The sequence below is a fragment of the Cygnus olor genome, chromosome 1 (assembly GCF_009769625.2).
Source record: "Cygnus olor isolate bCygOlo1 chromosome 1, bCygOlo1.pri.v2, whole genome shotgun sequence".
In the NCBI taxonomy this organism is placed as follows: Eukaryota; Metazoa; Chordata; class Aves; order Anseriformes; family Anatidae; genus Cygnus; species Cygnus olor.
This window is the reverse complement of record NC_049169.1, coordinates 38,150,493-38,394,285: the sequence shown is the minus strand read 5'-3', so window position 1 is coordinate 38,394,285 and position 243,793 is coordinate 38,150,493. Positions and strand designations below refer to the sequence as shown.

Genomic DNA, 243,793 nt, shown 5'->3' with positions numbered 1-243,793 from the left:
GCAGTTCCCCAATTTACAGCACTTATTTTAGAGGGCACTTGCACAGTGCTTCACTTCCCTCTGGAAGTTTTGTTTGGTCTTGGTTTTGTTTGGAAAAAAAAGTGGATTTATATACAAAGGGCAGCAGATACTAAGAGAAAGTAAAGGTCTGCAGGTCTCCTGACTGCAAATAATACTTTATTATCTTACCGTCTTCTGAAGACTAGAGTATATCCCAGCTCAGCAGAGCTCCTACCCCCTTCTTTTTTTCTTTTTTTTTCCTGTCTGTTGTATGTACAATATCATGCCACTTCACTAAGATCAATGAGATTACTTGTTTACACAGCATGTACTCGATTGTCTCATGTCCTTTTAGAAACAGTTCCTGGAAATGCAGAGCTATGGTTGTGGTTGAACAACATTTTATTTTTCTCCTTTTTTTTTTTTTTTTTTAAATTTAAAAGCAAAACAAACAAGAAAGTGCCATACTTCTTGACAAAAGCTTTACAAAATACAGGGCCATACACAAGTCTCTTTTTCATATCAAGAGCTTCATTGTTTTTTTTTTCCCCAAGAACGGAACAATTGGCAACATTTTAGTTACACTGCCGATAAAAATAGAAGTAGTAATCAGTAAAAAACATTCCAGCAAAATAAGGATCTGTTGAGCAGCTTGCAAAACCCTGCAGAAGAAAAAATAAAGGAGATTCATGTAAGATCTTCTGTCAGCTCCAATGATACTTGTCTTTTGCTGTGTTCCCATCCGAAAAGGGCTTACCGGTGCGGCTACACGGAAGTAGTATGCGCTGTCATACAAACTAGCTACAGGCAGAGTCCAAATATGCTGACGTCCCTAGGTGATAAATGAGAGAGAGAGATTAGATAACCTTATTTCACATTCAGCTGGAGAGAGGGATAGGCTGTGGAAACATTTCATTGATAAATGCGGTGCAAAGTAATTACGATAACAAGACTTGAAAGCTACAGTCGGAGCATTTAAAGACAAAGTGCTGACTTTAAACCTTGCAATTGGGGGTTTGCTCTGACCAGCTCTGTGGAGGAACTGACAGACATCTGGCTCCCAGCAGCTCGCAGCTGGCTCTGAATAACTCTCTAACTCTAGTTTTCCAAGCAAACTCCACTGCAAGTAGAGATTGTCCCTGATGTGCCAGGTGGCCCAAAAGCCTTGATGTGTAACAGCAGCAAATTGCAATGCTGCTGTTTTTGAAACAGTGACATTAGCAGTCCTCAGTAGGCAGTGAAAGTTCCTCTGTATATTCTGAAGATACCAGCAGCATTTTTGCTCAGTATTTCAAAAACAGCTGCAAGAAAGATTTCATTGTACTTTTGACTGCAGTGACCTGTCAAGTACAAATGAAATAATATGTTTTGTATCTGAAATTTTTATGCTACATTGAATGAAATTCAGTCGTCACCTCTTGTTGACCTAATGATCCATTTTGGTCTGCCCACGATAACTTTTATTTCATCAGTTTCTAGTGCCTCCTTCATCTTTCCTTCCTCCCTCCACTTTCTGACACATTCTCTCTCTTGGAGATGGTATGTTCACATGATAAGACTTATATGAGAATTGCTCAGAGTCTAAATGATTGCCATCCTGCCCTTTGGTAAGGAATAAGCCTTCCAGTCCTTAGGAAAATCTTCTTGAAAGGAATTATCCAACCAGGCAGCATTTCTATTCCAAGTCATGTCAAACTTGAATGCTGACTGCTGCTGGAGGCTAGTGAGCTTTAGTCTTTTGATGTAGATTTCAGGTTGACACAGGAAATCTCTTTGACAACTTTTGGCAGTAAGCTTGAAGAATATTTCTGCATGGGAAAACTCTCTAGGTCTGACTTAATATTAAGGACTGTTAGAATTACGGCAGACAGGTCAAAACTTGGACAACTTATTTACTTCAGTCTGACAGCTTTGCAGCAGCTGCAGAGAAGCCTGTAACTTTTTGCAAAGACATTTGAAGAGTTTATCAGAAAGTCAACTTAAGGACAAAGGTACCCCAACCGCTCTAATTTGTCAAAGCAGCAAAAAGTAATTTAAAAGAATTAAGAACTTATCATGTGTGGTACCATAGATCAGAAATCTAAAGAAGACAGTGAAATGACTTCATCTTCACAGAGGTTTCTCCTACAATGTGTAGGAGAAATGCTACTGTCCTTGCTTCTGCCTTTCCCACTGTTTTAGCCAGAATAAACATTTCCAAGCAATGTAGATAAATCCGAGGACCTGGTCACATGAAAGTGTCGTATATTTCCAGAGAATTGGAAGGGAGTTTAAGGTCTTCAACAATTTACTGGGAAGAGTTTGCAAGCTCAGCTTGCCTGGGAAAAGCTAACATGTTTTTACAGCTATTATTCCCATCTAGACAATCAAGAGAATGAAATGAAAATATCTCTTGCTTTTACACTGAATAACTTTCCCTAGAGAGATTTATTGGTAAACTCCTGTTTGCACAGAAATAAAGGGGAATACTACTATTGTTTTCAGGGAATTCAAGGCCTAAAAATTAGAATTTACTACCCATAAGACAATAATGGAAAAGTACAGTAGATGACAGATTGGAGAAATCCTAAGGCCCTGGGTGAAAAATACTCCTATTTCTTAACTATCTCTGGAGTTATAATGTGTTATAGTGGTGAGTTAGGCTGGCATAGGCTCAAAACTGTCATTGTAGAGAGTCACTAGACAGATTTTTATAAATTTCAGCAGAAAATTGACTCCTTCAGAAAGACTGCATCCTAGTTATCTCATTATGGCCATGTCAAAACTAGCCGAGACTGGCAGACTCAAGGCACCATTTCGATTTCTACTGCTTTAACCAAGATCAGAATTTTGCAGCCATTAATTTTATGAGTCAGGTTCTCATGGTGGACAGCTTCCTTTCTCCAAGTGACCCTAAATGAATTATTGTTAAAGCAAATTTGACTAGTTGACATCAGCTACCCTCCTTTCCAGACTTTGGACTTTAAGATCTTCATAGTGTCCCTATCATCTCATTCATTCCTTACAATCAGTGGTGTGTAGGACTATCCAGTACAACTAGATATTATGACAAGTCTTTTCCACCTTCCACATCTCCCTCTTCTCCAGAACGCATCCACACAATGTTGCTTGAATCAAGGGATCATGACATTTTTAGCTAGGAGATCCTGAAGCGCTTATGAAAAACAAACAAATCTAATAGAAGGGACATTCTGGAGGGCAAGGAGAGAGGTGAAAGCTAACCCCAAATTATTTCAGCACTGTATGGCTTCAACAGCCAAACCTGTCAGAAAACTGAACACTTTTTCCTACATGCCATTTTCAAACAGCACAGTACCTTTCATGTAAGAGATGAAAAAACAGCCATGTGGTGGGCAGTATATAAAAATGATCCCCCCAAGCCAGAGTATTGCTGAAAATATATTACCTGTGTGGTTTCTAAGAAATCTTTCCCATTGCTTTGTCTTGAAGAATAATAGAAGCAATAATTTCCAAATGTAACTTTGCAGAGAAATACAATTAATGGTTCTGTGGTGCTTCAAGAAAAAAGAAAAACAAGGATCTATCCCATTGCTCTTAAATAGAAGAACCATACAGATAATACAATATAAACACAAAGAAAAATTCCAAAGACTTGAACTGTGGAGAAAGAAAGCAGAGGAACTTACTTCATTGGTTAATATGAAGAAACCTGAGACACCAACCTCTAAACTTGTCCAATTCCCTCCCCCAGAAGGAGGAAGCTTTTGTATTTGGAAACCTGGGTGGTCTTTGCAGCTGTTAAGATAAATCTAGAAAAGTACAGTAAACTTCCTCAAACTTTAAGCATGGTCATACCAGAAACTATCGTATTTGGCTTTTTTGTACAAATTAATGGTCATGACATGCTTGAATTGCACGGCTTACATCATACATAGGCATATCGCGCCTATGCCAGAGGGTACTTGGGCATCTGAACACAACAGCAGACAATCTTATGAAAGATGAACCCACAATAAGCCTTCAGACAGGTACCTATATAAATAGCCCCCATTTGTCACTGCACACATGCAAATATGTCATTAAAAAGAAGTAGAAAAATCCCTTTGTCTGGGAATACAGTGATAAATAGAATTTCATTCAGAATTCTTCAATAGCAAAGACCCTGTGGCCATACCTTCTCCAAACTATCCCTAGAGAGCGTCAAGCATTTCCTACCTTCACAGATGGCTTTTCTGAGAAGAGTATAATATAGATTGAAAATGTCCCTCCCCCCAAACCACAAACCAATATTCAGCATAAATTCAGCAACTGCTTCAGTGAAACTCTGAGTATGATGTATTAATCCCTACATGGGTGGGTTGCGTGATTAGTTTATAATGGCATACACTCAAAAGGCAAATTTTCAGTTGTTGTAGAAAACAACCAGGCACTTCAGGAGTACTTTATATTTCCTCTTATCCAAACAAGGAGGATGTTTACAAGGGTAATACCCAAAATCAAAAGACTGGACCTAAAGACCATACATAACTTCACAGATCACTGTATTGAAGAGACAGGATTCATGAAGTGTCATCAAGCAGAGTCCTTGGCAGCTATTCTGGTTATCACTGCCTTTTATCAGAGATGAACCCCAAAAGAAATCAGCAAATAGTTACTATCAAAAAAATGAGCCACTATCTTGGAAAATGTATATTATATTTAATTGTACTTACTTGATTTCCAGTGAGATTTCTACATCCACGGGTGTGTACTTGCTGACAGGAATAAGATAGCTGTAATTTCCAGACCTGAAAAAGATGATATTAATGCACATAGGATTTAAAGATAGGTAGTTTATTTGTGAAAACATGGAAATTGCATTTAAATTTAAAAAGAAAAAAATATTTAGAGATAGGAAAAATGCATGCACATGAGAGGAAACAACTGTGGGAAGAGACAGCCAGTTAGCCATGCCACATTAATGGTATTCTGTTCCAGTATAATAAAGCATAATAAAACTATTTACCTACCTGCACTGTGGGTTTTTACAATAACGACTGTCAATGCGTTGCTGTGTTTCCAAAATCTGTATGGAACTGATTGTTGTATCAATCCCTAAAAATATAAAGAATAATGTTTTCTTCTCGTTTATTTCAGAAATCTTAAATAAGAGTATAATAAAATTGCAGGTAGTACAGTGGCAGCTACTCCCTTGCCTGCCACTACAGGAGTTGCTACAGGTTTAAATCGGCTCTCAGTAAAAAGCCTTTGGTTGATTGCCTTCATTCTGCAATTACAGGGGAGATAAAATGCTTGTTGGATTCATGAAGACAAATATGTGGACACCTAATACTGTAATATTTTCTTTTGAGCAGACATCGAAGGCTGTTTTGATGGCAGTCCAAGTAGCCTACAAACATGGCAATGTTCATTTTAATGTACTAGAAGCCACACTCATGCAAGTAACTATTAATCTCAAAATCAGTATCTTTGCTGAGAGAAATAATCTGGAATGGAATGAAACTTGTTACTTATTTTGTGTGCAGAAAAAACACCGAAGTCTAATGAATATTACATTTTTTTCATAAAAGTCTGCCATTGACTTCTAAGAACTTCCAAGAGTTCTGTAATATTCTACGTATAAGAATAACTTGAAATATGAATCAAAATGGGCTCATCTAACCAAAATATGTATGCACTTTGATCCTAAGTAAACTGTAGCAATAGGAAGGACTACAAACAGTGCTAACAGGCTACTACTGTATTGATAGCTTCCTAAAGCTTACATCCTGAACCTGGAAGAACTTTTCTTCCTGTGATACTTTGGGCCAGCATCTCTGTGCCATGCAGGTATTCTCTAAGGTGCCTGGTTATGGTGAGCAGAAGAGTATAGCCACAACGACATGGCTCTTCCCTGAGGCAGATGAGCTCTGTGGAGAGCTAGGTGGCAAGAACCAGTGTGCTAGCAGAGCTGCACAGCTTCTGCTTTCACAGCTGGCCTAGGAGTCACTGCAGGGCAGCACATCCTGCAAAGCTTATTTCCTCTGGATACACCTACAGCATCTGATCAGTGTAGGCGCATAATTAGGCAACATCTCAGAAACCTATGCTGGCCCTCTTCAGTCTGAATTGTGAAGGTCCAAAACCAGAAGGGGGTGAACTGGTTTAACCCCCTGAGTGGGCCTAGGCTTTATCCAAACTCCAGCTTTTCCCTCAAGTATCCAAGTGCTGGTACTTCAAATCTGGCAATGTGGTGAAGGAAGCACATGGAGGACATGGTTCAGCAGGCCTAAGCCTGCTCTCCACATTGGACTGGGAACGCTGTTTTTGCGGTTTTGTTCCTCTGTTCTGCAAAAACAGTTCCCTATTCTGCAGAGGAACTTGATTATTGGCTAACCTGAGCTCTGATTATAAAACACCTGTGTGATAATATATACTCAACTTTCACCATGCATATCTCCACACGTATGCTTAATTGACAGATGGAAATTGAGCATGTTTGTCTCAAAGAACTAGCACAGAAGAACATTTCCCTGTGACACAGCATCTAATTAAAACATGTATCATAGTAATGCTGCAGAGGCCCCCTCTGGGGTGTATATCCACTGTAAAATAATCAGAAGAGGAATGATTGTTCCAAGATCATCCCACTGGGGGCATACCCAGGCAACAAGCAGAACCTGTGTTCTGTTCCTCACATGGCCCTAGGTAACAACCCGCTTTAAGTGCATGTCAATTTATAGATGTTTTACCATGTAAGTATTGCCTAATCTTTAATCAAACCTTTGTAAACAAACAAAAAAGATCAGGGCATCCACAAAAATATTAAGAATTAAAGATTAGGTATAGTTCTGCTCATACAGAATGAATGCCAGAACATGCCCTGAGAAGATGTGTAATCAGCAGCGACACGTCTTCAAAAGAAAAAAAAAGAAAAAGTTTTTTCAGTTCATAATGGCAATGCACAGTCAGCAAAAGGGGAGCCTGAAGTCAAGCCACATCTCAAAGAACCTCCTTTCACCTCCACTAACACAGGTAGTATCGGGATCCTGAGGCAGAGATGGCCCCCTTTAGCAGCTGATGTTGACCTAGTATCCACTAGGTCAACTAGGCCAAACCCCAAACGTTTCCTTTACACTCTTATCATGCATCTCCTGCACACAAATGCCATGCTCATATGCTTAAGCATTTTACTGTATAAGAGCAGTATTGAGCACCTTACATGGTTTTAGCTCATGAAGAAAAATGACACTTGTTGTTTTATTGCATTTGAAGCCATGTTTAAGAACTCATGAGAGAGGGCAGCCAGAATGTCTATAAAAATCTGATGAAAATATAAGAATAAATTGGAATGACAAGAAAATTACAGTGAACCTCAGGTATTTAGTAGAGTCCTAAACTCTAATTTCCTATAATGACCAGTTATAATTTAAACTTCTCTAAATTCCAGTAACAGAATTCCAAGTCTAAAGGCAGCCTTTCAAAGTTATACAATTACACATTTCAACAGTTAAAAAAATAATATGGACTTACAGTCATTTCCAAGATCAGGTCTTCCATCAGCTATTCTGTCTGGCTTTCTTTCAGGTAACATGTTACTTTTGTTTCCTGTGAAAGAAGGTATATACAAAAGTACCCAAGTTAGCCTTGCACAGTTGTAACAGCAAAATATGAATACAATTCCATAAGATACGTTGTTAATTATCTCTTGGATAAAGGTATGCAAAATCAACAAGAGAAACCTTCAAAATGCAAACCACCTCTACTCAAAAGACAACTACAGACAAATGACATCTGTAGATAACAAGAAACAAGATTCTGAAATTCTACAGGATACCTAAAACAATTCAAAAAATAGCCTATTGGAAACGATTTCCTCCCACACACAGAATATCACCTATTGTTATAAAGGCAGGGTGAAAGTCAACATCTAGCCAGGCGCCTCAGCACAACTCTGATCATAAAGCCACTCTTTCTTATTAGTGAGAAAATGAGTAAGTAGGCATCTGCCATGCAAACATAGGCCAGAGGAACAGCTTAGCTTTTTGAATTTGAGATGTAAGACACTGAGAACTGACCCAAGACATGGTGCTTCAGGCACAGAGGGATGAGTCACCAAACTAAAGAAACTAATGCAGAACTCTAACAACATAATCACCACATTCGCTATGTCACCTCTGCAATTTCTAACACTGAACTAGGCTGTCAAATATAAGTTGATGGATTTTTTACTCTTAATTTTCTCAGCACTTGCCTAGAAAAGTGAACGTTAAAGTATCTTTTGAATAATCATCACGTAGTACAACCTGGGGAAAGCAAAATGCCCTTCAAGCCCACAGGAGATGGTTTAAGGCTGGTCCTGTGCTTTTACGTTAATTGCCAGCCAAGAACCTGTCTAGAGGAATGTTACCAGTAAACTGGCACCAAGAAATGTTTATTTTGCCTAAACTAACTTGCTTCATCAAATACCATTTTATTTGGGGAAAAAATGGGATTGTGTATTTACAGAATACTGAAGTACTCCATTCCCGTGTTTTCCAAAGCAAACATTCTGATTTCAGAATGACTGTTTAGAACAGAAGTCACTATTTCATTATATTAAAATTTACTTTACAAAAGTAAGGATCAAAATGCATCATTCCACTGATACTGAAATAAAACAGCCAGACTGACATTACTGTTTGTTTATTTATTTATTCCAGACTTTGGCTTTTCTTTTATTTCGGTATTGGGAAATAAGAAAACCCAGACTTTTCTCATGCTAGTAGGTAACTTAGAGCATGGAATGACATTAATTAACAACTGGAATCTGAGGACCCAGAAGTGAAGTAATACAAAATTCAAAAAAAATAATAAATAAATTGAGATTTCCATCAATTTTGAGTTTTGTTATGAATTAGTGATACTGCTGCTAGTTACTCCTTGCATCCATTTTACTTGCTCATAATACAGACCTGCCAGTTCTACCAACTTAGATAGTAACTGTTGCATTTAGCAGCCAATTATTTTCCCATTTCTTTACACTGTGATCTGCAGTCACACACCTAGAAAAATGGCTTCTGAACACATGGCAATCAGTTATACATCCACAGTAGATCTTGAGACAGAGCTCAGAAAGGTTTATTCACTCCCTCCTTGTAATTTACACAGTAGTTGTCACATCTTCCTTTCCCTCTCTTCCTTTTTTTTTCTTTTAATAGTCTGGCTGTGATAGCAGTGCACTGACTGTTCCCTGACATTTTGCATTTTCATTAACAGAGAACCATTCTGTAGGAAAACCTATATCCACTGGTAAAGGCATAAGATTTTTCACTAAAAGAATTATGTTCTCCGTGTAGATAAAATACCTCAGCTATGCAAGTGTTGGCAGGCATACTTATTATATACTCTGATTTACTAAACATTTAATATTATGATTCTTGGTCTAGTGGATGATGGAAGAACAGTGTTAAGTGGGTATCAGAAATTTGTATAAAAATTAGGACAAAGACAGATTTACTTCACTAAGATTTCATCTGTTTAAACTGAATCAGTAACCACTATAGAAATTTATTTTTCCTTGTTTCTGTATTGTTCACAGTATTACTATTTCACTGTCCCATAAGCTGATGCAATCCAAATAACACCTAGAAAACTGGTCCCTGGAAGCAATTTTTTAGAGTTCTAGTTGCCAATCCAGAACATCAGGAACTAACAAAAAAGCAATGTAGTAGCCTTCAGCTCTGTCACCTACAGTAACTCCAAGGCCTCTCTCAAAGGCCCTTGTGGATCTCAAAGACCCACTTTTATTTATTCAGTAACAAATACGAAAGTACAGGCACAACTAGAATGAAATGATAACAACCAAACTCTTCGGATAAGATTCGGATTAATTTATCCAATAAATCCGATATCCTTTTTTTTTTTCTCAAGTGCTATCTGGTTTTAACTCAGGTGAGTTGGAATATTCTATAAGCAATATGGAAAAAAAAAAAAACTGCTGATGATTTCTTGTAATAGCACCTTGCTATTACAACTACCTTCTGAAGGTGATAAATGTAAATACATGAAGTTGACTGAAATCCACCAGGAGTCCTCACCAGGCTTTTATTGTGAGAAGAGAGACACCAAGAAGGAACAACACTCCAAGAGAAAGTAGGAACAGCCTCTGGTTACCAGGGACACTTAGCAGAAATGGGCGAGCAATGAGCATTAATGAGATGGAAGCAGAGAGAAGGAAAGGCCCAGATGCTGAAGGGTATTCACACTCTTCATTTCCACTGAAGTCAATAGGAGTTAGAAACTCTAAATCCTTCGGAAATTCCAGTTCTTACGACAAATAGAGCATGAAGAAAAACAGCTATATTAAGGTAGACTACATAAAAATGTGCTGAATTTTTGCTTAATAAAATTTGTCTTGCTTATGAATGCTTTTGTTTCTTCTTGAACACTCCTAGTAGGGTGACAGTTAGACCAGATTATCTTGAAGGTCTTTTCCAACCTTAATGATTCTACGATAACAGTCTTCTCCTCAACAAATTTGAGATGCAAAGGATTAGGATCTACAACAGGTGCACTCGATAGTGGTCTGCACCTGCACCAGTATGGCAGAACAATAAAAGGTCTGTTGAAAATGCACTCATAAATTAGCATGTAATTCAAACAGTTTTAGCTTTCCATGAATCAGACTAATCAGCTGATCCTAAAATGCCCACTTTTTATCTTGATTATTCCCCATACTTAATGTTCAGCTTTTTCTTTCAAAAACATTTTCCTTTTCATTTACCTTGGCTACAGCTACATTAAGCAGCTTGTTGGCTTTCCTTCTGTTTGGATTTTGTATTGACATTGTTACCTTCTGTCTGGGGACACATTCAGCTTCATTAAACTTGTGCAGATCTGAAATCTTTCAGTAGCTTGTGTACTGTGCTGATTTTTCACTCCTGGATCCACACTTAATGCTATTTGGAGCGTAAGACCTTGGGAATGTAATGCTTTGTGTATTGTTCTTATCTTCTCTTTCCACCTAATATCAAAAGCAGCCAGCTGGGGATAGAATGTTTTCATATTTCATTTTCAGCTGTCTACAATTCCCTCATTTGTAAATGAGATTAACATCTTTTTAATTAATCAACACTCTTTCAGGTTTCAGACCAATGCAAATCACTTAGATATATGACCTCTTGAAAGCACTGTACTGAGCTCTATCTGCCACAGGGCTTTCTGCAGCATTAATCACAAGAATCACAAGGACCACTAACATGCAGCCTGTCTGCAGACAACAGCACTTTGCAGTATAAAAAACGGCCAGTGAGTGAACCCCACTGAACCAGTTCATGTGGCAAGAGTTTCACAGCAGTTGGCAACGCCTGCCCTTGTAGAAATTTGTACTTCAGAGGCTGAACTGTGTCCATCCCCAATTTCACCTTAACTTGTCAACTATGATTGATGCAAGAATTGTTCTCAAGGACAAGAAAGGAAGAGTATGGATGCTGGGTTTAGTAACACTAACACTTCTAGACATCAACAGTATCAAGGTCTAGGACTGAGGAATACTGATTACAAAAACTTGTACGTACCCTCATGTATAAACTCTTTCTTATAAGTGTTATAAAAGTTGTAAACAATACACCTACTCATATATTACACACATAACATATTGCAGACAATTTCTGAAAGGGAATTCATTAGAGTAAAAGTAATTTATTTCATAGAGCTCTGTCTTCAAATAACGTTTCTCTACTCAAAAGCCCTGCCTGAATGAGCAGTTATAACTAAGCTTTATCTCTTCCTGTAGTTGAATTTCTGTCTCTGCCCACAGAAAAGATACAGTATTACCACAGTGTGACACTATTAAGTGTTTTGGTTTTTGTTTTAAATATGTTCATCCACCCTTTGCTATGCCCAATCAATTCCTGGCCAATTGTACCCAGAGGTTAATTAAAGGGATTAGTGACTTTCTGGTTCACATCAAATCATTTCCCACGAATCGCTAGCAAGAACCGTGACACCTAACAAAACATTTTAGGACCCAGAACTCTTGAAAGTAACCAGGCCAGATTTTTCAAAAACATACTGACAGAAGTGATGAGTAGTTATATCAGCAGTTCTGAAACACTGTGGACTAGGCATTATCTTACAAAGCTAACTACATTTAAAGATCCCTGCTTCTTTCTCCACACTCTTCATGTAGTCTTTATTCAAATAGCAAATAATAGAAATTCACATTTCAACTTACGTTTCTCTTCTGCATCAGTTTTCTCATAGATTTGGTATTTGAGTTTTGGTTGATGAATTGGACAACAATAGACCTTGTCACAAGGCAAAATGTCACAGAAATTCACTTCAGGAATCCTGCTGATGGGTTGCGTGCTCTGAGAAATCGTGCTTTCCTGCAATGCTAAAGAAAAAAAAGACATAATTCTCACTAGTGCTGTGTATCTATTAGCATTTAATAGTAGCATAGAAATTGAAAGCTTGCTACATGTATGCAGACCAGCGGAGATACAGTACCTGCTTTAGTGGTAGAGGGAAAGATTACAACAGAACTTGTGGAAGTGCTGATGAAGAAAAGCAAAAACAACTCATTAAGAAACAGACTTCATAGCTGTGGACCAAAACAGGTTGGTCCACAGTCTAATACTAATACTAATTCAAATACTTGCCTGGAAATATGATGTTTTTCAAAATGTCTGTCATGAAGGCTAAGCACATAAAGGGTCGATATTGTCAAAGCACTGTAGAAAGAGAATTATTCTGTAGTTTTACACCTCTCTCTTAAGTAACATAGTACTAATAACACCCTGACAACACTTTGTCCAAATGCAGTAATGTAAAAGTTAACTATCTGATCACTTCCCCTTTAGTGGGAAAAATTCTGACTGAATTTAATATTTTTTAGATGAGGTACTTTTATACAGCTAAATTCAACTCAAAATATGGTCAATTCTTTCATTGCAAATAGAATCACAATGCCAGTTCAAAGTATTCAGTTCATGGAGAGACTGTGAGCCACAGGTTTTGGGACTAGGAACAGAAAATGTCAATCTCAAAGTCCCAGGCGTAGTTTCCTTCCTATGAGTCCAATGCCACAAGTTAAACTTTTAGAGTGACAGTACTGCCCACCACATTGGGGAAAAGTTCAGTTTCTTTTCACTGAACAGAATCACTCTGCACTTCTGAAGCTGAACTTAGGCACAGAACAATTGTATAAAAAATCATGAGTCCAGCTTTACATCTGTAGTATGAGCTGCTGAGTGCACTTGAGGTGCACCATATATTTTGACATAGACATGGGTTGGTCGTACATGTGCCACATGTATATCTCACTTTTCTAAAGCTATTTCAACTTTGTAATATTACCAGGCATATTCACTATTCATTTTAATATATTATGTCCCTTGAATAGGAAGTGTGAGAGAAAAAAAAATTCTCACTCATCTTTCTGATAATTTAAAAAGGGAAAGGAGAAACAAGACAACTTTTGATAATTAGTTGTTACCATAGTGCCATAATAGCAACCAAAGCTATTATAGTCACCCGGAAAATCTTCCTGGAACAAGACTTTTTCCTCTTTGATAAACAAACCTAGAAAAAAAAAATGTTTGGTCAAATTAAGTGGCATATACCTAAGGTACTACTACTAGATTAAGAAGTACTACACTAGTCTGACTTAAAGTTAATCTTTTTTTTTTCAGAGGAACCATACACATCATTCCTATACAGAGGTCAACTTCTAAAGAGAAAAACTTAAGTAATGGCAGGCTCCCTAAAAGTGTGAGAGTGCTGCACACTGTTGATAGTCTGGGGATACAAACATTACACAGGAAGAAAGGATGGATAAAAATAACAGCTCCTTCTCTTTCCTTAAGCCATTTTTTCATACTCTTCAAGTATTTTAAAATCAAATGAAGAACTCTGTAAGGAATGGCCACATCTGAAAGATGAGCAACTTTCAGTATATGTTTAGACTATATTAAACCAAGTGTTGGTGTTCATACAGAAGAAAGGCACTTTTCCAACAAGCAGAATGATTTTAGATCATGGAGCATTTGATTGTCCTTATAGAACAAAGAAAATTTAACCTGTTATTTTCTCTTGCTCTTTGCACTGGCAAAAGAAAGATAGGCAAACGTGCATTGAATCACCTTAAAGAACCCGGGAAGACTATCCTGAAAAAGGTCAGCAGATATTCCTAACTAATTCAGTCCCTGTTAAAAGGGCTCTTCCCTTTTATACAATAATATGGGCAAGAGGTAGTCATCCAGCAATAGCAAGGACATCCTATTTAGGTCTTAACCACCTAAAAGACAGTATTAACCAATACAAAACAGAAGATGCAAACAGCAAACCACAGAGAAAGACTCAACCAAGAAACTAAGCTGAGGAAGAATTACTGCTGTGTGTACTTCCAAACTGAACTTTCAAACTTACATTTCCATGTAAGGCTGCACCGCACCACATGAGCAAAATAACTGGTTCAACAACTCCCTCCTGATCATCTCCTCCTGCACACCATTACACAGTATGGATCTGCCCCATACACACAATGTATAGACAAAAAGTAGAAGTGTCTCATACATATTTTCTATTTCAGTACAGGGAGCTTTTAAGCCTCTAGCATGATACTAAATAATTCTACCTAAGGGATTTTATTATATTTTTAGAAGCATGAAAACTTTCACCTATATTTCAGCACTTCCAAAAACTCTGTTATAGGCATATTTCACATATTTAGTTTCACTCACCTTGCTGGATTTTAGCTGGGCTGATTTTCTTGATGGCAAAAGACTAGTGGCTCGACTACACCTGCTGTAAGAGAGATCTCCCTGACATTCAAATGCTTCAGTAAGTAATAAATGAAAAAGAGATTTTTCAATAGGGTGTTAATGTAATTTGCTTTTGCAACTGTATCGTTTAAAAAGAGAAAGTCAAAAGAGTCATCAGATTCATTTTCAAGAACAAAGGCCTCCAGTTAACACATTCAGGTGAATGCTATTACATGCTACATTTCATTTCAAAGAAAGCTTGGGAAATGGTTTAGAAATAGGAAATGCCCATCACTTCCACTGAAATACTAATGAAGATTCTTTATTGCCAAAGAAGCTCTGCAGATTTCTCTTAGCATTGATTTCAAGCCTGCAGGGCTGTAACTGGACACAATCTATACTTGATTTACAAAACTGAAGTAACTACAGAAATGACTGCAATTTAACGGCCATTTCACATATTAATGTTGTCAGTGATTTAAAAAACAATAAGCATTTTGCATTTTTTGCACAATTTTAATGCTGGAAATGAACTGAACTCAACTGTCAAGCAAAATCAGTTTTCATTTCTACCACAGACACCACTTCATTAATTTCTGTGACAATTATTAGAGAACATTCCAGGCAGACATACCTGACTGTGCTCCCTCCGCTGATTGTGGACTTCACACTGCTTAACCGTTTCAGCCTGGCCAGTTTTCTATTCCACTGTTCCAGTTCTTCTATTCTGACTTCAAGGTTGTTGGTTAGTTTGCAAAGCTGTTTTACCGCACCTACATTCTCCATAAAGATCTGATCCTGAGAAGGAAAAAAAAGACAAAAGCAGATACAGTACATTTATCAGTCAGATGCAACAAGCAGTAATGCATACAGAATTCACCTGTGGAAGGACACGCTGAATATTTAAAATGCTAACACAAGTTAACTCACTGTAAATGGGAGGTCACTTTGGCTATAAAATCCCTTGGCTAGATTGTAAAAGTGCTTGTGTTCAATTTGCAGTAAATTGAAAATGAGGATTTGCAGAAAAAAAAAAAAAAAGGAAAAAAAAAAAAAAAAAAGAACAAGCTAAAGGGCTTTGTAGACCAAGAATTTAAACTGCATTTTGAACTTATACTGTGCTGAATTTTGAACATTAAAGATGTCACAGCAAGCATCTACTATTTGATTTGTAGTGTTGCAGTTGTTACATTGATTTCAAAACCCCCTAGCAAAATATAGGTCCAACTATTTACCTACAGGATAGACTAACCTGGCTGAAACAAGCCAGAATTGCTATCCATGTCCCACACATAACTTGAGCTATACAGGAATCAGTGAGACAGGGAAAGATCCAAACCAGAAAGTCAAGCTGTGATGGCCAGATGCTTCAGCCTCTTTAGCACCTTATAGGACTCCTTTAAGTCCTAATACTGGGTGATCAGCTCTGCAACGAACACAGTTCAGACACAGTCCATTTACTCTATGAGAATGTTTTGCTCAGCACAAGGAAAAACCTTGTGTTCTACCCTCTGATTATCACATAGGTATCAACCTGATGCTGGAGAATTCCTCAGTACATACATCCAGGTAATAAGGATTTTACCCATTTCTGAGCCAAAAATAGTTACTGACCCACTACAGGAACATAGTAAGAGCATGCTTTCATTGCTGTGCTTGGAAGAACAGCTTTCTCATCATACTAACAAACAACCAGACTGTTGCTATTGGATGCTACCTTGGATGAAGCTGTTACCGGCATTTAATGTTGCTGAGTATCCTAGCCTATTCAAGCCATGGAGAATTACAGTAAAAGCAGTTTTGCCGTTCGCCTTGTAAATACCACACACGCCTTTCTTTTAAAGGTAACTACCTTCCACAAAAATGGACAGTACTTTGTATAAACAGAACCAGAGCACAGGTGCTGGTGGTAAGTTGCAAACTTCTCTACCACCAGAAGACCAACGTCCTGCTTACTAAGGAGTGACTTCAAAATAACCACGTGTGCCTAGAACTGTGAGATCAATTATATAGTCACTCATCCTCATATCAACGGTATGTAGCAGCCACCATTTCCATTCTCTTCAAATCAGGTATGGATCTCTTCTAGGTGACTTCAGGTAAATGAGAAAATGGCTCACCTGGAAAAATGAAGGAATACTTTCTTTGGGAAAAAAAAAAAAAGGACTGATTAGAGTTGTACTGCCTCATTGATGACAAAATACTCAGCACTGTGTGGTTGAGAAGAAAGATTCTTGTCCCAAAATAGCAAATTTTCACACAGATAATATATCTCCCAAGAATATAGCAGAGCCTGGTTCAAACTTTTAATGAAATCAGTTTCACAGAGATTAACAGCTCCACACAGGTAACAGACAAAGAGACACAACCACACCAGTCAATATCATGCTTATCTTGAACTAAAGTTGGAATGCAAGGTAAAATAGTTCAAGACCTTATCACCTGCCTGACTGAAAGCAAAGACATAAGGCACTGTCATCCACATATCCTTTTATTATTTAAGGGACTGAGATACTCTGATGATGGGAGCTCCAAGTATTTAGAGCAGATATTCCACCTAAGATATCAGTTGTCCCAAAGCTCTGAATTCAATATACACCTTGATGTGTTAGACACAGGTCTCTCTCCTGCCCCTGTCTCCCTCACCAATGTCACAGAATTGACAATTCACATGCTCTGTAACAGGTGCTAGGAGAAAGAGCAGAAAGCAAGATAGCACTGCAGTAATTTACCTAACCTTATTAAAACAGGAGGAAAATTGTTTGTGAAGTGATCCCACACCTAGCCAAGTAGTCAAGAAAAAGCTACCTAGTAAATACGCCACCACTGTAACAATTCATTCCTGCTTGGGTGACATTCATAGCAGAAAGACACCCTGCAGGGTGCAGGAGGCTTTCTCCATCTCCATCACATCACTGGATCAAATTCTGGTAGGCACCGCCCAGTAGTGCCAAGCTACTGAGGAGAAAGGCAACATGACAGGCCCAAACGGCAGAGCTATCAGGCACTGTTACAAACAGTATGTTGTGTGACACTTCAGGAAAAAAAAAAAAAAAAAAAGAGAGAGATTTCTATCAGATACATTTTGCAGCTTTTTTTTTCCCCCATTAAATCAAAAGCTCAATTGTCCAACCCAAAAGTTTGGTCAGAAAAAAGCTGACTACCCCAAAGCAATTTTCTGAGGACTCAAAAAATGCAAACAATGTCGCAGCTCTTACACAATGTACAATGAAGGACTAAAAGGCAAAATAAACCTAGTGTCAGTATCTAACACCAGTGCTCTTCTATAACAATCTAGAGATCAGCTGGAACTCTGACCAAATAGAGCAAATTTTCTAAGTCTCTTTTTCAACACTGTCTCCAGAAAGCCCCTCTCCCCTGTTCAAGCAGACAAAGCCCATTTGTTCATCTTGCAGGAGATAAACCTTGTCATACTTAGTCAGCATAAAAGTAGAGTGTCCTTTAAGTAGCAGATGGAACTGAAGGATTAAAAATAGTCTGGACTCCTAAAGAGAGGAGAAAGAGGGGGCTAGGGAATGGTCTGACTTTTCTTGGCTGTTCTCCACGCCTCCCCTGACCTGTATTCACACACTGACTGACAACAAAAAGACCCTACTACCACTTTCAGCACGCCCACAGGGAAGCACTGAGAGCTATAAGCTACAACAAGCAGGATACGGAGCAAGTTTTCTGTCACTGTCATTAAACTACTCTTTTCCTGTAAGCCATCTGAAAACTTATTATTCACGTGGGTAACATGAACGCTGAGATGTTCAAGAAAATGCTCTTTCCACTGTTTAATTCAAGGTGTTTAATTCATGAGACCTTTATATGGAATACTGCCTAGCAGATTTAACCTTTGAAATTAATCTATTCGTAGCCTATCAGAAGAAGACAACAGAAAATTTTGATAAATATGTTCTCTAAGCTTGTTGGTGTAAACTTGTGTTTTCTACTGAATAGTGAGAGAATGCTTGATTATAACGAATAAAGAATCTTGTTAATGACATCGTCCAAGCAAGACAGGTCACCCATCTGGAAAACCTCCCTCTTTCCATTATCAGCTGTCAGTGGTATAAGGCTGGGAAGCGGTCCCTGACCTGCAGTGAACCAGCGCAAAACAGAGGGGCCACTCTGAGCAATGTTCTGGACAAGAGATGTCAGCAGTCAAGTGTGACTGGACACTGACTGACAGCACCTTGCAATCCTATTTCTACAGGAAAAGTAGGGGAAGAGAGCACAGGACAATGGACTAAGGCACTGATTCCAACCTATTAGCATGGCAACTACTCTGTGCACCATAAGCATGTTATAGTAGTATAACTTTGAAGTTATAATAAATATTTCAGATAGACAAAAAAAATTCCCACAGAGCACACACAATCAGCAGTTGCATTTGGTGTGATTACACGAAGATTTCAAATAAGGACATTTTTATTTAACAAATGGAATGCTATCATTGCTTAACTCATTTCTGGAGCATTTAATTAACTTCAACACTTACATTCAAAAGAATGTTTTGGAGTCCCACTTGTTGGCCCAATGCTATGAAATCACTATCCAACTTTATTAAGAAAATTTGAAGTTTTTTGCCTTTTGTCTGCTGTTGTATGGTCATCTGACCAGATGATCTTGAAGGTCATTTCCAACCTTAATGACTCTAAGATTTCAATGTAAATACTTTCTGTCTTTGAAAGATCCAGCCATTTACTAACACCTGATGGTTCGGTTTTCCTCAATGATTTGCCAAAGACTGCTTTTGTAAGTACATGTGCAGGTCTACATCTTTGTCTAAAGCACAAGTGGCATATGTTTATAGCTCCACACATGAAAGGAAACATCTAAATACACACCTCCACTTTCCCTCTCAAGGCCATACCTTGTCAACCATGAGGAAGTTTTCTATTTTTTCTCCATCATTACAAGCAACATCTCCAACTTCTCTAACAGCTTCAGGTAAAAGCTCCTTCACTTCCTGGGCTATTATTCCTGTTCACAAGATAACAGAAACAAAAGTCAGGAAATGTAGCGCCTTTTGTAGCATTGACCACCTTTGTGTGTTTAAGTCGAGTTGTCTATCGTAGAAGGTGCAGGTAGGGTCAAATATGTTCTAGAATTTCTCTGTGGTAGGAAAATCCAGAATTTCACTTTTCTTTTTTTTCTATTCTACAGAAAACAAACAGAAACATTGAAAGTTCCCTTCCCATTTCTCTGCCATAAGAACAAAATTGTTTCTGATCATGTACTTCATTCTCATTAAACCTTGAAAAATCATCTTCTACCTTTGATAATTGAAATCGAATTTGGAAATATACCAGGAATACTTAATTTTGGCACCTTCAACTCACAAGAGAAACACAGCAAAGTAAGCAATTGAAGTATACTAGAAATGAAGATGAAATAGCAGGGTGTTAAAAGGCACTAGGGCACAATGAACAACAGCAGAACTAAACGAAAAATGGGAACAGAACTGACTGAATACCTGTTTCATGGGTATTCTTTATTCCCATAACAGATGCAAATTCAGGCTTGTAGTCATACTCCACCAGCCTCATTTGTGTTATTCTTCTCAACTGCTCATTCGTATCAACCTAGTTGGGCAAATACCAAGATTCATGTGTTGAGACATTAAGAATGGTTGTGGCATCTAGGACTTCACTGATAGAAACAAGCCTAATCTGGCCATTTGGCTAATCTTTGCATCAAATAATACAATCTTCCCACTCCCCATGAGCAGACTGCTGTTTGTATTTGTATTGCCAATTACCCTTCAGCCCAACAACTCCCATTTACATATACCCTCAGATTCTGTGGTCAGCCTCTTCCGAAGGCCACAGGCCATGGCTGTACAGAGCACACTGGTATGCCACATTCCCTTAGGCTAGCATTTTAGCACACCCAAGATAAAGACACAGCTTCACATCTCAGAACAATGATCCATACACGTGCCGTGTTGCAAATGTAAATGCCCTAAATACTCCATAGCCCTCACCTCCCGGATATTCTCTTTTGCTCGGCTGTCAGATGGATGCATGACTCTGCCCATAACTTTTGCATTTCCGCAGACAACCAGTGCTTCGTCTGGTGTATCTGTGTTAATTCCTACTCGACCGTGACAGACTACCGTCTCTGGAACATGTCCTCGCTGCCACAGTACATCACTCTCATTCTCAAACTGCCCTGGGTTAGATGCCTGGGAGAAAAAAATATATGTTTAAAGATATAGCATAGATGTACTATTGCTTTGTTCCATTAGCAATTCAGGGAAAATAAGATAACAAATCTTTAATATTTAAATTGTATTTGTGAGCTTTTTTTAAAACACTAACATAAAAAACAGAGTGGAGCCGATCCTAAGTAATTGTTTCTGCTCGTAAAACTCTGGCCTCTTTGCTCTTTCCCCTGAATTCTATTTTATTATCACAGTAAGATATATTATCAATGTTCAAAGCTTTTCAAAGTTTAACTTTGACTTTATGCCATATAGCCTTCCTCAATTTTTCAGCAACTTTTAGCTGAGGCTGGAAATCAGAAAAGAGAAAACAATCTAGAGATTAAACACGTGGTTCAAAAATACATATTTAAATATTTATGTAATTTTACATGCTTTGGCCATACTTGTTTCATTCTTTTACATGTTGTTTCAAGAACTTTTCCAGCATGTACCAAAAGCCTGTACTGAACAGATGAGAGGACCAGAGATGATCTTGTTTGAATTCACAGGTCCTGTTCTCATAAATAGATGCTCCAAACCATAAACGTCATGTATAGAAGGTTTCTAGAAATAACCCTTGAAAATGAGTAAGTGGAAAAAAGAAGCCCAACTACATTACCTAAATGGTAAATTACCAATTTAATTGTGAACCACTTGTGGAAAGGGATCATTTTTTCCCTGTTTAACTGCACCTAGCACAGTGGAGCCTTGCTCCACAACAGATATATTAAAACTAGGAGCAGGAAGGGAGATAGGAAGAGGTAGTGAGACCACTGCCCCTATCCGTTCCCTTTTCACAAGCATCAAAACATTTGCTGGGGAGCCACAACCATGTAAGAAGAATAGGGCTTTGCAGGGCTGAGGTTTTCTTTTCAGGCCTATTCTATTTCCTGCAGTAATTCTGCAGCAACGTCACACAGACAATCACCTCAGCACAACTGAAGGAATGGAGAACTGTGGCGCAGGGGCAGAAAGGAATCCAAAATCTGCTGAGGGCTACAGCTTGATGTACATTTCTTTTGGCAGTAGGACCAGTGTAGGCAGCCCCCTCCCCAACATTCATTTCCACCTGCCAGCCCTCAGTTGATACCCTGACATAGACCAGGATGGAGGAACCAGCCTGAATTAAAAGCAACCAAGCAAAAAAATTAGACTTGCTTTTAACACAGATTCATCCCCTTTTCAATTAATTGCAGGACCCCAGAAAAGCAGTTGTACCAACACAACTGAGGAGGAGTGTGGTAACAAGAGCAAGAATTCTGATAGGAACAAAAATGAGTCAAGTATGGTTTATTCAGTGCTGCCCTGAAATGAAATGTACCTCAAACCATAGCCCAGGAAATGCTTACATTGTTGTTAGCATTTTCACAATAAAACACACACACAAAAATTAAGTCACTGATCAAAAGTCTTTTGACATTCTAAACAGCTTAAGTCTTACTAATATGCCTCAGAAAGAAAATGGAATAATGAGGGTTTTTTTCAATTATTTGTGGTTTTGAACTGGTAGAAAACAATGCTTAATGAAAAAAGGCAGGAACAAATTTACTTTCTAACAGCAATTTCTGCAAGTTACAGTTACCAAATGAGTTTTGCTTTTGGCGACTGAGATACTACAGTATAAGATACATTCAAAACCTGTTTGCTAGGTTCCAGAGACCTGCGAAGTCTATAAATAGCAGTTCCTGGAGAGGTCACCATCTGGACAAATGAATAATGATGACTATCTGGTTTACCAAATGTCATTTTCATTGAGGGATCCCAGAATAAATGCATTCACAAAGTCTCTAAAATCCTCTGTAATGTTTAAAAATAATTCACATTAGAAATTCCATGTCAGAGAAACAGAGTCTTTCAAAGAACACCAAAAAACAAAGGAGTGTGTATAATTAGAAAAGGTATTTGTTTTCAATAATTAATTTAGTCAATTTATTTACTTTTTTTTTTTTTTACTTTGAATTCAGGCCTCCAAATTTGAGTCTGAGCAGAGTACGATTGTGACAAGAAGTTCACAGTCATCTGAAGGAGTCTCAGGTTTTCACAAGGCTTTGACATCTATAGTGCATGGTGTTGTGCACTTACCACTGTTCGCCACAATTAGAGCATGATCTGATATGCCTGATAACCACTATTCAGCTGGTAGTTTTGTTATGTTATATTTCAGTATATAAAGGGCCAGAACAGGAACCTCTTTCTCTTGCAGAGCTTTGCCACTTTAAAGGAACCAGTGGCTGGCTGAGGTTACCCTGCCATCCACTAAAACCCTTTCAGACATCTGGAAAACTGCCTTTTTTTTTTTTCCTCCAGCTTTCCTGTTGACATTTTCACCACTTCAAATCATAGCCAGTGTTGTTCCTTCTGCTTTTCTGCCTTATTTTTCTTTGGCTGGATAGTGGACAGGTTTGCAAAATCCCATTCATTGGATTCCTGTTCAAAAACCCTGCTCTCACGTGCATTGAAAAAAACATTATTCATTGAAATTTTAAAAGACTCTAACATTAAAAATGGAAGAAAAATATAAATTTCTAAAATCTTTCTAACTCTTCTGGAGTTACACAGACTCCCATGTATGATTCGCATGAAAAAGAGGCCAGAATAAAAAAGTTTTGGCAGCCCTAACCTTCCCTTTGCAGGGCCTTCTCCAACCAACTTACACTGGAGCTCTGCACTTTCTCACTTTTCATACCCTAACCCTTTCTCTAGGTAGTGCCCAGGTACAACACAGACCCCTTGTCTTTGGCTCACACAAAAAAAGCCCACCTGAAAGCTCTGGGCAGCTCTCACGTTCAGCTGGAATCCCTTTCTAGCCCCACTGATGTTTCATCTTTCCACTTTACCTCTCCCTTTAAAACCCAACTGGAACCCTAACCCAAACTGTAGGGAGGAGCTATGTTCCTGCACGGCATTGAGCTTAGGCCCAAACAAAACTTTGCTGGGACTGAAGACCTTTTGCAGCGCTCCCCTTCCTTGCACGGCCCCTCCATAACTCCCGTTACATTACAACACTGTTTTTTTTGTCTCTTCCAAGTCTAACTCTAACTGTAGGTTAAGGCTGAATATTAAAAGGAGAGCTTTATTTTTCAAACCTCTGATCCACATAAAGGTTATAAGGATGAGAGACAAATTCTTCCTTTTATTGTTTTGAAACATATATTACAACCACGAATTTAAGGGCTCAAACACACTGGAAAGTGCTAGCCATAGGTCTTCATCTTTCCAGAGCTGCTTCTTTGCTTGCATTTTTTTTTTTAATTCTCATTGTCCCTTGAAAACGAAGCATTTAGCCAATGAAAGCATTTACCAAATTCCTGACAAGTCCAGGCAATTGTTTCACCTCAAAGGAAAAACAATCCAGAAAAATCAACATATTCTGTATTCATAACAAGCTTTCTTTTTAAAGTCTTCCATAGCCCACTTTTAGTGTTTTAAAATTTGGTAATTATGAGATAGAAATATATTCATAACGTATGCAACTGTTTTTGTTTTTTGTTTTCTCCATATTTTTTATTCAGTGGTAATTTTTTACACTGGAGAATCACTCCCCATAGTCTCCTGTGAGTATTAAAACAGTAAATGTGAAAGTAATATAAATTTCTACCTACCCTTACAATGATCTTTTCAGAGACATTTGCAGACAGCAGGTAGAATTGATCCTGAGAGACAGCATACAGTCCAACCACCAGCATGAAGTATCTAATTTGAAATTTATTTCATGAAAAAAAAAAATGAAATAATGCCTTGCTACAGAAGAAAATAAGAAGTTTTAAATACAACTGCTACTGTTGATACATAAAAAGATAGACAGAACATTTTAAAAATATTTGTTACAAAATGAACGAGAAAATGTTTGTTCCACTCTCAAGTAATATGCTCATTCAATCACCCAAATCACTGAAAATGAACAACAAAAAAAAAAAAAAGTCACAAATTTAAGTAATGAAGACTTAAGGACGAAGAATCCTCTTTCTCCAGAAGAAAACAACAGTTATTTGGGATGGGATCTTTTGGCTTCTTCAGTATCTCAGCCAACAACACTCTGGCTATGATTTCCTGAAACAATCTTTAATCATGAAGATATTTTATTTTTTCATTCGTTTGTTCTCATATCATTCTGTGACTCTAGAAGAGAAGCCTTTAAGCAGATATGAAGTATCACAGAATTTGAAACAAACAAATCACAGGATTTGGCAACACTGAGATTTTTAACACACTTCAGCTCCACTCTAAAGTAGATGGTCTTTTTTCCAATTCCCACACACAGGCTAACAATACCTTTGGTCAGGATTAGGTTTCCCCTTTTTTCTCATGTTATTTGCTGTTGTTTCACTGAAATGCAACCTTCCCAACGTTACTTTAGTTATCTGGTCCCCTGGCAGATCAACTCTAAAACACGAAAGGAAACAAGATTAGGGAAATAACTATTCGGAGATCTCCCTGGATCTACCCAGATTTTCTCAAGCTCATTAAAACAGTTTTAAGAAAAGCTGATAAATGTAAAAATAACAGAGATACCCCAGTAAAAATGCAGCAACCCTGGTTTATAAAAGTGCATAAAAATCACACTGATCTTGTCAAGGAGATAAACATACACAATAAAGGACCAGGAATGAGAAACTGCTCTTGTTAGTAGGAATCTTTGCTTCTTGGTCTGTTTGTACACAGTTGTGAACATAATAAAACCATATGTGCACCATATGATGAGAATCTGTTGCTTGCCAAGGGCAACATTGCTTATTATTGGATTTGAACTTACATATTAAAATTTTAAAACAGATTACTGCTTGACTTTTTTTTTCATCTGCAGTTAATTTGTGTGTCTGAAAGCATAAAATGTATATATATGTCTCAAATACATAGTGGCACCACTCTTGTAAGTAATAAATAATAAGCTTAAAGAGTTTGCATGGAGAAAACAACAGTCCACCTGCCACCTTCTTGTCTACTATAAGTGAAAATTCCACCATTGTCACGCATGAAACAATTGACATGCACCCAGAATCTACTTTTCAGTATGTAAAAGGAATAACAATGCTATGATAGAGTTAATTAAGTGAAAATACAGCTCTTTGTCCAAGTTCAAAGTTCATACTTTTGTAGATGTATATTGCAGCCTTTATCCAAACACTGTCCTGTCAAATTTGACAATGTCTTATCTTTTTCTGCTGTAAGGCTTATTCAATTATTTTTAGAGAACAGACCAGCTGCAACAGGAAACACTTAGAAAAAAACAAATACTGATTCTGCTGCTGACTAAGATGCAGAAGAATGGCAGACAGTTCCCAGGAGAAGTTGCATGTATGTTTCTATTCAGGTCACTTCCTGTGAAAAGCACTGCAAATATATCTCATGTCCATGTAGTCTCATGCCCCCACAGAGCAGGAACATTACTTACATTTCTTAGGGTGGGAAATGCATCCAGCATCCAGCTCCAGTACCATAAAATAATGCTCCTAGCTGAATGCAAATATTTAGGATGGGCATTTGTAAAGCTACTGAATTTTTTCCTTAATGAAGGGAGACCAGGTATATATTACTACTGCAATTTTATGTACTCACTGGGAACAGAATTTGAATAAAGATCAGAAGATGGATTAGAGATACTATGAGTTTCCAAGAAAGAACTACATCAAAGTTCAGCCCACTCTATTATCGAAATAAAATGGAATAAATTTCTCAAAACTCTTACTTAACGGGTTGGAAAGTTTTTTTGCTTCGATCTGTCTGAGACTGTTCAATAGCAATAGTTTGATTTGGAGTCTCCACCTATCAAAAAAAAAATGACAAGAATACTAAATTTTTAAAGATATAAAACTTGCAATAGAAATGAACAGGCAAACTGTGCAATCTCTCTCATTCCTCATATAACTTAGCAGAAAGTAACATGGGAATATACACCTACTCAATTGACACTTGATCAATGCTCTGTTCTAGCTAGTCTAAAGTCCCAAATCATTCTTGCATATAATTTGAAAGAAAACAGAAAATTGAAAAAGTGATACATTAATTTTCAAAAGAACATTTAATTTCTGAGTCTTGACTGTTATTGGCTGGTTCCATTTCAAATCATAAATGTCATTTTTTTAACATGAGAACCAAGTCTACGTAAGGCAGTCCAGTAAGTTATTTTAATGTAAATTTTGGTACCTTTCTGGAGTGGTACCAATCAGCACTTTGGTGCACAGAGGAATATATGACAATAATACTCACTAATTTATTCTGCATTCATGTTTCAGAGAGTATTAAGCAAAACAACTACAGGGATTTTTTAAATAACTAAATGTTGGTAGCAAGTAAAAAATGGTAAAATCTTTCAGAAAGAAGAAAATCTCATATTACTTCTCTATATGCAAGATTGTGGACCCATATTGGCCAGGAAGAATTTGGTTCTTTAAATGAAAATTGAAAACCTGACAAGAAGAAACTGGGATATTGTGTTGGTTTTCTACACGTGAACTGTTCAGGAAAAACAGATTTGATTATTTTTCTTTGCTTTGTGATTTTTTTTTCAACACATCTCCTTGCTCAATGGGTAGACTGGCCACCTACACACCAGCTGGTGTCACTGCACTGCCCACAGATGGAAGAAAACTTCAGCCAGTGGAATGGGACAGAAGCCATCAAAACCACGTGTCAGACAAGCATTATACCTTTCAGCATGTACCAAGCACAAGCAACCATAAAACATCACTCCCCCAGAGTACCACACAGAAGTCATTAGTAATTTTAAGAGTTGTCTTTTGCCAGTTCTTGGACAAAAATGATTATGAAAAACGTTCACTTCAATTATTTACCTCATTATGTGGATAATCACATACTAACATTAAAAGTAATATATGCAAAGAAGATAAATACTTGCCCTTATTCCAAAAACTTTCAAGTAAAACTTTTCTATTGGTTTCATCCCTAGCTGAGTTTTGACATATTTCGGATGTCCAGTGATTCTAATATGGACTGTGATTTGGAAATGATTCTTCTTCTGACACACAAAGGCATCATCCACTGTTGAAAAATTAAATCCTTTGTCTGTGACAATGTGATATTCTACAGCAGGTCTATGAAGACAAGAAGAAAGAATAGCAACCATAAGTACACACATATTTGTATCTCAAGTTCATACTTTTTATGTGGACTGAAAATCCCTCTGATTTTTACTGACAAAATGAGAGTCGAAATACACCTTTACAGTCACTGGTTCAACAGATATTTTCTTCTTAGCCTCTTAGAGGTGTAAAAATGAAAATGCATGTAAAACATACGGTAATTCTCATCTGACACATTAAATGTTTGGAAACCAGTGGTGGGAAAGCTTACATAATCCTCACTTACAAATCTGGTATAAAGGAACTCTGTGCACCAACCCTTTTAGCACGTTCAAGAATTCATTACAACATTGCTATAAACAACTGAGTTGAACTACTGCTGCAGACAGCAATGTGCTAACAAAACAGCAAGATTCCCTATTTTTTTCCTCATTTCCCACACCAAGATCTTCTGCAGAATCTGCTAGGGTTAAATAAGCTTTTACTCAAACTAAAAACAAAGCTGTAGATAACTACGGCCAGACCATTATAAAACTCTTCAATAATATTTTCCATCCTACCCCAACTAACAAAACTCTATTCCATTTATTTCAAAGACAAATCTGTCACCCAAAGAGAAAGAGTATTCTGTCCTTATAATTCACAGCAGACAAGGAAAGATATCAAAAGATCTTTCTAAAACAGCCAGTGAACTCACCATCCCAGCAATGTTCTCTCATTTAAGCGATGGATAATTCCGAAATAATAGGACTACATGACAAAGCTCTCATATGGACATTGGCCTGTCTCGCTAATGAAAGTTGGATAATGATGATCTCTTGTCTGATGCTACTGCGAACCTCTCATTAACACTACTGAAGATAGCTTTTCAGAACTTATTTGCACATCATTGGTTGGAAGAATCAAAATGTATTTACAATTTACGAAAAATGTACAGACTGTTATGTTTTTATAAATGATGAGTAAGAAGTCCCTTTCAAACAACCACAAATTATCTGGTGCAGGGAATAGAAAGAAAACTACTTTAAAACTACTTCTAAACTATGAAGTCATATTGCTGTTAACTCCTATTCCCACTTAGAACAAATCTGTGGCCTGTGCCATAAACTACAGTGCATCTTGGAACAACAGCTCTGCCATTGACCTCACTTAAATGTAATACTGACTTCCTCTGCAAGTAGTATCTTTGCACAGTAATGGTAACAACACATGTATTTGGATGTTTCAATACTCAGCAACTCATTGTCTTATCTCTGTTGATACAAGCCACCAAGAAATGTGAGTCTGGAACTTCAATTTTATGTATATGGGAATCAACAAGTAATTGGGTTAACAGCAGGAAAGGAGCCTCCCACCATTAACTCACAGCTCAAATGAAATGAAGGCACAAGAGGAGTTGGAGACCACCTCCATTTAGACGCACACTTCATATCCCAAACATATCTGAAGCACTGTGAGGTTTCTTGGCCCGTCCAGCTCCCAAGGAGTAGAAAGGTGCAAACACTGAGCTGTCTGCTCTCTCATCATGTCAGTCCCTCAGGAAAAGGGTTGTGATGTATATTACCCCTATCAGATAGTGCAATAACAGGGAATGTGAGTGTCCAGCAATGACACTGATAAACCCCAATCTGCCATGAGCGCTTTTAGCAGCTTGAGCTAGAGGAAACTTAAAATTTACTATTTACTAAGTCCTGTGGAGACATTAACATATTGTTTGCACCAATCCTGGGGCATAGACCAGACACTGTAGAAGGGCCTTTGTTAAAAGGGATCATGCACTAAATACTAGAATGGAGAAAATCTGGGGTGCAAAGTGAAGTTGGAATGGCCTTTCCCAGATCATGAGGCAAAAGAAATGGTTTACAGTTTTGATTCATACAGAAAAACTCTTTGACTAAAGATTTGCACATTATACATATATAACTATAGTTATAACACTTTGGTCATGTGAATCTAGAAGTAATAGTATCTTCTATTTCCATTTCTTTAATGTTTTAGGCCGTTATATGCAATATGCTCAGTAAGTATTTCCACTAATGTGCTTGACAAAAGAAACAAAATCTACATGTATTTATGTTAAACTATTTTTTCTTTTGCTCCTAAATCCCTGAAAGGAAATCAGAAAACCTAGCATGAATTTCAAGCAGTGTTTAAAGTTCTGCTTATCTGATACCTCCACAGATTCATAACCCACCACTGCTATACCTCCTTCTTCAGTCTTATAATCAGAAAGAACAAGGGATGCCAATTGCAGCATTTATTGCTGTAAAACCACAGGACCAGGGAAAAAAAAAAAAAAAAAAAAACACTTTTTCCAAGTGCAATCTTCAGTGCTTACAGTTTTTCATAATTAGAGTTAAATAAGCTGTTCCACTGAGAAGTTTGGTACAGTTGCCATGTTAGAGCTTGATAGCATTTTTCCAAAGCAGCATTCTGTCCATCACTGTCATATTCTTGCACCTCAACTGCACAGTCCTTAAGAGTTGCTGTAGAGAAATAGATACAATTCACTGATTGTAACTAGCAAAAAATCCTGCATTAAAATTTTGATATATTTGCATACGAATAAAGCACAAAAAAGCACTAACACATAAATATGTTAAAAATATATTTAAATCTTATTTTCCTTTGCAGCTATTCCAAAAGATCCTGTTATATTCCCTTGTCACACAAAATAAAATTTTTACCTTTCCTAATTGGCAAAATATTGTACAAGTAGCACTTCCTATTATCTCCCAAAGAATACATAGTTTTCCTTGGGAAATAATAATAGTAATAATAATTAAAAAAAAAAACAGCCCGCAATGGAAAGCTAAACATTTTATTCTAAACTGCAAGTTATCTGCAACATTGCAAGAAGCTGTGCAAGAAGCAAAGCGGGACAAAGACGAATAAGTGCAGTGAAAGAAGCAAAAGAATTACAGATGTTTCCCATTCTCTCTAGTACAGGTTTAAACTGAATATACCCCAGCTCATTGCAGCAGGTACTTAGTTTGAAAGATGAAGGCACAATTTTCCAATAGCAAGCACATTCACCACTGCATCTGGTTAACTGGTTAAGCTTACCGACTATATATAATAGCATTCTGAGATAAACAGGGTGAACCATAATTCATTATACATTTCATGATGACAGAGGAGAATGTGGTAAGAGAGACCACATTCTCCAATGGAGTGCGGTAAGGATGGGAGAAAATATGTCAGTGAGCATATAAACTGAGATCTTTCCATGGTCTGTGGCAGCACATTGACAGAGACTACTGTTACAGCAATAATTTCAGGCCCAAGCTTCATTTGCAAATCCCCATTTCAATCAAGGGCAAAAATGCTATTAAAAAAATAACAAGAAATTCACACCTCATTCCTAAAAGGTCCCCACCATGACGTTTTTATCAATTATTGTGTTCTTCTTCCAACTACAAATGGGTTGGCAAGATTTTATCATCACAGACTCCCAAAGAAAACATATTTCAAAGTTGTGTCTTTAAGTGTTAAAAACAGCACTAACAATTTTAGCTAGAGAAGTGTCTGTTCTGGAACTACTTTTCTTCTTTTTTACAGGAGTGATAGACTCAGAGAACTAGTCACAATCAAATAACAAGTACCAAACTAACCTAGTAAATCCATTTGCCACTCATTAAAAATATATATATATATCTAAAAGATTGATTTAATGCCTAAATAAACTTACATTGAAGAAATAACATGAAACTTTCAGATTTTCCACTAATAGACATGGCTGAAAATTCCTCAGATAAATTGTTTATTACAAACTGTTGATTCACAGACAGCCTCACACTTCACAGAAGCTGATGCACTTCTGTACATGGCTGATAAGGTTTTTTATATCAATTGGTATAAGCTTAGCATATTTATCTTGATAAAACACTGATTAAGTTAATTTGGAGAAGGGGTGGAGAACACAGTTCTCCAACTTGCACAATTTTCTACACTTTGTAGAAAAAATACATAGTTGATAAATCATATCATAAAGGGAAAAATGCAGTCTGTTCTCTCACCCACTACATTAATCCCCTGCTAAGCTGACCCAAGTTTCTTTGCCCAGTCAATTTAGCGCCAAGCAAATCAGCAGAGTATGGTATCATCTGCAGGCTCACGCATGGAGAAGGGCAGAATATTTTGTCTGGGGGGTAGTCAGTAAGCAAAGACCTCTAACACTTCGTCTCTCTTTCTCAAATATACATAGGTCCTTATTTAAAAAAAAAAAAAAAAGAAAAAGAAAATGTAAATTGCTCCAAACCTGGCAGTGGAGTACAGATTGTTAATACCACTACCTTTTCAGAGTCATTAGGACATGTGCTCTTAAAACATATACTTGTCTATGGTATGAAACATTAAATTCCATCTTCACACATCAGCTTACCTTGACTGCAACTGTTAGACCAGACTGGAGGATCAGTGTTATCTCCCAGTAATTGTGATAACTTCCTTTTTTTGCCTGATGCTGTAGAAATACTTTTTTAAAAATACGTTACATTACTAATTTCAGCTGGAATAGATATTACAGTTATTACAAGAGAATACCTAGGTATTTCATTCTAACTCTATTGTCACCCAAATTTTGATTTACCAGGAGCAGGAGATTGATTTTAGCCTTTTCAATCCGAATTATGCAAATTTTCCTTCCAAAACATAAATTAGAATATTTTTAATTTCATATGAATAGAGAACTTAATCTCTTCAAGTTTACAGAGTGCATACAAGATAGGGTTTTATTGTTTCCTGATATCAGCATTAAAATCATACCTTTTTCTTAAATAATTTTACTTCACTGAGTGAAGTAAACTCGCTTTTCTTATACGGAAAACAAAAGACCAATAGCTATTAAACTAATGCGTTAATGATGACATCTCTAGGGAAAACTGGTGGGAAACAGTTTTCCCCTTTCCTAGAAACTGAAACTTTAAAATCTGCTCCTTTCTGCAAAGGGAAAAATCTTATTCCAAAGTTTTGATATGATAAAATATAATATGGAATATCCTGACAGATGGTCACTCCTTCTGGAAGTGTTAAAAAAAAAAAAAAAAAAAAAAAAAAAAGCCCAGGTTGCAGACAGTCCTGGCAGATACTGAAGAGAAGAAAAAACATAAACAGCTTCACCAAGAAAACTAGGCCCAGCGTCCTTTACTCACATCACCAATGTGACTTGTAGTTGAGCTCCCAGCAGAGCAGAGACAGAGAATTTGCAAGCCCAAGACTAACACTGATGAATTTGGATTATCTCCCAACAACCGGGGAGGTACCCCTCTGGTATGCGTTGGTCAATTCATTCTTACTAGGTATCATGGTTGTATGCCTGCGCTACCTAACGTATTTTAATTAAGCATCTGGAACACGTTAGTGGATAAATATGGCAGATGGTATATGACTACCATTTCACTTGCTTACATTTATATGACAATTTTTTTCTCATGTTGGAACACTTTCAAGACCCTTATGGACAAATCCCTGTGGAAAGTATTGCAAAACACCTAAATATTTTTATAATCCAGTTACCAACTACCTGTTGATCCCTCTTCAGCCTTGTAAATTTCTTAGAATTGAAGTCCATTCCCACACATTGTAATCCTAATTTTAATCAAGATGTTTAAAGAACCCTCAAACATAAGTGTATCAAACATGTCTAAACACTGCCATCCTGTGGAAAATCCTGCACCCACAGGGATTTTACACCAGTCTTTAACCACGTCTTCTATCAGCTCCATTTTTTTCTGTATCTGTCTCATCCCTTGCATAAAGGTTTTATCATTTACCTGGAAATCTGAGGTACATTTGGTTGGAAGTATGAATAATTGAAACCCAAACAGCTGGAGGATGTAGAATTATTCCATTGGGGCACGGTATTATCTTTCTTCAGACAGGAGCCTTGGGGAATGCTGCAGGGATGCCCACTGGTGTTAGGGTCAGGAAAAGTCTCCAGGAACCTGCAGGGGAGCTTGCTGGGTGCCACAGCCGATGGACATGGGAGTGGAGGCTGCTGCCCACTTGGCCACGAAGCATCATTGAAGATGGCTGCAAGAAGCAGACAGACAAGAAAGGAGGTAGAAAGAAAAGGAGCTGGAGACCTTCCTGCTAGCTTAGGAGAGGCAGAATTCACGTCACCTACTCTTGAGCTGTGGTGGAGAGCATGCTTCCGACCCAGAGTCTGGTGGGGAGTCTGGCAACTGGCTTTGCCTGGGGATGAAAAATAAGTGTTAATTTTTACTGGGAGAAAACAAAGAGGATGCTAAAAGCAGTTGGAGGGGGACCACCAAGCTACTTAAAATGGCCTTTGGGGAGCATTCATCACTATGGCTGCTGCCCTTTCTCACAGGAGCAATGTCACTTGCGCTTTGTCAGACATCCCCTCTGGCCCTCCACCTCCCCCGCTTGCAGGGATGCCCCACAGCTGCCAGCTCTTGCCCAAACACCCCTCCCTCCAGGGCAGGGGACTCAAGTCCTCCTTCCTTCCCATGAGCTGTTGGAACTTGGAATACAACTTGGAATACAAGGAGCTCACAATATCTCCATTCTCTCTACACTACATTTCAAAGAGCTGTAGCATCTTCAGCTGCTAACTGTAGATAATTCTTAAGGGAACAGTTTGGCCACAGCACTCTCAGCCGCTACCAGATTTTAGCAGGTCATACCACAGCACCTCACACGCCCAAGAGAGGAGGGAAGCGGGGGCTGCCCCAAGGGTGGGAAATGCAGTCGCCTGATTTGAAGCAAGAGCTTTTTACAAGCTCAGCCAAAAAGATCCAGAAGTTTAACACAGGGTTTTCATGGGTGACAATCTACTCTCCCTCTTCTCAACCCTACACAAATTTTCTAGTTCCATTTAAAAAACAATGAGGGGGGACGCAACAGGGACGACACAGCAATTAATATCTTTTATGTCTAAATCACGAAAGAAAAGGTCCATCCCAGCAGCCCTCTGAAAGGAAAGCTTAAAAAAAAAAAAACTCACCGAAGACGGGCTACTCAGGCACAAAAACAACAATGTGGAATGGTTGTTTATCACTTGGAAGACAACACAAAAAACTGAATAAAGAATAAATTTTAAAGGTGCACTGGAAAAAACAGACAGGGTTTGGGCAGCAGGGGCTTCAGGCTGCGCTGAGGGGAGACAGTCACAAGCTGCCAGGTACTGGTCCTGGTAAGCTTCAGCCAGTTCCAGCCAGTTCTGTCTGACTTCAGCCAGTCCCAGCTGGTTTCAGCCAGTTCCAGCTGGTTCCAGCCAGTCTGAGCTGGTTTCAGCCAGTCACAGCCAGTTTCAGCCAGTTCCAACTGGCCATGAGCTGCCCCTTGCCTGCTGGAGCCACCACCTCAGGCAGTCAGCAGTGCCCACGTCTCACAGCGGCGGCGGGCGAGCGGCCATGCAGCTGAGGCAGAGAGTGCTCTGTGAGGCAAGGCTGTGACCCACTGGAGGAGGGATGTGCCAAGGGGACAGCAGGGTCATGAGTGACCCATGGCAGAGCTGAGGAAAACCAGAAAGGGGGGAAGAGTGGCAAGGAGGAGCCATTACACACCACCATCCCACCACAGGCCTCCCATCACCTCACAGGAGGCAGTGGGAGGGAAGGCGGCAATGAGGGGACTGGAGAGCAGGAAGGAGGGAGAAGTGTTCAGCTGAAACTGAGCCTCGGAAAGTCTGTGTGGAGGAAGTATGTTTAATTGTTTATGTTCTCTTTATCTCAGTAGCCGAGTCAGTGATCAAAAGTTTGTGCTAATTGGTAACAAATTTAAGAAATGAGGCTCTTCTGCCCACAACAAAGAGCGCTCACAAAACGCAGACCCGTGCAGCACCACATGCAGCACTGCCACCCAGCAGCTTCCACGTCACCCGCCGTGAAAACGCCTGCTGAGTAACACTGTGCTGTGCCAAAGTCAGGCAGAGCCAGGCTGCTTTCCTCTGCGTACAGCTACACAAGCAAGAAGCTCATCTCCCAGTTCACGTTACATGAAGCGGGAAGCTGGGCCATCTCTGCAGCAGCTCGGGTTTTTATGCTGACAGCCAGCACCATTGCACAGGAGTAACGCACTCAGCACCCTGGTGTGAGGCAAGGTCTCTACGTGGCACAGCACCTTCAGACCCCCAGTGGGAGCATGGCAGGGAGCAGGTGCACAGACAAAACGAGGTGGAAAGGCAGTTATGTTCCGAAAATCAGTAGCAGAGCCAGGGCGCTGGAGGCATGACAGAAGAATCCTGGCTGGGAACCCAGAAATTCCATGTGATCCACAGCCACCTCCTTGCCAAACCCCATAGCCAAGCATGAAAGATTTCTCTTTTAACAGCCCTGCTGGGAGAGGTCATTATGAAAGCACAACAACATAAGTATGCTTTTGCCTATCTCTGATTTTTAAAGTGTTCCTTTTCTTTTTTTTTCTTTTTTTGTTACTAAAAGAGATAAATCTCTGAAAACAAGAACTGTTTCCTTTCTGAAGAACTTCAGTAATGATGCTCTGTACAAGAACATGTTTGTCTATGCTATTTTACTGTGCACATTCCTCCTGATTTTCACAAGGAAAGTGAACACTTTCTTCTGCAGCTTGGAGCTTGGAGCTTTGCTCTCAGTTTATGACTCATGTCCAACAGCTCAGCGTGTTCATGTGTTTGAGATTTGAAGAAAGTTTCTTGATTATTTAGTCTTTGGCCCATATGCTAGATTATGTTATAGTATATACCCTGTTTTGCTTTTACACTTTTAGAATTTCTCCTATCAGACAATGTAAAGGATTACTGCCTTAGAGAGAGATGTGGAACTAGAGCATAATTTAAGCTAAGCCAAGTCTTTCATGAGTAGTTCACAGCAACAAGTGGGTGTTCCCACGCTACATAGCAAAACCACTTCATTGCTTCTGCATTGAAAATGGGAAGAGCGTAAGTCACCAGCAGGCTGCTGCAGCGAGGCTGTGCTCCCGGCTTCAGTCAGTTGAGGGCACAGGGCTGTCACATCTCCTATTTTATTTCAAGTTTTTCAGCTCTTTCTGATTACGTTTTCAAAGCAGTTTAAAGGAGAGAAAATCCTATGCCAACACTCAGCCACTCTAAGGACATATAAGGGTTCCTCAGTTGCATTAGGGATGATGGAGATTCAGAAATTGGCTCTTAATCCTTTCAGGCATTCCTATAAATTGTAGGCTCAAACACTGCTTTGAAGCTCTTTTAAACAGATGATGTTATTGTGTATGCTCATGCTTAGCACTGCAGCTATAATACCCATGTAATGTACCTAAGCTACATGATACCAGATATGTACATATATATTACTGCTATATGTTTTTGTGTATGAAGGCAGCAGTTGCACTTTAAAGTTGTCATAAAGGAGTTTGATAATCTGTTTAATCTGATACTTGTTTAGTCATACTAAGAACAAAGGTTTTTCATTCTTCTGTTATGAGTGTGGCCAGTGAGAAAATCAAGTAATTATTCATGATTTAGAGCAGGTAGAAGCTTATTTAGCCCACTGTAAGTAAATATGTGCTATGCCAAGTATGTACAGAGTGAAAGGTCCTGTGGGCCATTTAATTACTGTAAAAACATCCACTTTTGCTTTGCTCTTGGCAAGTGTCAGCCCATTAATCATATTTTACATTTAACAACAATCATATGACAGTTGTCTAGATGAAAGGTTTGGGTTTGAAGTCTTGATAGACCTGCATTGCATAACTTTCCACCCTTAACCATGACCCTTTGCATTACGTAGCCTTCGTAACTCTGAAAACAAGTCTCAGAAAAGATTAATGGACAGCTTCTTTTTTCTGAGTGAAGCATTAGGATAAAAAGAGTAGACCTGTTCCCCTCAGAAATGGAGGTTTACATTAGTCTCTCAATTTATTATACATTAATCTCATTTACATCATTTATTCTGAATGTTAACACTAAAGCAGTACTTAGTTATATTAAAAAATAACAGCTTTGCATTTAAGGCCATAATTAGTATAACAGTTGTGAATTATCCCAGACATCATTGTCATCCATTCTGTTGAACTACAAGACCACCATATTTCTGTTAATATCTGCAATTTATATTTCCAGCGCTTACGCAGTTTCAAGTAAGTAAAAAAGTACACCACAATCCTATTGAAATTAAGAGATTTCAGGTCTGACTGTTGCATTCAGATTTTATGAATGTGCTACTGAAAACAAAATTTAATTCGCTGCTGTAATACTTACAAAGTTCCAAACTCTAAGTCACTACTGATGAATTCTTCCAGCATACTTGTATCCACCATGGGGTTCTCCAAGGCTCTGTGGACATCTTGCCCTATAATTAAAGATGTCAAGAAGACAAATTCTGAGAGTGAAATTTGTAGAGTCAACAGTACTTTAAACTAAGTGATGCTGCCCACTGTCCCGCACAAGGAAAACAAAATCAGTCCTGTCCTAGCAGAGGTGTACACCTCATGTGTGACATATGGGTTATCCTTTTGTTTAGAAATATATAGACACTCTGGGGAGAAAGGATGACAGGAAATGCAGAGCAAAAGAGAGCATACAGGTGAGGGTGGAGATGTTGGAGCTGCACCAGGAAAATACCAGTTTGTATTTGTCATTAAGGCTTCACTGAATTATCACAGCAAGAGGATGAGGGGCTCCCATCTGCAACTGGAAAAAAAAATGGGTTCTGAAGATAACTTCATACCCTTTTATGTTGGGAGCAAAACAGGTGATTGGGTCAAAGCTCAGATGTTGTCTCACAGAGATCCACTTTCTGCATTGGTACTGCCCGTGAGTTTCTAATAGTTTTAAGCTATTCTAAAATAATTTTTAAATCCATTGTCCTAAACTTAGATTAAGGAAACAGAAATAAAGCTTTAGAAATGTTAAAGGAATTAATGGCTTCGTATTCTTTGCCTAGAAAAACAAACAAACAAACAAAACAAACAAAAAAAACCCAGCCCAATAACATGTTAAATGTATTAATGAGTGGAAAGTTTCAGTACTTTGTCCTTTGCTGCTTAGTTACTGAAGGCTATAAACAGATTTTATGATTATAAAGTCTGTGGAACTCATGAGTTCTTTCCTAGCACGTCAAGCAAGTCAGACGGAACTCTCCTTAAAGAAAAGAAAAGAAAAACAAACAAAACTACTGCGCAGGCTCACCAGCTTTCCAGCAAGCCTTCTATAAACACAGGTGTGTTCAGCCAGAAAGCAAGCAAGATAAGGAGGTTTAAGTTACTGCTTTCTCCAGTCAGCCACTGGAGCTGGATGGCCCTATCCCACTACTACACAGGGTAAAGTGGAGTAGCCTGTAAATCGAGAGCCGTGTGGCTCAGCCCCGAGTGGCTGACACCATTTCCTCTTAACTCTGCAGCTGTGTGGGAAAACATGAGGTTAATCACTCTCATTAAGCACAGGAGCAGTAACTGCCTTTGGTGCTTTAACAGTCTTCTCGCTGTACTAGCAGCAGACACATGCGTAACAGAAGCCATAAGGTTTCTTCTCTTTTTTCTGTTGTCTCTGTCTCACGTGGTTCTTTCTTGATCCAGTGTTTAGACATTGTTTAACTGCAAGCAGCATCTAATACCTGCTTTGACCACCTTGCACAGGAATTCCCTTGTGTGTGTGTGTCTTACTACATAAATTCAAGTTGCTAACAAAGGTTTCCAAAATAGCTTTGCGATCACGGGTGAATCTAGAAATCGTTTGCTTATTGCTGCCACAGGCTGAATTCTGGCTGCCGTTCACCGTGAGATTGCAGCTTGCAGGTGTGCTGGTAGGTCTTTGCATCCAAACATACCAGCATTGTATACAAAGCACTTCAGAGAAGAGCAGATTCAATAGGTGTAGCAGACTTACTTGCCTCAGCAACATTGTGATATGGAAAGTCTTGAAGGAATAGCAAACAAAGCACTTCGCAAAAACAGCTTGAAAGTACACAGGGGCCTGGCTTTCTTCAACAACCTCCCTAAAACTTGAACTCCTGTTCAAGTAGCCTGGCCCTCATGCATAATGAAACAATCCTGTTACTAACGTGTTTTTCCTGTTCCACAAAACCAAGAATTGCTTTATTTTGATCAAGATCAGAAACAAACTCTTTTGAAGTGCAGCTCTGAAACAAAAATGGACAGGGTCTTTCATACGGGCATCCCACAGTCCAGGGATTAGCCCTCTTGCTTAGCGATGACAACAGCAATATGCACCATTCCCTCTTAATCTCTACATTTTGCACTAACAGTTAAATGGGTAAGAGGAGAAGGAAGGAATAAGTAATTCTGTGCTGGGGGAGGAAGGAAGCACACCAGGAAGACAGCCCACCGCTAATGAACGTTTCGTGATGCTGATGTACAGAAGAGCCACAGTGCATTTGGCTGCGCTGTAGAACTTCTCTCTAATAACCATCCTTTTTTCTTTCTTTCTGCATGTACTTTCCTTTTCTGTGCCAGCCTGTGCTTGCATTGGCATGTTTCATCGGAGGAGGATCTGCTGGATCATATGCAAATGTATTTAAAACACTGGCATCCGTTTCACAGGCTTTGAAACACGGTAAGCACTTGAAAGGTATGGGCTTGGGGATGATAAAGCACGCTGGCATTTTGACTGGGAGTTTATTTACTGTTCTTGTTGCTCCCTGGTAGTGTGCAAGCCAGTTACCCAAAGCCACTATGAGGGCAGAGAGCTATGTGTATGTACACGCATAAGCTCTGCTGAGAGGCCCCTGTGCATGTACAGCTTCCTGCACCAAACCGCGTGCCTGGCTCAGTGCTGCCAGGGGACGTGCAGCATCAGCAGCCCTTATCAGCATGCACACAAGGATCTCTGCTCCCAGGCCACACTCCACAGCACAGTCTGCCCAGCCATCCTCTGGGAAGCATCCGCACTGGGTGACTTGTGTCACTGTGCAGAGGACTGCCAGCTACTCAAGGAACCGGCAGAAATAAGCTGGCGCCTGTGAGGGGCAAGGGGAAACTCAAAGGCAAGGCGATATGGTGACTGCAGTCATAGGCAGCATAGGACTATATTTTGACCATTTCTCCATCAAAAATCAAACAGATATTCTGTTGCTCTGTCCCATTTGATCTGAAGTCCCAAACCTCTCTTCTACCACTGCCTTGTTTCCCTGTCCATTCCCCGCTAGCCTGTCCCTATTTCCAGCCACTTGCACCGCAGAGTAGGCTGATCTCTGTCCTCCCTGTCTGACAGTGACTTGGTTCATACATCCCTTTTTGGCAGACACCTCCTTTCCTCCAGCCAGGAGGCTCCAGTCACAGTTTCCCCTATACACTCCTGAAGCCAACAGCTGCAGTCTCAATCCCTCAATATCCTGCCTCGGTTAATTCTCTCAGCACTTCCTCGCAGAGCCTTACTGCGTTTAAATCAGTTACCTCCTTTTCACTAGTAACTAACACAAAGTGAAGGATGGGGGGCACAGAACCAGAAACTCCTTGCAGTTCTTTTTATGTCTTTCCTGGAGTCGCTGTTTCAGAGAAAGTCACACACAGGTCTGAATTTGGCACGAAGCATAGCCACTGCTTTCTAGATGAACACTAAACTGATCATTACTTGACATTAAAAGAGGTATGCCAGGAAGTTCCCAGCCAACTCTAGCTATTTGTAGTAAGATTCGTGTCAAAACCTCAGCTATTCCATACAGGGAACAATCCTTAAATACAGTTGGAGATGTATAAGTGGCCCATAAAACACATTCAATGCTAAGTATCACTTGCCTTCTGAAGGACAAATTCATAAAGCTTGCTGCAAAGCCTTGCACCTTGAAGGAAATGTTTTCTTGGAATTAATAACTGATTTTTATGTGGAGATATTGTACCACTAAAACACTTTATGGGCCACTATAAAAGCTCAGTGAAAAGTCCAGTTGAACTTCATTAAGGCAAGTCTTGCAGTAAGGTAAGTCTTACTCAGGGGGCTGATAATTCCTTAACTTCCTTCATGCTAAAAGGATTCCAAGTATTGCTCAGTGTTTAAGTTATTGAAGATAGTCCTGTTCATTTTGACTGGAACAGACTGGAGTCATTGACAGAAGCTGCTCAGCCATCAGGGCAAAGGACACGGACCTCAGGCACATGGCAGCAACAAGCAGAAAAGGGTTAAGGACAAAACAGCTTCTATCTGGAGGAACTGCAACCCGTGAGGACATACCACTGTTATTCAGTGGCAGGAAGATCTACGACACTCCAACAGGTAAGGAGTGAGCTTGTGTCAAGATAGATGGCTTTTCCCCCCAAATACGAGCATTTTCCAGAGAAACAGGAATCTCACAGTGAGTACTTTTAAGTTCTCAAGTCATCTTTTATTCCTGTTTCAGTCTCTCATGCTTAAAATGGTAGGAGAGGCCTTTGGCTTTTTAAGTGTTTCATTTTTAATGGCACATTTGTTCTGTGGCTTAATTCATTTACCAAGACCCCCAGATATATTCAGTGTTATCCGCGTAAGAGCATGACTACAAAGAGGTGGTGATTCCACTATGAGGAGACTCCTTTAGAGATCACAGAGGGCTCTAAGGCCAAACACACATCTCAGACACCTGAACATAGCTTCTAACAACAGCAAAACAGGAGATGGCTGAATTTAACAGTGTAACTACTTTGGCCTACATTCTGTGTCTCACCTTATTGGTAACATCAGCAGGAATAGATTGCTCTGCTACAGATGGTCAGGCAGAAAAGCTAACGAGGAGCTCTGGCCTCCCCTTGACAAATAGGAAGTTACTGATTCAAAAATCTAAAGGTTTTAATAATAAAAGTATTTCAAGAGAAATCATGGAAAAGTCTTAGGTCAAAGATTAAGTGTCTAGTGTGAGAGGAATGAAATGAGACAGAAAACTTTCAGAACAGCCACACCACAAGAGAAAAGCCATTTTCTTGAATGAGACAAAGCCAGGGTCAAGTCCCAGCCAGAGTCACATCTAATCTAAGGCCTATTGATTATTGAAAGTAGTGATTTACAGGAAAACAATCATTACAGTATCTCATTTTCCTTGAAAACTTCTTCAGACTGTCCTTGTCAATACTGCAAATGCAAGTTGATCTTATAATGAGTGTGAGAACAAATATACACTGTTAGGAACTAAAGCAGCAGGGAAAGTGGGATTCTTTTTTGCTCATGAATTTCAAATAATCCAGCAAAACATTATAAATGTGCTTAGTTGCCAGCTGATCCATTTGGAAGCCAAAGCTGGAGCACTGATGAATCAGAGACTTCCTCAGCGGCAGCATTTGAAACTTGATATTGCAAGACTCAGCTGTTTTGTAGCCTTGAAAGACAATGTTCCAGCTGCTATGACTAATCTCAGAGGCCACTAAATCAGACTTAGCAGTTTATTGCTCTTGTCTCATTTGGAAGCATTCTAAAGCCAAACCACCAGCCGTACTGCTAAGCTGCAGAGAAGCAGTCAAAGTTGGCCTTACATTCAGCAGAGCAAGAAAGAAAAGAATGCAAGCCATCCTTTAAATCAGCCCACTCCCTTTTGAAATTTACCTGCGGTTTAACAGCAAGAGGGGTCTAGCTACTTACATGTTGAATGCAAGAGTTATTAGCTTCTGTAGCCTTGCCATACATCTAGTGTCAGTGTCCAGACAATGAAATAAATGTCATCCCCACATGTCGCATCACCTTAGCAGACCTTAGTCATATTCTAGTTCTACACAGAACCGCACAAAAGCAACATGACTTTCCAAAATGTTTCATTTTTTTCTGTGATTACATGGAATTGACAGGGTTTCTCCCCCCACCCCCACCCAGATGTTCTACCTAACTACCTTCTAAAGAGAGTTAAATTAGTCATTCTAGAATTACAATTAGTACAATTACAGTTAGTAATTCTAGCTAAAGAGCTCACACAGCTAAAATCCCTGAAATACTTTCTACCATCATAGAATCACCACAGAAAACAACCAAACCCAGCCCACACTTCCCAGAAAGCTGTTTCCCAAGGAACTTCCTAAAAAGTTTTCTGGTAATCAGCTTTTTATGTACTTCATATCCAACACTATTTTGAGTATTTAACAGCTATGCAGTACAGTACTTGAACAAATAGCTTGATAAAAACAAATATCTTGCTGAAAGCAAATCCAAGTTTATTAGCTTTTGATCTTTGTGACTTAAAGTGAACTTATGAAACATGGTATGAATTTTGTAATATCTACAAACAACACATTTGCCTGCTAGCAGCCCTAGATTGTGTTTCACTGATTCAAAATTTCTTGGCTTAAAAACTATTCCTTGAGGAATGCAGGCAGACGTTCATTTCCTAGACTGAAATCAAAGTCAAAAGTTAGAGCTGCCACCTTTCACCTAGTGCAAGCCTAAATAAACAAATACATTTTAATTTTCTTTTAAATTTAAATTTAAAATTTTATTTTAAAGTTAAATTAAAAATAAAATTTAAAAATTATTTATATTTTACTTTTAAAAAAATATTTAATGGAAATTAAATGCTGGCAAACAAATGTTGACCATTTTAGCCAAACAGAAAGGGTAGTTCTAGTTAAGACTGGTAACAGATGAAGAATATCTGCACAGGTAGGAGAAGGAAATGAAAATATAGAAAGAAAAGCTTGGATTTGAAAGGTTAATATTAAAAAAAAAAAAAAGCAAAGTGAAAACTGAAGCAAGAAAAAAGTAAGATTTAGATAGTGAAAAATATGTAAGCCTTTTAACAGCTATTTTGAGTAACATCACGGCAGGGCCTGCGATGCAGTTTGATTAAGGAATCTGGTAGAAAGCAAATTTTGTGGTAAGAGAAAGGCAAGGGACTGACAGGTCCTGCCTGAATGTCAAATGACTTTGGGAAAAAGGCATAAGGACAGATCCCAGCCAAAACAAACAAACAAAAATATTGGCTTTTAATTTCTCAGATCCAATTACAATCAAATAGCTTCAGAGGAATTTTGAGTGGAAAGAAAACCCTCTGTAACCTGACATGATGAGGTAGAGTAGGGAGGGACCTCCCCAACCTCATGAAAATCACTACGGTTGCAGAAGGGATAAGTTGTGAGGAGACCTCGGCCACTTCCTGGTTTTCTTCCTGACAGTTACCAGCACTGCACCACAGGATCCACCTTTCCTTTGTTATTCTCCCCAAAATACCAAGAAAAACACATTGCAGTGCATCTACACCACTTGTACTGTTTCTTTTCGGTATTGCATTACATGCTACTTTTGTATAAATAGAGCTTCTGTTTCGGGGCGTTTTTTCTTTGTCTTTTCTTCAGTCAATCCCAAACAGTTACTGTATTTTTGCTGCCACAAGAAATGTTTAAGACTCTGCCTTAAAACTAGACTCTTACCTTCAAAGAACTGCTGCAGGGCTTCATTTTCTCCCACCACGTCCATGACAAGCCAGGAGAAGCGTTTTGCTTTCCTGCTGCCCGAAGAGTCCCGCTGAGCAAAACGCCCCGTTTCTCTTCCAAGTGATCACGAATGCATGAAGGAGCACATCATGCTTTCGTCAAAGGTTTCAACCGACTTCGTCCCAGCTACTCTCATTCCTTCCTAACTAGCATCAGGATATGCTGAAACCCTGCTACACATAAAGAAAAATTTGGTAGGACTTTTGAGGCAAGGTGAAGGCGATGTGCTTTCCTCAGTTTAGTATGCTTGATGTATTAGGGACCTTTGGTCCCAATACTAATCACAATTACACATGCGCAAAAATTGCAGCAATAAAAATCACTTGTCTTGTCTCTGTACTTTCACACAGGTGATGCAATTTCAAGTATTGGTGAAAGACCAAGTGCTCCAACAGTTTTAAGTGCAGGGCCATGGGTGGTTTCACCATACCCATCTAAGCAGCTGAGCACCAGGCTATCCAACTGCTCTAAGAAAAGTTCTGTCTCGCAGCACGGTTTCCTTATAGAGGAGCAGACCTTTTACATTACTAAACTACAGGTGAAGCTGTTTGTCCTAGGTAGCTTTGAAAAGCCCAAGGGAAGGCTAGGTATTCAACTAATGTATTTAAGGCCAGCAGCAAACCGTGTTTCACTTTGTCTCACTTGGTCTTTGTATACCGAAGATTGCCCCTGTTGTGTCATCCATAAGCAAACAGCGGAAAAATATTCAGGTATTTTGAGTAGGTATCTGTAAGATACCTACTTTTTTTTTTTTTTTTTTTTTTTGCATTTGGTTATAAACAAAAGCTTCAATGAAGTCAAGAAATATGGAATAAAGCCATTTTCTAAAGTAGTTGCATTCACCAGACAAGTACCTGTTGTGCAGTTGTTACGAGCCCAGACACTCATAGTGGCATGGGTTTCTCATGATAGACAACTTATATTAAAGATATAGAAAATAATTTAGGGAAAGAAATGTGAAAACAGAAGCAAACTAATTCAGTATTTACCATACATCAATACAATCAAGCCAAACAATCATTATCACCTAAGTGGTACATCTCTGTAGTCCCTAGTACAAGAAAATAGTCTCTTGTATAATAAACTTTAGATACATTTTGTCTTGAGACTATCATGTAGAGAAAAAAAAATCTTTAACTTCTTTGGTTAAATGAGCAACATTTGTAAAGGATTATTAAGTCAGAATAGCAGCAGCTACAAACTATCATTTAATTACTATTAGATAATCCTGGAAACAGTTTGGTATCTTTATGTAAACTAAGTATTAACAATCATTTAGGAAGCATTTCTGAGTCAACAAATACAATTTGTTTTCTAAGACTGAACAAAACCAGGTTCCTTAGCTTAACTGACCTAAGAAACAACCTTTTTCTAACAGCTGAAGCTAGAATTCTTCCACGTTTCTACAGCAGGAACCAGTAGTAGCATCTACCCAGTGATAGATTGACAAAAATCACGGGCTGCAGCCCGTGGAGGAGCCCCAGTGGAGCAGGTGGATGTGGCCTGGAGGAGGCTGCGGCCCATGGAGAGCCCCCGCAGGAGCAGGCCCCGGGCCGGAGCTGCAGCCCGTGGAGAGGAGCCCACGCAGGAGCAGGGGGCGTGGGGGGAGCTGCCGCCCGTGGGGGACCCGTGCTGGAGCAGTTTGCTCCTGGGGGACGGACCCCGTGGTACGGAGCCATGTGGGAGCAGTTCTTGAAGAGCTGCTGCCTGTGGGCAGCCCCCGCATGAGCGTGACAACTAAGGAGCAGCTGACAAAGTGCTATGGACTGGCCACAACCAATGTTACATGTAAATTACTATCAACATGCTAAAGAAACTTGTGGAATAGATGTTTTGCAGATGTAAAGACAGCTATGGAAAACTGATGTATAAAACAGGGAAATTGGAAATTTCAAAAAAGTAGAAAAACCATTCAAAGAAATAAAAAAAAACTCAAATGAAAGCAAATTAGAGGGAAATAAAAGTTTTTAGTGGTCAGATTTCTAACTTGTCTAAGTAAGAGCCAAAGAGGGACCAAGGAAACTTCATTGTTCCTTGATGTCTGAAAAGCATCCTACTTTAGTGAGAGAGGACAGCCCAGTTTATTATGCTGTTGACTCTTCACAGTATACAATTCTCTTCTATTGCTTTAAAAATGAAAAATATAGGAAAGCAGCACTTACAAGAATATCAAGTTCTCCTAATCGTCTGTTAACTGTATTGGCATACATACATATAGAAGACACATATATGCATCTAAACACTACATTGAGGAAAATACCAGACATTCACTCCTTCATCATGAAATCATCTCAGTGTCACAGCTCGGAATTACTTAGCTTTTCAGGGAGGTTCACAACATTCTGCATCGCAAAGAACAGACAACAGATACTGCTTCAGACTAACATTTATTTAATCAGAAGTTTTGTTTTTTAATGTAAATTACAATCACTAATACACCTGCAAGTGCTTACCACATTTGTTCACCTAGATATTATTATGTACGCATATACAGCATAGGTCAGTTTAAAACAATCACAGTACTTCTTAGTGCAATCCGCAAAAGGAGAAAGATCTTGGACCCACTTTGTGGAAATAAATATCAAGTGACAAAAAAGATTCCGAAATTTTGGAGTTATGTATATTAAATGAAGTTCATGCATGCGCAAGAGTAAAAAGATTTAGAGTTCTTCCTTGTAGTAGCCAAGTTTTGCTAGTGACATCTCTCTTCTCAGCTGCATAACTTCCCAGAACATTTGATCCACTGAAACAGATAAAAATATCATTAAACGTGAGTTAATATTTTAACTGAAGTATACACATTGCCTCAGTTTAAGGAAACTTTAGAAGTAACAAACATCTAGTGAAACCAGAATTAAAATGTGAGTGCTATTTGTGATTTTTTTTGAAAAAAATATTTTATTTTGAAAATTCTAAGAGATAGTCCAATTAAAAGACTAAATTTCAGGTTATTTTTTTTTTAATTGGGGAACAAAACTACATCAGTACTTCTTTTCAGCTATAATTAATTGCAGTGTCTCAATATAATTGTCCTTTCCATTGATTCATTTTTCTGTATAATTAAAAGACTGCAAAACGAAAGAAGTAGAACTTGTTGACTAAGTAAAAATTTTCATCACAAAACCTATAATTTTGTTGTAATTTTTCCATTCGATCCTTCTTCCTCCCTCTTTTGTTTTTCCTACCAGAAATCTGACAGCAGCAATGAATTAGGGAGGAAAGACTTTTTTTAATTTCATCTGTATTTTGCCAAACATGATGAGCCTGGTGCATGCCTTACACAGCTAAACATCACTGCAACACAAATCAAAATAATTGAGTACATAATTATTCCAGACAAAAATTATTTCCATGCAGTCAAGCTTATGATGTAGACTGAATACAAAGGTTATTAACCTGAGGTTAAGGTCTCCTGGACCATATTTCAAAAAGCATTTTTGCAGAAGCGAACTCCGTCTCAAAAATGATACGGTTTAGCAGAAGAAATATGAACAATGAGGACAATTAGGAGTGCCCACATTCTTCTACAGATGTTGTTGGAATACTTACATAAAGCTACAAATCCAAAATTTTTTAATGGTAAAGATGACAATTGATCTGAAAAAACCCAAGCCCAATTTTTTGTTACTTGTGAAGAATAAATAATTCTGATGATGCTGAAACCATTTTGATGGATAAAACACTAAGTCAATTTCTTTATCTCATTAATAGTGAGGTAAACAATTTTTAGTCAAAACTATATATGCCTTTGTACCGGGTCTGGCTGGGAAGGAGCTAACTTTCCGCCAGCAACCCATACAGTCCTGTGCTCTGTGCTTGCAGCTGGAACAGCGTTGATATCGCCCGGATGTTCTGCCTATTGCCGAGCAGTGCTGGCACAGCATCTCCCCAGCACAGCCCCAAGGCCAGCAGGCTGAGTGAGGGACATCAGCAGGGCAGCTGACCTATACTGACCCAAGGGATGTCCCATACCGTACGGTGTCACGCTCAGCGATACAAGCTGGGGAAGAGCGAGGAGAAGAGGGGGGTGGAGACAAGACACTTCTGCTACGGAAGCATTTGTCTGCCCACACAACCGCTGCGTGTATCGAGGCCCCGCTTCTGGTGGCTGAACATCACTTCCTGATGGGAAGTGCAGAGTAACAGTTTTCTCCTTTTCCTTCTCCACAGTCTTTTTTTTTTCCTCCTCCCTTTTCCTTTAATTAAACTTTTCCCCACCGTATTTCCTCTCCCTGCTCATCTGAGGAGGAGGAGGAGAGAGAGAACAGCATGGTGGAGCTGAGCCGCCCATTGGTTGTTAAACAGCCACAGTACGTTTGTGGAAAGTAAAAGCCTTTAAATATAAACCAGATTACAGCTTAAAATAATGCATTTTCAAGGCCTTCTCCAATGACAGTAATTCAGTAACAATTACCACTGTCTGAAACTTTTATTAAACATAATTTAGTATATGGAATAGGTAACTTTTCTGGTAAATTCCATGAAAATAAATCCCTTTAGAAAGGAAAGTAAATGGCATTGTTTGGGTAAAGAACAGTCTGTAACCTCAGGAATACCTCAGGTTAGATATGGGATTTTGGTTTATCTAAAATCCTGAGCTCTTCAAAGTGGGGAACATCAGAAGAGATGACTATAGATCAAAATACAGCATGTTTTTGCATAGATCAAAATACACAGTGTATTTTTTTAAATCCAGAGTTAAGTAACCTAGATATACAGTATATACACTTTCATAGCTATCTTCTTTTATATGGACATACTAAAACCAAATAGCACAGTTAAGCAAATTTCCGATTCACTGCCCAGATAAGAGTTTCAACAGGCAGCTGTTGGATATGCTGTCCTGACAGGAACAAAGCAGCCAGGTAACTCTGGAGGGGAAAAATAAACAGCCTGAAGCAACAGCAGTAAAAACGCATTTCCCTTTTGGGTTGTGGATGGAAGAGAGGTGCAGTGCGAAATGAAGCCTTACATAAGCAGCTGCATTTATGAACAGAGTCCTAATCAAGAGACCTTGCAATGCCACATCAAAGACCAAGTGCTTAGTTTTCGACTGCATTCAGATGAACGATTACAGTCTGATTTCCTGCTTTTTGTTGTTGTTTCTTTAAACAATGTAACCCAAAAACACTGTCATCCTTGTCAGTTCTCCCTGAAGAACAGACTGACACGAAGGGCTGCCTGAGTTCTCCAGGCACAAAATGAGAAGAGATGTGCCAATTCACAAGGTGAACAAAGAATCCAGATCAAGCCAACTGAAGATTTTCTGGTCCCTCTATCCAATGCAACACTTTTTTTTTTTTTTTTTTTTACTTTTTTTTTTTTTGGAGTGAAATTGCACGTTATTCCATGTGTTGGAACAAGAAAACAGACCTTGTTTTCAAGCTTGAACAAGAACAAAACAATGTAACTGGAAGAATAAAACAATGTACAGTGATAAAAGGCCATGTTTCCACAAATTGTGAAAGAGCCTTCATTTTTGAATACAGTATAGAAAAACTGTCACTTAACTCCCCTTGTCACAGAATTTTTCATGAAATTTCTTACTGAATAATGTAATTTTTAAATGGACTAAAAAGCACTGTTTTTTCTTTATAATTTCATGGGAGGGTAGGTATCACCAAGTTCTCATAATTAAAATCAATAGCAAGTTTTAGACACATGCACTATGTAAATTTCATGTTTATACAAGCAAAATACAATTCACTACTCACCATCTTGCTGTTTCAACAGTCCTTGCTGTATATATCGGATATATGTAAAGAAGTTGCACACAGAAGTGATCTGAGACAATATAAAAATAATGGCGGTCAATATTTCGTACAATGTTATGGAAAAAATACTACTCAAAATTAAATCATGCTAAATTACTTACCCTGTAACGACAAAAAGGAGAAATGTAGTAGTAGCTGCTTGAATCTCCTAATTTGATTCTATGCTTGCATGACTTGCTTTGTCCACTGAGAGCACATTTCCTACAAAATATAACATTTGCATAATTTAATAAACAAATCTGACGTTAATGTCTAACACCCACATGTATTTAAAGCGCTAATGTAATTACTTTGTATTAGCTCAGATACTCAAGTTTCTGCCTTAATGTAATAATTGTAACTTTAAAATGACATCAACTATTTTAGCTCAACAAGGACTAATTTTGTTTCAACATCAGTGCATCATGATATATTTCTGATTTTTAAATCTTTTGTCAGCTTTGGTCAGGTACTTCCACATTCACTAGTTCATGTTTGACAGTCTGGAACAATGGGAACTCCTCAACTCCTTATGTGTGAAATAAACTTGGTTTAAATTATCGATTCCAACAATTAAACAGATTTTTTTTATATATACAAATTTCTGCTTGATGTTGCATGTCAGAAAAAATCCGGGCCTATAGAATAATTCTGAAGCTTCTGAAGTCTCTGTCAGATGCATTCCAAGATAAGCTTCGCATTTATGCCCAAACTGAAATCACATTTTCTACTTTCAGTGTATAAAAGTTTGAGGCAAAGGAAAACAGGTTGCTTGAGAATAATTCTTTCCATTACCATTATAAAAAGTGACAGTAAAATAAATGTACTTTTTCTGGTCCTGTTCCTGTATATTATACAGGATCAAGGAAAGGTCAGTAGTCGCCAGGAGTTTTCCAAACAGAATTCACGAAAAGGTACAGAATTCAAACTAATTCTTCCAGCATTCTTTTTTCTAAAGTTTGACATCTCTTGAAGAAACTGCTAGTAATACAATGTAAATACACCAGGAATGTGATTTACTTGGAATTTCTATATTGCAGTATCTCGGATGAACTGGGTTGTCATGGTATCCACTGTTTCATTGATTTTGAAAGCTGCTGGCTCTTCTCCCTTCCATTTCTATCTCATGAAAGAAGGGAGCATAAGAAGAAGAAGCCTTTCAAAAGTGAAACAAAAATTATTAAGCTTCTACAGTTCTAAACAGTGGCCCAGAGGCCCTTTTAAATAGTCTGCAGCTGGCCCACAAAATCATGCAAGGCAAGAGAAAATTGAAGAGTGTATATGATTTTCCACAGTAATTTATGAGGACTGACAGAAGTCCATTGATCCAAGAAATACTACAGTGGCTGAAGCAAGCTGATCACAATTACAGCCAAGCCTTTGTGAGCAGGCAAACAGATTTTTAATGCTAAGAAAATAAAGCCCTTTTTTCCCTTCTGGCAACAGAACTACCTTCTATATGTTATCTTCCATCACACCAGGTTAAACACTGGCATGACAGCTACTACTAATGGCTGAGTTCTGCACTGTACAGCTTACTGCTTTGTTCCCCATGGGGACAATTACTCGAATCCTGTGGGGAAACCCAGCTGTCTTTTGTTAAGGCAATACTTCCTACACACCATCACAGGCACTATTCAATAACTTTTGTATGTCGAGAACCTTTCTTCGCTATTATCACAGCTCCCTGCCCTCCACTCCTTGTTTTGCTGTTGAGCAATTTATTACCTGCTATTTTATGCATCTGTTCCCTCTATCCTCCAGGCAATTGTACAATAAAAAGAATTCCTTTAGGAGCATTATTCTAATTGCCATTAGTATTTATTTACACTGCTTGTCTACATTATGCTACCTATTAGAGAACATGGTTTCAATAAAAATAGTGATTTTCACCATTTAAAATAGAAAACATGAAACTGCAAAACTGCTACTCTGATTAAGTAAAAAACCAAAACAGCTGTTTCCCATTCGGTGCCAGCAATATTTAAGACAGAGCACATTTGCTGTCAAATTAAGCTTAAATACTGCACGTTCCTCACCTCTTACTTAACTACAAACAATAATATAGAAGTGTTTGTCGCTACGTGACAGTGGGAAAAGCAAGAAAAAATATATACTTTTTCTATACATCTAAAGTAACTAAAGTACAGTTTGCACATGGATCTTTCAAAATATTAATCTATGCCCAGCCAACTAGTTTGGATTACATCAGAGAAAAAAAGGTTAAAAATCTCATTAAACTTTTGACTGATGCAAACGAGTGCCCTCTTGGAGTACTTTATCAAGATGCAGGAAAGTTGCTTGAACCACAACAATTTTAGAGGAGTTTGCCAATTGCTCTTTAATGACACACTTGTTTCAGTAGCTTCTTGCTGTCCCCACTCTCTGTGACAGCTCATAGTGGTGCCTCTTGGACTTGAAATCACCACCCTTGAGTAGCTCCATCACTTGTGGTTAGGCCTTAAGACTGAGGACTGCTACAGCTCAAAGAACACATTTTCTGGTGACAGTAGTAAGCTGAAGAATATCTGAATGCCTGAATTTTGTAGTTTTTGATCCTTACTAGCTTAAGTCATAAAACACAATATTCATTTTATACAGATTCTTTAGAAGGAGAAGTAAAAACTTTCTTTGAAGTGTTAAGTGTATTTTTTCTTCAACCCAGAAATAATGAGGAAAAGCGAGAATTTAAAAACAGTAGCAATGAGAAAGAAAGAAAAAAAACTAGATGAAAACATTTTGATGCAAGTCTTCTACCAGAAACCTGAGTCTATCAAAATAAGTATTACAGAGAAATGTTATCTTGTCCAAAAGATCTCCAGCAGAGAAGTGAAGACTTTCTCAAAATGTGGAAGGTTCTGTATTAACAGTGGCTTTGTTTGCTTAACCCTGACATACACTAAAGCACACTAGAAATCTCTTCCTCTCCACGTTCATCAAAGCCCCAGTGCCTCAGGCAAGTCTCTCCCACCTAACCTTATTGTCTACATCAGTACCTGACATCAAGCCTTGCCTCAGATTCCTCTAGGACCATTCCAAACTTTCTAAATCAGCCATCTGGTCATTCATCCACACTTCTTACTTGAGGTTTAAACTCATCCTCACTGTCAATCCCTCTTCATTACATTCCTCCTGCTCACATTCAGACAGTTTATTTTACAAATCTCCTCTCATATCCCTCAGCTGACTTTGCCACTATGCTACATATGTCCTCCATTTCTTATACCATAAATATTTCAAGATGTCTGACATTCAGCCTGTAATACTTCTATACCTATTTTTTCACGATGTTTTCCAGGTGATAGCCTTAGTTGAAAAGACTTCATTTTTAAGTATCAGGCTGGTCTTCACAGAAGTGAATGTTACTTTTACTTCACCTAGGATGCACTGACTACAAGCAGCTCTCCCAAACAGAAAATTTATCTTAAAATGCTAATATAGAACAAACCTTTACCATTTAAGTTTAGTTGCTTACTTTCACCATAAAATTTTGAAACAGCAATCTTGAAATCTGAGATTTTAAGAAATATTTACAAGTTTAAGATATACAAATTTAAATGAGGTGATCAGTTGATAGCAGTTTTCTCAATCCAAGAGTTATCTCAAATGAGTGCAGATTCCCCCTCTGTCTGTTAGCTTAACATACTTTGGTCCCCCACATTCAACTGCAGAAGCTTTCACAAATCGAACAGGTTGCAAGCCAACAGGTTCAATGCTCAGAGTATTGTTTTCCACAGCTTCCAGAACAGCTGAGGCCAACTGCAAGAGAAATTTAGAAAGCAGTTAAAAACAGCTCAGTGTTATCCGTTGCCTCAAAGCAGTGACACATTTCTGCCTTTGTAAAGTTAGGAAAACTGAAAAAGTCAACTCAAACGGAAATTCAACTACAAATGAGATTTTGCCTATGCCATACACAAGAGGTCCCATTCCCAGGCTCCAGTTTAAATTCTGCCCTCTAAATAACCCTGCCCTCCCTGAGGCAAGATAACCGCTTTTACAGCACGGAATGTTATGCTTGACTACTATGCTAACTGTATATTCAGTCATTCCTCATAAGCCCAAATAGCACGTACAATTGCACAAGCAGTGTTTCTTTCAGATAGTGGATATGGCACAAACTTTGCTTACTTTAAAAATTGCTCTAATTTTATTATGTTCTATGGAAAAACAAAATGATGCAGTATGACTTCTATACTTTGCCAAAAAAAAGTAAATATTAGTCCAATTTTTCAGCCAAAGATAGCTTTAGAATGGTGTTCAAGCAAGACTGAACAATATATGGAAGAGCCAACAGGCTACTGTGACTTTGGAACACTGGCATAGTTAAAACATCCCCTTCATTAACATAAAGAACTGAACTTTGTTTATTATTTATACTCCCACAACCATTACACACTAGAAATATGCTCTTTTTGCTTGACCGGACTCAACACTTGCCCAAGACTACTGTTTAAGTATGCACAAGTAATACCCACTACCTTGATTTAAAAGACTGTACTATTTATGTTAGCAGTTAAACATAATTTTGTGCCCACATTCCTTGCTACTAATAGAAATATTTTTCAATTGTACTTTAAATGTTTTAAAACTAGAATGTTACGAAAGAAATTCATACAAAATACTCTCCCAATACCATTTACCAAATACAAAACAAGATTACATTTATACACAAGGGTCTACAAAGAGATAATGTAATACTTCAACTATTCAGAAAACTGCATTCCCAATTATTCAAAAACATAATACACGTGTAATTTATTAACTGCACAGTAGCTTGCTGTTATTCAAAGGAAAACAGAAGTTTGTCACTATGCACAGCATCTGGAAACAATAACTGCTATAGCTGACCAGTGCTAGAAGCCTCATTCTTTCCTTGAGAGGAAACAGGATTCTACAGTAACTGTACCACTACTGAGGTGGAAAAAAAAATGAAGTTGCTGGGAAAGACAGCAGGGTGGCCTACTTACACACATTGCAGAAGTAATTTAATTCCCATGGTAACAAAGTAAACTTTTTAGTGGGTGAGTTTCATATGATGCTCCAGACCAACCATAATGAACTGGTATACAATTAACTAGAAGATCATGCATGCTTCTGGCCAGAAAGTAACAGCAGATGAAAAGCACGGGAAAAGTGCACACACCATAGAAAAACAGATAACTATCCTGAAAAAAATACAGCCTTTTCCATCTGAGAGTTTTAATCTTATTAAAAAAAAAATCAAGTTGGAGGGCTTTAAAATTTGTTATTACTTTATTAAAGATCTACAAATAAAGTTCCTTTCCTCTGGAGAGTGATACTACAACTACAGCCCATAAATGCTGCTTAACAACAAAGAGTAAGTACAGCAGTTGCAGCTGGAACCAGTTCCACAGTAATCCCAGGATGAGTAAAACACCATTCCTTCCTCTGTGTTGGGGAAAGCAGGGAATGGGAAAAATCACACAGTCACATCATTCATTTAATCTGAAACCATATTCCCAAAGTGTCCCTGCTGAATCACTTCAAATCCCAAAGTCTAATTCCTGAAATTCAAACCTCTCTTCAAGAAGATACCCAGACTTGGCTTTCCACCTGCTCTGATTGATGGGAGAGAAAACAGGGCCACAAAATTAACTATGTTGGGCTCTGTAAACAAGGGGCAGCGACAGGACACTGTGTCTACTAAACAGCACCTTGGACATACTGAGGGAAAACCTACCATCCATTCCTACAAACATTGATTCTGCTAGACAGCATTAACATCTAAAGGTGTAGATAATCTCCACCTATGCGGCCGTATCTAGAAAAGCAAATGGTGAAGAAGAAGTGATTTATTTCAATACTCCAGAATAATCTTAGGTACTTTGCTATAAACTGTCATACTGTAATGGAACACAAATGGTAAAGCTTCATATGAAGAGATTTTAATAGTCAGTTAGCTTAATGGAACATATTTAAAGGAAAAGTGTCTGTGACAACATTTAAACTGTTTACCTCACTTTTTGAGAAGGTTAAACATGGAAAAATATCTTCCCGATAAATTTTGTCCAAGAAAGGACATGTTCTGTCCATAGTAGGCTCATCCTTCCAAGATCTGAATTCATTGTACAAAGATAGGTCAGCCTAAAACAAAGATTCACATATTTAGTGCTGTAATTAATCACACCGGAGTTGATAATCTACAAATATCCACACATAAATAATGAGGCTGAAGACTGTCTCCTACCATACTGAAAGAATATTACTATGCCCCAGCTACAAACACCTCCTTAAATTCACTTTCCCTAAGTTACGTGACACCTACTTGACATGCTCAGACTGGCTTTGAGATTCTGTTGACAGACTTCAGCACCTTTTCCCTCCAATTGGTTGTCAGATCCCTTTTCTGTATTATAACAGGCTTACATTCCCAAAACCAAAACCTGAAGGTATATGGAGAGATATAAACCGCAGGCCAAAGACAGGTCAGGAAGGTGAGGGGAATAAAACCCAAAGATGAGATGCAACAAATGGAAGAAATAGTCTTGTAGAAAAAGTGCCTCTAGAAATGGCAGGAAGTCATGCAGAATGAGGAAAAAAAAAAAAAAAACTGCAGTCAAAGCACAGAAGACAAACAAAAAGATTACTAAAATGGAAAAATGAGAAGCAGATCTCAATGCTGTTCCCACTGTGAGCTTCTTTGCCACTCCACTCCAGAGTAAGAGAAACAGATAAAAGTGCGAAAAGGAGGAGTGAGGATGAAAAGCAGTATTTTAAGAGAATGTATTTTAAAGAAAACCCTAGACACCAACAACAAAAATTAATACTGCTTTTACAATATGCATCTTAAAAAGCAAATGTCATTTTGAAGTCTTATAATATTAAAAACAAATAATGTAGATGAGATAGTGAAAAAGGGAAAACAATGTAAGCTAAAAATGAATTTTGATTTTTAATTCATTTTAAAAGATCAGAACCAACCTCTTTTAGTCTTTTATTCTTTACCATATTCTTTATTCTTTCTTTATTCTTTCTCTGAACTCCCAGCACTTTACCATTCTTTTACACACGTTTCAGGGAGTACTTTTGTTTCTTTTTTTTCCTTGAAAAAATTCTACAAAAATTAGACTGCAGATTTGTTTTCCATTAGAGCTACTTGCCTTGCACTCAGGTACAATCAGGACCGACCATCTTAATTAAGCTTGTCCACAAACGTTCTGGTTGCTAGGCCACCAGCCTCATTCCATGAACGAAACTCAATAGGTGTAACTTGCTCCCTAAAGGAGCATTTCCCATACCTTAAAACCCACCTTAGGTTTGGTTTTAAAATGAGTACAATCAGGGGATATCAGAAGAAAAATGCTATTTTAGAATCGTACAGTATAAATCAAAAAGTTATAATGCATTTCTTAGCAACTACTGGTTATTTTCTATATCTAACACATTTTACCCAAACCTACAATTTATAAATAAGCTGCCTTGAAAAAATTGCTCAGTGAATATAGCTTCCTGCTCTTCCTTTCCAATCTACAGTTACATGTATATCTGCTCCCTACCTTTACTTGCACGTTCACTAAATCAAAATTTTGATTACCTGCAATCAAATACACAGCCAACTGTAACTACAATTTTTAAAATTTTCATGTTTTAATTTTACAATAAAAAACATTAGAGAAACGTTTCAGTTCTTTGAAAAATAAAAAAACACTGATGCATTTAGCATTTACACTGAGTAGACGTTACCTGCCTGCCTAAGATCCAAGCAGCTATTCAGCTTGCCTAAAACATGTTCAACAGCAAAAGCAGTAGACACATCTACGTATGCTTGAGGTTACTCCCAAATACTAGAGAGTAGTTGTCTGGGATGCTGGCACCCAGAGGTTAGTTTCCAGAGCTTTCTCATTAGAGGGAATCATTAATCGTTGTCCACCATTCATCTTTCCCCTGTCACCTGCGATTGTATAGATTGTTGCTCTACCTTCAGAGTGTCTCAATGTAAAGAGCCCTAGTCTCCCTACACAGAAAGGCTTCTATTGCTTAGATCACGTCATACTTCTTTGTATTTTCATTATGTCCTTTCTGAGATGGAGGTATCATAGCTGTGTGCGGAAATGGATGCATACATTTACCTCCCTGTTTATACATCAGTGTAACACTTTTTGTTTGCCACTTGTTCCTTTCCTAACAAATCCTAAGCCTCTGTAGGTCTTTCATCATCACTGAACACTGATATGGTACCTTTAGAGAATTATCTACAAGTACACTGAATTTTTTTTTCCTGCATCACGTAGCTAATTCCAAGCCCACAACTGCACGTCTGCTATAGTTGCCTTTTTTTTCTAGGTATATTACTTCTCATTTATTGATTTTGAAGTTCATCTGCTGTTCCACTACCCATTCACTGTCATGAGATAGACCCTTCTCACAGCTCTTTGGACACTTTCAGATACTACATTCTGAGGACCTGAGAACCAAGCTATTCCCTCAGTACTTCCCCATTCTCAACAGCATGAGCAGACAAAAACAGAGGCCTTCTGGGACTCCAGTGGTAACTCTTCTCTTCTTTAATAAATTATCATTGATTCTGTTCCCTCCCCCCAACTCCCTTTCACCCATTATTGATCTACAAAACAATGACTCCTCTTGTGACAGTTTTCTATGAAATGTTTATGAAAACTAATGAACTTCCAGTGGTGGACTTTGTTTAAAAAAAAAATAAGCAACTAGAGCCTGCCATCCAGTTACACTGTTGTTATACAGCACCTGCTGATGTGTGTAAAAACAGTCTTTCATTAACAAAAATCTCTCTTCAATAAACAGTATTGCAAGATTTAGTATATACTAGAGAAAAAAACACTGAGAAAAAACAATAAAACTTGCTTATTAGCAAAAAGAGGACAATCCTCACCTCTTTGCAGTCTTTTACAATTGGCTGCATCATGGTAAGGTCCTGATGACTGCCACCCATAGCACTACTTGTACTCTTGTTTCTTGCATGCCCTTTCTTAAAAGGAGTTTTGACACCAGACTGAAGCTCCTTAGTTGGAGACGTCGGTGAAGTAGACAGTACTAGCGTTTTCAATGCTGCTACTTCAGCCTGAAGGACATCAATCTTGAAAATAAAAATGGAAAGTCAAACAAAAATATCATATTAGCCTACAAACGTGTTAAATCATTTAACAATTTCCAATTACCTCTGTTCAAATCAAAATTCCATTTTCCAGCAGTACTAACACAGATCCCTATGCAACTGCGTATTTTAATAACACTGGCTTCTTGCACACCTTGCTAGCTATCTGATAAGATTCCGAAAAAGACTCTACATCTATCAGTGTTAGCTAAGAACAGGTCAAGGCAACACAGAACAACTCAGTATATATTTTAATAATGTATGCACATCTTTTTATCGTTCACACTATAGTTTTAGAACTATGTGAAAAGGCAAAGCAAGCAAGTTGGAAAAAACTCACTTTTCCCTGTGCTTCTTTTAACTGTTTTTCTGCTGCAGCTTGTTTGACATTAGCTTCTTTAACCATTTTATGTGCTTCCTGTAAAAAAATGTTTAGCTGGTGTAAATGCTTCAATAAAGTTACAAGATCAAGTTTAAAAAAATCCTGCCGTTATATCATACTTTTGCTTCACAAAGATTACTTGTAAAACTTGTAAGCTGTGCAACGATCTGCTGAAGTTAAATAGTTACATAGCAAAAATCTATTATTTGGATTCATCTCTGCACCAGTAAGTTCCTTCTCCTTGATCTTGAGCCCAGATAGAGATATTCAGCAATTCCTCCCAGCCACAGCCACCACCACCACCACCACCCCCCTCCAGCAGAAACAATACCTGTCATGAATACCAGGCTCTGGTCACATTTCAGGAGCTGACAACTGAAGTTCCTTGACCCCCAATAGAAAAATTTAACTGGTAGCAACAAAAGCAACACGGGCACAGTAGCACATTCAAAAGAACTTCTCCCTTCTAGCCAGAATAACCAGTTTTATTTTAATCAGCTATAAACTTCTGCATGAAAAAACTCGTCAAACAACTGAAGTGTGAATTCTTACCATCAATTAAAAAAAGTAAAGTAAAAGCTTAAAAGTACTTTATGGGTTAATAAATATTTCTTAAGTAGAATAGAAAAGGCACTAAAACCCAATCCAAGTAAGCAAGCAAGGCTAAGCTAATAATGAAAGGACTGGGATTTTTTTTAAACATCTTTTTACCTCAGACTTCTAAGCCTTTTGTCTGCATGATGTATTTGTTTAGGCTCTGATCCAGCAATTTATGCCTGTGATCAAATTTCTGTTCTTATTTGGCACTTACTGAAGGCAACAAGAACTGAAAGATCAGGGCCACAGACTAAATTACTTGGGATAGGATTCTTCTCATATCTGTAAAGCGCCTAGCACACATCTGGACGCTATATAAATAAAACAAAAACGTCATACATCATCACACCAGAACATCTGGCTCCCATTGTCATTCAACATAGCTGTATAATATGGGTTCATAAAATTCTCTTAGTGACAGACACATGCAGGAATGGGCACATACACATCTATACAATGTGTACAAATACATTTAACATCGACCATGCAGTTTCTGCTTAGGGATGCACCTTTAAAAGCAAAGCATGTTACCATGCTATTACAGTGTGATAAAGGAATATATACATCCAGCTGTGCAAAACAAGTCTCGATCCTCCAGTGGGCTACCTGAATATAAACTCCAGCATATCCACCCATACACTCATGAAATTAATGGGATTCAGAACAGAACGTGAATCCAAGGGCTGTAGATCCAAGTGCAAAAATCAAGAAACCTTAACACTGTTTTATTAGAGACTCTTAGTGAAATCACAACACAAAAGAAAATTCAAGTGACATGCCCACAACAGCTGGGAGTTCTGAATAATTAAAACTCATTAAATAATCATTAATAATGTGTTATATTTCAACACAGCTTTAACAAACTGACACATTGTTTTAATTTTTCAACTGTCATTAACATAAAATTACATGGGTAATTACGTCTATTCCTCTACAGTTAAAATGCCTGTCCATCACCTTCATCCACCCAATCTAGACAAATATTTATGCTAAAAAGTAGCTTTCTGGCTTTTCATGTTTACTCTACATGCGGAAGCTTCTTAAAACATTAAGTAACTTTGCCCTACTGGGATGATGAAATAAATTGCATTGCCAATCCACAGAGAAATCTCTTATTTCATTTTTGAACATGAATATTTTCCAGTTTTTATAGCACTTGTATACCATTACAACATCAACAATACTGTTTCTAAAAACACATTTAACGTTTTTATCTCTGTGTATGCTGAAAAACAATACTTACAATTTGGTAAACACAAAGTATCACTAGTTTATGAAACTTATTCCAACAAGTTTGCATATCATAATTTAGCTTCTAGGTATTCCATGGCAAAATGACAACCAATTCTGTTTCAAGTGTGGATTTAAGATTTTTTTTCTGTTTAATGCAAGCTCACAATCTTTGTTGGCACCACTGCTCTTTTCTCAGATGAAAAGGTCCCACTTAAAGAGTTCAGGGTTTCTCACTTTGCAACCAGGTTCCACCCTGGTGCATCACTCAGTTTTCTCTTCACGTTTGTGGGAGTAACATGCTGCCAGACCCAAAATTCAAAAGCTGAAAGCATGGTTAAGTTATATACTGTGCTACCTCCATTGATCTGGAACTATGTTATTTTGCATGTAATCACCATGACAACCCCAAATTTAGCTCTTATCTAGATAGCCTTGTTGTCAGACAGAGAAGCTGTCTCAAAATAGTTATGCCAAAAAATAAGCCTAAACAGTTTTAAGCTTTCTGACACATTTGCCTTATTTTCTTCATTTTGTGTCTAGGCAAATTGACAAGCTCAACACCTCTCATCTAAGTGAAAAGTCTACTGCTTACTCTTAAGCCTCTACCAACACACCCAGGTCTTCAGAACACAAATCCCTTTGTAAGCTTATTGCAGAAAAAGTCAGCATTAGATACACTGATTCTACATAAAACATCTGGCTCAGCTTCCTTTAAGTATATCACATCGAAGACTCCAACAAACCTCAAACAGACTAGCTGTAAGTTCTTCCAATTCCTGTCCAAGTTGATCTCGCACTTTAGAAAGCCTTTCACATTCTTCATCTTTTAACTTCAGCTCCTATGGAAAATTGAAAGTTATTTATTCTGACTTAGAGTAGTGATTTGGCCTTTTAAAGCTAATACTACAGAGAGGGGGGAAAAGAAAAAAAATATCAGAGGAACACAAAACCTTCACTAAACAAAGCCTTTCAAAATATTAGTCTTAAAACTAGAAGCAATTAAATTAACGCCGTGCATACATAGCTATTTCTTCCTCTATACAGCAAGCTACCAGGCCAATCTACAGTATCTCTAACCTAAACATCAGCATTTCCAAAATTCGGAGGTAAAAAAAACTTGTCTTCTCTTAAAAGTATAGAAGACTACAGTCCATTAAAATATAGATAAGATTAATTACTGGGACAGACAGAATACCAGTTCTGTTTACCCATTCCTTAACAGACGCTTAAAAGTAATCCACAAGTATTTGGTTTTGTTGTTTAAAGAAAAAAGTTTTCAAAAATAGCTTTGCCTCAAGACAATCCCCAATTCTCTTACAATCTTAAAACATATCTTATTATAAATAGCATCTCGCCTGTAGGTCTCCTTATGACTAACATAATTACAAAATCATACTGTGATTTTATCTGTAACTCTTGTTTATGCAGAGATACATAAATCAAATGAAAATAGCTTATGAAATTTAAAATGTTATTTGTCTCTGATAGCACTAAAATATCACCTAAGCGAAGAAGGCACTTTTACAGTAAGACCTTAGTACAGATTTGGCAGTATATGGGATACACATGCCCAATCTTGTCTGTGTTTTCCCAAGTCTGAGGAAAAAGTGCAGTATTTTGGCAGAGGAGTACAAAAAGTTTGACTGGGAATTTGAAAGAAGAGTTCCTCTCCCCTTTCCCACCTATTAAATGCTGGAAACTCTAGCAAGAAAGAAAAGGATGGAGAGAAAAAACAAGGGAAAGAAAAGCAGAAAGCAGACCATTCTGACCTTTCACGTGTTTCTTTTATCCATAACTCCCCTCCCATCCACAACCCCATCTAGCTCTTCTCCATCTTCTTTTCTCCCTGCCAATCTAGCTCCTACGGTAGTATCACGCCTGGGAGGCAGGACCCAAGTCTGTCACTGACACGTTAAAGACTCCAAATACAACCTAACAACAGTTATGCTTCCAAAACCTCCAGAAACCAGCACAGAACAGACCTGCCTTCAGAAAACTCCAAGAGGCCAGTCCCTACAGAGTCATAAGGAGGCCAAAACGTCAGCTTCTGTACGTTTCTAGGAGGTAATTAGTATTTCTCCCAAAGTCTTCATGGTTGAGTAATGCTGTACACAACAGTGTGGGAAACTACACCTCGCCTTGCAGCAGGCTCCCAATTTCTGCGGTGAACTGGCAGCAGGTTTTCCTCTAAGATGAAGGTCTTCTTGTCTGACTCCAGCCCCTAAATTTGATGCCTTTTCAAGACCCATGTATTGGAAAATGCATTGTTTCTTTCTTCTTTTATTTGATTTTAACTTTGGACATTTTCATCAATTTTTAGTTTAGTTTAGTTGCTATTTTACTTTCCATACATAGCCCATTAATTACTTTGAGAGGTACCACTTAAATGTGGTGGGTTTTTTCCACAAACATGGTATTTTTCTGATAGTACTCAACTCCTACTTACTATGTACTACACTGTACACGATGACCTATTTGTAAGGAAAAAAAAATAAGAAAATAAAAAGAAGGAAAATAGATACAGACAGATGGAAGGAGAAAGGAATACAGGAAACTAAAAAGAGAAAAGATACTGAAAAAAGAAACAATCTAGTTTTTGGTTGCTTTAACATATTTCCCATGTAAGGTATGGTTATTAATAGGGAAATGAAAGATTTGATGCAAAATGCTTAAAGCTTAAGTTTTATATGTTCCTATAAATACAGCGCATACATCAATACTTTTTAATTCTTTGGTTTATTTCACTGATTTATAAGGAAAATGCTACACACATCTTAAATACGAAAGTGCTACGACACATCGTAAGAGGAGGTTGTATTAAGACTCAGGTCAAGAGCTATCAAACTCACAACAAAGACAGAACCAACTCGGCTCACTTCTGGCCTATCGCCACCAATACACTATTCCAGGCAAGACTGTTGCAGCTTTGCCTGTAACTGGGAAGATTAGGGGGAGGCTTAGATTAAAATGTAGGCAGACGAGTAAAGCTACTTAATGAAAGCAAAAGGGAGCTGACAGTGTGCAGTCTGTTGCACACAGCTGCTTAGCTGCATTTGTCAAATATTGGGCAAATTTCCGTGACACGACTCCGAAGGAGCACAATATACCACGTTATTTTGTCACGTAAGTTTAATAGCTCCAGCTGATGGTTTTTATGCAGGAAAGAGATAAAGAATGCCCAAAGCAAAAGCTTATCAGTTATTAGAGCCATTACCACCACTTGTGCCTTAAAGCCATTACTGAACACTTTCCAGCCATACACAACACAGAGGCAGAGAAGACAACCACGTGCACCAGATGAACCATCCCTGCTGCAGCCCTTCCCACACCACTGCTCTGACACAGCACATGAAGATCAGCTATTGTAAAGCGGAATGCACAGTCACTGAAGTAGGTGATGAAAATTTGAAACTTGCATGAAAAAGCTTTTTTAAAACATATATTCCTGTATCGAATGGTCGTATTACTGCTTATTTCACCTTGACCTTCACGAATAGAGTACAGGGTGGGTCTTTAGAGAAAGACAGTGCAATAAGTAATGCAAACTACTGCTTCAAAATAATGTTTTAAATTCCAGAAAGAAAGTCATCCTGGATCTGGTTCAGGAATTTAAGCAAGTCATCACTGAATGCAAAAGACCAGAAAAGAACAAAAATCTTCTAGAGATATCACCTAAAATCAGAACTGCGGAATACGGCTGAATCCTGAAGTTGGAAAAAAAAAAAAAGTTGGCACCTTAATAGAATACATTTAAATTTGTCAGATTTTCATTCAGCACCCACATGAAACAAGCTACACAGAAATTTGTCTTTTGGAACCACATTTACAAGGGTTTTCAATGCGATTGAACTGTTGATGGATCTGAATTCAATAGACTATTGAATTATATGTCCTACAGTGTGGCTGAAGATGCTTCTGTTTTGCATGCATGCAGTCTTCTACTTGCCTGAAAAAAAATTTGATGCCTGCAACATACCACAACAGCATCAGGCAGCAGTGTGGAAACAAGTCCTTCGTCACTCAACGACAGCAACAAGCTCCTACAACACCCTCAGAGAAACCATCTTTAACACTGACAAGCCAGTGGCCTTGCAATTCAACTGCTATTTGCTTTAGAAAAGTTTGGAAGCATACTCTTTGGTGGAGTTTGGGATGGTATGTTTTTCCGGAGCCTTCTCATTTTTATTCTTGATTAATTTATAAGCAAGTGACAGCAGAAATATACAAGTTCCAAATGTTCATATACTGCTCTGGGAATTCCTGGGCAGTTATTGTGAATATATTTTTTCATTAATCCTCACAGTTTCTAAAAACACCATATTTTTCTATGAAAAAATACAGATTTAACCTACAGCAGTGTTAGCCTACTCAGAAACACTATGATGGTAACATCTGTTACACTGGATTCTTTGACAATACAGGCAGAACAATGGAAAAATCCACTTCAAACCCCTGAAGACATAAATAAAACTCATTAGTCCAGTTTGATCTTATGACGTGAAGAATGCTTACAGAAACCGAAGCCTCTGAAATAAAATCCAAGTCTGAGTATCATGCTCCAAAAAAAAGCTGGTATTTACAATATCATGTTTTATACTGGTACTCCTTCACAAAACATCAATGTATCGGTGTAAGAAAACCTCTCAGTTTCACTCTACTAGGGAAAAATCAATCATGCAAATTTCTATTACAAAAACCAAACTGGTTTAGTCACTGCCAATAAGCCTACAGATCTTACTCTAAAGATAGTAGGAAGCATGGAATTCATTCTCAAACTGAGTATGGTATTTACTGTCATCATTTCTGGTGGACTGCTCTTTCCTCACCGGGAAAAGGGGCTACCCAGCAGTGTGAGCTGAAAACACAACGCGCGCAGAGAAAACATATCAACACAGAAAATTAAGTTTCCCTCTGCAGTTACAGATGACATCATTATATTGACAGTCCGATTCATGACTGAGTAACTTCATGGTCGAGTCACACAAAAATTCAAGGAAAACACGACCATGAACTGCCACAGCTCAGAAACTGCACACAAGCTATCCAAAAATACATGCAGTATGGCAGTTACTCAGTTTGAAAAACAAACAGAAAGTATCCCATTGCTAAGGCTCCACTAAACTTGCACGTCAAGAAGTACCATATATCAAAATGGCATCATTGTTCTCTCCACTTTACCTAAATGTGGTTAATTACAGCCACAGTGTCACAGCTCAATCCAAAGATGGCTGAAAAAAATGCAAATGTACAGAGACATGAGGAGATAAGGTCCTGGGCACTGAATCACTCAGCCTTTTAACTCCTCCTCTATTTCCTTGATGCTGTTTTAAAAACAGGAATAAAACACGTGGAAAGGTTCAGATCATTTAAAGAAAGGGCTCTTCAGCTCCACTTTATGAAGTACAGCCAGAAAGTCTTCACTGAAAAAAAAATGGCCTGAATGGACTCAGAGTAAAAAATAAAGTTTTAATTTTTAAGGCAGCATTTTGAGGCAAAATATGTCCAACCTTACACACTGTGTTACTATAGAGTGTTGCCCTACTGTTATTTCCGGCCCAACCTCTCTCACAATCTTATATGATTTGTGACTGCAACTTACCTAGATTGAAGCAGAAAATACATTTCCTCTCATCATGAAACAAATTTTTGGAAGATTTTTTCTTCCAACAGTTTTGCCAGCAATGCTGTTCATTTTGAGAAGTAAATTCCTTAGACTGAATAAATACAAGGCATATATAGAAGTAGAGAAAACACCTTTATCCTACTCCTGAATAATTTCAAGAACCATATTTAGATGTCCAAAAACTACATGTCGTATGTATCACAGAATCACAGAATCATCGAGGTTGGAAGAGACCTCCAAGATCACCGAGTCCAACCTCTGACCTAACACTAACTAGTCCTCCACTAAACCATATCACTAAGCTCCACACCTAAATGTCTTTTAAAGACCTCCAGGGATGGTGACGCGGCCACTTCCCTGGGCAGCCCATTCAACCTTCAGCCTAACAACCCTTTTGGTAAAGAAGTTCTTCCTAATATCCAACCTAAACCTCCCCTGGCGCAACTTTAGCCCAGCATTCCCTAATATAAAAAAACTGAGAGCATATGAAGAAAAAAGTTGTATTCGAAGCATGAAAAGAATTTAAGTAATGGATCCCTAAGCCTCAAAATTCCTATTTCCATTCTCGTTACCCTTCCAATCACAACTGCAACAAATTCAAATCAACCTGTCTTTAACACATATCACAATTGCATACACAGTTCAGGTAAGAAATTTGGAACAAATGAAAAAGGCAAGACAGCAAACTTGTATCTACTCTGTTCACTCCTGGGGAGTCCGTAAGTTTCCCAGGCTGAAGGAGTTCATAAAATTCAAGTGCGAACTGCAATTCTCTTTTTTCTCACTGTTCCTGACAAAGCTCATAAACTGAGGGAACAATAGAGACTTAAAGAGAATTTTAAATCATCATGTAAAAAACAACAAGCTGCACATAAGCACCACCTATTAATTATATCCCTGCAGATTTTTAAACAGCACTCAGTGACAAGAGTGAATGTAGCTGGATATATATTCAAAGACTGCATGACACTAAATACTGCAGAGTGGGCACAACCCTATATGAACAGTCATAACTTTGGGGAAAAAGCAGTTGGAGATTAATTAGGGATACAAAAAAATTAGTCCCTATACAGGAAGCAGAAGAAATACTGTGAAAGGAACAGGGTTTATCACTGTGCACTTTGTAAAGACTCCTGCATTACTGAGTAATTCTGAACCAGTGCAAGCTTAGGAAGACAAGCAGACAGAAGTTATTCACCTGGTGTAGCACTGGCAAGAATCAACTTAATGTGCTGAGAATTATTAACAAGGACTTTGACATCAACATTCTCAAGTTAGAGCTGAATCAAGTTTTTAAGAACATCAGAAATGTCTGAAAATACTTAACATGCATTTTGTATGCCTTAACAGCTTTAATGCTATTTCTTTTAAAACTACCTTAAGATATAGCTGAGCTAGACATAAAACCCACGCAGCTTTACACTGGATTAACATTTTCAGATAATTCAAAGGTTACAGTAACAGATCCAAGTTACAGATTTTAAGCATGTTAGCTATATTTCTGTAAGTTGCCAGGAGGTGAAAAAGCTCAAACTAAAGTTTAAACTTCAGAAGATCTTACTTTCTAAGGTTCCAAGTTCAACTGCTAGGTTTATATATTCACATCCAAGGTCCTCAACGTTAGCTCAGGTTAATGTTTCCTTTCTGTGGTCAAATGCTAAGCACACGAACACCTCAGCAAAGGAAGCAACTACTCAGTGACAAAACAGCCAACAGAAGAAGTGATATCAAAATCCATATTTAAGATTCACAATGACAAGGGCAAACGCAGCTATGACAGAAATGATTACTACATTCAACAGAAAGGCAACGAGCACAGAGGAAAACAAGTTCAAACACAAGATCAGATGGGCTTAAATCTAAACAAGAGTGGAATCATGTAGAGGAGAGGAAAGGGCACAAGTACAAACAGCACAAAATCTACTGGAAAGTTTAAGCACAGAAAGATGTTAGAATGATAAACAATGGCTTTGCATTTATATAGCACCATCCATCCAAACAAGACAAAGCGCTTTACAAATATTAACGAATTGAGCCAGTGTCCTCAAAGGCATCCATATTCAATTTGAAGTGTGGTGTAACAGTACTCTAAAGAACTTCAGTGACATCTTTATTGCTTCTTTCCTATACCGGCATTTGTTCATGATACATGGCAAGTACCCATGTTCTAAAATGTTTCTAAATTGACACAAGCTACACTTTTATACCATAGGAGAAAAAAAGACTCAGCATTATAAAAACTTAGAATGTAACAAAGGGATGACAGAAAATTACTCTTATTCTCAAATGCCAGAATGAAGGAATGGCCTACATTTCATAGAAAAATAATGTTTAACCAGAAGCTGCAGCATTAGAAAGAATTATTCTTTGATAGTGTTTTAAGACATTAGCACTGCAGCCATTCAGAATAACTTTACTTAAAATAAATACATTGTAATAATTCTATTGTAAATGAGTAGGCTCGAACTGCCACCTATCATTCTGTCACGTCAGAATCATAGTGAAGAGAGAAAAAGCAGGAGACAAGACAACAAGCCTTACCCTCTGAGCTTTTGCAAGTTCTTCTTTCAATCTTTCATAGCCCTTTTCTCTTACTTCCAGTACAGATGGGCTCCGTAAGTGAGATAAACTGTCTGTACTCAACCCAAAAATATCTTCATTTCCTTCAGCAACATCTGCTACTGTAGCACCCTGCAAAAACTCTCTCTCTGCATTATTGCTCTCCTTTCTGGAATTATTGTGATTGAATGACCCACCCTGGGGTCCAGAGGTAGAACAAAGTACTGCGTCGGTAACATTGATGCTGTAAAGAGAGTGAGAGGGTTTTTTTATTCATATTATATACTAAGAATAAATATTTCAGAAATAGCAGTAGTAGTGCTGAATGTACTGTTATGGACACTATTTAATATTACATGCTATATTAAAATTCTATCGTTAGTAAAGCAAATAGTTTGTAAGCAAAAAAAAAATGCCAGTAAACAGATGCACAAACCTTACCTGACACCTGATATTTCTCCACAATTCAGTTGTCTGGGAGACGAATAAACAGGTTGTGTGGGAAGGTCAGAAACATTTAATGCATTGGGTTGGATTGGCGCGGAGGACACAACAGAAGGATGTGGTCGGTAAATAACACTGGGTGAGGTAGTTTGTTCCTGAGTGCCTGGCTCATTTACTCCAAGAAGATCTGGTGTAGTAGGCGAAGCGAGGTTCACTTCATGAAAGCCTTCCAAGGAGTCACTGGCCATAATAAAAGCCTCATCATATGAAACCCTGAACAAAATAATCACATCATCAGAATGCAAACAGGAAACGTTTGGTTATATCTTTATATAACTGCATATAGAGCTACAAGCATTTGAAATTTAAAAAAATAGACAAATATGGTCAGAATACTTCATGATTTAACAGAAGCTGCGAACAAATTTTGCACAAGTATCAACTTCAACCACCAAAGATTTTTTTCCCCCGCATATTGGACTGTTGAGTTCAGAAGCTCTAACAGCAGTCTCGACATCTAAACCAAATGATGAAATCAAGAACATGCACTATCATAAAACAAAGTAATCATTAATATAGTCTAGAACTGTTTTGTATCAAAACACAAACGTTTTACATTCAAGAGTAGGAGACCTGTGAGGCAGAAAAAAAAAATTAAACCTAAAGCTTCCACTTTTAATCTCAATGAAACAAATAATCTGGAGACAGAAATCACTGTACCTTTAAATAAATGAGAGTCCATAACAGTTTTGGTTAATTTATGTCTAACCTTGTAACAGTTCATTGAAGTGACAGAACTGGTCGATAAGACTTCTTATGAAGCACGATGATGTGTATTTAATACATCACATAATTAAGTGAAGATTGTGTATTTAATAAGTATCATACCAGAAATGAATTAATTCCATATAATATATGTGAAAGCGTACGATGAATTGGCAACGTGGGCAATTTAACTCATTATCTTTTCATTTTAATTCATGCTTTTTACAAGATCAACACGGTAGAACAAGAATTATACAAACAATAGAGAAGCTCTGATTTTCTCCACGACTTATCAGATCATAAAATCTTTGCATGATTCAAAACTATAAACTGGTAGTAGTATGAAGAAATTTGTGAAGGAATCACTTAGCAATGATTACTCACTGCAAAAGAACATTTTCCATAGTTTATAAATGAAGACAAGATTAAGGTTTCGCAGAGGTACCTTACATGGAAAAGAAGAGCAGCATCTGACAGAATCCGTGGCGTCTTATAGAGAAAATTTGCTTTGCTCTTTCTGTTGAAAAGAGCAGGTAAAGAGAAGATCTAGAAAGATGATAGATCCTAACCACAAAAGATGCCATCTACTTACTGTCATATGAACGTCCAGCTCATTATTTCATAAAACACACAGGAAAATGTCAGGAATGGAATCCTCAAGAGTGTACACACACGAACGTTTTAGTTACATCAGTGCTTTTTGGTCACCTTAAACCTCAAAGAACACTGTTCAAAACTGTTTTGTGCCTCAGGTATTGTACTGAGCACTTACACATCCATGCTAAACAAGTTGCTTTACTACATTATGTAGCATATTTGGAGCAAAAGGTAGAAAATAATTTGTTCAGACAGCAAGTTACCTACAGTGTTGCTGCTCTTTGTTAACTGCTCCCAAAAAAAAACAACCACCACTAAACAACTGCCCAAACTTAAAGCACAAAGAGGACCTTACATAAACACAAAGGGACACCTACATGCTTTAAAATTCTATGCAGAAGTCTGTTTTGATCAACAGCTGTGCGTCATTTACAAAGAAAACTGTCAAAAATTTGTACTTCGGAGTTTTTCTATCATAATACAAAGAGCTAAGTTTTGAGTTTCATTTAAGTAAGTTTGACAAATATTCTTGTTCACTTTCCCTATAGTTCTTCTTAGCTATTACAAACATTTTAATTATATGCTCTATGTGATGAGAAAACCTGTTGAGTCAACAAATTAAAACCAAGGGACTGCCCAAGCTACAGGACATTTCCTCAAGGTTAAACGTCCAAAAATGTGTTCAGGTCTACAGTAGAACTACCGCATGTCAGCATTTAGCATTTAATAAGCTAAATAAGTTAAATAAGCCGTTTGAAGCAAACGCTGTGCAGCAAGCACACCAAGTAAACAGCAGGCCTGAAGGTGTGCCGTTCCTTATCCTTGTGATAACTTACACAAACCCAGCTACATTATAAAGTGCACAAAGTCATGCTGGCTCACACAGAAACAAAAAATACATATATATATATATATATATATATATATATATATATATATATATAAGCCTGCTTATTACCTTCCAGACATTCAAATCCATTTCCAGCTCTTCTCCCAGACTATCACATCATCTACAAGTAGTGCGTTTATCCAAAATATCTATCCTACCTACATGCCCCTGCTGCTATGAATCCTAGGTCTTTTCCTCCTAAACTGCCTGCATCCTGCAGTGATCTTAATGGGCAACACTAAAAAAAAAGAAAGGAATTTTATTTACAAGACTATCACTCTGCTTGTCCATTAAGTATCAATCTCAGCTTAAACAGACTAGACAGATTTATGAGTAAGTAAACCCACTCGTGCCTTCTCAGTTATTAAAAAGCAAGTTCTTTCTCATACAGCAAGTAAAAAAGTTCCACAAGTAACTGACAGAGCTGAAAATAAAGCCCTTCAGCTAAACTCTTTCCATAGCCTGTCAAATGGGCACTCACAGGCGTACCATCTGTGTAAAACACTTCCCATTCACAACTTTTTTCCTCCCTAGCGTTACTTCTCACTTTACAGTGAGCAGGCAGAAAGAAGCCTGGTTCGGGTGGTTTGCCCAGTGAAGAAGCCTACACTGAATATCTCCGTTTTGAGACTGGCCAACACCAGAACGTTGTTACCAAACACCTGCTGAACACACGTTATGCTTTAATGAAACCAGACATACATGCAAAAAGCTAGGCAGTCCTAAAAAAAAAAAAAAAGTTATATTTTGGGAAAGAGCTCTTAAAAGTAATGGTTAAAAAAAAATATACTAAATTTCAGTGTTATTAAATCTTATAGGTTTAAGGCTTGGTGGGGTGTTCAGATCGTCGACTAGCAACAGCCTTGCTGTGGGAGAACATGAAGCTGTTTCTTGTGGTTTTTTTGTTTTTTTTTTTGCAATTTGGATGCCATGCAAAATTCAACTACTGTAATAAACTAGTGTGAAACAACAGCGTAAGCTAATTTCCTTATACCTTTCTCTGGAAATAAAGCCAATTTGGTGTAAGTTGTCATTTCATTACATCGCCGCCGCCCCACTTGCACTGCTGATTATCCACATAACTTCCTGAGGAAACTATGCACAAACCTGACATTTATCTAAGATTAATTTAAAGTGTACTACAGCAGAAATGAGTTGCACAACAGTTTAATATGCCTCTATAGTTTCTAACAAGAAACAAGAACTGTGAACATTTTATACAGTCAAATTAAAACACTTCATCTAGTTTTCATGTTGTTACTTTAAGAAGGGTTCAGCTACTGCCTGAATGGGAGCAGCCAATATCCAAACGTTCACATCCTCCCTGGAAAGCAGCAACTTACCATGGATTGTTTTCTGTTGAAAAAGCAAAAATATTGCTTGAGACTGCCTACTACGAACCAAGTTTGTCTTTCACAAGCTGTTCAAAGTTGTCATCTTCAGCCTGTTGTTATTTAAAAGCAATTTCCTAACTGCTACAGCCCATTTAACAGCAACATTTCACACATGGAAAGCATCATTTTTAGCTTTGATGACGAGCACCATCACAACACAACTGTTACCTGCTCAAGGAGGAGGACACAAGGAAAAAGAAGTTACCACTTCTGAATGTTTTGATGACACGCAAATTCTAGTCAGCAGTTACCAAAAAATAGGTATATTACCTAGAGTGTTTTAATGTTCACACAGAAGGCTTTTCAAAACAGAATGAAGTCTCAAAGGCTTCATTTATGGGACTCTAAAGCTCACTTCTATTAATACAGGAGGGGGCAGTAGCAGCAGGGGGAGCGGGCCAGGAGAGGGGATTTTTTGGACCAGTTCCTCAGAAGGACTGAGGCACCATAAGGCCTGCATTCTTCTCAGCGGGTTTAAAAAAAAATCAAGTTTGAAATAGTTGGCATTTATAGTCTGGAACATAATATGTTTCAAGTCCCAGAGAACTCAGCAGGGAATTACGGTGGCGGACTAATAAATACCTTTTCAAGAAGCAGTCCAGTTAAGTACTGCAACTCCATACCAACACCTAGCAGACGCAAGCAGGCAGTTTAAAAACTAAAATTGTTTGTAAGGCTTATGTGGACGTTAATTTAAGGTTCAAAACACCAATTAAACTACAGCTATGCCATGTGAGACATACATTAGATGTTAGCCCTGGATATAGACTTCTGGTGGATTTTTTTTTTATTTTTTTTTTTTTACAGGACTAAACTGTGTTTCATATATAACTTTAGCCACAAAATTCATACAAGTTCAAACACTGTTGTTGCTGCGAGCTCATTGCACATACACAATTCAAGATTTGGCACAGGAATTCCCTTAAAGGGGAAAAAATTCCCACCTTTAAAAGTATGACAGAACTTTTTACCTAAGGAGTCCAAATGTGCAACAAGTTATTTTGAGGGCAGCAAAACACAAGAGAAAATAGAGTGTTCAACTGCTCCAGTGCTTAAATGCAACTTTTATTTGTGAGTGACCCTACACAACATATTTACCAATCAATAGCAAAAGAAACAGGTAGGCAAATCTATGGAATTTAAGAATTAGCAAAAAGAAACACTTGGTTCATATACGCATGATTTTTTTTTTTTTTAAAGTATTATCTAATTATGATAATATTTTTCTATTGCATCCCCCCTAGTTTTGTCATATAATGCTATGTGGGTGTTTTTCCTTTCTTTACCCTGTTAACCATCCAAGCGCTATTTCACACTGTTTTAAAGAAACATGTAAGACTGTTTGATAGCACGGCTTCATAAAGTTAAAAGAATTTGTGTTTTGCTGAAGCGATGATTAAAAAAAGCTTATTTGAAAACTGTTATGGGGATATCTTCAATTAGAAAAACAAAACAGGTGCAGACAGCAAGCTGCACCTCTTACGGGAAGAAACGAGCAGCACACGATTCAAAGATCTATATTTACAAAGTGCTTGTGAAACCTATAAATAAACACGGCTTAGAGTCTGCTAGATAGCACACCTCTTATTTGAGGGAAAAATCGGTGCTTTGAGAGGTGGAATACCTCAAGATTTATTGTGAGCAAACGTTCAAAGAATGCTGTTCAGCTCACAAAGTATCCAAACCGAGGAATTCGGCTGCAGATACTGTCCTCTTTCCAGGCACTGTCCTTAAGGCAGGGAGCACTGTTCTGCCTTACCTTGGGAAGAACTTCACGGTGCCTCCTCAGGCTGGCGCCTGCTCACTCCGAGCGCGGCGGCAGCGTAATTCCTGCTGAGACTTGGCCTGAAGACCCTCTCATTTTCAGCTAACACTGAAAATATTTAATTAGTGAGCTTAAGTAAAAGCGACCGCAGTTTTCATGGTGCGCAAAGCTTCCTAAACGTGCGTGCAGGTAAGTTTAAAGGAATGTTGCCTCTGAAGAAATGGCTAGGATACTATTAAAGAGTCTGATACAACTTCTGGTCGATTTATAGTAGTATTTTAAATGCCATGTTAGAAAAGAGATTTAAAAAAAAAAAAAAAAAACGATCAAAATACACGGTAATTTTCCGGGAAAAGCTGTAAGCTGATGGGGAACAGCGAGGGAGCGGTTGACCTGGCATCCGAGCGAGTGTTCACCCCGTGCCGGTGGCGGATCTGGGGGCTGCCTCCCCCCGGGCTGCAACGGGACCCGCCAGCTGCCGGCGCTTGTTATTTATTAAAAAGGGGACCGCGGAGGGTGAATTATTTATCCTCCTTCCCCACCAGGTAACATTAACCAGGCGAGGCAGAACCGCGGCAGGCCCGGCTTTAACCCGCCCCGCGCCGAGCCGTAACACAAACGCCGCCGAAAAACCGCTGCAGCCGCAGGTCTCGCCCCGCGTTTCGCCCCGAGCGGCCGGCACACGCTCCCGGGCCGCCTCACCTCCCACCTGCCTCGCAAGGGGACCGGGGCAGCACGGCGGGGCTCGGCGCCCCACGCCGCGGTACCCCCCCCCTCCCACCGCCCCAAGGGCGCCGACGGTTCAACGAAGCCCCCGAGACCCGCAGGCGGCACCGGGACCGGCACCGGAGCCGCCGCGTACCTGCGCCGAGCCAGCCCCAGCGTCCGCCGCCGCCCCGCGTCCCCGCAGCCGGCCGGGGGGCGGTTCGCTGGGCGGCCGCCGCGCATGCGAACCGCCGCCGCCCCGCCCGCATGGCGGCTGAGGCGGGAGTGTGGGGAGAGAGGGGAGAGGGTGGGGGGCACCGCCGCCATGGGGGGGTGGTGCTGTGGGGGGAGGCTGTGGCGGGCTGAGCGGCCTCCCGTCGGCGGCAGCCCGCTAGGAAGCGCTCGGAGGTGACCTCCGCAGAATCATAAAGGTTGGAAAAGACTTCCAAGATCATCTGGTCCAACCATCGTCCTACCACCAATGTCACCCACTAAACCATGTCCCTAAGCACCACGTCCAACCTTTCCTTGAGCACACCCAGGGAAGGTGACTCCACCACTTCCCTGGGCAACCCGTTCCAATGCCTGACTGCTCTTTCTGAGAAGAAATGTCTCCTCATTTCCAACCTAAACTTCCCTATCTTCTCACCGCTCGTAGCCAAGCTACGAGGCAAGGCAAGGACCATGGCTGAGGGAAGGAGGTGGTGTGGCATGGTAGGACAAGTTGGGTTGGTCAGTGGCAGTGCCAGAGCCATGGGCCAGTCACCCATGGGCCACAAAGTGACGTTGGCTGGTCGTTTTAGGCCAGCCATGGCGGATGGCGGAGGCTGGCGTTTGAACAACTGGTTTCAGGTGGTGTGCTTCTTGAGAAGACAGAGTGCGATCAGACAGACTGCAGACAGACTCATAACTTCAGGAGAGATCCATCGACACTTTGTGCCTCTGCGCATGGTCTGGAAGAGAGGGTTGCAGCACCACTTATGTTCGAGGGCACAGAAGGACAGGGCTATTAAAGTCTGTTACTATGAAAAACACAAGGAAATTGATAATCCTGGGGTTAGTTATATACAGTAACAAAGACACTTCGTTACGCAATTAAAAATGAGAAAATGAAATGTGTACCACATCATTATGCAGTGGTTTTTCATTCATGGGGCATGCACTGCCCCAAATTGGGTCCGGAGCCCGTCTAATGCATGTAATGAAGATTGAACTATAACTTGTATGCACAAGACTTGTGAAATAAGGTCACGTATACAGCTAAAACAGAGCTCACATGCTAAAAAGATTTGTTTTTCCAGCTCTAGTAGTTTGTCCGATAAAGAGAGATTACTACTTCTAATCTTGGTTTACCTATGTCCTTAGCCTTCGTTAGAGCCACCTTGATACAACCACAATAGATCAAGCAATTTTCCATCTTTTCAGAGGTTAACATGCACTCTTCACTTTTTTTTTTTTTTAACCTTTGAAGTCCTGGTCTGCATTGTTTTGTGTTTTATATGTCTTTAGAAACAGTAGGCAAAATGTTGGAAGGCTGCCATAACCAGGGCTCCATTTTACCACCGGTCCAGTGTGATCGCCAAGAAGCGTGCTTCCAATGACAGCCGCATTGGCTGAACCCTGCACTTTGGTGAGGAACTTTAGCAAAAAAAAAAAAAATGATGTAAACAAGATCTTGTCCCATTCATCAGTTAAGGAATCTAGGCCATGTTCCAGTCAATAATTGAAATGTTAATTATCTTGACAGCTTTCCACTGAATGTGAAAGAATCCCGTTTGACCAGTCCTGCAGGACATTGCCACAGACAAATAATGTCCTCCGTGACACATTAACCATAGCATCTGCCAAGCAAGAGCTTCATCAAGGGCAAAATAATATGACAAAGAGGATGTCAAAAGACAAACATCAATGCCATTCATCATAAAGTAAATATATTACCTATAAATGGTAATATATTCTCAACTTTTTTCAGCCTGTGAATCTACATAGACTACAGTTGGGATCAGGCAGCAAAAATGGCTGCAGAGAATCATCATCCATAGCTTTTCTGGAAGTAATTGGAAAACCGAGAAACTAAGTGGTGCAAAAAGTAGAGTATTCAAATAGCAGTGTCACTTGAAGTTTGTTGCAAGCCTCATAGAACGGAAGTGTTCAGTTTGAAGAGCTTTGACCTTTAAAATTATTTAATTCCCTAGTATTGCTATGCAATAGAACCCATGTAGTGCTATCAGAATACGGGTTTGCCAAATTAGAAGATGTGTCAGGAAGCTCATTAAAAACATGATTGCAAAGAAGACATGACAAGTGGAATCAGAGGTTGAAAACAATGTATTAAGACATAGTAAACTGACAAGAGTCTATAATTAGGATCTGTAATCCTATAGTTCTTAATCCTGTACATGACTGTACTTGGCATGACAATCTGCTGTCTTAACCAGATTAGACATCTTGCATTTCAAGAAATAAAAGGAATACAGTTTCAAAGACATTTGACTGTGCTAAAATTAATCACCAACAGATTTATTTTGTCTGAATATTCCTGTATTTTGCTGTATATAATACTTTAAGAAGTCAGACAGCAATGATCTACAGAAAATATAATTTACATGGTTAAAATCCAAAAGTCAAAATAATTTGGATTAAATTCAGAGACATAAAAAGGGCAAGTAAATGTTTATTTTAAAGAGTGCTTTTATTCAACCCTTGGCTGTTTCCTGAGGTGTACTTCAGTGTCAGAGTGGGGTTATTCCTCCAGGCATCATGAGCTGGGAGCCACAGGCAACCCCACCAGCGAGGGCACAGTCCAGAGCTGGTGACAGCAACAGGCTTTGTTGTGACCATGAAAGGTGAGATATAAAATCAGGTCCAGGATTCATCTAAGAAATCTTGTCAATAAGAGCAAGAGACAGGACTAGAGACAAAGGCACCTATAGCACAGGTCTGAAGTTCATCCAAGGAGGTAACAACCAAGAGAAGCTCACCCAAGACAAGGCACAAACAAGTCCTGGTGGCCTGGGAATTTAAATAGAGCCCTGGAGCCCCTTCCCACTATGGGAAGAACTTGCGTGGCTGGGGGCCCCAGCTGAGGCTGACAAGGGCAATTAAGCCCCATTAGTGCCCTTAGGGCACTGGCAATCAGAAAAACTGGAAGTCATATTAGAAACACAAGCACACATCTCTCTTGTTCTAAATGAGCAGAGTCACTCCTGCCAGTAGAAAGCGATGGGTATGTAGTTCACAGTTTTGGTGGGATAGCATATGCCATGGATGGTGTCTCTGATTAAATAGATGCAGTCTGACAGGACCATTGAACAAAACCACACAATATGTATTATCTGGAGGATGCACTTTGCTGAAACTCTGTTTTTTATAAAGGCCACTAGTATTTGCTGCTTCCATCGTATCTATTCACTCGGCTTGTTAAATCAATTCATGTGTCCCTTATGGACTCCTCAGTGTGGTTAAATGCCCCAAATCAGAAATCCCCATTCTCCAGCTAGGTAGAAAACCAGATAGATATCTTGGCAGTGTCAGACTTGGCCACAACAATCTACGTACTAATGAGTGATGGTCTCATCAGTGTAGCTTCTGTCCAGTCACCCTTGAGCAAAATGTGGCAAACATCATTGCAAATAGTTCCCTCACTGCTCAGAGTCCCCCTAACTATGGCACCTTTGTCTGTCCAAGTCTTCTACTGCATTTAAACCATCAGTTTGACAGCGTCTTCATATGTATCTGTGTATTTCACTAGTGGTTACAACCCACTGGACCTTAAGAAATCTATTTCAGGGAAGAAAAAGCAGAAGAGACAAAGGTGTTTCACAGAAGCCAGGCCCAGGACATCACAGTCTTCTCTGCTGAAAGCAAGAATTCCTGCAGGACTTTAAAGAAACCAAGAACAGCAGGGTTTTTTTTGGTCTGATTTGAATAGATTTAAAATTTGTTGCATATATGCACAAACACAAATGCCAGCTAATCAAATCTTTTCTCCTAAAGGTTGGGAGGAAAAAAGAAGGGAGATGGTTCTTCTCTTAACAGATGTTTGAGTGTCTGGTATGGAAGGATGTCTCAAAAATTTCACAGGTAATTAAAACAGATGAACTTTGAAATCTTGTTTTTACTTGCCTGTGGTGTTTTTTGCTGGTTTCTTTTATTGGTTTTTAATATTGAATAACCTGTAATTATTTCTTCCATCTCAAAGAAGATGTTATAAAACAATAAACTCAAGCAAACCAAAGGATGAATATACTCATAGAAGTCCCACATATGTTGCAACCCCATAGCATGGTATAAAGAAACAACAAATGTTTGGCTATGCACCAAAAAGGTTCAGATGTTGTAACTTTTCTCTATTCTAAAGACTTTTTTTCCTTCTACTAGTTCAATTGTACCAGTTATAGAGTTTGAGGAACCACGGCAGAGACAAGAATTCCCCAGTCAAGTATATTTCTTCAACATTTTATTTACGCATTTGGAAAGCAAGTCCACTGGCATAAGTAACCACCCAACTTATGTGAGTCTTATTGGTATAACATAAAACCAATGAGGGCTGTATTTTTATTCAAATTTACACATGAAAAAAAAAAAAAAAAGAAAGAAAGAAAGAAAAAAAAAAAGACAAATAGACGAGACTAATGTTTACTCTTTCTCCAAACTTCCAGTGGTGGAGATTGCTGCACAGCCTCCCTGTGCAGTGCATTCCAGTGCCAACTATCCTCAAGCCAGAAATACTTCCTAAAGTCCAACATAATCTCCTTTGCTGCGTTGTAGGACGAGAGATAATGAGCTTATCTCAGTGGTTACAGGAAACAACAATGTTTACTGTATTTGACAGCATCATCTATCCCCTCCATTTTCTCAAAGACTAAACAGTTATTTTAATCTTTCCTCATGGGTCATGTTTTTTAGATCTCCAGTTGTTTTTATTATTCTTTCTGGAATTCTTCCCATTGGTCCTTGACTTTGTAGAAGAGCTGTGCTGAAGTCTGAGCACAGCACTCCAGCTGAGGTCTTTTCAGTACTGGCTTCCACATATTACATGCCTGCTCATATATCCCAGCAAAAGGCTTTCTTTCTTTCTTTTGACAGCAGAATGTTGCTTAACCAGTCTTCCTCCCAACTTGTGTATGACGTGAACTTATTTCTATGTATGTTGATTCTTACTGAATTCTAATCCCATTCTAAAAAAAAAAAAAAAAAAAAAAGATTCTGGCCCTTCATATCTTGCAAATTTAGTAAGTGCACTCGTTGTTCCATCAGCCAAGTCATTGGTTAAAGTATTGCCTATTATCAGAACCAGTGTGATCCTCTGAGATGACGTACTTTAACAACTGGCCATTCAAAACTGTGTTTTGAACATGGTTTTTATATCAGTCATGTACTGTCTTGCAGTAGTTCATGCAAGCCAGTGTTTCCCTCACTTTTTAATGACATCATAGGAGGGGATTTCAAAAGCCTCACCAAAGGCTGTCTATATCACATATATTGCTTCTTTTGCATTTGTCTTGGAATGACTCAAATGGTTTGCTCAAATCACATAACCAATCTGTTGCAGAATCAAAACCTCAAACCACTTCATAGTCCTCTCCTCTGTTAGACTTGTCAACATAATAAATCAGCGTGAGAAATAAGAGCTTCAAATGGTGTCTAAAAGTGAATGTTCATTAAAGACTTGTATTCCTTAATTATAAGTACATGGCATGTATCCATACGCAACCTGCAGAACTCACTCACTGACACAATATAACAAGAATGGCAAATTCTTAGCTGTGTTCAAAAAAAGATACCTCTATATGACTACACAGAACCCACCCTAATTAGGGAAAATACAAATGAATAAAGAATATCAGTTCTTATTTTCAAGGCTACAAAGCAACTATTAAGTAACAAGGATTAACTTCCCCTTTGAGCACGCTAGTTCAAAATTGTCCATTTTGGCCATAGGACTGATTCTGCAAACAAGTTGCTGAACTAGTCAGATTCTGCTGCTGCCTATAAAATACGTAATTCTTCTAGTTTTTTTGAAGGTGCTTATAAATGCAATTCAATACTAAACGGAAGAAACAAAAGACTGAAATGGCCTTACCAACTTATGTAAGGACTGACATGTGGTCTCGTTTATCTTTAGAAGCAAGCCAGGGACAGATCCTGAATGCAATTAAAAATAGTACACCATGTTCATCCCTAGCTGGAAAATGGCAGAGATGCCAAAACTGAACTCAGAAATCAGAAAATAAATATACGAAATGCATTTTCACCTGAAGCTTAACACCCTGAAAGCCAAACTTTGTAATCCTGATAAATCTATTTGTAAAACTCAAGAATCCTTTTACCTGAGGAGATTCCAAAAATATCTCCACCAAATATTCCAGCTAGTAACAGTGAAAAACATAAGGTAAGGATTCAGGAATTGTGTGTTTTATTCACCGTTCTGTTTTGGATCAGGACACCCTCACTGTGCTTTGATTTATCCATCTCTAAACTGAAATTCCTGAGACTTCTTCCTCCTTCCCCATAACATGTGGCTCTATTGTAACATTTAGAAAACAAGTGTTTCAGAAGTCTTTATTTTTTTCAGACCAAAATTTCTATAAAAATTCAAAATGTAGCTTTACTGGACAGATTTTTTTCATTATTTTTGCTCAGTGACACAGAGATTCAGAAACTGACTTGAACAAAGGCTGCCAGTTATTGCCATGTTCTGAGGAGTAAAACCGGTCTTATAGGGAAGTTTTTGCATTTACCAATCATTTCCCTACATGACAGAAATGCTGTTTTATTCTTCTTCTGTCCAGCATTTTCTAGTTTGTATGGGCATCACTCCACTAGGCATAGGAATGACTCCCAGTGGCCTTTTCTCCTTGTCTCCCGAGGTGACTTGCCCATGGTAGCAATGCTTTGTGAGCTTGGTGCAGCAGATCAGAGAGACTTTTCTGAAATCCTTTCTTCAGTCCCATAGATGGTAAAAAAGCTGATGTGGTATGGAAACAAGAACAGTTTCAGTACTAAAAAAGAGAAGGATTACTCTGCTATGCCTCTAAAAGACCGAAGCAAAGTGGCCTCCGAAGTGCCAGCCGTTCCCAAGACTCTTGTCTCCATGAATATTTACGTACGTTGAGTTGGGATGTACCCACACTCACCATGGCAGGAAAAGCTTTCCCCCACCTCACTAAAATAGTCAAAGCAAGGATTTACCCAGAGGAGTGCGAAGAATAAATCCCCCAGCTAGCAGCATGCCATACCCATGTGTCATCTGGCTGGGCAGCAACCCAACAAGCTTCCCCCCCTTTCCAGCCAGCCTGGGGCTTAGTCCATCCACTCCTGGCTCACAGACTGAACCTCATGTCTGGGGGAGCAATGAGACTTTCGATTCTGAACCAAGGTAAACAAACAGCATAGTGGGTATTTTGCAAAAGCTTCTAAGAGTATTCAGGCATTTTTAAACGAAAAGTTGCAGAAAGCAGAGAAGAGGATTGGTTGCAGCTCAGGTGGAAATAGAAAAAGGGAAGGCTGGTTGTGTTTGTCTATGTCGGCTTATTAACTCGCCATTCAATTCCCTATTCTTTTTTCCTGGGTGCTACTTTCTCTTCTTATACTCTTTTTTTTTTTTTTTCCCTCTTAATCAACATCTGCAAAACAATCAAAGCTCTGATAGAAAAGGTTAGCATTGAAGTATGCTAGGGAGGAAAACCAGAACTGGTTTGAATGCAGGACTGTCTGGGTCACTAAGTCCTCAGTTTTATCCTTTTCATGTGTTTATCAAGTGACTTCTTTTAACAGCAGTAAGTTTTGTTAGTTTTTTTGTGTGTTTTTTGTTTGTTTCTTTTCTTTTTTTTTTTTTGAACTAGAATCAGGTAAATAAGAAAAAGAGCTCTTGTCAGTTTTTCCCTTTACAAAGAGAAATGGGTGGTAGTCAGCCCATAGTTTCTTCCATCAGTTGCAGCAGTGTGGTTTAATCACACCTCTAACAAAGGCAAGTATATTGCACCTCAGCTTCACATCAGCCATGAATGCACAGTGCGTTTCTCTTCAGGTTGTGCACTAATCCAGATCTCTATCCTCTATTCTCACAAATAATTTTTCATATACCAAAATCGTAATACATCCACAGAGAGAATTTCTTCAAAGAATAAGCGAAGTTGCCCTCGTAATTATTAAATGGGAGGAATAGCGGTTCAGTTATACTATTAAGCATATTATCCAGTGTTATGTATTATTAGTATGTTTCTGTGCAGGGAACAAGGAGAGATGGAGACATTAATTTACATTATAAAGCACAGACAATCAGCAATCAGTACTCTTCAATATCCACTATGATACCAAATTCTGTTAATGTATTTTTTTAATTAAAAAGAAAGATAGAGTTCTGCAGGATCCCCCAGGTAAAAAAGACTGGTTATGCCCAGCTATGCAGTTAGCTCTATTTTAAGTCAAGAGAAAGTTGTCCCAGGTATTGGCCTTTGAGTCCAGCTCCTGGACACCTTACTCGTGGTGCTTCGTCCATCCCATCTCCGTCTGACGGCTCCCCTGCCATACCATCGGTTTGCTTTGGTGTGTGTGCACCTTTCAGCAATAAAAGGATTGTTGAAGCCAATAGCAATCACCGTAATAACAATATTCCTAATAACAAACCCAGCACTACCATGCAAAAAATGTTGTTGATTTCATTACAAGGAAGTTGCAATGCAAAGTGTTCCTGAATACGGTCTTAGAGGACTCTGAGAATGAATCTGTCGAGGCAGCCAGCTTTATGCTGCAGACAAATTCATTTGTAATCCTCTGAAGTATCCTACCATGTGACTTCCAGAGATAAAACAGCCTGCTTTAAAGTATATTTCCACAATCCACAGTGAGTGATGCTGAGGATGGTGGTATCTCTCACAGTAGATTAACTTTTAATTATTGACGTTTCTCTCATGAAAGAGACTGTAAGATATCACAGCAGCTCTCCACATGTTCCTCCTAAGGTCAGAGGACATTTTATGTTAATTTGTTCATTTGTTTAAGACAGGAATTCTAGCAGCTAGTGACAGTAAGAAAAAAAATAAAGCAAAACCCAATCCATTCTTGTCTGAGAAAATCTGACAGCAGCTTCTTTAATATCGCCCCCTTCCCAACATTTTAATTATTCACTTCTTTTCAACGAGAAGATTCTTTCATGTTGTTCATACCATATTTTAGCCTTGTTATTATGGCATTTTGTTGGGTATTGGCATAATGTATTTTTTTTACAGATACTGATGTGTTTGCTTGAATCTTCACTAACACGCAATATGAATTACTTTCTTACAGAAATCTTCCAATGTAGAAGACTGGAAAACCAAAAGAAAATCAAGAGAAAATAAGAGGAGGAGGAAGGACCAAGAAATGATATAACTTGTATTTGATAGATTCCTACCATCTGCTGCACTGCATTGTCTTGTTAAACACCCATTGATGGTAACAGCAAAAACCTTTCTAGTTACACAGCATGACAATATTTTTGTCCCTTTGCAATTTATGTGTGTCCAAAATACATCAAGAGAACATGGATGCAAAATACACCATTAGTAGTGATCACCAGTGGAGCTGCACATCTAGAGGAATTTCTGAAAATTATTTTTGCAGAGGAGACCTCTCAAATTCTTGTCTTCCATATATGTTTGTAAAACCAAAGGACCTCCTTTGTCCTTGTTTGTCGATGATAAGGACGTCCATCTTGAAGGATCTGAAAAAGCACAAGAAGTGATAAAATTAAACCATTCATTGCAAATGTGAAATACTGTTTTACACACTTCAAACATCTGTCCTTTTTTGATGACCTTTTAGAAACATACTGTATACAAACTGAATTTCTACATGTTATCAGGCATATGACACCTGTTAAAAATAGTTGCTTGTGATAGCAAAGGTGTGAATATCTCAAAGTATTACTTATCATGTCTTGAAAATATCTTATTTGGATTAATGATCTGTGATAAGACTCCATATAGGTTTTAGAAGGTCTGCAGCGTCTGCAGAATCATTCCTCAAATACGAAGGTGAAATAATTAGTGGTTTATAGTATAGAGATCACTGGAGCTCCAGCAATACTTTGCAGGCCCTTACTCATTATTATGAGATTTTAAGAGTTTGCTATAAAACTTCATTTGCTGCAGTGGAGTTCATTACATTTAAAAACCTAATAAATGGTGATGACCACCCATGCGTCTTATTGTGGAAAGAGTTACATAGCAGAGGGGAGACAATACAAATACAAATCCTTACAGAAAAAATCCTTTTTAATTCCACAAAATATACATATTTGTTTGTTCCCTCTATTATGTTGTACACATCAGCTGCCTATTAACCAGTTAATCAGTTGGCACCCTATTTGAACTTACTTTTTTGCTAAATAGTACATTAAAGGGCCAGAAGATCACTCAGATAGCCCAGGAGGTTCCTCGTAGGTTAGATTTGCTCATTCAACGAATTTGGCAGAAAGACAGGATTGTAAGAAAGTACGAGATATCAGTTCTAGTTTTAAATAACAGGTCACAGGTGGCAGGCATTTTGTATGCAGCAGGACTGTCATGACCGTGTCAGCATCCCCCAAGAGCAAAGCAGAGCTGACCAATGTTTTCTCAGTCCTTAGCCCTAGCTGCTGCTTTCTTTCTCCCAAGTCCCCCTTCTTTCTTGTCTGCCCTTAAAGCAGAAGGCAGCTTCTAATGTCTTGAAAAAAGGGATTTTGCAGAACTCTGTAGCCAGTCCTTAGTGAAATGAGGGACAAAGAAATGATGGTGGTGGCTTTCACGGCCCTTCTCTAATAACTGAGCTTTTGCAGCCCCCCAGCAATGTGCTGTTCACGTTGTGCATTCAAGATACCAATATAAACACAAACAGAAGAGCTGAATTACAACGTAAGACTACCTTAAAACTTACAGCAAAGGTCTCCACTCATGCTAACACAGATATTGGCATCAGCTAGAAAATGTAACAAGCTCCTTAAGCAGGGACTCCCAGTAGCAGTTACAAGCTACAACCCTTCCCTCCCTGCCTTCCTCCGCGTTCAGGTGGATGGAGGCAGCCTGTGGGGTCTGAGTTTCAGGTCTGGGTAATTATTTTAACAATGACCTTAGAAGATCCCTGTCATGAGGAGTCTTCTCAGGGCGGGCAGTCGCTGTAATAGGATCGGGCAGCGCGTTTCTTCACGCCAAGTCACCAAACGTTAAAATGATTTGTCATCTTTCACTGCAGGCCGCTGCCTGACACACACATGCCACAGTCTCGTGTCTCGCCTGCTTTGACATCAAAGTGTCTTCCTTCTGTGATTGCCCATGGGAAGAAAGGCAAACAATGACAGCGGCTGATTTGCTTTCAGAGAGAGTCCTAATTAAATAAGTGCTCTCAGATAGCTTTGTACCTTATAATGGGGTGAAGGCAGGGGAAAAAAGCTTTCATCATAAAACGTATTAAATCCATAAATCTTGCTTACTCTCTCCCCCTGGAATTTTTATTTATTTATTTATTTATTTCACAGTCACACTATTTCATTCTCCATAGAGATTTATGGCAACATTATATGGCCTCTCCTGGGCTTTCACAGTCTGTCACCTTTTACAACTCCCTCTTAATGCCATGAGTCATAAAAAAGGGAGTCCATCTCATTTTACAAAGGGGAAGAGGGGAAGAAGTTCCCTCCAGTCACACAAAGCCTCAAATGTGCCGTCGTGAACAGGTTCACTGAGCCTGATGGGACTTCTCGTAAGAGCCACTGCACTTATTGTGAGGGATGGGAGGCTTCTGCAGCCTGCCCTGCTGTCCTCATTTCCCAATTCAAGGCAGCGGGAGAGCAGCGATGTGCTGCAGGGTGGGAACCAGGTGCAGCTGGGTCACATCCCCAAATTTGTCCCAAATTTGTCCGGGTTGTCCAGTCTTCCTGGTTAGATGCAGTCAGCACCATTCACAAGGCTAGGTCTGAGGAGGTGACTCTTTCAAGGTCCCAGATGAAAACGCTCCTCGCCTTTCCCAGTTTGGGGACAGGAAGTAAAATGGAGAAAACTGGAGGTGCCAGCCAAACCGTGGCAAGGCTCTGCATCCAAATGAAAGGGGTCCTTCCGACGGCAAGCGGCGTTATAATTATAGACTAGAAAAGAGCAAGATCAGCAGCTGCTGCTGCTGCTGCTGCTTGCGTTTGTTCCCTGTGTAACTGACAGGACAGAGGACTTGGCAAAAACAGCCTTCCAGAAGTGGAAAGACATTTTAACCCCTGTGCTTGTCAGTCCTCTCCTCCCGGGGCTTGGTGGAAGCAATCCCCTGCTTCAGGTTAGGGGAAGAGCCCAGGGATTACACCAGCCCCGAGGGGTGCCCTATTTGGGACGTCTGAGCAAGAGGAAGGGTCCGGGATTTGCCTTCGTGCTTGGATTGCCAGATCCAAAGAGCAGGTCAGTGGGCATGGAGCGTGCTCGATGTACTTTTGTGTCCGACTTAACGCCGATCTCTCTCTCTCTGGCTTGCTTTCTCTAATATAGCATAAACAAATAAATCAGATAACACAATGACAAAGGGTAGGTCTGCGCAGAGGCACTATTTATTTATACGTTCTGTAATGTCTCTTTCATGGTCAGTTAGGGAACACTGATTGCTGTTATTTTTTACTGTGGTTTCTCTCTGAACTCTGATGCATCCTGAAATTCTCAGCCAGGCAAAAATCCTATTTACAACTGGGCTCAATATTAGCAGGGAAAAAGAACCTTTATTTTTAGGCATTTATGTCTAAGGACATCTGATGATCTTAGCAAAAGTGGAGTGATATATACCTCACATTTCAGTCCAGGCTGGAGAAAGTTTCAGAGAGGGAGCAAACACTGAGCCAAAGGAAAAGCAATGTCACGGATGTGAGCCAAAGTTTCTGCAGGCACAAAATGGGTATAACTTGCGTCACGTTGTCAGAACTCACAAATCCAAACCAGCAGAAAGCCTAGCCCCGTATCTGCTAATGAAGCCCAGGGCAATGCGATTAATAGGAAAGTCTTGCATGGCAGCAGTTACTGCGGTGTCCGATCCAGTGCTCTGTCCTTCCGTGGCCCCAGCCAAGACAGGCAGGAATGTGCTGGGGGCATCGTGATCCTTCGCTCTTCCTGTCAGCCTCAGCTTTAGCTTTTTAATTTCCTGTGACCATGAGTAATGCTGGAAGGACTCTCAGGCAAAGGCTACCCATGCCCCAAAGGCTTGGGACCACCACACAGGAATCAGCCACAGCACCAGGATTTATGCAAAAATTTGCTGCCTAAATGTGTGTGTGCTGTACCCCGGTGGTGGTAGCTGTTCACAGAGGAAAAACACAAGTGCAGACTTAAATCTATACTTGCTATGTTGTAAGATCTAACCAGACGGACACGTTGCTGTCTGTCATAGTTCCTATAGACTAAAGTGATCTTAGGTCACCTAACCTGACCTAATGTGTATTTTGGGACATTACATTTCACCCTGAAACCTCAGTATGAACCCAGTGATCAGCATTCAATAATGCATTTGCTTAGCAGGAAACTAAAATACAGAGCATCTCAGGCAAGGCAAGGAAAGAAAATCAAGGCACCACAGCCTGAAATTGCTGTGAGAGTCTCACTTTTATTTGCCCCATTTCTGAGGCAGAAAGAAAAAGCCACTGGTGCCCAGTGCCTCCCACGTTCACGTGAAGGTTTTCTACTCACAGCCAAGGACTTCAAGCAAAGTGCTAAGAGAGATGGCAGAAATCTGATTAAGTGAAATGTAGCTCTTCAACTTAAGCAGGCAAATTGCACTTCCTGGAGAAAACTCCCCTCTCCCAGCTTAATGTCGGGAAATATTCATAATCCGGAATCCTATTATCACTACAGCTCTGCAGTTGTAGCCAAAATCCACCCACTAGCATTTCCAGGCAGGATTTGCTGCAGGTCCTTAGAGGAGTTGAACCCATTTTGTCCTGCTGAGCTAGTGTCGATTTCTGGCACCATGCAGGCACCGATGTTGTAGAGGAAAGCCAGGGGGAACACACTGAACACAGATCTCAGAAACTGAGGAGGGAGCTGGGGGAAGAAACACAGCCCTGCAGCTAACAGGGTGCTGATGACAGGTGATCCTGGTGGACACTTCTTCACTGTGTTGTTTGAACACACACTACCTGGCATTAATGGGCAAGGTTAAAGCCTCCTACAGCCATCCCAGGAGACTCAGTGTGCCTCTGACCACATCTTTCTACCCCATTCCTACCCTATGGCCTGGCCACTGACCTCTCCTTGCCTTTAAAGCCCTATTTCTGCTGGGAATGGAAATCTCTGCCTCCATTTTCTTGATGTTGCATCCTGACCACAGGCCTTCCAGCAGGCAGGGCTGCACTGCTGCACGCCAGCCAGCCAGTTTGGCTCCTGAATTTAACTTTTGGAAGTTCAATGGCAACAACAACAACATTTAAAGGGATGTGTCCAGTCTCAGATGCAGAAAAACTATCATTTGGATTTGGATGCTAAGGAATAAAAACCATGCATCTCAAAAAAAAAAAAAAAAAACAATACCAAAACAAAAGTCTCAGAGCTCAAGCTGGCAAACCTCAAGCAGACATTCGGCACATGGGAAGAGACAGTCTGTCAGTAATAGGAGGCTTATGGTGTCTTTTCCCTGCTGATTCCCATGGTGACTAAAAGAAAAAGTGGCACTTTTACAGCTGAATTTTAATGGCTTGTTTTTATGCTCTGCATAGGAGATGTAGCCAAGTTACATAAAACACTATCAAGCCATCTATTAACTGTGGGTTCATATTTCTTTCTGAGAGTAAATGACCTACACTGGCACCAAGAAAATGCGTACAAGAACAATATTTAGGCTAGTGTCTTACACAATCACTACCCTGAGGCTTTGTGCTTGTCTTGTTTGTTCCTTTTCCTGAATGCTGTACAAAAGTGCTTTCATCTCTATTTGGAGTTAAATTCTCCGCAAGCACATAAAAGTTGCTGTAGCATCCCTGCACCAAGCAAGCAAGCAAGAAAAACAGTGTAAAATATTTGCCAGTATGCTTTTAGCACTGCTTTAATTACGTGGTGTTTCATGCTGTCTACCTGAGCAACCCTGTGGCTTTTTTTTGCATGGCCATGCAGTGCTGAAGCACCAGCGTAGTGATGAGTGTGTCTAGCTGCCAAGGAGAAAAATAACAGGGTTCCCCAGCCGATCTCAGCTGCTGTCGTAACTGTTAATGAAAGAGGCCGTCTCCAGATCTCATTTGCTTCTCGATGAGTGTAATTACCAAAGCCAGCTAAAAATACTGGCTGGGGAGGAAGGTACATTGGTGAATTCAGCTTTGCTTCTGTTGCTAAAGCTCTGACAGACTTTGGAAAAATTTCAAGCAAATTTGCTTCCTTTTCTTTGCTTGCACCAGACTGGGGCAAACTGGGAGTAAGAAGAGGCTTCAGAGGTGTAATGTGTCCCTGCTGACACGGCCACTGCCACCCAGGCGGGCAGCCACATCTGGCGCTGGCTGCTGCTTTTGGGTGGTGGCTGGGGCCAACCTCAAGTGCAGCATTGCATCCCTCAACCTGCAGGTCAGCAGGGCTTGTGACCACAAGATCTTCACATTTTTCTCTCTTTTCACATATAGAAACACACAGCATGTGTTTATGTATACTATTATATGTGTATTTGTGCGTGTATATCTGTATATATCTATACATGGGTGCGTTCAGGTTAGGATATACTGTCTAAAATGTTATTGGTTTCCTGCTTCTCTTCTACTGTTTCTAGGCACAGCCTGCCAAGACGATGACAGTCACTTATTCCAGCAAAGTAGCAAATGCCACTTTCTTTGGATTTCACAGATTACTCCTAAAGTGGAAAGGCAGCATCTACAAATTGCTGTACAGAGAATTTATTGTTTTTGCTACTCTTTACACAGCGATAAGTGTATTATACAGGTACACCCTTTCCAATTCACATCTCATTAAATGTTATACTGAAGTTTCACACTTGGTAGCATTAGGCTGATGAGTGACTGGTTGGGGCGGGGGGTGCCACATAATTGTTGTCCTTTCCTTGAACCTTTTCTAATCTCCTTTAATTTCCACATTTACTTTATAGATCCAGAGGAAGCATGTAGAGAGTAAATAAAATATGGTCTATCATACTCGACTGATTCTACTCTCAGCCTCCTGCCAATGTTGAGCAACCCTTCTGCTGAAGTTAGGCTAAATAAGTTAGCCTAAATTAGTTAGTTAGGATAAATAAATACCTATAAGTAGCCCATGATATCTAGTCTTTATCGTTCTGGCATTGAGTGTGCCTCTCTGCTTTGAATGATGAGTATAGGCATTTCTTGCTTGCAGAATTGGGCCTTCAGTTGCTCAGAGGTAATTTCACTGATGACACTGAAGTGAATAAACTGAGGGGCAGGTTATATAGTCTTTTCTCAGGAAAGGTGAAGTTATCCTTAAAGGTAGGAGAGCATGACTAACTTTATTTTTAAGGACCTAAGCTTACAAAGGGACAAGCAAGACTAGCTGGAAAATAGCTGTGGTTATTAGCTGGGTGCAACACAGCACCTGGGAGGGCCAGGCCAGAAGGAGAGCTACTGTTTGCACCAAGGTGTGAATTAAATAGAAGCAATGCATCAATTAATGTAGTGAGCCTTTTAATTGATGAAGTGCACTACACATGAATATCAAAACCATGATTCAGATCTTGCCTTGATCTGTAATTAGGCCCCGGTGTTTTCTTTTTATGTGTAACAAAGAAAAATAGCTTCAGTTTGTTTGTGATTAATGGCCAGCTTCGCACAATGTTCAGTGGTCTATACCTGTACCTTCAGAAAGAAAATTACAGTATTAATATGTAAGAAAAACTGAAGGCTGACATTCATTTATATTAATCTAGCTTCACTGAAAAGTTAGGCAATTAAAGACTGTAATAAATATGACCTGGAAAGCACTTCATATATACCACAGTTTTTACTACATGATTGTAAGCAAAATCCACCAAATATTTGTCACGTGTTCCTTTTATATGAAGTCAAAGAATAACTGTAATACATATATTTCCAAATAAAATAATTGTTTGTGTTTAAGCCTGTTGTATTTCATTAGATATATTTCTCCATGGGAATAAGTTGCTGTGCTCCACTAATTTTCTATCATCTGATGAATATTTTCCCCACTACAAGATGGATAGAGTTGTGTTTTTCATTTTGTGGGTAAGCAAAATTTTGTAGGAGTAAGAGCAAAAACTGCTGCAATGTGGCATTTTCAAATAACAGTGGGTAGAAATCGGTAACTTTTTGCACTTCAGACAGACCTAAGCATTTTGGTTAAGTAGCCCTCTGGAAAATGAGAGCAAGCTCATTTCAGACCAATCATCATTGGTCTGGATGAGATAGCATGCTAATTCTAAAGGTGTATTGACTCTAATTAGCAGTGCCAGTCGAATTAGTCATGAGAAAACAGCAAATACATGAGAATAAATAGTCTTCTCTAGCTTCTTTATTACACGGTACAAGTGTTCTTTTAGAATCTTTAAGAAGCACTTTAAGAATCTTCTTGAAGACGTTAGCCAAGCTTGCTCCCAAATACAACTAAGTGATCATTTGTATGTATTTGCACTTTTTAGTGCCAGAGTATTACAAAAGGACATATACATTTTATTTTTGCTGCAGATTTTTTCTTACAGGAAGCCAAAAACGGTTCTTTGAAAAATTATCAATTTACTGTGACAAATATGCTGAACAAATCCCAGTAACTTTTGTGCTTGGTAAGTACTGGTTACACATGAAATTATTCTCCAACACTGTCTCTGTCCAAGTATCTTGTACGTGTATGTGCAAGGAAGCATTGCAGAGCTGAGGAGCATGTGGGAGATTAGAAGCTCACAATAAAGTCATCAGCTTCCAGCAGGTTTCCTTAAAGTCAGGTTGCTTTTGTCACATCAACATTTATGCTCAAGTTCTTAATATTCCAACAAAAGAGCATTTTAATATATATAAAGATATATATAGTGCCCACTAACCCTGGTACATTGTTCCTGACCTTTCAAAGCACTAAATTCACTCAAAGTCTACTACAGAAAAGGAAATTTGGAAGTTTGTGTTAACATTGTATGAGATACTCAGATGTAATAGGTCATTAACTTGCAGTGTCTATTAAGTATTGATTTCATACCGATTTTGACATGACTTACTGCATTTATTCTGGGAAATGTAGCAGCTTAGTGATATGAATAATACCCTATAATGTAAATCAAGGTAAGCTAAACAGAAGCCCTGATAGGCATTGGACCTTTTTTTTCTTCCAACCCACAGGTTTCTATGTCACGTTGGTGGTGAACCGGTGGTGGAACCAGTTTGTGAATTTGCCATGGCCAGACCGACTGATGTTCTTGATCTCCAGCTGTGTCCAGGGAAGAGATGAATACGGCCGCTTGCTCAGGAGGACTCTAATGCGCTACGTGAATTTAACTTCTCTGCTGATCTTTCGCTCCGTGAGCACAGCCGTCTACAAAAGGTTTCCCACCATGGACCATGTGGTGGGTGCAGGTACTGCTGCGTCCTTCTCCCAGAATTTCTTTTCCCCTCCCTCATGGGTAGGGGCACAGGGAAGGAAGGAGCCACCTTCATGTTCTCTTTCCTCTTTGGCCCCATGTTTCTGTCACACTAACCCTTGTCAAAGATGCCACCTTTTTGTCACTGGCTTAATTGAAGTGCCTTTAAATGGCCATTTTTAATGTTCTTCAAGACTTCATCTAGTGGCACTACAGAAAGCAGAATGAGTTGGAGACTCTTACATGGATCTTTTTGCAGGCATTGTGGGGGCAATAGGTCTGCCCCCAACAAACAAGCACGTGGAGCAGGTATAAAGTTTTCCAAGGCATGAAAACTGAAGTCGTTGTGATGTCGTATGACACAGTAGGAGTGCTGACCTGTTATCCAACAATGTCTCAATGTCTAGGGTCTAGTGCATCAGGGGCTGGTTTCCACAGACACATCACAAATACTGTTTCATCTCAATTATTTCTGAGTAGATTGAATAGGTCACAGATTGGTTGGGATACACTCTGAATATCCCAAACACCAGGGCTTTTTTCTTTGAATTTACAACCCCACCTTAAACTTAGTTTTTCAAGGATAGATAAGTATTAAACACGTCTTTATTCTCTCAGCATAAAGATTTGGTGATTTCTTCCAAATAGGAGATATGTTGTTACTGAACATTTTACATTTCTTAAAATTATTCCTTTGGCATGGATTAGTAAACAAAGTTGTAGTAAGTTAAAATATGCAGTGTGTATATACATATACACATTCAAATATGTGTAAGAAGCTTTGGATGTTGAAAAAAAAAATCCATGCAAAATGCACTGATCTTTCCAAAAAAATCATTTGCGTTGTCACCCTTTTTTCCAAAATTCAGTTGAATTTTGTAGTTCTCTTCCATGTGCTTTTCAAAAATATTGTTTACCTGAGCCTGTGAGAGGTCAAGGAAGCTTCTGTCGCTCTCTCCAAGCAATCTGCTTCTAGCATGTACTGGAAAATTACCACATTTCCAGCAGGCTAATCCAGCTCTGCCTCCCTATTGCTAAAGACAATCTGTTCCAAAAGAGACAAAATGTCGCAGCATTGTACAAAAATTGTAGACTGGAAAACGATTTCTTTTTTTTTTTTTTTTTCTGCACAGTGGAAAACATTCTACTATACACTACATAACTAAGTATTGGCAGGCAGCTCCGTGGATTTCAGTACAGATTGTGTAGGTCCTTATACACATTGTGCCACAGAATTTTGGTTGATGCGGTATTGAGCACTTGAGGGTGTATTTTGCTACTACTAGCATCCAGTGATTAAGACAGCACTCTGCAATTATCCCCTCCCTAATTCCCTACGGCATTATATAACAGGCTGCATGGGAGGGCAACATTTAATATGAACGTGAGTGGCAGAATCTGATACTTACAGAGCAGTCATCACTGAAACAACTTGTGCCGATTTTGCATTTTGCTCTCAAACTGAAAACTGCCATAGTGTAACTACTGCTACACGTTTCCCTTTTCAGCAAATGAACTGCTTAAATTCATAGATTTTAAATCTGAGAGCAGGACAATGATAATCTAGTCTGACTCATCCACAACACACGGCATAAAAGCTTACTCACAACCTCCTTTATCAAGTTGCAATTTCTGACTGAACTGTAATACCTTCTAGGAATCTAAGCAGCCCTGATTTAAAATTCAGCTGATTACAATGGAGAATACACCGCAGAGCTGGCATTCACAACAGTGAACTCACTGTTGAAAAGTGGAATTTCATTTGGAGTCTGAACTTGCATAGAGTCATTTTCTATTCACTGGATTTTTAAATAGTTTTGGTTGTGTTTTTTTTTGTTGTTTTTTTTAGTTAGGTGAAAACACCATTTTCTCTCAATAACTACCTATTAGAAGAGTGCATAGAGGCTTGAAAAAAAAAATATGAGCTTCATCTTCTTTAGACTCTTCCTGCAAGGTATGGTTTTCAGTTCTGGATCTTCCTCATAACTATTTTCTAAGCTTTTCATTTCATTTTTACCATTCTTTATGGAACTGTAGGCAGTCATTTCACATAGATTCATGACATCATGATGCTGAGTACTGCAGCATGTACACCATAATCATCAAATTCCTGGCAGTCCTTAAATTTCAAATCCTGTTTGTTGCAAGGTGTGAGAGGAAAGGTGGATTCAAGAACATGAATCTTGAAAAACATGAGTCAACTGCTTGGCAGAGAGCCACCCAAACCAAACAACAGGAGGTGCTGAAGAGAAACATGAGGTTTGAACCCAGTGACATGGCTACCTACTGTTGACTGAAGTGCGCCCACCACTAACTAATCCTTTCTCAGATGAGAATAGAGAAACATAAAATGAAACTTATATATATTTGATTGTTGTTGGCACACTCCGTGGGAGATGCCCACCGATCAGTTCCTTCTTCTAACCCCTAGCCATTACATCATTTGACATGGGTACCCTGAACCAGTCTTGCCTCAATCCATCCCATTTTGACAGGAGTCCTGAATACCCCATGAATCATTTCAGGGAGAGCACTACTGACTTTTTCCAGACAGACTTGTGTTCTCATTAATACTTTTTCCGTAAGATTACTTCGGCTAACACTGTTTACATTATTGTCTTTTCATTCTTTATTGACATCTCCCGTGTCAAGCTTTTCATATTTTTGCAAGGATTCAGTGCCCTATCGTTCCGTAGATCACCCTTTTCAAGGTCTTGGCAGAGTATTTGCCAAATATTTTCAATTTTCTGGTACTGCTTCAGTCTTCCAGTGCCAATGTTCTTGTTCAGAGAGTTTGTCAGTTAATTCTTTAAATATTCTTAAATAAAAATAAGATGAACATATTTAGAAGCCATTTAAGTTTAATAAATATCCTCTCCTGTAATTCATGGAATATAAGGTGTTTTCTTACCCCTGCAATTACAACAAGCAATTCTGTACTGCATATTGCTCGTGTTGCTGTTATATTTACCAAGAAGAAATATTTAATATTTTCTGTGATAAGTATTCTAGGTATTATTAATGTCCATCAAAGACAATATTTAATTAATATAAACAGGAATGCCTTAACTTTAAAAATAATGGCAACTTGAATATTGCTTTGAAAAGAGCAGTGATGTTTATTTTTTTCTGAACAAAAAGGTACCTGGTTTAAGCAAAGAGCTGCACTGATTCTTGGAGCTTCACTTTTCTGCATGAACCCCTCAGGCTGTGCCCTTCTCGATAATGACTTCCCAGAACCTCTCCAGGGAATTGCATACTCCAGACTGTCATTTGTTTTTATATTCCTTCTGTTTCAGGATGAGAGAAACACCTTTTCCTGTCCTATAATAAGAAATCTGGCCAGCCAAAAATCGAAGGCAGCCTTAAAGACTGACTTTCAGGAGTCAGGAGGATTTGTGGCTAGCAGGTCAATAATCAGTTACCCGATTATTTCTGTGCAACTGATTATGACAGCTGGATGCACACCACACAGGGACCTTTTAAAAGTTGTATATTTCTCTCTTCTTAAGTTCCAGGATTCTGCAGGAATACCGTATCTTTCTGCTGAACTGCTTTTCTTCTAGCCCAACAGCAGTGTGTCCTGTCCTTGTGCTCCTTCTAAGTACTTGCAGTGTTCATACCTTCTGTGTTGTACTATTGCAACTGTACAGCAGTGTCAACAACAGAGTGTTTATGAAGGTCGCCTTGTTTAACAAATGTGCTCTTACCTTACTCACATTTAAAAAAAAAAAAAAAAAACAGCTGTGGAAGTCTGTATATATTTCTTTTTCACAGCTTCATGTATCATCACCAATGTTAGTAAGAGCAGATCAACTCTTACTAGCTAAAGGACTAGAAAAAGGACTAGACTTACTAGCTAAAGGACTAGGAAAAAATCACTTGCTTTCTCAGTTCCTCAAAATTGAATTTACAGCACTCCATCTATTGTTAAACTTGTAGTTAATGGATGAGCCATTTATTTTGGAGCTGCTTTGTTACTATCTTTGTCCTGTTTCAATTCTAATATCAACACAATAAAAGAAGCCTTATACCCACCTGAGCAAAAACTAAGGTCCTCAAACCTAAAGATTGCTCTAATACTAGAAAATCTAGGATTCAGCCAAATTTCTGAGGTTGTTTTTCTCAAAGGCACGGGTGGAAGGAGGACAGCAGAGCAGAGCTGAACTATCCTAACCACAAAGCCCAAGGAGGTTGAGGTGTTGCTCCAAAAAGCCGGCTGCCCCCATGCCAGTCCCAGGCAGAGCAGATTTTGTCAGACACAGCCCTGGCTGCCCTTGGAGCTTCTCGCCATGGAGGGAAGCAGGACTTCACAAGGCCAGGCTATCTCTGCAGGAAACATAATGCCTTCCCAGCACCAGGGCCAGGCAGGCAGCCAGGCAGAGTGCAGCACGCCTCAGCATGCAGCCCCGGAGCAGGCGGCATGGCCCAGTGCACCGTGAGCAGCAGGATTTCTCTGCATGGCTCCTCTTCCTTCTCCTCACTCACCTGCATAACCCCAAAGATGAAACACAAGCTGGCAGAGAAGCATTTCGCTGGCAGAAGGTGCGCTCTCTGCTGTGCTATGTTTCATGCACATGCCTGCATCCTCCCTGGCTTGCTCACTTCATTACAGATTTACCAAAAAATTATCAGGATCAGAAGGTTGCCGGGCTGCCTTGCAACATATAATGACATCTTGCTAAAAGCCATCGTTGTTGAAAAGTGATAGTTTATTGACTGATGTTATCCAGTTCCTTATTTTTCTAAAAGTAGAATATGAAACTGGAGGGTGATCAGTACAATACTTAGTATTATCTGTATCTACAGTATTTCAGCAGTTGCATAGGAAAACTGAGCTATAGCAAATCACTGCATATATTGATCAAGACAGATTGCTTTTCAGATACTTAGTGCAGAAAGAAGTTGTTTTAAGCAAGAGTAATCCTGGAAAAATTAAAAAAAAAAAAAAGGAGGCTATTATAATTAGTGTTTTGCATAGTTCTATGGAAATATCATATGAACATAATCATATTCAAAATCTATAACAAATTGCACTGTCTGCACAGAATAAATCAACTCTTTTTTTGTTGTTGTTGCTGTTGTTTGTAAACAGGTTTTATGACAAGATATGAAAGAAAAATATTTGATGACCTTAAGTCTCCCCACCTAAAATACTGGGTTCCCTTTGTCTGGTTTGGAAATCTGGCATCCAAGGCACGGAAGGAGGGTAGAATTCGAGACAGTGTGGATCTGCAGACGCTAATGAATGTAAGTAGAAAAAGTAAATCTAGAGAAAACTAGTATTAAATTGCTATGCGGTAGCTTTTCACTTACACAACTCGATTTAGTGCACACAACTCTCCAGAGTCATCTAAATGATCTTACTCAAAGTCTATACCGCTTTTCTCTGTGCACCACTGTACACTCAGGCACACACAGCAGCAGTGCACTGGGATTGTATTTATATGACTGAGGAGGTATTACCTGAAACAATAATTTGATGAGTAAAGATTTCTTCTAGCTTCACCGTAAATTTATACTTGGTTCATTGCTGCAGAAAAAAATAAATAAATAAAATAAATCTAAGAATTATTTGGCATTTGATAATTTTAATATCAATTTCAGGAAAAATAATCTTCCTGAATATTTTATTACGTGGTCAAACATCCTTTATATGATAGAACACGTTCTCTTTCATATATAACTAAATTGTAGATATGATAAAAACAAAATATAATTTGTGGAAGAAATAGATATCATACTAAAGCATTTAAACTCCATAAATTAAGTGAATATTCAAACACAGCAATGGGCTGCTGGATATAATCATTTAATCAATTTATACTACCTTTTCTCCCGGTCCTTTTGCATGTATAAAAATGAACTGCAACAAAATGTTTGTCATTCAGAATTGATGTCGTTTAAGTTCATTGGGGTTTGTTTCTATTTTTTTTTCCTTCCCATTCAGGAGATGAATAAGTACCGGTCTTGGTGTAGCCTTTTGTTTGGCTATGACTGGGTTGGAATTCCACTGGTCTATACACAGGTACTGAGATGTTGTCTTTCACAAAATTTGAAACACAGTTTCCATAAAAGGGGAGATTTGTGCCAAATGTCCATAGACTTGACTGGCAGCTCCAAGCTGTTGGGCACTCCCTGAGTCCCACTGGCTTATGGATGCCTGGCTAAATATTTAAGTCATGTTTAATGTGGAGATGTTCTGAAGTCCTTGCATAATTTGGAGAGCGGGGAAGCACCAAAATGCTCATTTCCTGGGTCTACTTCCTAGCCATAATTACTCATGTGGCCTCTTTATTTGTAACATTTTTCTACAGATTTATAAATAGTATTACGAAAGGCAGTCAGAGGCCTTTGGATATGTGATGCCTTATGCATAAGACTGTATTATTATATGTTTCCAATTAAATTTTGTTCTTTGCAGGTTGTTACTCTTGCAGTCTATACCTTTTTCTTTGCCTGCCTGATAGGGCGACAATTTTTGGATACTGACCAAGGGTATCAGGGACATGACTTAGATCTTTACATTCCAGTCTTCACACTGTTACAGTTCTTCTTCTACGCAGGATGGCTCAAGGTAAACTAGTTTTCTGAGAAGGTGATGGGGGAACCCTCCCTGGGTGAGCTGGTGAAGGTGTCAGAGCTGAAGTCAAGGTGTCAGATTCATGGCACACTATAAAATCACCAAGGATTAATGGAGTTATACCAAAGCAGGATTCAGCCCAGAGTGCCCTGTGGTCATAAAGAAAAAATCATCTGATACGTTTTTAATTCTACTCAACAGATTTTACTGTAAGAAATTGTCAGGATCCTGAAAGAGCCCATTTTATTAATAGTGCAGTGACAGCTCCCCAAGCAAGCATTACTCCAACAAAATCCAGTCCCAGGACTTGGACTTTAAAATAACAGAAGAAATATTAAAAAAAAAAAAAAAAAAAAAAAAAAAAAAAGGTTTTTTCTCCCCCTCAGCTGTGCGGTAAATACTGTTGTTGCAGACCTGGCATGAGCTGAAAGGGACGAAATCATACTTGCTTCTTAGGATCAAAGCCTGCCTTTAGTGTCTACTGTTAACTAATCAGATGCAGGCAATTAAAGGTCTCCAGTTTCAGATGAGTTTCAAACATGGCAGCTAATATTGGCTACAATCCCACTGCATAAAAACATTCATTAAAAAAAGAGTTATGGAAGGACTTGGATGCTACCCATCATCCCACTGATGCCTGGTCAGTTAACATACCGTCATCGATCCGATAGATGAGTAATTAAGGCACACACCTCACACTGATTCTCTCCCCTGCAGTATCAAGGTAGACTAACTGAAAAAAGTTTTGAATAAAGAGCAAATTTGTACATTAGGTTTCCTTTTGGGATTAATAATCATAGCTGGAAACTTTGAGCTCACATTTGTTAGGAAATAAATGGCACAAAATTGGTCATTTAGAGCCCTCTTCCCATTAAAGTCCCCATTTTCAGAGCCCTCATCCCACAGCCACCTCACAATGGCACAGCAAAAGAAGGCAGCATACCAAGCTGGTGTATTGCAAGGGTTTTGCAAGGATTGCAAACATTTAATAGCAGGGTAGATGCCTATAGACCTTAAATTCCTATCTTTTTAAAGTGTATTCATCACGGACTTTCTTTGAAGTTGCAGATGAGAGGCTTTATCTCTAGGCACTGCCTTTCAGGGGTTTAATAGTGAGTTACAAAACTGGATGCTGTTCTTCCTGACTCCCCTGCCCAATGCCTTCCCCTCCATCAACACCCAAGGCTGTCAGTAACATGTTTTCCAGTTAGGCTTGAGGCTCCCAGCCAACTCCAGGCAACAGCAGGTGTGGGATGTCATTATAACTGAGAAATTTTCTGCGTAAGACAATGAAAGGGAGGAGAAGCAGCTTTTAAAAAGCAAATGTAAAATCAGCAATGCTCCCTCAGACTTGCAGTGCCACAGACTCAGGGTATTTCTGTTCTGAAGGTTAAAGCCCGTTTCCTGCTGAGTGCATTGGGCTTCGGCTGCCAGATTGTGTAAAGGGCTCAGCACTATTGACTTCAGTAACTTGGCAGTTCCTCAGAAATGATGGCGAAACTGAGCTCATTCCTTGGCCTCAGGCCTGATCTGTTATACCTGCAATACAGGGACAAAGTTTCCCATCACGTGAGACATTGCTAAATCCCCATTTTCATTACTGTAATAGACAGGCCATCCAAATACAGGCCTTAGCTGTCTAGCATTACATTCCTTTCCAGACAACAAAGGCCAGTGGCCAGGAAAAGGCCATTGCTGCTGTTCCCTCTGTCCTGACCATGCTCACTGTGGTTTTTTAGCTCATGTGATAGGTTTTGCAGTGGATTTTGGGGCAGTGATTCCTGAGTTAACACCAAGTGTCTTCCCTGGAGAGCCACAGCACCATTTGTGCTCTGGCACACTCCGATTCCAGCAGCTACATCGCTGTACCTGAAGTCCGGTGCCCCGGGGCACACCAATGGGTGCGAGCAGAGGTGTCCCCTGTCTGCTTTTCATTCCTCCTGCCTTCAGTGGGGTTTTCATAGTGTTGGTCTTCTCAGCAGTTCATTCCTCACCTTCCACTGCTGGCCTAGGAGAGTCAGCAAGCGATTAGCTAATGTTGCAGCTGAGAGGTCTTTAATCATGAGGCACATGTGAATAAATAACCGCAGAGTGACTGCCTTGCTATTATAAGTTATTTAGATCGCAGCAGCCCTTAGCAAGTTTCACAAGGGAGGCCGTTTAACCCTGCAGTCTCTTTGCTCAACGCCATGTTGAAGCTGGGACCTCACCACTGCTCTCTGCGTGGCCCTGGCCATCTCCAGGATCTTGGCTTTGGCTAGCAGGACACACAGCTTTCACTAGATTTGAGGATTTTTGCGGGCTGCTTTTCCTCAAAATCGCTCAGAGAGATGCAGTTAGCATGACCTTAGGGAAATAGGGAGCGGCTAGGGGGTGGCATCCAGGCCTGGGCTCAAAAGACAACTGTATGCCTTCCAGAAGGCTTCAGCTGCATTGCTGGGAAATATTAACTGAATGGGCCGGTGGAGTATCGTAGACCATAATGCAATAACAGAGCCTTCAGCAGCTAAATCATTAATTTAAATCAGCCCAAGACAGCAGTGAGGGAAGGTAAGGAATATCTTATGTGACAATCACAGTGGCCCGGACATTTCTCAGTTCCTGTAGGCCAGTGCTTACAATCATGACTGACAGCACGAACGAGACACCAGGGGCTGCATCCATGGGGAAAGCAAGCTGTTCCTTCACTCGACTGGCAAAAACATCACACTGGAGCCTGTGTTATGATTGCAAGTGACAGGCAGGGAGGGAGAGAAAAATCAGATCAAATTTTCTCTGAAGCAGCAGTCCTGACATTGCATGCCAACCTCTATTCACGCTGTCTCGTTTCCCTTTCAGGTCGCAGAACAACTTATTAATCCATTTGGAGAAGATGATGATGATTTTGAAACTAATTGGTGCATCGATCGAAACTTACAGGTTGCTGTTGTTATTTCTACTTCCAGCTTTAGCGTATTATAGATCATCATCACATTTAATCCCATTTCTTACATCGAGGTACAAATTAAGGGCAACAAGCGTCATCCAAACAAACTCTTTCCCTGGAGGTATACCTATAGCTATAATCCCCAGGTTTTATTTTCATAATCTAATGCACCCTAATTTTGGTATTTGGCATTGCTTGCTGCCTGACTAAACGCACGAATAGACTCCCTCCAACTTTAAGCTCACTTCATGCCAGGAAAAACAAATAATGTCGTTTAATCCTGCAAAATACAAAAGCCATCTATTCCCATCTAGACAAAAACATGTTCTGCTGATCTGAATGTCTAATGATTACAACAATATATATTAATCTTCCTTAAAAAAGAAAACAAAACTATATGTATATATAACCTCAGTGCTGGGGACTTCAGAGACTTTTTAGGGGCAGCAAGGGCAGGAAAAGCAAACCTGAGTATGAAGCAAACCAAGCAATTCAAGTGTGCACAGAAGTGGGAAAGGCCTTCACACCTGCCAGAGATGGTCTCTGGCTTAACAGTACCTCAGGCTTCTTGTGCAAGGGTGAAAGAGAGCCCTGAAATATATTGCAAGGCCCTAAATCAGGACGGTCAAACTCTTGATTCTGCAGGTGTTAAAATGTGGACAAGGCCTATCAAAAAGCTCCTCAACTTGTGGAACATTTTAAGGAGCACAATTTACGCCCTGCACAGACTGCCCATAGCACGTAGAGGACTACAAGTCCATTTAACCACATTGTTTGTGAGGAAAGGACCTCAATCCCAAAGAAACATCTTCACAGCACAGAAGACTCAATTTACAATAAAATTTAGGATTTTGTGGGTGTAGGAGGGTATTTGGGATGTATTTTAATAACACTGAGTCTCTTCACACTGCCCAGGGCACCATACATGGCTTACTTTGGAGGGTTTTGAAAGAAATATTGAGTCAGAGAGTTCAAAGCAGATTATTTTGTATGCTGTAATATATTGAATGTGACATAATTTATACAAAAAAATATCTAAGGTCTCGCTTCTGGCGGTGGATGAGATGCACATGAACTTACCGAGGATGGAGAAAGATATTTACTGGAATGACTCTTCTGCCCGGCCACCCTACACAAAAGCAGCTGCTGATTACTGCATTCCGTCATTCCTTGGATCGACTATTGAAATGGGGTGAGTGGCACTAAAGTCCTTAATGCTATAAGAAAGGTTACCCCGGGGGCAGCCCAGCACCTCTGTTGATTGATGGACACTCAGCGCAGCGCTGCAGCTTGGCACCAGTGGCTTGTACTCTTTGGGGACCTTCACTGGTCCCCAAAGGCTGGTCCTCCTTGCTAACGCTCAATTGGAGCAGCTGCCTTGGGAGTTCCAGTTTGTAACACCTGATTAAGACCATTTCCTTTGTAGGAATGTGATAAAGAGGCATGGGACTTAAGGATGTGATGATATTGTGAATGAGGAAGACTGAGATGGGAAATTAAGTTACTGGGAGGGGGTGGACAGGCTGGTGTTGACAGGATGATGTCCTCAGCAAGCCATGTGCTCATACAATTGTGCGGCCATAGCACACATTGTCTAATTATTGAACAGATTACATTTGGGGGGGCTTGCTGATAGACTCTGAGTACTGGATGGCACCTGAAGACAGTGACAAACTATATTAATATTTTTTTTATTTACTACAGCTTATTCATACACCCGCAAATAGCTGTTCCTTTGCCTGTTCAATTAGCAGATGATGCCTTTTACCTTGTTGGATGAAATTAGTCCAACTTTTTGTGAAGATAAACAAGAAGTCCTCTTAAATGTTGTATGGCTTTTCATTGACTAATAATCTAGGCAAGTAAACTGGAATGGTCAGATTTTGTGAAGGGATAAAGAAGAGGAGTTATTTGCCAAGACCAACACAATAACCCTTGTTATAAAGAAGTGTTGGGAGTCTATAGGATTGCCGGGTGTAGTCAGGATCTATATTAGACAGCAGTAATAGGCCGGTCAGCTTAGAAGGTGTTAAGTTTAAACACTTGTGACATGCTCTAATATAAAACAAGGCATTAGGTGTAAATACCATCGTGCCTAAGCAAATACCAGGACAAGTAGACATTTTTATCTGAAAATCTTTTTTAAAACTTCAGTCTTTTTTTGTAGCTTTAAAGTATATCTCAAAAAGTTTTCAACTTTTTCAAAAATTTCCAGCTTTCATCAAAACAAAACAAAACAAAAAAGTGGATTTGTTTTGCTTTAGTTTGTTTTGCTTCATTTGGTCTTGGAAAGGACATTGATGTTTTCTCATTTTTATTCCTCTTATTTTTCCGTTTTTGCTTGCCTTGTAATACAAAGAACAAAGTTTTATATCAGTTCCTTTTATCACACACAGCCTTTTCAGAAGTTCTTTCATTCTGGAAAAACTATTAGATAGCCAAAAGAGAAGAAGAAAAACCCATAGAATATAATTTATTTTACTGTAATTACCACAAGAAAAAAAAAGGAATATAAGAAGAAACATTATTAAGTCTGAGAACAATTTTTTTAATAAGAAGCACTCCACAAAGATGAGGGGTAGTAGATGAATAGCTTCATGTTAGTCCCAATGAAATGCAAACAGCTTCTCTTATTAACTGTTTTCCCCTCTGAAATATTTCTGCATTCAACTCTCTAAAGAAGAGCTAGTTAGTTTTTGCAGACTCCAAAAACAAGGTCTGATGGGTCATCCAACTCCAAAGCAAATATATATATAAATCTTGAGGCCAAATCCAAGTTCTTCTCCAGTCCCCTAAACTAACATCTTCACAAATGCAGAATGAAACTTCCTCTGTCTTTCTGGGTTAGTGTTCCCTCCCCGAGCTCCTTGCCTCAGGTTTGGCCCGAGTCCTTTTGCAATCCTCGCCCTTAGGACAGATAACCAGGCTAATTTGACTTGTCTTGTGGGATGTACTGGGTCTCTACTGTGCAGTGAATGGCCTGGCAGATGAAACAATAATTGTACTCATTAACCAGAAGTCATTCTCATTAACCTGAAGTTGTTCTCATTTGCCTGAAGGCCTCTCCTGATCTACAGCACTGTGCAGGGTTTCTTTCCCCTCTTACTCTCATCCTAAGTGCAAGCCAGTCATGTGGAGCTGCTGCAGAGGGCTGCCGCCAGGTATTGAGTGGAGCAGCCTCACTGGGCTGCCCTGGCTCCTGACCCCAAATTTCCCGTCCATGCCCTTCCTGAGGGACGCATGAGGGATTTGGCTCCTAACCCCTCCCTCATTGCTTTCTTCCTGCCAAGACAGTGGGATATATGCAGAAGTGTTGCAGTGCATGCAGACTGCAGCACTTCCTCTGGGTAAGTAACACCTACCACCTGGTTTATTTGGCAGGCTGGCTGATACCGAATTCCTCTATGGGGAAGAGTGGCCCTGGGAAGAGGAGAAACACCGAAGACAACACTCAGTGCTGAGAAGAGTCAAGAGATTTCTCAGTGTCCATGAGAGTCCTTCATCCCCTGCTCACCGGCGCTACAATCGGCAGACGAGTGAGAATTCGGTGTTTTTCCCGGCAGATGAAAAGGGGCACATCAGAAGGCTGCAAGAAATGCACACAAGGGGGAGACATTCTACCTCAAGCTTCAAGAAGAAACATGAAGGCGTTGAAAGAAGTAACAGACTTCACAGTAGCAGAGATCTAGGACCGATAACTGAAACCTCAAGGAATGAGACACAGTTCAATGACAGTGACACCTCATCTGAGACAAGCAAGCCAGTTCCTGAGGTCATCATCTCTGAAGTCGAGGAGAAAGCACCTGATGTGCTGGGCAAACCCGCTCTGCAAACAGAGAGCACCACAGGTATGCCAGAAGAGAAGCTCCAAAGGAGCCTAACTGAGGCAGACGTGACTCTTCTGGACCTTCCTTTCTTCCCCCCAGAAGTGACTACATACCTCCCAGACTCTGACATGCATCAGTCACTTCCTAGCATGATAAGGGAGCCCAAACACGAACCCCATAGTAGTAACATAGCCGGTTTCGTAACAGATCATGAGGGAAACCTCCAGCGATGGAGTTTACCAAGCTTCCACAGTCCCAGTACAATGTCAAATGCTGACTCTGCACCTCCCGTAACAGATCCTGGGACAACTTTACAACAAAGGACCTTAAGTGATGGAAAAAACGTTACTTCTGCTGCTGCTCCAGAGACATTTGAAATGCACCACTTACTAGGTAACCTGGATACAAAAGAAACAGCCATAGTAGAATTTTCTAATGAGAAAAGTGAAAGAAAACTTTGACAGTGCTTCTTCTGGGTCTGGCTGAACTTCCTCTCTTTTCTTGAAAATGGTTCTCACACAGATTTGTTGCAAAGTCCAGAAAGGCAGGCATGCTGCTCAGACAAGTCCTGAGCAAGATCCAGTAGAGGATTTGGGCACCTAAACAGGAGGCACTGTGGTGACATGCTTTAAGCCATTTGGTCACTTGCTTCAAATCTGTGACCCTGTGGGGAAAACACTTATGGAGAGAACTGAGAGCCTCAGAAGTGGATGCAAACCAGGCAGCACACACAGCAGTGAGATGTATAGGCTCACCTAGAGGAAACACTAAGGTAAAGAAGAGCAGAGGTGGCTTTGTACACTTTGGATCCACCCTGAACACTGCCATCTAATCTGACGGCCATTCTCTCGGATTTAAGCCTGTAACATCCTCGCAAGATCACCAACAGTTTTGGTTTCTAGTCAAGCAGCTGGAAAGGGAGATGTGGGCTCAATTCCCTCAGCCTGGAGAGATTCAGTCTAATATCTCCCACTGCCTGGAGGGATGCTTGAAAAATCAGGCTCCTTGCTTGTGGTTTGTGGGGGCAAGAGCCCGCTCTGCTCCTGCTGGAGGGGGGAAAAGAAAAAAAAAAAAAAAAAGGAGAGGATTAAATATTTAACTTAATTAAGAAAAAGAGAAGATGTAGAAGATGTAAATCTTCTGATGGCTGTGCATTGGAGCTTTGAGCCTTGGTTTCTGCTCCTAGGAGAATGTACGTAGCTTGCCCAGGGGCTGTGGCACTCTCTCAAGAGGTAGAGAGCCGTAGAGGCAACTGATCTCATTCCCCCACTCTTGTAAGGGTTTTCAGCTGGCATATATAAGGATTTTCAGCAGCTATGGAGAAAATCTGACTTCTTATATAACTCTGTCCTCACAGACCATGAGCTTGAGGTACTGTGTTTCCCTCTGAAAGGGGATTTAAGCCGGAAATGACTCCCCTACAAATCCTCACTGAGGGTCTGGTCCCACCACACCTACTCAATCTCCTTCACACAGCTTCCACCAGAGTTAAAGGTGTGGAAGCAGAGTCCTCATCCTCCCCAACCCAGACATCAGTGTGTTTTATCTCAGCATATGTAGGCCTCCAAAAGCCTTCCCAGCTTCTCATTGTCCAGCTCTGCTCAGCTTCCATCATTTTCCTCTTGGCGTGGCTGCTACCTAGGGCACACACTCGTGCTTTCTGCCAGGCCATTAAGCATGACATGAGCAATGATTTTTCTGCTTCTCCCACTCACTCTGCCAGCACTCCCTGGCCCAGCAACAGTGTCCATTCTTCAATGGAGGCCAAAGGAAGCCATCCAGTAACCACTGAGTGGATAAGCTTCAGTTAAGTCCCACAGAGGTGTCTATTACACGCAGATGTATGTTAAATTAGGAGTGACAGATCTGAAGTCCCACAGTATATTCTGCAATAAGCAAATAACATTTCACACACAGCAGGCCAGCTCCAGGTTAGCTATAATATAAATATAATAAAAAAGAACTACTGCTGGGCTGAGTTACCAGAAAAATTTCCTCTCATTTAGTCTGTTATCTCACTTTTGCAAACATCTGCGGGTTCTGACTTGTATTAAATTATCTTTTGGAATTACATGATCTTTTAGGCACTTCTTTTGGTGAGCTATTTGCATGGTAAATGGACTATTTTAGCTACCCCAACAATTTACAATTCACGTTCACTGGCAATGTGAACAATGTAGAATTATTGCATGAATAAAGTTATTTTGAGAAACGCAGTTGTCTCGACTGTACTGAACTGTCAAGAAACACTTCTGGCAAAGGTTTGACCCACCATGCAAAGTCAGCTTGATGTCTACTAGGACCAGAGAGGAAACCCTACAGAAGTGGGCAAAGCTGGAAAAGACTGAGGAGATAATAGGGCCAGGAAAGATAAATATGTCAGAACAACAGCTTGCGCCCAGCAAGTGGTGTTAATCTTAAAAGAGATAAGATACATCAGAATAAAGAGAGGGATGGTCCCTGCACACTCAGCCTGACTTTCCATGTATTCCTAGGATGTGTTTGTGCTCTATGCCAGGATTCACAGAGCCAAGCTGTCAGTGTTCACACTGCAGGGACACATCCTACCACCCTTAAAATCCTCAGTTGTAAATAACAGATCTCTAACTCTTCCTGCAATTTCCTGTTTGAGGAATACATATGTATTTTGGAAATAATGGAAATGTACCAGAATGGTAAGTCAGCTGCGTAACAGGAAAACAGAAATACCCAGCTGCTGTTAAATGAGTGATACATGTTCATAGATGTTTGGTATATCACACACGCACATACACATGAAAAAGAAGTTTTCTAGACAAAGGAGTTTGCTTACAGTCACGCTGTTCTTTAAGAATGATCTGGATAAAGAGAGGATAAGACAAAATAATCCTGAAATAAACAATAACCATACAGTATAATCTTTTCTGTAAAAAGAAACAAATGGCAGATGAGTTATTGTTGCTGCAGGTTGATAGCTGCGATACCAGATGTCTAACATGATGTAGTTGCAAATACAGAGCTGTGAAAACGCACCAGAGAGAGAAAGCATTCCACACCTGAAGGCAGGATCAATATTTCAGGGATACCTACACACAAACCGCCTATCTTTATTTGTACTTACTGAGTCTTACAACTGAAGCCTTAAAACCTAAGACCCCATGATGGTAACCCTGCCAAGGCCTGCAATGGGCATAGCACTGGCTCTGTGTTGAGCACATCCACACACGTGGCAGCTGAGGCCATCAGTTCCTGCGCCGGGGATGCTGAAGCAGGGCCTGTCCCCAGTGCCCTACAGCCCTGCCCAGCCATGGCCTCCACCCGGCTGGTCCCAAACCATGGGCCCATGTCCACCAGGGAGGTGCCCGATGCTCGGGGATGGGGTTGCCCAAGTGCCACCGCAGATGCGACCCAGGGACACCGGCCATGTCTGCCACCACTGCTGCCTCCCGGCAGCCCTCATCTCGCATCAGGCCTGGCTGTGAGGGGAGGTGGGAGATAACGTGCCATTTGGGCCTGACGGAGAGGACTTGACTCTTCATGTACATGGCCTCTCCCACCAGTCCAGTAAACCTGCTCAGAGCTTTTCACACACAGACGTTGTTCAGCTTTAGGGACAGAAGAGCAGCACCAACACATCCCATTTCCCCACCACAGGCCACCAAGCAAGCTGGAAATGCAATTGCTGTTGACCCTCTCATCCCCCTCAGCACAGGCAGCCCTGGCAGTGCGGAAACCACTGCAAGAAAATGCAAAACAAGGCAGTGTTGAGCAGAAAGCAGATTTTGCTTGGTCAAATTTTATTCACATGAACAGGGGCAGCATCAGTTTTAGCAACCAAAACAAATATTTCAGTGGGTATCTTTCAGGTGGATCTTCTTTGGCTCAATCATCTGTAGAAAGCTCAACAGCTCCCCTTGCACGGACTGTGATCTGTTTTTTGCAATGCAGATAGATGCTGCTCCCAGCTGTCTGAACTGCCAAAGGGCAGAGGTGTCAGGCAGCATTGAACACCGAGACCCCAAAGAGAAGAAGAGTTAAGAGAGAACAAACACGGGAAAAGCAGGTTTGAGAGGAAGTTGTCTGCAAGGGTAGGGGAGAACACGGTGATCACACAGGGATCAGTCCAACTCTTCATATAAATCGGTTGGAGCAAGACCATATAAAGGGAATTTATGTGGCACCAAGGAAACAAGGATGCCAAAACATGGAACATAATGAGGAAAAGAAAGTCAGTGGGAAATGAGATGGAAACAGCACACAAGAAGAAGAAACAGTACCCAGAACAGATCAGACCAGGATTAGTTTCACCCATTCTTAACTGCCATCTCGTCGGTCTTGCACTGTTAAGCATTTTTATCCTTCATGCTCTCTTGCAGATCTGTGCAACGAGCTGTGATGAGCTGTCTTCGTTTAGAGAGCTGTGGTGTTCATCAGTTATTCAGGAAGAAAATATGTCTTGGTTGTAAATATATAGAGATTGAACCAAACTATGTAATCTGGGACAAGGATCATCCCAAACCCTGAAATCTTGGGGAGGGGTGACTACATTCTGGTTCAGAGTTTCAGTTATAGTCCTTTTTCACAGGTCTGCTGAAGATCTTTACAACAGCATTCGGGTTGAGGCAGAATAAATGCTGTTGCAACTCAGTAATAATCCTTCCTATGAGCAGCTTTTGCAAATCCCACTCTGTCATTCCCGCGGTCAAAAATGCAGTAAAAGGCAGACATAAAGACATCTCCTAAAATCCAGAGCGGGCCAGAGCGAGTGGTGATGTCAAGAGACTGAAAGCCGCTCATGCAGAAGGTTTGGTCATCGATAGACTCCTGGAGGGGAAAGCACATTTCCTTGCAGTGTCTCTTCCAGCCCTGGCTCGGGAGCTGGGAGCCAGGAGCCGGGAGGATACGCACCTTCACAACATATTGCTCTGCTGTCAGCTTGTATTCATGGTGCCCGATGGTGAAGCTGATGTGGGGCAAGCTGGACAGTCTTCTGCAATCTACAAGAAACTGTGAGCAATGCACTGGTTGAGATGTGATTGATTTGGCTTTTATGAAACACTGTCCTTTGCATTCGAGCTTTTTGCTGCAGCTGACAATGAATTTACCACAGAGAAACAACATCAGGCTGACTTACAGCCCAACACTGCCCTCCAGCTTTGCAGGTCCCACACTGGGTCAAACCAGTCTAGCAGCCTAGATCACCCGCACCAATGCCCCTGGGGACTTAGGGAAGATGAAAATCACTGCAAGCTCCAAAGGGGTAAAGGGGTACTCTGATGTTCTCCCTTACAATTTGGAAGCAAAACCAAGCTGGTGAGCCCCAGTGAAGAAGAAATAAGCAAGGTCTGCTGAGCAAAACTCCTCCAATGCCCTGGCTGGGACTGGGTCCCATGTACTCTCTCCAGTAACATGATAGTTTTAGGGGAAAAAAAAAAAAGACTTATCCAAAAAGCCTATGAGGAACACAGCACTTTATACTTTACTGTGCCCTGGAGTGGGATTTAAAGAACAGAATAAGAAGAATTAAACTCTGACATGTCCATTAATTTCTATAAATAATACATTCACTTACAGTAACACAGCAGATTGTTTCCTGGCCTCTCTAGCTATTTTATGAAACAACTGGCACTGCAGAATGCTCCAAGCCCCAGAGGGATCTTTGCTGCAAACTATATAGTTTAAAGTCATTGTTTTAGGAGCTTCCTATAAGGAAGAATCTACTTTTATTTTTGTTGTTAAGTCTGCTTAATGAAAACTAAGTCCTAAATCTTTTGTATACCTAGCAGGTGTCAGACCATTAGAACAAAATAAATCATGGGATACAGAGGATAAGAGTAACAGAGCCAATATAATGGTTTGCAAGATATGAGAAGCAAGACATAATTCATTTACATAGCTAGTACATGCAGAGCAAATTAATCCTTGCTGGAAAGAGATAAAAGTTCTGGTAAAATCATTGACAGATGCACCCACTTACACCAGGATACATTTGAGCCAGTATACTTAGTATGTCTGTCGTTGCCACAAAAACAGTCACATAAAGTATTGCTTTCGGGTTCCTTTTTGCAGAATCTGAGATGCCAGCTGAGTGCTATTACTTCAGCATTGGAGTAGATAACTGTATACAGAAAGGACCTGTTTCTTTTTTATGTTATATTAATATAACTTCTTTGGAAATACATATTTTATCTATATTCATGAGTATGTACCATTATAACTTGTTATCAAAACAAACTGTTCAACATGTATCTGAAAAATTTGAATGGAAACAAAATTTAACATTTAATTGAAAAAGAAGTCAGAAGCCTCATAAGTTACACAGAAGTAACTCCAGGTCTTCCTCTTTCAAAGGGAGGCAGATTAAAAGCTTACTTTCTCTCTGATCTTTGCCTGGTGCACTGGGCAAAAGTAACACTCTTAATTTTCTCCAAAGTGCAATTTTGAGTCAGCAAAGTTAACAAGAACTGTACATCCTGGAGCCACAGTAAGGTAGTATTAACTGTGGGAGTCAGCAAAAGACCAGCAATAATGCACTGCAAAAATAAGCTGTCCCCTCCCTGGAGATGGGTCAGTTTAGTCACCTCAGGCTCATTACCTCGGTGCTTCAGATATTGCTAGGGATCAGAAAATTAACACCAAGAGGATACGAAGGGCAGCACAGAGACATCACTGATGACCAGCCCCACCTTGAGCACCTCAGCTCATGCAACACCCCCAGAAAGGAGTGTGGGGATCAAAGGACTGCAGATGTGGGCCTTTTCTGACTTTTGTGATCCATTACTTCAGTTATTTTCCACCCTATAAGCTCTTTGCACCAAATACCAGTTTCTCTTCTCCTCTGTCTGTTTTCTGGCTGCACAGTGCTTACCTCTCCAGTATGTGATGGACTTGCCCCAATATACTCCTGGAGTTTCCTGATTTGTGAAGAGGGACCGGTGATGAGAGAAGTGCCTGAATCAACGATGGCTTCACAACCGTGGGAGCAAAATGCCACCCGGCCCTGGATTTTTATACTGCAAGCAAAAAACAAAGCATCTTTAAACAAATTGTGACTGTCACACTGTGACTGGAGCAACACATCATTGCCAGCTGAAGTACAGCCTGCAGTTAAAACCAGATACCAAGCCTTCCCAATCTTAAAAGTCAAGAATGTCTTTAAAAGCAAAGTAATGAAAGGAAGCAGCATTAGGAAGACTTCTCATTTGTGGGCCCACTTCTCCCTCTCTGGATTCCTGCAGCCCCAACCATTTGCTGCCTGCTGACAAACGTGTCCCCACCCAAGATGAGGTGTGTATCCTCGTGTTTGTTATGAAGCACAAGCAAAGGGGCACCAACTACTTTGACCAAGGAAAGATTAGAACAGGACCTAGAGCTGGATTCAGTTTCCTGGTTCCACATCCACTTCACTGAATAGTCCACCAAGAGTCAATTTGGCCATTGGTGAATCACGTTAAAACATTTAAAAATACTCTCCCAGAAACCAGCTACCCATGTCACAGCAGACTTGGAGAGCCGGTAATCCTCAGACCCATCTTGGCAAGCCCCCTCTTTGAGGGCCTCAAAGATGAAACACTGCAGCCAAGTCCTCCTGCATCTGTATTGCTAGCTGGTTTTGCCTCTGCGTGCTTTACCTGAAGAGGTGAATTTCACCACATATTTCACACATACATACATACTTGTTCAGATGTATTTGCCAGTAGCTTTTCTCAGTGACTGGGACCCAGTGAATTGAGCCTTTGTAGAGGGAATGGTCTATCCCCCCCAGGATCAGCTCACCACCGTTCTCAGTGTCATCTCCTCTGGAAGCAGAACACATGTTAGCAGCAACATGGGCGTATGTCAGCGTACACCTACAAGGTTACACTTAGAAAGCAAAGGACAAACCACAGACCTTTCTAAATTCAGGTGTGGATGTCTGAACCTGATTATTTCCGAATTATAACCAAATAGATCCCGGTTCGGAGCCTCCAAGCAATCTCAGAAAACTTACTGCAGGCTGCCAAGGGCTGAAGGCAGGCACTAGGAGCAGGTTGAGCCAGCTACTGCTCTCACCTCAGAATAAACTCTAGATAAATTGGTGGAGTTACAGCTAGGTTCAGATTAGGGAAAATTTCTCTTCTGAAATGTGGCCACTTGGGTGTAGCACTGCATTTCTGTTCATCTCCACTGGCAATAAGGAAGCTTCCAGCAGCTTCATGTCTGAGCTGGGAACTTTTCTTTTGTCTATGGCCAGCTCCAGCAAGAAGAACTGTCTGTCCAAAAACTGATGATCCCCTCCCAACACAGTTTTCCCTTTCATTACTTTTTTTTTTCCCCAGAGGAAAATTGAAAAAAAAAAAAAAAGAAGAGGAAAACAGGGGAAATTACTTTCGGGAATGGAAGATTTATACAGCTGCACTGTTGTCTCCATCAACATCCAAAGTACATTTGCTTCTCATTTGGCACTGTCACTTGTAAGACTGACCTTTTCAGATAGAAGGAGAAGACTGGCTCCTCCACCAGCTTCTGGTTCATGATGCTGTCAAACACGGGCAGAGCATTGCCCACTGCTAAGGAGGGGTATCCCAAGCCCAGCACGCCATCAAAGTGGGCAAGGGCAAAGGTTGTTCCTGGCTCAAACACGGACTCGCCAAAGTCCTGTCCCTTGATGGAGATGTTACTGATCTGTCCAGTATGAAAAAAGAACAAGCGGAAGTAAGGGCACCATCGGTTCCAAGAAATTAGACATGTTTCAGGTCCATTTTGATGAATTCACTACGTTTGTTATAGGTAGTGCAGAGAACCTGAGTAGCCTGGTGTTGCCCTGCTGGCTGACACCCCTCCCGGCTGGATGCCCACCTGCAGCGTGTCCTTGGCAGCGATGCCCAGCAGCTCTCCGGTGCCGTACTGCAAGGAGAAGGCTTCCCCGCCATGCTCATACGAGTCCGACAGAAAGGACTTGAATTTCTGGTGTACCCCTGCACAGAACAGACGATACCTGTGCCCCAAGGGAAGGTCCTGGCCACTCACCCCCTCCCCCGTACAGAACTGGCCGAGATGCAGGCGAGGCAGATTTGGCTTTTCTTATAAGGAAGCCATCAACAGAGGTGCCTGTCCCCCTGCAGACACCCAGAATACCTTGTTTGGGGGGGTTATCTTTTTTTTTTTATTTTGGCTTTTAAATGGAAGCAGGGAATCCAAACAAAACTCAACATTCCCGCAGCTATCTCTTGCTCCCCCCCAGGTTTATTTTCACACCTTTCACACGTGGTGCAGAGGGAGGCCGGGTGGCAGCAGCGGGGGAGCAAGCTGGCGTGACGAGGGAGGCCTTCGGAGCTGTCCCAGACCCTCCCCTCCCAAACTCCCGACAACTTGAGAGAGCAACATTTTGGACTTCTTCCAAATTTTGCTCACAGGTGGCATAAATAGAAAAATAAACAAGTAAATTGCCAGTTATGTCTGTGCTTGGCTGAGGCCAATCTACCCAGGACATGAGGAGCGCGAAGGATGGTAAAAGGTTTTCTTACTGCACGCTTCACTGATGCAATAGGCGGAAGGGACCCAAAAATTGGACGAGCCGGTGTCAAACACCACGGTGAACCTCTGAGGCGGCGTGCCCACACTCACAACTCCATAGTACTGCGCCTGGGGGGGACAAAGTGGTCGGCCCTGCGCTGCCCCCCTGGCAGCTGCTGCGGAGGGGCAGGCGGGCCCTGACGCACGATGCGGCACCTCCTCAAGCTCTGCAGTGCAACTTCAGCTAAACGTGAGCGCACACCACCTCTGCCAGGTGGGGAATCATTTCTGGCTCTGGCTTTCACTTTTCAAGTGAAAAATGAACTCTATTCTACAGATTGGGTCTGATGTAGTGAACAAAGTTCATCCAGAGGATAAAGGAACCACTGACTGCCCTTGGACATCAGCTGAAGATAATCTGCGGACACGTGAATGCTGAAGTGAAGAGCTTATCAACATCCAGCCTGCAAGTGTCTAAGTGCCCATATCTGGCCATGAAAGAGCACTTCAGCATTAAGAGACCTATTTTTAGGAAGAAGCATTTCTGGAATTCAAAGGCAGATAGAAAAGCACTACCCAGTGCCAAGTTGTTTGTAGCGATACAAATATTTGAATAAGTATCTTCAAGTGCATGCTTGTTAATTAATACTCTGAATATAGTTTCTGACCCCAGAGTTTACATGAATGAGATAACCATAATGCAAGCCTGTGTGCCATGTAACAGCAATAGAGCAGGATGCTATTCCTCACTATATCAAACATTTATTGATTAATCTGTTAAGTAAAACAGCACTATGTCACTTTGGTCAAAAAAAAAAAAAAAAAAACCATCCCACACAAAACCGTTTCTGATGCTAGCTCAATATGCTGGGGAAGCTCAATATGCTGTCCACAGAATGGACAAATGGACAAAATGTTAAAGCCAAGAAAGACAGCTTACAAAATGGTTGACCTGTTGACTTGCCTGTGTGAGATCCAAAGAAACTCATGTCTTTCTTTTCTCAGTTTAGAGACCTAGGTCAGTCTCAAATCCTTAACACATATTAAGCTGAGAAGATAAAGCAGAAAAATAAAAACTCTACTTGGGTCTTTGTTATCACTGATTTATGACTCCACGTGACCAGATAAATGAGATTTGGGGGATATTTTATAAAATGCAAAGATCCAAGTTTCTGATAAATAGAATATAGCTAAATGAACTAATCAGCTTCTCCTACTAAAAACCCAATCCTGAACCAAGATTGATAGAGGGAAACCTTCCACATTTGTTTGGAGACCCACTGAAGACCAATAGAGATCTATCCAAAAATTAAACTCGTCAGAGGACTACCACTGCTAGATTACATCAGCTTTCTGCCCAGGTCCCATGTTAACCTAGATATATCTATTTTGTATTTTGTGAAGTAGCACACTGTTTTTTGATGATCCAGTGTCTAAAATGAGCCTCCCTTCTCAAGTTTTATAATTTCTTTGAGAGACTTGATTTCAAATGTGCTGGGGGAAAAAATCTGCTTTCAACAGAACAGAGTTCGTATGATTGCATTTACCATAACCGTACTTACATTCATGTAATCATACAGCCTTTCTGAAGCGGTTCCTACCGATAGAGTAATATCTGCAGGGAAGCAATGCAGGTACCTCCGAGCAAAAATATCGGGGTGGTGATTCCTCCAGAATTCTTCTAATTCTCCCTTTTCTTTAAGTTGTTTCTTGATAGATTTAAATCGAATGAGCGGGACGCTATGCAAATAAAAGAAATACACAAAGTCTAGCTGGACCTCCTTTCTAGAGTTCTCATACACTATTTTTCTTCAGTATCTTTTCAGAGACCTTGGGTAACACTAAGCATGGGTCACCCCAGGCAGCCAGCTAAGACACGGGGTGCGAGCTCTTACCGTTCCACAGCCACGGCGAAGGGGACGTAAACCACAGCCAGCAGTATCACCCTCATGTCTTCAGCCGGCTCCGAGTCTGATGACACTCATTTACTTGGAATTCTCTTTTTTATACCTCGTCGCTAGCAGAGGGCCGTTCGCCAGGTCAATCAATTACAGGAGGTCAGAGCTTTGGCAGCAAGTTGATGAATTTGTTCTCAGAGCGACTGCTGGATTGTGTAAATATTGGTGCTCAGCGAGGCTGGGCACTGATAACCAGGGCACAGTCTAGACCAAAAATACATTTTACTAACAACCATTAGTTTCTTTCACATAAATATAATAAACAGGGGAAGTTTGGCTCCTGTTAGCATGGGAAAGAGTGTAAGCTGCTTTTCAAGCTTGCTTTAGTGATGCTTTAGTAGCCCAGGAGTGTCCAAGGCAGAGAAAGTGGACAAAATGTATATGTGTGTTTCACTTTTACATGGAGACATTTCAACAGGACTGAGCACATGGACATTTGGTCTGGTTGTAACAAGCCATCCCCTAACAACTGAAGATTAATTCTCCGTTTATGTATGAGTTCTGGTCTGAACTAAGTGTGATTGCCACCCCAAAGAAATAACAAAAAAGTCTTCTAAGTCAAAAAGATGACAGCCTGCAACACACAGTAATAAACAGCCAGTGTTTTTCTCCCGTCACGCAGCTGCTAAGGCTGTTTCTAGCTGAGGCTTTGCTGTGCACGTTTCAGCAGGATATTTGGAAGCACTCACTCGGGTCGATTTACCCAAGAGTTTCCTGAGGTTCACCGTTCCCACCCCTGCCTGGCGTTTGGGTTCACGTCAGCCTGGCAGAAAAGTAATGGTGTCAAAAAGAGACTCTGATCTGACAGGTGGCAAAGCAAAGCCCGTTAGCCCTCTAGGAGGAGGCTCAGCACTGAGCCTACAACTTGCTTATGAGACTTTTTGAATCTTTTGAAAGTGTGCTACAAAGAATGAATGGCAGCAACATGCAAAAATAAGGAGTCATCACACACTCTAATACTGATGTTCCAGTAAAGAAAAAAACAAATAAAAAAGAACAAACGTTAGCACAGAAGGGGTCTAAACGCCAGTCACAGAATTTAAATACATGTGTATTAAGTAATTCTCAGCATGTAGTAAAGTCATTTTTAAAAAATTGTTCCTTCAAGCCCCCTGACTTACTATGTCAAGTTGACTAAAGAGAGACATGAGAGCCTTAAAGTTAACAAACGTAGATCTCACTTTTTTAGTTCCTATGGATTTCGAAATACATGTTTTGCTTTTTCAAACTTACCTCCAAAACTGTAAGGGCTAAAAAAGCCATTCTCAGCAAAGGCTGAGCTGGGAGTGGTCCCACAGCTGTGTGCAGGGCTTTGGCTCTGAGAAAGCAGCAGGATTTCTATTCTAATCTTTGGTTTAAAAGAAAAAAAAATCTCAAAAATGCAATAGTAACACACAACTTTTATATCGATTTACATTTTATTGTGATGTTTCTGAGCTGTCTAGCTTTGATCAGGGTTCCCTGTTCTTTCTCGACTCAGACATTTTTACAAAAGTTTTCAGCAAGCAGCTGTGCTTTCCGTCCAGCAGCCATCCCAGCCACTGAGCTGCGGGACCTTTGTGCTTCAAATGAGAAGAGTGAGTGAAGCTCCACACAGAGCAAGAGATGTGGCCATAAGTGAGCTTTCAGAAAGCAGCGGCATTTCTGAAGAAACCCACAGAAACCCCTCTGTGAAGCAGAGCTGATGTCGTGCCCTCTGGTACGGCACTGTCACTTTGACAAGAGCAAGGCAACGCCTGTGCTGAACGCTTTTATCGCTTGAACTTTTCCTCAAATGCCACAAATGCTTCTGGGAAGTCATTAATACTCGTGTTGTAGGGCATCAGGAGTGACTCTGAAGACGAAGTGACTTTCAAAATACTGCTCTGGGTCTGCAGAGGGAACTGTCTCTGCCTCATGTCCTCCACAAAGTCACTAATTCTCAGAAGGATCAAGATTGTTCATTTTATTGCAAATGTAGGCCTTTATTATCCCACAACATGAAGGTTATTTTTTCCCAAGTACACTGATCTCACAGGGTGTTCCAAACAGGCTTTCATTTAACCAACAGAGGTACAAAATGCAGCAACAAAAGGTCATCGTGACTTTTTTTGATAAACTGGAATAATGATTAAACAACAATGCAGAGGATACCTAAGAAGTAATTTCCCGGAGCTTAAAAGGTTCATTAAGTAGAAATAATTCAAGCAGGAAAAAAAAGAAAAAGAAAAAAAAATGTGTGTTTATAGACATAAGGTATATTGCAAAGTTGTTTCTCTATACATGGGTTATTAAGAAAAATATATCTAAACTACATTATTAACATCCTCTTACGTAGAGTTTTATGCTGTTGTGATCAGCAGGATAGCTGAAGGGATTTGCCTAAGGGACACACCTTTGTTAGGGGTGTAAATTTTACTACTCAGCCCTTTTTATTTCTGCCAAGTGCATTTGCTCCTCCACACCTGCAGCAGAGCAGGCGGTCTTCAGAAGGCACCACGGCCTCTTAGAAATGGCAGAAAGCCCTGCTGAGGGCCATAAGACTGTTCTGAAGTCAGAACACATCCCGGGGTAACTGCTTGAGGAAGGTGGCCCTGCGAAAAGCAGACGGGGCACGTGCCCCACGGCAGGCCTCTGCAGGGTGCGCAGTGCTGGAGCACCGAGGCAGCAGCGGCCCAGTGAGGCCTGTTCGGTGCAGACTGGTGCTCAGAGCTGGCAGGCTGTGTGGGCAGCGCCTCCCACCCCCATAGTGAGAGGATTTTCAACACCACTCTTCCACAGCAAGGCCACGGGCAACTGCAGTGTATCCTTGTTCTCCAGGCTTGATATGCTGCCCAGCTTCCGTGCTGTTTTACAGCCCTCAGGTTGCAGCGCTCACTGTTCTCCATCCCACTGCTACGCTGGTCCCCACCTGCCCCTCTCTGTTGCTCTCCTCCCCCTGTAAATCCTCTATACACTTCATGCCATCACATCTGCACAGCGCACATACTAGAAAACATCCTATAGTCTATACCCAATTCATATTTAAGAGCTGGTTTGCATTTAAAAGCAAGTGATTGGAGAGCTCTGCATCATCAGATTTGACCAGAGATCATGAGGCCACCTTGACTGTTTGATACTGCCTTTTTCTCAATCTTCTGTTTGTTCTGCATTTTGTTGTTCCAAGAATACCATGTGTTTTGACTGTGTAGCACTCCTGGAAAGTGACTGCAGATTGATTGAAGAAAATATCCTCCCTAAGTTATGGTAAGCGTGGAAAATGGCAGCAATGAGCTGCAGATAGCAAAGACAACAGCCAGCTGCCAGAAAGGCTGCTTCGACATTAAACACTGCCAGCTTTCAAATCCAAAGACCATGACATAGCCATGGCTGACACACTTGTGGGACAATCCACAAGAAAGCTTAAATCAGCAGCAGCACAAGAGGTCAAAGCACAAGAGACAGGAAGGTTGCTCTGAAAAAACGAGTGTTCCTGACCTGAATGGCACGTGTCTTGCTGAGACTAAGGAGAACAGCTCACACAGCACAGTCACATCTAAATAGTCACCGCTTTTAACATCATATTTCACAGAATCATAGAACCATAGAATGGTTTGGGTTGGAAAGGACCTTAAAGGCCACCCAGCTCCAACCCCCTGCCATGGTCAGGGACACCTCCCACCAGACCTGGTTGACCAAAGCCCCATCCAGCCTGGCCTTGAGCACCTCTAATATATATAATAAAATATATAATATATAAATATAAATATATAATAATATATAAATAAAATAACACGTCTAATCTAATCTCCACTCTTTTAGTGTAAAACTGTTCCCCTTTGTCCTCCCACTATCTGTCCATGTAAAAAGTCACCCTCCATCTTTTTTATAAGCCCCCTTGAAGTATAAAAAGGCTGCAATGAGGTCTCCCCGGAATCTTCTCTCCTAAAGGCTGAACAGCCCCAGCTCTCTGAGCCTTTCTTCATAGGAGAGGTGCATCTTTGTGGCCCTCCTCTGGACCCACTCAAACAAGTCCACATCCTTCTTGTGCTGGGGGCCCCAGACCTGGACACAACACTCCATGTGCAGAGGGGCACAATCCCCTTCCTTGCCCTGCTGTCCACCCCTCTGTGGATGCAGCCCAGGATGGAGTCGGCCTTCTGGGCCGCAAACGCGCACTGCTGGCTCATCTTGAACTTTTCATCCCCCAGAACTCCCAAGTCCTTCTCCGCAGGGCTACTCTCAATGAGTTCCTCTCCCAGCCTTTACCCATGTCTGGGATTGCCCCGACCCAGGTGCAGCACCTTGCACTTGGCCTTGTTGAACCTCATTAGGTTCACATGGGCCCACTTCTCCAGCCTGCCCAGGTCTCTTTGGATGGCATCCCTTCCTTCTGGTGTATTGACTGCACCACTCAGCTTGGTGTCATCTGCAAACTTGCTGAGGGTGGGGTGCACTCAATCTCACTGTTTATGTCATTGACAATGATATTAAACAGCACTGGTCCCAAGACAGACCCCTGAGGGACACCATTCATCACCGGCCTCCCCCCAGACGTAGAGCCTTGACCCCTTCTCTCTGGGTGCAGCCATCCAGCCAATTCCTTATCCACCAAATGGTCCACCCTTCAAATCCATCTCTCTCCGATTTAGATACAAGAATGTTGTGTGGGACTGTGTCTAAGGCCTTACAGATTTCCAGGTAGATGACACTGGTCGGTCTGCCCTTGTTGACTGATACAGTCTCTTCATCACAGAAGGCCACCAGCTAGGTCAGGCAGGATTTGCCCTTGGTGAAGCCATGCTGGCTGTCTTGGATCACCTCTATGTCTTGAACGTGCCTTAACACTGCTTCCAGGAGGATCTGTTCCTTGATCTTCCCAGGCACAGAGGTGAGGCTCACCGGTCTGTAGTTCCCCTGGTCCTCCTTCCTACCCTTTATAAAAATGGGAGTGATGGTTCCCTTTGTCCAGTCACTGAGGACAATTCTGGCGGTAATTAAATCCATGGCAGTTTCTCGTCAGGTTTTAGTCTGCAGATTGCAGTAACACAGTTGGAAGGTGTCTGGAGAGCAGCCTTGGACAGTTGTGACAGCGAGTGTATTAAGCTGGGATTCAGAAAAGAAGCAAAACACGATCTAATGAAGAAGGCCCTACACAGTTAAGGGTGCCAGAGGCTATAGTAAACACGGTTAAATTAGGAACATAAATACTGGAGCAGCTAAAGGTAGCAGATTGCCAAGTATTTCTGTTAAAGGTTTGAGATAAGTACTGGGTGGCAAGTAACACTGTTAAATTATGTATTTGGCACCTTGCAAAGCAAATCCATAAAAGTGCCACTCGTCTGGAAAGTCGGTCAAGTCTTAACAGGTATTTTAAACAACAATTAGATTAGAGCTGACATTTCCACTGAAAGTTTAATTAAAGCTAATCCTTTTAGTTTAAAAATTTGGTCTTCTGGGGTGTTTGCTTTCTCCAGTCAATCCCCACCACCAGCACCAACTGCACAGACAGAACAACCACAGCAAACCAAGAGGAACAGGGTTTCCATCAAAGCAAGAGTTTGAGGAAAAATTGGAGAATGTCGAGAGCATGCAGGAAGAGGGGAGATGGGATATTTTCTGGGAGAGCCAAGTGGGCCTGAGCGTGTGTGTGAGGCAGGGAGGGAGACCTGCACTCTCAGCCATCGTGTCCGTAATCCCCATCACTGAACACTCATTCAGTTATCAGAAACATTTCAGAGCCCTTGAGATTAATGCCTGGTGCCATGTAAACAGAGCCTTATATTGGGAAGACAGAGTTACCAGCAGGCCAGTGCACAGCAGCAGGAAACCAAGGCTGGCCTCGTCCCTCACAGCCCCGTCAGTCTCTGCACAAAGAAGGTCCCAGGATGGGCAACAGCCTGAAAGCCATAGTTGCTTTTGTGCCCTCTGATGACTGCCAGAAGTACCTCCTGGAAGAGCTGGAAGAGATGCCAGTGGACAAGATGGTGGATCTGAGCGGCAGACAGCTAAGGAGGCTGCCTCTGCACATCTGCTCTTTCAGGGAGCTGGTCAAGCTGTACCTGAGCGACAACAACCTGAACCACCTCCCTCCTGAGCTGGAGCAGTTGCAGAACCTCCAGATCCTGGCGCTGGACTTCAACAACTTCAAGGCGCTGCCCCTGGTGGTGTGCACGCTGAAGCAGCTGTGCATCCTCTACCTGGGCAACAACAAGCTCTGCAGCCTGCCCCTCGAGCTCCGGCTCCTGCAGAACCTCAAGACCCTCTGGATCGAGTCCAACTGCCTGCAGCACCTGCCCGAGGTGGTGTGCGAGCTCAGCCTGCTCAAGACCCTGCACGCCGGCTCCAACGCGCTGCGCACGCTCCCCACCCAGCTGCGGGGCCTGCAGGAGCTGCGCACCATCTGGCTCTCAGGCAACCTGCTGTCCGAGTTCCCCCCCGTGCTCCTGCACATGCCTTTCCTGGAGGTGATCGACGTGGATCGCAACGCCATCCGCTTCTTCCCCAGCCTGGCTCACCTCCCCGGCCTGAAGCTGGTGATCTACGACCACAACCCCTGCAGGAACGCACCCAAAGTGGCCAAAGGGGTGCGCAGGGTGGGGAGATGGTCGGAGGAGAGCCCTGAACCCCGCAAGCGGTCGGGGGCAGTGATAGAAATCACGCTTGATGAGAGACCGTCACCACCTCCTATTGACAAGCCCGAGCCAGAAGCTGAGTCGTGATGCTGCTCAGCTACCTCCACCAGCAGAGGTGGCAGCACACCCACGGTGCTGCCCAGACTCTGCCCATCCCTCCCTTGCTGGTTTGGAGAAGGCATCGTGCCGCCTGGAAGACCTCAGGGTAGGTGCATCAGTTCAGAGCAAAACGCTCTTCTACAGCCACCCTCTTCTGCACGCTCTCCAGAGCAAAGACTTCTCCCTCTCCCCCTCTGTGGGGACCACTCGGAGCTGACAGCAGGGTTTACGTTTCCTGTGGTGGATTGGGCAGAGCACGTACAGGCTCGCTGATCTCCACCCACGGGAACCCCGTGGGCTCGCCTTCCCTCCTTTACCCTTTCTGAGGTGTCCAAGCCCAGCTGGAAGCCACCATGCACAGTGAAGATCACTGCTGGGAGCTACAGCTTTAAAGTAACCCACGGCACTTGTCTCAGTGACTTGTTTGAAAGGCAGCAGCAGAAGTAACAGCTCGAAGGTTCCCCTGCCCACCGCGTGGTACGTGGCAGCGGAGCCCTGGCTGCACTATCAAGGAAGCAACGCGTACTGGAGAACTCTCCTCTTACAGCTGCTGTCTTCTTCCTGGAAAATTTGTGACCACTCTGGTTTTGTTATTGCTAATTAGCATTTCAAATGACAGTGAGGAAAGCTACATGCTTTTTTTTTTTATGATCGGTCTTACGTAGCCGACCCCACTGCCTGTGAGGGCAGCTGTACGTGCTGAGTTTTGATGCGGTAGCAGAAAGCCCTGACTAAAATGGGAGAACCACAATCGTTGCAGAGATAACGTGCGTGAAGGAAATGTAAGGCTGGGAGCCTGCGCCTTCAGACTTACACAGAAACTGAAGCTGAGGCAAGCTTTACCCGATGAACTCCAGCAGGGTGCTGCTGGACTTGGGTGCTTGCAAACCTCAGGTCTGTTCAGATTTCCTTAGAAATGCACTGAACTTCCCAGTGCGTTTTGGTTTAATGGTGTAGCACAGAATAGAAACCTGGCTCAAAGTGACTTTACGTTTTTAGCTTTTGATTCCATAGCACTGAGCGCTGGGTTTGGTGGAAGACAGCTTTTTAGAGAAGGGTGGGGAGCCCTTGGTGGTACAGAGCAGCCACTTCCCCCTCTCCCTCGCTTGTCAAGTGGAACTGTCTTTCCAGCACGGCACACAGAAGTGACAGTTTGGCTTCCCATAAAAGGTTTGAGTCAATGCCAGTTTGTGACTGCTTAACGTCATTTACATTCTTGAAAAATTCTCTGGAAATATATAATCTCCCTTAGCGCTGGCTGCCTTGTTAAATGAAGTGCGCGCTTGGATCTGGCTGGTACCCACATAGCGTACTCGGTATATTCATTAAATTAAATAAAGTGTACTAGATTCTCACTGAGCTAAATTGTCTTTCTTTAGAACTAACTTTCCAAGCTCTCTGTCTTTTTCCAGCAATTTCTTTCTACAAAAGAAATCATTCAATGGGATGAAAATTTGGGGCTTTCTTAACATCAACGGTCAGTGTTTCATTTCCTGCGGAACTAACTTGGTACTCCAGTTATCTGAGAGGGTGGAGGAAGATACACTTTCACCTGCTTTTTAAAGGTTTGTTTTTAACACTACTCTTAACAGTATTTTCAATTTGGGTGATTAGAAGAGAGTCTATGTTGAGTTTGGAGGAGCTTTCCATAAGCAGATTCGCTTCGTTTCAGGAAGAAAAACGTTTGCACAGATACCTTCTTGATTTCAGATTAACCTTCCTGCTTTGGCAGACTGCCCCTGCTGTTCACCAAGGTGCTGCAGTGCACCGGGAAGGGCCAGTGGGGTCACAGCACCCAGCGAGCACCTCTCTACAGCCCACTGCTCAGATGGGGACATCTGCACTCCTCTCTGCTCAGAATCATCAAAAATCTACCTGAAGACTGCTGCAGGAACCAGACTTCATCACAGTCCAAGTTCCTAAGAAAGGACATTGTGTCTTTATTGCACTCATTAACACCGCAGGAGCTACTGGAATAGGAAGGAATATAAAGAGATGGGTCACAACAGGCATGTGGGGAAAGGAGTGGAGAAGAGAAAAAGGAATGTGATGCAGTGTGGCACATCTCTCACCAGCTGCCCTCCCGTTGTAACAACCCGTATTTGTAAAGACAGCCAGCCCGAGTCTGGTACCTGACAGACAAACACATGGACTATTTGGCCCAGCATGCTGATCCCTCTCTCCCAAACTGCATCTCCCTCTCTAATGAAACTGCACTTCTTGGTTCTACACAAAGACAAGCGCAACTTTGATGAATATGATTTTATTTATTTCAGCGTATTTTAGGTGGAAGCTGGAAAGGAACAGGGGTTGTACAAGTAAATCTTCCCCCCAACACATGTAAACTGAAATAAGTTAAAATCAACTGAAGGCAGTTACTTCTTGCCGTTGATGGAGCTGCTCATCTCAAGCTTCCGTTCCATAACCTCACAAAAATCACTTAAAAAACTGCTCGGTGAGATCTGGTCCACACATCCTCAGGTACTGGAGAAAATTTAACATGGGCGATGGTCTGGGACACGTTTTCTGTTGAGAAAAAGAAAAATCATAACAATCAGAAAACACTGAGGTTGACCAGCTTCCCCCCATCTGCCTTTATTTTTAATTTTTAGTTGATATTTTGCTTTCAATACTAATTTTATCTCAAGGCTTTGAGATGGCGCTACCTATTGTGATAATACACCAGCTTTGCGTGGTAAGAAAGTGATTCACAAAACAGTGCAAACTACCTCGTAGTGGGTACACACAGGATAATCTGCCAACAAGTGGGATTTCTTCCCATACTTAATAACAAAAGCAATTTTGTTCTAGCTGCAGATTCCACTTCAGAAGCAGCTGCAGTTAACTACAAATTTCCCCAAAAGAAAAATCCCTTACATTTTCGTCAGTCACTTTTGCAGATGGTTTAGTACTGCAAGTGGCACTTGAATAGCTGGTGACTTAAGATTCACTAGGCAGTTCTCAGGCACGCTGCTGTAAGCGCGCTGATGGCTCTAAAGGCCTGGTCATATACTACTGCAAAAAAAATCATATAAAATGAATATTAGCACGTCAGATGTCTGTCTTCATTTCAGATAAGATATTTTTATCACAAGGCTTTTCTGCAGTTACTCTTCCATTGATGGAGATTACCCTACACCATTGTAACTGACCAACACAGGTAGCCATACCTTGGTGCTGCTTTAATAATGTCATCTACACGAAGAATCATTTCTGCTGCTTCAGCTGCACTCAGCAAAACTTGTCTCTTGACTTGGAAACTTTCCGTCACTCCCAAGACTGCCATGTCTCCAATGGTACCCTCTTTCATATCTTTAAGAAGAGATACATTAAGAAGTCTTTTTTTCTCCTCGCTTATTTTAAAGGAAATTACAAGAAGCTGACGATGTGGTAGCTTACCTCCTCAAATGAACCACACTGACAGTAGAGGAAATATTTTTAAAATTATTTCACTTCAAGGCCTAGCATCTTGCAATTACATACAAAAAATAATGATGAAAACTCCACTGGGAAAAGGAGATGATACCCAATGGGACTCTCAGCACCATTTCCTTATGTATATCAACTTCAACACTCTTCTCTGAGATGTTTTTTGTTTGTTTGTTTTTTTAAATACGCGCCTTTCTTTTTGAGATTCGTATGACTAGGCCCAATGCAATTAAGGCACGTGGTTTTATGGGTGGAAACTATCCCCTTCACGAACACATTCACCCTACCATGAAAAGCCTGATAGAATGATAAAGCGATGTTACATTGTATGGTTATATTTCTGTTTGCTTTGCACATAACAAGTCATCATATCCATCACCCTGTTCTGCAACACAAGCAAGTAGAAATGTAAGTACCTCTTAAATAACTTCAATGCACAGGGGCTTCTGTCACCAAGAAAACAATTCATCCAAAAAGATTCAGAGAGCAACAGGAGTGCAACTATGTAATACAGACTTTAAAATAATACAGATGGTAGGCACACACTGTGGCATCACCACCGTTCTTTCAGCTGACTGTATTAGTGAGAAACAGATGTGACCGAGCTTTGTAAGTCTAATCCCCCCCACAAACAGCAACCCAGTAACAGAAGCATTATCAAACTCCTTACCAAGTCCGTAAGTAGTCTTCCCTTCACTGTGTGCAGCCCTGAGCTGAGCAACCAGATCTGCGCTGTCATAGCCAGCGTTATCAGCTATTATCGTTGGGATCTAAGGGGTAAACACAGGTTGGTGTCCATTAACGCAGAGACTGATCCCTATTACGCATCACACACACACTTCGATATTGCTATCGTACTATTCCGTTTCAAGAAGAGCAAGTATCAACAACATGATATATGATCTGTTACATTGAACAGAAGTCAGAAAAAACAATCAAACTACCCTTCTAAGGATGGTATTGCCTTTTGTTTAAGGCCCCGTAAGACACCAGAGGAGAGCACGTTAGCAGATTTGTCACCTTGTTTTACATGGACAGAAAGAAATTGTTTCTGTTGATCATTTCAGACTACAACTGGAGGATTTACTTTCAGACCATAGCTTGCTGGTTAGCCTTAGCCACCAGATTGTCCTATAACAAAAACTGCACATGCTGCCTGAAGAGGCAATGCCAAGTCTTACGACACTCTTTAATTTTCTTAAGAGAAATGTTTTCTTACAGTCTTTAATTTCCTAAGGACGGTTTTCCCTAATTTAAAATAGAGAAGCTGGAAGGCAGTTTTCCTCAAATTGACAGTCTGTTGTTAGCACAGTAATATTCTATAAACTTCTTTTCTTGTGGTATTCTATTTTCTGCTAAGACACAACCTCCAATACAAGTCTAGAAAATTCTAGATAGTACTAGAGAATGAATACAACTAAATAGAATCGAGGGCTTTTATAGAAAGGCTATTATTAAAATACCAATACTTTTTTCTCAAATAGAAAACAGTAACTTTTTTTCCCCATCATTCATCCAAGGCACATTGCTAAATTTCACTTCTTTAGTTTTAGAAAACCTAAAGTTGGAGAGAGAGAAGCAACCATCTGATATCAGAAGTTAGTAAAGCAATCGGCTCTTGAAATTTTACATGTATTAGTCCAGCAATCTGACTAAATAAACTTACCATTCGCAAAGCCTTAGCAAAGGACTCCATTGCAACAGATTCTTTGCCAGGTGTTCTGATGGCAAGTTCTGCAACGGCGTTAGCCATCAGCATCTCTGAACAACCTATTCAACGAAGACAAACAGGTGTTTTATGAGTTGAATAGTAACACAATGTCTATTACGGCCATATTAGAAAGAATCTAACACTCACCTCCACCATAAACAGTTCTAGTGTCCTTCACGGTCTGGGCAAGAACACAGAGAGCATCATGCAAAGACCTCTCTGCTTCATCTAGAATCTGCTGTGTTGCTCCACGCAGAACTATGGTGCAAGCTTCACCTAAAAAGGTTCAAATGCAAGAAGATTTAAAACAAACAAACCAAAACAAGAGCCAGACCAAGAATGTTAACGTGACGCAACAAGAGACGATCACAAGGCATTTGTAACAGGTTTGCTATCGCTGCAGTCAAGTTTTACATAAAGAGATCAGTTTGTGGAGGAGGAAGCAGGAAGCGTGATGACATTTCACAGGAAGACGCAGGTAGAATGAAACAATGTACACTATGCCATTGCTTTTATCAGTGAACTGCTGTAAGATACCTTATTTAATTGAGTAGAAAATGATTTTTTTTTCCAAGCTGTAGTTTTGAGACATTTACACTATCTGCATTTATTAGAACAAGCTATCAAGTTCTCAAAGCATGACAGGTCTCATCAATCACACAAAGCAGAAATTTTGGGTCCCATCCTTGCAAGTGTTTATGCAAATTTTAACATTATGTAAATGAACAATTTCAACAATGAACACGTATCTTTGAAGGGTTAGTGTTTCACTGAAGAGCAAGGCTTTCTGAAAAACGGCTACCTGAATCTATTGCAAGTTACCTATGCCATCCTGGTAACTGAACAGGTCAGCAAAGCATTAACACAAATGTTACAATGTGCCATTCCTGGTAAAACACTCACCCATTGCCACACCAGAGAAATGAATGAGTTTATCTTCTCCAATCATGACTTCTTCAATAAGCTTGCAACTTCCTAGTTTTACCAGCTCAGGGTGATCAAAGGTTGATGCAATTTCACCACCTACAAGTGTGAGATTATTGAAGTGTCAAAATGAAAACACCTTTTGAAGCAAGGGCTAAACTAAGGAAAAAAAAGTCATTGTAATTGCACAAAAATAAATTCAAGGTAACAATCGTGATAAACCAAATTTTTCCAACATCAAAGCATGTCAACTTCCTACTGATGTTGACAAGTTCTTAAACCACCAATGTTTTGTTTTATGTCACAAGAACTGCAGTAGCTGTAATGCTTTTGAGTTCTGCCCAGATAAGAGGATACATGTTGTTGTGACAGTATTACAGTGTAAATCTGTTTATCTGTTTAAAGTTTTGAAACTATTTAACTCATTAAATGTTCATGAACTACTAAATCAAAATTTGTTGTTTTGAAACTTGTGCTAGCATTAATTCTGCCTTCCTGATTACGCAGCTGAAAATGACTGGCCATCACTCTCCCAAATCATGAGTCTTGCAGCATGTCACGGCAGCCATGCTGTGCACCATTCATAAACTCCCATATCATAAACGAAACAGACATTACAAAGAGCAGAATGTCCTTGAATGAAACACTGTTCTAGTACTTCGCTATTCCCATTAGAAAACCATTTACATGTATTCATTCCCCATGGATGCTCTATTAATCCATATTAGCTTAATAGCATTGCTTTAGCTGTAGCTCTACAAGAAAAGATCAGATTTGCAGTTGAGTTTGTCCTTACTACGAGCTTGTCACATTTTTTCAGCTTTCTGTTTGACCCACTGTGGTCCAATACAGTCCACTTGCTCTACCTACAAAATTTGTTTTCAATTTGTTCCAGAACGTAAGCAGTGTTTCTCTCAGTGAAGTGTCTGCTGGTGTCAATGTACCTACAGACAGCCGCACACAACTGCGACTTTAGTTTTGCTAGCCTGAACTAGTCAGTATCTTTTCCATTCTCCCTGCAAAGCAAACTCCATTCTACTGATCACTACCATAATTAGTTCTTTTTAATATGTTCCTGCTAACTACCTTTAACTGGAATTTAGGCAATGAGGATCATCTGTAGCATTCCAGAAGGTGTTTCATTTTGATTAGTTCCTAAAGTCACATTTACACTGACCACTACTAAAAATGTCCAAGATGCTTATGTTATTTGAGGTCCGCCTCAAGTTGATGACTCAGGCCCGCAATTCTAACAGAGGACAACTCTTTAGTCTTCTCTGTTACTACAATCAAACAACAGCCCTTTATAAGAAGATAGTATAAATGAATTTGTTGGTTTATCATCCTACACTTCCTATGGCTAACTTTTATCTTTTCCCTAGAAAACAAACATTTCAAAAGTTTATCAAGCAGGGACTTCATCATAAAGTACTGTTAAAACATGAAAAAAAGATATTAACTGGCTAACCTATACTTTCCACTTAGTAAGATGTTACTTTATTCACAGTTGCTGGATAAAACATGTTTAAATCATTGTGCAGGGAGGATTCATATTCAAAACGAACATTTTACAAGTATAACACACTGATGATAGAAACCAAGTTATACCTGCTCCTGAAAGAATACTAACGGTTATATAGCAGTTAAATCAACAACTTAATTTCCAAGTTAGTTACGGTAAATTTCATAGAATCCTCCATATATGTTTGTATTAAGTTCTGTAAAACAAAGCTTATGCTAAGTACTTCTCACATTCACAGATCAGCTTAATAGTAAAAAGGAAGTAAAACCTAGGTGATCAACCATGAATATTTACCGAAGGCCAAATAAATAACGTGACCCTCCAAGCTGCACCCGCTAAGGTACTCCACAAACCTGTAACAAGAGCCAGGCGCTCCACACCAGCAAAGTCCGCATGCTCAATTGCCATGACGCCAGCAGCCCCAAAGAGCTGCTCGGGGTAGTTGTAGATCAACTGCCTGCAATTAAAACAAAGTCACATTCTCACACCGCAGGAAGAACAAACCTTTAAAAAGATTTTAAAACCTTTGTTACCAGAGTAACAAAGGACACCTGATGCTCAGCAGCGTGGACACAGTTTTCTGCAAGCTACCGGAACAGTCCCTTTGTGAGGCACCAGCCACATGAAGAAAGTTACACCCACACAGAAAAAAACCAACAGCAGTGACAGGAAAACATAAGCTACAAAAAATTTCAAGGTATTGTAGCTTTGAAATACACTGCCCCTGAAGACACACTATCAATGCTTGAAGTTCTGAGTTCTTTGATCCTAAGTGCCCGCTAGCCAGTTACTTGCCTGTTCTAGCAGGGCGCACTACGACATGTAAAGTAACTTCTCTAACTCCTTACCACCACAAAATCCAAACAGGATACAACTTTGTGGGAACGATAAATGGCCAGTCTTGTAACATACATAGACAGAAGGCCACAGAGCAGAGCACGTGCTTCTTTGTTTGTATGTATTCCACTCTCCCCAAAGCAGGGTCAATGACCAAACTATTTTTCCCCTCCAAATTAGAGACTGGGTGTTGTAGAAATTTAGCAGAAGCTGGGACACACCATGTCTGTCAAAAAAAGATGCTCCTAATCTACCTTCAAAAGGGACAGTTGGCATTGCTGATTATGTACAGAGAAGATTCTTCCTACTTCATATCCATATAGCATCCTGTCAAGCATCTCCTTGCTCACTGTGCCTACACTACGACATCACGTACATGAATGAAACATGACACAGATGGAGACAGACTTATAAACCCATCACTAGTTCTTACAATTAACACAGATTTTGGAGTTTTAAGATGTGCAGTAGCCCGTAAGTGTAAATCTTTGCTACTGTTGTAAACAGTGCAACTCATATTCCTATCCTTTGATGCGGTGCTGGTTAGCCAGCTTCCTAGCAGACTACAGAACCACTCAAATGAGAATTACTGAAAGGCATAAGCACTTCTCACATTATTAAATATATCAATGCTTTGCATCATGACAATTTAAAAGAGAAGTGCACTGCTATCAAAAACATGTAATTTAGATTGTGATGTTCACTGGACTTAAACACGGATCCCTTATGAAATAACACCACTTCTGCCTTAAAAAAATAAAAAAGCAGCAGAGGGGAGGGATGACACTGCACCACACTTGAGGGAATGTGAAAATTCTGGCGTCACTGAAGTGACTTAATTAATTAAGCATTGAGTAAGATCACCTAATTTTAGGGATAACCTTCTTCACACGTATACAGTATTAAAATCTTGCTACTCCGTGACTGCATTCTAAATTCTAGCCCTTTTCCAAGGAAACATACCTGTTAATAAAGCAGTTTATTCCATGCTTAAGAATACGCTCTACTTTCTCCTTCATTTTTTCTTTCTCTGCCTGCTCTATTTCTGCTACCTTTGCTGTAGAGTCCACTCTGACGCGAGAGCCAAAAATCTAAACCAAAGAAAACAAATTCAGTTAAAAAAATGAATTCCATACATGAAAATACTGTTTCACAACAGTAGTTCTGTTACATACCTTAATCTTATCTGTATCCATGCCAGTATTTGCAATAAGAATCTTTGCATTTTCAATTCTTTTTGGCTGGTTTACACCGATCTTCTTGTCAAGCAAAAACCCTGTATAGTAAGAAAAAGATTAAGACTTCATATTAAAAAAGGAGAACAGTTCATTTAAATTATTGCTAAATAATTAGTAATATTATTATTCAATTTAGTAATAATTTTTTTCTAGAACAAATTTGCATAGAGATGTATGACTTTTAACAATTTCATTTCTTAAGCACACTTCCAGCCAATATACAAAGACTTACCTTCATCTAAGTAAGAATCAGCCAAACTTCCACCAAGTTTCTTAATGACGTGGATAGCCTCCAAATTACCAGAACCTTTCAACCTAAGAACAGCTTCTACAGCCAGCTTGACAAAGTGATCTTTATGATGAGTAAGTAACTTTGATGAGAGAGTCGTTCCCGCAATGTTCATCAAGTCTTCACGGAACTTCGCTTCATCATCGCTGCAATAAACCCAGTACAGTTATACGGGCAGGTCTGTGTCTGAAAGCCTTTATTATCATCACTCACCTAACACTGAGAGTCTCTCCCTGCTCCTCCTAACCCACGTGTATCTGTACCAGATTTGTACCATGTTCCATTCTGAGGAATGACAGAATTCCTCCAGTGTCCCAAGAAACAACTTTCTATTGAAAACCCGGTTAGATTAGGAGTTCCTTGTGAGAAGAGGTTTATTTCCTGGGTGCGAGACACCATACATATTTATGTGCTTAAGGGATGACATTCTGACACCCGCATTTTTCCTAAATGACACAAAGGCACACGAATACGCCTATCTCAAAACACTAAGCAGAAGTAAGATCCATACTCATACAGAAGTTGAGGAAGCCACAGGTAAAGTATTGAAGCTGATTTTAATCTCATTTTTGTTGAGATAGTATTTTGTGAAATTAAGGACAACCAACAATGAACAAAATCAATTCAGTCTTACAATGACATACCCACTTTTTGCCATTCTGGTCAAATACCACGATAACAGGCATTCTATCACCAACTTGGTATGTCAAGATGGTATCTGTAAGATTTCTGTCTACGAAATATAGCAAAAACATTTAATCTACACTTCTCCCCGGCAGAATGAGAAATTGCACAACTCGTTCAGATACCAGGGAACTGCTTCTTCAGATTCTTGAGACTAGGTTATGTAACTAGATATTGATGCTGCTTCTCTGCCATACTAAGGCTTTTAAAAAATACCATTTCATAGTACCTTCTACCATTTGCACTACACTACTGAACTGGTACTCTGTGATGTGCAATTTTACTACAAAGTAGTTTAGATCAACTGTTTTACGAACAAACACTTTCCATTCAGCTTTGAAAAAGTCTATGCTGTCACGCACAGAAAATAGACGTATTTAAAATCAGAGTATGAAATCAGAAATAACAGCTCCGATTTTTGTCCTAAGAAGAAAATTACTGCTTATTTTCTGATTCTGCATGTTGCAAGCAATTTTAAATAATTTCATACAGCTTCTGTACTTCATCTAACTCAAAAGTAGTCTTCTGTTCAGTAACTGTTAAATTCATATATTCAGCTTAAAAGACCGCAAAGAATTTTCCAATGCTACATAATTCTCTCCAGTGAGTTTTAATCTCGTATGGTTTATAAAGAGTTACTGCCAATGTACGTTACTAACCCATGATCCACAGCTGCTTTCAGAAGTGCCTCTCTTGAAGCTTTTGTGGCTGCTCTCCAACCTGCAATGATGGTCTGAGGATGAATCTTCCTAGAAATCAGCAATTCTGCCTCCTATTTAAAATAAATAATTAGCTTTCTTCCACAGCACATTCACATTAAATAGGAAAGGCACTTGCAAGCAATCTGAAAATTCTGAATGCCACCAAAAGCACAAGAGCTGTAACAATCAAATTAAAGTGAAGACCTAAGAAAGGGAGATTATTCTAGCCACCATACTGGCACTTTTTTTCCCCCTCCAGTCTAGGCAAACTGGATCTGCCTTTGGAATACCTTCTAGAAATATTGATTAATAAAAAAATCTTAGCTCCAATATGAACAGTAACCAGACACATACTTAAAGTGAATTCTCACTTCATGTTTGAGATCAGTTTCCTGTTCACTTACAACTGCAAGTTAAGGCGTAGTTGTGGGGAAACAAACAAAACAAACAAAAGATCTTCAAATTTCTTTTTCTTCAAAAGTTTTGTGAGGAACTTGGTAAGCTGATGGGATAATTTCTCAGATTTCTTGATCTCAGATCCAGGAACTCTGATCATTAAATTCACTGGCACAGCTTTGCTGAGTTCCTCACTTCTGACATCTCTCTTTCATAGTAATTTCCAATTTAGAGTTTGGCAGTCTTCGGTATGCGGTGTTTAAAGGAACATTATGAATTCAAGTCTTGTGCACACAACAGCAGAATTTAACATGCCTTTTTTTCCCTTAACGTTGTGGAAAAGGACTGAACCTCACAATTAAGCAGTGCTATATCCTGCTTAGTGCAAAATCCAGAAAATGACCTGTGACAGAACAACACTTCCACGTTTCATGATAGTGTAGTCACAGGACTACACTGTCAAATATAAAAACATTTGAAAAAATTTAATACATCACCCTCAGTAATTCAGCTGCCAACACTGTGACAGATGTAGTTCCATCACCAACTTCATCATCTTGAACCTTTGACATATCTAAAAGAGGAAGTCATTGTATTAATGTTTTGATTCAAAGTTCCATGCTATAACTGCTATAAAGTACAAGTGTTTTTATCTCACATTAGTTTAAGGAACAAAAAAAAAATAAAACTTACTCCTTGATAAAGAGGTTGTCAAACTATTAAGTCACAGAAAAACCTGAGATGAAATCAGATTCAGCATCCATGAAATTCCTTATCTTCATTTACAACAGACACCAGTACCAGCCTGTCAATGGACAAGAGCTATCCCCCTCTCTCCCCATGCCTGAGGACTGGAAAAGGGAAGGCTCCGGGGAGACCTTACAGAGGCCTTCCAGTACCTAAAGAGAGCCTGTAAGAAAGCTGGGGAGGGACTCTTTGTCAGGGGGTGTACGGGTAGGACAAGGGGGAAGGGCTTTGAACTAAAAGAGGGTAGGTTTAGATTAGATATAAGGAAGAAAATCTTTACTCAGAAGGTGGTGAGGCCCTGGCACAGGCTGCCTGGAGAAGCTGTGGATGCCCCATCCCTGGAGGTGTTCAAGGCCAGGCTGGATGGGGCCCTGGGCAACCTGGTCTGGTGGGAGGTGTCCCTGCCCATGGCAGGGGGGTGGAGCTGGGTGGGCTTTACGGTCCCCTCCAGCCCAAACTGTTCTGTGATTCTCAAGACAGACAGCCACAGCTGTCTTTCATCCCTTTTGACTCCAGGGACAAGCAAGGGTTGAGGGTAGATAAGGAGACATCAGAATAGTTTTGCGAGAGCAGCATATACCTCAAATTTATTTTTCGCAGAGTTCCACAACTCTTGCAACACCTTGGTCTCCTTATTTCAGGACTTTTTCTAACCTTCCCCTCAATTTTGCACGCTATGTGAAGAATACTCTTCTACAAATAAGTAAGAACTACACAATAAAGCTGCAAATGAAGAAACTCCAAGTACAACAATGACAAGCTGTTAAAAACTCACCAACCAAGACCTTGGCAGCTGGGTTGTCAACTCCAATAGCTTTCAGGATGGTTGCACCATCATTGGTCACTGTCACCGTGCTATCTCTCCCAGTACTTAGCAGAATCTTGTCCTACATGATGCAAGATACAGAACAGTGTTTGAAAACGTACTATAACTATTAAAATTAAATTAACAGGTATGACCACTGAGAACTTGCAGCTATCTTACCATGCCTTTAGGCCCCAGAGTACTCTTGACTAGGTCACCAATAGCAATTGCACCAACAAAGGATGACTGAAATGAAAGCAAATATACATTAGAAAATGATTCATTTCTACTTTAAGATAAGTAGTAAATGCTGGGCCGTATCTTCCAAAGGGGAATCACAGAATCCCAGAGTGGGTGAGGCTAGCAGGGCTCTCTGGAGCCCACCTGTCCAACCCCTGCCCAAGCAGGGCCACGCAGGGCAGGCTGCCCAGGGCCACGTCCAGGCGGCTTTTGAAGATCACCACGGAGGAGACCCCACAGCCTCTCTGGGCAACCTGCGCCATGCTCAGGCACCCACACAGTAAAGATGTGGGATCTTAACCCAGCCCTTCCACAGCCACACTCCAAGAGTCTGATTCCAAGTTTCTGGAGTGCTGTATTTTAGTAATCAGCTCAAATACACTTAATTTTCACAGTAACCATAAAACCATGTCTCACGGCTAAACGAAAAGCCTTCCAACAAATATGAACCTTCTGAGCTGAGATACGGCTACTCTGTCTGTATAGACAGAACATTTTCCTATCTTCTGTTCAGAGACATGCAACAAGACAAAACACTACGAGACAAAGGAAGCTCTACATCAATATGAACTGAAAGTACACTTAACAGAAAAACATTTAACAAAAGAGCACACAAAATTTAATTGCCCAGGGCATCACCAATTTCTTAGAGAGTAAACTCACCAGCCGAGCTGTTTCTGCTTTTTCTTCATCAGCACCTGCCTTGAAAATGTTCACGGGTGCAAGGGAAATGGATGCCTAAAACAGCATCAGAATACTTCTTTAATAGATCACTTCATTTTAAAAGCAAAAATTTGGCACTAACAACCCAAACAATGTCTGTATTACTGAAATGATTTATTTTCATACCCCATTTGGTTTTGATAGAAACTGTATTCAAGGTGAACAGTTCTGGAAAATCTATCTGAGGCAAACAGAGCTTGACTTTTTCTTAAAAAAGTGTTCATGTAACGGAGAGATTGTAAGGTAGACTGTAATCTTCCGCATGACTGTGCGCCGTGTTGTCTGGTAATTACATCTCCAGGCCTGACAGACCGTGGTGAGCACCTTACTTTGTGGCGGTGTCTGTGCTGATGGCCAGTGGAACCCGATAAATCTGGTTACTGAGCACAACGAGGATTTAGGATTTCAGTACTTGAATATTTGCGTTAGGCCTTTTTTTTTTTTTTTTTTTAGGCGTTTCCTTGCAAATCACATTATAGGAGGCACAAACACGTGGTTTCAGAGCACAGACTGGCATTCGCAAGGAACCCAAGGCCCTGAACGAGCCGGGACCAGCCCCCCGTGGTTTTTCACAGAGCCGCAGGATGGCTGAGGCTGGCAGGGCCCTCCGCAGACCATCCAGGCTCCCCCTGACCACCCTGCGCAGGACGGCACCCGGCGGGCTCCGAACACCCCCACAGCCCCCCCCGGGCAGCCCCCTGCCAGGAGCCGCCCCCTCAACGGCCGCGCTCTGGAACCTTCCATGCCCGAGGCGGCGGCGGCGCCGCCCCCGCTCCCCCCGCGGCGCGGGCAGGGCACGAGGCCGCCCCCGCCGTTCCCTCCCCGCCGTTCCCTCCCCGCCCGGCCGCCCCCGGGCCCCGGGCCCCGTCCCCGCAGCCGCCGCTCACCATGGCGCCGCCGGTCCCCGCCGCAGAGCGATCGCACCACGCCGCACAGCCCCGCCGCGCCCCGGCCGCCCGGAGGAAATGGCGTCCCGGGAAGGCGCCGTGTGGCACGCCGGGAGATGTAGTCCGCGCCTCAGCAGGGCAGGGGCGCTCATTAACCGTTTGTAATTAGCGCCGGGTCTCTCTCGCTGCGCCTTGCAAACCTGCCTGCCAAGAGCCGCGGCTTCCGTTCGCATTTCAGTTGTATTTCTATAAAAACGTTTTTCTAGGCAAACTTGACCCTGCCCCAAAGCAGTTTGTGGTCGCCCCAGTTTAAAAAATGTCGTCGAGTTCCTGGAGGTCAGCTCTTGAACAGGGTAAATACTTCAAATTCAAATTAAATTAAGTACCAAAAACTTTAAATTCAGCTTCTGGTGTCCTTTGAGCGTCACAGCCCCTCCCCGACTTGTGCCATGGCACCACCCACATCACCCCTCAAAAGGGAGCAGAGTTAGACGTGGGAGATGGCCCTGCACTCTTCCACCTAATAAAATTTTGTTTTCAAATTAAAGGACATAAAAAATCCGCTGCCAAGGCTCTGGGTATGACGTACGTGTCTGGTACAGCAGATGTGTGCGATCACAGCCAAGCCTGGTCCTCTTGGTTTCTCCACACACAAATAATCTGTTACCTGGCCATACCAAAAAAAATATAAAAAGGTTTGTATGACAAGTTCCTCAGGAATTAATTCCAACTGGTATTCCTCTGCTGGCTCCCAGATACTTAAAAATATCCTGTGCAAATATTTGTGCCGGTGACCAGAGTTGTAGTATCTATAATTTCTTCTTGGGTTAAGAGAACAAAGCCTTTTACAAAGGCATGGCTAAAGAAACATTTCTTAAGAGGTTCTGTAAACAAAACATCTCCTGAAATTTCTGGGGGTTTATTAATTTGTTGGCTAGAAACATCCCTATTGAAATTATGCCTCAAAAACACTGATTTAGGAGAGGGAAATACTGAATTTTGATAAATCACCATATTTTATAGTCTCCAGAGGAAAGTGAAAACACCATCTGGACATGACTTCAACCTTGCATTTTTCTTATGAATTCATCAGTACTATGCTGACAAACTACAGTTAGGCTTTGTGAAATCTTAGTCATTTAATAGCTGAGGAAGGAGTACATTCAACTTGCTGGCATGTGATTCACAAGGTAGTAGTTAATAGCAGCACTACTACTACTACTACAAATCCAGTCCTACGGACATGAGAATGATGAAATATAACTCGAGTAGAAATGAAACAAAAGCTTGGAGAAAAAAATTACAAACTCCAGGTCATCATGTTCTGTTTTTTCTTCCCACTACTAAAATTCATATGCAATAAATGGGGAAAAAATTAGGTAACTACCTGAAGCAATGACTTAAAGCAAAGCAAAAAAGCTTTTACTAATGCAATACAATACAGGAACACTAACACTGGTAAGCATTAAAGTAATCCACACATATTGTCAATGTAAAATCAATAGTTTATTGCCATGCTACAATTTTTTTTTCTTTCCAAATGAAGTTGGCACTGGTAAAGAGGGAAACGTTGTCATAGTACATAACACATCTTTTAAAAATGCACATTTGGTAAGCTCTCTCAATCATGACAGCTTAAAACAAGTTATTTTTTAAGATTAACGTGGAATGGCATAAAAATACACTCTTTCTGCATAGTATAATATAACTTTTTCATAAAAGAAATACGGAATGTTTGTAAAAACAAATCCATTGAACAGGGCAAATTAATTGAAATTTTATAAACAATTTGGCAATGATACTCCCACTGTTTAGACTTTTTTATATAAAAGAAATAAAAATCTAGAAAGCTACCTTTATACAAAGTTGCTATATTTATGCCTTTAAAGTAGGAAAAAACATTTTATAATGCAAATTAGGACATACAATAATCTTACAATATCATACAATGTAATGACAAGAAAGGAACATACAACATAAGATTTTGGCCTTTGTAGAAATGTGTATTTCTGCATTTAAAAAAATGCATTTGTGGCACACTGGTGACTATTGTATTCTTACTCCTACCAGCCAGCTTTCCTGCTAGAAGTGTAGTCAGCTGTACTGTAAGGGCAGGTCTGCAGTTTCGTTAAAACACAGACAATTTTTCAGGAGACGTAAAGTGATGCTGCAGTGGAATGAGATGTAACTCACGAAAAAGGCAACACGCCTGCTGGTTGAGACATCTGCATGGTTGTGGGATACCGTACAACACTACTTTCTTTCATACCAGAGCATTTCGTATACATTCAGTTATTAAGTACCAAAGTCTTACAAGTGAGAACATTTGTGTTTGGGATTTGGCAAATTTCAGGGAAAATACAAAGTTAGTACCAAATATATAATATATTATATATAAAATGTGGGTGTATGATATACACACATATTCTAATGCAAAAAAACTGCATTAATATGGAGTTAAATTTGCTGACATCCATTCCTAAATAACACAAACATTAAAAATACAGGTGTAATCCTGATCTTTCACACACTTTAGAATCACTTCCTCTTTCATACATAATAGTTAAAGCAATATATATGCAAGTATGACTAAGAAATCAAAATTCACATAGTAATCTGAACTCTGACCACAACAAATAGGATTTTTTTTCAGTACACGTAATTAAATATATTTATATTTTTACAATATTTTTAGACCATTCCTGAAGAACTTGACCAACCAGGTCCTCAGGTGTAACAGAGCTGTTATGTCAGCAGAACTTGATCTTGTAGGAACACATCCAGGGGCCCTCGAAGCCAATACGAACCACTCGTGTGGCTTCAAAGGGTGCTGCGTGAGGCCCAAACACTCGCAAGGAAGATTCCCTGATGACATCAAAGCTCCTACCTCAGACTTCCTTTTCTACTGCCAAAGGGAAGGACTGGAGAACAGGACACGCCGACTCCGGGGTCTGGGTTGTTGGCAGGTGGTTGGGAATAACCACGTATGGCACAGCCCCAGCATCAGCGAGCGGCAAGGTGAGCTTCATGGCACCTTCGTGCTAAGGCTTCTCATGGATAGCAGAGGAGCTGCTCCTCCACGTTCATCTCTTGACAGTTCAGTCACCACGGGTCTCAGTCATGAGCTGTGGCTGGGACCCCAAGGCATTAAGTAAGTATTTTGCAGACACAGAGGAAGACGGTCCCTGTTCCAAAGGGCTCGAGCCTATTTCTGAATCATATTTTTACATAATCTCCTTTGTATATACACATATTTGCTACATAAAATAGAATTACACCAAAGTAATGGATATATCAGAAAACATTGTCACAATATATGTATATTACCACACTAAATAATTACTAAAACTGCAAGAAATTTTTCAAAATGCCCTTTGTGATATATAAAAATATAGAAATGTCCAACACTTGTTTCATCAACTTTAAAGGTAACTTTGTATCTCATATTCTATCTGTACACCTACACATTTCCAAACAAAATACTGCGTTAATCTGGAGTAAACACCACATTAGGATAATATCCTCATAAGACACCTGACAGATTTAGTCACATACCTTACAGCACAATATTACAAGATATAATATACACATGGTCAGAGTTACAGCTGCTAAGATTTTTTTCTTATTCACTTATCTTGTCCAAAAGAGGAAGCAATTTCTAAAGATTGTGAAAGAACATTAGCTCATGACTTCCCATCTTTTCAATATATGCTATGCAAGAAGGACATCAGCAACCTTGACTCCATCTTAACGCAGTCTTTTGTGGTGGAATTTCTTCCGGATTTTGTTGGTGGTTGTTTTGTTGGTGTTTTTTTTCTTTTCTTTTCTGGAGTGTTTATGAATTTAAAATAAAGATATTGTAAATGAACTTAGATTTATATTAAGTAAATACTGTCAAATATAAATGCCTGAATTACTACCTCAAAGAAAAGATGGGAAAAGTTCTTATAATTAAATTCTAAAAACACCTAATTCTATCTGTCAAACTGCGGGACCAAATTTCTTTTGGCTTCTTGGGGGTTACTGGAAAATTTCTGATCTGAGTCCACTATTAGATCCTACTAAACCAGCTTTATCTTATTTGTAGCCACTAAATAAATTAGTACAGTGCAAAAACTGGATTTTCACCATTGATCCCACCTTACACAAAGAGAATACTGCTTAGAAATAGAGGTCCAAATCAGACACAGCTCATATTCTATGCTCAAAGTAGTAACTGAAGTTAATCAGAACTTGCATTTTAAATTCCCCAACAGTGGAGACAGTCTGCAATATTGTGATTCTGTCTCAGCATGAAGTGGCTATACATAAAACATATTCTGAGCCAATACACTGTCATAAATCCAGCAAAACCAACTGCTGGCCCGTCACCTGCAAAAGAGCAGCCCTGTTTTGACATTGTTTTGGACTTTCTATAGCTTAGACCTTTCTGTGGCCCTTTTTAGAATAAAGCCCTCATCAGAGGTTTAAACACAGACGAATGTTTTAAGTATCTGGGGGCAAGGAAGGGGGGTAGGAATTAAGGAGTTTATGATATATCCTTAAAACATTTCAGATTTCTACAAAAATTTTGTAGAGTTTAATAGGAGTAGTGCTTCAATGCACACCATTACACTTAACACTTACCATATGCAAAACTTACTTATCAGGGGAAAAATGTTACAATTAGAGCTAAAGGTTTCAGAATGATCGTTTTTATATTGTTTTCTGGAGTCACTGACAAAGACCACAAAACTAAAATCAGACTGCCACTTCAGATCAATTTGAGAAAAAATATTTTTGTGATATAACCAATGGATTAGATTCTCGCCAACTGTATTTCCAGTACAATATCTATTGCCTACTTTTGGTCACTGCTACGTCTTTTTTATCAATTCAATTTCCTTCTTAAAAAGATACAGTCCAACGTATGTCTTTCATAAATCATTGCACTGAAGGAATATCTATAATTAAAGGCTTTTCTTCGTCAAATGTGCTTGTAGCAGCCAGTTGCATGCTATGGATGAATAGTAGACCTGAAGGCGATGTTGCCATTTTTGCAGGAGCTAGTGTATGGAAACTTAACAGATCCCAGTTACTAAAGAAATTTGTTACATATTTGTTTCCCAGTCTATATACCTGTGGGTCCAAAATATAAATATGATCAAACACTGTAGTGAGATTTCAGCTGAAAACTGAACCCTAGATTACAGACACTAAATCTAAAATCACAACCTTTAAAGAGACTGAACTGAAAAAATATTTACCAAGTCTCATAGGGTAAAGTGCATTGCAACTACATCTACTTCAAGGGGCATAAAATAAAGAAATAAAAAAGAATGCTAAAGATGAGCAGTGCAGATAACAGGGACTAACCAGTGTGTTTGCAACAAGAAAGCATTATCCCATCTGTAGAATAAAAGAGGGTTAAAAAAAAAAGTCCTAGAAAATATGGTACCAGATTGGTTAATAAAGACTACAGAAGGTTTTTGCTTAACTCTGCTTGGTGCATATTTCATTTAGAATATTAAAAAAAATGCCAAGACTATGCATTCAGAAATCACAAGAACCTCAATATGTTCTGAATTCTGGGGGCCACAGCTAAGAAAACATCCGTAATGAAGTATTGTGAAACTTGCAACATAAAAAAAATAAAAAAAAATACTCAGACCATCTCTTGTATCTGATACTATTCAGGATAAATGTATGGGACAGTGCACCAGAACTAAAGGGGGATATGTTTCCTTTAATTTTGGCAAGTCACTTAGGATCTACCGTAAACCTCTGTTTCCCTATTTGTCAGTTAAGACTATTATCTTCCTGCCTCACAGGAATGTTTTAAGGATTCAGTTAATCAGTATTTATGAGACACCTGTACTATACCGATGAGGACCAAATATTTCTAGGCAGCTAGCTAGATCAAACACATTTGCCTCAAAACACATGTTGAAGCATTAGGCTGGCTCACATATTTAAGTGAACTTAAATTCATGTTCTTAAACTAAGAACAAGAATCACACCAGTATCATCAACCGGTAAATATTTTGCAACACCTGGTAATTTCTCTTCAGTACAAGACTGTTCCTTGGCATAAGGCGAAGCAATGGCAAAGATGTGAAGGAGCATTAACACTGCAGACCTGTAAGAATCTCTACCTATACGGTAGCCTTTACCTTCTTGAGTACCAAGTTCTCCCCACAAGTCAACAAGTCTATCACAGGAGTATGCATAGGTTGACAGTGAGATTATTAATGAATTATTATTATTTATCTCATTTAAGTTCCTCGTAATGGTCTCAACAACTCCCATCTCTTACTTCTGTAAATTCTGTTCTTTGTGCATCTGGTATTTCAGTACCATACAGTCTGTAAAGTTTTTCAGAGTTAAAAGGCTGCCTGATATCCCTTAATGATGTGGCAAGAAACACATACTTCAGGTGCTACCACTGCTGCCACTACTAAATTGAGAGAAGCACAGAGAAAACGTTAACAAAGGAACAGGGATACACTCCAATTTAAAAACCTGAAAATATATATATTTTTTTAATAAAACTTAAATTTAAATATTGCATGAAGACCCTTATTTCTTTTCCAGATCTTCAGATGGCTTTTCTTGCATGTTTTTCCTCACACAGTTCAAGGGTTATATTACATCGCACCAGTTCACAAGCGTCAGTTCCTTTGCAATCACAGGCTCAAGAGTAATCTCTTCTGCTGCCAGTACCAAGGTGCACCTGCAATACTGCCAGAATTCTAAAATTATTCAGAGTATAAAAAAAAAAAAGAAAAAAAGAAGAAAGTTCTGCTAAGGGTGCGTCTGGCATACTCAAACGACATTCCACCTGGATGTACCTGTAACACTGAGCAGCTATTATTGTAACCAAGTTCACCAACTGCAAAAGAAGTATGTTCATAGATAATACTACCTTCAGATAATTTACTACATCTCTTTCTAAATTAAAGTATACTATCAACTATGGATGCACATTGCTAGAATGTGCAATTTTCTATGAAGAACTATCAAGTCCAGTACCCTGCCTCCCGTGTAACCTGTGTCTGATGCTTTAGAGGAAGACAATGACTGCATAATAAACCTTTCCAGTTGTGCAATAATGCATGCTGCTGGAGAGCTGGGATATTTCCGTCAGGCATAAAAAAAGTAGAACACTAGACAAAGACAAACATTTGACCTTCAAGAGTCTTTCTTTGACAAATGCAGAGAGTAAGACAAACACATACACAACCCTGAACAATAATTAAAGCTATGTACAAAATTTAGACTCTTAAAACGTTACGGAACAGATAAAAAGAAGCACAGATGCAAAGAAAGGAAGGCACACTGAACTAAGAAATGATAAAAGAGCCTTAATTCATATAGCCAACCTGTGAATTCCTTCACAAAAAAACTAATGAGATTAAAATTCTGTCTGATTTCACAGGGAACTTGATATGCCACTTGGAATTCTCTTCTAGCTGAAGTAGCTTAAGGCTGGGATTAGATGTGTTCATAATGTTGATCAACAAACTTCGATGTGACCTCCCAAACATCACACAACTTAAAACTATCGGGAATTAGATGCCTTCTTACCCATGTGGTCTTTGAAGGAAAAAAAAAAAAAGAAAACCGACAAAAACGTGTGGTGCTTATATCCCTTGAGATGAACCAATATATCTGGTGTACATCAAACTGAGTGAATTAATGAATTACATACACTTCATTCTGAAGGAGCCACGTCAATGAGGAATGAATGTAGATATGTATCTTGAAAGATTAGGTTTACCTGCTAATAAACACACATATCAAGAGGCTTTAAAAACTGTTATAAATGCCATTAATGACTATAGGCACCAGACCAGAATATTTATAAATTCAAAACTGGCATGTCACTCAGACTCTAATCAATTTAAAGAGGCACTGTGAAAGGTGGTGATGCTGCTATGCAGTAATTACTACTACTGTAGAATGAAATAGTGTTACCTAAATGAATACTTGCTCTACATTAATTCCCTTTAGTTAGACAAGTACATGAAATATGCAGAAAAAGTTCTATTAGTCTATAAAAGGCGTTAGTGTTAAGAAATGCAAAGTACTTGCATCTTCAATTTTATAAACTTCACAAAAGGTGCAAATGATCTAATGCTTCCCAGGCTCACATAGGCAGGTCAGTACTGTTATGTCTAGTTTTCCTAGAAGTACCATCATCTCGGGGCAGTGCTTTTTGCAAGCTTGACATAGCAGCAGTTCGTTCAATGTCTATCACAGCATACAGCTCTGTGCGCCTGGTTGGAGTTTGCGGAAGTGGAGTGGTGGGGGTTTTTGGAGTCTGAGGGTTGTCGGAGTCACTACCACCTTCCAAGTCAACCTGTATATAGTTGAGCTGCCTGTGTTCTAAACTTGGACGCCTAATGTCAAAGTTAAAGACTGTTGGGGTACAGTCCCGACGTCGTGTAAATTCTATTTTGTGAGCACTTGCTGGTACTGTTACATTCTCCGTATTGACATAATTATGCATTGGATCTAGGTTATTGTGGTAGCCATTCAAAGATGGGGTCTTTGGTCCTAAACTGTCATCTTCATCTCTACTCAGCTTGCGGGCTTCCCAAACAGGAGGCAAGGATGGCAAGTTCTCATAGTTCAACAGCGCAGTTCTCCTCTGAGCAGAGTTGTTAATGTTCTGGGTATCTGAGGTACTGGTTGATGTCAAACGACCTCTTCTGACCCCTGAGGCACTAGGGATTGATAACCTATTTATATTTTCATACACCAATTTGTTACCAGATGGTGTTTCTCTACGTTCATCACTGTCGTATCCAGTGTCCCATTCAGTGTTGTTTGTGCTGCTGCCGCTAACTTGGTCTCTCCCAAGTTGCTCCAGTTTCTCTCTTTCCATTAACTGCCTTTGAACAGGTGTTGGTCCTAAAACAAACTTGACTCCTTCAGGCTCCAGGAGAACCTGAGCATCTTTGTCATCAGTACAAATCTGATCTTCTTTCACTTTAGTTGTTTCAGTGTTTGAAAGCTTTGATTCCAGTGGCGCATGCACACTTGATCGATTTTTTCTCTCCTCTTGTACCCCAGTAGTGTTGACGTAAGTGTGCACCTGAAAGGAAGAAAAAAGGAAATTCAAATTCTAGTTGCACATTTTTATTTTTTTAATTTCATTCCTTCTCAACTCCCCCCTTTTCTGATCAAAATACCTGAGAACCAAATATCACGATGACAACTGTTTTAGAGCAAAGATCCTCTTTCTCACATTTCACTGAGCTGTGCTCAACTTTATTTTTTTGGTTTTGTTGTTGGTTTTGTCAATGTTACTTTAAATAAAATTAGAGGTATTTGAGACAGACAAAATAATGTTTACATCTCAAATTAATGATTATTTTGATTTGATCTTTCATTTCAGTTGTGCTCTAGTTGCAGCCTTCCAGGTTCCATTCGAACTCTGCTCTGGTCAGGGCAACCTTGGTTTCTTAAACTCAGTTCATTAGCTCACTGGGAGAAATCAGCGAAGCAGAGTTCTGCTTTGATCTCCCTTACCATGAAAACGACCAACAGTTCCAGATTTGCTTTGGCTAAATTTGTCTTTGTAACTTCCACGCTGCAAAGGAAATTTATTGCCCATTTAAAAAACAGGACCGTGCCTTGTGTACCACTCAACCATTGACAAGAGAGGTTGGCTCTACTGCAAGAACAGTTCATTCTTCCTTCAAGAACCAACAGCTTTCTAACACCAGAAGCTAAACAGAAAAACATACACTTCCGCATGACCTGTGGCACTCATGATTAAAAATAAGCAGGAGTTAACACCAGATGCCACTACGGCAGGCAGGGGTACACCACTAGTTTATCCCTCCAAGTTCCCACAGAGGATCAACATGAGGCTGAAAGGGAAAGACTGCAGTCAGTAAAGAACACCACCTCCACATTTAAACTCTGTCTGCGCACCCAAATGGCAGAGCAGTATTTAACGGCAGAACTCATCCAGTCCTCACAACTTTAAGCTCTACAAACTGCAGTGTTATTTACAGCTCACTTGACTCCTACACTGGTTCTTTAAACTGATTTAGTCTGCAGTAACTCCAGCAACAGCACCTGGACTCTTCTGTGGTGGCTTCTACCAAATGTCTTCCCAAAAGATGGTTCACTGATCTCTGCTCTGGTTACCTTCTCTGGTTTTCAACACTGTTTCTTGTCGCACATGACAATCTTCTGAAGCCAGATTACATTTCATTACATTTGACTAACGTTTTCATCAGCAACAGGAAGGATGAGATAGAACACACCTTCAGAAAGTTTTCGGGTTTTCCCAGATTGGTAGGGCTTCCGCTGAGAAGGATCCCAGCAGCCTGGAGAGATAACCTCACATAAACTTCACGGAGCTCAGCAAGGCAACCTTAAAGCCCAGATCCAGGCACGGAATAACACTGACAGTACAGGGCGGGCACCAACTGACTTGAGAACAGCCTTTCAGAAAACCACCAGGGATCCAAGTTGAATGTGAGTCAGCAGTGGGCCCTTGCAGCAATGAATACCAAATGCCTATTGGTTGGTGTTAGTAAAAGCACAGCCAGTAGGTTAAGGAAAGTAGTCATTATCCTCATTTCAGTACTGCTGATACCGAATCTGGAGTAATGGGCTCCGAGTACAAGAAAAACATCATCATACTGGAGTGAGTCCAGAGGAGGGCCATGATTAGAGGGGCCGGAACAAGTGATATACAAGGAGAAGCTGAGAGAGACAACTCTGTTCAGTTGCAATTTAATAGTCACTGTCAACTACTTTTAGACAGTTAAAGAGAAGATAGAGCCAGACCCTTTCTGGAGATGTTCACCAGAAGGCTAAGGGGCAATAGACACCAGCTGTAACAGGAAAAAAAATGATTGCATATTAGGGAAAAATGCTTTCAGAATAAAGGTTGTCAAATGCAGGAACACGGCTCAGAGACGCTGTAGGATCACCTTGCTTGTACTATTTATTAAAAGCATGACAAACAAGGGTCTGTGGAGTCTCTGCTCTAACTTCACAAGCAGACCTAGAGAACTGTAGAGGTTGCTTTTAACCTCATTTTTCCATGATTTGCCAAATAGAAGACATGTAAATAAGTTTTTGACTAAGATCTCTCATTGTGAAGTCCAACTTAGGTGTTTAAAATTAGCTTCTGAAATTTTTGAAAAGAGTATAGGGAAATACATTTATATACAAATAAAGACATCGAAAGTATAAAAATTTCAAGTAGTTACACTTCCTCAGTGATCTGTCCTACCAAGCATCATAAAGAGGAAAAACAAATCTAAGTAGTAGCTCAAGTGTGGTAGAAATAACATTATACCTGACTCTGAAAAACACAAAAATGAAAACATAATGCTACAGAATTAACAGTGAAAAACCCTCAACTAATGTTGAGCCTGAATTGGGGGGTGGAGGGGGGAGAATATACCCACTTGTTCCTCTGCTACAAGTAGAGGATGTGTTGATTCTTCACCGACAGAGGGGAGGCGTGCACTTCCGACAGAAGGGTGCCTGCTGGAAGGATGTGATGAAGCATCTCCAAAAGATGGGTATCTGGGATAGCCGTTAGGTAAACTTTGTGCATTGAACCCAGGAGCTGATTCAATTAGAAAATATGAAAAAACATATTAAAATAGAACATTTTATTATATATGAGTAATATGTTTTATATATTTATCTTCAATTTTCACAAGAAGTCAAAATATGTAAAACAGCTTAAATATTCACAAGACAATTTTGCTGGGGGGGAGAAAAGGGAAAGCAAATTGCTGAGTAGAGCATCCCAGTATTTACTGGGAAACACGTCTGAAGCAACCACCGAAGTCTAGGTGTATAACTACAGCTTTCTCAATAAACTCCCCGTCCAGCTCCTTTTGCTACCATGAACACATTAACAACACATATCCCTTTAAAGAGGGGGGGGGTGGGCAGGAACAGGATGGATGATGACTTCTTTATTTAAGCTTCTATTTCTTTGAACTCATCAATAACATGCAATTTCTAGTTTCAGATGTCTTGGTATCTGCCTGGGATTACCTAAAATCTTCCATCAGTTTTGGTAAGACTTCACTCTATCCATCCACCTACCCACAGCAAAAGATTTCAAATCCCCTGTAGATGTGATATTACCATTACCTTTTTCCTAACAAAAAGGTTGGAGCACTGCCTAATATTAAAATTTCTCAGAAATGCTAAAAGTAAAATATGGTGATGTATAATAAAGTAACTGAATTAAGTATATGGTTAAACAGTGCTGTTGTGCAAAAACTAAGTTCCCAAAGCTTACTTCTTAAAGCTGAAGAACTTGTCTACAAACATTTTGCTCCCAGGACTTGAGATTCTGGAAAGCGAATCCTCAGCAAGTACCTCAAAAGAATTCATTGCTGGTAATTAACCTCCTAGCTGAAAATAGCATTTAATTTGCATTAAATCTTTAAGTAATTAAAAAAAAAAAAGAAAAAGAAAAAGCCTATTTTAAAGCTAAGTACCACATTAAATTCAGGTTTGTCATTTGACAGTATAACCATACTTACTGGTAGGCGTTCGAGGGGTTCTTGGAGCTTCCAACTCAGTCTGATGGTTATTCCTTTCTACTACTGGTTCTTCTACCACATTTATGCTATTATTCTGCATTATCTCTTGCAACATATTAAATAGCTCTTCTGCACGGGCACATTTAAAGGCAAAGATTCCTATAAATACACAAGAAAAAAAATCAAAATCCTTTAACATAAAAAACATGCCTTACAATATATATAGCTTTCAGGTAATAAAACTGGAATCCACATAACGAATACCTGTTAAAGAAGCAAAAAAGTTAAGAAATCTTTATTGTACAGAACACATACAAATACAGTGAGACCCTTTCAAGTGTTTATCTGATAGAACAATTTTCCCATGCACCAGAAGTTAAATTGGAACAGAAAATTGGTTCAGTTAAAACCAAAAGTATGTTCTGAGGGCTAAATGAGGAATAAAATAAAAAAAAAAAAACAGCAAGTTGCGTTTTTGTCTAAGTGGATAAAAAGGGTACCTGTTAAATTAAAAAAAAAAATACACTAAGTGAAATTACTGTGGTGCTACAAGGTTACGTTTCTTAAGCCAGATTTCTATTAAACTACCATAAGAATAAGATAACAGCACAACAGGAAAGAAGGATTTAAACATTGCGCAAATGTTTTTTGCTTTTTTTTTAAGAAGATTAAAATGAAAAGCTAGTAAGACAAACTGTGTGAAACAGACAGTAACAAACCAATTGTTTTAGGCTAAAGGATAGACACAGAGCACAAAGTGAGCAGCAATACCATGTATTTTGAGTGTGTATTGTGCCACTTTGCTTTTAAACAGCAGGGAGCGCCCCAACTTACCCTCACAAGCAAAGTCGCAGCTTTGGATTATTCTTCCATTGAAAGCATGAAGTTAAAGTTGACATGCTTGTTAAACGTGGGTGCAGGTGCTCATTTTTTTAAATGAGTATTACAGTCTTAAAATTACACTCTTTACTAAAAACTACCTATCTATATTGCTATTTCTGTAAGTGCAATTATGTTAATATGCTGGCAACTACCTACCATCATAACTTTATTTACGGACACAGAACTGAGATAGATCAGAATTATCAGAAACACTCCACACGGCAGAAGCTCACAAAACCTAGCTGGGAGCATACCAAATGAGGAATGATGCTAAGAGGAATGATGATCAGCAACTAATATTCAGCTGGTGCAGTGAATAAGCTTCATGCTTGCAACACAGCAGCTGTAGAGCTGCTTCTACCGCTTTTACCTAACCAACAATCCAGCTCAAGTACAACAGCCTATATTTAATTTTTCCTGTATTTCCAGAAATTCACACTGGATCCTTAAACCTTTATGGGAAAAAAAAAACTGCTAGCTGCCTTTGTCCCCTCTCTTTAAAAAAAGTGCTTCCAAATTGCTAATTCTTTCAAATATGAGGCAAAGTGAATTGGCACTAAAAGTGCAAGCAAAAGTAACTTTGTGGAACTTTGATTTTTTATTAAATACATTTGCAATAAATACAATATGATCTGTGGTGTATATAGCATGGAAACACAGTAATTCCTCTAATTTCCCTATCCCGAATTATCTATTAGCTGTGCTCCCAAAACATATCTTTAAGGACTTCAATACCTCGCACAAACTCGGTGTTTTACCACCAGTGCATTCTGACAATATATCAATATAAAATATCTGAGATTAAGTGGAAAACAACAAACAAGAATATTGACTAATTCAGTCAGTTGTAGGGCAATATTCAGGATATTCTCAAATGAAAAACTTCTTGGTCATCTCACCAGCTGAAGATGAAGTTTTGCAACTTGCCCACAAATACTAGTATAGGTCTCAGGAACAATGCTCCATTGCAAAACGGCAGCAGAGAGAACATTTTTTTGCCAGATTTCTTTTTTCTCAATATTCACAGTATTTAATATTACGTAAGGAAGGCAAGAAACAAAAGAGGGAAGAAAGGGTTGCTGCTCACACAGTCTGCTTAATCTTCTCTATTTAAAAAAAAAAAAACGGAAATTAGGAGGGAGGCAGAGAAGTCAATTAGAGTCAGTGGAAAATCTTGGCTGTGGAGAAGAACCTTCAAAATTGTCTTTTCAATTGAATTTTATTAGTATTTATTTTACACATTTAAAAGAAACAGTAAATTAAACCTGCAAAAATCAAAGTGGTGGTTTTTTTTCAAAACAAAAAGATTATGATTTTCTCCTTAGAAGTCTGAAAATTTAGTTTAATATGCAGTATACTGTAACATTTTAAAACATCTTTATTTCTTATTAAGAGCTGAATCAATAATGCTTTCTTAATTCTTCTTGTAAAATAACTATCTGCCCTTACCCCTGCTTGGACAATGAAGATTGAACAAATTTGTTTATGATCAAGTTCTTTCATGTTCCCGATTTTTTACAGTGAAGTTAAAAAATATTTTGTAATTGCAAATATCGTTATCTATAAAAACACTAGTAAATGCTAAAAATCGGTAAGAAAATAAAAATGCAACTTAATTTCACAACATATCAATACATAAGAATTTCAAGTACATAGAGCTGCATCATGATAGGAAGATGCAAAATGAGGTGCAGACCTCAACCAATACAGTTATTGCACCACTGGGGACTGCTGCAGTGAGTAGAGATTGAAAAGCCTATCTTAGCCAAGGCAAGGGATGATCTGGCAACTGGAAAGGTAGCTGTCTTTCTGGTTAAAGCCACATAGAAAGTAACTAAGCATAGCTGGAGTCTGCAGTCTGAATACAAAAATTTGTAAAAATTTGAGAATGATGTCATTGAAATAAATCAGCGGTATTTGTTTCAGGAAGAGGATGAAACAAGTGTGTTAGTGAAGACCATAAGAGAGTAGAGATACCCAGTTCATTCCAGCGCTCTAGTCTCTTAAAAATGTAAAAATAGTGAAAACTCTGAATTCTGAGAAGATTCCCCCATGGTTCCAGGTTTCACCACCCTTCCTTGAAAGTCAAGTCAACCGCTGAGACAGAAGAATTTCCCTGTCAAAACCACCTTCTGAGTTGACCAGAACTATCAACACATACAGCCATGGAATACTCCAGACCAAAATCTATAAGCAACTCAAATCCTCATTTTACTGTAAGACCATCCAACTTACTTTTTCCCAGAAACTGCATTCACATAGCAAGTACACCTTAGATAAATTAATAAATAAATCCCCCGACATCAAATTACTTTCTAAACATCTTTGTATACAAAAATTCTACATACCTTGTCCAGTTTGACATCTTCGACCACTTTCAAAAGAGAAAAGATTTGAGTCATAGCCATAGCGACGGAGACAGAGGTAGTGCCATTTTACAGAGTCCCTTTTACGGGTGTACAAAATTAGTTCTGTATCGGTAAGTTCCATTATGCCAGAACCCAGCTCATTACCATCATCATCCACGTTAATAACCTACAAAAAGGAAGTTCAACAGCATCAGGTAAGTATTCTTTTGAGCACCAATACTACTACTGTGATCTTAATGTTCCACTAATGCACTCCATCTGCTCCATCATTTGAGTTATGATCCTTGAGGTAAAAGTTTAAAAAAACCTCACCAAACCAGTTCCTTTGCTCCTCCAACCCAGAATTAAAATAATACATATCTAAAAGCAGTGAGTGAGACTAAGTAACATCATTGCAAAATCCGTGGTGATATTTAAAATAAAAGAGATTTGTAAGTTTAATGATTTTTTTAAACTGACTGTATGTACATATTCTAGTATTTCCACATAGATAAGGCATACCTAAGATAATGAAATCTTTCAGAGCACTGTTTCAAAAAAAAATTATTTGCTTTGTCATATAACCCCACTTAAAGTTGGGAAAAGGAATGAAAAAGGAGAAGGGTCTCTAAGATAAAGCTACCTTCACATATCTGTAGGGCCTTGTACTGTGCAGAATCGCCAGACTGTTTTGGATTCTTTTTTCCTGCCTTTTTAATGTCAACAAATAATTCAAATACCCTATGGTTATCTTGTGTGAAAACATGATGCATATAAAGCTTATATTCTTATTCTTTTTGCCTTTACACCAGTTGGAGGTCTTCTGCACCCCTTAAGGAATCCTGACATGTATTTTCCCCCAGATGCGTTTTATCTCACACCGCTGCTTTTAGGGGGATTCTTTCTTACTCAATAAAAAGGCTACAAAAAGAGCTTCCCTATGGTATCAATTAATTTTACTCCTTAAAGAGACATTTTCAACTTGAAAACTAGTCATTTAAAAGGAATTAAGAATAGTTTCATCTGCCACTGAAGCCTATGCCAAATGTCTTCATTTTGCAAACTACATTCTTTCATCTTCTCCCCCCTGCTGCTCAATCAGAGACCCACACAAACAATGGAGAGATGCTACAAGGAGAAAAGTAGGAACTAGTCACATGAAGCTAAGTCAAATGCATAAAAAGCAAGAACACAAAAATATTTTATCCTTCAGCTTTTCATACTGATAATATTAAATATTTCCAGAATTTCCCATGGTTTTAAAGCTCATTTCAGTGCTGCCCTCAGGCAGTGCATGAATCATTTTTCACTATGGAAGCGTTACATTCCTTTGCCAGCTCACGGAGACAGTTCGGAGCACAGAAGCAGAGCCGAGTTGTGTGACTACGCAAAGGTATGTTTACTTAAAGGCACTGACTTCAGCAGCTTCACGTTAAGCACATGAACAAGTGTTCACAAGCTTATAAATTCCAGGGGTATAAGGGACAGATGCACGTATATAAATGAAGTTCATTCAAGTAAAGGAAAAAAGGTTGTCCAAATGATACATTCAACCGTGATCTTCAACTAAAATCAGCGGTCCTAAAGTCTTCCATTGCTGACCCCACCTCCAGGTTCATAACCACAGCTCTCCAATAGCTCTTCCATTATGCCTGTGACCCCCCCTCATTTGGTCCAAAACCTCCCAGAGGTAACAGCGTTTAATTGGGCCCCCAGCTCAAACTGGGACAGACCAAAAACATGGGGCTGCTTCTCCCACCTGAAGATCAAAACTGTCATGACAAAACCTGTCTAAAGAATTCCCGTCACTGCTAGTAAGAAAGGAGTCTCAAAGGGAAAAAAGAGAAACCTGCAGCCAGACACCTACAGGTCTGTAATTGTTTAACCGTTAGGTAATTCTCTCCCTGTTTTCGTTTAAGTATTTTCCATCACAGACCTATCCTGCAAGAAAGCAACAAAATAATTCACAGCATACCACACCAAGTGCTTACCTTAAACTTGTTTCGATGGTTATCTGGGACAGTTTCTTTATCTGGACAGCTACAACAGCTACCCATGACTTCTTTAGAAGACCATGTGATCTCTAAATTAAAAAGAAAAAAGCAAACCACAACCAAACACGGTGATCATTTAGTTGAGGTAAAAAATAGAGCATCATCAACAGAACAACACAATACAAAATTCTGCCTGAATTACAATTTTTCATGATGAATTTTGCAGTCAGAAATAATAAAAAATAATATTTAGGAGCTATGTGAGATTTGGCATTGAGAAGTGACTGCGCTAAGCCCTGAAAGTCCTACCAACAGTTCAGCCCGATGTTACTACCAAACACACCCATTGAACTTGACTGAACCTCTCACCTTAGTTCCCATAGTAGCATTTGAGGGGGAAAAAAAAAAAAAGAAAGAAAAAGAACAAATATTGGTTGCAATTCTTCTCTCTCCTAAACCAAGGTCTTTATGTAAGGCACTACCTGGATCCCAGTTCCACCTAAACGAGCACTCTCCAGCTTGCTGCTGAGCACAGCCCTGGCTGACTCCCGTCCCAGCCCAGGGTTGCAGGTTACCAGGCAAAGGCAACACAAAGAGCCCGCAGGGCAATCCTGAAAAGCTGCCCTGCTTTGGGCAGCTCCAGCACGTTCAATAGAGGGTGGAGGCACTCGGGGCCTGGAGGCAGCCCTCTGCTCAACTTCTGTGCTTCCAGTTTAGAATACTTCCCATGTAGCAAAGCACATACAGCTACCTAATCAAAGGCAAGGGAAACAAAGCTCCGTGTTCAACACAAATAGTTTAAAACTAACTTTTTAAATTCCTATTATGTTACTTTTGGATTAAATTGTGTTATACAGTCTACTTACTCTAAAACAACAAAATACTCAACTAACTCCATGGCTAAATTAAGAAAAAAATATATTTTATATTCTTGGTATTCTAACTGAAAAAAATTTTGTATGTATGGTAAAGCTTTCATAGAGCATTAAGATAAAACTGTTACAGAACCAAGCCTCACAACTTTCTTCTCCTTCCACCACCCCGCTACAAATCAATCTTAAACTCTTAAGAACAGCAGATAAAAGGAAACTTACCCATTTACGTGAGCTGTATATTGGATGGGAACTAAAATTTCCACTACACAAATGAAAAGTGGATCAAAATCTTGGAAGAGAGCTAGTAAGCAACAACAGGTATGACATTTGGAGTCAAGAAGAAGCAAGGCGGAACTTCTTCTGACAGAATGGGAAAAATCAGATTTCATCTTAGGAAAACTGGGACTCACTTTCTAGCCAGGCACTTGTATTAGTGTGCAACAGTAGTATCCAATTAGCACTTTAGCCTGCTGAAAAATAAGGTGCAGGGCAGATGGTGAAGTTCAGCTAACTATTCTTGACCAGACAGGCCACGCTAAAGCGATACCGCTACCCTAGAGACTGCAGACATCTGTCAGTGGCCACCAAAGCCCTGCAGAGGTGAAATGAAGAACTTAACAGAAAGGCTAACAACATGGCTTAGATTAATCCAGTAACAAAGAGGCAGACAGCCCGACATTGCCAAAAATCAATGGATTCTCTGATGTCATTCCTGGCCATAGTGTAAAAAGATGCATTAAATTGTCAGAGCTTTTTTCGCAACCCAACAGGGAAGTAGGTTGTTGTCTGCTTCTACTACAACAGAAAGAAGCTATGCTACACACAACTGGTTGGTTGTTCTTGCACAGTGAAGAGAAGCCTTCAATTTTCTTAATCAGTCCAATCAACCTCTCAATTACAGACTGCTTTCAACAGTCTCCATACATGTATCTTGTTATTAGACTAACTACTCATTTTTTTTGCTGAAGAATTCTGCCTGTTCTGTTAGGAAAGGAAGATACAGAACATCTTCTGTTACTGGTTTCCTACCCTGGCACCCCACCATGCCTCACTACGTAGATGTTCAGACGTTGGTCTTATCACCTGACTGACGATACCCAATTTATTCTGTGATAACACTGTTAAAAAGAGCAATGTGTGAAAACAGCTGCAATGCAGATTAACAACAAATGCAATATAAATTTGCAGCAAAGGTTTTCAAGCTCTGGTCCCTACGGCACTAAATTGCAAAACAGAAGCATCTACTAGCCTTCAAGCACAGATGCTCACACCTAATAAAGCCCAGTCTTAGACTTCTCAAAACCTTTTGACAAACGGGTAATACAACTAAAGAGCAGCACACTGTGACAGTAACGTGACATCCTTTGCATTCACCATAAAGATAAATCAATAGTAAACTGAATAGGCAATAACAAAATAACTGCAAAGTAGTTCGGGAGAAGTATATAGAGTTGCAAATAAAAAGATGTAGTATATGAAGAAGTCTGAAATATAGCTACCATGTCTCAAGAAAGACAAAGAAAATGGATGTAATCAAAATCAATCATACACACTTGTTATTTCATCTCCAATATATTCTAATATTAATACTTCAGAATACCAAGAACCATCATGCTGCTTCAAAGCTGAGATGGGAACTAAGGCAATGAGGAAGAAACAAAACAACCAGGGAACCGTCAAAGTTAAAAATCACTCACCTAGATTTGGCCATTAATATTCCCAGCCTCTGTTGCGGCATCAGGGGTTCTGTCATACTTCAAAGTGTCATGCTGTCTTGTCACAGAACTAATCATTTGACCTAGAACTAGAAAAGTACATAAAAAATGGTTTTTTGTTCTTGTTTTCAAGACGCCAGTTAGTAAACTAACAGAAATACATATGGCCTTTTTAGTTTGGCATCATTACGTCAAGTGAGGTCTCCACAGTTAGGCTGCCTCGTACGGGGAACCTTAGGCCCAGCCTCATCTCTTCGAGCTCCCCGAGCATTTCCATTGCCTATCTGGCAATGATATCTCCCGTTATCCTTAGCACATACTGAAACAAACCACGGCAGGCACACAGAGGAAGGCACACAACTTGCTCTGCTCAAGTCCCTCTTGCTCATCCTACTGACCACATACAAATGTCACCTTGTATGGATGGCTAACACATCACCCTTTCTTTGCATCCCTCGTGGCTCTCGCTCCATGGCACTAAGCATAAATTGCTTGCTTTCACTTTTATTTTATTGTTCGCCTGGATTACTCTCATACTAGCTGCCCTCTCGCATTTACCACTGAAAGCTCCACTCCTGCTGCCACCAGGCTAGCAGTTGGCAGCCTCCATCCTCTGTCTGGAGAACTGCCAAGCAAGCTCTTCACGTTTTCTTTGACACTGCTTCTTGAACTGGCGAGAAGGGCTGAATTCTCACAAAACCATGTTATTTAGCCACTTTCTTACCAGCCTTTCAGAGTGTCTGTGCAAACCATTGCAACTCTGCCCATCAAGAGTACTGCCACGATTCTGTATCCATCTGCTGACCTCTGCCTTATGGTTCAATTAAAAGCATTTTCAGAAACTAAAGCACCTTTCTTTTTTGCACAGCATCAAATGTAACGCAGTCCCAAGCTCACCCCTGGTCCTGGCATCACAGTAACACTTGCAGAACGCTCTTGTTATGGAGGGGCTGTGCAGCAGGACAGCAGAAATACAATACTGGAAAATGCAAAATAGCACACCTAGCAAAAGAGCTTTACTTTTTACAGAAGATCTGTCATGGAGTCACGAAAACACTCGACAGCTCAATAAACTAGCTCAATAGCTACCAACATAAAGCAAATGAAACAGAATCGGTCAGAAAGAACTAGAAGAGCAAAAACTAAAATACAACTGCATTGTATGAATCCACAGAGCACCTACATATTCAGTCATGTCTGCAATTGTGACCCCCCTTCCTGGTTTAAAAAAAAAAGACGTAGTAAAGCCAGAAAATGTACTAAAAGTGGCATGGATAATCAAAGGCAGAAAATAGGAGTACAGAATGATGTGGAGAAGATAACAAAAGCACAACTACTCCAGACGCAAGCATTAGGGAACAGCAGATTACGTTATGGAGCAGGTTCAAAAACCACACAAAAATACATTTTGCATGCCACGTGTAGTTAAACTTTGCCATCTACAATAACTTATGGGAATGAGTATCAAAAATGTATAGGTTCAGAAAGTAACTGGACAGATGCAAGGAAGAAAAATAAATATCTCTGTAATGAGCTTTTAAACTCAAGGCTTTCCCATTGGGCTCAAAAAGTCTCTGAGCTGCAGATTCTTGGATGGGCATTAAGGAATGATCATAAAATGTTGGTTATTGTTATTCCCTTCCCTATATATTTCCTACTGACTACTGTAAGAAGCCGGATACTAGACTGATTACTTCAGTCTGACACAAAAGAGCTATTCCCAGCTGGCGGAAAAGGATGACAAGGACTGAGCATAAATTTTTGAGTACATTGGTCATACAACATTAAAAAAGAAATAGTTTACTACTTGTATTTAAATTGAAACTAAGACGCAGATTCCACAAAGGCACAGAAGGACCACCTTTCTGAAGTGCTCTATGGACATGGCTATTTGCATACGCAACACACGGGTTCTCTCTCTCCTGTGCCCAAACGGTATTTAGGATCAGGAACTTGCAGCCAGTCACGTACCCTTAATATAATTTATTTGCCCTTTAGCCACAAGCCTTCTTGATCTTAGACAAAACTGTATGCAATTGTATTCAAGATCAATCCCTTTGCAACACACACAGGCTCTGTTTCGGTGATGGCCCTACCCAATTTGTTTGAGTACACATAGATTTTTAGGTGAGGTCAGATTTTTGTTGACTTAGCACATCAAAACCAGCTCAGCAGAGAGACCAGCGAGTACCTGCGCCAGCTGGGGACAGGATCACAACAGGATGACCTCTGCCAGTGTTCAGAAAACCCAGCCCTTTCACTAATACTAAGCTTTACTTAGTTTAGCAAATTACCTGAGAAAACTTTCAGGAAGGGAGAGAAAACAGAGAAAGAAAGAAAAAAAAAATACCCACTATCTCTGGTGGACTGTGTTTATCTGTCAAATCTTACAGGTAGTCATAAGAATTATATAGTAAACAAACAAAAAATCACATGCAAATCACACTAATGCAGGTGTCTGCGGTGATATTTACCCTGATATTTAACTAGGAAAGTTTTAAAGCCTTCCCATGGTTTGACTACGTTCGGTAGACTACCCTGCTTTGGTTACACAGGAATTCTTAAATGGTCTAAATGAAGTTTTTAATGGATAAATGAAAGCACACAGATTTACAGCACCTATCTTCTTTTAAATGTAAAGCTGTAACAGAATTCTCCAACAAGTTGTTTTCAATTACAAGCTGGGTTTTGCTTAAGAGTTATTTACTCTATTTGGGATTTTCTTAAATCTTCCCAGATTGCAAAATATTTACACAAACTTACACACATGAGGAGAAGTAGGCAATTTCAGTCACAACCGTAAAAGTTAATCTTCTCAGTTATGTCTACAATGTCAAACTTGGGAGCTGTAATTTCCCCTTCACGAAGCATCAGTGGCCACGGGGTGCAGTCATGCAAGGACGGAGAAGGTGCAGGAGAGGATTTTGTGCTTCTTCCCAACACATCCATCGGGGCATTGCGAGGCAAAAATGGCAGGAAAGACAAAGCAAGACCTGCACTTGTTTATACCTGATGAACAGGAGTGAAAATTAGGAACTGCCATAAATGCAGTAAGACTTATTGGTTGGATTGGTAAGGTAAAGCATGTCTCTTCCTTCATAGACTAAGCAGAGCCTTAGACATTTAGAAATAAACTACCTTATTTTGGGGAGGGAGGTGGGGTAAGGATACTACAGCCCCTCAGCAGGCACCACCAGCACTACTGCAGAGGCAACAAGTGATTCTCTCTCAGAAGTCAAAGGAGGGAGAGGCTCCGCTGTAAACACTGTCAACACTTTAAAAATAATAACATAAAAAGTAAAATTAAAATCCCACAGTCAAACCCTTGAAAATTCTAACAACAATGGCATTTCTGCCATCGGCCCTGGGCCGGGAATGGTCTGAACAACGTGTGCATTCCTCTTGTGACCCGAAAGGCACACGGATGAGCAGCAACCTCCCTCCTTGTGCTCAGGCTGACCGGTAGCCCCGCTAAAATCAGCTCAGAGTTGCACAGCTGACTTAAAAACTGGCACGAGCCAAGTTCTGCACACTCCGGTTGCAGAAGCGAACGTTAGGTTACCTCTGGGGGGCTACTTTCTGCTTCCAGTTATTCCTAGCACACCTCCTTTGAAAGTCAGGGAAGTAAAAACCCCGAAGCACAGCACGCTTGAGAAGAGGCAGGGAGAAGCAAAGGCTGGAAACCCATCTCTTGGGCATGCTCTCTTCCAAGGACAAAGCGGCCTTTCAAAGCCCCGAGCTGCCACGCTGCCAGATCCTCTGCATCTTGCTCTCAGCCCCATCGAGTTCTCCATCACCCAATTTGGAAGCTTGCGTCTACTTTTTAAATCTTAAAAAAGTCTTAAAAAATCTTAAAAAGTGTCAGCATCCATTGTTTTCAAAGACTGTTTCTTGTTTGGTCTATACAATTAAAATTTTTTTTATTTATTTTTAATCCCAGCAACTACAACACAGAACACCCCTGTGCTTTTATTTCTTACTCGGATTTAAAATGCTTGCTTAAAAAGGTAGAGTAAAAATAAATATGTATTATCAAACTCTCTACATTTAACATCAATTTTGGTGGAAATGTTGTGTGTTATGACAAAAGCAAGCCAACAAAAGTACTGCAGGTTTTGGAGGCATATGAAAACTGCAAACTCATTCAGAGATGGATGGATCTCCATCAGGGGTATTTCACCTTTTTCATTAATTTCTGCCAAGAATTCTATTTAGCATACTAAGCAGAATAATATTTTTCAATTCCTTAATTATTTTTAAAACATGAAATAGCACATGAATTGATGATGCTGGCATGCCTGGCATCTCACATTTGTTTTTTCTTCAATAACAATGCAGGGATGAAACCCTCATAGTTCAAACTCTGCTGATTCCTAAAACATTTCCCCAAATGTGTCCCACGACCATTGTCAAGTGTTAGCCATGGTTTAACTACACTTGAAACAAGTTAGCCAACACCACCGCTAAAATCATGACAATTCAGACAGCTCAAAAATTAAGTCTATTTAAGATTTTTTCCAGCTGCACCAGCATCATGACACTTGAATGTTTCAGAGCTGCAGAACTCCAGGCTTCTCACAGCTGTTTGCTGTCAAGAACAAACAGAAAGGCTATATTCAATCTGAAGTTTCATTACCATACTCTTAAAAATACAATTTATATGAATGGTTTTCAACACCTGCTTCTTTCTTAACTCTGTAATTAATGCTCAGATCAATCAAGTAAACAAAAAGAAAAAAAATAGGATATTAGTTGTACTTGACAGCCTTAGGATAAACCCTTAAGTTTTTGAAAGGCAAAAGCTCAACGGTGGGAGGGGAGCAGAGGGAACACTGAACATAAGGGCTGTCTTCTGCACCAAGCCGAGGAAGGTTTCAATTTCACAGCTGACTTCTGTGAAATAAATTCAAGTTATTGCTTGGGGGACAGTTAGAATGACAAACATTTATTATATTAAAAAAAAAACTCAGATATTTTCACAGTTTTTCTTTTTTTTCTTCTTTTTTTTCTTTTCTTTTTTCTTTTAGCTGCAGCATTTTGTTCACAAGCTTTTCCCTATTTAAAGTTACCTGCCAGCGAATCATAACAGTAACAAAACAGGAGATGAACCTCCTGCCATCTGAGGTTCTTTTCGGTTTTTAAAAGTTGAAGTTATTTAGGATTATCAGACACATCTTAAGAACACGGTAACTTAAAAGTAAGTATTCTGCTGATACCAGTGTTTATGGCAGCAAGAAAGTTTAGAAGAGTGGCTAGTGTTTTCTCCTGAAGTTTTTAAGACTTCTGAAGGAACAGACCCCACAAGCTATTTCTAACTCAAATTCTCCCGTGCTTTGACTTACATTTGCCATGTAGAAGACAAGAAAGGAATTATTTAACTTACACGTGCCTTTCTGTCATGGGGTCATCAATGCCAGGCATTTTTCATCACAAAGTGCTCTCACTGTGAGAATGACTGGCACCAGACCACACAACAGAAATACAGAAGTTCACCTGAAGGCCTCCCAAAATAGTGCCCTTCACAGAAACCGTGACCTTGCCAAGAAAATAACCTGTGTAAAGCAGAACAAGGGGTAGCGAAGAGCCGAAGGTCCTCCTTCCACCTGACGGCGCCCCTCTTTGCTTTCCCCCAGGTAGAAGGAAGCAGCCTGAAACTAAAGCAGCAAGTGGGATGAAACTAAATGGTTTTCTTTCTGAAACCCCATCAAGTCTCCACTAAGACAGAAACGAAGCCTGTTGAATTTGCAGCCTAAAGGTAGAATTTGCTGTCCGCAGACAGCTGGCCCAAGCCCAGAAGGGCTCTCGCTGCTGCTGCCTTCGAGTTCAGGAATTGTCAGAACTGATGGCAATAAATTATTTGTATCTATGCAAAAATATGCACAATTTTCTCAGGATTAAGGAAAACTCCCCCTTCTCCCTTCCTCCAAGCATGTTAATATTGTCACCTCTAATAAAACTCCTTAAAAATGGAACATTGCTCTTCCCAAGCTATTAAGATACCTAACACTTAAAACCACATTGTGCAGGAACAGACCCATTACACTTCTAGCATTTGCCTCGTCTAGACTTTTTTATTTTTATTTTTAAAAGTATCTACCTCAACTGGGAGAAAAAATAAAAAAAAAGGAAATTCTGTACCGCAAATAGAAAAGTGCGAAGAAAAACCCAGGGGGTATGGAGAAAAAAAATTCTATTACTTGTTTTTAAATACAACACCAGATTCATCCTCTGTTTTAGGTTGCTGGACTGAATGCTGTTAAACCAATGCCCCCACCTGAGGCTGACCTCTTTCCCCAGTACCTGGGGACAGCGGTGACATTCAAAACAAGCAACCCCATTTTGGTACAGTTCCACAACTGGCTTCATGCAGGAACCACACCGCCTTAACGCTGATTTCTCTTGAAAAAAGTTACAAGATTTTTAATCTTTTCCATGACCTCGAGTATCTGGAAACAAAATCAGTGTCAAACGTTTAAGGACACAGACCACTCTCTGCAACTCACTTTCCATCTTTCCCCCCGACCCTCATGTTTCCTGTCCTATTTTTCCTTTCAAAGCTTTTTACAGAGTGACACTAAATATGAATTCATTTAATTTCAGATTTGACATCCTTTCTGCTTCGCAGTTTCCACCCTTGCATACCATGTCCAATATTGCTTGGTGTTTAATTACATCTGGCATTTAGCCTGTGAACAGTGAATTTTTGCCATGCAAAAACACAAGCAGCGAGCACAGAATGAAATTTGAAGCAGCCTATTTCACCGTTTCCTTCATGAAGAATACTGGGGACTGGGTTATGTCAAAGAGGAAAAACATGCTTTAAAAGATACTGCACAAGCTGTGCATTCAATCCCATTTAAAACACCCCCAAATAATGGCAGAAGTAGCACTACCTTTACTTGCCCAAACGTTTTCTGACAGAACCTGAAGCTTACATGCTCAGCTCCTTTGAAAGCCAGCAACACCACCGAACTTCTGTTTTCTGTTTTTCTGTTTGCCCCGGGATGAGCCATACAGCATGCAACCTGCCCCTCCCTGAAGCTCATTCCAGCGCATCTTTCTCTTCTTTTCAACTCTCACAACTGGAAATACCTGAGGAAAACACAGCCAAGTCCCTACAGACACGTTATGATAGGCAGTTTTTCCAGCTCAGAGTTTTTGAGCAATGTTGATGCTGACGGTTATCCTGGAGCATCGACCAGTTCCACCAGGATACTGTCACCCCGGAGATTAAGCACAAACCGAAAGTACAAAGCCAAGCTTTTCAGGTTATACGCATACAATTTCTAAGTAACTCAGGACATCCTGTGCTCGCTAAACACAGACATCGCTGCAACAAAGCCGCTTTAATTTTTCTGCACAAAACAAATTTTTCATCAAAGTGGAAGGCACTGGAGACAGCAGGCAGACTAACAAACAGAGAAACCAACTCACCATGTAGGCGAACTGCTGCTGAGTAAGATAACAATTGCTTTATCACCATTTTACTCCTTGCAGAATAGCAGTGAAGGTGGCTGAAGTGATCCTGCAATCTGCAGTTCTGCTGATAGCTGAATCCTGCCCATCTCCTAACGGGGCAGTACAACAGATTAAATGGGTAACTGATTCATCTGATGTGGCAAGCCCCGCGTCTTCAGAGTTGTGATGTAATCCACGGTGGCAAATTCTATATGATTTCAGAATCCTGGTATCCTACTTAAGACTTAAAATAGCCCATACTATGACCTTCTATTTATTTTGGCTAGCCTACATTCACTACCACGAAGCCAAGTTCTTTCAATTGGAAAACAAAACTTAGGTTTCTGGAACACGGGACTCCCACGTACCAGACCTCACATGCACATAAGAGATGCAGCATCAAAATAAAGCGTTTGCCCTGAACTAGTAATTACTGACTGTGGTCAGCTCCAAGAGACTCGTTCCCCCAACGGTCGCAGAACGGTCCTATTCACTTTGTAATTATTTGGAGAAAAAATAGACGATTTCTGTACATCAGCAAAGACTGACTAATTCGCTTTGATGTCTGAAGACAGAACAGATGTAAGAGGTGCCAGAGCTGGAATATTCTCCCATGGAAACAGAGCGCTTTAAAGGGATACGTGTGCTCAGCAGAACTGGAAGAAACCTTGCCTCCTTGCCTCCCCACATACGCTGCCATCCTTCGAATCAACTCTTCTTTCAGACGTCCTGGCCTCGCGCAGCCTGACGTAACAACGACTCGGCCCCACGCTGTGAATGTATTTTGGAGAGATGGTGTTAAGGTCGGCCGTAATCCTCGCCCTTCTTCCATTTGGCAATGAGAGTTAAGAAAATTAAGACTGAAGCTGCATCAGTACCGTAAGGCAGAAAAGGCAGCAGTGCTCGCTAACAGAGGTACTGGCAGGAAGAACAAAACACCAGTGCTAACAGACCATCACAGAGCTAAAAACTACAACAAAGGAGATCCAAGAAGAAGCTAAACGTGCTGAGAAATAGTTTGGTGCCACTGGCTGCAATTATGGAAAACACAACGAACGGCAGAGGTGAAGTTGCCGAATCTAGTTTATAACTTCATTTATGCTAACAGGTGGAGCTTTACCCCAAGATTTTTATTAAATGAGCATGCTGTCAGGCTTATGATTGAAATACAGTATTAAACGTACACTCCTTTTCTCTCGCTAGCCCTTTCCAAGATTAAAAAAAAAAAAAAAAAAAAAAAAAAAAACTTGGCAAAACCCAAGCTAAACTGCCAGCCTCCTGACTCCTGTGAAAAAAAAATTATCGCAACCACACGCAAGCTTCGGCACACCAGCCCGTAGCTTCTGCGTGCCGCCCTCCGAGCCCTCTTTGAAGGCGTGATTAGGAGGGCTGATGCACCAGCACAGCCAATTCCTCCTCTCTGCGCACATCACGAGCTGCCCTGGCAGCAGCATCCCTCTCCAGGCAGCTCCAGCAGGAGAGATTCTCCTTCTCCTTCTCCTCGTCCTCCTCCTTCTCCTCTCCTCTCCTCTTCCCCCTCCCTCCTTTCCAACACCCAGATTTGCACAGGTGGGTTTCAGACCTTCTTCAAGTGATGCTTCTGTTTTGCTGCATAGGTTTTGGGGAGTTTTTTGGTGTATCTGGATTCAATCTGATTATCGTAAAACAATGTCCCAAACCCACTTAAAATAAAAAGAAACAAGAAAAAAATAGAAAAGAAAAGCATTTTTTTTTAAACTAAATGTTCCCAAACAGTCTGCCTTGACAATGACCTGCCAACTATCTTGAAGAGCTGTTATGCAAAATTTGGAAATTGCATGTTAGTATTAAAACAAAATAAGCTCTACGGCTCTTCTTAAAAGCAATCACTTCAGCAAAATGCTCAACTTCAGATAAGTTAGTTAAACATTTCTTGGAACACCATTTCTCAGTAATCCCTTAAAAATAAGTGTTTTTTCCAACCGAAAAGCCCCTGCGTTCACCACTGTCACTATGTCAAAATGAAGATGGAAGAGCAACCTGAAGGGCCGGGTCAGAAGAGCAAAGAGATAACTACAGCAGGTAGCGGTGTCCTGCTAACAATGGGACATTTCAGGCCCACTTCCATGACACTGATCCTACACCTCTCTCCACTTACTTCTAGCATAGCGCTTTGAGACCCACGTTCCCTGGAAGGAAGCTTCCACCCCATCTTTTGGCGATATAAAAGACAACCACACATTTCATCTAGGCACTACATCAATACAACTACTCTATTCTACAGGTACACAGATAAAAATGACATTAAATGGAGTTTAACATCTTCAGGTTAGCGTATTAAAAAAAAAAAAAAAAAAACTAGGTCTTTAATGAAAAGGTATCTTGAAAAAAAAATACATGAGCCATTTATGCCACCATCCCCGTTAATCCTTCTGAGTATGAGACAATGTTCCTTGTTATCTTATTTAAATTTTCTCTAAAAAATTATCCCCTTATTCTAAACTTCCAGAGAAACAAGACTTAAGTTTTACTTGGTATCATTTTTAAAACAACTTACACGCATGCAAATATATTTTTTTAACTTTCTTAATAAAACAATTTCTCCAGATCCGCAACACCATGCTGTTTTCTGTGAATGTCTGCCAAAATAACTACATCCTTTTAAAAGAAACAACCAAAACATCAAACTCCAAACCGCTGCATTAGGTTAAACAAGCAAGCTGCACTAAATTGTTTTAGTCTTGGAAACTCCAAATATCTTTAAAAATGCCCTCTGAGAAACAACACATGTGAAAGTATCATTTTTATGCAACAACAAAACAGCAGAAACGGGACTGAAGTTTTAAGCATCGTTGCTACAGGAAAGCTTTTTGGATACAGGATCAAGGAGAAAGGCAAGGAGATGGGAGAATAAAGCAAAAGGGTACAACAATTAAGTCAAGTAATGGGCCCTAGGAAGAAGGGAGACTTGAGCTTAATTCTTGAAAAGGATGCCTGGCTTCAAACTGTTGAAATAGTGAGTCAGCTCTCTAATATTTAACCACAAATGCCTCCTAAAACTTGAGGCCCACAGCTCTTGCCAATTCTTCAAAGCCAGCAAAGTGCCAAATCTGCTAACTAAGTGGCACTGAATTTATATTTTGCATTATTCTGATCTCTGAAATAGCGTTCATTCCAACATTTCAGGAAAGGTTAAGTTTTGCTTTTATGTTTTTGACATGTTTTGCAAATAGTCTTCTAATACATTAATTAAAATTACATTTAAAAGCCTGCAAGGTTTGCCTTACCCAAATTAAAAGCAGACACAGTAACACATTATCAAAGCTAAGACCATGCCACTGTGTTTTCTAAAAAATAAATAAAAAAAATACTGTTTTGGTATGTATTCTCAACTTGTGTCCTTCCTTATCCATTCATTGGTTTCTGTTTATCAAAAAATTGCTAGCATGTGGATGAAAGTGACCTGGCATTACCCAAACATCTTGCTTTTATAGCTGTGTTTTTGTTGTTGTTGTTTCTTGGAAAACTGAAAGTCCCATCCTTACAAGGTGTCGCTAAATCTGGGTTCTTTTAAAAATCGTTTGTCACCTCTATTTATCGCTGCTCCCTTTTCTGCAGAAAATTCCTTTCATCACACTTGAAAGACTGCTGAATTTCTTAGCTCAGTTCACATGCCTCCTCATGTGCTTCTCACACATTTCTTCTTCCCACTTTAAGGAAGAATTCTAACTGCCATTTAACTCCACCTCCCCTACGACCTCAGCTTAGGGTGTACAAGGGGAAGATTAACACTAGCTATTTGCATTCTCTGCAAAAGCTGGACTACGTAGACTTCACCGGTAGCTGATGAGAAGCGAGATCCATGATCTTAGTTAGATCCATAATCTCGTTACCACTGAATTACATCTGTCGAAAAGCAAGTAGGTTATTTTTTTTCTTTGCATTTGCAATGAAAACGAGCATATGTACATCTAGCATGGCTGATTTCTTGAACCATCCTAACCCGTCCATGAGCTGAGCTCTACCAAGTGATTCACATCCTAATCTTCCCAGCAGATGTAAGTAAAACCCAAACCTAATCATATTTGGGCATCAAAGCAACCCTTTTCTTCTGTTTGCTGCTGAATCTCTTACTGTCAATTTACACACAATTAAATAGCACTTCACCCTTTACAACATCTTCATCTGTTTTGAGTACTCCTTGGTTAGTGATTTAACAGACTCCCAACTAGCCTAACTGATACAGGCCCTAAAAAAGTTTTATTTTTCCTATCTGAGGTGGAAGTTACCAAAAAACTGGACTGTGATCTGCCAGTACACTGGATAGAAAACTTCCATTAAACTAAAAATCTTTATTTTCTTAGTGTGTTACAAGTAACACAGGTTAAAAGTCCCATTTACTTGTATTATATTTTTGATTTTGAAAAAAAAAGCTCCTCTTTGGGTTTTAGAAAATGTTTATTTCTTGAACACTGCTGAAACATTGAACAGAAATTTCTGTAGCAATCCAGATCTCTCTATACAGAGCCCTACCAACCTTTATTCTGTCAGATGAATATTTCACCACTGGAGACAACTGCTGCCCAATTTTAACATCACAGAGCACCTTCTTTTATCAAAGAATTAACATACCTGCCTACAGACTCCATACTGAATTGTCCACTTTTCACAAATACCTCCTAAAGATTGTAAAGATCTGTAAAAGTAATATGAGAACGATAGGTAACATGAATGGAAATGGGAGCGTATGAGTGTGCATGTACGTGTGTCAGTGCCACAGCACCAGAACAAGGATTAAAAGCTTAGCTTGCACTGAGAAGGAAGAACACAGGTCCCCGACCTCTGCCAGTGGCAGAGCCTGGAGGACAGCAGCATCACATCATATAGATCAGTCCCCTTCCCGTTAGCTAGCCCGCAACACAGCCTACTGGCATATATTTAAAAACATTTATTACAGAAAAACAAAGGAGAAACAGACGATGAACAGCTGCCTGTCCTAAGATTTATGGAAGCTGAAAACTAAAATGACCATGCCACAATGCTGGATGATCACTAAGGGATATAAAAGGTCATCCAAAAATTAGTGTGTCACCAGCAATCAAGAGGGACCCCTGAGGTGTCACGAGGATTTGACAGCTTTCTTCCTCTCCTGTCCTGCTCACAGGGGATCCTGGCCAACACACTTGGGCTCAAGTCTTGGTCCTTGTTGAGTGAGCGGACATGAGGCTGCAAGCAAATGACATCTGTCAGAGAATGAGTGATGACTGATTTAGAGATTGGAGAAACAAGGGTATCACCTTGCCCTTCTGTAGGATCTTGCACCGAATTTTGTTACACCGTTATTCCTAAAAATATATCTTTAATCAATGCTGTAAAATAATTCCACTGAATTGCTAGTTTCATTTTAAAGTTAACTTGAATAACTATCTGCTCTCTTTTACTTCTCAAAATAATGGATTATAATGTAAGAATGTACATGTTTCTTGCAAACCCAGCCATGTTTTAAAATCCCCCAATACCATCAGCTGTGGACTTCACATTTTGCTACTACTTAGATAATTATTTTAGAAAGCCGTCATGGGAAAAAAAATCATGTGTTTTTTCAACTATATCTGTATCATGTGGAAAAGTGTTCTGGGGTGAGATGGCGGGAAATGGAAAAAATACCTGATTTTATTCTTCTTTGTGTTAAGAATGAACTCAAGACATTACTGAAGGTTCTTTCTCAGGCATCTTATAGTCCCAAGTTAGTAATTTGAAAGTCTGTTTGTACAGTGAAGGTGCCAATTTTGAAGAGCAGGATTTTACACTAAAATGAAGACTCCCTCACCACAGAAGTCACATTTAATTTTATTTAAACATGACCTTCCTTAAGATTCCTTCCACTAACAAGTGGAAGATGTCTTTTAGAGAATCACTTCCGCGGAAGGTTTTCAGGGTTAAACTCTCTACTTTGTGTCAATTCTGTGCAAGGTTTTCAGGGTTAAACTCTCTACTTTGTGTGTCAGGCAACATTTATAAGCACTGGTACCTTCAATTATACAGAAAAGCCGTAATTCTTTAAATCAAGAGTATAAATCATATTCACCACATTATACTGAAATCATCACCTTCGATCTTAAGTGGCAGATGATTTTTAAGGAGAATAAATGATCTTTATGGATTCTTGTCTTGATAGCAGATGCATGTTTTGTGATCAGCAACTGCGACGCCTGAGTGTGTGCAGCACGTGCTGCCATGCAGTGGTCACATCCTTTTTCTTCATTGCAACATCAAGATGTATTTAGCAAGCAGCCCCCACCTGCCTGTAGCTCCTCATTTTCAGCGCAGTGTTTGTAGCAGGACTGGGTTTCAGAAGTGCATATGAAGACTCAGCTGCAACCCTCTCTGAATGAGCAGAACTGCATTCAATGGCATCCTCTATGTACAAGTACACGCTGATTTTATGATTCTCTATTATTTCATGAGGGGACCTTACATGCTGCAAACATCTGCAACTTCTAGATATGAAGAACAAGGCCGATGTACTTGAAAATACCACACCAGGACTTCAAACACAGTGCATGATGAGCTGATTTGGTTTACAGTTAGCATGGACAAGTGTGTCCTTGCCTAGCCATTTTGCCAGCATCCGATGGCTATATTGATTGCCTATTTTCTCTTGTAATAGATTCATTCTAGAGACAGTGGAAGATCCCAGTACTTTATTACCATTATTAGCAGATGGAGCTAATTATTATTACCATTAACGCGGATGGAGCGCGCCGCAGAGGCACGGGGAGCAGCAGCAGCCGAACCCTGGCAGGGCTAACGGGCAGGCACCGGGGGCAGCAGGACGAAAAGGACAGCAGGGCTGCTCAGAAGCACGCCGGCACCCTCCGGGAGGTCGTCTCGTGGCAGCAGGAGGCGGCCCGGTACCACAGGCCAGAGGCGCCGCCATGTGCCCTCCTGCCCGCTCCCAGCCACAGGTGAGCGCAAACTCTCACCCATCTCCATGGTGAGCTGCTTCGTGGAGCAAGGCCAGCTGGAAACGTATTTTTGGAAGGTTGTGTTGCAGCCAGTTTAGCTTCCTGAGCTGCCTCCCTGCTGGCCCGGTGACAGGGCTGGCGAAACAGAGAGGAGGCAGGAATGTGCGGGGAGAGCAAGACTATTGCTGGCTGCTCTCGGAGCTCAGCTGGAGCGTCACGCCGAATCCCAGCTTCGTTAGCACAATCTGACCACAGATAAAGTGCCTTTCGTCCCTCCTCCTGCTAAAGTGTACCTCATCTCTGATAAATGTAAGTGAAATACATTTACTGCTACACAAGCAAAAAAATAGTAAGAAAACCACTTACACGCCTACATTTCCACTGTCTTAGGCTGTGCTTCTTAGAAATGCTCCTCGAGTTAGCCATCGCTCCCATACATCACTATTTCACTGATAGCTGGCCTGGGTTAAAAATGATCGTTTTCCTTGCTGGGCTATTCTTAATCTGCACCAGCTTCCCGATCAGGTTGGCCACGTGAGCACACAAGCAGAAGACAGGGGGTGGCACTGCTTATCCCAACAGCACCCCAAGGCTTTGAAACACTCCTGAAACTACACCCACAGATACACCTTTGTAGTTACCCTACTCTGTGTTGCGCTTAAATAAGCGATCATACCTTGCTCTCAGTGTGAAGTCAGGGGAACAGAGATGAACTCGGATCGAGGCAGTCTGTTAACGGGCAACATGAATAAAGTCACGGTTCTGACCCATCTGTGGGACTCGGTTGAATTTTAAAGCAGCCACAACAAGGAAAACGGATACCCTCCCGATACGACAATATTCTGTAAGATGACAGGTAACTTTATTTACTGAATTTAAACAGCCAATTTGCTGCTTCAGGGGATTCCAAGTCCATCCAAAGCATGATATAAAAACCAATTATTCATAGATTTTTACATCTACGGCACCATGATTGTGTGGGTGAAACCTTGGGTCTCTAACAAAGTAGCACAGTTGTTTAAAAAAAAAAAAACACGGCATGTAAAATATTTTGGCATGAAAACATTTAAATAAAAAGCCCACAAAGCCTGCTGGCACTTACTTTGACAAGAATGGAAATAAAAATAACTCACTCAATTCTAGGAACTAGATTTGTATTTTAACTTTAATTTCTAAGATTCAATATCATAAACTAGTCTTCCACTACAGATGAATGGAAGCAAAACTGATTCAAACAGATATTTAATTGACTTCTAGACTCCCTTCCAGAATTGCTTACTCCCTTCTAGAGTTACTCTCTAGGTGAAAACTCAAAGCAGTAAAACATCTATACAAAGATTTGCCTTGTAATATTTCTCTGCTCCAGCATCTTAACAAATATTTCTTTTAACTAAGGAAAAATAATTTGTTACTGTTGTTGATATTCAAACTCCTGTGAAGTACGTAAAGAATCTTCTCACTCCTTACAACACATTGCAACTGCTCAGGAAAGCCCTGGGAACAATATGCAAACAAACCAGCAAAACCCCAAGCCAGTTTTTTTGGTGCATTTTGTTGGCTTTCCGTAGGCAAGGTATGGGGGCAGAGTTTCCAACATGCTATTGAGAGCAGAGAAATACATTTGCCTATCTTTTTGAAATAAAAACAATTTCTCTTAAGAAAAGTTCACAGGGTAACAGTTCTGGAGGCAAATCCAGATCTGTCACATACCCAGAAGACGACTACACGTCCTCAAAGATCAGCTTTCAAAGGTAGCGGGCTAAAACAATATAAAAAATTAATAATTTAACTATATAGAAAAGAACTAGCCAGTTTGGGTAAAAATGTAAAACTCAGCTAGAGAGACTGACAGCTGACAGCCTCTCACCAGCAGCCTGGTGCAAGCTCAGGAGTGATGCTTTACTCACCATCTCCAGCTGACAGGTACAGAAATCCAATGCTTGACATGCTAGGAAAAAAGGTTTTTTACGTAATACTTTCTCAGCACACCAGAATTCCAAAACCAGCTCAGCTGAAACAGCGTTTTCCACAGAGAGGATTTGTTTTTACTGGTTTTAACAAAATGCAGCAGGTTAAAAGGTATTTCTGAGGAACTATTGCATATGTATTGTACTAGCTGAACACTGCCACCTGAGACCCCTGCACGTTGTTATATTTTGTGGAGAAACACGGTAATGACTGCTGAGGTGCTCTCCTGTGTTCAGAAGAGATGTGGGACACTGCCAGATCCCCGAGCTGTCCTATCCTTAGCAGGTGAGTTCATTACAAATGGATTAAGATGGGATTTCTGGATTTAGAAGTTATAGCTTAGTAAATATTTGCACCCAGAAATCACTGGTCAAATGGAAAAAAAAAAAAAAAGATTGTTTACGCTTCAAGAGGAGATAACTTGATAGGACCTTTGAGAATAAGAGATCTGTTTTTAAAAGCCATTAAGTATGAAAAACGCCAAATAATTAAACACGCAATAAATACGTGGTAATTAATGTCTGTAATCAACTGACAAGAAAACTAGTGGAGCTTTGATCTCTTGAGTAGCTCCAAAACCTTTCTGAGTACATTATTTAGGCAGAAAGTTACCTGGTTTCACTTCAAGAGTAAATGGGTGAGATGTAATAGTTTGTCTGAACAAAAAGGAATCAGACCAGGTTCCTCCTGCCCTTAAGCAACGTGCAGCTAACAACAAATGCTGGCATTACCAAGCAAAAACAGAACAGAAGAGCAAACCTCTCTTCAATATTCAAAGGTATTTAGAAGCCATTTTAGAGCAAAAACTACAGACAAACTTGGTGATAATAAAATGTAATACATCCCTTCCAAGGCGTACGTGTTATCATATCACCCTGTTGCACGTAAGACTGATGTAAGTTACAGAGCATCCGTCATCCCACTGCCGATCCCTCTGCTGGGTGGAGAAGGCCAGCCGGGTGACCGCGCCACCACCGCCCACGGTGACGGGAACAGCAGCAACCGCGGCCAGGGCCTCTGGAGTCCAGGAGGCCCGGAAAGCTCCCCGCAGATCTCACTGCCCATCCTTCCTGCGCTGATGTGACCTTTTCTCTCCCTCACAGCCTCCATTAACTTCACCCTTAATTTCGGTAGAGGCAGTTACGAAATCTTACGTGTAGTTCTGTACTTAAACAGAGGTTTTATCTAACACCCTGCTCCATGTAACCGTTCGAAGCCGCAACTGTAAGGACATCAAACATACAGCTTGATGTGTACAGGCTCAGAAAAAGCAAAACATACAACCTCTCAGGAAACTAGACAAAGACAAAACTTGACCCAGACAAAGCCTCCCGGGGAACTGCAGCTATACCTTGGGTACCGTCAGCACGCAGCACCAACAAACCCACTCCTTTTCGTAAGCCTGTAGTGTAAATGGTCCGCAATACTAAAAGGGTCAAGGGAATAAAACAATGGCCACTGACCTTGAAATTAAAGCATTTTCAAGACACGCTGTGCTAGAAGTACTTTACTTGCCCTATAGGAACTGTACTCTAAGAGAGAACATTAAAAAGCGAGTCCAAAGGTCCTTACATATGGATCTCAATCATGTGAGACTCAAATCCTTCCCGCTGCCATTTTCAAGGCTTTGCTTGTAAACCAGGGCAAAAAGGGCATCTTGTCAAAAACTCTCCCTCAATTCCTTACAAACCCAAGTCTATACAGGGGCAAGTCTGTGTGGCAAGGAGAGAAGGTAGGTCAGAAGAGCACGTGCCCAACAAACGTTTCAAAAAACAGCGCCTGCATGGCAAATGAAAAGGAGCGTGCATCACTGTAAACAGCCAGCGAGAACTTCAAGGAACAAACAGTCATTAGGATGGTGCAACTCCTGCCAACCAAACGCACAAGCTGCCCTAGCAGCCCAACGAGCTTGTAATTTTGGATATCGGCATGTTTTGGAGACGCATCAGGAAGCATGCTGAGCTGGTGCAGAGAGCTCTGGTCGTCAGCTGGCCTGAAGCATCCATTAGTTACCTCGTCACAAAACACCAGAATTATCCAATTTGCTGGTCTCTGACGCAAAAAGATCAGTCCCTACTGAAGTCACCCAACAAACGGGCAGAAGCTGATCACCTGCACCCAGCAGGACGGTAATGCGGGCACCGCCAGCTCCCGAGCACTCCTGCTTCCCCCTTCCAATGCACTGCCTACTGGGGAGGAACCCAGGTTCCCAGTGCAAGCCAGTTTCAAGCAAGGTGGAATTTACACCTGGATCTTGCAACACACAAATATAGCATTGGATCCACTATCATCTCTTCTTCTTTGCTGTGGTGGAGGGGGCTGAAAACAGGGCTGAAGTATGATTGGTATCAGATCTGTGACAACTGCCACGAAGATTATCATTCAGTAACGGTGGGGGGAAGGAAAAAAACACCACCCAAAACAGTCAAACAAATTAACAATAGCACAAGTATCTATATTATACTCTGCGAACGTTTTCCCATATAAATGTACCTATCTATATATGTTGAATAATATCTAAATAATTATAAACCATTAAAGGGTGCAATTACTATTTATATCTATTTTCCAATCTTAAGCTGCATTTTCAATTATCAGGAACTGATGCGTTCAAATTCCAAGTATTTATCTTTAATTGTTCTGGCTTCTCTAATTGATTCAGGAAAAAAGAGCAATATGAATGGCAGAACAGATGTTGTAACATGTGATTAACATCACAAGCTTGTCCAGTGATCCTGCGCAAACCATGGGGTTTCTGTTGTCTTCAAGCAACAGGGACAGACGGGACATTTCTGGGGAGAACAGAGGAACAAAATTCCTGTGAAATTCTGCATCCAAGACCACCCCTTAGTAAACCTACAAGTCAGCATCAAGAATTCAAGTTTTGCATAATAATCACTCCATCATTCTGAACTTAACAGTGAGAAGAAATTGCACAGGTAATTTTGCATCTTATACTACTCTGCACATCAAGGCAACAGTACCAATGCGGGCAGACAGAACAGGAGCAGGTTGAAAATTACCAAAAGCACATCTGTTTTACCAGTAGCAACAAATATCTATACTGAAAAGGAGCAAAAAGGTTAAAGGAGGTGTTTCTTCTTCTACTACAAGCAAATACTCATGTTGATAAGGGTCACGTTTTATATCAAAGATTTTAATGTTACAGGCAGACATTTTTCAAAAGAAATGGAATTTGAAAGCTCTTTTAACCATATACTCAAAATTAATGAAAACCTTTTAAAACCTTAGAGCTTTTCTTAAATATCCTATTTTACAATTTAAAAAGCCACATTACCTTAATCATGTCCCAGTAGCCACACCTACGTACACGTGCTATAGGAGTGACTGGAGGGTGAGGAGATGGATGTAAAAAACTCCAGTTTGCAGAAGAAATTCAGCTGTACTCTACTCACATCTCATTTCCATTAGTAGTAGTACCTATGCACCTCAACCAGAGCATTTGCTATTAGTTACATAAAGGGAACAACTAAGACCACTGCACACCTTTAAAAATAGCCAGAACAGAGTGAATATTGCTAATCAAAACAATTGCCTAGCACTCACTCAAGGTCACATTAAATATTGCGTATTAAATATTGGGCTACTGCATAAACTTTTACACTGCCAACCCCTGCTTGCTTCCCTAAGGAAAAAACAAAACAAAACAAAAAAAAAAAAAAACAATAATTTCTTACTACTCTAGTGAAATCAGTGTCCAAATGACTCAGTACTAATATTTTCATTTCTATCCCACTCAACTTACTGCTCATACTTATGTTGACACTGAAGCCCCCCCAAAAAAATGCCAAAATAAATCATTATTTTTATAAACTAAAATGGTCAAGTAGAGAATTACAAAGTGGTCATGAAAACAGCTTCATTATAACGTAAAGGGATATTACAGGGATCTGCTGAAATACCAGAATTTCACTTTTATAGAAACCTACAGAACACCTATAGAAAAGAAAACAGGCTGTAGCCTCTGAAACCGCTTCCTTTCAACTTATATATTTATATATATTTAAGTACATATAAAGCTACAGTTATCTATGCAAAGTGCAATTTCAAGCAACTACTAAATTCTGTTTAAATGTTGGGGAAAATAAGGTATATTTGAGTTTCAGGATCAAGAACAGTAATTGGTACGACTCTCTAATCTAGATTTATACAAGCAGCAATCTTACATTCTGCAACGTCTGGCAGTGCAATTTCGAACTTCCGCTCCCATAGCAGTAGAAGCATCAAAAAAACTGCAGAAATACAGCTTCAAAAGTTCCTAAATATTTAGGAACAGGAATGGCAACCATTTAGCCAGCACAGATTCTGTTTAAAAAATGAAATAAAATAAAATACTCTTACTCCTACAAAATAAGGCCATAAAACTTCACTTGAGTGTACAAATTAAGATTAAACTTCTGAGATTTAAGCCATTTCATTTAGCAAACAGAAGTCAATCCCAACGTTTTGCAAGAAAAAAGTCAACTAGTGATGTCAAGCATCCTCCCAAACTCCAGCCCGAGCCTTATCCAACTCATCAGTAAGTTTTATTTTACATAAATACACAGCATGAAACCTTCGAAAGCTTGGGGTTTGCTAAACCTGAGGACTCATTACCAACAGTTGCAGATGACAAGATTTCTGTCCCCCTTCCCAAATGATCTGCAGCACGAAGATTAATTTAGAGTAAGAACATAAGCTTTAAGCCTTCACATTAATTATCCCATTTCACCCTGGTAATCAAGTCTATCTGATTTCTTATGGCAGCAGAAGATAAATGGCCTCCTTTCACCTCAAAATTAATATTCAGTAAACTAGAGGGACAGTAGTATGTTTTAAGAGCTTATTATACTACTTAGTATTTCAAGTTAAAAGGATATCTTTGAAATGATAACTAAGTATTGTTTGAAAATATTTTGGCACTGACACAATCTGCAAAGAATAGCCCAAGTTTTAACTTAATTATCCTTTTACAAGAACTGTGGTTTGAGAAAATACAACAACTTCATAAACATAATAATCGCTAAGCGTAATAGCCTTTGGCAGTACTGTTCCAAAGCAAGTTTGGGTATTCCAAGATAAACCATGACTCCTATTCTTTCTCTCTGTACTTTTGCAGTTAATATAGAAAATTCAAAAGCGAATGAGAATGTGTGTGTCAGACTGCACAAGCAAACAAAACGCTTCTGTCAAAGCAACACGTTACATCTAGCGATAACTGAATTAGTCAACAGCAACATGTTATGGAAACTGCAAGCCAACAACAGACTCTGCAAAAGCTACATTATTTTACAAAAGAGAACTAGGAAGGAACTAAAGAAATGTTAGAGCCGCAGAAGCAGTGTGAAATAATCATTATGTAAATACAATGCACTTGAATCCAGGTATTATATCCATTTATTGCAATTCCTTTGTTTATACTAGAAGACACTCTCCCCAAAACAAATCACAGAAGCTACCTATCCCCACATAATAGTGCAGAAATATTGAAAGTGATTTAGAACTAAGAAACACCATCATTAGCTACTGCTAAGACAGTAAAACACTGTAATTCAAACTTTATACGTAATAGGTGATATTACACAGGCTAACCTAAGTCAAGCACCCCCCAAATGTAGAATATTCCAAAATTCAAGTTTCTTCCTACTGATTCCCGGTCCCTTTTCTTTATCAGGTAGCATTCGATCCCCTGGGCTCTTCCACTACCTCATCTTGCCCAGCTCCTACATCTTCTGTTCAACCCCACCAACCTTTACACTGCTCACGTATGTGGAACACCCCAGATTTCCGCAGGTCCGGTTCTGTATCTGAATCAGATGAATTTTCTGTTATATCTGATCACCATAACACACTCATAATTGGCTTGTTCTACAGATAATATGCACTTTTACACCATTGTACGACTCAGCAGAAATTATTTAATCCTTAGTGTTTCTAAGATTGTGAACCTGACATCTCCAGGCTCCTTCAAATAACCTACTCATTTACGTCGACTACCTGAAAAGTGCAGATCAATTTCTGTACATTACCCCATAAACTACAGTAAGAGAATATTATCTTTTTTAATTTAGAAATAAATATTGCTTAACAAGTATCTGGAAAATAACTAGAGAAGCAAGAACATTATGCAAAGCGTGTACACTGATGTTTCTTTGCAAGGAAAGAGGACTTTTAATTTAGGTTACTTAAGTTACCATATATATATATATGGTATGTATGTTATGTATGTATGCGTAACATCATAAGTGAGAGGGCAGCAAAACGTAGTGCAGAAGGGAAAACAAACAGTTGGAAAACTTTTAAATAATATAGCACGGAACCACAGCCAGAGTACATTCATCCCCCGCTTCTGCTGTGCCAGCGGCTGGAAGCCTGTGGTATGCTGCAAGCAGGGCTCGTGTCAAACTCTGAAACCTGCCCAGTGCTGCACGCTGATGCAAATCTGCTGCTACAGCAGAAACGGCGACTACCTCCCCATCGACAGGAGGGTCACCAAGATTTTAGCTTATTTACAAGAAGGGACGGAAGAAGCAGAATCTGAGAATTTCAGTTCACAAGAAATGAGTGAAAGATTAATCCTAGTGTGCAGCTGCTCTCTAAAGCAGCTAAGTCCTTTCTGTACCATGGAATAAAGTTACATTTTGTGTTTTAAAGCCTCCGTTAACTCAAGCAATTTGCTTCCCTGTAGGTAGCAAAAAGCTTAAGTTTATAAATAGCTGCTAAATGTTATTCTCAACCCAAAGCTTGCAAATGGAGGAAGCTTGGCCTTCAGTATCTAACTCCTCATGGCACGCCAGATTATGTTTTCTGATGTACCTCCTTCTGTGATCAAAAGTTTCCCTTATTTCAAATTGCACTCCCAGATATCAGGGCAGAAGCTGATCAAGCACCTTTGTTATCACCCAAAATATATTAATTCCTGTAGGTCATAACCAGCTTCTAGACACGTCTTTCAGGACAGATGGATCATTTGGAACTGTGCAGAAGGAAAACTCATTATGTTATCTGCAATCAGGAAGATGTCGGTGAAATACAAAATGTTCACTTCAGAAGCTTCGCATTTTATGGAGCAGGAGGTAGAAGTAAACTAGCAACCTTTACAAATTGTATTTTAATTTAAATCACAATCTGCCTTTGTGCCCTCTGCTCCACCAAACAAGCTCTGATTTTCCTTTCAAGTGATTCCTCCTCTTCTCTGAAGTTTCCTCCCCTTACTTCATGGAGTTCCCTGGTTTCTTCCTCACTTCCCCCCAGGCTAAGCTCCAGAGCATCCCCGCCTGTGCTGCAGTCACAACAGCAGCCTCACCACCGTACTGCGGCAGCAGCACGAGGAACGATGCTTCCAAAGGGAAGTCTTGGGCTTCTCACAGGGTACACGTCTGCCCTCCCAAGGAAACCCACCCTTCCCTTTCAAATCGCCTGTTCCAATACCTCTTCACACCAATCACCGCTAAAGTACATTCAGCTTCTTTGTCCATAATGCACGTACGTAATGTTATCTGCTTTTATTGCCTCCAGGATTCTGTTCAGTAGTGTGATGGTCCACTGTCCACTTGACTGAAAGTCTGTAATGATGGAAAGAACTGCAAGGAAACGCATCAATAATTTAACAACTCAAAATATCCAGTAAGCTTGACTAGCACACTATTAGAGTGCTATTTGCACCAATACACTGATCAGCCTGTGCTAATTCTTGCTGTGCAGGCTCTCAGAGGTAGGCTATATAATAGAGCTAGGTAATTCATACGCCAGCTTCCTGCCCACTCACTCTGCCCTGCAGACAAGCCCCAGGCGCGCTGTAGGTACGGCACTGAAACTCTGACCAGAAGCGACTCAGCTATACGCCTGTCCCCGCGAGGGTTGTTACTGAACGGCTCTTAGCACATCCCACAAACTCTTCTGTAACAATTAATTACTTCGCCATGATCTTGATCGAATGCAGTGAAGTCACCCTGAAGAGCACCAGCTGAACAACTAGTTCCATACAGCCACACAACTCTTGCAGAAGCTTGCAAACATCAAACAGGGATCACAAGCACATCGACTTCGTTAACTTTCCACAGTCTAACAGCCCTACCTCTGTAGTATGTTTTTTTTTTTTATTCAACCTGAAAAACATTAATTCTTGGCTGCTAAGGTGCTACAGTTTTTTTTTTTATTATTATATCCACTAAACAAAGGTCAAACTGGGTAGAACAAATTTGTATGGCTGTGTCAATTTTACTAATTTTTGCAACAGATGTACGGAAGTGATAGCTGATTTCTTTAATCTCTGGCACATCCGGACTTCCCTACCCCGCCACCAGATAGCCCAGGGAACAAGAAGTAATCACAAGATCCTCAGAACTCATTTGAGAGTTTCTCCGAGAATCACCAGCGATGACACTTTTGGCAAGTTTAATTCCATGTGCAATGTCACGTCACTGCTACAGATTCATACCATTAATAGTGACATACCACCTTAGATGAAACACATCTTTTGGACCAACAGTAGCTTAGTTAGTAAAAGACCAAAAAAAGCACTAAGATATATGTATAAATAACACACAAAATCTGCACGAAAAATCCCGGAACACCACAAAACCCCCCAGTGTAATTCGTAACATAAGGTGCAGGCTGACCGATACACCATCACACACTTTTATAGGGAAGCATTTACACTTTTCCTGGAACTAAAATGAAGTTCTGGGAAGCAGCAAACAACATTTCCAAGGCAGGAGCTGATGTATAAATTCCCTAACCTCAGGAGGTGCCAGCCCTACCCTACTCAGGAGACAAGCACTGAACCACTGACGCTCAAACCAGCTGCTAATTGCTGCAGTTCACAGCAAGATTTTTGCCATTTAAAGCAAGCGAACAAAAATCTGTAAGGCATACTGTAAAATGATTTACAAACAGTTTGATCATCTGTGTACATGATGGTTGTGTAAAGCAAACAGAAGGAAAAAAAAGTGCACCGGCTGCTTCAAGCTATGCTGTCACTACTTTTGAGTTAAAATAAAAAAGAAGTGCTGACATCCAGTTTAACTATTAACACTTCACCCAGCTGTGGAGCAGCTGGACAAAATCGTGCCATTCAAACTTAAAAACATACTTAGAGGAGAGTGTGAATGATCTACTTACTAGCTTTGTATCTGCACCAGCACAGAAGTTTAAATCTCTGTAAAAAATTGAATTTCTATAAAAATAACTTTAAAAGTAGAACTCCACAGTCCCAAATTACACACCCTAAAGATTCCTCTTCTTACGGAGTTTTCTTCTCCACATCTCAGCTTGAAAAGAAAATGTGATGGGATTTTAGCATAGGGCAAAACCATCTCGGCGTCTCAGTTTCCAGGATTTTTACCATATCTCTATTCAACATTTTTAGTCCCACCAGTAGCTTAAAAGTGATATATTCACAAATGCAGATTTGAAACCCAAAGAAAATTTAAATACAGTTTGTTTTTAGGGTTAGCCTGTGAGGAACTTGGCAAGAGTTTAGCTTTTAACATACAAAATTCAACATCAAACATTTTGGTGACAGTTTTAGTTACATTCTAGTTACAAATACAGGCTCACATGCTAAAGACGACACCCCCTTATTCTTTCTCGCCTTATTTTTAAATGCTTCTTTATATAATATCCCTGAAGTTGTAAAAAAATCACAAAATCACCCACCTCAAAATAGCCCATTCATAAGGATAGGTAACCAACGATCTGGCCTCACGAAAATTCTGTTTGGTATTGGAATTTATACACGTAAAGTATGTATATATTTGTCATTATTATTATAAAGCATGTATATATTTGGATACATATAAAGCAAATTCTCTCTCAAATCACTAACAGCTGACTCACAACGTTTACTATTTGAAGTAATATACAAAAATACTTCTACTGTTCATCATAAACCATTTGACTTTATTATTCCGTCCTTTCAAGCATTCTTTTTATTTACTTATTTTGTTTTCTGTTCTGAAGTGAAGAATAGAAACACGTTTCTGAAGCTACGCTTCCTTGGTACAGCGCACTTGAGAAATAACGTATCATATGCAACAAACCTAAAATCTAACTACTTTAAAACCTCATTAGTATGGTGTTTCACTTACTCCTCCTTAGCTGACAGGGAAGTTTCATATAATTCATTATACAAAAGTTTACATTCTTTTCAGCTCCTGGGCTGTGTCCAATTTTTGACAGTCTGGAAGCTAGCATTTCTACACACTAATGATGGAGGAGAACCTAAAGCTGAATGCACCCGAATGACAGAAGCGAGCTGAAGATTTTGTTTCCATGAAAGGATGAACGGTGGATGTCCCTTCCCCATCCCCCCCAATAATTTTAGCTAATTATCAACAACAAAAGCCATGTTAACTTGCGTAACTCGACTAGAAGAAAAAAACCAACACATCTAGGTCACAAACTTTTATGTAGGGCATTGGAAAGCAACAAGAAAAAACGCAGTCTGCCTCTTTCAGACATTTTGACATCTGACAGCAGGATTAGAAAATAGGTCTTACTTCAAATATGCTTATTTTCTTGAAATATTTCAAGACCTCTATGCAATCAAGCACTACAGCAGTTCATAAAAATGTTTAGTTAATTTCAGAATAATTACCAACTCAATACATAGACTGGGGAAACAAATGCTCTTTTTCTAGCACAGAAGTTGCAAACTGCATATTCCATGTACAACACTGCATTCGGTCTGGTGCTAAAAACTGATGCTTATGGCAGAAAGTTTCATGAAAAGGCAACGCACAATCCGTAACGCTCTGCCCGCTCTGTCAGGCAGCGCCAGAGCCAACCCACCCATCGCTCCGCCGTGACCAGGCATCCCGCAAGCAGCACGGCGGCAGTCGGACGCATCGCCCAACACCTGGGTAATATCCCACTATTTATTAGCGTAAGCCTCGTCGACATTTAATTATTTTATTTAGAACTTTCCCTAGAATGCAGTACTTATCATGAAGTGCTTCGTTCCTGAAAGTCTCAGCTGCACAGGTTTACTCCTCCTCTGACATCCTCCTACTCCACGCTACGAAGAATTCACCTGTAATCTGGCTCGCCTTCATTCCCAAGGGAGAGTTTACGAGCAGTGAATTACAGAATGATTGGCATATGCTTAAGTTGCACCTTATTTTTCCTACATCCCTTGCTAAGTTTTGTCGCCTGGGGTTCAGCGAGAAGTCAAAACATCCAGCAAAATCTTACATGAATCAGAATCTAAATAAATAAAGAGTAACTCAAAACCATGCTCCAATTTACACATCAATAGGTAAGAGTACTGGAGGCTCTCAGAGGTGACATGTGAACATGAAACTTGATTTATCAACTGTTTGTCAATTAGCTTTTTACATGCCTGTATTTGTGAGCCCTAAAACTTACAAATATTTAAACTGGGACACAAACAACAAAAACCTGCCTTAGGCTGAGCCCCAGGGTAAGACAGAGACATTTATGTCCTTGGAGGGGGAGGCACAATAGGGGACAGGCTGCAGCATAAATGTTATCAATTTATTTTAACGTCAACAATGAAGAGCGCTCAGAAAATGTGAAATGGATATGGTACTGGCACAAATCAAACTCTCAGGAAGGTTTGGTTCCGTTTTAAGTTCCATGCAACTAACAATATTAAGCTGCTTTTTACTTTTATATTAAACTATTTTAAAAACACACCATTTAAAGTTAGTGAATTACATCCATTTAACAAACAGAACTATAGATTACAGGTTACTTCACAAATACAAACTCTTCAAGAGAAATAAATTTAAATTTAGCAGACACATGAAGCTGTGCTGTACGGGACCAATTTAGAGGGACTCTGCAGAACAAGGAACTCTAAAGCAAGAAGAAATAAATATTTAGTAAGCAAACATACTGACATTTATGGACAAAAGTCACAGTAAAAGAAAATGCATTTCTGAAGGTCAGATGATCCACATCCACTGTAGGCACAGAAAATCCTAGACAAATAGCTTAAACTTTAGATTTTGAAGGGCAGCTCGTCGCCCTTTACTAGCAGAAATATTTCAAGACGCTAAGTGGCTACAAGTATCTGACAATAACAGTCATAATATATACTTAAACATGAAGAGTCTTACAGAAACTAGAAGCTTATCTGAGTTTCTGGCATACGCTGTGCCTTTAAGACACAACAAACATTGCTCCAGAACTGAAGACCTAGAAGACAACCTGAAAACGCTTTCCCCACCTCTGTTTTCAAAACAGGTTCTGGAACTTGGTGAAGGGGGAATGTAAGCATTGGGTAAGAAAGGTTTACCTATCTAGCTGTCTACCTAAAAAAGGATGAGGAGAAAAAGAAGAAAAATAATAATAATAATTTGATTGAAGCCGATGTAGTATATTCCCTTTTACCCTTCCCACATACGTTCTTTTCTAGCCCAGCAATTGTTAACAACAAGGCATCCTCTAGAGTTGCAGGACTGCCTGACTAGCACGTATTACTAAAGATGTCTCTATGGGCCTAAAAATGTTATTATAACAACACTAAATAAAGAGCATAAATTTCAAGTTGAGAGAGTAATTTATTAGACAACGTTGTATAGAATATTAGCTTGTTCATTGCTTTTTAAGATCTAAACTTAGTCAAATGCCTGTTAGTAACAAAGATAAATGTAATGGCATCCTTCCCAGCCAAACTGCAACGAGAGAATGCTCCCTCAGAAACTGAACACTGTAGGCTACAACATACGCAGTAAATGAAGAGACTATCAGAAAGATAAGAAAATAGGCATTCACATTCAAACAGAGCATCCAAACATTTGCCGATTAAATGCTTTTAAGAGCCTTAAAGTAGGGGCTAGTCAGCTAAGACTAAGGCTATCTCCAGCCTAGCCGCACAAACACCACATCGAATGACACGAACCATTCAGCTTGCTTTGGCATTACTGCTGGTACACCTAATAAAAGAGGGGTCAGGCACTGGAACGGGTTGCCCAGGGAGGTGGCGGAGTCACCGTCCCTCGCAGCGTTCACCAAGCGCCTGGACAAGGTGCTACGAGATACGATTTAGTAGATTAGTGGGTAATATTGGTGATAGGAGAACAGTTGGACTAGATGATCTTGTAGGTCCTTTCCAACCCTGTGTTTCTATGATTCTAAAATTAACACTAAAACTAGAACTACTCAAGTCCTTTCACATTCACTGCTGTACAAACTGACGAGCAATACGTACCCTGCGCTCTCAATCTGGAGGCACTGAAGCCTATGTAGCAGGTTTCAGGAGAATGAAACACAAGGCAGCTGCTGTGACTCAGAAGAGGTCATGACAATTTCATTCCGCTATCCTCAAACATTCCTAAAACAGGTACAGCAAGCTAAATATTACAATTATTGTAGTCATTATAATTGAAAACAAAGTTTAAACACTCGATAAATAAATCACAAGTCACTGATGCAAAAACGTTGTGGCCCGATACTTCATGAGACATGAAAAATACTTAAGAGTCAACTGGTTTCCCATAGTCAAAAAGAAAAAGAAGTATTACCTCTGTTAATATTAGCTTTAGTTCTGCAATAAGACATAGCATTTAATGCTATTTTTATTGCTAGTTTAATTCAATTAGTCTATCATTTACAGACTACTAGTCAGATTTGTCTCACCCAATAAACTTAACAAGTACAGCAAAACGTCTTTACTAACAGCAGTCACACAGAGTAATAAAAGTCCACAAAACCTGACATTGTACTCACACAACAAAGCTTAAGGCGCGTCACCAGTGCTCCTCTCTTATTCCAGAATAAGGAAGTACAGTCATCAGACAAGTGAACCAAATTGGGAAGACACAGCAAAATAATTTTCACAGGTCTCTATTAAAAAAAAAAAAAAAAAAGATAGCATGCATCCTTGTCCGCTTCGTTAGATAAAAATGCAGTTCATCTGTATAAGCAGAGCACAATACCTAACAACATGAAGAAAAGTCAGATGTGCAATGATTTTCTCATGTAGTAGGATCACCATATATCATATGGTAACACTCAGAAGTTTCCTAAATCAAAAAGAAGAATCTGACCCGAAACACAAGTGCAGTGGTAGAGGAAAAAAGGACAGACTGGAGCACCACGAGTAGCAGGGCGAAAGAAGAGCACGTTGTGGAAATTCAAGATGCAGATTTTTCGGACTCAAAGACAATGAACGTGAAGTTGATGAGGGAAGCTAGCAGTCAAGCAGACTACTGAAAAATCTTCCCAGCCGTATTTTAAGCAGATCGCAGAGACACGAATATCAGGAGGGGAGGGAGGAGGTACTTGAAGTACTCCAGATGACAGACACAGGCCTAAACTTTATTTGTAAAGACTGAAAAAGAAAATGTGATCTTGGAAATGTTGTTTGGACAAGGAAGAAGAAGGATATGAATAAAACATGACTGTGGATTCAAGGAGAAGAGAAAAAAAGAGGGCTACTCCCAAATTACTGCCCCAGGCGACAGAGGATTATAGTGCTGTCAGCAGCATTGCAAATGGAGAGCAAACGAGTTAAATCTGAGAGAGATGATAATGAGCTCCAAGACATTCAAAATGTTTATGATAATAAGAGACACTGCAAGGAAACGTAGGGCTGAATGAAGGCACGCAGAGCGGCGAAACTCCAAAAAGAAACGCGGTAACCTAAATAAAGGAGATAGCACAGCAGTTCTCTACAAACACGGTACACCTCGGGATTACTGGGAACAGGCTACGAGCAGTCCCACAGATGCCTACGTTTCCCTGCGGTGCAAATGGGCTTATTCCCACCACAGTAAAGCAACGCTTAGCTGTGCGCTTTGTAAAAAGCACGGCAACACTTTGAAAATGTAAATAAACGTCCCGGCTGCACATTGTACTACCTGACAGATGTATGATAACTATTTCAGTTACACTTACTGTGGTCACTTGGAAGGAAAAGCATGTTTGAGTTAGCATAAAACCTGTAGTCTAATTACATGCTTCAATCACTGTTTGAATTACTGAAAAATACAGTCAGATACAAAGAAAAACCTAAAAGGAGTATTCTACGCTCTGCTTCTAATGGTTGGCTGAGGAGGCTAAACCTCTTCGACGGTGTCTAGGAAAAAAAAAAAAAACAACCTCCACTTGAGTTTCAGTATTATCTTTTTTTAATTATTAAACAAAACAACAACATCAACTACGCTCCACAGGAGTAATTCAAAGATACACATATATATTTTAAACATAAATACAACAAACAGTCTCCAAGATGTCGGAAGAATCTTAACATGCTTCCCTGAAGTAGTAGCCCTCCCTGGGTTTGCCTGGTATCTTAATTTGCCTTTGGTTTCAAAACTCGAGGCTTGCCAAGAGCTATTCCTTTCAAAACCTCAGGAATTCCATTACTAGTTTTAAGCTAAATTAAAGGAAAATAGAAGCATTCAACGCATGGCAAAAGTATGCACAAAGTGTTTGTTGATACTCATAAATAGACTGAAAAATTTAGCCGTCTGAAGGATAACTGCTGCACAGTCAGCTCTGTTCTGCTCGGCCGTGCAAGCGAGCAAAAAGCTGCTGCTGTCATTTCCGAAGAGCTCAGCACAAGACACGTTGCTACCAAAATGGACTACAGTTAGCGGCGGATCATTCGTTTGTCACTCGAAGCTATATGTAGGGCAGAGTTTGCATTTCGGCAGAAAACAGCCGGAGTTTCCCTTTTAAAGCTGCTGCTGCAACAGCTCCATTCGGGGAGGAGATGTCAGCGTGTGCTCAGGCACAGCAAAACCCGTCAACTCTCCGCCCCGTCATGAAGTCAAGGCATTCCCTCTCAGAAATACGTGACTACATACTGCTACAAAAAAGTATCATGTATGAGGACAAAAGTCTACGAAAGCTTTCTAGTCTAATCTAATATGATGCCGTTGAATATCTTTCCCCTGCCCACATACTCAGCGCAGCGTTGCTACCATTATTTTTACTGACTGACTTCGGGTAACGATGAAACGTCCCCACCTGCACACTGTGCGACGTGTCACACTGAGGTGTCACACGTAATATCCCATCCAAAGAAAATCTGCCTGACAAACGGTTGCTCGATGGGTGTGGGGGTAAGAAACGCCATCGGGCAAGGTGTCCCACGCAGCTGAACTTCTTGGCGGCAGCCACGGGAGATCGGTGGGCCTGGCAACACAACGGCTCCAAGTCACTGTTCGGCACCTTCCACCAGGAGCACAGGAGTCCAGGTACCTCACGCTGGACAGAGGGTCTGTTTTATCCTTGAGAAGGCAGGAAATCAAAGCGACTTTTCACCACTGAGTCAGCACACAGTAACAGATCGGTGGTTTACAGCAACCATCACCACCGTAGGAATGACGGCAATAGCAACTGAGCCCTGCCAGGGCCAAAATCCCAACGAAGAGAAGCCCGGAGAAGGAAACCTGTTCTTCTGGCTAAAGACACGGTGCCTGGCTTTGTCAACCGAGGTCCCGGCAAGAAGTCTGGGAATTACCCTGGGCCACCTGCGAGTCAGCCTCAGATTAAGCACAGCTTACAAAACAAGAGCTTCAGTACTCCACGTACGGATGTGAGAGCGTTTTAGGAGAACAAAGCCATGAAATTAAAGTATTCAAAAAGAAGAGAAGGAAACAGTCAGTAATCATAACGCCATTTCCACTAATTAGAAAAGAATGCATATAGTCGATCCCAAACATGCAATAATCGTGAAATTTTATTGTATAAACATCAGGAAAAAAGCGATTAGTTCTTTTATTAAAGCCTAGGGATAATTATTTTTGTTGTCATTTCAAGCTTGAGGGAAAGACTGAAATCCTGGAGAATTACACAGCTCCAGGAAGATCGGCCGCAATAAAGACTGATATACCGGGTATCACGATTGCTGCCGGCCAAGCAGCAGCAGAAAGGAGGAAGCTGAAGAGTGCGCTGTGTTGGGGAATATGTGAGGTACACACACACATACAGGCACATACACACGTGTAACGTGAGAAGAGATCACCACCCGTTTGTGACCAGTTCACGTCTGAAATGAAAGCTTACCTGTAGCAGAAGGGACGACCAAAGGGGAAAAAAAAAAAAAAAAAAGATGCTTAAGAGCAAGAGATGCAAAGTCTGCTATATTATGCATGTTCTTGGGCAACTTCTACACGACTGAAATATCATCTGTGTAAGCTGCGTGAAACGACATCTCTGGACAGCAATTTTCAGCCAACAGCCCCTCAGTCAGAAAGAACAACGTCACACAGCAGCAGCCAAAGCAAAAGCCAGTAAATTTGTTTCAGAAAACGTGGCTGACCAGCAGTAGACAGATGAGCTCCTCCAGCAGAAGCTACTGCCCGTGGTTACTCATCGCCAGCCGGCAGAGAGGCCACCACCCCTACAGACCTGCGAGGGCGGGGATCACGTAAGGGATCACGTAATTCATCCACTTCAGGAGGAATTCCCCGTGGCACCCGGGTGCTGAAGGCAGAGCTGACGCTGGCCGTTACGCGCCGGCTGTGCCGAGGGCAGGCAGCACCACCGACTAGCGGCTCCTTCGCTGGGAAGGATCGTTCGGTGCCATAATCGGTGGCAGAGCAGAAGAGACAAACGGCTGCGGGATGCAGCATCTAAAATTTTCAGAGATGTTTGCAAAAAGCAATGCCTATCCACATCCTGAAACATTAAGTAAAGCCTGAAAGCCTTAAGACAGGCTTTGAAAACCACACTGTTATTTAAGCAGAGGAGTCATACGCTGCCTCCTAGGATGCTGTCTGAAGTTAACAGCATTAAGTCTCAGGTCAGCATCGTAACTTTCATAGTTTTTTTTGTTGGTGGTGCTGTTAAACCTATTTACTCTTGCAGGATATCTTGCGGTTTTCTTAGCACACGCTCTGATAACTGTCTGTTCTGAAGTTACTCTTTAAGAACTCAACACACACGCTGAACAAATCCATTGTTCCAAGAATTTGACGGATGAACTGCAGTTATAAGCAGGAGCGTATTTTTCCCATTAAGCACCGCTAAACAAAACAATAGGTACCAAATGCAAACACCAAAAAAAAAAAAAAAAAAGAAGAGGTATTAGTATACAAATGGCCAGATTCTTCCCTCAAAATCCCTTCGGAGTGCATAGCAAAATCAGCGACACGCTGCCATGGATTAAGGGGTCTTAGCTGTGAATTATGCCCGTGAGCTGTAACCAAGAGATGCACTCAAACCCTCCAGGCGACCTGGCTGAACCAGGCCAGGACCAAGCGCCCTTCAAACCGGCACGACGCGTCCCTGTCACCGAAAGCAAGGGCCGCACCCCGCTCCCACCGCCAGCCCAGGTGTTTGTGCAGCGAACCCGGCCTCCCCCTCCCCCTGCCCCTCCCCGGCTCCCTGCGCACCTCGGCCCGGCCCCGCGCCGAGGAGGAAGCGGCAGGCGGGGTGCAAACAAACAGCAGCACCCTGCTTTGCCATACGCTCTCGCCGAGCCCGCGGTGCTGCTTCCCGGCTCACGTCCCACGGTGTCCGTGGCGAGACGGGGCCCGAGCAGCCCCAAGGGCTCGCAGGCAGCTCAGCCCCCCACATCGGCATCCCCAAGGGATGGACAGCGGGCAGGAGGCCAGAAGGCAGAAAGCCCGACTTTGACCCGCTTGCGATGCCGGGAAACACGCCTGTGCACCACCACAGCTCACATTTAAACTTGCCAAAGCAGCTCAACGGGATTATTTTTCACACCAGATTTAAGACTAAGCGTTGTCACCACGTTTTCAGAAGCCTAAGCAGCCGCAGCCTACTCGGGCAGAAGCGGTAACGGCGTTCCCAGCTCCACTCTTCATGGTTAGCGAAATGAAGACAGAGCGGGAGCAACGCTAACCTAATAACGGTGCCTTCGCCAGACGTTCCTCTAAACAGCACTGATTAAATTGGCCTGGGCTTTTTGCTTAATAAGAACATATATGCCATAAACCCAATACAGCCACGTCAAGTATTATCTTAACTGGAATTTAATGTTTACCAGAAATTTAAATAACAGTTCAGGTGACTAAAGTGGTCCTAAAGTGGCTCAGGAGTGGATTTCACCACTATTCAGAGAGCTGCATCGCTTACACCGCAAGAGCCAATGGTCGCAGAAGGCAGTAAGCCTGATTTGGGTTCTGGATTAGACCCCTAATAAACACGGATACAGCTACTTTCAAGCTAATTTTTGAAGAGTAAAGTATCGTAAGCAGTAGTACAGATAGGTGGTTAGAAATAACGTTGCTAACTTTCAACCGATGTAATTTATTATTGCATCATCAGGTTTTAAAGGGAGTAATTTCCATGGCACGTAAATATCCTTGTTTACGCTCACCCAGTTTAACAGAGGACAGAAACACACTAATTTAGCAGACGGGACATATCGCATATCAACCTCAGAGATCAAGAAGAAGCTGAAGCGCAGGATTATATTGACAGATCCTCAAACCAGTCTTCACAAGTGCCGTATACTGTATTCTTTGACAGTTTATGAAACTCCTTTTCTTACAAAGCTGGATTCTTCCACAGACTGCCTCAGACAACGTTTTGTATAAAGGCTGCACTACTTCTCTTTAACAGAAGTTTCTCACACGAGGAAGGAGCAGACCGAGTTACTGTGCGAGAATTACACAGAAATGAGACCAGTTTATTTGACTACAGCTAAGCACCAACATTCAAGAGAAGACACTGAACTGGAAAGCAAGCAAAGCCCTGCGAAGCCATTTAACCTGGTATAAATACAACTGCTGGAATGTTGTTTCACCAAGCGTTTTCAAAGCATTCTTTACCTGCAAGCAAATAAACCCAGAGGTTCTCGGTCAAGAAATGACGTCCTTAATCACTTTGCTTTTGTAATGCGGTTCATATTTTTGGACTTGAACTGGCAGTTTATGCTGACACCAATACACATTTCTTTTTAAGCAGGCGTGGACCGGTGTGCATTTCAGATGCACTTGCTGAGAAAAACAGGTAATGAAACAATGTCCCCGGCAGTTCTGCTGACCCCAGCAGGAAAGCAGGATGCTTACAGGGTCTGAACCCAGGTGTCTTCATAACAAATCACTTTTCACCCAGCAGTGAACCTTAGAAAAAATGGTCCTTCATTCCCCTAAACGCAACCATATTGTGGAGCAAGGAGCGCAGGGTTAATGACAGAGTCATAATACGGAGGTACTGTGAACACCGGTAAGGCAAAATATTTTTTCTCGTGACACTACATATCGCTCCGTCACTAGCACCTTAACCCACAAGCCTCAAAGACGACTCAGAAGCCATACAGAAACCGAAAACCTTTCCTAACTCTTTTAGCACCCAACCACCACCGGCAACTTTCGGACTCCAACCCCGACCTCTGCTGCACGCCTTCCCTGCGCGTATTACACACAGCGTTTCCACCTCGGCGCCCGTCAGCGCTCCTCAGGGCTTCTCCCCGCGATTATCCCGATTATCCCGACCATCACGAGGAACGAGCCGCGGGGCCAGCAAGCGGCGGCAGCACCCCCGCTCCCCAGGCACCCCCGGGTCACCCCGGGCGGAGCGGGGCGAGCGCGGCCCGGGCTCCGCTCCCCGCGGCCGAGCCCCGCAGCCGGGGCCGGACCCTGGCTGGCGGCCGGGGGCTGACAGCTCGCCCCGGCCGGACCCGCCGCCGCCGCCGGGCTCGCCCCGCGCCCCGCAGGCGGCCCCCCGAGGAGGAGCCGGAGCAAGGGGAGGGCCCGCACCCACCTCCGCCGGCCGCCGCCGCGCCGAGCCGAGCCGGGCCGGGCCGGGCCCCGCCGGCGGTGAGGGGCGAGCGGGCGGCCCCGCGTCCCGCGGCGGTAACGGCTGCGCCTCCCGGCAGCCGCAGGGCCTCGCGCTGGGCCGGACTCTGCCCGCCACCGCTTCCGGGGCACGGCGCGGACGCCTTCCGGGGGTGGCGGAGGGGGCGGCGGGGCCTGCGCGGCGGCGCCCAGCGGCGGGAGGGACGGGAGGGGACGGGGCGCAGCCCGTGAGGCCGTCCCGGCCGGGGTGGTTGTGGAGTTAACGTCTAAGCACGCGCACACCCAAATGAAGCGGTTGGGTCGCAGGTTGAGCAGCCAGCGAGCGGTGCTTAACGCGTCCCCATCGCGTGTCACAGAGTCATCAGGGTTGGAGAAGCCCTCCAGGATCATCTGCTCCAACCACCCCCTGCCACCACTGTCACCACTGAGCCTAAGCACCACGTCCAGCCTTCCCTTGAGCACCTCCAGGGACAGTGACTCCACCACCTCCCTGGGCAACCCGTCCCAATGCCTGACTGCTCTTTATGAGAAGAAATGTCTCCTCATTTCCAACCTGAACCTCCCCTGGCACAACCTGAGGCCATCCCCTCTAGTCCTATCGCTAGTTATCTGCGAAAAGAGACCGACCCCCAGCTCCCCACAGCTTCCTTTCAGGCAGTTGCAGAGAGCAATGAGGTCTCCCCTGAGCCTCCTCCAGACTAAACAACCCCAGTTCCCTCAGCCACTCCTCACAGGACTTGTGCTCCACGACAGAAGCATTTCCCCCTTGTGTCCAACTTCTCTGCTCTTACTCTGACTTCTGACTTCCCCAAACAATGCCTGGCTTCTGGTCACTTCACAGAACTGCTCAGCCCATACATCCAACCTTCTTAGCAGTCATGCACCTTGTGTTTTGACTGCTTCAGTCATCTGAGGGCTGTCACAGGGAGAATGGAAAATGTTGCTGTGTTAGCTGCTCACCTTTTGTCCCTGCTCTTGACAGCAGATGAAGCAGAAGCAAATGAATGGCAGCGGTCCCCAGTGTCCAAGTAACCTGTGGGCTGTGTGAGAGCTGGAGAAGCTGAACTTCGTGCAGAGGTTTTCTTCAACTGCATGTCCTAGAAACACAATGATACCTGAAAGGGTGGATGTGGATGAGATCAGAGGAGACGAGATCTTCCTATAGTTGGGTCATGTAACATGAAGTCTCTAGCAAACATGGCCATCTAACGTACTGTGTATGCTTGTATATCTCATAAATGTAGCCTATCTAATGGGCTACAAAACAACGAGCTGGTCTAAAGACAGACATCTGCAGCACAGCTTGTGTCCTTTAGGTACTCTTTTACACAGAATTGCCTTTAAGTCTCTTCAGCCGTAGTTGTTGATCTTGATCTGTGAGTCCACATCCAGCTAAATATTTCTACATTGCAATTTTTCCATAGCCCTCAGCCGCATCTGGATAAGCAATAAACAAAGGTTCCACAGGTCTCTTATGTTGAGTCTTTTTTTTTTTTTTCCCTATTCTGTCAAGGGGGGTAGGAAAAGCGCAAAGAGAGGTGAATGGAGTTAGAGCCAGCTGGAGGCCAGTCACAAGTGGTGTTCCCAGGGCTCAGCACTGGGGCCACTTCTCTTCAATGTCTTTATCAATGATCTGGATGAGGGGACTGAGTGTACCCTCAGTAAGTTTGGGGACGACAAGTTGGGTGCAAGTGTTGATCTGCTTGAGGGTAGGAAGGCTCTGCAGAGGGATCTGGATAGGCTGGACTGGTGGGCCAAGGCCAATCTATGAGGTTCAACATGGCCAAGTGCTGGGTTCTGCACTTGGGGCACAACAACCCCATGCAGCACTACAGGCTGGGGGAAGAGTGTCTGGAAAGCTGCCTGGCAGAAAGGGAACTGGGTTATCGGTCAACAGCCATCTGAATATGAGCCAGCAGTGTGCCCAGGTGGCCAAGAAGGCCAACGGCAACCTGGCTTATATCTGAGGCCAGCAGGACCAGGGAGATGATTGTCTCCTTATACTCGGCTCTGGTGAGGCTGCACCTCGAGTACTATGTTCAGTTTTGGGCCCCTCACTACAACAAGGACATTGAGGTGCTGGAGAGTGTCCTAAGAAGGGCAACGAAGCTCCTGAAGAGTCTAGAGAACAAATCTTATGAGGAAGGGCTGAGGGAGCTGGGTTGTTTAGCCTGGAGAAAAGGAGGCTCAGGGGAGACCTTATTGCATTCTACAGTTACCTGAAAGGAGGCTACAGCGAAGTGGGGTTTGAGCTCTTCTCCCAAGCACCAACAGGTATGACAAGAGGAAATGGCCTCAAGTTGCGCCAGGGGAAGTTTAGATTGAATATTAGGAAAAAAATCTTCACTAAAAGGATTGTGAAGTATTCAAACAGGCTGCCCAGGGAAGTAGTAGATGTAGACCATCCCTGGAGGTCTTCAGAAAACATGTAGATGTAGAGCTTAGTGACATGGTTTAATGGTGGGCTTGGCAGTGCTAGGTTAAAGGTTGGACTAGATGATTTTAGAGGTCTTTTCCAAGCAACGTGATCCTGTGATTCTATGATTCTAGCTCTTACCATGCATTCACTCATGTGAATGGCTGTATTTAAACTACACGTCAGTGTTTGTTTCGGGTCTGGATAGCATGGCATCTCTTTGAGGATCTAGTTCTACAGCTTAATCAGAGGTGAAGCAGTGAAATTTTTCACCTGTTTACTGTCCATCTTCACTATTTACTGAAATGTTATCTTAGCTAGCTCACTCAGATTTTCTGGCAGACCAATTCTGTATTTAGACACTGCTACTTTGCTGTATTCTGCAGCTATTGGGTATCATTCTCCAGCTGAGTTTTTCTAGCTCCTTAAGATCATGCTGTGTCTCACCGCTGTTGGGAATTTCTAACTGGCCACGTTGTTGCTTCTTTTTCTCACTTCATAGATCTTTCTGATCCATGACATATTGGTTGCTGGTCATATCTATAATCATTTTTGTCATCTCAAACTGAGATATCTGTCAAGATTGCTATTCTTTCAAAGATTGCACAGCTGCTTGCAGATGTCTGCAAATTATGAACCTACATTGCTTTAAATCTTTTGATGACATCTTCAATTCTGTTTTGGATCTTCCTAAATTTCCTTTTGAATAATTCCTTCAACTTTGGAATCAGAGACCTCCTCTGTCATTTCAGTGTAGCTCATATTCTCTCCCTTTAAAAATGAGATGCTGCTGCCAATGCCACCTGTAAGGCTTCTCCATAAGCAGCTAGCTCAGAGCTAAAACTTGTAAAACTACTATTTTAGTAGCTAAACATTTCAAATTGTTTGCTTGGGCATTTTTTATATGGTCTTATACAGTGGCTACAGGATGTGCTAACTGGCTTTTCTGGGGCAACAAAAGTAATCGTACATTTAATCGTTCTCTGATACATAACTGGTTTATCCAATTAAACGTTGTGTTTAAAGGTGTTAATTTTAAATACTACTTAGAATAACTCCTTTATTAATAATGACACTTTCAGCCCAAATTAAAACTTTCAGGTTAACACCTCTTTTTTATTTAAAATTCTGAAGGTTATAGAAGTATTTTGGAACAATTCATAGTCTTTGAAAAGGAAATGAGCTTGAACTGCATCAAATATACTTACCACAGCTTGTGTTTCCTTAAGTTTTCATTTCACTGTCCTAATGTATTTCAGGATTGGTTCATAGATCTGTCTTGTTCCAGTTCCTGGTTTCTTACAAGAAGGGACCAACATCGTGGGGTTCGTCATGAAACTTGTACTCAGCAGATCAATTGCTCTTGCCTGTTACCTACGTCGATTTAACAGTATTCAATTCTGTAAGCAAGAGAGCAGTCCCGTCACATTAAAAATGTTAACAGTAGATTTATCCATTAAGAAAGTTCTCCCTTATTCATCTTGTGTTCTTAATGCCTGGGTCTGACAAAGAAGGGACTATGGGGGAATGGAATGCCACATTCTGCACCATGTTTTTGCAGTTTCCTTTCATATGTTGTTTAGAGATTCATGGCAACAAACTTCTTCAGGGTATGAAGAGAAGAGTTATATTTCTTCCCCCAAAAACCTTTGGAACCTATCCCATTTCATGCATAGTTTGTCTTCTCACCTGGGAAGCCTTTTCTGATCAGCCTGAGATTCCCCAGCAGGAATATTTCTCTTTAAAGCTTGTCTTAAAATGGATGTATTTTTGTAGATGGATACTGATACACATCCTTAATGTTTCAACTATAAATTCTGCTCTTGAAGTAAACAGAGGAGAGTAAACAGTTTCTCCTAAAAATAAAACCATAGCAACAGCCTCATGACAAATCGTAGAACTTTGCAGTCGCTTTGTTTTGTAATGAAGAAGGCCTTTGATGTTGCTATAGGCACCACCTAACCCAGCTACAGGTGAGGGCTCTATTATATAATAAACAGTGTCTTTCAGGGTTTATGACTCAGCAGCAAAAGCATGTTCCTGGCTGAAATGTGGTGCAGAAACTCACTCTGTTGTAAGAGGCTATCTGGAGTGTAATTTTATTCTGCCTAGGGTGTAATTTTATTCTGCCCTCTCCCCTGGCTCCAAAATCCATTAGACATTAACAAAATTCTTCAAAAAACAAACAAACAAACCAAGAAAAAAAAAACAGTCTATAGCAAACATTTCTGGAGCTGGAAAACAGATTTACAAAGAGAGAGCTAGACTTAGTGTGCTAGCTGCACAGAATAACACCAGTCACATTCTGCCTCTCCTCATGTGTGGCATGCTAAGTAGAATGACCCTTTGTGTGTCAAATCAAGAAGTTTTTGTTTTCATGATCAAACAAAGCCCGTGCATACAGTAAGGGCCATATAGCAGCCACTTACAGCCTGGTCTGCACTTCTTAAGAAAGAACCCCTATCCCCACAAAGTTAGTAGTTTTTTTTCATTTTTCAGAAGTAAGTACAAGTTTGAGCCCATAATTTACACCAGTAATTCACTACTGGTCATCAATAGTTGAGTTGTCAACATTTCAGTTTAAAATGAAAAAAAAAAAATTGAAATCCAGTGGTAAGTGCAGGCATCGTACGGTTTAATTCACATAGTGAAACCTCTCCTGAAATGCCTGCCAGAATATGACAAACCTGCTCTTAGTCCTGTGACATCCACGGAAAAGTGGAGCAGAACTGGTTACGCAGGTCACTGGTGGTATTGCAATTTGTTTTTCCTCAGGTGTGTAAATTGCCTTGTTCTTGTACGCAGATGCCACCGGCATGGTTGAAAGATCCAAGCGCTCTAAGTAACGTGCTGTGAAGGAGAGGATACTTGTCGCTGTGACAGCTAGACTTTTATAGATACTACAATGAGCTGCAAAAACATGAATTTAAACTCAGGTATTTTCTCTGACCTCATTTTAGGCTAAGCTTGCTGGCTGAGATTCTAGGTGTTTTACTCCTTGACATACTAGACACTTGGTCCCTTACCCATTTGGGCATTGAAAGTCTGAGAAATGTTATTACTGCCAGTGAAGCTGCCTTCTGGGCCTCACAAGTACATATACAAATGCAGTTTGCCTCACAAGTGAATGCTCTGCTTAACCCAACTGAACTGTTTTCGTTCCCCTAACAAAGGCTGCCACATGCAGCTCCTCTAACTTCTGGCTGGCTCTTTCCCAGGAGCAGCATCGATGTGCTGACTGCACAATGTGCGCACGCCTGTTTCCAACTAGCCTGTGATAACCAAGTGGGCCATAAATCTAATTAAATGCAAAAAAAAAAAAAAAAAGCTACAGTGTGTTGCAATATCTTTCAAGATTTGACTTCATCTGACAAAAGCAAGGAAATTCTGAGTGAAGATTGCCACTATGTCCTCAGTTCTCCCCCCGGTATTGTGGAGTTTCAGGGCCCCGGAGCTGTGCACATTTAACTCTGTACTATATGTATTAAGCAGCGTTCGAAGAGCATTGACACAATGTCAGACTCTTCAAAAATTAGGCAACTTCTGTAATTTTGACTCCCCTGTGAGTGCAAAGGATGGGGAATGAAGTACGTTGTCATGTGCCATTTTTCTAGTTTGCAAACCCTTCCTCGCTCAGGACGCAGAGTAGTCGCCTCTCCCAGGAGAAGACAGCTGGTTAATTTAAATCTCTGCGTGCAGCAAGTGCCCTTTGCCTTATTTATTTATTCATTCAGTGAGTAACTACTTAGGTATTCGTAGGGCATTTGTCATTGTATTAGTTGATACTTCATTAGCATTAGTGGGATTGTTTCTGCGTTCCTGTTTCCAGAGGAAGAATTACAGCTACATGTTGCTTACAAGGCCGTGTGGGTTCGGGGCACGGGGGATCTCGGTGCTGCAGTGCTCAGCATCGTGGCCATTAACATTACACAATCCTGGAGCTTGGTGATATCCGTGACACCCAGTTCTCTCTCCAGGTTTCCTATATGGTACGTGGCAGAGGCAAGGGGAGGAATGGGATCACGCGGGATCCACCCCGAACAAGAAGCTGGCTGAACTTCGTGCTGTGAAAGGCTGATGGCATTTATGTGACTGCGGGCACAGCGGTCAGGGTTTAGTGCCAAGGAATCTCAAAAGATGCTGCTCTGCGGCGGCCCATGAGCAGGTATCGAGGCTGCAGTTGGAAAATTGGCAGATGGACTACGCACGTTTGTCTCTGCCTCTACAGCGGGCGCTCAGGAATGCTAGGGTGGGACCACACTGCAAATTCTTAACGAGGACACTGACAAATGGTCCATTTTGCTATACGGGAGGTGTTTCAGTGCAGAGCAGGCTGGGAAGTACAGTCCCAACATTTACCAGTTTGTCTCTCAACATCCTCAAAACTAAAACTGGGTTACAAGGAGCTGCTTGCTCCTCTTGGAGCTCACTTCAGCTTGTGAGATGCCTGTGGGGGCCCCTGTATACAAGACATGAATGTTTAAGGGGTAGGACAAACTGTGCTTTTCCCTTAATTTGGTGATTAAAAAGTCCCAAACTCGGTTTTTAGGGGAACGTGGGTTTGGTTTCATCCTCTACCTGCGAAAATATGAATTTGTATTTTCCTTCACTTGAGGGGTGCTGTAACCATCACACGGTTATTACAGCTTCCTTAGTCCTACCCGCTGAAATCATTCAGTTGTGACTGCCTGGACTGGATCCGTAGGAGCAGGATTAGGTTGCTGGGAAGTACATACTGGAGCAATCACAGAGATGTTTTGGGAACCTCACTGAAATAAGAATTCATGGAATGTGAGCATCTCCATAGCTGGGAAGCAACTGGGTGAGGATTTCGAAGGTAGTTATTTTGGATTTAAGGATCATAGGTGTTCACTTCAAGCATCTGAGTCCTCTTATTGAGAACTAACCAAGACATGTTTCAGGTCACACAGGCAAATCAGTGGCAGGGAGCTGGGGTGAGGCTTCAGTATACAAACAAGTACGTCAGACCGCGGAAAAATCAACATAGTTTTTGTAGATAGAAAAGCTTTGTCACAATTATGAAGTTCTTTGACTAAACGAACAAACTGATAAAACAGGCTGATACAGTCAAGGCAGTGATTTCAAAAGTTTTTGGCACAATCCCACAGCAATGCTGCTAAAGAAAGTTAGCTGTCATAGGTCTGGAAGGAAGGCTGTCTTGTGAATTAGTAACGGGTTGAAAGAGAAGGGTTAACGGGGAAGCAATAAATAGTCATTTTTTACACTGCGGGAAAGTTACGATCAGACTCCCACGAGGATTCATGCTGGGACCTGCCCAGGTTAGCATACTCAGAAATGGTCTTGGAAAGAGAGTGACTAAGGAAGCAGCACGGTTTGCTGCTGATGCAAAATCCTTTACAGTCATGGAATATAACACTGACAGCAAGGAGTTGCGGAGGGATCCCATCCTGCTGAGCATGGGTGTTAAGCTAGAAGCTGAAATTCAGTCTCAATACCTGTAAGCTGATGCATATGGGCAAAACCAATCTTAATTATATGCGCACGGTTTTACATGGGCTATTATTACAGCGAAAAGACATCTGAAGAGTCGCTATAGGTGGTTCTTCAGAAACTTCATTTCCAGCTCCAAGTGAAAAATGTCAGGAATTTATTTGGAAAGGAAGACAGCAGAGCAAAGAGTGTTGCGACATCTTTATGGAGATAGGTGGTACGGCCACATCTTGAGAACAGCATGAAGCTCTGGTTTCCCACATCAGAAAGAATATGAATGTAGAAAAAGAATAATAAAGCATTGATAATGATTTCTGTTTAAAACATGACTGCCAACGCTTGGACTTCTCAGTTAGAGAAAGACAAAATGGACCATGCCTGGATGACTGAGGGAAGGGGACTGAATTACATAAAGTGGTGGGCTGTGCAGAGAAAGTAGGGAGCGATCATCCATTCCTTCTAGTAAGCGGTAACACGGGAAGTAATGAACAGGTTTAAAGCAGCCAAAAGGTAGTGTGTTGGTTTTTTTTCAGATGCTACAGAACTAGAGTAAGGAGCTCACTGTTTCCAGAAATGTAGAGGCTAAAACTATCATTGCTTTAGAAAAAGAATTCAAATCAAATGGGAGCAGAGCCATTGGTAGCAGGTAAATGGAGTGCAAAGGATACACTGCAAAGATATAGAGATCATTTTTATATATATTTTTCCTATGAAGGTAGTCAAATATTGGAAGAAGTTGCCCAGAGAGGCTGTGCAGCCTCATTCCTGGAAGATACTCCAGGAATATTCCAGGGTCAGTGCTTCTTGGTATTTCGGTTAAGATTTTTGGAAGATAAGATGCCCGTGTGCTCTCTGTGACTGACTGTGTTCAGCAACTGGGATGCATGGCACGAACAAACAATTTGCACTACAAAAATACCCCAAACTGCCTGTCACTGCTTTCTCCTGTAATAAGAGGAGATCTGTCTTTTATTTGAAAGACACAGCCGTGCTGCAGCTCGGCAGCTGTGCGACAGGGTATTCACAAACAATACTTATGGAATAAGCTGAGTCCTATAGTTTTAAAGAACAAATGCACTTCAACTTAATTGCAGTCAGGCCAGAATAAAAATTAAAGGGTTTGCATGTCTGCTAGTCTATATGTGGGTAGAAAGGCAGTGAGGTTAAGATAATAGGCTCAAAATGTATTCTCAGAAAACATTTAAAACCACAGTAGGGTGTGATTGTATGCAAATAAGTATTTTTGCAATAGCAGATTAAACACCTTATGGAATTTGTATGGAAAACTGCATGCTTGTACATGATGCAAAGAATGATTAAGCACCAGTGCGTGGAGTTTTTGCCTTTGGTGAAAAATTAAGTCAGATTTAAATCAATCAATGGTTTTCTCAGCCTTTTCACAGTGTAAGTTGTAAGTTATGAATGGTGACTACCAGATAGAAAATGTTACAGATAACACCACTTTTTCCTTGGGCCTGCATCCTTAAAGCATATGTCCTGCTGTAGTTTCCAGTTTGCAAAAGCATCGCACTATCAGAAAGTCTGAGGCCATAGGATGGCAACTTGTAGGATCTGAGACAGTGAGAAGAGAAGACTGGTGAATCGATGTAAACTTTTACTAAACAGCTGTTCTGGTGTGTGTTTTGCCACCAGCTTACAGAATTACAGAATGACTTACAGTGTTCCTTGTAGAACTGCCCAAGCATCTTTTTGATGCTTTTCATAAATGGCTGGATTAATTATTCCAGGTTCTGGGACTACTGCTTATACAAACTTTTTTTTTCATGCTCAGAGATTGTTAACATGACTCTGAGGGCACCCAGGGCCTACAGGGGCAGCAGGTACCGTCACAATAATACATAGCTAGCAGCATTGCCATTTGAGCATTTGCACACCTAAGGGACACTGCAGTTGGCAGAATAACTGAATTGTCTTTGGGAGATGGTCTTTAAGGTCAGATTATAATCCATATCACGTACCAGAGTTTCATACCCCTGCCCTTCTGAAACTCCTTTCTCTAACATAGACATTCCCGTGTCCTTTCTCAGAGAGAGAGGCCCTGGCTTTTTCAAAAAAAAAAACCACCTTAAAATTATTATTATTATTATTATTATTATTATTATTATTATTATTTTGTGCCAAGGAAGAACATTTAAAGGAACATTTAAAGTTGCAACTTGGATTTTTTTTTTCCCCTAGCAGAGGTAGATCTGACTCAGCAAAATCAGATATAATTGTGTTTGTTTTCATCCAGCGTTTCTCCTATCTGGATAGAAAAGATAAAATGCATTAATTTGAATTACCCTTAATGTAAATATTGAAGTAAATTGCCCCCACACTGCCTTTGTGCAGTTTCCCTGGGGTGGATGTATGCAAGAAATAAAAGCTGCTCTGAAGAAGTCAAATTGTCAAGTTGAGAAACAGTGAAACACGCTCTCTTTCTGCCTTCCAAAACAACTCTGCCTGCTCAGCAATAAATCTGCAGAGGGAACCCAAGCTCACACTGGCAGGATTACTCTTCTTTCCTGCCTCTTAATCATAATTTGTTAGTGAAAGCAGTGGTCAGAGAAAGTGCAAGATCAACAGTTCTGAGCACTGGTGCAGCGGGCTTCGCTCTCCTTCGTTCCCCATCCTCCGAAATCAGAAGAGGCGTAACACAAGAACAGATGAAGTATGGCAAAGCAGAAATATTGGTAATGGAATATAAGTGTGCTTTTACAGTGCCTCAGTTTACAGCCAGCATATTATTTCTCAGCTTCAGGACTGCAGAAATTCACACACGAAGCTGGTATAAGCAAACAACATAATTGCTTGAAACATGGGAAATAAAAGTAGACTTGTTAATTTAAGGGTATTTTAAGCAATAATTATTTTAAGCAGAAATAATTGTATTTCCCTTCAATTACTTTTAATAGCTTAGATTTTGAGCCAAATCAAGGACAGGATCAAAACACATACCAATGTTATTCTCTCACACAGAAACAAGTGTGGGGGAGAGTCTGAAGGATGGAGACCAAGGAGGTCTGTCTCGCTCATGGAAGCTTTCCCAGCACAGTTTGACTCAGGTGGGACTAGCTCTGTCTGCTGTAAGGGAGATACTTGGCCCATCAGGTTTGTAATCCATACTTGCCTCTTAGCAGGAACAGAAAAGGATGACAGAGTTGTTTTTGCTTTAACAAGGTGTTTAAAAATAAAAATAAAATACTTGTTCCATGTTAAAGAACCCCAGAGAAATAAATTTTCCAGCTGAAGTGAAAATGTTTAAGTTTATGAGCCTTTGACTCTTGTGGAAATTCATTCCACTGTTAAGCACGCTTGAGCTCCCTCAGGGAAGAAAGCTCCCTTGTGACGGAAAACCTGAGCTGGTAACTGTGGGCCACAGATGATCTGTGATAGTTTTTTTCCCTTCTCTGTCATACCCTTGGCCTTTCCAGAGCTGCTTCAAGTAGTTCCTCGTCTTGTTAGCACTAAGGGCACGTTGCATACCCTCATCTTATTTAAGATCCACTTGGCAGTGCAAAGCTCTGTAAAACAGCCTGAAGTGCTTTTTTTTGTTGTTGTTGTTCTACATTCACAATTGGTTGATACAGGATTATTTTGTCAAAGGCTTAGAGTTTTTGTTCTTACATTTTCATTCCAAGAGCACTCACTTCTGTACCAGACAACCGCATGTCTTCTCCAACTCCCCAGTTCAAAGCCTTTTGGATACAAATGGGAGATTTCCAGAGAATTTTTGTCTTATTTCCTTTTTTAAAACCGTAAGAACAATTTTTATTCAAGTGACTTCCAAGAATACTATTTTTTAAAAAAAGAAGCCTTTTTTTTTTTTTTTTTAATTTTTAAAAGGTAGTGAAACTTACAGAACAGCAGTCACCTCACTTATCCACTCTGGTTGGATTGAGTTGTGGTGCTACAGAAGGATGAGAACTGCAAAAAATGCTTTTCGGTTCAAAGTGGTTGAAGGCTATAATCTTAGAGCTGAAAGACACCACTTACAGTTCAAGCAGAGCTCTGCAATTATTATACCGCCCATTCTATATTGTCTGTTTAAACTGAAGGTCTTCAGGCCTGGAACTGTGCCTGCACAGTTTGCATGTGCACCATGCAGTACTCTCAGGATACTATATAAATAATAATATGGCAACAGAGGAGGGAATAGCCCAGTGCAGCAATCCACAACTGAGTGAACCTCTCAGATATTATGGAACAAAGCCAGCATTACTTCAAAAACTTTTTTTTTTTTTTAAGACAAGGTCAGTCAAATGCCTAAATTAAAATCCCACTCAATTGCTTTGATCTTATCAGATGCAATATCTGTACGTTCATTTAATAAGGCTCTCATGCATTTTATCTTTATGCTTAATTTAAATATGAGAAGCAAACACATTTTATATAGTTGTTATTCTCCAATTACTACAAAAGCTTCTTAGAATCTTTGATCATGAGAATGTTATTTCAAATCCAGTTCTGCTTCTCAATTACTAAATGTCTTCGCTGAAGTTACTTTGGATGCAATTCCAGCCCAACCGGAGTAAGGTAGTGTCAGTCCTTGGAAAAACGATAAAACTGTGGAGTAGTGAAGAGATCACAATGCACTCGAAGAACTGCGTTGATTTATTTGTTCGTGGTATTTTTTAAGGCAGAAATTCCAACCGAAGTTGTAACGATAACAAGTGAGTGTCTAACACAGTGATATGCTAACGATTTACCATTAGACACAGTTTACAAAATGCTGCTATTATTAAAAAAACATACATCAGTGAATTTTATTTTTGTATCAGAGACACTACAGTAGAGGTTCAGCCTCAGGGTTTTGGTTTGTTTGGATATTTTTGCAATAGGCCACTCAGAGGTGACAGATAAAACAGCTGCTAGCCAAGCTCTGTGTACGTGTTTGGGGATAACTGCTAGGTGATTACAAAATGCATTCAGAGGTGTTGCACAAACTATCTCTGGATTCAGGTAAAACTGAAGCTAGCAGTTTACACTATCTGATAAAACTCTGGGATTCTTCGCTTTGTGTCTTACCGATGATTTCCCTTTACTATTTGTCAAGAGTGGTGAAAGAGCTGTAGCACGGATCTGAGGAGGGAGAAGGAACTTATCAAGGCCAAGCCTTTGGGCAAATATATAAAATACACTACAAGAAAATAATTTTACTGCAAAGTCCACAAGAGGGCATACAGCAGCAATGGCTAGGTGACAAATTGATTATTTTTTTTTAAATTTATACATATACATAAATTTATACATATCAGGTTTCTGGAATTTTTAGCTTAATACTTCCACAGGAATGCTGTAGAGTGTAGCCATTACAAAACTACTGAAGTGGCTGCCCTTTTTTCAAGTGACCTTTCCACTATGAAAAGGTGGCTTCTTCATTTACTGATCTATTACCTTCATCCACCCGAGTCCTGACTGAAACCCACCAACTTCACAAGGACTGAAGGTCAGGTTTATTTAGTGAAGTACTAAGCATTTGCAGCTCTAAATACATAGGCAGGACACTGGTGAGCATTCAGTACCATATAGGATCAGATTAGACTATGAATGAACTTTTATTAAATTTCACTTTTTAGACAATCAACCCATGGAAGGTTTTACTGCTTCTCCTTTTTAAAATACATATACTGTGTCAACCTGTTCTAAGAAAGCAACACAAATTCATATAAATTAACTTAATCTGTACAGTAAAGGCATTGCCTTTTATCCTTGAGGAAAAAGAACAAAACAACACTAGAAAAAATTCGCTGCCTTAGAAAACTGTCTCCTCTGTCCTCGGCAAATGCACAAGGACTAGGACTCCTTGCTTGTTTGTTAATAAAAAGTAAGCAAAACTCAAAACACAGTTTACTTTCAGTACAGCTAGATCACGTTAGCTATTTGAAATCACAAGCAGATTCTTGGCTGCTAAATACTGTAGAGTGAATCTGGCAGGATACAGACCTGGCAGACAGACCTGGGACGAGATGCTCAGGGAGCATAAAGGGCTGTCCCAGGAGCAGACATGCTGACTCGAGGCCTGGCAGTCGGCTGGGCACCAAATCTGTTTTGCGCTCTACTGACGTTGCCCACAGCATCCTGTCAGCCATCCAGGGCAACAGCAGCGTTCCTCCAACACCTCAGCCCCTGGTTGGTGCTGATAGGGACGAAGGTGGAAGGTTCAGAGCAAACACAAAGCTCTGCAAAGTGGCAGGTGCTCTGATCATTCCCAAATGCTATCTAGGAGCGTGGTGGAGTCCAGTATGGAGAAGTGCCTCTGCCCTCCTTACTCTCCTTTCAGGAGGTTTTTGCTCTGAAAGTTGAAATGTAAATTTTAACTTTGGACAGGTATTAGCTATTTGCATAGGCAAGACAGTGTTTTGCTAGAAACTCACCATTTCATGTTCTAGTTTAGACCATTTTAAAATGGAAATAGTATAAATGTAGCATACATGAATGTTACAATAAATCTTAACTATTATATTAAGATGCGTAGTCTCATTCTTTCTATTTTTCTTTTTATCATCCTAATACCTTCTTCTTCCCATACTTAAATTAAGCTGTTCTTCCCTACTGCATTCAGGAATATCCCAAGTTCTGACAAACATACAAGCTAAAGATTAATTTACAGTATTCATTAAGCAATAACTAATGATGGATGCCTATTAACATTGAAATATGTCTATTGAAATTAAGTTTAAAAAATAGTTACTTGTGGAAAGTCCTCTCATTTTGTACCTGCAATTGAGTGCAAGCAAAGTATGCAGTCCAGTAGAGTACCCAAGTCACATTTTGTGCATTTATATTGTCACACAATCTCGGCCTGAAAAAGCAAAAAAAAAAAAAAAAAAAAAAAAAAAAAAAAAAAAAGAAAAACCAGGCATTGAATTGTAAAGGTAATTCCCTTGCCAAATGAATAAAAATTGCAAACCAACATTCACACTTGTTTTTGCTTCCTGTCACAGTACGTTTGATTTGCTCATAAGGCTGAACAGTTTCATAATACACAAGAGATAATTTGGTCATCTCTGCATAAATATAAGTTGTTTAATCAGACGATCTCAAGGTCTCAAAGCAAACGAGACGAACCAAGGACTCTACAGATCTGCCAAAACCCCAGTAATTAAAATGCTGTTGAGACTGAAGAACGTTTTGCACATACCTGCCACCTGGTGTTTGGAAAACAACCCGACATGCTTTTACATCTGTATTCCCACTAAGAAACAATGATGTATTCAATATGGTTTGTCTTTAATACATCATCAGCAAGAGTGTCTTTAGGTTGGCATTACTACCAGCAGCTGTCCGGAAAGAGGAGGGACAGGGTGACAATATTCCTTCCAGTCTCATCTCTACTAACCACGTAAGGTCTCAAGTAAATCTTTGAGTTGAGTGCATACACAGGTCTTCAGTAGTATCGCTTTGAAGAGAAACATGCCAGGACCGTAAACTGGAGCATGCCAAACCCAAAGGTGAAGGAAAGAGGTAAGTTATATAAGAGACTGAGCTAGGTTAAAAAAGAAAAAAAAGTGATAAAAAATTCTGGCTAGCAAACGGGTAAGTAGTAGGTGTTTGAAATTCCTGTGATGACTATTCATATGCCTTAGCTAAAAAAAACAAGTTTTTGTAGTAGAAGTGACAGTAACTATGAGTCCTGAGTGTTTGATGCCTGGAGTAGAAAATTCCTCGTTAGTAAAACTGATAACAGCAAGGACACAAACTGAGATAAGCCTGCTTTAATTTTATCCACCATAGGATTAGCTCAATCAGAGCCTAAAGCTTCGGTGTATTTAATTAGACAAATTACTGTGCAATTCAGTAATATCAAACCGTACCCATAGTATTATGAAGGATTTTCTCCTTCCTTTGCAAAGCGATTTTAAATAAATCTGTTTCACCATTATAACTCAGGATGGAAACACAGTCTGAAGTCATTCGCAACAATAAAAATAGCTAGCATTTAAGTTAAAACCCCCTGGTAAGCACAAACTGTAACGATTTGCCTCGAATTGCATCTTTCTAGGGCTGCCAAAAATACAGCTTAGCATAGCTGTGGGTTTGTTGTTCTTTTTTAAATCAAGGCAATGGAGGTCAAATGCAACTGAGTCCCTAGGTGCCCCACTCTATTTCCGTTCCAGTAAGTTTTAAAATGATACTCACTGCATCAACACTGTACTACACTGTATGTGCGTACAACACTAGCGTATATACGTAGCAGGTGTCCATAGGTATATCTCAGGTGCTCGCACAAACAACTCTTTTAATGGCAGATACATAAACCCAAACATAACCCAAGCCAATTGTGAACCACACAGCTGCATGTAAAGGAGGTTGAAGAACTCTATAGGTTTCCTTGTCAAATAGAGGGGGGTGCTTTTCTCACGTTTTATTATCAAGCCAAGATCCTAAAACTCTTAATTCAGTTTTCTCCATAATTTTATTATTTCCTAATACAGGGTTCAATCACGTTGTCAGCATCAGAAGGAAGTATTTTCTAACAAAAACAAGGAACACAGATAGATAAGGAACCTTGTAAAGCACAGTATATTTTTGCTGTTTTTTGCCAACTGACCATGCTGAGAAATTACTGTTATTAGGACTACTTTCTCGCCTTAGTATGAACTGGAGAATGCCTATTGTATAATCTTTGGAGAGCACAAAAGAGAGAAAAAAATACAAAAAGAGTAGAAAACCTGAGGAAAAAAACCACTAACCACAAACAAAAATTACATCACTGGTCTAGCATGCTAATGTTAGCTCCACTAACAGTGGAGCCAGGATTTTTGCTTCTGTAAAGCTGACTACTCAGCTGGTTATAGGATGTCATTAAAAACGGCCTCAAAAGGTACCACTCCGTTCTTTTTCAGTCTGTTCACGACTGTTGCAGCACTATGGATATTAAAATCCGTTTTGTTGGTCAAAGATCTTACAGAACCTATTCAATATTCCATTTGAATTACTTTGCATTAATATTACTTAAACTCAGAAATATAAAGATAGTAACATTGAATACAAGCTGGTATTGGTTTATTATACACCAAAACTGTGCTTTCCGCTCCCATTTTGATTTCAACATGCCCTTTCAATGGACCCTAAAATCAGGTCCTTTCAGGAAATGGAATAAATCCACTGTCCTGGTTTCAGGTAGGACAGAGTTAATTTTCCTCCTAGTAGCTGGCAGGGTGCTATGTTTTGGATTAGGATGAGAAGAGCGCTGATAACATGCTGATGTTTTAATTGTTGTAGAGCAGTGCTTACACCAAGCCAAGGACTTTTCAGCCTCTCTCTGTCCTGCTAGCGAGCAGGCTAGGGATGCAGCAGGAGCTGGGAGGAGACAGACCCAGGACAGCTGACCCAAACTGGCCAAAGGGGTATTCCATACCATCTGACGTCATGCTGAACAATAGATAGGGGTGGCTAGCCGGGGTGGAGGGGTGGCCGGCTGCTCGGGGATAGGCTGGGCATCGGTCAACGGGTGGTGAGCAGTTGCATTGTGCATCACTTGTTTCGTACACATTATTATTATTAATACTATTATTATTATTATTGTTATTATTTTTCCTGTCTTAATAAACTGTCTTTATCTCAACTCACAGACTTCACTTTCCCGTTTCTCTCCCCCATCCCAGAGAGGGAGGGGGGAGGGTGAGCGAATGGCTGTGTGGTGTTTGGCTGCCTCCTGGGCTAAACCACAACAGTCCATTTGGCGCCCAACAAGGGGCACGAAGGGTTGAGATATCGACAGAGTGTGTTAAACTAAAATTGGTATAAGTATTCGACCTGCTTAATAGTTGCTAGTCACAATGTTGATTGCCTTAATCTCAAGTCTGCTGTGCCTGTTTCCCAAATTGAGTTTTATAGCAAGTTACTTTCTGTATGTGCTCCCTGTCGTGCTGTTTATCCTTTCCGGGCCCTGGTTTAAGATTGTTATGGTACTGTGTGGTGTAACGATGGCTTATGAAATGATGAGATTTCTGGTCATGACTCTAACCTGGTATTTGTACTCAGCACTGTCGTTGACTCTATACTTCGGCAACCATATCTCAGAAACTATTAGCAATTACACCTATTGCCTTTTTTCATCAGGGAGTAAATCTGTGGAAAGGACAGGGGAAGATATTTTTTCCTACCTGTTCACTCTCCCTTCCTCCTTCACCACCCTCTTATCCCCCGAGCTAGTTACGGTAGCTCTCCAAGATGTTGAATATCCTTGGGATATTCAGACCAGTATGTTCCTGTTGTTATGTCTCCTGAATGCGCTTCAGGTTTTGTTTAAGGTTAAACAACTACTTAGGAATCTCATCTGGAGATCTGTCTTGAGGCGGGATAGTTGCGAGTGGCAGGGAGTGTGGGAGGATATGGGCAGGTTTCTAGGGCAGTGGGCACCTCCAGTGTTTTGGACATTCACCCCTGAACAACTGCAAAATCCTAAAAAACTGGTAGAATGCTTGAAAAAAAGGTGTCATGACTCTGGCAGTTCCAAAGTGACACAAATCACTGTGGCGTGCTGGGGTCTGGCTTGTGCCTATCGAGCTGCAATTGATGCTACTATCAACCTAGTGACAGACCCTGCGGCCGTTCCAGTCCCGGCTCCTGCAGCCACTCCAGCTCCAGCTCCCGCAGCCGTTCCGGCTCCAGCTCCCGCAGCCGTTCCAGCCCCTGCAGCCGCTCCCACTCCTGTGGCTGGGTCGGAGAAACGAACTGTAGCAGTGCAAGCTGTCCCTGCAGAGGGTATTCCAACCCCTGTGGCAGACCTTGTGGCTGGGTCGGAGAAACGAACTGTAGCAGTGTAAGTTGCCCCTGTAGACAAGGTGAAAAAATGGTATAGAGACTCAGGTCGTTTAGAACGCAGACAGTCTTCTGCTAAGTCTGGGTATGGAGAAGATGGGGCTGGGCCATCAAATGTGCAGGAGGATGAAGATGAGGATGAGGATGTCGAAAAATCAACAGTAACTACCCGAACCCTATACCAGCGTGAGCTGCGAGATGTGCGAAAAGATTTTGGTCGCTGTATAGGTGAGCAGCTTGTCACCTGGCTGCTCCGGTGCTGGGACACTGGAGCCAATTGTGTGGAATTAGAGGGCAGGGAAGCCAGGCGGTTGGGATCCCTTGCTAGAGATGCAAGCATTGACAAAGCAATTGGAGATGGAGCACGATCTCACAGCCTCTGGAGGCGTCTCCTGTTAGCTGTGAAGGAAAGGTATCCCTTCAAGGAAGAACTTGTATGTCTACCAGTCAAGTGGACCACCATGGAGAAGGGAAGTCAGTACCTGAGGGAATTAGCCGCACGGGAAGTAATTTATAAGGACCTAGACGACACACAAATATCCACAGATCCAGATGAAGTCCAGTGTACTCGACCCCTGTGGCGGAAGTTTGTACAGAATGCACCATCAACATGGGCCAGCTCATTGGCAATAATAACCTGGAAAGACGGTGAAGACCCCACAGTGGGTGAAATGGCTAAACAACTCCGGCAGTACGAAGGAAATCTCTCCTCTTCCCTACAGGCCTGCGTCTCGGCTGTGGAGAAACTCTCTGAAGAGTTCCACCAACTTAAAGAGAATTTATCTTCCCCCCCCACCTGAACGAACCAGTGGCCACCAATTAAAAGAGAATACTTTGGAGAAACTTTTTGAAGAGGTCCACCAACTTAAAGAGAGTTTATTTTCTTCCCCACCTGTACAAACCAGTGTCTCGGCTATTAGGGGTAAACGTGCATCCGTGCAAAGAAGACAATATGGTGGGTACACACCCCGCGCCACCCTGTGGTTTTACCTACGTGACAATGGAGAGGACATGAGAAAATGGGATGGAAAATCTACTGAGACCCTAGAGGCACGGGTACGTGAGTTGCAAAAGAAAACAATCGGGAGAAAGGGGTTCTCCGGAAAGTTTGCTGCTCCAACTTCCAGCAGGCAGTCTTTTAAACACAGAAACGAAGATTCTGACCAGGACTAGAGGGGCCCTGCCTCCAGCCAGGGGGAGAAAAGGGACAATCGAGTTTATTGGACTGTGTAGATTCGATGGCCTGGCACGTCTGACGCACAGAAGTATAAGGCTTTAGTAGACACCGGTGCACAATGTACTCTAATGCCACCAAGCTGTAAAGGGCCAGAGCCCATCTGTATTTATGGCGTGACAGGGGTATCCCAGCAGTTAACTGTATTGGAGGCTGAAGTGAGTCTAACCGGAAATGAGTGGCAAAAGCACCGTATTGTGACTGGCCCGGATGCTCCGTGCATCCTTGGCATAGACTATCTTAGAAGAGGATATTTCAAGGACCCAAAAGGGTTCCGCTGGGCTTTTGGCATAGCTGCCTTAGAGACAGAGGACATTAAACAGTTGTCTACCTTGCCCGGTCTCTCAGAGGACCCTTCTGTTGTGGGGTTGCTGAGGGTTGAAGAACAGCAAGTGCCAATCGCTACCACAACTGTGCACCGGCGGCAATATCGCACCAACCGAGACTCCCTGATTCCCATCCACGAGCTAATTCGTCAACTGGAGAGCCAAGGAGTGATCAGCAAGACCCATTCACCTTTTAATAGTCCCATATGGCCAGTGCGAAAGTCTAATGGTGAGTGGAGACTAACAGTGGACTATCGTGGCCTGAACGAAGTCACGCCACCACTGAGTGCTGCAGTGCCGGACATGCTAGAACTCCAGTACGAACTGGAATCAAAGGCAGCCAAGTGGTATGCCACAATTGATATTGCTAATGCATTTTTCTCCATCCCTCTAGCAGCAGAGTGCAGGCCACAGTTTGCTTTCACTTGGAGGGGAGTCCAATATACTTGGAATCGGCTGCCCCAGGGGTGGAAACACAGCCCTACCATTTGCCATGGACTGATCCAGTCTGCGCTGGAGCAGGGGGAGGCTCCTGAACACCTGCAGTACATCGATGACATCATTGTGTGGGGTGACACTGCAGAGGAAGTTTTCGAGAAAGGGGAGAAAATAGTCCAAATCCTTCTGAAAGCCGGTTTTGCCATAAAACAAAATAAAGTTAAAGGACCTGCACGAGAGATCCAGTTTTTAGGAATAAAATGGCAAGATGGACGTCGTCAAATCCCAATGGATGTGATCAACAAAATAACAGCTATGTCTCCACCAACTAGCAAAAAGGAAACACAAACTTTCCTAGGTGTCGTGGGGTTTTGGAGAATGCATATTCCAAATTACAGTCTGATTGTAAACCCGCTCTACCAAGTAACCCGTAAGAAGAATGCTTTTGAATGGGGCCCTGAGCAACGACAAGCCTTTGAACAAATTACGCAGGAAATAGTTCATGCAGTAGCCCTTGGGCCAGTCCGAACAGGACCAGATGTAAAGAATGTGCTCTACACCGCAGCCGGGGAGAATGGCCCCACCTGGAGCCTCTGGCAGAAAGAACCTGAGGAAACTCGAGGTCGACCCCTGGGGTTTTGGAGTCGGGGATACAGAGGATCTGAGGCCCACTACACTCCAACCGAAAAGGAGATATTGGCAGCATATGAAGGAGTTCGATCTGCTTCGGAAGTGGTCGGTACTGAAGCGCAGCTCCTCCTGGCACTGACTGCCGGTACTGGGTTGGATGTTCAAAGGAAGGGTCCCCTCTACACATCATGCAACTGATGCTACATGGAGCAAGTGGGTTGCACTGATTACTCAGCGGGCTCGAATAGGAAACCCCAGTTGCCCAGGAATCCTGGAAGTGATTATGGACTGGCCAGAAGGCAAGTACTTTGGGATGTCATCAGAGGAGGAGGTGGTCCGTGCTGAAGAAGCCCCACTGTACAACAAGCAACCAGAAAATGAGAAAAAATATGCCCTGTTCACTGATGGGTCCTGTCGTATTGTGGGAAAGCATCGGAGATGGAAAGCTGCTGTATGAAGTCCTACACGACGAGTTGCAGAAGCTGCTGAGGGAGAAGGTGAATCGAGGCAGTTTGCAGAAGTGAAAGCCATTCAGCTGGCCTTAGATATTGCTGAACGAGAAAAGTGGCCAGTTCTCTATCTCTATACTGATTCATGGATGGTAGCAAATGCCCTGTGGGGGTGGTTACAGCAATGGAAGCAGAACAACTGGGAACGCAGGGGCAAACCCATCTGGGCTGCTGCATTGTGGCAAGATATTGCTGCCCGGGTAGAGAACCTGGTTGTAAAGGTACGCCATGTAGATGCTCATGTGCCCAAGAATCGGGCTACTGAAGAACATCAAAACAATCAGCAGGTGGATCAGGCTGCTAAGATTGAAGTGGCTCAGGTGGACCTGGACTGGCAACATAAAGGTGAATTATTTATAGCCCGATGGGCCCATGACACCTCAGGCCATCAAGGTAGAGATGCAACATACAGATGAACTCGTGATCGAGGGGTGGACCTGACCATGATTGTGAAGCATGTGCTGCAATTAAGCAAGCCAAACGGTCAAAGCCTCTTTGGTATGGAGGACGATGGCTGAAATACAAATATGGAGAGGCCTGGAGAGTGTGATTACATCACACTCCCTCAAACCCGCAACGGCAAGCGCCACGTACTTACAATGGTGGAAGCAACCACCGGATGGCTGGAAACATATCCTGTGCCCCATGCCACCGCCCGGAACACTATCCTGGGCCTTGAAAAGCAAGTCCTATGGCGACATGGCACCCCAGAAAGAATTGAGTCAGACAATGGGACTCATTTCCGAAACAACCTTATAGACACTTGGGCCAAAGAACATGGTATTGAGTGGGTGTATCACATCCCTTATCATGCACCAGCCTCTGGGAAAGTTGAACGATACAATGGACTGTTAAAGACTACACTGAAAGCAATGGGTGCTGGGACATTCAAAAATTGGGAAACACATTTGGCAAAGGCCACCTGGTTAGTCAATACTAGAGGATCTGCCAACCGAGCTGGACCTGCCCAATCAAACCTGTTACGCACTGTAGAAGGGGATAAAGTTCCTGTAGTGCATGTAAGAAACATGCTGGGTAAGACAGTCTGGGCTACGCCTGCCTCAGGAAAAGGCAAACCCATTCGTGGGATTGCTTTTGCCCAGGGACCTGGATGCACTTGGTGGGTAATGCAAAAGAATGGGGAGGTCCGGTGTGTACCTCAAGGGGACCTAATACTGGGTGAGAATAGCCCATGAGTTGAATTATAGTATGTAAATTATCATATAACACTGTATGTCATCACTACCATGATTGCTATATATCACAGATGAAAATGGTGATTAATTAGAAGGTATTGGAAAGAGTGTAACCTGAGCATGACATAAATGGTATGGAATAAGGGGTGGATATCTGTCCTGGTTTCAGTTAGGACAGAGTTAATTTTCCTCCTAGTAGCTGGCAGGGTGCTATGTTTTGGATTAGGATGAGAAGAGCGCTGATAACATGCTGATGTTTTAATTGTTGTAGAGCAGTGCTTACACCAAGCCAAGGACTTTTCAGCCTCTCTCTGTCCTGCTAGCGAGCAGGCTAGGGATGCAGCAGGAGCTGGGAGGAGACAGACCCAGGACAGCTGACCCAAACTGGCCAAAGGGGTATTCCATACCATCTGACGTCATGCTGAACAATAGATAGGGGTGGCTAGCCGGGGTGGAGGGGTGGCCGGCTGCTCGGGGATAGGCTGGGCATCGGTCAACGGGTGGTGAGCAATTGCATTGTGCATCACTTGTTTCGTACACATTATTATTATTAATACTATTATTATTATTATTGTTATTATTTTTCCTGTCTTAATAAACTGTCTTTATCTCAACTCACAGACTTCACTTTCCCGTTTCTCTCCCCCATCCCAGAGAGGGAGGGGGGAGGGTGAGCGAATGGCTGTGTGGTGTTTAGCTGCCAACCGGGCTAAACCACAACATCCGCAAGAAGCCAAGAGAACATATTTGGAAGGACTCACTTCATGCCAGCCCTACTGTGTGTTTCCTTAGGAACATCTGCTACTGATGACTGTTAGAGAAAAGGAAGTAGCCAAAGGTTTTGATCAGCTCTGTTATGGTACTACTGACACTGTACGCTTAAGAAATTGCCTCAGACTTGCTTAATACGTATAAATTGTAAGAATCTTTACAATTCTAACAATTCCCCATGAGACCAAACTAATGAAGAATTCCACAGCTATTTAACTGTCCTAAAATTGTTATGTAATCAGTTCAGTGAAAATTTCCCAGTTCAACATCTTACGATTTCCAATAAGCATCTGACTACTTAAAATTAACAATTAAATTTGTTCAGTCTTCAGAAGCAATAAACATCTTGAAAAACATAAGGCATGATAAAATAAAATTATTTGAATATTTTAACTTTTCATTGAAAAGTATTCTTAAGATATGTAATATACTGTGGCTCTCACAAGTCTTACCTTCAATCCCCATTTCAAAACCTGACACATTTTTTTCTACCAAAGCTGTCAAGCACATTCTTTTTCAGCTACTACTAACCAGGAAATTGTTTACTGAATGAATAACCCAAACCTTAAAATTCATTTAACTTTGTTAACAAGGATCCCTCAACAGCAATATCTCAGCTGCCAGTTTCTCTACTGGTCAAAGCAAATTCTATCCACAGAAAATAGCCTGTAACAAAGAGTAGGTGGGAATGAAAAAACGTCTCCAGTATCCAAACAAAACAAACCTGCCTTTCGTTTATGTTTTAACTGAATATACTGACTTCAGAGTGTTCTGGAACCCTCGTATTTATACTTACCTACAATGCTTGGAAAATGGTACAAGAAAATTGCTAGCGGCTGGTAAAAATAGTTGTTCAGTGTGATCATCAGCAATGGCAGTTACCTCATCAGAAAAAATTGGGTGGTCTGCAGCGCTGTGGGGGATTTGTGTGAACGCTGCTGGTACAAGCTGCCTCATCTTCCTCAAAGAAGTACACCGAATTTTAAGTTATCTTTCTTAATGACATCTCCATATTGAGTTCAGACTATTAGAGCTGTTTCAATCATGAATCTTTCCCAAGCCATGCTAAATGCAAAATTATCAATTATTTCAAGTATGACTAAATCAGTGCTTTGGTCTGAAAGCATTAATACTGATTCGTATGGAGGTGGAGGGTGTATTTTTTTTTTTCTTCTCTATGACAGAGGTTATTGCATCAAAGGAATTTGAAGCAGTAGAGATTTCCAAGCCTTTCAAAACCTCAAGTCCTGCCATCTCTATGAGGCTCATTTACCTCTACAAATGAAGAGAAGAATTCACAAGCAAAAGATCACGTACTGATTTTTCAGGGGGAACACTTCCTACTTAACAGTAAGCACAGGAGAATATAGATGTTAAACAGAATGTCTACAAAACAGGACGCACGGTTTCCTGCATCCAAACATAACTTGTCTGGTTGATGCCTTTGTGTTAAAGCAGATGTGGGACTAGAAACTCTTAGCTGTAGATAAAAAAAAGTTATTAAAAACAATATTTTCCTGATTTTATGAAGTGTTTTTTTCATGCTGCTGGTAATAGACAGGCTTATAGAAATTACTGTTAACAAGACTTAAGCATCTTGCATACTATTATACTATAGCCCCTGACTTAAACTGTTATTTATAATGGTACTTGAAGCCCAAACTGGACAGAGACTTTTTTTTTTAAAAAAAAAAGAGCATGTTTTATTTTCAACTTAAAGATGCATCTCTAAACAGTAGAAAAAAATAAAAAAGTAAACAGTGGCATTTTGTAAAGTCCCATTGAACTAATACAAGACTTAATACAAACTTTTCATATACCACTCAAATGCAGTTAAAAAGTCATCTGGTCTTCAAGTCCTGGTTTCCTTGAAATAAATCAGTACATACCCACAGATTTCAACTATAAAAAGAGGATACGTTCATTCTTGTTCTCTTCATGAAGTCAATCGCCACGCATTCCAATGATTTGCGAATAAAATTCATACAGTCTCAGTTAGGGAATTCAAGAGAACACACACAACTCCATGACTGGAGTCCTTTCATTTTCAGCACAGGCTCCCTATCAAGTCACCACTCATCACATGTCTTTAGACTGATCATCTTCTTCAAGTTTTCTGATTTCATTCTTTAAACAGTTGATGGTTTCACGACTTGCTTTTAATCTTTCTTTAAGCTCAGCAATTTCAAAACTGGTTTTCTTTTTAGCAGCTTCTAGCTTTTCCCTGGTTTTTACTTCAAGATCTGCAACTGTGATGGTGATAAAGAAAAATAAGTAGTAAGTATAAAAAGAAGTTATAATTATTAAAAATAAATTTATTTTTTAAACAGCGATAGTCGTTTAGAAGGTACATGTCCTAAAAAAAAGCAATTACTCTTAGTAATTCAACTACTTTGTAATTCAATACTCTTAGATTCAACGATTGTGGTAAAAATGATATATGAAAAAAAGCTGGAAGTAAAAACGTGTTTACGACCTCATTCAGTCCATCGTTTTTGTGGTTGGAACAGTATAATTCACTACAGCATTTGCCAGAGTAAAAAAAAAAAACGATCGAATGAAAACAACCTGAAGATTAGTTGAATAAAATGACATGGTTGACAGCAAAAGAAATGGAAGATTATTACAAATAATTTATACAGCACATGGGAAAAGGAGAGTGAAGAGTGTATCACATTTTCTGCTCTTCACTGTAGTTTGATTCTGCACATCTACAAGATTTTGTGGTGCTACCTTTGCTTTAACAAGCATCTGACTGGCGATGGAACACTTGACAGAGGTATTTAATTTATTGTCATGCACAAGTTTTAACACAATGTAAAGCCAACAAGTCTTCTTAGGCCATGGATATCCCTCCAGATCCTATGTTACATCATTTGGATCTAAACTTTTATCTGCTTCAATAACACTTTTTAAGGAAATGCATTCAAAAAAATCTATTTTTTTTAATTGATGTTCAGGAGAAACATGTAGAACTTCTGGACTTTTAAAAAAAGTTTCAAATTATTAAATGCTTTCTATCCACAAACTATAACAACATGCAGTATTACAAAGATCCACCTTAAGGCTGACAAAACTGAGGTAGAAAATGGAATTACCTCACATGTTCAAACACCTGAACAGATACGAAGCAAATCAGAACCCTGAATCTGTGGAGTTCAAGCATTCATTGATCGAGGTATTCAGTGTCAGGGGAAAAAGCCAAAGAGCAAGTGACCAGAAGTACAATGGCATTGCAACTAACAAGGTAGAATTTGTACTTAATAAATACAACTGCTTTCTGAAAGCGTAAAATCAGAAATCAAGTTCAGAAGATCAGAGCAGAAATCATTGCTAAATGCATTACTTTATGAATAAATGCATTTTCATTTTATTTCATAGAATCACAGAATAGTCCAAGTTGGAAGTGACCCACAAGGATCATTGGGTCCAACTCCTGGCCCCACACAAGATTATCCAAAAAATCAGACCTTGTGTCTAAGAGCATTGTCCAAACACTTCTTCAACTCTGACAGGCTCGGTGCTGTGACCACTGCCCTGGGGAGCCTGTCCCAGTGCCCGACCACCCTCTGGGTGCAGAACCTTTCCCTAACACCCAGCCTGACCCTCCCCTGTCCCAGCTCCATGCCGTTCCCTCGGGTCCTGTCGCTGTCCCCAGAGCGCAGAGCTCAGCGCCTGCCCCTCCGCTCCCCTCGTGAGGGAGCTGCAGGCCGCCATGAGGCCTCCCCTCAGCCTGCTCTGCTCTGGGCTGAACAAACCAAGGGACCTCAGCCTCATACATCTTCCCCTCTAGACCCTGCACTATCTTCATAGCCCTATTTCCTTAATTCCATTAATATTCGGTTTTATATTTAAAGACAGATTAGGCAGGAGGGACAAAAGTAACATTAAACTACACTGAAAAAGTGCATTACGAAGTGACCTACAGTTAAAGTATTAGACAGAAGAGAGAAGAACAGCAAGAGCTTCCAGACGCTCCTCTCTATCCCAAGGGGGTTGCTGCTTTGTCTTAAGCAGCACTAACAGCTACATACAGTGGTGAAGCACAATCTTTGCTTCCAGTTAACATCCTCATGACACAAGCCTAATTACCTCTAAGGCAGTGATCTGAATTCATCCTCTTTTAATTCATTTCAAATATGATAAACTAGGCATAGACCATGCCATCAATCTAATACCAAGTTATTTGTAATTCCTTTCTTTTCAGCAAGCATACAGATCTGAAAATCTTAAGTTTTCAAATAAGTACTAATATCTTTGTAAAGTTGAAGTTAATTTAAGGCAAAAATATCACCTTCTAGCAGCAGCCAAATCCATCGTATGATTACATTCCACAAAAAACACTAAACCCAAAACCCACTATAGTTTACTTCTAAAATGAACGTATTTTGTACTTACACTCTGTTTCATGCTTATAAGCACCTAGTGTTAGCTGACGAGACGTTGTTAACAGCTGCTGCATCATTGCAGTAGGATCTTGAAATATCTAATGGGGGAGAGAAACAAGTGATATCACTAATACTTTTCAAAATAAAGTAAGGATTACATTAAAAATTTTCATACCATTTCATCATAGAATTCAGAAACTACAGTTTTCTTTCCCAGGATAGCATTGGTGTCAGACTGAAAAAGCTTCAGCAAGTGATACAGGGTTACCTGTGCAGAGACAGAGATTTATTAGCTTGACAATTGTAGGGAAATACAAATCACCTTCTAGATATGAACACGTAGTATTTGTTCTTACTAAATAATTGCATAGGATTTAAAGGGCTTTTAGGAATACAAAAATAAATGTCATATAACATCAGCAGAGTTATTTAAGTTTAATGTTCATTATTAAACATGCCAGCCACAAAGGCTGCTTGGTATTTTTAAAGCGTCTAAACAACTGCTTTAGGACTGATGCATAAAAACTACTAAAAATACCTTCTCTTAAAGATTTCCAAATAGAACAGATGATTTATTTCAAACCAACTTTGCCAATAAATCCATTTGAAAGTGGTTTCCAAAACCTTACTATCCCCATAGTTTGCGTAACAGAATGAACTTGCTCCTTCCAGGAACTAATATCTTACCCTAAAATATGGTAGTTAAGTTTCCTACCTAAACTTGGATACACAAAACTGCAAGATGCCTGAAACAAATGATAGGAAGAAAATAATTCATTCCAGGGCTTTACAGAAGTGTGCTAGCCTGCTTTTCTTTGGAAACTAACACTAGTATAGCAACTTTGCCACTTTTTAACAGATTTTGTCCAAATCTGATACAGTATATACATATGTATATATATATACACACACACACTACGTTATGATAATTAAAATATTCAAATATCCTATGATTAGGAAGCCACTGAGAAGAAACCCTCCCTGTGTGCTCAGCCCAGGTAAGGTGCAGCATGCGTTCACATATAAGTAAATGCCAGAAACAGCAAAGGCCTTCACAAATGCCCTAGCCTGTAATAAAGCACAGAAATCGGAAAACATGGTCAACCATTGAATACATTTCCTACAAACGCAAACTTTATTATCCCTGTGACTGACAGCACTTATTTTGACCAGCAATATAACGCACTACAACCTTAGGCCTCCATAATTCCTTAAGTACTGCTGAAAGTTTGATGTACTTACAGGTCTTTCATTGGGGTCGATGAAAAATATCTTAATGATTATTTCAAATTCACCCCAGCCTGTCTCAGTGATCTCATACGGCGGCTTGGTAACAACTGCAGTAAGAAGCAGAAGGGAAGGTGATGAAGCCCCCATGCAACTAACCAAAACCCCAGCTCCACAAACAAAGGCCAAAACACAAACCCTACCTCTTAGAGGATTCCCGTAGCTCTCGTGCAACTTGAACTGAATTTTTTTCACGTAGGCAGACATGTCCTGAAAGGGAAGGTTCGGTAATTCTCGTTATTTGCACAGCACGACAAACGACTGTTTACTCCCCCATGCCAGGCGCCTAGCCCTTCTTCTGACACCCCTACCTTCAACAACGGCAGGAAAATAAGAGCATGGATCCAAAAGTTAGCAGCACCACGGGTTGGTAGCACCACACATACCTCGTTAAAACCCCTCATTCGCTTGTACGACAAGCTGCCCCGCTCCACGTGAAGCGGCTGCATCCCCCCGCAGCGTTTTCCCCCTTGAGGGCCGCACACCTCGGTGGCCGTTTCCCCCCACGGCCCCCTTTAGGACCGGCACCCCGGCCCCCTTTCGCTCCTCACCTCGTTCCTGTAAGGCTTCACGTAAACCGTCCACTGGTGCGTGTGCCCATCCTCCTCTCTCTTCTTTCCGAAGTACCTCGCGACGTTCCCGTACACGATCGGCTTCACGATGGTAACGCCCTTAAAGCGAGAAACCCACAACCCCACGGTCCCGCACCCGCTCCCGAGCCGCCGGGGGGGCAGCCCCCGACCCCCCCGGGCTCCCTCCCTCCGCGCCCAGCCCGCCGCACCTTCACCCTGCCGCCGGAGTCAGGCCCGAACTCGGCCATTCTCTTGAACATATTGCACCGAGGGGGCGCCGCCCGCCGCCAGCCGCCCGCCGCCAGCCGCCGCCCGCGCTCAGCTCCCGCCCCGCGGCCGCTCGGCTCGGCCCAGCCCGGCCCGGCCCCGCCGCAGCCGGCACCGCGAGATGGCGGCCCCGCCGTCACGTGCCCGCGCCGGGAGGGGCGCGCGCCCCCATGGCGGCCGGGGGCGGCCGGGGCATGGCTGCCGCCGCGCGCGGCCCCGCTGAGGCGGCCGCCGCCGCCGCCATTTCCTGGCTTTGCCGGGGAGGCTGTCCCGCGGCCGTTAGCGGGGGGTCGGCCTCTTCTCGCGGATAACTAGCCATAGGGCGAGAGGGGATGGCCTCAGGTTGTGCCGGGGGGGGGGTTCAGGTTGGAAGCGAGGAGACATTTCTTCTCAGAAAGAGCGGTCAGGCACTGGGACGGGTTGCACAGGGAGGTGGTGGAGTCACCGTCCCTGGGGGTGCTCAAGGCAAGGTTGGACGTGGTGCTTAGGGACACGGCTCAGTGGGTGACAGTGGTATTAGGGTGATGGTTGGACCACATGATCTCAGAGCCCTTTTCCAACCTTAATGATTCCACAATTCATTAGCCATAACCACTTTGAGCAGTCACAGATTAAAATCCGTGGCAGCGCTAGCAATTAAAAAGCACACTCACCAATACACAGCCATTTGCAGATATTTTTTAATGATGAATGCATTTAAAACTGCCAAGCAAGTAACATCATGCTAGTATGCAGCAGCAAAACCTAGCGGTGAGATTTCGGTTAGATTGGGTTCCTGCTCGTGCCTACATATAGCAAAACCAGCAGCTGGTAGTTTTAGCTGCATCGGGCGCAAACGGGGTGGGTGGGTGGAAACGAACCCCTTTTATCAGCAAGGAGTAAAGCATGGGCTTCACAAATGAGCTGCCTTGCATTAAGGCTGAATTTTGTTTGCATCACGTAACAAGCGCCTTGAAGAACCAGTTTGCTCGGTGTGCCAGCTGTTGAGAATGGGCTCCGCTGAGCACCTGCGCCTCATAGCCTGCAGCCTCTGATCCACCGGGAGACATCTGTTCCTTTGCACCGGTTGCGCCACGCGACCCTGGACAGAGGAAGATCAGGGCAATTAATGACAGCAAGCTCAAATGTCGGCACTGGTGGGATTTTCTTAGTAACCCTGGCTTAGATACACAGCTAAATTCTGCAAAAGGCCAGGTTATATATCAAGTACTTTGCTACTTCCCCAAAGAGAGAGGCACAATTAAGCATTCCTGATGTAGAAATTAGAGCACACCTAAGACTATAGGTTGGACCGGTCTATGCGCTCTATTCTTTGAGAGCGTTAATTCTAATTAGAGCACATGGGCTTTGTAAAAGCAGGTCAAGATGACTCTACCCTTTGCCCTGCAGCCAGCAAAATCAAAACCAGTTACATGTATGTTGTAGGTCATTTATTTTGCACTTCAATACTAAAAGTTTGGGGAATGGAAAACTGAGCCAATATTTGTGCCCTGCTAGTTATGAAGAATTTGGTGCATATCAGGGTTTGAAGAACATCAAGGATGCCACAGCTGCAATTTGCACTGATGCTCATTTTAGCTACTGTTCTTATATGCTTTGAGTTGAAATATACATGCAAGGGACTGCTACGATTTGCTTGTTCTTTCTAAGCTGGATTAATTTAAAATGATTTTCCTTCTCTTAATTGTCCGTGTTCTACAAGTGCAGCTCATTTTTTTAACCCACCAAAACCTACCATGCGTTCATGCCATTTCCGTCGCTGACAATCTTCTTTGCACATTTCACAGTTTGTGTTATGTCTGATCTCAGTAGTGCTTAAAAAAGGAGACAGGAAACAACGTCAGTTTTTCCTTTCTTTTCATATTTTTATTTAAATAGTCTTCAAATGTCCTTAGGGAGTATGTGTTGGTGTTCACCATTTTTTTGTTTCTCTCTCCCAAGGGCCCACATGGTATCTGGTTAAATTAAACATCCTGTACAAACAACAGTTCCGAAGAATAAATAGTACATGGGCAAACGTGGTGTGAGGAAAAGCCTATATAACACCCAAGAAAGTGAGAAAATGGTAGTGGCAAGAATGATAATAGTTGTACAGCTGCTTTGAACTTCAACATATTCAGGCTGTGGGCTGACTACTCCGGATATCTTGTTCAGCTCTTGAATATATATATATATAGTGTATCACCTTCTTTGGTAAGACGTTGTACCAAGCAACAAGAACCAAAGGCTTGAGATGTGTGGCAATTTCTCTGTTCTCTATTTTCTAAGGGAAAGCAAAGAACTTCCCTCTGGCAACTTGCAATTATCAGAATGCAAGAGTAAAACCAATGAAGCAAATCCAGAAATTATACAGAATAAACCAGGCTGCAAGAGGTCATTTGGGCCAGCCTTTTGCAAGAAGTCAAGCTCTCACTACCTTCAAAGAAAATTTTCCAGGGGTTAGTGTCACTACTCATTAATAAATGTGTTCTGCAGAAACCTCTTTACTCTAGAAACAGTAAGATGGGTAAACGGGAATACAGTTCCTCCAGTAAAGAAATGTTTTCCTCTCACATGTGCATGACCATGGTGCAGATCTCCCTTTTGAAAGGGGGCAGGGTGAGTTTGAACTCTGTACGGCAATGTTTCTGAAGCCAAAGCTACCACCAACCTTTGCTCATTTGCAATGGGAATATGAAAGGGCAGCCCGTCACGGTATTGCCTGTGGAAGCTGAGCTCACCTGAGCATGGGATACCGCACAGGTTCTTGGCCCTCGGGGTCTTGCCGTCATCGCACCACCAGCGGCTGTTGATCTGTAAAATTCCGTAGTCAGTGCTTCCATCAGTGTTACGGTTTGTAGCCTGCGTGTTGAAGTTGCTCTCATATTTTGCTGCACACACCCCTGTCAAAATTCCATTCAAAAGAAAAAAAAGAGATGTTTGCTTTAAAACTGGACCCGACTTGTGTACATACACACCCCATCTCCTCCCCTGGCTGAAACGTGATTGTATACAGACTGCATGTGACAGGTGGGGCTCCTTTTATTCCAATCCAACCCAGTATGAAAAACAAATACAGCATGTCTTAAATTCAAAATGACCTTAGAAAACCCAGAAGAGGATTTCTACTCTTCAAAATAAATGCCAGCTCCTGCCCATGTGGCTGCAGGTGGCCCGGCTGCACCCACATCTCAAGGGATGCTGACTGGAGTGGGCAGCAGCAGGCAGGGCATGCTCTGTCTCTCATCGTGTCTCTCTTTGAAGCTTTTGGGAGCCGATGACAGCAGCAGATGGCAGCAGCACAAATAGCCGCTCGCTTTGACAAGGTTTATTTCAGCCGCTTGTACTTCACGCGACTCGTAATGGCCTTATTTTGTCCCATCTACATCTGCTGCATCTGTGTCAGGGCAGCGGGAAGGAAGAGGGACGGGGACAGTGATTGTGTCTGACCCTCACATGGATCGCTTTCCAGATCCGGGATCAGACCCCACACATTCTTCTCTTCAAAGGAAATCGGTTTAACAACAGCCTGTTGTCCGGAGGAAAGAAGTCTTCACCTGACCTTCACCTGAGGGAGGGAGGCTCCTTGTCTGGAGGAACCCCTCTCCCTCAGCCCCCTTTCCACAACAGCACGCGCACTGTCTCCTCTCCCCCGCTACTATTTCCAGTGATTCCCACCAAGCAAGCCTGGCACCAGCGCCTCTGCCCAGCTCAGCTGCACGCTCCCGTCCTGCTTGCTCCACAGCCTCAGGGTGGAGGTCACAGAGGAAGGAATCAAAGCAAATAAAAGCCAAGCAATTAGCTCCTGGGGAGGTATGACGAGACAGGTTGCTTCTGCAAAACGCTTCCTGATAACGGCTTTATTTGGCTGTGGAAGAGTGGCAGGGAAAGAAGTGGTAAAGGGAAAAGCTGTAGAAAATGCCTGCAGTCTGTGCCAGCAGAGATGGACTAACCCAGTTGACTCTTAACACCTACATTGCAGCATCGTGCCTACCTGCTCACTGTAACAAAGCTTGTTAAATGGAAATTCCCACCCCACATGCTCACTGGAAATCAGGGGAGAACAGACTTACAGTTTCCCAGGCTGTATCCCCGGTATTTGTCCAGTCCAAGTCGCTTCATAGCTGCTGCCAGCTCACACCTTTCATAGACTTTCCCCTGAGCAGCCAGGGGTAGGAGGCAAAACACGAGGGTCAGCACAGCCTTCATGTTGTCAGCGTAGCACACACCGTTTCTCAAGAGCGAGACTGCAGGCTCTCCTGCACTTGCCTCTTATATATTTTTCTCCTGCCCCCTTTTGGTTTCTCTGCTCTGCCGTCATCAGAAACAGCCTTTCAAGTATATGGCAATTTCCCAGTAATTAAAACCTCACTCCAGACTTGTCAAATTTCTTACAACAGGTGGAAAGTACTTCAGCCATAGATGAATTTTGTTTACAGTCTGTTGCAATACCTATTGAAGAGGAAGTTGGGTATTTAGGCTCTGCTACTCAAGGTTTATTAGGAGTTTATCATCAAAGTCCTGGTTTTACTGCACAGCTGCTGTTCACCAATCTATCGCTACTAACAAAAATAGCCTAAGTAAATACACATATTTTAATTGGCATAATTACTAGACCATTCTCTGATAATAGAAAGGTGGCTCTTCTAGTCAAGTGCCGAAGAGTGTCAATGCATCGTTCGTGTACCAACAGGAGCAACCTCACCGTGCTGCGTGTTCTTGCCCGGAGTCTGAAGCAATGCTGGGTTTGTCAGGGCTCTGAGTGCAGGGGGGCTGTGGGGACATTTGCTGGCAAGTGAGGTGGGACATCAAGCAGGAGTATTTGGGGAGGAAGAAGCACGTGCAGAAGCACAGCCTTAATACTCCTGATGTATCAACCCTCATATAAGATCTACGCGAATGGCAAAGCATGACAAACCCTCTGCACTAGTCACCAGCCCCTATATCTTGTTCTTGTTTTGATAGTGGAACTAATAAGGAGAATAAGGAGAAGGTTTTACCCACTGAGTCTTGAGGTTGTTTGTACAACTTATTTATTTATTTATTTATTTATTTTCCAGTGGGCATACATAAGCTGAACTACTGAAGGCAGCTCTACTTGTTCATGACGTTCAGAGCTGGTTACTTTTTACTAGCCTCTGAAATTCGTATCCACTTAATTCATTTCAGAAGAAAGTGCTGGCAAGAGACAGTATGCCTGCCTGCACAGAATTGTATTTGATTGGAAGTGCTTTGTTTGAGCAGCTTTACATGGGGAACTGCAGACGCTTGAAAAGGTAGAATGAAAATTGACTGTGTAATGTTCAGCAATCTCTTTAAGAGATCAGCTTTTCACAGTGTCCCACTTCAAAATGCAACTCTGGTAGAGGGGAGCAGTTTCTAACACAGCCCCTAGACTCCGTCTTCCATGCTAAGCCACCTGATGATACTGATTGCATTATGGCATCAGCTAGTTCACTTTAACAACTGCAAACTGCATTTTTATTTAGTTTTGTTTTGTTTTTTTTGAGGATTGATGTTGCCTCATAGTCAATCAAGTAGCCTGGGAGATTTGGGTTCTTATCTGACCTCTGCTGAGGCCAATACGTAACAAAGCAAAGAGATACATAAATACCATAGCTACGCAGTAAAGGTCTCAATCTCTTCAAGATAAATGCAGCTAAAACCTTCTTAGTCTTCAAACTTAGATTTATTATCCTCATTATTTTATTGTCTTATTTGTAAGTTGAGTTTAATAACCAGAATGGTGCTGTCACCAACAAGGAAGAAAAAAATCTTAAGAAATTCCCATCTTGCAACGCACAATTGGTATTTCTAAATACCTATACAGAAATGTGTGACTTCCTGCTAGTCAAACAGAAATATTCACTGTTATTTACTCATCCGCCTGCAAGCAGTCAGCTGCCAACTGCAGATGTACCACACAAGAGCTTAACAAGAAGTTCCTTCGTGGACATCTTCTAAAAATTCACCACTGTTTCTACAGACTTCATAGGAATGCATGGCGTTGGTTCAAACAGGAGTCAAATGCCTGCAAGGGCTGTGGTTATTCACTTTCATAACGGGCAAGGTATTTCCTCCTGTCCTGCTGCAGACTGCAGTTTAAAGGCATTTGCTTCTGTATGTGGCCATAGCCAGTGAGGAGTGAAGCAATCTCTGATTACACAGGTTTGCAGGAATTCACTTTGAGGGAAAATTCCCATACAGTACTTCTCAGAGGACCAAACTAAGTGCCCAAGTTTCATATTTAAATTATTTCCTTACTGTTGTTACCTGTGTGGCTGTGGCAATGACATTTTTCGTACAGCTTTATGCTGCCTAGAAGGGAGGAGATCGCATGAGCAAATTTAGCTGTCTATCAAGTCTTTTAGGGTATGACCTGCTCAGTACATTAGATAAAATACTTCAAGTTTAGGTTGATTCCGTGGAAATGTCATTCGGAATACGCTTCTGTCAAGGTTAAGTGAGTGCATTCACTATTCACAAACACATGGAGGTACTCCTGTGGCTAGAGCTGAATCTTATTTTGCAGCCTAGCTTTATATTAATAACGGATGGAAGACACCACTTTCTCCTTCATTTCCTTAGGCCGTATGAAAGAAAGCAGAAGAGGAGAAATTACATTTCATGTATTGTCACTCACCCAGCTGGTGTAATAGTCTCCTATCATGAGAATACTAACTAGCAGTACCTTGGCCAGGAACACCTTTCTTGTTCAAAAACTGCGTGCAAAGAAGCCTAATACTGTATACACAGTTTCCAATCCTCTTTCAGACCCTGAGGCTATAAACCTTCGGGACTGCATCCTGTATTTTGTAGGTGTGATAACTTCCTCTTTGCTGAGAAGAGTGCTTTTCTTTTTCTCTGGTATTGAAAATGTTCCCAACAGCATGAAAAAGAAAAAATAGCAAAGGAAATTCTACAGTCACACACACACAAACCCTCATAAGAAGCATGATCGTTAGAGGAAGATCTGGCCTTGGAGATAAGGGATAAACTCCCTGCTACATGTTCCCTCCTAATATGGCAGTTCTGACTCCAAACCATAGAGAAATAAAGATGAAATTGACTATAAAGCATCTGGGAGGCATCAGTCAGGCCATAAGCAAAAGCTTGGCAATGTACAGAAAATAAGCAGACCTCCTTCAGCTTGGAAAGATCCCTTTGACGGGCTGATGAACTCCTAGGTGAAATTAATAAAAGGCAGAATAGCACCTGAACATCACTGCCACTGCTATATATCAGCTGAAATCATCCCTCATTTTGAGTGTTCAAGTGCAATCACTGGATGGCAGAGCACCTAGATGAGCAAGTGCTACTCTGCTGTCTCCTGTTTTATCAGTTTATTGCAGTAAAGCAGCAAGAAATGTCATCATGATTCTCCACACAATTCACCAGAAGGGGTAACTGCGACTTATTTCATAATCCAAATACCATGGGGTGGCTTTGGCAAACTAAATCTCCAGCTTGGGGTGTTCCTATATAAATTAGTCAATGCTGTTTGCTACAGCTTAAATATTTCTTAATTTTATTGAGCTAGATAACCACTTCATCTATCTCTCAGTTGATGTCAGCCAGCCTCAAAAGTTCCTAACCCCTAAACTCTAACACTAACCCCTAACACCTATCCCTATCCCTACTCCTACTCCTACCCCTACCCCAGCCCTAACCCTAACCCTAACCCAAAAGGGGCCCTAACCCTAACCCTAACGGCAGTGCTAACCCTAATAGATAACCCTAACCCTAACCCAAAAATTCTCCACTATGACTCTGCTGGCCCGTGAAGTCAAACCCTGTGAGTTATTTCAAAGTAATTACATAGTGGATGCAGTAAAATGAACAAATTTCATAGAATCATAGAATATCCCTAGTTGAAAGGGACCCAGAAGGATCATCGAGTCCAACTCCTGGCACCACACAGGTCTACCCAAAAATTCAGACCATATGACTAAGAGCACAGTCTAAACACTTCTTAAACTCCATCAGGCTCAGTGCTGTGACTACGTCCCAGGGGAGCCTGTTCCAGCACACGACCACCCTCTCAGTGAAGAACCTCTTCCTGATGTCCAGCCTGAACCTCCCCTGCCACGGCTTGACACCATTTCCTCAGGTCCTGTCACTGGTCACTAAAGAGAATAGATCGGCACCTGCCCCTCCACTCCCCCTCCTGAGGAAGCTGTAGGCCACAATGAGGTCTCCCCTCAGCCTCCTCTTCTCCAGGCCGAACAGGCCAAGTGACCTCAGCCGCTCCTCATACGTCTTCCCCTCTGGGCCCTTCACCATCTTTGTAGCCCTTCTCTGGACACTCTCCAACAGCTTCATGTCCTTTTTGTACTGTGGTGCCCAGAACTGCGCACAGTACTCGAGGTGAGGCTGCCCAGTGCAGAGCAGAGCGGGACAATCCCTTCCCTCACCCGGCTGGCAGTGCTGGGCCTGATGCACCCCAGGGTGCGGGTGGCCCTCCTGGCTGCCAGGGCACGCTGCTGGCTTGTGTTCAGCTTGCTGTCAGCCAGAACCCCCAGACCCCTTTCTGTGGGGCTGCCCTCCAGCCCCTCACCCCCCAGTCTGTACGTAAAGCCAGGGCTGCCCCTTCCCAGCTGCAGAATCTGGCACTTGTTCTTGTTAAACTTCATATAGTTGGTGATTGCCCAGCTCTCTTTGTCAAGGTCTCTCTGCGAGGCCTTTCCACCCTCAACAGAGTCAAACTTGCTGACAAGGAAGTTGCTCTAGTATTTTAGGGATCGTTCCAAACAATAAGAACTGGTAAGAACACTGAATGGCAGAAGGCATTCAGCTAGACATTTTTCTTTGCAAGACTGTGGCAAATCCATTTCCAGTGGTATCAACAGAACAGGAAGAAGACATTGAAGAATTAAACGGCCACTGAAGAGAACACCAAAATAGGCTAATATTCGTCAAAGAGACCGACTTAGAAGGGACAACAGATAACAAGGACATTATACAGAAACAGCTGGATGATGGAGAAAATGGTGTAGTCGGAACAGAACAGAGCTTAAGAACATCAAAGCACCCAGTGTCTCTGCTGATAAAAAAGCTTATCTATTGGAAGTATCTGATCCCATATACTGGATTTACGGGAGGCTGCAGCAGGGAAGGCACTTTCAGTAAACAGACTAAGTACTAATGCCACCCTGCAGACCCCATTAAGACCCCACCTGGAATAGTGCACGTATTTCTGTTAGAGGAATGTGTATTCTTTCCTGTTACAGGAAAAAGGAACTGAAACGTGCATATGCAAGAATGGGGCAAGTGGGTGTAATGCAGTCTGTCCTAAAGAGTGGAAGAGTCTCCTACAGCAGGCTTACCAAAGTAAAGGCAGAACAAGTATTAGTTAGCTGTTTTGAATGCCTTAAGGAGTTAAACACACTGGAAAAGGGAAATAACTATATAAAGTAGAGAACAATATCAGCACCAGATCAAATGAATATAATCTGATCAAGAAGAAATTCAGGCAGCAACTTAGGCTGATACCCATAGAGGCAGTGGAATAGTGGGATAGCCTTCCAGTGGGAACAGCAGGAGCAAAAACCACAGACGGACCCTACTTGGATTTAAGATGAGTCTTAGAAGGGGTTATAAGTTGTGGTTAGCTGCCACAGCAGGGGCCTGAACTGCACGTCCTGGGCTATATTCTCCAGCCCTGCATTGCTACTTAGAGAATTCAGTTTCTCCTGCAGCCTTGTAGTGAATTATGTAAGGCTAAAAGACCCTCCTCCATCCTTGGCCCTTTTTACCTTTAGTTTGCTGTGTTTGTCATAGAGAAGACTGATATGGGAGAATTAAAAATAAATAGACAGCCCTTTTTAAAAAAAAAAAAAAACCTCACACAGAGAATTGAAGAATTGATCACCAAGAGAATACTACATTAATGGATTTATTGTTTGAACATTCACAGGCATGAATGTTATTACCAGCATGGAAGCACATTTTTGGAAAAAAAAAAAAAAGGGAAAAAATGGCATAACTATAGAAACTGACACTGAACACATGCTCTACACATTCTGAAATAAAGGAAATCGCACGCGATGTGGTAGCCTCCAAAGCAGTCATTTCTGAGTCACAAGTAGGTTGTGGCATAGGGCCAGCCGTGGGGGGAAAAACGGTGTGAGAACAAAAAGCAGAACAAAAATCTGCATAAAGCAGATGACAGGAAAAGGACTGGAAATAGATGGAATTGTTTGAACCACACTGCGTTACTCAGGTTCCTGTCTATAGCAAGGGACAGGGCTGAGCGGCACCACACACTGTGGCAGACGGAGCTGGAACAACCCTGAAGAAAAACAGGCTGCCACCAGCCTGGCTGGGGACCTACTGCACATCATCTGCCACCCAGCCCTAGCTGCCGAACACAGCTTCCACCGAAGCACCCAGTTTAGGCGAAGCATTATCTTATACACAATATCCTTCTCTCTAAATTGGAGAGACGTGGGTCTGAGGGATGGACCACTTGGTGGGTAAGGTGTTGGCTGGGTGGTCACCCTCAAAGAGCTGCGGTCATTGGCTCAATGTCCAGGTGGAGACTGGTGACAAGCGAAGTTCCTCAGGGGCCAGTATGGGTGCTGGCACTGCTTAACATCTTTGTTGGTGACATGGACAGTGGGAACAAGTGCACCCTCAGCAAGTTTGCCAATGCTACCAAGCTGCATGGTGCAGTCAGCACGCAGGAGAGAAGGGATGCCATCCAGAGGGACCTGGGTAGGCCCGAGAGGTGGGCCTGTGCAAACCTTATGAGGTTCAGCAAGACCAAGTTGCAAGGTCCTGCATCTGGGCTGGGGCAATCCCAAGCACAAACACAGGCTGGGTGGAGAATGGATTGAGAGCAGCCCTGAGAACCTGGGGGTGCTGGTTGATGAGAAGCTCAACATGAGCTGGCAATGTGCATTTGCAGCCCAGAAAGCCAACTGTGTCCTGGGCTGCATCAAAAGAAGCGTGGCTGGCAAGGCGAGGGAGGGGATTATCCCCTTCTGCTCTGCTCTCCTGAGACCCCACCTGGAGCCCTGCGTTCTGGGGCCTCCAGCACAAGAAGGACATGGACGTATTAGGAAGAGTCCAGAGAAGACCATGAAGATGCTCAGAGGGCACCTCTCCTATGGAGACAGGCTGAGGGAGTTGGGGTTGTTCAGCCTAGAGAGGAGGAGGCTCTGGGAAAACCTCATTGTGTCCTTCCAGTGCCTAAAGGGGGCCTACGGGAAGGCTGGGGAGGGACTCTTTGTCGGGGAGCATAGTGATAGGACAAGTTGTAACAGCTTTAAAGTAAAAAAGGGTGGATTTAGATTAGATATTAGGAAGAAATTATTTACTCAGAGGGTGGTGAGGCACTGGCACAGGCTGCCCAGAGAAGCTGTGGATGCCCCATCCCTGGAGGTGCTCAAGACTAGGCTGGATGGGGCTTTGGGCAACCTGGTCTGGTGGGAGGTGTCCCTGACCATGAGAGGACATGACCTGACAACTAGATGGTCTTTAAGGTCCCTTCCAAACCATATTATTTTGCAGCTGCTAGGAAAGAAATGACCCTATAAGGATGGGAAGTTGGCCACTCCTCTCATAGCTGAGTTTAATACTAAAAAAAAACCACAAAACCCAAACAACAACAACAAAAAAACACTAGTGATTGCAGCTCTCAAACTGCACGCATGAATCAGGAACTAGTTCTTCTTCAGCTACCAGACCTTCCTTCTTGTTCGCTGCAATCGAGGATAACCTGGAGATGGGCAGATCTTACCCCAAGACAGAAGTGATCTGAGATGTAATTGCTGAAATACGGTGGGGATATACAAGAAACCGAGACCTGTTGCACATTGACTGTTTGTACTACAGCACGTCACAGAACTGAGAAACTCTTCCTTCATTTACCAGCCTTCCTTACATTTTTCAGCTCCCTTGGATGGAGCACTGATACCAGGATTTTGGTAAGTGAGGATCGACCTCCAATTCCAGACTCTTTAACGAAATTTCCAGGTGACAAGGCATTCTTAAACAGATTAGATCAAAGATTTAATTCCAGAGCTGTGGATTTAAATTTGCCAACATTTTCAAGTTTAAAAAAAAAAAAAGAGGCGGGAACATTTTTGTTCCTCATGAGATTACATATAACCTCACACGAGCTGATTTTGCACGAGCTTCGTACGAGTTTCCTCAAGCTTTATCCAGTCCTGGAAAGGACCAAAGGGAGTGGGGAAGAGGCCACAGACTCCATGAATTAGGCACAGCTGGAGGCAGCACGAACCTGGCTCCAGACATGAACACTGTGCCGCCATCTCTCTTGCTGCCCCTGATGGTTTTAACAGACTATTAATTTAATTTGGTGGTATAGTTGTTTTTTTTTTTCCCCTGTTGTTGTTGGTTTTGGCACCCTGCCAGTTTTCTAAATAAAAGACCTGAATTTATATAAACCTTCCCTTGTTCCCCAGTAACACACCCAAGCCTCCCTCAGTTAAAAATGCAAGCTAGTTATTGCTGTAATTAAAAAACAGAATGCTGAAAGAGGCGGTAATGTAGAGGTAAGGGTTTTATTTCTAAATTCATTTTTACTAAAAGGCATAAAATTATTTTTTTTTTTCAAGTAATTGAATGGAACAGTCAGGGGACAACTTGAAATTAGGAGGGCACAGTCGGGATCCCACATGACAAGAAAAAAAATACGATTTTTCTGAAGTATCATACTGTTAACACTGTGAAAGAAACTCCAAGAAAACGTTAATGGACTCCAGCTGAGATGGAAGCCAGCCAGCAGATAGTTTTAATCGTTATGGAGAATTTATACTTACACAAAAAAGCTCAAAATATTTTTTCTTGTGGAGAAAAATAGTAATCACTCATCTGGTTTTTACAGCTGCTAATAAAACACTGACCTCCTCTGACCCTTTTCATTCAAAGCAGTTTAAGTATTAAAAAAGAACCCACCACACAATTTAGACATTATTTCCAACAGTTTCTTCTACAACACCGCTGGCTGTTCTAAATCGTTCACCGGCTTCACTACTCTTACACTACAGGTCCTTGAGAAAAGGGGAGCTGTGGACCTACATGTTGCAAAGATTCCAGGCTCAATGATTTAGGAATGTGAGAATGCAGTTTTAATTATGTACATACTCCAATTAACATTTTGAGGTTGCAGCTCAAGTCCCTTGCAGCTTGATCCATGAATAAGGATTCTGTTTGGGATGAATGGTCTCTGTTTTAATCCCCCTTCACCAGGGCAGAGCTGTAACACATCCAGGCAGAGCCACGTATTTTTTAAGCAAAGCACAGCCTGCAGATTGTAAAAGGTGAGGGCAGCTGCTAGAAATAAGCAGATTGCTAAAGAGGGAAAGGGGATGCAAAGGGGATGCTGTGAAGCCTAAGGAGTCAGTTTTAAGAATTAGTTTCACCATCAGTTCTGAAATAATAGTAACTCTTTAGAGCTCTTTCAGAGGCAAACACCGCCTGTTCCTCGTGGAAACCCACCCATCTTTGTCCATTTTTCAGAGATGCGTTCATCAGAGCAACTGCAGCCAACGTTCTCTTCCTGTGTGGTTCTCCCAGTGCTTTCTGTGTCAAAGAAAGGCTTCTGAACACTGAAATATTTCACTTTAAGTGTATTATGTAGGAAATCATGCAAAAGAATTAACAGCAGTGCACTCAAAAGGCATTCAAGGTAATATGCAGAAGGCAAGAAACTAGAACTTTTTTGTGAGGTGTCAAAGCCAGGAAAAAGCACACAGCTTGCTTATTTAGCGGGAAAAGGGGAAGAAGTGACTGCTATCTTCTTATGCGTGGGACAGCTGGGGATTATCAAGTCTAATTCTGACAAAACCGTAACTCGTAAGGAGGTAAATATATGGGATAAGTGACAAATGTATCAACATGGCATTAATTAGACAAGCAAGCATCTCAGGTGTAATAATAGCGCTCATTTATCCAAAGCTTCATTAGTCAAACAAGTGTTTAGAAGCAGCAGTTTTAGAAGATCTCAGTAAA

The 243,793-nt window shown here is 41.0% G+C and overlaps 9 protein-coding genes and 1 long non-coding RNA gene across 14 annotated transcripts; 3 read left to right on the top strand and 7 right to left on the bottom strand.

Moving 5' to 3' along the window:
• Window positions 1–473: 473 nt before the first annotated feature.
• MYRFL (myelin regulatory factor like) lies at window positions 474–45,243 on the bottom strand. Its single transcript, XM_040544769.1, has 25 exons — window positions 45,198–45,243; window positions 38,122–38,212; window positions 34,069–34,136; window positions 33,716–33,974; window positions 32,326–32,417; window positions 30,280–30,427; window positions 27,758–27,953; window positions 26,588–26,664; window positions 25,174–25,284; window positions 24,504–24,594; window positions 20,680–20,880; window positions 20,170–20,278; window positions 19,567–19,676; window positions 15,322–15,485; window positions 14,667–14,730; window positions 13,421–13,506; window positions 12,585–12,656; window positions 12,433–12,479; window positions 12,158–12,319; window positions 7,474–7,548; window positions 4,971–5,055; window positions 4,674–4,748; window positions 3,407–3,515; window positions 758–832; window positions 474–662 (listed from the first exon to the last, which is right to left on the bottom strand). The coding sequence occupies exons 1-25, from the start codon at window positions 45,241–45,243 to the stop codon at window positions 576–578; spliced, it is 2,700 nt and encodes an 899-aa protein (XP_040400703.1). The 3' UTR covers window positions 474–575.
• A 2,385-nt stretch (window positions 45,244–47,628) lies between these two features.
• Window positions 47,629–77,327, bottom strand: LOC121068118 (RAB3A interacting protein). 2 transcript variants are annotated; one of them, XM_040553187.1, is made up of 11 exons: window positions 77,215–77,327; window positions 70,940–71,215; window positions 70,481–70,742; window positions 63,060–63,155; window positions 60,445–60,522; window positions 59,883–60,086; window positions 56,990–57,118; window positions 54,660–54,772; window positions 51,136–51,235; window positions 50,975–51,044; window positions 47,629–48,003 (listed from the first exon to the last, which is right to left on the bottom strand). In XM_040553187.1, exons 1-11 carry the CDS (start codon window positions 77,298–77,300, stop codon window positions 47,921–47,923), a joined length of 1,497 nt encoding a protein of 498 aa, XP_040409121.1. In that variant the 5' UTR covers window positions 77,301–77,327; the 3' UTR covers window positions 47,629–47,920. The 2 variants fall into 2 exon arrangements, with proteins under 2 accessions (XP_040409121.1, XP_040409122.1); XM_040553188.1 differs by lacking the exon at window positions 63,060–63,155.
• A 12,038-nt stretch (window positions 77,328–89,365) lies between these two features.
• Window positions 89,366–109,943, top strand: BEST3 (bestrophin 3). The gene is made up of 10 exons (XM_040553183.1): window positions 89,366–89,458; window positions 92,787–92,956; window positions 94,687–94,781; window positions 95,329–95,562; window positions 100,663–100,817; window positions 101,518–101,595; window positions 101,992–102,144; window positions 104,989–105,069; window positions 106,117–106,268; window positions 108,458–109,943. Exons 2-10 carry the CDS (start codon window positions 92,805–92,807, stop codon window positions 109,362–109,364), a joined length of 2,007 nt encoding a protein of 668 aa, XP_040409117.1. The 5' UTR covers window positions 89,366–89,458; window positions 92,787–92,804; the 3' UTR covers window positions 109,365–109,943.
• A 2,734-nt stretch (window positions 109,944–112,677) lies between these two features.
• LOC121068101 (cathepsin E-like) lies at window positions 112,678–120,380 on the bottom strand. The gene is made up of 9 exons (XM_040553170.1): window positions 120,273–120,380; window positions 119,940–120,117; window positions 118,389–118,506; window positions 117,721–117,839; window positions 117,347–117,546; window positions 116,559–116,681; window positions 115,751–115,895; window positions 113,791–113,889; window positions 112,678–113,706 (listed from the first exon to the last, which is right to left on the bottom strand). Exons 1-9 carry the CDS (start codon window positions 120,326–120,328, stop codon window positions 113,527–113,529), a joined length of 1,218 nt encoding a protein of 405 aa, XP_040409104.1. The 5' UTR covers window positions 120,329–120,380; the 3' UTR covers window positions 112,678–113,526.
• A 5,801-nt stretch (window positions 120,381–126,181) lies between these two features.
• Window positions 126,182–127,015, top strand: LRRC10 (leucine rich repeat containing 10). The gene has a single exon (XM_040553157.1). It carries the CDS (start codon window positions 126,182–126,184, stop codon window positions 127,013–127,015), a length of 834 nt encoding a protein of 277 aa, XP_040409091.1.
• A 2,259-nt stretch (window positions 127,016–129,274) lies between these two features.
• Window positions 129,275–142,321, bottom strand: CCT2 (chaperonin containing TCP1 subunit 2). The gene is made up of 16 exons (XM_040553144.1): window positions 142,161–142,321; window positions 141,214–141,288; window positions 140,491–140,556; window positions 140,281–140,392; window positions 139,256–139,332; window positions 138,321–138,433; window positions 136,921–137,123; window positions 136,626–136,726; window positions 136,414–136,541; window positions 134,967–135,070; window positions 133,071–133,190; window positions 132,315–132,443; window positions 132,123–132,226; window positions 131,127–131,226; window positions 130,198–130,339; window positions 129,275–129,553 (listed from the first exon to the last, which is right to left on the bottom strand). Exons 1-16 carry the CDS (start codon window positions 142,161–142,163, stop codon window positions 129,523–129,525), a joined length of 1,608 nt encoding a protein of 535 aa, XP_040409078.1. The 5' UTR covers window positions 142,164–142,321; the 3' UTR covers window positions 129,275–129,522.
• A 1,330-nt stretch (window positions 142,322–143,651) lies between these two features.
• Window positions 143,652–193,899, bottom strand: FRS2 (fibroblast growth factor receptor substrate 2). 4 transcript variants are annotated; one of them, XM_040553101.1, is made up of 8 exons: window positions 192,887–193,899; window positions 192,567–192,683; window positions 162,478–162,584; window positions 159,903–159,994; window positions 157,912–158,098; window positions 154,682–154,840; window positions 153,581–153,744; window positions 143,652–151,239 (listed from the first exon to the last, which is right to left on the bottom strand). In XM_040553101.1, the coding sequence occupies exons 4-8, from the start codon at window positions 159,966–159,968 to the stop codon at window positions 150,289–150,291; spliced, it is 1,527 nt and encodes a 508-aa protein (XP_040409035.1). In that variant the 5' UTR covers window positions 159,969–159,994; window positions 162,478–162,584; window positions 192,567–192,683; window positions 192,887–193,899; the 3' UTR covers window positions 143,652–150,288. The 4 variants fall into 4 exon arrangements, with proteins under 4 accessions (XP_040409035.1, XP_040409058.1, XP_040409050.1 ...); XM_040553124.1 differs by having other exon boundaries at window positions 192,567–193,899; XM_040553116.1 differs by lacking the exons at window positions 192,567–192,683; window positions 192,887–193,899 and adding an exon at window positions 169,930–170,065.
• Window positions 170,948–182,057, top strand: LOC121068085. The gene is made up of 3 exons (XR_005818599.1): window positions 170,948–171,017; window positions 176,603–179,153; window positions 181,531–182,057. It is a non-coding gene; the product is annotated as an uncharacterized LOC121068085 (long non-coding RNA).
• Window positions 193,900–225,007: 31,108 nt separating the features above from the next.
• On the bottom strand, window positions 225,008–229,919 carry YEATS4 (YEATS domain containing 4). The gene is made up of 7 exons (XM_040553094.1): window positions 229,777–229,919; window positions 229,547–229,666; window positions 229,139–229,205; window positions 228,951–229,045; window positions 227,884–227,976; window positions 227,719–227,806; window positions 225,008–225,569 (listed from the first exon to the last, which is right to left on the bottom strand). The coding sequence occupies exons 1-7, from the start codon at window positions 229,825–229,827 to the stop codon at window positions 225,400–225,402; spliced, it is 684 nt and encodes a 227-aa protein (XP_040409028.1). The 5' UTR covers window positions 229,828–229,919; the 3' UTR covers window positions 225,008–225,399.
• Window positions 229,920–230,496: 577 nt separating this feature from the next.
• LYZ (lysozyme) lies at window positions 230,497–237,460 on the bottom strand. The gene is made up of 4 exons (XM_040553084.1): window positions 233,887–237,460; window positions 232,555–232,716; window positions 231,570–231,648; window positions 230,497–230,915 (listed from the first exon to the last, which is right to left on the bottom strand). Exons 1-4 carry the CDS (start codon window positions 234,020–234,022, stop codon window positions 230,849–230,851), a joined length of 444 nt encoding a protein of 147 aa, XP_040409018.1. The 5' UTR covers window positions 234,023–237,460; the 3' UTR covers window positions 230,497–230,848.
• Window positions 237,461–243,793: the final 6,333 nt, after the last annotated feature.

Excerpts from the sequence above, each read along its gene's own strand:
- MYRFL (XM_040544769.1), bottom strand. The coding sequence starts at position 45,243 with ATGGACGTGGTGGGAGAAAATGAAGCCCTGCAGCAGTTCTTTGAAG. Across the intron at positions 38,213-45,197 it reads CCTGCAGCAGTTCTTTGAAG|GGCAAGATGTCCACAGAGCC; the intron begins GTAAGAGTCTAG and ends CTTTAATTATAG. Across the intron at positions 27,954-30,279 it reads AACTCTAATTATGAAAAACT|ACCTGCTGTAGAATATCACA; the intron begins GTAAGCACTGAA and ends TTGTCTTCATAG.
- LOC121068118 (XM_040553187.1), bottom strand. The coding sequence starts at position 77,300 with ATGCGCGGCGGCCGCCCAGCGAACCGCCCCCCGGCCGGCTGCGGGGAC. Across the intron at positions 63,156-70,480 it reads AACTTGCAAAAGCTCAGAGG|GAGCTGAAGTTAAAAGATGA; the intron begins GTAAGGCTTGTT and ends AATTTTCCATAG. Across the intron at positions 51,236-54,659 it reads GTTGAATGTGGGGGACCAAA|GAAATGTGCTCTCAGTGGAC; the intron begins GTATGTTAAGCT and ends TATATTTTGTAG.
- BEST3 (XM_040553183.1), top strand. The coding sequence starts at position 92,805 with ATGACAGTCACTTATTCCAGCAAAGTAGCAAATGCCACTTTCTTTGGA. Across the intron at positions 94,782-95,328 it reads CCCAGTAACTTTTGTGCTTG|GTTTCTATGTCACGTTGGTG; the intron begins GTAAGTACTGGT and ends TCCAACCCACAG. Across the intron at positions 106,269-108,457 it reads GGATCGACTATTGAAATGGG|GCTGGCTGATACCGAATTCC; the intron begins GTGAGTGGCACT and ends TTTATTTGGCAG.
- LOC121068101 (XM_040553170.1), bottom strand. The coding sequence starts at position 120,328 with ATGAGGGTGATACTGCTGGCTGTGGTTTACGTCCCCTTCGCCGTGGCT. Across the intron at positions 120,118-120,272 it reads TTCGCCGTGGCTGTGGAACG|CGTCCCGCTCATTCGATTTA; the intron begins GTAAGAGCTCGC and ends TTATTTGCATAG. Across the intron at positions 117,547-117,720 it reads CTGCCAAGGACACGCTGCAG|ATCAGTAACATCTCCATCAA; the intron begins GTGGGCATCCAG and ends CATACTGGACAG.
- LRRC10 (XM_040553157.1), top strand. The coding sequence starts at position 126,182 with ATGGGCAACAGCCTGAAAGCCATAGTTGCTTTTGTGCCCTCTGATGAC.
- CCT2 (XM_040553144.1), bottom strand. Across the intron at positions 139,333-140,280 it reads AGCTGCCAAGGTCTTGGTTG|ATATGTCAAAGGTTCAAGAT; the intron begins GTGAGTTTTTAA and ends TTCCTCTTTTAG. Across the intron at positions 138,434-139,255 it reads TGGCAGCTGAATTACTGAGG|GAGGCAGAATTGCTGATTTC; the intron begins GTGATGTATTAA and ends TATTTTAAATAG.
- FRS2 (XM_040553124.1), bottom strand. The coding sequence starts at position 159,968 with ATGGGTAGCTGTTGTAGCTGTCCAGATAAAGAAACTGTCCCAGATAAC. Across the intron at positions 154,841-157,911 it reads AAGATGTCAAACTGGACAAG|GAATCTTTGCCTTTAAATGT; the intron begins GTATGTAGAATT and ends GTGTATTTATAG. Across the intron at positions 153,745-154,681 it reads AACCCCTCGAACGCCTACCA|CTCCTGGGTTCAATGCACAA; the intron begins GTAAGTATGGTT and ends TAATTGAATCAG.
- YEATS4 (XM_040553094.1), bottom strand. The coding sequence starts at position 229,827 with ATGTTCAAGAGAATGGCCGAGTTCGGGCCTGACTCCGGCGGCAGGGTG. Across the intron at positions 229,667-229,776 it reads ACTCCGGCGGCAGGGTGAAG|GGCGTTACCATCGTGAAGCC; the intron begins GTGCGGCGGGCT and ends TCTCGCTTTAAG. Across the intron at positions 229,206-229,546 it reads TGAAGCCTTACAGGAACGAG|GACATGTCTGCCTACGTGAA; the intron begins GTGAGGAGCGAA and ends CTTCCCTTTCAG.
- LYZ (XM_040553084.1), bottom strand. The coding sequence starts at position 234,022 with ATGAAGGCTGTGCTGACCCTCGTGTTTTGCCTCCTACCCCTGGCTGCT. Across the intron at positions 232,717-233,886 it reads GGGATACAGCCTGGGAAACT|GGGTGTGTGCAGCAAAATAT; the intron begins GTAAGTCTGTTC and ends GAATTTTGACAG. Across the intron at positions 231,649-232,554 it reads GTGCGGTATCCCATGCTCAG|CACTACTGAGATCAGACATA; the intron begins GTGAGCTCAGCT and ends TCCTTTTTTAAG.